Genomic DNA, 275,035 nt, shown 5'->3' on the forward strand with positions numbered 1-275,035 from the left:
GATCTGGCTATGGATCATATGAAGAGGATGAAAAGATAAGCTACAGACTGGGGGAAGTATTTGCAAACCACATGTCCAACAAAGGACAAGTATATAGAATATATAAAGAACCCTCAAAACACAACAATAAATAACAACCCATTTAGAAAATGGGCAAAAGACACAAATAGATATTTTACTAAAGAAGATATTAGATGGCAAATAAGCACATGAAAAGAGGCTCACCATCACTAGGTATTAGGGAAACAAAGCCACAATGAAATATCCACTACTAAATGACTTAAATAAAAAATAGTGACAACAGGAAATGCAGGCAAGGATGTGGGGAAACTGGATCACTACATGGTGGGAATGTAAAATGGGAGTCATTCTGGGAAACAGTTTGACAGTTTTTTAAAAATCCAAGGATACAACTACGCCTGCCCCAGTGATTGCACTCCTGGGCATTTATCCCAGAGCAGTGAAAACTTGTTTACACAAAAACCTGTACATAAGTATTCATAGCAGCTTTATTTATAATAGCCCCAAACTGGGAACAACCCAGACGTCCCTCAATGGGCTGGTGAATGGTTAAACCATCTGTGGTACATCCATACTATGGAATACTACTAGCAATAAAAAGGAATGAACTATTGATATACACAACCTAGATGAATCTCCAGAGAACTGTGCTGAGTAAAAAAGCCAATCCCAAAAGGTTACATACCATATGATTCCATTTATATAACATTCTTGAAGTGGCAAAATTATAGAGATGGAGACTAGAATAGTGGTTGCCAGAAGTTAAGGACAAGAGAGAAGGGGATGGGATGGGAGGGTAGTGGGAGATGGGCAAGGTGAGGGATCTTGGTGGTGATGGAAATGTTTTGTATCAATGTTGATGTTCTAGTTGTGGTATTATACTATAGTTTTGCAAAATGTTACCAGTGGGGGAAACTGGGTAAAAGGTACACAGGATCTCTCTCTATTATTTCTTACAACTGCATATAAATCTACAATAAAGTTTTTAAAAAGCCTAAAAAAAAAAAAGAAATTGTATGCCAACAAATTGGACAATCTAGAAGAAATGGATAAATTCTTAGACTCATACAACCTCCCAAAACTGAACCAAGAAGAATTGGAGAATCTGAATAGACCAACCACAAGTAAAGAGATTGAAATATTAATCAAAAACCTCCCAAAAAATAAAATTCCAGGACCAGATGGCTTCTCCGGTGAAGTTTACCAAACATTCGAAGAAGATTTAATACCCATCCTTCTCAAACTATTCCAAAAAATAGAGGAAGATGGAACACTTCCTAACTCATTCTACGAGGCCAACATCATCCTGATACCAAAGCCAGACAAAGACAATACAAAGAAGGAAAATTACAGGCCAATATCACTGATGAACATAGATGCAAAAATCCTCAACAAAATATTGGCAAACTGAATACAGCAATACATTAAAAAGATCATACACCATAATCAAGTGGGATTTATACCAGGGACGCAGGGATGGTTCAACATCCACAAATCAATCAACGTGATACACCACATCAACAAAACAAAGAATAAAAACCACATGGTCATCTCAATAGACGCAGAGAAGGCATTTGACAAGATACAACATCCATTTATGATAAAAACTCTCAACAAGATGGGTATAGAAGGAAAGTACCTCAACATAATAAAGGCTATTTATGACAAACCCACAGCCAACATCATACTCAACGGGGAAAGGCTGAAAGCCATTCCTCCGAGAACAGGAATGAGACAAGGCTGCCCACTCTCACCACTCTTATTTCACATAGTACTGGAGGTTTTGGCCAGAGCAATTAGGCAAGAAAAAGGAATAAAAGGAATCCAAATAGGCAACGAAGAAGTGAAACTCTCACTATTTGCAGATGACATGATTTTATGTATAGAAAACCCTAAAGAATCCACTGGAAAACTATTAGAAATAATCAACAACTACAGCAAAGTCGCAGGGTACAAAATCAATCTACAAAAATCAGTTGCATTTCTGTATGCTAATAACAAACTAACAGAAAGAGAGCTCAAAAAGATAATACCATTTACAATTGCATCAAAAAGAATAAAATATCTAGGAATAAATCTTACCAAGAAGAATAAACACCTGCTGGCGGCCCGGGTTCGGATCCCGGGCGCACACCGACGCACCGCTTCTCTGGCCATGCTGAGGCCGCGTCCCACGTACAGCAACTAGAAAGATGTGCAGCTATGACATACAACTATCTACTGGGGCTTTAGGGGAAAAAATAAATAAATAAAATTATAAAGTGGGTTTCGGGGCCACCCCTGTGGCGTAGTGGCTAAGTGCGCGTGCTGCTGGCAGCCCGGGTTCGGATCCCAGGCATGCACCAATGCACTGCTTGTCAGGCCATGCTGTGGTGGTGTCCCACATAAAGTGGAGGAAGAAGGGCATGGATGTTAGCTCAGGGCCAGTCTTCCTCAGCAAAAAGAGGAGGATTGGCATGGATGTTAGCTCAGGACTGATCTTCTTCACAAAAAAAAAAAAAACAATAATAAAATAAAATAAAATACCTTTCTTCAACAAATAAAAAAATAAAAATAAAGTGGGTTTCTTGTAGACAACATATAGTTGGGTCTGACCATCTGACAATCTCTGTCTTTTAATTGGTGCATCTAGACCCTTGACCTTCAAAGTGATTATTGATAGAGCTGGATTTATGTACCATATTTGTTACTATTTTCTATTTGTTACCCTTGTTTTTTCTTCCTATTTTTATCTTCCACTCTTTCTTCTGCCTTTTGTGGTTTTAATTAGCATTTTATACGATTTCATTTTTCTCTCTTTTCTTAGCATGTCAGTTTTACTTCTTTTTTTCCTTTATTACTGATTGCCCTAGAGTTTGCAATATACATTTACAACTAATTCTAGTTCACTTTCAAATTCACTGCTTCACGGGTAGTGCAAGTATTTTATAATACCAAAATAATCCTAGTTCCTCCCCTCTCTTCCCATGTATCATTGCTGTCATTCATTTCACTTATACGTAACCACAAATAATTGCATACATTGTCACTATTATTATTTTGAACGTGCTATTATCTGTTAGATCGATTAAGAATATGAAAAATAAAAGTTTTTATTTTACCTTCTCTTATTCTTTCTTCTGTGCTCCTCCTTCTTTATGTAGATCTAAGTTTCCGATCTATGTCATTTTCCCTCCCTGTAAAGAGCTTCCTTTTTTAAAACAGCTTTGTTGAGGGGCCGGCCCAGTGGTGCAGCGGTTAAGTGCACGTGCTTCACTTCAGGGGCCCGGGGTTCACAAGTTCGGATCCCAGGCGCACACCCAGGCGCCCCACTTGTCAGGCCATGCTGTGGCGGCATCCTATATAAAGTAGAGGAAGATGGGCGTAGATGTTAGCCTAGGGCCAATCTTCCTCAGCGAAAAAAATAGAGGAAGATTGGCATTGGATGTTAGCTCAGGGCTGATCTTCCTCACACACACACAAAAATTTTTTTTAATAAAATAAAATAAAACAGCTTTATGGAGGTATAATTGATATACAAAAAACTTCACATGTTTAATGTATACAAGTTAATGAGCTTGTACACATGCATATACCCATGAAACCATCACCACAATCAAGGTAATGGGCATATCCGTCACCTCCAAAAGTTTCCTTGTGTCCCTTTGTTATTGTTGTTTGTGGTAAGAACACTTAACATGAGATCTACCTAAAGAATTTATTTTAATATTTCCTACAAGGAAGATCTACTGGCAACAAATTCCCTCAATTTTTATTTGTCTGAGAAAGTCTTTTTCTCCTTCACTTTTGAAGGATAGTTTCATAGGGTAGAGAATTCTAGGGTGGTGATTTTTTTTTTCTTTCCACACTCTAGATATTTCACTCCACTCTCTTCTTGCTTGCCTGGTTTCTGAGGAGAAGTCAGATGTAATTCTTATCTTTTCCCCAGAATGGACACCCAGGCAACTTGCTCCCAGCTCCCAGCTCCCAGCTCCCTTAATAAAACTACACTGAACATCCTCGTGCATGTTCCCTTCAGTGCCTCCTCCCAGACTGCCTTCCATTCCTAAACAGGAGATGTTGTTGCTTATTTTTATTCTGTTTTTGTGATGTTATAATAGCAGGAGATGACAAATCTGAAGCCAGATTGATCTCAACGTAAATGGAATCATACCATAGAAACTGCTGTATACCTCTTTTATTATCATTTTAAGGGCCACATCTTATTCAATTATATAGACATACTATAATTTCTTACCCAATCCCTTGTGAATGGATATTAAGGATATTTACTTTTTGTCTGTGTTTGTTTTCGCCATTATAAACAACACTGTGATGTGTAACCTTATGCCTTTATCTGATTAGATCCATTTTAAAAATTTCTGTAGCGAGCTGAATAGGTGAGAGGGTATGGGCACTTCTCAGACTTTTGAACTATTGCTTGAATGTGCATTAAAAAAACACTGGAGGGGCCGGCCCCGTGGCTTAGTGGTTAAGTGCGTGCGCTCCGATGCTGGCGGCCCGGGTTCGGATCCTGGCTCGCACCGACGCACCGCTTCTCCGGCCATGCTGAGGCCGCATCCCACATACAGAAACTAGAAGGATGTGCAACTATGACATACAACTATCTACTGGGGCTTTGGGGGAAAAATAAATAAAAAAAAAAAAAACACTGGAAAGGGCCGGCCCCATGGCTTAGCGGTTAAGTGCACGTGCTCCGCTGCTGGTGGCCTGGGTTCGGATCCCGGGCGCACACCGACGTACCACTTCTCAGGCCATGCTGAGGCCGTGTCCCACATACAGCAATTAGAAGGATGTGCAGCTATGACATACAACTATCTACTGGGGCTTTGGGGGAAAAAAATAAATAAATAAAAATTAAAAAAAAAAAACACTGGAAAGATATACGAACTAAAACAAAGCAGTTACCTGTTGAGGTTGTTGAAGGGAGACAAGATAGATAGGGACAGCATCAGGGTAAGGTTTCTCAGTCTTTATATCACTTTGATTTCTGAACCATATATTGCTTGTTTAAAAAGACTCTTTATGTCTGTTGTATAATAAATAATTTATCTGGTCTTTGTCCCTTGTTCCTGGGAGGTAATCTCCAAATCCTTGGAATTTCCTGGGTAATAGGAGTGTCTTTGTTATTTGTGGTAGGTCCCGGGATAGTTCCAGGATGGGATCTGTCAGTATTGGAAACATCAACCGTGTGATTAGAGGGTTGGGACTTAGAGCCACCAGATTTAGAGCCACTTAGCCTGACCTCCTGACCTCCAGGGAGGGGACTGGAGGTTGAGTTCAATCACATGGCCAATGATTCCATCAATCACGCCTATGTAATGGGACCCCAATAAAAACTCTGGACACTGGGTGAGCTTCCCTGGGTGGTAATCGCACATAAATATGCTGGGAAAGTGATACATCCTGAGAATATGGAATCTTCACATTTGGGACCCTCTCAGATCTCGCCCTATATGTCTCTGCACTTGGCTGGTTCTGATCTGTATCCTTTCACTATAATAAAACTGCAGTCATGAGTACAGCACTTTCCTGAGTTCTGTGAGTCGGTCTAGTGAATGATCCAACTTGAGGGTTAGTGGGAGCCCTCAGATTTGCAGCCAACTGGTCAGAAGTGCCGGTGGCCTGGGAACCCAGGCACTTGTGGCTGGTGTCTGAACTAAGGGCAGTCTTGTGGAGGACTTTTCCCTTAACCTGTGAAGTTCCAGGTAGTTAGTGTCACAGTTGTTTTGTAATATCTATTTTGAATTTATGCGCCAGAAATTTGAGGGGAGGGTTTCACAGCTGGGACTGTCAGGGGAGGGGCAGGTAAAGCCTGAGCTCCTCAAATCAAGCATCCCCCGCTCCCCAAGGAATGCCATGTGCTCTGAGTCCGTGGGCGCATCCATGGACCCTCTTCTTGACTGTGGCTGCCCCACAGTAGCAGTGCGGATTCAGAAAGCTCCAAGTGTGGAGGGCTGATGGCAGCTTCTGACGTCTTTCCTTGACTTTGGGGTTCTGGGATCCAGGAAAGACCAGAACTCATGAATCCCTCAATTCCAACCTCCAAAATTTCCATTACTGAAAATTTGGGGCCTCTGTTTCCACCAGATTCTCTGGAAACCCAGGTCCCCTTGGGTCCTCACATGCCCTGGCTCCCCTTCTCCTGCCTATTGGTTAATGGATTCATAATCCCTGAATAAGTTGCTCCAGTTCTCCGTCTCTTCCATATCAAACTCCTTCAAAGAGGGCCCGGCCCTGTGGCTGAGTGGTTAAATTTCCCCACACTCTGCTTCAGTGGCCCAAGTTCATGGGTTCAGATCCCAGGCACGGACCTACTCCACTCACCAGCCATGCTGTGGTGGAGACTCACATACAAAAAAAAATAGAGGAAGATTGGCATGGGTGTTAGGTCAGGGCAAATCTTCCTCAGCACAAAAAAAAAATTATTAAAAAAATCCTTCAGAGAAATTCCAAAGTCCTCAGAGTCGTGTTTATAGGGCCTGAGGTATTGATTACATGGAGAAGGGAGATGTGCAGGGGCCTCCATTTCTAAGAGGGAGATGGGTCAGGCACCAAAAAGTGACTTATAATCAGAGGTCACTAACTAAAATTTCTACAGGAGTTAAGTGGACTTGAGTGTGGGACAAGAGGGAGTGGTGGGGACTGTGGCAAACTGAGACTCCAAAGGAGTCAGCTACTACTCAATTTTGGCCAATTGTTCCATATGGAAATCCAAGTCCAGTGCTGCTACAGCTTCAAGAGAAGCTGGGAATGTAGACTTCGTGTGGAAATTCTTTATTTTCAAATTTCAGAAACTAAGTAAAAAAAAATTTAGACACCATGAAGTTCAAAAGAACAAGTCATCTGAAAACAGATGTTGTTGCCTAACTCAGGGCTATTTTCTCCCACACTTTCTTAATTTACAGAACCACAGTCTTGTTTCATTGTCAATATGCTCAACCTGAGGAATGAACTAAGATTGGTTTAAGTCATCAGTTCTCTAAGTATAGTCCAGGGACCCCTGGGGATTGCCAAGACCCTTTCAGGAGGTGCACAAAGTCAAAACTATTTTTATAATAAAAATAAGATGGTATTTGCCTTTCACTCACTATCTCATGCACATACTATGGAGTTTTCCAGAGGCTACATGACATATGATGTCACAATAGACTGACTGTAGAAGCAGATATGAGAATCCAGCTCTCTTTTCTTAAGCCAGACATTGAAGAGATTTGTGAAAATGTAGAACAACGCCACTTTTCTCACTAAATTATTTTTTGTTTTGTAAAATAGTTATTTTTCCTAAAAAAAAAATGTTATGTTAACATGTAATGAGCTTATTATTGTTCTTTTTAAATAAATCGTTTTTAGAATTTCTCCATTTTAATTCCTAAGATATGAATAACAGTAGATGTAATGCACATAAACAAAAGCTGTTCAGGGTGACCAATAATCTTTAAAAGTGTAGGGGCCAGCCTGGTGGTGTAGTGGTTAAGTTCACAAGCTCTGCTTCGGCTGCCAGGGGTTCACAGGTTCAGATCCCAGGTGCAGACTTACACACCGCTTATCAAGCCATGCTGTGGCGGCATCCCACATATAAAGTAGAGGAAGATGGGCACAGATGTTAGCCCAGGGCCAATCTTCCTCACACACACAAAATAAGTATAAAGAGATCCTGAGACCAAACAATGTGAAAATTGCTGCTCTAAACTTGGCAATCCCATTCCTATTTGCTGCGGACTGATTGGCCTGGGATGGTCATGGGACCCCAGGAAGGCCAGTCAGATTTAAGGGAAAATCTGCTAGGCCTTCTGGGAAGGATTTTTCCCCTTGAAAAAGCAGATTATATTTTTAAATCAATTAATAAATATATTTTTTAAGTTCTCATTTTCTAATACAGTAAATATCAGTAGATACAGCCACATAAACAATAGTGTTTTGTTTCTTAATTTTTTAAAAACATTTTTAACTAGCTATTTTTATTTTTGTTTTCGTTTTGCTTTTTGTTGTTGTTGTTGTTTTTGTTTTTGTTTTTGTTTTTTTGCTGAGGAAGATTTGCCCTGAGTTGTTGTAGGACTGAGGTCCCCATTTTCTTGCTGGCTGTCAGCCAGGAGTCACTCTCAGCTCCTAGAGATTGTCCTCAAGTCCCAGCCAAGCGGCCTTCTTACAACATGGCACAACTTCTTCAAAGCAAGCAGGAGAGTTTTTTCTGCTGTTTCTTGTCTCTTTTAAGGGCTCACCTGATTAGGTCAGGCCCACTCAGGATAATCTCGAATTTGATTAACTCAAAGTCAGTGCAAAATCCTTTCTGTCACATAATGTGACACAGTCGTGGGAGTGATATCCCATCATATTCATATGTCCTACCCACACTCAAGGAAAGGGGATTATATGAAGGTGTGGGTCATTGGAGGTCACCTTAGAATGCTGCCTACCATAAAAACCTTTATTAAAGCGTTTATAACCTTATCGTGATTTCTTATATTTATCTCATGACAAAGTAAAATTCTACAGTCAAACCCTTTGGTTCCCTCACTGCTCTCACTCACTCACTCATTCACATCCTCCCAATCCTGGTGTATTTATTAGGATTTGCACTTGACAGCATGTGACAGAGACCCAAAATAACAGCAGCTTACACCAGAGGGAAGTTTACTTTTCCTTCCCGCAACAGTTAACAGGCGATTTCTGGCAGCTCTACTGGGAGCCCAGGCCCCTTCCCTATTGTTGCTCCATCATCCCTACTCAATCCCTATTGAATCATTCCCTGTCTCATAATCAAGATGGCTCACCATCAAATCCACATTCCAGATGGCAGGACGGATGACACCCCTGCCCTTAAAGGGCATAACCCCATAGCTGCACACATCACTTTTGCTCACATCCTATTGGCCAGAACTTAGTCACGTGGCCACAACCCAGCTGCAAAGGAGGCTGGGAAATGTAGTCTTTAGCTGGAGATTATGATGGAAGTAGGGGAGGATAGACATGGGCAGGGGAGTGGCACCTAGTGGTCCCTGCTGCAGCTGGGATGGCCAAGTCTTGGTCTTTATTTTACAGATGGAGATGCTAAGCGCAGAGTGCTAATTCACACAGAAAGTGATGGATGAGTCAAGAGTGGAGAGAGGTGAGTGGAACCTCTGTACCATAGCCCAAGACCAGGGCTTTTACCAGCTCGGAAGAGCTAACATCTCATTGCTGACGGAGCAGGAGGCAAACAGATGAAGGTGGGGGAATGTGTAAAAGAATGATTTGACGGACAAGTGCCGTGAGGGTATCTCCCATGGTTGCCACCCCGCGTCTGGGTGTGAGGTCGTGGACAGCAGAAGAAAATACTGAAGCACCAATCCTGGACTCTGCCTTCCTCGCATGCTCATCCTGGGCCGCAGAGCGTGGTGGGAAAACTCGGGCTCTGCAGACAGCCAGCCTGGGTTAGAATCTTAGTCCAGCCCAGCTGTATGACCTGGGTCAAGTGACTTCAACTCTCTGGGCACGTGACTCTCTTCTCTAACGTGGAGAAAGTGATAATAATAAGGAGACTATCGTTCAGCACTTACGCAGTGCGTCCTCTGGGCCAGGCACTGTTCTGCGTGTCTACAAGGACTAACGTCTCACCCTCTCCATGCCTGACAGCTGGGTACTCCTAGCACCTCTGTGTTCCAGACGAGGGGGCAGCTGGGAGCACAGGGAGCTTAAGTGACTAGTCAGGGTCATTCAGCCAGTCTGAGGTGAAGCCACACCGCCTCACAATGACACTCATAGCTCATGGTTTTGAGGATTTCAGCCAAAGATGTGAACTCTGTGGGTTGTAGGGACGAGAAGCTCCAGAGCCTCTCCTCCACTCTCTCCACACTCCCGCCTCAATCTGCCACAGCCTCAGTTCCCGCCCTGCACGCGTGACCCCACCCCTGTGTCCCCAGCTCCAAGGCCCAGCAGCCTCCTGGACACCTCCTCCTGGGACTCCCCAGGCCCCTCACACTTGCCTCGTCCCACAGTGACTTCAGAGACTCCCTCTAACCTGCTGTGTAGTGAAACATTAGCTTTACCCAAAAAGAGGTCTGGCCTTTGCCCTGGGTCCTGGAGATAACCTCTGAACTCTTGGAATTTCCCAGTGAGAGGAGTGTCTGTTATTTGTGGGGGCCGCTGATCGGTTCTGCTAATGAGGTGGCTCACAGTGGGCCCCTAGATAGTTCATGCTAACAGATGATGTAAACGAGGGCAGGCCACACCAGAAAGACCAGCAGTGTGGCTAGAGGATGGGGGCTCTGAGCCCTGTGAGTCCAGCAGTCTGTACATCTGACCTCTGACCTTGGGGAGGGCAGGAGAGCTGGAAATTGAGTTCAACTACTTAAGCCATGATTCAGTCAAACAGGGTGAAGGTCTGAGCCCACCCTTTGCCTGGGACCTCCTGGCACATGCCCAGTGACCCCACAGTGCCAGGTGCAGGATAGGGGGCCCATCAATGTCCACAGAATGCACAAATGGCCCTCCCCCAGGTCATCCCCCAGGTCATCGAGACCCCTCCCAATGCTGGGATTCTAAGACCTGTGGGTTTATTTATTTATTTATTTATTTGTGAGGAAGGTCACCCCTGAGCTAACATCCATGCCAATCCTCCTCTTTTTGCTGAGGAAGACCAGCCCTGAGCTAACATCTATTGCCAATCCTCCTCCTTTTTTTCCCCTTTTTCTCCCCAAAGCCCCAATAGATAGTTGTATGTCATAGTTGCACATCCTTCTAGTTGCTGTATGTGGGATGGCCTCAGCATGGCCAGAGAAGCGGTGCGTCGGTGCGTGCCTGGGATCCGAACCCGGGCCGCCAGCAGTGGAGCGCGCGCACTCAACAGCTAAGCCATGGGGCCGGCCGACCTGTGGGTTTAGAAAGGGGGTTCTGTCGTGTAGTGAAGTTTGGGATGTCAAGGCTTTGGGACTTGCCACAACCCCTATTTCTGTCTCAACCCCTAAAAATGCCAATAAGATGGGAAGTTTTCGAAGCGTATCCCGAACCAGGGCATGGGAAATGAAGAAGCCACAAAAGAAAGAAACCGACTTCGACAGCATGAGGAATGGAGGCTAGACTACCAGGAGCAAGGCTAGGAGCAATGGGTCCAGCCTTATGTTCAAAGCTGGTCTCCCCTCCCCCTACTTGAGGCCAGAATGTGGGAGATGCGGGGAGCACGTAGCAGGCGACTTCCACCGACCCCAGGGGTGAGTGTGGTGACAGCAGACGCAGTCAGACCAGACGACAGGGAGGCAGACTGTATGTATTTCCCTCTTCACCCCCCCCCGGACCCCACCCCAGCCCCAGCCGCCATCAGAAAAGGACCTGGCAACATTTCAGCCCTTCTCGTCATCCAGCTGGGGCTCCTGAGATCGGGAGAGAAGAGAGAAAAAAATTTAAATAACAATAATGACGACAACAACTCCATAAAAATAATAGTGTTTCTATTGGCCTTACTATGTGCCAGGCACCCTTCCCCATGCCCCTCTCCTGCTTTATTTTTCTTCTCACCACTTTTCTCCTTCTATTTACCTATGCATCTTGTTCTTTGTCTCCCCCACTAGAATGTCAGCTCTCCTAGGCAGGGGTTTGTATCTGTTTTGTTCACTGCTGTATCATTCCCAGGGCCCAGAACAGTATCCAGCACACAGTAGGTACTCAGCAAATATTTGCTGAATAAAATAAAATCCAATGAGGCAAAGGCTATCATAGTTTCTGCTTCACAGAGGAGGCAGCTGAGGCACAGAGAGGTGAAGGTGTTTGTCTGAGGTCACACAGCCAGTACATGGCAGGACTGGGATGAAGCCAGGCAGCAGCGACTTAACCATTACCCATCCTCCAGGTCTGTAATGTAGTTGACCATCCTTCTCATCTACCCAGCGCTGCCCCCATTATCGTCCCCATGTGGTTCAGAGGGACCAACTCCACCCCCAGCTCCAAGAGTGGGCACATGACTCAAGACTGGCCAATGAGAGCACTACATTTGCTTGGGCCTCAATGATTGGTTCAGGGGTGGACATGTGACCTAATCCAGGCCAATGGGAACCTTCTGCAGGATTCATGCCACCAGAAGGGGGAACCTGCCTGAGAATGAAGTTAGCCCAGGAAAAAAGCAGAACCCAGAGTAAGGGACAATCAGATTCCCAGTGGCAACCTTTTGGTGCCTGGATCCAGCCATGCCTGAAGTTAATTAACCCCCAAACTTTTATTCCCATGAGCCAATTTTTTTTCTTAAACAAGTTGGAACTGGGTTTTCTGCAGCAATCAGAACAGTCCTGACTGATTCCAATAATAACAACATTCTGTGTGAGAAGCAGACCTCCTCTGCCTCCCTTGCCCCCCACCACCAGCTTGGCTCCTAAAAAATAGTCCTACTAAGAGCCTGGCACATAGTAGGGATTCTAAAAATCCTGTTTATAATTCTTTAAAACCAGTTAACATAACATGTGGACCTTATCTGGATCCTGATTCCACAAACCAACTGTAAAAAGATATTTTTGAGACACTTGGATGGGTATTAGATAGTATTAACACTTTTTAAAATTTTTGTTGGGTGTGATAATGGCCTTGTATTTCTGTTTTTAAAACTTATTAGAGGGGCCAGCCCCGTGTCATAGTGGTTAAGTGCGCGTGCTCCGCTGCTGGGTTCGGATCCTGGGCACGCACCGATGCACTGCTCATCAAGCCATGCTGTGGTGGCGTCCCATATAAAGTGGAGGAAGATGGGCACGGATGTTAGCCCAGGGCCAGTCTTCCTCAGCAAAAAGAAGGGGATTGGCATGGATGTTAGCTCAGGCCTGATGTTCCTCACCAAAAAAAAAAAAAAATCAAAACCTTATTAGAGATGCGTACTAAAGTATTTATGGGTGAAACAACATGAGGTCTGGAATATACTTTCAAATACTACGGTGCAAAAAAAAAAGGTAGGGAGGTAAATAGAAGGAATGAGACAAGGGCATGTTGGTGATAGCTGACTGGGTCCATGGGTACATGGTGTTCACTATACTAGTCTCTCGACTAGTATGTATGTCTAAAAATTTCCACCAAAAATGTTTGAAAAAATTATAGCCTCCATTTATGGAAAATTCTGGAAAATGCCAACTAATCTATGGTGACAGAAAGCAGATCAGTGGTGGCCCGGGATTGGGGTGGAGGGTGGGAGAAATTATAGAAGCTCCTGAGGAAACTTTGGCAGGTGACAGATATGTTCATTATCTTCATTTTGATGATGGTTTCACAGATGTATTCATATGTCAAAATTCATCAACTTGTACTCTAAACATGTCCTGTTTCTTATATATCACTTACATCTCAATAAAGTTGAAAACAAATGTAAAAAATAGATATGCACAAAGTATTAAACCAGTATCAGCTTGCAAATGTGTGTATATTAAGTGGTTTTAAAAATTCAGTATCAGGGGCCGGCTCTGTGCCTTAGCGGTTAAGTGCGTGCGCTCCCCTACTGGCAGCCCAGGTTCGGAGCCAGGGTTCGGATCCCGGGCGCGCACTGACGCACCGCTTCTCCGGCCATGCTGAGGCCGCGTCCCACATACAGCAACTAGAAGGATGTGCAGCTATGACATACAACTATCTACTGGGGCTTTGGGGGGAAAAAAAAAAAAGGAGGAAGATTAACAACAGATGTTAGCTCAGAGCCGGTCTTCCTCAGCAAAAAGAGGGGATTAGCATGGATGTTAGCTCAGGGCTGATCTTCCTCACAAAAAAAAAAAAAATTCAGTATCAGAGTCAAATAAATTATTGTATGTATGCTTTAATAAATACCTTAAAACAAAGGTAGCAATAGAACTTTCTGCAGTGATTCCACATTCTGTATCTGCACTGTCCAATACAGTAGCCACACGTGGCTGGAGAGCATTTGCAAGGTGGCTGCTGTGACTAATAACTGCATTTTTAATGTACTTAATTTGAAGTCACTTAATTTTTTTTTTTTTTTTTTTTTTGGTGAGGAAGATCAGCCTTGAGCTAATATCCATGCCAATCCTCCTCTTTTTTGCTGAGGAAGACTGGCCCTGGGCTAACATCTGTGCCCATCTTCCTCCACTTTTATATGGGACGCTGCCACAGCATGGCCTGACAAGCGGTGCATCCGTGGGCGCATCGGTGGGCGCCTAGGATCCGAACCGGGGCCGCCAGCAGCGGAGCGCGCGCACTTAACCGCTAAGCCACGGGGCCGGCTCCAGAAGTAACTTAATTTTCAATTGAAAAGCCGCATGCTGTTATTCGATAGCACAGCTTTACAACTAAAAGCTAAAAAACAAATAAATCTAAAGCTCTTTTGGAAAAAACATTTATCGTTGACATCCCCGGAGCCCTCCTCTGAGCCGTGCACTATTTATTATCTCATATGAGGCGTCTCAAGAATCATCTCAACAACCCCATCTGACCGATGAGGAAACTGAGGCGCAGAAAAGCACGTAGATGACTTATTCTGATGAGAACAGTGAGGACCGGCTGAGCTAGGGCTGGGGTAAGGGTGTGAGTCCAAGACAGTGCCCACCCGCAGCCCAGCCTCCCCGCCCCCAGCTCACCTCCGGCTCCCCAGGTGCCTGCTACCTCTTCCTGATCTCCTCGTTGATGACGCTCACAATTTTCCGCAGACTGACCTCGTCCACAAAGCCGTCACCCTTCTGGGCACAGAGGGGAGAGCGCACAGACGTGTACGTCTCCCGCCCCCGGGGGCCAGCACCGCCCTCCCTCCCTGTCCCGGAGCCTCGCTCAGAATCACCTTCTTCGAATGGACCAGTGTCCCTTCCACAAACACTTCAAACTCCCCTGAAGCCTGGGCGGATATGTCCTGCTCCTGGGGAGGGAGTGTTGGGGGTGGGGCGAGGCTGAGAGCTCCCGCCCAAGCCCCTCAGGGGTCTCAGAGCCCTGACTACGCCCCCCGCCCCCGCGACCCCAGGCCACCAGCACACTCACAAAGAGTAGACGATTTGGAAATTGCTGGTCCAGACTCTTTTTCAGTAGAATATACTGCGGGGGGAGATGGGATCATGCAGTCATGAGGTCACAGGGTCACGGGTCTTGGCGGGGGGGGGGGGGGGGGGGCGGGGGGGGGGCAGGGACTCCTTCCAGACTTTGTGTCCTACGCTCCTCCCACCTCCAAAGCCAAAACTACTCACCCGAAGGCCGTAGCTTCAGAGGCCACTGGAGGCCGCGGGCAAGAGAAGGGAGGCAGAGAGAGACAGAAGACACCCATCAGTGTCTCTCCAAGCCCAGAGGGACCCTGTGAACGCCTGAGTCAGATCACATCCCTTGGGCTCAGAACCCTCCCATAGCACTGCCTCACTCAGGGCAAATCCCCAGTCCTCCCCATGGGCCACAAGCCGGCACAGGATCTGCCCCATCTCCTCTCCATCTCCCCCTGGCCCACTCTGCTCCAGCCACAGGGAGCGCCTAGTTCTTCTTCCAACACTCCAGGCATGCCTTGCCTCAGGGCCTTTGCACTGGCGCTTCCCTCTGCAGAAGGCTCTTTCCCTGGTGTCCCTGTGGCTCCTTCTCTCCCCTCCTTCCTCTTTGCTCATATGTCACCTTCTCAGTGCGGCCTTCCTGACTCCCCCAGCTGAAATTGTGACCCCCCCCCCGCCCAAGATGCCTGTTGTCCACAGCGCTGATCATCTTCTAAGATACTAGATAATTTACTATGTGTCACATTAACTGTTTCTTTCTGCCCCTCCACACCAGAATGTCAGCGCCACAAGGCCATCTCTGTCTTACTAACTGCTGTGTCCCTGGTGCTGAGAACAGGGCCTGGCACATGGCAGGTGCTTAATAAAGAGTTGCTGAATGAATGAAATAATGAATCCATGGAGCCAGAGAAAGAGACAGAAGGGAGGCGATGGGCAGAGACAGAGAGAGGGGAGAGATGGGGAAACAGAGATAGGAGAAGAGACATCCACAGTAGGAGGAAAGGAAAAGAGACAGTGGGTTGAGGAGAGAGAGAGAGTGGGAGAGACTGCCTGGGCAGAGAGAAGAGGGAAAAAGTGACAGGGGGACAGGTGAGGAGGAGCGAACCTTCTAGAGCAGGAGAGAGGCACGGGGATTGGGGAGCAAGACAAAGACCCCGTCCCCGGCCACTGTCAGCCCTGGGTCTCAGGGAGGCCAGGAAGGTGCTGTGTTACTGTTGTCCTTGCCACGAGAGACTCAGCTTGGCCCACAAATGAGGACAGAGGCCAGCCTCCTTCCACCTTTGCACTTGCTGGCCCCTCCCCCTTGCTGCCCTGATCCCCCTCCTCCACCCCAGCTCTTCACTTCACAGCCACCTCCTCATCACTCACAAGCGTGGCAGCTCAGGAGCCACCTCCTGAGAAAAGAAGTGAATGAATGAATGAATGAACGAATGAAGCTCAGAGCAGGAATTTGAACCCAGAGCTCTCAAGTCCCAAAGAGAATGACAGGTGGAGCCAAGATTCCAGCCTGGGAATCAGGGCTCCGTCCCCTCACCCTGCCCTAGACCCTGATCTTCACATCCCCGAAGCCCAGCGCGTCCCCGGTGCAGCCCTGTCCCCAGGGGGAGGAGGGCGGGTGGGGTGGGAAGGGCCCCTCACCAGTAGATCACTCGAATCGTGATCTTGCTGTCCACTTGAAAGTTCTCGCTGGTGGAGGCTAACGGGCTGGGAGAAATCGGTGTGGTGGACGGGACGGTCCCCACGATGGGCACGATGGGTCCAGGAGGGGGATCTGTCAACTTGGTGGTGGATGGATCTGCCCTGGGGATGGACCCCAGGTTGGGCCCCGGTAAATCAGTGGCCGATGGAGGGAGCGCAGGAAGGGGCGCCTGGGGGGGCCCAAATCCCTTGGCCACCGAGGGGACGTGCTTCACACTTGGCGGCGTGGGCGCAGGGTCCTTGTTGGGCGACAATGGGGGCTCCGCAGCAGGTTCTGGGGGCGGATCCAAGGACGGGGCGGAGTTTGAGAAGGATTCCGAGGCAGGGACCGAGGATGGGGTTGGGGTTGGGATCCGGACCAGGGTCCGGGTCCAGACCGGAGTCGGGGTCCGGACGGGGGTCCGGTTGGGGGTCGAGGTCCCGACGGGAGTCGGCGTCCGAACGGGAGTCGGGGGCCAGACAGGGGTTGAGGCCCGGACCGGAGTCGGTGTCTGGACAGGGGTCGGGGGCCGGACGGGAGTGGAGGCCCGGACCAGAGTCGGGGTCCGGACGGGGGTCGAGGTCCGAACCGGGATCGAAGTCCTGACCGGGGTCGAAGCCCGGACCGAGCCCGAGGTCCGGGCCGGGGAGGGGACTGGGGCCCTCGCCTGGTTGTTCATGGGGGCCAGGCTGTCCTGGGGTGACCCGGGTCGAGATCCCGCCCCCCACTCCTTGCTCGGGCGGAGGGAACCTCCCCGGCGCCAGGGTTCTAGGACGGGAGGCGACCACAAGGGGGCACTGTTACACCGCGTTCCACTCGTGCGCAGGTTCCACTGCTCAGGCCCTGGGCTGGGGCGGGGCCTCCAGACCTCGCCGGAGGATTCCCCTCCCCTGACCCCCAGCACCAGGGTGAGAACACGCGGACTGCCCCAGCGTTCCCCTCACTGTCCTTAACATTCATGCGTCCAGCGTCTGTTTATCGCGTGCCCGCTGTGTGACCATCCTGTGCTGGGTGATTCTGGGGACAGAGCGGTGATCGGGAAAGCCCTGGCCGGCCCGTCAGGCTGCCTTTCCAGTGGGGGAGACACACTCAGCACCGAATGACAGCCCAGGGTGGTCAGGGCTGGGCTGGGGGACGCACAGGCAGAGGGGTCAGAGGGATGGGAGGAAAGCACAGGAAGCTGTGGGATCCCAGAAGAGGTGCTAGCACCAGCCTGGGGAAATCAGAGAGGGCTTCCTAGAAGAAAGGACAACTGAGAGATCTGGAGAAAAATAATAACAACAACAATAACAGAATTTGTATTTGTACAGTGCTAAAGGATACACACATGCCCACAGCTAGTAAGTGGCAGAGGCAGGATTTAAGCCCAAGCTGTCAGGCTCTGGGGTCCTGGCGCTAAACCACTCTGCCAATGGCTCTATCACACCGCGAGCTCCTCCACGGTGGGGACTTATCTCATTCACTGCTGAAGCCCCAGCTCCTAGAACAAGGCCTGGCACACAGTAGGTGCTCAATAAATATTTGTCTTTTTATTTTGAAATCGTTTAACACACAAGAAGTTGGGAAAATGGCAGAGAGAATTCCTGTGTAACTTTCACCCAGCTTTCCCCAACAATATCTTATGTAACCACAATGCATTGTCAAAACCCCGATACTGACATTGGTCCGATGCTGTTAGGTCAGCTACAGACTGTATTCGGATTCATGGAAGGGTTCTGAGCAGAAAGGAGGCGTGACCACTGTGCCTCCCAACGGCCGAGAGCCTTCCTGTGTTAAACCTTGGGCCTGGGTCTCAAACACGGGGAAGATCAGGAAAGACACCAAATTTTCTGTGTGATGCTAGGCAGGTCTCTACCCCTCCCTGGGCTTCAGTTTGCCCTCTCTGTGAAATGGGCTTTCCTCTTTTTTTTTTTTTAATATTTTTATTTATTTTATTTTTCCCCCCAAAGCCCCAGTGGATAGTTGTATGTCGTAGCTGCACTTCCTTCCAGTTGCTGTATGCGGGACTCGGCCTCAGGATGAACGAAGAAGTGGTGCCTCGATGCGCACCCGGGATCCGAACCCGGGCCACCAGCATCGCAGCGCGCGCACTTAACCACCAAGCCACAGGGCCGGCCCTGGGCTTTCCTCTTAAAGCACAATATTGAGAACTAACATTTACTGAGCATCTGTTGTTTGCCAGCCTCTGTTATAAAATGCTTTGGGGCCGGCCCCATGGCTTAGTGGTTAAGTGCACGCGCTCCGCTGCTGGCGGCCTGGGTTCGGATCCTGCGCGCGCACCAATGCACCGCTTCTCCGGCCATGCTGAGGCAGCGTCCCACGTACAGCAACTAGAAGGATGTGCATCTATGACATACAACTATCTACTGGGCCTTTGGAGGAAAGAAATAAATAAATTAAATTAAAAAAATAATTTTAAATGCTTTGCACTTATTAACTTACCTAATACTCCCAACTTTCTGAAGCAGATTCTATTATGATTCTCAATTTAAAGATAAGGAAATTAAGACACAAGAGGTGAAGTGATGTGTCCGAACAAGTGGCAGAATCAAGATCTGAACCAGGTAGTCCGATTTCTGTGCATTTGTAGGCTTTTTATTTTACTTATTTATTTTGAGCAATCATTTAGGTTACTTTATTTACTATTGCCATTGTGCTAAATGCAATAAGTTTTGGCTTGAAAGATTTAAAGCTCTGCTGAAAGAGAAAAAAAAATGACAAGTCTCCCCTTGGTGTGTAATGCCTTCCACCTTGGTCCATTAGGGCTCTGCTTCCTTCCACCTGGAAAGTGAGGGATTCAGACCAGAATAACTTGTCCTTCCCTGTGAGATCTGATAATCTGAGATGGGCCTCCTTGCCCCAGCACCTGCTACCTTAGGCTAAGGCTGCAGTGGTCTGTGACGCAAAGCCATGAAACAGGGCTCCATTTTAAAGGGCCTGCTGACTTGGGTATGGCCCTCTTTCCTTATGATGGTGAGACAGAGAACTTCACTCATCACTCTTTGAAAATCCAGCCAGCTCTGTTCCTGTAATGACTAAGGGCTGTGTATGGGGATGGTGCCAAGACTCTGCCACAGGTGAGGCATCCTTTATACCAGCAAGTACGTCAAAGGGGGGATCCATGAGATTCAACTGCTTGCCTTCAGTTTTTATGCAGTCATTGATCGAAAAAATACAATGAGCATAGCACGTCTTCCTGTCTTTGCTTTTATATTAAGATCTGCTCTCTCGGTAGGTTGCATAATTTGTTCAAGGAAGCAAAGTCTCTTTGCCTCTGAATATTGAGAGTTGTCTTAGAAGGAATAATGGGCTGGTATTGATGTCTGTATTTAATCTCAATTTGAATATTATTTTATAATAGGCTTTTGTTTCAAAGTCCACGTATTCTTTAAAGGTAGAGTTATTCCTCATGACACAGAAATTCAATAGAGTAAAACTCAAAAGAAGAATTTATAGGTATAGGTATTTATTCAATATATAGTTTAAGGAGAAGACACATGCATTCATACTGTTTGATAAGCACATAATTACCTTAATCAGTGCCTTTTGTTGTTTCATGTGTATTTCAATTACTATCTGAGGTGACTTGCTTTCAGCCCGAAGAACGTCCTGTAGTATTTATTGTAAGACAGGTCTGCTAGCAACAAAGTCTCCCAGTTTTCGCTTATCTGAGAATTTCCTTACTTTGCTTTCATTTTTGAAAGACAGCTTTACTGGCTATAGCACTTTTGATTGATAGTTTTTTCCTTTGAGCAATTTGAACATGTTACCCGATGCCTTCTGGCCTCCATTGTTTCTGATGGTAGTCAGCCGTTGATCTTATTGGGTTCCCTTGTAAGTGATGTTATTTTTTTCTTGCTGCTTTCAATATTTTCTCATTGTCTTTGGCATCCAGCATTTTTACTATGATGTGTCTGTTTGTGGATCTTCTTCTGTGTATCCTACTTACAGTTCATTAAGCTTCCTGGATGTGTAAATTAACATTCTTCAATAAATTTGGCATGTTTTCAGCCATCATTTCTTTGAATTTTTTTTTCTCCTTTCTCTGTCTCTTCTCCCCTCCTTCTGGTACTCCCATTACATGTATATTAGTGTTCTTAATGGTGTCCCACATTGCTCTGAGGCTCTGTTCATTTTTCTTCATTTTTTTCCCCTCTCTAGTTCTCTACCAATCTATCTTCAAGTTTGCTAATTCTTTCTTCTGCCAGTTCAAATCTACTATTGAGCCTCTCTAGAGAATTTTTCATTTCAGATATTTTACTTTTCAATTTCAATTCAAATTTCTGAATTTCCATTTGATTCTTTTTTAATTTATTATCTCTTTATTGATAGTCTCTATTTGGGGAAACATTGTTATACTTTCCTTATTTAATCAGTTTCCTTTAGTTCTTTGAACATACTTATAATGGCTTTTTTGAAGTCTTTGTCTATTCAGTCCAACGTCTGTTCAGTCTCACAGGCAGTTTCTGTTGCCTTTTATCCCCACAGTGTGCCAGTCGTATTTTCCTGTTTCTTCGACTATCTCATAATTTTTTGTTGGAAACTGGACATTTCAGATAATACACTGTGGCAACTCTGGATACTAGTCCCTGCTCTGGGGTTTGGGTACTGGTTTAGTGACAGGCTACATTATTTTAGTGAAGTCTGTTCCTCTCCCTCCCTGCAGGGTAGAGCCCCAGGGGGTGCAGGCTGAGGCATGCCCACAGTCACCGGATGACTGTGGTTTTGGCAGGTTCTCTGTCTCAGCAGTTAAGCTCCACTAATCATCAGCTAATTACTCTATTGTTTTCAGCAGCGCCCTGGGGCATAAAGTTTTTCAGAGACTGATCCAATCAAATTAGGGATCCTATGAAGGGTTAGTTCCCAAGGTCAGTTTGAGATTTATTCACCCCAGGAGGGCTCTTCCCAGCTCTCTCTCTCTTTCTCTCTGGCAAGCTAGCCCACCTACAGTTTCACCTGTATCTCCAATGAATCTATCAATCTCCTTCCAATCGCCTTTTACCATGACCTCCACTGTTTCTGAGGGCATCTTTAGGCTTGCACTTCTCCACACTGTTGCAAATAGTTCCCTTGAGGAGAGATTCGGAGCTCTCTGTTCTACAGCCTGCTTCTCCCCCCAGACAAAAATCTCTGAGCCATGGCTCTGACATTGGGGGTGAGGACAATGATGTGCTTCTCTCAGAGTAACCCCACTTTAGCAGCTGAGCCCTCAGTGGGATGGGGCAGCAGCCCCAGGTCTCATCAGCTTGCCCTCCGGGTGTGGAACCTGTGCTCCAGGAGAAAGGGAAAGGCAATCAGGGCCCCAGTATTCTCAGCAGCCCCACATCCAACGTAGAGCCCCACTAGGGAGGGGCTGGGCAGAAGGGAGCCCCACCTCTCAGCTGCGCTCACCCAGAACCTAACCTCAGCAACAGGTAGCTGGGGGAGATAAGAAAGGCTCCCATCCCATGAAGACAGCCCTCCAACGGGGAACTGGGGCAGTGTGGGGGGAGGGAGGGAACCCTATGTTCTTGGTTTACCAGTTAGGAATGGAGTTTCTGTTTTCTGAACAGAGAGGGGGCAGGGAAGAAGCAGGTCTTGGGTCAAATATCACTGATTCTCACTGTTACCAAATTTTAGTAGATTTTCTTGAATATATTGTGTTTTTTGTGTGTGTGAGGAAGATCAGCCCTGAGCTAACATCCGTGCTAATCTTCCTCTTTTTGCTGAGGAAGACCAGCCCTGAGCTAACATCTATTGCCAATCCTCCTCCTTTTTTTTCCCCCCAAAGCCCCAGTAGACAGTTGTGTGTCATAGTTGCACATCCTACTAGTTGCTGTATGTGGGACGCGGCCTCAGCATGGCCGGAGAAGCGGTGCGTCGGTGCACGCCCGGGATCCGAACCCGGGCCGCCAGTAGCGGAGCACGCGCACTTAACCGCTAAGCCACGGGGCCGGCCCTTGAATACATTGTTTATTATTTGCTATGTGCCCTTAGGACCATTCCAAGAGACTTCAAATGGTTGGTTTGTTGCTTTGTTTTTATAATTTTCACCAATTTTGCCAGCAAGCAGGTCTGTGAAGCTCCCTGAGCTGTCATGCCAGAATCAGAACTCCATACAGTTCATTTCTAAAACACAAATGGCTGCACCTTATACATTCTTTTGCACTTTTTTAACTTGGACCAAATATGTTGAATTATCTGAAGATAATTTCAGATTAGCACATATCTCTCTGCCTCATCATTTTAACAGTTGCATAATATTCTATTTATAAATGGCCCATAACGAATGTAACCAGTCCCCTCTCATCAGACATTTAGGTGGCTTACAGCCTTTTGCCATTACAAATAATGCTGCAATGCAGACACCTTGTGCACACGTGAAAACTTATGTGTAGGGTAAAGGTCCAGAAATGTAACTATTGGATTTAAGGGAATGTGTACTTTTAATTTTAGAAGTTATATAAAAACTACTCTTTAGATGTTTAATTTTGTGCAATACCTTACAAACACCAGGGTGTTGCAGGCAGCTAACATTGTCGTATTTCATTTTTTAGAAACAAGGAAGCACAACACATGTCCACAAACATCCTGTGAGCGTTTTAGCATGAAGGCATTACACAAGGCAATTCCATCCCAGCTCCCACACTCACCTGCTCTGAGCCTCAACTTCCTCTTCTGTAAAATGGATCCTTTCTGCTTTCTCTGACTGGTTCTGCTGGTTTGCCTGCCGGCCACAGTACTCATGTCTGGTAACAGACCCTGATTTTTGGAAGAGGGAGGAACACTCCTTTGCCTATGTATTCCATGTGATTTGACAGGCCCACCTTACTTCCTGCCACACGCTAGACATATGAGCACGCCTGGCGCATCAGAATAAGCCACACTGCCCGGCCACTAGTTCAGGCAAAGCCATGTGACAAGCCAGGGCCAATGAAAGCCTGTTTATATATGAAGTCATCCCAGAGCCAAGTGGAGAGACACTGAAGGCACTGAGCCCTGGATCCAGCCCTGCTGAAGCTACTTCTATCACAGGATTTTTCATTTTTATGAACTAATAAATTCTCTTTCTTGTTTAAGCCATTTGGAGTTATTTCTGAACCCTGCAACAGAGTCCTATCTATTCTTCTTCTCAGGAGACAAAATCTCTCCCCCCAACCCCAACCCCAACTACAAAGCACTCAACCGATGAGTCAAAGCTGATCAAAATAAGAGCCTTTATAAATGTCTCTGGAAAGATGGGGAGAGAAGAAAATAGGATATAAATAACCATTATGTACAACTTTCAAGGTAAAATTCTCCCAGCCACCCCTTCCAGCTTGAACTCCAAAGTGTTTGAGGCAGAGACTGGGCACCACCAAGTGAATTCAAAAATATCCAGCTTCCGTCTCCAGGAGCTGATGGAGAAGGGCGGGTCAGGCCTAGAAACGAAATGAGTTGGAGGCATTAGAAAGGGCTGCCCCTCTGCCTCCTCTCCCTCTCCCCAGTGAGTGGAAATTGGTGGAGAAGGTCTGGCTGAGGGTCCCCACGGTGACCTCTTAAAGCCCACCGGTCATCCAAAGAGAAGATGGCGATTCCTCAAAAAATCAACGATAGAACTACCATATGATCCAGCTATTCCACTGTTGGGTATTTATCCAAAGAACTTGAAAACACCAATTTGCAAAGGTACATGCACCCCTGTGTTCATTGCAGCCTTATTCACAATAGCCAAGACTTGGAAGCAACCTAAGTGCCCATCAAGGGACGAATGGATAAAGAAGCTGTGGTATATATACACAATGGAATACTACTCAGCCATAAGAAACGCATTTAAATCCAGCCATTTGTGACAACATGGATGGACATTGAGGGTATAATGCAAAGTGAAATAAGTCAGAGGGAGAAGGCCAAATACCGTATGATTTCCTTCATTAAGTAGTAGATAATAACAACAATAAACAAACACATAGGGACAGAGATTGGATTGGTGGTTACCAGAGGGGAAGGGGGGAGGGTGGAGGGTGAAAGGGATAATTCGGTACATGTGTGTGGTGATGGGTTGTAATTAGTATTTTGGTGGAGAACATGATGTAGTCCATGCAGAAATAGAAGTACAATGATGTACACCTGAAATTTTTGCAATGTTATAAACCAATGTTACTGCAATAAAAAAAAAATAAAGATAAAAAAAAAAACAAAGAGAAGATGGCAAGTAGCTCAAAATGACAGCAAAAGGGATGCAAAATAGAACTAAATTGTCAGAACTGAAAAGTGGGCTTAGAGCGTCCACTCTATTCATTTCACAGATATTGTAAAGGAGAGCTACAGAGAAAGCTGGGGCTGCCTCTGCCCAGCGTGCCCAGTGGGTGCAGACGGGTAGAGGGGGGTGGCTACCTCCCGAGCGTAGATCGAAGGAGCAGAGATGACGTAAATCCCGCGAGAGTCTCCATCTTCAGGGCGATTCCAATCTTCGGACGGGCTGCGGGAGAAAAAGAAGAAGATCCAGACTCAGTACATTCTCAGATCTCGTCTTCTCCACCCACCATGGAGGGGAACCCAAAGCCAACGAGGGAGGATAAGAGGAAGGGGCAATCAGGAAGGCCCATCAAGGAATCAGGCCAATTGCACTACAGAGGTTGATGCAAGCAGCCAAGAGGGACACGGCATTCCTCTACGGCGCAACCCTCACCTCGGGCCATCCCCGGAACCCTCCTGCGTCCTCAAGTTGTTGAGTGCATCAGGGAGCGCGTGGACAGATGGCTCCGGGGTCCCCGCCAGCAAGCGAGACCCAGTCTCCCGGCCAGGGCCGCGGCGTCGCACGTGGACCAGCAGGAGCGCAGCGCCGGCCAAGCCCGCGGCCGCCAGCAGTCCCAAAGCCGGCGGCCAAAGGAAGCGCTGCGGGTCCCCCAGCCTCGGGCCCGGCGGGGCGGCGGGCAGCGCGCCTGCGCCGTGGTCCGCGCCGTCGGGGTGAACCGGGAACTCGCAGCGCGCGCCCATGTAGCCGGGCGCGCAGGCGCAGACGAGGCCGGAGAAGTGGGCGTAGCAGCGGCCGCCGTGGGCGCAGGGGCGCGCGGCGCACGGGTCGGCGCGCTCCCGGCAGTCGCGGCCGCCGAAGCCCAGCGCGCACGAGCAGCGGCGCGCGCCGCCGCCCTCCAGGCACGTGCCGCCGTTGGCGCAGGCGCGGCCGGCGCAGTCTTCCAGGTCGTGCTCGCAGCGCGGGCCCGCGAAGCCGGCGCGGCAGCGGCAGCGCAGGGCGTGGCCCAGGTCCAGGCAGAGCCCGCCTAGGGGGACGGGGTGTCAGGGGCGCAGACTGGGGGGTGTCCCCTACGCCCGCCCGCGCTGCCGTTTCTCACCCCTGTGTCCCCGCCCGCCTTTTTCTCTGGCTCCCCTCCATCTCCATCTAACTCCTGGGCCAGCCCCTGGGAGTTTGCCTGGAAAGCCAGCCCACTTCCTTTTCTCCTGGTGAAGCCTTGGATTAACCCAGCCTCGCCTCCTTGGCTGTGTCTTTTTCTCTGGGCTTCAACCACACTTAAATAAAATTCCAGAACTGCGTATCTGAACCACCCAGCCTTTGCCCATGCCTTCTGCCTGCGATGCGCCATCCCTTTTTCCTTCCTCCTTTTCTCCCATTCTTTTCACCTTTTCTCTTCCCGAGGTTACCCTTCAGGTCTCTGCTCAGATGTCCCCTCCTCCAGGAAGCCCTCTCTGACTCTTCCTCCATCCCAGCCCTGCGCTCCCCCATCACAGCCCTGTCCACTCTGGGCTCTGTCTGAGGAGGAGCCTATCTTCCCCTTCCGGCTGGGACCCCCGTGAGGGCAGGGCCCAGAGCTGTCCTGGTCACTGCGGTGTCCCTGGTACCACTCAGCCTAGAGTGAGCACTCACTGAGTGTTTTGGAGACGATCAGTATTATTATAATATGAATGTGCTGAGCCCATTACATTCATAATCTCGATTAATCTTTTAACACCTATATCAGATCAGGTCTCTCCACTGCTCAGAACCCTCCTGTGGCTCCATCTCACTCAGGGTAAAACCAAAATCCTCTCCGTGGCTCAAGAAGTCCCACAGGATCTGTCCTGGTCACCCCCTTCACCTCTCACCACTCTCCCCTCACTCTGCTCCAACCACACTGGTTCCCTGTGATCCTCAACACACCAGGCACATTCCTACCTCAGGGCCTTTGCACTTGCTGTTCCCTCTGCCTGGAACATACTCTTCCCCCAGATCCCCACATAGCTCCCTCCATCACAACCTTCAGCAAGGTCTTCCCTACCACTTCAGCTAAAATGTCAATCTGCCATCCCATACCCACTCCCCATCCCTCTTCTGGCTTCATTTTTCTTCTTAGTTTTTGTCACCATCTAACCTCCCATATAATTTACTTATTTATCTTGCTTATTGTCTGTCTGCCCCATAAGCTCTATGAGGGCAGGGTGTCATCTGTTTCATTCCCTGCTCTATCCCCAATGTCTGGAACAGGCCCTGGCACACACTAGGTGCTCAATAAATATTTATGAGATAGGAATGTCACCTCGAGCACCCATTTTTCAGAAGAACATACAGGCTGGGCAGAGGGGGAGAGTCACATCCCCAGGCCACTGTACCAGAGGATGCCCCCCCACCCCGCACTGTCTGAGCCAGGCCCTGCTCTTGCCCACTCACCAGGCAGGGACACCCCCCACCCTGCACCCCTCACCGTTCTGTCCTCCCCACCTCACCGTTCCGGCAGGGCTGCAGGCTGCACCGGTCCACCCTCTTCTCACAGTTGGAGCCTTGGAACCCGGGCGGGCAGTGGCAGATGTAGGCAGAGTCGGGGTCTGCGCCGCCCACACACAAGCCACCGTTGAAGCAAGGTCCATCCGCGCATGTCACCCCGCTCACCTCACACCGCAACCCATAGAAGCCACGGGGACAGGCGCATTCGAAGGACCCCGGTGTCTCCTGGGCAGGGGCAAGAGGACTTTGGATCCGGGTCTCCTTGGAGCAAAATCCCACCCCCCAGCTCAGTCTTGACCTCTGGGGGCTGCTCCTCGTCCAGTCCCCGCTCCCAGCGGGCAGGGGCCTCACCTGGGAAGTCCCCCCGAGACAGCCCCTCGCTCGGCTCCATGTTCCTGGGGCTGCCCATCCAGCCCCACAGAGGCCGGCTCTGGAGGCCCAGACAGATCCATTCCCGCCTCTACACCTTTGCCCACAAAATGCTGCCCGCCTGACGTGCCCTCCCCACTTCTGTCCGCATAGCCAGTTCCTACTTGGAGGTCCCAGCTCTAAGCCCAACTCCTCCGTGGAGCCTTCTCTTGATCTCCCCTTCTCAGGCCTGCCCCCTACCTTGAGCCCTGAGTGTATCTCGCTGTCCCCTGGTGGCAGCGTCCAGGTGGCCCACGCTGGGCTCTACTTCATCCCAGTGAACTCCAAGCCACTCACCCAGCCGACGTTTGCCCATCACCTCCCCTCAGCCAAATAGGACTTCAGAAGCCCCAGCCCTGGGCTCATCTCCAGGAAGCCTTCTCTGATGCCCCCTGCTCCCGAATCCCAAATTCCCAACCCCCCTGGCCCCACCACCCCCTACTTTGCACCCTGAGTTGTTTTCTATCCCACGGGACTTTGTGGCCCCACAGGACTCCTCATCATTCCCACATCCACACCTTTAGCTGCCACCCACTGGCTCTGCTCTCCCCAGTCCCATTCCCATCATCTCATCCTACTTCAAGGCTGGACACCTCCAGGAAGCCCTCCCTGACAGCAACCCCAGCCTCCCCAGGCTGTTGTCTCATGGAGCCCCAGAGAGGGGGCAGTGGGAACTCCCAGGGTCAAGTACTGAGCAGGATGAGGCGGGTGGGGGTGATACTAACACTGCAGCTGCCCCCGTTGGCACAGGGGTTCCCATCACAGGGCCCAGGCCCAGGGACAAGGCATCCAGTGGTGGCCGAGGACGGGCCCCTGGGGCTGAGGCAGCCGCTGGTCGAGACAGGGACGGTGCAGAGGGGCCCGGTCCAGCCCTCCAGGCATCGACATTCACCGGGCTGCTCACAGAAGCCGTGCTCCGGGCTGCAGCCGGCTCGACATGCCACTGTGGGGGAACGAGGGGCAGAGGCAAGAGGAATATTGATGAAGGGCAGAGTCAGGAGGACAGAAATCAGAGAAGCTTCTGATGCTTTCCATGCTTCATCCTTGTGACAGACAACCGTCTAGGCTAGATGGTATTGCGACCCCAGTTTACAGACAGGGAAACTGAGGCCCAGAGAGACGGGGTGACTCACCCAGCTAGGAGGTGGCAGAGTGAGGATTTGAACCCAGGCCATTGGGCTCCAGAGTCTTGGAAGGAGAATGGAGTGGGGGCTCATAGGTCTGAGCTTGGAGAGAGGAGAATGAGGGGACTGGGGATTGGGGAGTGGAGAGGGACCCCGGCCTTTCAGGGGAGATGGATTAGGGCAGGTCTGGGAGGCTGTGGATAAGCCTGGGACTCCTAGGGGCTTTGGTGGGGCTCATAAATTTGAGGAGGAGTCTGAAGGTACCCAGGGTGGAGGGCGGGGATCCCAAACTTTAGAAAGCAATGGGGGGGGCCAGTCCTGTGGCGTAGCAGTTAAGTGCGCGCACTCCACTGCTGGCGGCCCAGGTTCGGATCCTGGGTGTGCACTGATGCACGGCTTGTCAGGCCATGCTGTGGCGGCGTCCCATATAAAGTAGAGGAAGATCGGCACAGATGTTAGCCCAGGGCCAGTCTTCCTCAGCAAAAAAAAAAAAAAAAAAAAGAGGAGGCTTGGCACAGATGTTAGCTCAGGGCTGATCTTCCTCACACACAAAAAAAGAAAGCAATGGGGTCTGGCATGCCATAGCAGGAGGAGGAAGGACCCTTTGGGGGGGCGCGGGGGCAGGAATTCCAAAGCTCCTGGGTGGGGGTAGGGAGGGGCCCAGAATTAGAAACTTTGGGAGTCCCAGCAGCTGGAAAGGGGTGTGGGTATGGGTTAGGGGAGGAACTGGGGGGTACCAGCATGGGAAATGGGAGTGGGGCTCCTTTTTGGGACAAGAGTGCTGGGAAGGGGAAGGGGGCTGGAGTGCCCAGGCAGGGCTGGAGAAAACACTCCTCAGTTTTCCTGAAAGTAGCTGGACGGTGGGAGTACTGAAGACCACCAGTGGAGCCGGGGAGGGGCCGGGGCCCCCAGTTCCCTGAAGGGGTAGCTGGGTTGTCAGAGGGGCCCGGGGGTCGTGAGCGGAGAGAAGGAGGGGCCGGGGATGGGGCGCGTTGGACGCCGAACTCACGCGCTGCCTCGCACTCATCCTCGACCGGCGCGCAGGGGCGCAGTCCCGGGCCGCACCGCGAGGGGGCGCTGCGCGAGCGGCAGAGGCGCGTGCACGCGGCCCCGACGGCGGGCGGCTCGCAGCGCGCGCGGTACGAGAAGCGCAGCTCCCAGGCGCCTGCGCGCTGCACGTCCCGGGCCCACGGGCCGCCGGCCGCCAGGCGACGCCGGCCGGCCACGCGCGCCAGGAGGCTCCAGGCGGGCCCTGCGGGGAGAAGGGAGCGGCGCTGGGGGGCCCGGCTCGCACTCTCCCCGCCCCTCTTAGCGAGGCCCAAACTCCCCTCGTCTAGAGGGCGGGGGGGGGGGGGTGGAGGCGTGGAGGGGGTCCTTTGACATGCTGAGAATGGCAATTACCCCCTTAGCAAGGCTGTAAACCCCCCTAAGGCGCCCTGGGGCCTCTGATCCATCTCGTACCCTACGAGCATCACCATGATAACAGTTCTCCCATAAAAGCCGAAATACCCCCATATTTTGCCCCAGAATCTTTATATATTAGTGATGAGACCTCTACACCCTGTGACACTTGATATCTCGATATACCCAAGGGATAATAACAGGTCTCTTCAAGTGAGGTCAGACACCCCCAAATTGTGCCTCAGGATGTTCCTATATCAGAATGGTAACAGAAACCCCCCTGTGGGCCTTACAGAGCACCAAAGTTCATTGTCCCCCCCGTCGTCCCCCCCGGCCGTACCCCACACCCCCGCATTAAGGATCACCCCATATCCCTCCCTAAAACCTCTGCTCAGTGTTTTCTCTGGGGAGACTGTGACATCCCATAGGGCTCCCTGGGTCCTCTATGGACAAGGTGACAAGCTTCACGTTAAGGAACCAGAAGTGACTCATACTGTAGCCTGGGTTCTCACAACCAGATGGTGACAGAGCAGGACTGTGAGATGCCGTAACCCGCTCCCTTGGCTTCAATTCCAAGAGAGTAAGAGAGCTCCCTCCACTTCACCTGCTGTGGGGACCACGGACTCCCACATCCAGTCCTGGGACATTTCTGTGTCGACAGGCCAGGAGCCCTGGAGCTGGCAACAGCAATCCTGTGAACGCCCCACCCTGCAGGCAGCCCCACATCACCATTCTGGACCTCACGTTGGGCCCCAACCCCCTGGAGCCCCTGCACACTACACCACAGCCCCGAGACTGAAGATGCTCACCTCCAATCTGTTCTCCTAACTCTTCTCTCCAGGTTTCGATGACGAGAGAGAAGGCGCCCTGGGTGGTGGAGGAAGGGGGAGAGAAAGGAAGGGAAGGCACTGGTCAGGGCGGGTACTCAATGAAGAACAGAGTGTAGGGGGGATGACCATTCTGTGGACAGGCAGGCAAGGGATAATTCCCAGAGGGACTGGCCCAGGGAAGGAATGACTTTCTTTATTGAGCACTTACTATGTGGTAAGCACTATACTCAAGATTGTGGGTTGAACCCCACAAAAGGGACCCTTGTGAGGTACCATGAGGATTCCCATTTTGCAGATGAGGAAACTGAGGCTGGAAAAGGGAAGGTCACTTGCCCAAAAGGACAAGGGTCTAGAATTCAAATATAGGTCTGTTCACCTCTGTGCTTTTGGGGTTGTGGGATGGCAGATAGGATTTTGGAGGTGATGGAGTCATGAATATGGGCCCCAACTGGAAGATCTGAGAAGGGATAAGGTGAGAGGAGATTGCGGGTCTCCAAGACAGGATGCAGGAGAGTCCCTAGGTGCAAAGAGATTTCGGGATAAAGATGAGGATCCCAGTGTTTAGAGATCCCCAAGGAAACGAGGTAGAGTTCTGTGAATTTAGGATTTCCAGAGGGTGAGTTTGGGCTTCTGGGGATTTGGGGTCTCAAGTATGCAGAACTAGGGTCAGAACATTTGGGATCCCTAGAAGGCAAGGTGGAGTCAGAAAATTTGGGGTGCCCAGTGGGTGGGGTTTAGGGGGTCTTAGAATGTGGGGTTCCAGGTGGTAGAGTTACTGGTCTGGGAATTTGGGGTCCCCAGGGGGCAGGGTTGGGGTCTTGGCAGTTGGAGGGCTCAAGGGGGTCGAGGTTTGGGTAAGTCCTCCCTCCCGGGGGCCCGGGGGCCCCGGGGCCGGGTCTCACCGGCCAGGCGTCCCTGAACGGCACGCGCATGAGGCCGTCGGGCAGCAGCAGGTCAGGCGCCGGCGCTCCGGGCTGCTCGGTGTAGACGGGGCCGCGCGCACTCAGCGCCGCGCCCAGGGCGCACGGAGACTCGGCGGCCTCCTCGGAGACTCCTGGCTTCAAGCAGACCCTAAAGAAGAGGCGGCAGGCGCCCCGGGCGCTGCAGGGGGACCGCGGGGCCCCCGGACCTGGTCCCGGCCCGAAGGAGTGGATCTGCAGCTCGAAGACGCCGGCCGGCCGTGCCTGGGGCAGAAAGGGGCACAGGGTTAGGGGGCCGCGGGAACCCAGGCTGCCCCGCGCCCCCTCCCCCAAGACCCCCGGGTAGCACCCCCTCCCATCCATCCCTTTCCAATCCGGCTCTGACCTGCGGAAGGAAAATAAACGCCAGGATCACCGTCCGGGACAGGAGCTGGGGCGTCGGCGGGGCGCCCATGGCCTTTCGGGGGTCTCGGGAGCCGCAGCTGCTGGCTCCGGAGCCTTATATCTGGGGGGACGGCTCCGCCCCTTCAGGCAGCCGCCCGGCTACACGGGACCCTAGGGAAAGAGGTCGCGGGGGCAGGGAAGCTGCAGTAGCCCCCGTGAGATTGTGTATGTGTCGTGGGCACGGGCAATGTAGTAAGTGTACCATCTTGTGTGTGGTTGTGGGCACGACTTTGTGTATGGCTGAAGATGGGGTGGGGTGAAGGGGTTAAGCCTGTATGTGAGGTTGTATATGATTTTAAGATTCCGTGAGTGTGTGTGTGGTGTGAGCAAGAGCTACTTACTGGAGAGTGCAGGTGATGTTGTGATTGTCTGTCTAGGTGAGGTCGTGGGGCTCCGCGTGTGCCTGAGATTGTATGTGGTTAAGCCTGTTTGTGTGTGTGTGCACACCTGCCTGGGAGAACAGAAGTGTACATGACTTCATGATTGTGTGACTTTTTGAGATTGTGTGACTGTGTGGATTCTGGATGCTTCTCTGTGCACGTCTATGAGTGTATGTGAGATTCTGGACCACTGTGTGTAGTCGTATGAAGCTGTGACTTTGTGGTCTGTGCAGGTGCCCCTAGGTAGCTTTGTGTGTGTGTGTGTGTGTGTGGTAGGGTCTGTGCAAGGTTCTGAATGACTGAGGATGTGTGTGTGAAGGAGACTGGGTGTGTGGATACGATGAAAATCCCAGGTTCTTTGCGGACCTGTGTGTGTGTGTGTGTGTCTCTGTGTCTGTGTGTGTCTGTGTTCCTCTCCCCAAGACAAAGCCACCCTCCCAAACCCCGCATCACGGATGCACCAGACGCCAGGGCGAGGAGCCCCGGGTCTCAGAGGGGGCTCCCAGCTGTATGTAAATGCTGCCATCTGCCGGGCGGCCGTGCCCCTCCCCCTTCAGGCCGCAGCTGGGCTGCCCGTTTGGCCTCCGGAAGGTGTGAGGAGCAAATGGGCAGGAAATTCCGTCTTCACGTACCAGGGGCCCCCTCCGTCGCTCCAGGATGAATGGGGGGGGCACCCCCGGGCCCTCCAGAAGCCCCTTAGTATTCCATGACCACCGCAAGGAAAGCCGGTTAGGAGCAGATGTTCCAGCCCTCAGGTCATAATCGCTCGCTCCCTCAGTGCCAGGTGCAGAGCAAAGCCTTTTAGACGGAGTAAACTCCTTTTTACCCCCAGAATAAAAATTTTAATATCTAGAGGCTAGTAATTATAGGGGAAAACACAAGTTCCATTTGTACACATCTTTTTCTTTTAGAGAAGCGAGATAGAGTGATCAACAAAGCAGAGGCCAGCAGGGCAGGGCATGCCATGAGTGCTCCGTGATTCTTAATGAATGAAAGAATTCAATCTAGAGTTTTCTCTCAATCCTGAGGACTGGAGTCATGGAGGGGGGTTGGGCAGGGGAGCGCCACGGTCAAATGGTGCAGAACATCCCGGGTTCCCTGGCACAGGTTTTCCCTCTATATTGCTATATTCTCTCCACTCCCTTCTCTACTTAATTCCCATGTCACCAGTCAGGCCTCACCCCCTGCAGGAGGCCTTCCCTAACACTCCCCAAGGGGCAAGGCACCTCCTCCGAGTGCCCACAGCCCCCTGTGATCCCTCTATCCCCGCCCCGACTGCTCCGGCCACGTCCTTCTCCTGCAGAGACTCTTCCAATGGCTCCACGGGGCCTTCTGACACGCTCAGATTCTAAAGCTGACATTTGGGGCCCTCCCTCCACATCCCCCCTGCTCAAACAGGTTCTGTGGCCCCAAAGCGTAGAGCCAGACCTCGTGGACCAGTTACTGGGAGGCTAATTAGGCCCTATACCAGGGTAGGTGGAGGGGTGAGCTCCCCATCGCAGGAGACATTCAAATGGAACGGGGCCAGCCATTAGAAGCAGCTGTGGGAGGAGGCAGATTCCTGCCCCGGATAATAATTTGGGAGGGTAATGGATTCCAGGTCTGAGATATCTCAAAAAATTTTAAAGATGGTAAAAATAGCCAGGCTTATTGAGGGTTTGTGCCAGGGAGGACAGTGTTTCACGTGAATTCTCACGTCTGAGTGTGAAGTGTACTTTATGGGATTTCTGAGCGTCTTTCTGGCTATTCGGACTTATCCTTATGTGCCAAGCTTACAGCCCACAGAAGGCCATGCTGAGGTGACATTTGGGCACAGACCTAAAGGAGACGAGGGAGTAAGCCATATAGACCCCGGGAAAAAATACTGCCGGCAGAGGGAACAGCAAGTGCAGAGGCCCTGAGGTGACCTTGCCTGGCACACTCAGATGCCCCCTGGCTTTCCTCATTTCATTCTAGTCTCTGCTCAAACACACCCTCCCAAGGGGCCTTCCCTGATTGTTCCATCCAGTCTAAAACAGCACCCCACCTCCCCAAACCACTCCCTCTTCTTAGCATACTTTTTCTTTATGCATTTATTACCCCGAAAAATATCTGACCATTGTCTGTCTCCTCCATGAGAGCGTCAGCTCCGTGAGGGCAGAGCCTTCTGTCGAATTCCTTCACTGCTGCACCCTAGTGCCTAGGACCAGGCCTGGCGGTCGGTGCTGAGAAAGCACTCGTGGAGTTAAGTGAAGGAACAAGGGAGGTACTACGATTAACCTCACATGAATGAGGAAGCTGAGATGCTCGAGACTTTGCCCAGGGTCCCAGGGCTTGTGCGTGGTGACCTGGGACTCCAGAGCCTGTGGGGTAAGCCTCAACGCAGGCACCACCCCACCCATTGGCTGATGCCACGATGCGGCCCCGGCGACCAGAGCATTTTAGGAAAGCATCCTAGGCCACGTCACATAAGGGTCTCAGTCTCAGAGGACCCCTGTGCACAGTCAAACCCTGTCCAACCTCTTGCCCTCCAGCCTCGAGCAGGTGCAGCGTGACTGCACCCAGGCCGGGGAGAGGCCCAGGGGGAACCCACTGAAGCATATGCCACCCACAGTGCCAGAGCCTTAATCCCCAGGGGCCACTTGTGACCACCGGGGGACTCCATCCACAACTCACTCTCCCCAGGATCGCAGTCCCCAAACACACAAGCCTCGGTGAAGACAGTCTCTAATCCCTAAAGCCACATGCAAAGAACCCCTCAGTCCTGGGACGCCCTCAAGCTAGGGAGCCCTGAGGACAGCAGGGACCTCTCCCCTGGGTCAGAGACAGGACACCTCGGGGTGGGGGGCGGGTTGTGTGCGAATTTTAACTTTTCTTTGCCGATGTTTGTGAGCCTTCCAAAAAAATCTAGATTTCAGAGGTTCAATCTGGCCCCACAGTTTCAAATGCATTTTAATTATTATAACAAACACCAGGGAAGGTCTTTTTAAAACACTTAACTGGTATTAGCACTAAATGCTGGCTGGAGCAGGAGAGGCTGGAACGGCGGGGGGCGGCAGGGGTGGGCTGTCCAACTGCTACAGGCTATTTCAATCCCAGCATATCCAGCAAGGCCTGGTCACAAGCCCCATGTGAATATACACACAGCCTCAGCATGAACTGCCCCTGGGCCTCCTCACCACCACTCTACTAAGACAGGCACTATCATCACTTCCATTTCAGAGATAAGGAAACTGAGGCAGAAAGGTGCCTTGCCCAAGGATCACACAGCTACCATCGGAGTGCCTACAGGGGGTGCCTCACTCACCTTCAAGCCTAGCCTGTGAAGGGGATACTATTATGATTATTCCATAGATGTGGACACTGAGGCACTGGGAGGCAACGAAACTTGCTCAAGATCACACCAGCCAGGAAGTGGTGGAGCTTGGATTTGAACCTGCGACAGTCTGGAACTTGTGTTTTTGTTTTGTTTTTTTGGTGAGGAAGATTGGCCCTGAGCTGACATCCGTGCCAGTCTTCCTCTATTTTGTATGTGGGATGCCTCCACAGCATGGCCTGATGAGCGGTACACAGGTCCGCACCCAGGATCCGAACCTTCGAACTCCAGGCTGCTGAAGCGGAGCGCGAGAACTTAACCACCACGCCACTGGGTCAGCCCCTGGAACGCGTGCTCTTAAATAACACGCAAGAGTCCTGTGCAATGCAGGAGCCAGGAGCCACATGGGGCTATTTCAATTAATTAAAAGGAAAATGACTTCCGTTGCTCGGTTCGCTCTAGCCACATTTCATGTACTCAACAGCCCCACGTGGCCACTGGCTGCTGTAGGGGACAGCGCAGAGAGAGAAGACGGGATAAACCTCGCAGGAAGTTCCACTGCCGAGTGCTGCTACACAGTCTACCTGTTTTAGTCAGGAGCCAACATTTAAAAATTGGGACGGTAATATAAAAGTCTCAATTTCTGGCTTCTACTGATAAATCAGGAGATCCAGCATCTCTAGGCCCCCCTCCCCCAGGGCCACAGCTGGCAGAGCTGGACAGCAGCTGAGATGGGGCCACCCCTGTCTGCCCGAGCCCTGAGACCACACTGCACACGTGTCCACAGCAGCCTGGCAGCTACCTGTCTCCAAGACGCCCAGTGCCAGCTTCTCTTGTCTCTTCCACAGGCGGGGAACCTGGGGCCAAAGATGGAGACGCACTTTCTGCAGATCACACAGCACATGGGAAGACACGCCAGAGCAGGGACCCAGGTTTTCGGATTCCCAGGCCAGGATGAGAAACCAGCTCTGATCCACCAAAGCACCCACTCTGTGCTTGGCAGCCACTCAGCCACTGGGACGAGGACCTGAGTCCCGGACCTCACCCCGATGCCCCATGTGGAGACTCTCCGGACACAGGAGTGTGGCGTCTGGGATGGACTTTATTGGACATGTGGCTGCCCAAGCCGTGGTCAGGGAGCACTGGGGCCTGGGGTCCAGGACCCGCATACTGAGTTTGAGGAGGCCCAGAGGTCAGGGCTGTTTGGACCGAGGCCACAAGCGGCTGGTGAGAGAGCTGAAGAAGAGGTTCTGCTTGCTGGATTGGGAGAGCTCGGCCAGGCGCTGCTGCTCCTCCTGGGGCCGGGGACAGACAGAGGAGAGGGAGAGTCAGCCCGGGGTGGGCGGAGCCTCCTCCCAGACTCCCAGGTCCCCGGCCCTCAGCCCCGGGGCCACCTTTTTAAACCTCTGCCCAACCCAGACCCTTTTCCCCAAACCCCAAGAACACCAGCCCAGACGGAAGAGGAGCCCAGATCCAAAGGACCCAGCTCAGACACTGGCAAGAGCCAGCTCTGGGCCACAGGAGCCCAGACTCAAGCCCCAGGTACTCTCATGATCCCCTTCCCCAGATCCCAGGGGGCCCTCCCCTGAACCCTGGGAACCTATCCCAGACCCTTCACCAGACCACACTGTCCTGCTCCCCGGGCCCCCAGTGCCCAGCCCTGAGCCCCATGACCCCTGTCTGGAAGCTGGGGGATCACAGGCCCAAATCTCCAGGGACCCCTCCTTTGGGCACCCACGAGCTCTGAGCCTACTCTCAGGAACCCAACCCAGCATGTGGTCAACCTCAGCGGAGAGCCTTGGGAATCTTTCTCCGACTCAATCCATATTCTCAGCCCTACTTCCAAACCACCAAGATCACACCAAGTCCGACAGAACTCCTTGCCCAGACCTTGGGCCAAGTGTCTAGGGATCCCTCTTCCCAGACCTGATTCAAACTCACAGTCTACAAAAAGACCAGGGCCCCAGACCTGCTAGAGACCATTAAGGTGACCCCTCTCCCAGACCTATCTCAAATGCTTGGCATTTCCTGCCTCCTATTCTCAGAACAGGCTGCGGACCAATTCACACGAGAGCCCTACGCGACAGGCCGTGTGGAAGGGAAGGTATTAGAGGGGGACAGACTGATCCAGGGTTGCTCCCTCAGGAGCCCAGGGAACTGACGTGATGTCAGTTCCGAGCACCCACCTGCTCTAGCCGGCTCTGCCGCTGTTTGAAAGCCTCCAGCGGGTCGTCCTCCAGGGCGTAGTGCTCCAGCACGGTCCGGACATCCTCCACGCTGTTCAGTGCAATGGCTGCGGGCACAGCGGGTGGGGGTCAGCCAGGCTGAAGGCCAGAGGGAGGCAGGGCCCGAAAGGGTAAAGGTCAGACACTGGGGGGTCAAAACTACCTGGAACACTTCTCAACACTCTAAAAGCGCTCCCCTGAGCATTCCTGAGTATCCCCTAAATGTTCCAGGGGAGCACCCCAAACACTCTAAGAAGCTTCTGAAGACTGCAAGATACTTGTGGACCTCCTGCATCTCAAGTACCCAGTTTTACATGAAGAACAAGCCAGGATCAAGTGTCTGTCATTGCTCTTGAGGGTCAAGGGCTCTGGGGTCAGAAGCCAGGAGGTCAGGGGTCAGCCTCACTCTTGAGGAAGGCAGACAGGTCCAACAAGACCCGGTCGTCGGAGTTGCCGTCCCAGGGCCGCAGGGCGACACCATTGTAGGGCTGCAGGCGGAAGGCTTCCTTCTTGCAGTCCACGACGACGACGCGGGCTGGGTCCCGATTCAGACAGGAAATGTCCTGGAAGTGGGTGACAGTCAAGTTAAGGCCTGTGCCCCTCCCCTTCCCACCAGGAACCCACAGAGGGAGAGGGAGGGAGACAGACAGAAACACACACACACACACAGCACTACACACTGGGATCACCACGTCGGGGTCTCCCAAAGACCAGGTTGGGATGATGGCATCAAACCCCCCAGGGAGCTGCGGGGCTAGTCACACTGATTCCCAGGCCCAGGGCCTGGCACACAGGTTGACTTGGAGGTTCCCTGAGGAGGGCGCTGGGTACTTGTGTTTAACCCCTGCCCCAGGTGACTGTGACACGTTGCAGGTTTGCAAACCTCTCATCCAGATAAAGAGGTGCAGACAGATCTACAGCAACACATGGGAGCCACTCAAAGACAGATACCCAAAGACCCTCCAAGACCCTCAATCACAGCCCACGTCCTTCTGAATCCTAAAGAACTACACAGACCCCCAGGCCCACCAAGACACAGCCAGAAACTCAACAGATACTGAGACACGTGGATACTTGGACCTAGACCCACAGAGACCCATTCACAGACCCACAGACCCCCGCTCAAACCAACCCCAAAGCGAGTCTCATATAAGCCAGTACAATTTCACAGTCCCAGAGACACTCAGTTCTAGACACAGCGAGACAAAAAACAGCTTCCAGCTTTCATATCCCTACCCCTTGCCCCCAAGTGTCTTCTTTGGGGAGACCTCATCTCCCCCCACTCCCACTCCCCGGTTCTGGGGAAGGGAGAAGGGCCTAGAGGCCCAGCCCAGACTGAAGGCAGGCTGATGTCCTGCTAGAATCGGACCTGGGGCAGAACCAGAAGTAGGGCTGAGGCTGGGGTCAGAGCTGGGTCCTCCTTCCCTCAGGAAGTGCCAGCCCCCCCAAATCCCAGAGGCCCACCCATGGCCCCCATATGGCACCTTAACATGGTGCCCATCCATGTATCGCGTGGCATCCCGGAACAGGCGGTAGGAGATGAAGCCGTGGGGGTCCACGCTGTCGATGAGTGGAAACGCGGTCTGGGGTGGGATGGGAGAAGGGCAGGCTGAGCCCCGGCCCTGGAGATCTCCCGCCACAACCAGCCCTCCTCTGCCCAGGGCCTCACCATGCCCGTCTCCGACGTGAAGATGACGATTTCATACAAGGGGGCCAGCTGCTGAAACAGGGTCTCGATGCCTGGACGCTTCTTAAACCTCCAGCCCGTGGCCAGCTGGGGAGCAGTGAAGACAGTGAAACACCGAGACCCGAGGCCCCCACAGCCCCCCAGGAGGACAAAGACCCAGCCTGGGGACTCCCAGAACCAGAGTGCTCTCCCCCTGTCTTTGTGGCTCTTGGGGGTTCAGGAGCACATGGCTGCGACAGGAGGGTCTGGGAGTCTGGAGGGTGTGGGTCCCGGATCAACAGCCGACTGCTCTGCAGCCCGCACTGTGGAGCACTTGCAACAGCCCATGGGCTAGGAGCAGCACAGAGAGAACAGCCGGGCAGAGAGAGGTGCCCCCCCAGGACCACACAGCAGAGCTGCTCTGAACCCCAGCCGGCTCCACAGTCTATGGTCTTAACCACATCGTCACAGTCCGGCCACCCAGGTCCACCTAGTGTCCCCAGCCCGCTGCCTTCCCCAGGACACACCGACCACTCAGGGTGCAGGAGGACGCCTGTGAGCTCCAAGACCAGCGTGTAGGGCGGCTGGTAGTACGGCTCCCGCAGAGGGTCTGGGAGAAGGCAGGGGCTGGTGGGCTCGATGATCATCTGCGGACGAAAGACAAAATGGGGGCACTGAGGGAGACAGGGGGCTGGGGACAGGGAGATGGGGCCTGGGCCCACAACTCTTGCTCACCTGTCTATAATCTTTGAAATATTTGTACGTCCGGCGCAACTGCTGTACGAGAATTGGATCTAGGAGAACACCAGGGCAAAAACAGATTCCAAGATAAGCCGCTGCTCACCCTCTCGGACAAACCAGGGGTTTATTTGCCTCCCAGACACAAACAGGGCTACGTACCCACCTGGTTTGAACCAGCTCATTTCTAAGTCCAAAGGTAGGAGGCAATGACACAACCACCAGGTAGGAACAAATGTTTTTATTTACCTGCCCAGTTTTTTTTGTTTTTTTTTTTAACTGATGTTTTAATGGTTTTTAACATTGTGAAATTTTGGGTTGTGTACCTACCCAGTTTTAACCTGAATACTTATATCCACACACCACCCCAGATATAAAATAGAATATTTATACACCTTCCTACTTAAAACCTACATACATATAAATCTGCAGACGTTATGACAGTATATTTAGTCCATTTTGAACCCAGGTTTCTAGATCTGCCCGCTTTAAGCCACAAAGCTAAGTCTAGTTAAACCTCAATGAATATATACACACATATGTATACTTTAAACCAGTGGTTCTCAACTAGGAGCAATTTTGCCCCCCCCTTTTCCTGGGAAATTTGGCGATGTCTGGAGACATTTTTGATTGTCACAATATGGGCATCTAGTGGGTAGAGGGCCAGGATGCTGCTAAACATCCTACAATGCATAGGACACTCCCCAACAACAAAGAACTATCTGATCCAGAGAATCAATATGGCCAAAGTTGAAAAATCCTGGTTTAAATGAATATACTGAATCCAGTTTAAAATAAGAATCTTACATGACTGCCTACTTCAATACAGTATTTTTAGTCCAGTTAAACTACTATCTATGGGCCTGTCTTTTCCAAACCAAAATATGGAAACCACTTAAGCTAATAAATACACACATTTTAAACCCGCATGTTTACCTGCCCAATTTAAATCAGTATACTGATTTGTTTATACCAGTATGATTTACATCTGCCCAGTTAAAACAGCATACTTACCCACCTGCCTTGTTTAAAACAATCAATGGATTAACGTGCTGGTTTGTAAACTTCCCCAGCACAAACAGGTGGCTTTCTGGACTTACTAATTTTATTTTTCTCCTGGAAAGGGCCAGGTGTGATAGAATTGACAACTACTCTCTACTATCCAATTTGTCAGAAACTCCTCAAAAGCTGGTTAACCATCAGGGGAAGGGAGGAAGGAGGCATTGTTTTGGAAATGAGGAGCCGGATGGGGTATAGGGCTTGGCGGGGAGAAAAGAGGCTGTCATAAAGAGAAGGGGGTTAGGGACCACAGATGCTCAGATCTAAGGCACAGGAAGCCATGTGTCTGGCAACAGAGAGCCCCGTATCCCCAAGCACTCCCACCCCGGATTCCCCTCCCCCATCTGCCCCTGACCATCTGCTCCTGGGCTGAGGGGACAGGGAAGGGGACTGGTGCTTTGTAATGCCCCTCCCCCCAAAGCCATCCAGCTGCTGACTCCCCCACCCCACAACAGAAAGAGGAGCCAGGGGTACCAGATGGGGAGGGCAACACTCCTACAAATGGCAGAGTAGGGAGGGTCAGGGGACCCCAGAATCTGTGCTGTTTACTCACCATTGTCGAATTCATCGGGAATCTGGGAGGTAGAGAGAAAAATGGAGGGTTTGGGATGGCAGAGAAAGAATCCCATCACACCCAGAAAAGAAATCTCCAGAGCCTTGGGAAAAGTAGGCAAAGGTCCCTGGGAGGAAGAGGCTCACCCCAGACCAGAAATGAGCCTGCACAGACCACAGGGGAGGGGACCCACAGGATGGGACCCCTGGCAAGGCCTCTGGGTCTCTTCCCTCCTCACCTTGGCACCAGTTTCATCCACAGAGTTGTTTCCTGCAAGGGAGACAGGGATGAATGAGAGGCATTGGGGCCTGGTCTCCTGGATCTCGAGGGAGAAAAGAGGGCAGGGGGCTGGACTCCTGGGTCTGAGGAAAGAGGGCTAGAGGCATGGTCTACTAAGATCAAGAGAGGAGGGGGCTGGTAGCCAGGATCCCTGGGTCTCCTGGGTCTCTGAGGGATGAAGGGACCAGGGGGAGGGTTGCAGTTTTGGGTGCTGAAGGAAGAGTAGCTTAGGAAGCCGGTCGAGGCCTATCCTCCCCCGTCTTCCTCTCTTCCCACTGACTCCCTACAGCCTAGTGCAGGAACCACTAGAAAGAGTAGAACCTTGAACAGAGTGGGTAAAAGGGAGACCTTCCCCATTTCCAAGGTAGATGTTCTAGTTGGCTGCCCTGTTGAGGGAGCAGCCAGGGAATGAAGACGGGTGAGCCCTTAGCGGAAAGAGAAAGAGATTCTGCAGTAGAAAAAAGGGCCAACAGAACAAGACTGGGGGACAGGGATATGTCCCTCACCGAAGATATAGACGACGCTCACGGTTCCACCAGCACCGAGCAGCCCAGCAAGCCAGAGGGCAACTTTTTTGGCATAGCTGGCACCCTCCGTGCCCCGCTGCTGCTGTGGCCCCTGGGCCTGGGCCTTTGTGCTCGCACGGATCCCGATCTCTGCAGCCTGTGATTGAGAGAACGTAGGTTGGCCAAGAGAGGAGAGAGAGAAGGTCAGAGTGGTTCGGGCCCCCTGGCTGAAGAATCAAGCTCAAGAGCCACGAAGTGGACACCCATATGGCCTCCAGGTGATGTGTCCCTGGAAGGGCAGCCAAGAGACTGGGTCTCTCAGAAGGGTCAAGAACTGGACTGTCCGGCGCCAGGATCCCAGTGATTCGAGCGCTGACAGGCCGGATGCCCAGGATCCTGGAGGCAAAGGATTGGAGGGCCTGGAGCCCGGAAAAGCAGGGCAGGGAGATGAGATCGGGAGCCTGGCTGGACACTGGGATGCCTGGAGCAAGGCAACAGAGGCCACATAAGGGGACAGGACGAGGGGTTAAAGCCTCCGCACGCCTGGGGCTCACAGCAGCAAGATAGAGGAGAAGGGATGGGAGCGGGGGCGGAGGGGCAATCGCTTCTCTGGGGCTTGGGGAAGTACAGCAAGGAAGTGATGGCCCTGGAGGTCAGAATGGCTGGATCTCTATCAACATGGAGGCAGATCGAATCAGAACCTCCAACCTCTACTTCACCACCACCAAGGCGGGGAAACACCTCCAAAGCCAGGCTGGCACCCCAACGTCCCGGGCCCCTCCCCTTCAAGTATTACCCGAGCGGTCACTGAGATGGAACAGGTGACCTCCTACCCAGGCGCCCACGTGGGGTCCAGAGGAGGTGAGGTCCAGAGGACGCACCTGAGCCCCCAGCATCTAGCCAGGGAGGACAAGCGTTGCCTACTCCCGGAGGCAGGAAAGCACCCCAAAACGCGGGCGGCGTTCCATTCAGCACGCTGAAGTGCTGCGTTCCAGAACCCCCGGGCAGCAGCGGCCCGCTCGAAACTCCAGAGAGGGGCCCCCGCACCCGGAGGCCACCCCGGCCCGCTCACCTGGCCCGAAGCCCGGGGAGGTGGCGTCGCCAGCCTAGCGCACAGCCCCCGCGCGCCGGGCCGGAGCCCGCTCCGCAAGCGCAGGAGCAGCGCCGCCGAGGCCGCCATCTTGCGCTGACGCCACGCGGCCCCGCCCACTCGCTCCCTCCGCCCCCTCCCCGGGGCTGCGGCCAATGGGGGCGCAGGGGCGGGCCGGGTGGACGGGAGCCCGAGAGAGACAAAGGGCTGCGGGCGGACCGCCGCGGGCGCGCACGCCTCCCGGTGCCCCCGGCGCGCGAACTGAGTCAGCCGGCACCACGCCCCCTCCGGCCGCCGGGCGCTCCACTGCGCCTGCTACGGGACCGGGCGGCCACCATGTGCTCAGCGGGAAAGCGGAAGCCGTAAGGAAGGATCCCAGTGGCTGCCCGATTTGTCCTCAAGAGCGAAAGCCGCGAGTCAGGTAGCTCGGCCCGCCCGAGGGGGCGGCCCGGGAGGCGGGCTGAAAGGCAGCCTCACCCCCCTCTCCTCACGTGGGGCCGAGTCTGTCAGTACCCGGGCCTCCCGCGAGTTTCCTATAAAGGGTCTGGGAAGCCAAGCTCTTCATGGGGCCAAAGGAACCGCCGCCGCGCCTGGCGGGGTTGGGTCATGGAGAGAGGGGTCCATGAGTTAGAGGTTACGGGAGCCATGACGATGACCCTCAAACTATTTTGAGAAGGAAAAGTCTGATACTATTTATGTAAACTTTAAAAACATGTATACCGACCATAGAACACTTGAGGATAAATACTAACGTAGTAAAAGTACAAAGTTAGGCAAGAGACACGGGAATTCAGGGTTGTGGTGACCCCGCGGGGAGTGGACTGGGGGAGCTGCGGAGGCGGGTCCTGTCTGGTCCATACCGTTTCCTAAGCTGGGCTGTGGGACACGGGTGTTCTGGTATATCTTTCTGAGCATCTGAAATATTTTATAGCACATTTTACATTACATTTGTAAAAAGGCATGTAAATATCAAACGAGGAAGGTGAAGGAGGGTCAGGGGGTAGGCTGCTCCCAGCCCCCATGCCATCAGACCAGCTACAGCAATTCTGGTGTCACTGCTGTGCGGCCTCAAGAGGAAGGATCATCAAAGGCTGTATCCTGCTCCATAGGAGGAACTTAGGCTCCCTGGGGGACACTGACTGTGATTTTCACCTCACTAACTCAAGCCTGAGGAAGATGTAACTTCATCGATCACACGCAGGCTCTGGCAGCCTCTGTTCTAATCTCTTTCTCGAGTCTTCTCATGCATTCCTCTCAAGAGCCCTCTGGGGGAGGCACTATCATTTTCTAGCGGGGAAACTGAGGCTTAGGTAGGACCCAGTTATTTGCCCAAGACCACAAAGCAAGGGAGTGGGGTCTGCAAATGACCTCACTTACAAACCGGACCACACACACACAGGACTTTTGACCAAACAGCTTTTTATTGAAAGACTATAACACAAAAGCAAGCTGGGGAAGGGGGGGTACAAGGTGGGGACCCTTCCCCAGACTCTACTCTCATCCCCATGAACATGAGGGAGGGAGACAGGAACCCAGAAAGGAAAATAAAAGAAATCCTGAACAATCAGGCTAGCCCTACGCCAGGCCCCAGATGCTGAGTCAGAGCCAAAGGCCAGGGAAGGAAGGAGGGACACTCTCCATCTGTCAGATGTCTGCCCAAGTCCACGTGACCTGCCTGCCTCAGGCCTCCAGGAGCTTCCCCAGGAAGCGGAGGTTGAGGATCTTGAGCTGCTCGTCAAGGTCCATGCGGACGATGCCATCCTCGCCATCGATGCTCAGCAGGACACCTGTGGCTTCCCGGTCCTCGCCCAGGATCACCTTCACCTGGTGGGGGGCACGGGGTCAGGGTCCACATCAGCAGCCCAGTGCCCCCACACCCCCTGCCTCCCCTTACCTTGTTGTTCTTGGTGGGGGTGATGGGCTCCAGGTGCTCACTGGAGATGCTCACCACCTTCTCGCTGTCCTTCAGGTACACGGAGCACATGCCTCCCTGGGAGTGAGGACAACCTGGTGAGCCTGGCCTGCTCCCCACACAGGACTCATGTCCAAACTCAGGGGACACGGGCTCAGGGCTCATCCTGAGAAGTCACCTTCCCAAGGTGACACAGGGGCGGGAAAGGCCAAGGCTAGGCCTGGTTCCAAGGCCTGGAGTCAGTGGTGTGTGGGGGCGGGATGACCAGATAAGCAAAGAAAGCACCCAAATGAAGCAATTTAGGCCAAAAGGGAGACTGCTTCTCAGGCACTGGGCTCTGTGTCCCAAACTGGCCTCAGCTCCTTCCCCACACTTGCTCTTTCTCCTGGGCCTCCGTCTCAGGGGTGGCCCCACGGTCCCCAGGCCCCAGCCAGAGCTCTGGACCTTGTCTTGGTCAACTCCTTCACCGACAAACTTCAGCTCCAAGGCCTGTCCATTCAGCCTTGTGAGGGTCTCTCCTACCTCCCCCCTCTTCTCTTCCCCATGGCCCTGTATGCAGCCTGACCTCCCCCTGGGCTCCCAGCCCCCAGTCTCAGCACCCCTAATCCATCCTTGATAGGGCAACATAATGAATGAATCCCAAACCACAGATCTGATCCACTACTCCCCTGCTTAGATTCCTCTATGACCCCCAGTCCCTTCAGGACATGGTCCGAGTTCCCCAGGCTGGCATGTGACCTGGCCCAGCCACTTCTTTGGCCTCAGCACTCACCTTCCTCCTGGCTCTTTATGTTCTAGCCACAATGAACATACTTCACTCCCTAAATGTCCCAGGCTTTCCCTCACCTCCAGGCCTTTGCACAACTCCTCTTTCTGAAACACACTTAAGCCCTTCCCCAGCCATTTCTCTTGGCTTACTCCTAATTCATTCTTCGGGTCTCGGCACAGATGTCTCCTTCTCCAGGAAGCCCTCCCTGCTCCCCTCCAAAGTTGGGTAAGGTGCCTCCTCTAGGTTCACAGAGCTCCCCTTGCCCTCTGGGCTTCCCGCATCCCAGCTCTGGCCACTCGGGCTGTCGCTGTCTTGCAACATGTCTGTCTCCCCCACTGGAATGTGAGATCTGTGAGGGCAGGGCCTAGAGCTGTCTTGGTTTCTGGTGGTTGTTTAATTAATTTAATTAATATTTACCAGAGGACCAACAAGGTGCTAGTCCCTCATTAGAAATAAAATATAGGCCTAGCAATCAAAGAATCACACCAGGGTAAACATTAAGCTTTTAGGCTGCAGGTAGATAACAAGAAAAAGCATCACACAGACCCATAAGAGACAGACCTGAGAGAGCCTAGGTGCTTCCCTGGATTAGGAGGGGTGAAGCAGACAAAGAATGGAAGGAAGAGATCTCTAGACACAGGAAAGTGACGAGCAAAGGCCCTGCGGCTGGAGGGAACTCAGTGACGATGAAGACTGGAGAAGCCAGCAGTGCTGGAGCAGGGAGAGCCCAGGGTGGGTGCCGGCGCTAAGCTGCAGCCCGGCACAGGGGAGCACCCAGTTCATGTTCCTGATCTCAGAGGTGTATGTCCAAAAGGAACCACGCTCCTGGGTGCTGGTCACTGCTCCAGGCTGCTGGGGCTGCAGCCGTGAGCACAACAGGCAGGAATCCCACCTTGTGGAGCCTGCATGCCCAACCTTTCCAGGTTTTCCAGCTGTAAACGGGTACTGGAAGATGTGGTGAGACAGTTAGAAGAAAAAAACCCAGCAAGCACAGATTGGGGGCCCCAAAAGAGAGGATGCCCGACCACCCACCAGGCCGGGCCCCGCTTACCGTGACACTGCGGATGACGCCTGTCTGCCCCACCACCTGCGTGTCCAGGTAGGTGTCCCGCACCTTCACCTGGATGTCAGTGGTTACCCAGTCGCTGGAGTTCTGCTCAATGCCTGAGCCAGGTGTGTGCGGGTTGTAGCCCCCAGGGGAGGGGGCCCCGGGTGTCATCGGACTGTAGCCAACAGGGCTCGGGCTGGGGCTGGCCTGTAGGGGCAAGGGGGAAGGTGTCATTGGGAATAGGTCATCTGGCCTGGCTCTTCTTCTAGGCCCACAGCCCAGCCTACCCCACCACCCTCGGGGGCATGCAGGCTGACCAGTACCTGATAGGCCATAGGCGAGGGCGTGGGGTGGTAGCTGGCTGGAGAGTGGGTGTTCTGGTAGCCCGCTGGGCTTGGCGCCACCTGGTGGTAGCTCTGGGGGCTGGGGCTGGGCTGGTAGGAGCCTTGCGGGGAGGGGGCAGCATAGGGGGAGAACTGGTCTGTGTTGTACCTGCAGAGACAAGGAGAGAAGGGGGCATTTGTTGGGGACGCAGGAAAGAGACGGAGGTGGTGGCAGCAGGCAGGGGTTGATTAGGGCTAGCCCCAGTGGACTCACATGGCTGGCGTCCCTGGCGTCTGCGGGTTGTACTGTGGGTTGACCTGTGGGGACGAGGGATCTGGGTAGCCAGGTGTCTGGGGATTGGGGGTGCCCCCATAGGCCTGTGGGGATGGGGTGGGCTCGTCGTCGAAGGCATACTCATATTCTTCCTCAGCCCTGTTGGGGAGAGCAGTCTGTTGAGAATGACCTTGGGGATCACAACAATACTGCACATGCTTCCAGAATAGCACTGTACACAAGGCAGAACCCAGGCAACTCCATCCTCAGGAACAGCCCCGTATGGAGACCTCATTTAACAGCTGACGATACTGGGAAGCAGAGATGAGGTTGCCTACCCAAGGTCACACAGTCCCATGACCAAGGTCACCCAATCTGTCTCCAAACCCAGGTTTTAACCACAGCATGCTACTGTGGTCCGGGCTGGAGAGATTATTTTGCCCCCAGCCATGCCTACTCCTTCACATGACCAGCCTGGGGCTGCGAGCAGAGACTCAGGGTGGGCCACGCAGACCCCTCCACTCCCCAGACACGCAGCATCACCCCTCACACACAGGCACACAAACCCAGTGGCTCAGGGAACCCTGGCCCCCACCAAGCTTCTGGCCCTCACCGTGACGGCGTGTTAGGGTTGTTGGGGTCCCAGGCCCCACTCTGGGCAGGAGTGCGGCTGCCGTCATGCAGGGGCGTCTGCGAGCCGTAATGCGGGGTGCGGCTGCCTAGAATGGGAGAGAGGCTTGAGTCTGTCAGTTCTGTCCTGTCTCCAGTTCCCCCAATGTTGCCCTCCATCCCTGTCCCCTGGGGAGCGCTCACCATCCTGGAGAGGTGTCTGAGACCCGTACATGGGTGTGCGGGAGCCAGAGCCGTACATGGGCGTCTGGGAGCCATACATAGGCGTCCGCCCATAGGTAGAGGTCATGCCCCCCGGGCGCCGTGAGCCCCTGTGGACACAGAACCAGGAGGGTGAGTAGGGCCCTCTCACTGCCCAACAGCCCCCTCCTGGCCCTGCCCTGGCCCAGCCCGTACACCGTGGTAAGCCGCTGACGGTCCACAGAGATGGTCTGGCAGGTGGAGTGCAGCTCCACGCGGGCCGTGGACTCCGTGGCATCCTTCACCACACCAATGTAGCCTGGTGGCGAGGCGGGAGGTCAGGCCGGAGGGGGCTCTCCTTCACCAGGGCCCTCCCCAGGCCTCCACACGGCCCCGCAGGTCACCTTTGTAGGGCCCCTGGGAGATGCGCACAGTCTGGCCGATGAGCTCGTTGTCTCTCCGCCCCCGGCCCCTGCTCATGCCGCCACTGCCACCACCTGGGCTGCCAAAGCCGCCGCGCTGACCTAGGAGGGAGGAGAATGTCACTGGTCCCCAGGGCCATGCCCTCCTATCACATGCCGTGCCCAGAGCCAGGGTACCTTCAACCTGCTTGACTCCCCCATCCCCCATTGGGTTATGAGCCTCCTCTGGGCTTTCCCATCACAGCCCTGACCACTCTGGGCTGTCCCTGGGGGGTGGGGTCTGGTTTCCCGTGGGCTGTGAGCCCCATCATGGCCGAGCCAGCCCAGAGCAGGCGCTCAGTGAGTGTGGGCTGACAACCTGCCTCCCCTGTCCCCCAGACACATCCCCAACCCCACTCCCCCTCACCTCCAGCGCTGGGGTGCATCGGGCTGCTGATCCGGGGACTCATGGGGGCAAAGCCACCCACAGTGAAGTTGGTCACATCTCGCGGCTAGGGGAGGGGCAAGAAGTGAACTGACAGGCTCCCAGCCCCCGCGCCACACTGCCTCCTCCATTTGGGAAGAGTTCCTGCTTGAACCTGCCCAGCAGCCATCCCTCCCTCCTTCTGGTGACAATGCCTCAATTTCCCCTTGGAGCAACTGCCAGTCCTATGCCACTGTGGGGCTGTCAACCAAGAGGCTTGGGCCTCCCCTGGCCAAGGAGTGGCACTGAAGTGTGGTAGTCAGGAATTTAAACCCTTAGTGACACAAAAACTGCAAGCCACAGGCGTTCATCATCCCACCTGCAGGGCCCTGAGGAAACCACCTCCAGGTCCCAGCGACCCAGATCCCAGGCCTGACTGCCTTTCTGAGACCTGGTTCTGTACAACTTTTCTACAAGTCCCACCTCGGGGCCTTTGCACTTGCTGTCCTTTTGAGATATTCACATAGCTCTCTGTCCCTTCATTCCAGTCTCTGCTCAAATGCCGCTTCCTCAAAGAGGCCTTTCTTTAAACTCCTCTATCTGGGGGCCGGCCCCGTGGCTTAGCGGTTAAGCACGTGCGCTCCGCTACTGGTGGCCCAGGTTCGGATCCCGGGCACGCACCGACACACCACTTCTCCGGCCATGCTGAGGCCGCGTCCCACATACAGCAACTAGAAGGATGTGCAGCTATGACATACAACTATCTACTGGGGCTTTGGGGAACAAAAAAGGAGGAGGCTTGGCAGTAGATGTTAGCTCAGAGCTGGTCTTCCTCAGCAAAAAGAGGAGGATTAGCATGGATGTTAGCTCAGGGCTGATCTTCCTCACAAAAAAAATAAAATAAAAAATAAAACAAACTCCTCTATCTGAAGCAGCAGCTCCATCATTCTCTGTCTCCTTATCCTGTTTTATTTCTCTTCAGAGTGCCTGCCATCACCTCACGTTGTGCTGTGTATGTATGTATTTATCTCTTGAGTAGCAGCTCTAGGAGGGCAGAGACTTTTCTCTTGTTTCTGCTGCATCTCCACTGTCTGGCACCTAACAGGGGCTCAATAAAACCAAATGAATGAATGACTTGGTCAACAGTTCAGAATCCCAATAAATCTCTTTTTCACACTTTGCCAAGGACCTGACACTGACACTTGCCCTCCTAATCTTCCACAAGCCTGTTCTTGTCACTCCTGGGGTCAGGGAAGGGGAGAGAGCCAAGCCAGGTACCCGACAGACAAGGTGCGCCATGCCCGCCTCACCTTCGAGCCCCCTGCCAGCACCAGGTGGCGGGTCTTGCAGACAAACATGCCCCCGTTCTCCACCAGTTTCTTGCAGTGCAGGAAGGCGAAGCTGCGGAAGAGATGGCGAATCTCGCCCTCCCGGCCCTGGATGGGGAAAGGACGGTCACTCGTGGCCACGCCCCACCCCCACTCTTTCAGACGCAGCAGATGGGCAGGAGCTCGTACTCACTGAGTGGGGGCCGTCGATGACCTTGATGATGTCTTTCACGTGGATGTTGTTCTGTTCCGAGTCCAGGGCCACGGCAAAGCGGTTGTCCTTCTTCCGGGTCACAGCCTGGTGCCTGACGGTCACCACCTTCCCGTACATATTCAGCACCTACGGAGGGAGGTGGATGCTGAGGGGGTGGGAGTGGGAAGGGGGGACATGGAGCAGGGCTTCCCTAAGTGGGATGGTCCTTCCCTGAGGGAGACGTCTAGACCCCTGGGCTCTGGGGCAGGCAAGGTCAGAGCCCACCTAGCTCTAGGCACTGGTCAACCAGAAATGTTCCCAGTCATCCCAAAATACCCTCTGCGAGGAGACTCCACCCCAGTTGAGCACCTGAGAGGTGGGCAGAGGGTGGATATTAACGTAACAGTTAATGTTTACCCATCACTCTGTGCCAGGCCCCATGCTAAATGCTTCACATATAAGATTTCACTGCAGCCTCAAAACTTCCCTCTCAGATGGATGCTGTTGATTCCCATCTTACAGTGGGGTATCTCAGGCCCAGAGAGGGCATGTCACCAGCCCAGGGTCACAGAGCATGGAAGCAACAGAGCCAAGATGTGAATCCAGAGTCCAGGGTCCTAAGCACTATGCTCTGTGGCTCCCACCTCCATGGGGAAGGGTGGAAGGGGAGGAGGGCACCTGCAGCATCCATGCTTGAGCAAGCACCAAACGCCGGGGTGCACACCTGATCTCAGGGAGCCAGTCACAACTAATGAAGTGGATGCTGCCATCTGCTCCAGCTCACAGGGTGTGCAACCAAGAGAGGGTGAGAGAGGCACAGAGAGGGTAAAGGACTAGCCACTTGCCCAATATCACATGGACAGCCATGGGGGACAGCGCCAGGTCTATAACCCAGAGCAGCCTGGGTTCTCAGCCACAAGGCTCTGCAACTCCCAGAATGAGAAGCTTGCGGGAGAGGAAGCCCCTAAAAGTGAGCCTCGCCAGTGAGTGCCACACACACACCTGGAAGGTCTCCCGCTCCAGCCGCACGATGACGCCCACGGTCTGGGGGTCCAGCTGCACCAGCTCCCCCCATTCGTGCTGGCCCCCGACATCCACACCTGATGCCGTCTCCGAGCAGAGCTGCAGGTCCCGGGGGAGCACCTTCAGCTGCCAAGAGATGGGAAAGGGGTGAAGCAGGGACCCAGTGGCTCACGTGCCTGGACCTCCTCTTAGCGTATCTGCCTCCTCCAACCCTCCTACCACCTACTTCATGCATGGTGAGGTCAGAGAAGAGGATGACGAAGTTCTCCTCCACCCGCACGATGAGGCCTGTGTCGCCCTCGAATCGGCCAGCAATCACCTTCACATGGTCCCCCATCTTGAAGTACTTCCGAAGTTCCTGGGCTGGGAACTCCAGCATGTCCTGGGGATTGGGTGTGGGGACAACAAGCAAGTGAGGGGAGGCCACCACAACCCACCTGTCTGTCTTCAGAATCCACTCGTGTTCTGGGAAAACACACTGGCCAAAACTCACTCCAGGCTCACCCCACCCAACCACAGTCCACCCACCTGGACAACCCTCCGCTGCCCCAGAGACAGACGTCTCAGACACAGGATGTCAGCCTGGACGACCCTTTACCCCATACAGAGACAGCCTGTCTCCCCAACATACGACACCAGACTAGACACCTCCTCAGACCCACCCAGAGAAAGTCTCACCATGCTAGCCCGGCCAGCCCTCAGAGAGACACACAGACACAGACACAGACACACACAGACACACACACACACACACACACGCCTCCCTGAGCAAACTAAAAGCCGGCAGCCACCTCAGGTCACCCCATGGTTACATCACGCCCTCAACCCAATACCCGTGTCCGGCCAGCAGGGGGCCCACCTTCAGGTCCTCATGCTTGGGCATGATGGTGATCTTGTTGCCGTCCACGCTGAGGATCTTGCCCTGCAGGTTGATGAGCTCGCCCTCACACACCTCCACGTTGTCCCCAGGTTGGAAGTTGTGCTCCCGCTCCTTCCCTGGGGGGACAGATGCAGGGCTGACTTAGGGCTGCCCGCCACGGGCCACCCCCTCCCCTGTGGTGGGGGTTACAGACGGGGACCAAATACCTGTGCTCTCAGTCACCACCTCCAGGTCGATGCCCTCCGGCTGGTCCTCAAACTTCTCCAGCTCAGAGAGTGTGGGCTTCACACCCTCTGTGATCTGAGCCCCGAGGGACACGGGCAAGAGGAGGAAGTGGACACAGGTCAGTGTCACAGCCCAGCTGAGTGGGCTAGAGACAGTGAGAATTACTCCCCTAGGGACGCCCCTGACTTGAGGATTACCCAGGACCCAGATGACCCACTGCTCTGGGGCCTGGACTGAAGAGGGAGAAAAGCCTTGGCCTCCCCGCTCCCCCCGCCGCCATCAGCATGAGCCCCTCTGGGATCCTCACCACAGCAGACATGGCAAAGCTCTTGAACAGAAAGCCCTTTCGGCTGTAACGGTTCCCCTCGAAGATGAGGAAGTCACCATCAGAGGCAACATCGCCCCCCAGGGACCTGGGATTTTTGGGCGTGGGTAGAGAGATTGGAAGGGGAGGTTAGGAAGAGAATCTTGCTGTACCTCAGTCTCCTCAGCTGGCAGAGGGGGAAGAGGACCACAGGATGACTGACCCACCCCATCCCAACACATGCCACCTTGGCCAGAGCTACCTCTCACAGAGCCCAAAGGCCCCGCATCGATGGAGGGCACACAGCCCCCGCCTCCCCACACTCCACTGCCCCCTTCTCCGCTTTACTTTTCTCCACAGCACATAGCACCGTCTGACAAGCTACTGTTTGATCCATCTCCCTAACTAGAACAGCAGCTCCACAGGGGCAGGGATTGAACCCCTTTTATTCACTGCTGTTTCCCTGATTTCCCCAGTAACAATGCCTACACATTGCACACACTCGATGAACACTAGTCGGACAGTACCGGACGGTGATAACGGTTAATATTCACAGAGCACTCAGCCCGGGCCCGGCCTGGACACACACGACCTGACTGACTCCTCCCCAAGGCCTGTGACATCAGTCACATGCCCTCATTTTCCAGGTGAGGGAACGAGCCTGTCAGAGAGGGCACACCACGTGGCCAAGGTGGCCGAGCCAGTGAGTCTGAGAGGCAAGATTCAAACACTGGCTGGGACTCCCAAGCCTGTGCCTTAACTCTACTGGCCCTGCGTGTGGGCTGAGGGTCCCTTAGTTCCTGCTCCGCAACAGAAGTGTGCAGGAGCAGGTCGACCTCCTCCTGCCGCTCACCCATTGTCTCCTCACTCACAGGGGGAATCTGGGAGAGGGACGAGCATACTCTGCGGGGCATGTCAGGGTACTGTGTCGGCCTGGCCCACTGCCGGGCAAGGAGGGGTCACCCTGGTTTACTCTCTGTCCCCCAGTGGGTGGAGGCCAGTGGTGTAATGGGTCTAATTCAGGCATGTGAAGTAACAGCCAGGTCCTTGGGTGCAGATGGAAAGGCGCATTCTACAGTCCAGCCTTTATCAGAATGAGAAACTGTCTGGCTGACTCACAACGGGTTCCAGAACAGGACTAGAGGGCAAGAGTCACGGGAAGCTCTTGTTTCTCCATCTCCTCCTCTCTTGCCCTCCTGCTGGAGCCCCCACCCCAGCCCTGGAATGCGGGAATCTCTGGGCTGCTCCGATTCTCCATCCAGCCTGAAGAGGGCGAGGGAGACATCTGGAGAGGAAAGGGCCCTACCCCTCCATCTCAGGTGCCCAGGCATCAGGAGATCAGGGAAAGAGACTTTACGAAGCCTGACGCTTCCATAAATCCCATTTCAATATGTGACACCATCAATCACACTCGGTGCCAAGTGCTATTCTGGGCACACATGCGTATGAGTTCATTTAATTCTCACTACAATCCTAGGAGGCAGGGGTTGTTATCAATCTTTATAAGCAGAGGAAACTGAGGCACAGGGATGTTAAGTAACTTGGCTGAGGCTATACTGCGAGCTACCACTGGCAAACCAAACCCGTCAGGCCCGTCCCTGTGAGGGAAGCTACAGAGGCACATCCTGCATTACAGCTCTGGGGACCCAGCCCAGCCAGCCCCCAGGACACCCACCTGATCTTCTCGGCATCAAACAGCCTCTGTGGAGGTCGCTTAAACTTCTTCCTTTTGGCAAACCAGTCTTTCTGTGGAGACACAAGGGGCAAGGGTGGGAATGGTGAGGGAGGAGGGCCAGGCCACCAGCAGGGCTCAGGCATCGCCCCCCGCCCTCCCCCGGCAGCATCTCCCCACGGTACCAAGCTCATGCGGGCCTTGATGCGGTCGTAGTCAATGCGGGGGATCATCTTCAGGGAGATGGTGTTTTGGCTGGGCTCCACATAATCCACCTGAGGAGGACAGACGGTCAGCAGGGGCCTGGCCCCACCCCCGACCCCAGACACAGGAAGAACAAGGAGATGCCAGGAAGGGCAATGGACAGAGGTTGATGGGGAAGAAATCAGACTGCTGGCAACTCCCCAAATTCTCTCTCTAGTCTGTCTCCCCTCAGCCCTGAAAGTGAACATCCACTGCCTGCTTGACATCTCCAAGTGGATGTCTAAAAGGTCCCTCGAACCAGCACAACCACATCTAAACTCCTGATTCCCCCAAACCTGCTCCTCCCCATCTTCTCCCACTCCATTCTCCCCTCTGCTCAGGCACACAGCCTGGGAGTCACTCCTGACTGCTTTCTTTCCCTTATGCCCATATCCAGTCTGTGAGCACATCACCTCTGTCAGCTCTGCCTTCAACCATCTGACTCTTCCCGCCTCCTCTACTACTGCAGCCTTGGTCCTGTGCCACCATCCCCTGCCACCTAGACTGTGGCAGCAGTCTCCTCGCTGGTCTCCCTGCTCCTGTGGCTCCATCCCGTCTATTCCAGGGTTTCTCAGCCAGGTAATCCTTCGTCGTGGGGGGCTGTCCTCTGCCTCGTAGGATGTTAGCAGCATCCCTGGCTTCTATCCACTAGATGCTAGAATCAACTCCCTCCCGAGCTGAAACAACCAAAAACGTCTCCATACATTGCTAAATATCCTCTGGGGGCAACATCCCTCCTCCTTGAGAACCACTAGTCTGTTCCCCACACAGCCACCAGAGTAATCCTATTAAAATCCAAGTCACACTGTGTCCCTTAGAACCCTCCCGTCTTACTCCAGGAAAAGCCAGCCCAAAGATGGGCCACAAGGCCCTGCTGCCTCCCTGAGCTCACCTCCTGACCCCGCCCCTCACTCACTCTGCTCCAACCAGGGATGGGCCTCCCTGAGGTGCCACTCCCTCCACCACAACACTCTTCCCCGAGAACTCCACACGGCTCACTCCCTCACCTCCTCAACGTGCACAGAAGATGCTCATCCATTTCCCGTGTGCTCACAACAAAACCCGGGCTGTGCTTCACCTAATCTGAGTGGGTTCTGCTCTCTGCACTAGGAAGGGGCCTGGGCAGGACAAAGGAGAGGAGCGGAGGACAGAACAGAGGAGCTGAAGTGTGAGGGAGAGCCCGCCTCCTCAGCCGCCCCCGCCCCGCCCCAGGCACCTGAGCGATGTCGTCCTTATAGATGCCCCGCTTGAGGCGGACCCAGGATTTCGGTTTCAGGTTGGCCACCTCCTTCACCACTTTGAGCACATCTGTCATCTCCTTGATGGGCACCATCTGCTGGTTCCAGTAGCCAAGCCGCAGGTTGCCCACGCCCTCGATGGCCTGCTTCACGTGGGTCTGCTTGTAGGCCTCCACATAGATGTAGCCCTTCACGTGCTCCGGGGCCACTACTGACTTAATCTGCAGGGGCTGGAGGGCCGAGCCGGTGGAAGGAGACAGTGAGACACAGCTGGTAGTAACAGTACGATCACCACCTCAGCAGTCTCTCTTCCAGGAAATTATCCCACAGAAACACGCTGGCGCAATGACACGGACACAAGGATGTTCACTGCAGGGTTAGTCGTTATAGCAGACAAACAAGATAGGAGATTAAACAATTCCCTAAAAGACGGATTTGTTACCTTATGGCTTAACCATACCATGAAATACAATTTAGCAGTTACCACAAGGAGATGAACCTACACGTAGTGACACAGAAAGATCCTCAACATACGTGCGGTGTAAACAGCAAGTAGAACCAAAAAGAGCTGGAGTGGCTAGACTAAGAGCAGACAGAGAGACTTTAAGACAAAAGCTGTGGGCCGGCCCCGTGGCGCAGTGGTTGAGTGCGCGCGCTCCGCTGCTGGCGGTCTGGGTTCGGATCCCGGGTGTGCACCGGCACACCGCTTGTCAGGCCATGCTGTGGCGGCATCACACATAAAGTGGAGGAAGATGGGCACGGATGTTAGCCCAGGGCCAGTCTTCCTCAGCAAAAAGAGGAGGATTGGCATGGATATTAGGTCAGGGCTGATCTTCCTCACAGACACACAAAAAATAATAATAATAATAATAAAAAAATAAAGAATTAAAAAAAAAGACAAAGGTTGTTACTAGAGACAAAGAAGGACATTTTATAATGATAAAAGAGTCAATACATCAACATATGAGAATTATAAATACATATGAACCTAACAAAAGAGCCTCAAAATATGTGAAGCAAAAACTAAGAGAAATGAAGGGAGAAATGGACAACTCACCAATAATAATCGGAGACTACGATACCCCACTTTCAATAGTGGATAGGAAAACTAGACAGAAGATCAACAAGGAAACAGAACACCTGAGCAACCCTATAAGCCAATGACACCAACAGACACCAACAGATAGAACACTCTGTCCCACAACAGCAGAATGTGTGTTCTTCTCAAGGGCACACTGAATACTCTCCAGAATAAACCATACCTTCGGCCACAAAACAAGTCTCAATAAATGTAAAAGGACCAAAATCATTTAAAGTATATTCTCCAGCCACATGGAATGAAATTAGAAATCAGTAACAAAAGGAAATTTACAAAGTTCACAAATATGTGGAAACGCTCCTACGTAACCACTGGGTCAAAGAAGAAATCATAAAGGAAATTAGAAAATATTTTGAGATGAATGAAAACAAAACACAACATACTAAAACTTACGGGATGCAGAGAAAGCCGTGCTTAGAGGTAAATTTATAGCTGTAAGCACCAACTTAAAAAAAGAAAAAAAAAAATCTCAGGGCTGGCCCGGTGTCATAGTGGTTAAGTTTACATGCTCTGCTTCGGCCACCCGGGGTTCGCAGGTTCAAATCCCGGGTGTTGACCTACCCACTGCTCACCAAGCCATGCTGTGGTGGCGTCTCACATACAAAATAGAGGAAGACTGGCACAGATGTTAGCTCAGGGCCAGTCTTCCTCACCAAAAAAATCTCAAATCAATGACCTAACCTTCCACCTTAAGAAACTAGAAAAGAGGCGCCCGCCCCGTGGTTTAGCGGTTAAGTGCACGCGCTCCGCTGCTGGCGGCCCGGGTTCGGATCCCAGATGCGCACCGACGCAATGCTTCTCAGGCCATGCTGAGGCCGCGTCCCACATACAGCAACTAGAAGGATGTGCAGCTATGACATACAACTATCTACTGGGGCTTTGGGGGAGAAAAATAAATAAATAAATAAAATTATAGAAACTAGAAAAGAAAGAAGAAACTAATCTCCAAGCAAGCAGAAGGAGAGAAATAAATAAAAAATCTGACTAGACCTACAAGAAGTAAAGATATTGAATTAGTAATCAAAAAACCTCCACACACACACAAAAAGCCCACAACTAGATGGCTTCACTGATGAACATCCTACCAAATAACTTAAATAATTAACACCAATCCTTTACATAGTCTTCCAAAAATGAGGAGAGAACATTTCTCAGCTAATCTTACGGATCCAGTATTACCCTGATACCAAAACCAGACAAAGACATCATAGGAGAGAAAACTACAGACCAGTATGCCTTGTGAATACAGATGCAAAAATCTTAATAAAATAGAACACTGAATCCAGGAACATACAAAAAGGATCAAACACATGAGCATGAATTTTACAGCATGTGAATTATATCTCAATTTTTTAAAAAGCCAGTAGTTTGTTTGAGCATTGGTTGTGACAGTAAAAATAGAAACAACCTGGGGCTGGCCCTGTGGCATAGCAGTTAAGTGCACGCACCCTGCTGCCAGTGGCCTGGGTTCAGATCCTGGGCGCACACCGATGCACCACTTGTCAGGCCATGCTGTGGCGGCATCCCATATAAAGTGGAGGAAAATGGGCACAGATGTTAGCCCAGGGCCAGTCTTCCTCAGCAAAAAGAGGAGGATTGGCATGGATGTTACCTCAGGGCTGATCTTCCTCACCAAAAAAAAAAGGAAACCGCCTTATATTTACTGGGCATGGAAAGATGAGTACAGTGTTAACGAAAGGCTCGCCGCAGAATGATACATGTATAATACTATCGATTTTTTAAAAAAAAAAAAACATTTTTCAACATGCAGAGAAGATGATCTGGAAAGACACATAAACCAACAGTAATTACTTCTGAAAGATGGGACTCGGGTATGGTGAGATTTGGGCTTTTACAATATCCATGTATTACTTTGGTCATAAAAACAAAAACAATAATCAGAGGGGGTCAGTCACTAGAATTTTGCCCAGGACACAAGGCTGAGGTTTAAGCACATTAAAATCACGATTTGCGGGCCGGCCCTGTGGCTTGGTGGTTAAGTGCGCACGCTGCAATGCTGGTGGCCCGGGTTCGGATCCCGGGTGCGCATCGAGGCACCACTTCTCCGTCCATCCTGAGGCCGAGTCCCACATACAGCAACTAGAAGGATGTGCAGCTATGACATACAACTATCTACTGGGGCTTTGGGGGGAAAAAATAAAATAAATAAAATCTTTAAAATCACGATTTGCAAATCCTGCAACTGTCCACACGGTCCCACTGACACACCCCCGCTGCTTCGGCAGGTAAAAGCAATGGACTCAGCCTAACACGAATTACATGAAGTGAGTCACCAGCCAGCATGCAGTTATTAGTAGCCCCGTGTTTCATGAATTCTGAGGACACCCTTCATAGGGTTTGTCCTGGTTGTAAAATTGACAATTACACCTCTGACAATATTTATGGAACATAAGCTACAGGGCAAGTCCTGGCCGAGAGGTGGACATGTCCAAAACTATTTAATCCTAGTGATGCTGAGGGGCAAGAAAGGGGCCCAGAGAGGGGAAGTGGCTTGATCAAGGTCACACGGCTAGGAAGTGGCAGGGGCTGGATTCAAACCTGGCAATCTAAAGAAAGAGCTGTGCCCTCACTGTAGCCTTTGTGCCTTGCATGCAGGTGGCATTACTTCACGTTCTGTGTACTGTGAGTAAGCCCTGAAGGGCAGGCACGGTCACCACTGTATCCTCACCATCTCCCTGTGCAGGGATCAGCCCATGGAGGGCCTCAGTGGATGTCTGATGACCGCGTGAAAGAGAGAAGGAAGGAACGCTCCTCCAGACAGGCCTGTCCCCTGACCCACATGGCCACACTGCCCCATCCTAGGACTCCCTTCCAAACAGAAAGAAGGTGACAGATGCCCAACAGGGCTGGTGGACAGGCAGAACTCACTCTCAGGTAGAAAAGGCTCAGGAACCTAGAAGCCTGCCTTCAGAGGGCTACAGGGCCTGCCAGAAATGAAGAGAGAACGCAGACGATGCCTCTGTCAGGTGCAGAAGAACGCTTTAATCCAGGGACCTGAAGCAGCTCACTTAACAGGCAGTACTGCTCAGCGCAAGGGGCACCTGATGCCCTTGAACCTATACTGGCCCTCCCTCTGGGCCCTGCCCTGTCTCTCATCCCCAAGCTGCCTGCCTACCCGACTTACCGTGTCCGTGAACTGGTAGGCAATGAACTTGCGCATCAAGGAAATGGCTGTGGCTCGCTCTTCCCCAATCTGGAAGAAGAGAGGCAGGCTTCAGAGAGATGATGAGAGGGAGGGCAGGACACAGAAAAGGGGGCAGGAGAGAGATGATGAGAGGGAGAGCAGGACACAGAAAAGGGGGCAGGAGACAGCAGCAAGACAGAGTCATCAGATAAGAAAGATAAGGTAGAAGAGAGAGAGGAACAAGGGAGACAGAGAGCGAGAGCAAGAAAAAGGCAAGAGATAGCAAGTAAGCGAGGGGGAGGAGAGGGAGGAAGGGGGTGGGGAGAGAAGGATGAAGGGGCAGAGACAGAAAGACAAGAGACTGATAGGCCAAGGAGACCCAGGACAGACAGATGGACAGTTCTCCCCCATAAGGCAGCCTTCCTCATTCCCCTGCCTCCCCCAGGCCATGAGGCCAGATCACACACCTTACATTTGACAGTCCACAGATTGGGATCCCTAGACAGGAGAGAAAAAGGAAGTCTGTTAGTGAAACTGTCTCTTCATCACGAAACATCCGAATCAGCATACCCATCCTTCTTCCTCTCCCTCCACACCCTCCCCCTTCTCCATCCTTCCATCCATAAGGAGGAGGGAAGAGAGAGAAAAGCGCCAACTTGCCCCTCCCCACTCTCATCCACAATTCTGCCTGTGTGACTCTGAGTCCTGATTTATTTCAGGGATGACCCATGTGGGCACATCACCCGAGTACAAGATTCTCACCTCAGCCCTCCTGTCCCACCCCCCTTACTTGACTCCTGGGAGCAGCTGCTGCTGGGTGATGTCATCCGAGAGCTCATCAGATCCTCCATACACCCTGGAGAGAGACGGGCAGTTGGGAAGGAGGGGGTGAGACCCCTGACCCTCCCCGCAAAGGGACCACCTGCTCCTGGCCCCCCACCCGCCCATCCCCTGCCCTTACGTCTCTCCCACAGATGACTTGGCATATTTCTTCATGTAGTACTCGCCCAGTTCTTCTTCTCGCTGGTCCCTGGAGTGTGAGGGGGAAAGCAAACATGAATCGAAGGTTGAGGAGAGGGTGGCTGCCTCGGCCCCAGATCTCCCCATGGGAGCCAGTCTCACCACCTTTCCCTCCCCGCGTACCTCCAGAGGTTTTGTAGGCGGCGAGCCCCAGAACGGTCTTCATCCAGGACAACATTATCAATGTTGGAGGCTGCAGAAAAATGGGCAGATGGTGTGAGTAAGGGAGGTGAAGAGCAGGGGCCTGGAGAAAGAGGCGGGCCCTGGGGCAGGAGACACCTCACTGAGGAAACCCCAGCCCTCACCCTCCTACTCTGCCCTGCTCAGTATCTGCTGCTCATGAAAAAGACTGGGGGACAGGGCCCAGCATTTGGGGACATCCAGCTGTCCCCCATCTCACAGCCACTGTCTAAGCATGCCCTGATCTCCATCCCACCCCACCCATCTCTGCATCCCTGCCACCCACAACGCTCACACGCACACATAAACACATACGCACTTTCCCAGGCCGACAACTGCTGGAGATCTGGCCTCAGAACCCCCTGACTCTGGACCCTACATGAGTCAGAGCCCCCGGGCTGGACAGGGGTTGGGGGTGAGGGAGGGTGCCATGGGCAGGAAGGAGGAGATGTTAGGATATGGGAAGAGGGTTGGGGAATCACACGTTTCAGATTCTTACCTTCAATCTCTTCTACTTGGAGGAAGAGGAGGTGGTGGTGGTGGTGGTGGTAGTGGTGGTGGTGGGCGAGGGCAGACAAAGTATGAGCCAAATTATAGCAGCGAAATCAACCAATGGGTAGGGGCAAGGGAAAGGGAGGGACACAGGAAGGTTGAAAATCAAAAGTAAAGGCCAGGCACCAGGTGGTTGGGGGAGAAGCCGAAATGTATGAGGTGCACAGAACGGAAAATAACAGGGGGTGGGGGGCACTGGCCCAGGAAGTGGGGGGTTTCTTGGGACAGAGCTCGCCCACCCTACAACCCCCAGAAGGGATTCACTGGGGCCCTGGGATCTCAGAGTCCTCTCCCCACAACACCCACCACCCCATGGCCCCCACCCCCCAACTCATGGGCCTAAAAGGAAAACGGTGCAGAGCTGGTCTCTCTGGCAACGACAGAAAGAAGCGAGGTGAGGGGGGTGGGGGTGGGGGTGGTGCAGGGGGTGGGGGATGGGCTCTCCAGACCCTCTCGGCCACGCCCTCTAGTGGTCTTGCAGAGGCGGGGGCCCCACACACCTTTCTCTAGGATGTCCTCAGCTCCGTCCTCCCACTGGTCTTCATCCTCATACTCATCATCCACATCTGAAATGGGAAGGCCAAGTGGTCAGGGGGCAGCAGGGGCAAAGGTGACCTCATGACAACAGTTCCCGGAAAACATCTCCTCTGGGAGAGGGGCACTACAAACCTCCACTTCACAGATCAGGACACTGAGGCTCGGACAGCTGAGGCGAGATGAGGCTCTGAACCCAAGGGCTGCTCCAAGCAGCAGGGTCAGGTCTCCAGTGCAGCCCCAGCTGGCTCTAAATCAGCCCCCCTACCCCGCCCACAGATCCATTTCAAAAAAGATCAAAGTAAGCAAGCAGGAGAGTTCCCGCCCAACTATCAAGGGAAGACTGGTATATAGTTTTTAAAGACGGGGTTCATGGTGTGTTGCTGGTCTTACTATTATTCTCTTATTTCATTCATCTATAATGGCTCACACTTACTGAGAGTGCACTGGGTGCCCTGCCCTGTTCTGAGTACTTGCCATAAATTCCTCACTGAATCTCCCTGGCAGTCCTGAGGGAGGTACACTATTGTTCCCATTTTACAGTAAGGGCTCTGAGGCCCAGAGAGGTCACCCAACTTGCTCGAAGACTCTCAGCAGGTACCTGAGAGGCAGCCTGGCTCCAGGGTCCATCACTTAACCTCTTCACTAGGTTACGTATACTCTTTTGTACGTATCATATATTACACTAAAAACTCAAACAGTGACACCCACATATGATGAGAAAATCCAAAGTGTACAGAGGGTGTATGTGTACGGTATGTCTCCCTCTCATTTCTAACCCACAGTATCCCAGGCCCCTTTCCCAGAGGCAACTCTGTGACCAGCTTTCTGTCTAGAGATAATCAGGGCATACCTAAAGAATGCATATCAACCCCTCACCACCGTTTTCCCCCGCACAACTTTTTAACACACTGTTCTGTACCGTGCTCTTCTTCTAAGCAACGCTACCAGCTTGGAGCTCTTCCATAGCAGCACGTCTCATATGCTATCTGACTAGCTGCCCCATAATTCCTTTTACCAGCCCCTTATCATCAGTGGACACTTAGGTCACCAAACATTTGCAACTGCAAACAGGACCGTAGTGTCTTTGTTCTCACGTCTTTATGCACCTGTGTGAGTTTAACTGTAGGGTAAATTCCTAAAAAGGAACTGCTGGATCACAGGGTCCCTACATGTTACTGGGCACTGCCAGGTAGCCTTCCCACAGGCAGAGCCCAACCACACTCCCACCACCAACACATGGTGTCCCTAACGGCCTGCATCTTTGTCAGACGGCGTGTTAGCCATTCTCTTGATCTGCACCCATGTGCTACCTAAGACTTTTTCTCTATGCAAAGACTGCCCCCTCCTCAGCCCCGGAGAAAAGGGCCAAAGCTCTCTGAGAACCAGGAACAACCAGAGCATCTCCTGCCCCTCTGCTCCCTGACTTCCCCTCAGATAAGAGCGTCCCAAGAAAACGGAGGATGGTGTTACAAGTCACCCTCCTCTCCATGGGTGTGGGACACAAGCACGCGCTCGTATGGCTGGTGGGAGTATCAACAGTGTGACCTTTTAAGGGGGCTGATATTTGGCCGCAGGTATCACAAAAGCTTTAAAAACATACGCATCCCCTTTGCCCAGCAATGTGACTTATAGGATATACCATGTAGAAAATCTGCAGGGTCTGTGTTAGATGAAAAAACTCCATCTTCATTTCCATTAATCTCTAATTGAAATTTAGCATTTACATCAAGTATGAACAATGGCAACAAACCACAGTAGTGTTAGCAGTGAAACCTGATATTTTCATAGCACATTACAGCTGCAGAGATCTCAGAATATCATTCACACTCATTGTTACTTCAAAATTAGATTCTTACCAGGCCCTCCACTAAATCTTGTTATTTCAGTGTGTTAATAGAGAAGCACATACATCACAACGTTCTTTTAACATTTAGATACTGTATTTCAATATAATCATTCTGTTTGGAATCCTATGCATTTTTTTAATGCATTTCAGAACACGATTCTAAGAAGGGGTCCATAGACTTCACCAGACTGCAAAAGGGCACAGCACAAAAAAGGTTAAGAACCTCTGATCCAGATAATATCTTGCATCTGTGCATCTAAATACATGTGAAGATGTTCATAACAGTGCTGCGTGTAATACTGAAAAATACAGACAACTTTAATGTCCAACAAGAGACTGTTGAAATAAAACACATTATAGAATGGAACACTGTGCAGCCACTGGAAAAAACGGATATTTTGATGATGATGATGATAGCAGCTAATATTTATTGAGAACTTAGGTGCCAAAAGTTGTTCAGAAAATTTTCTTTACATGAATTAACTCATTTAATCTGAGCTTTTCATGACAAGCACAAATACTGTCAGTTTTCTAAAGGATGATAATGGTATTGAAATTGTGTGTTTTAAGAGGATCTATCTTTTAGAAATATATAAAGAAATGTTTTTTGGGTAAAATTAAGTATTTGGGATTTGCTTCAACATCATCCAGTGGCGGGCGGGACTGAGCAGGAATAAGCGAAACAAGTTTGGTAGTAAGTCATTAACTGTTGGCGCTCGGTAACGGTAAGTGGCGGTACCATATACTATCCTTCATTGTGTGTATTTGACAATTACCAAAAGAAAACGTTTTTTAAAAATGTACATTCAAGAAATGGAACTGAAGGTGGAAGTCCAGCCTCTGCTCAGCGCTTGCCAGCCCTGTGGACATACCAGCCTCATCGAGAATGAAGCCGCCATGGCGGGGTTTCTTAGGGGGCCGGTCGTCATCTTCCTCCTCCTCCTCTTCATCATATTCCTCCTCCTCTTCCTCCTCTTCTTCTTCCTCGGGCTCTTCCTCCTTCTCGCTGCCTGCTGCGCTCCGCCGCTCCTCCTCTACCTGCAGGGTCACACAGGGTTAAGGCACCAGGGTTCTGTACCCCAAAATTCAGATACCATGCTCCCCACCCCCAAATCTCACCTCAGCTCTGTCTGGCCAATCACGGCCCCCTGTGCTCTGCATACACGCCCTTCCACTCTGGCCAGGCCTCTCTGGCAGCCGTCCTGTCTCAGTGGCGGCACTGCCATCCACCCAACCAACACCTGGGAGCTGACCCGGGCTCCCACCTCACCAGACCTCCTTGCTAGCCTCCACCTGGCCTTTAGACGTCATAGCTCCATGAGGTTCGGTCCTTAGCCCTCATCTCTCTCCACTCGACAACTCCCCAGGCCGTCTCATTGACTCCCCGGGCTGTGGTGGCAGACACCTCCGTTTCCAGTCCACATCGCTCACCAAAGTCACTGACCACCTCTTGTTGCTAACTCCACGGACATTCTTTGGTCCTTACCTCGAGGACATCTCACACTGCTGACCACTCCCTCCCTATGAAAATGCTCTTCCCCTGGCATCTGTCACATCACGCTCTCCTGATTTTTCTCCAACCTCTCTGGCTGCTCGTCTGGAGGCTCCTCTTACCCTGCTCACCCCTCAAACGCTCACTTCAATCCCCGGGGCTCAGCTGAGGGCCCACTTTGCTTCTCCCCCCATGTACTCTCTCCCTGAGCCCTTTTACCTCCCACGACCTCAGTTCCTGTCTCTGTAGATGACACCCCATCGGTCTCCAGTCCCTCACTTTTTTCCAGAACTGGACACCTCCACGTGCCAGCAGCCTCCTCAATGCCTCCCCCAGATGTCCTCCGAGCACATCACACCCACCATGTCCCAAACTGACCCCAGGGTCTTCCCCTAGACCTCTGCTGGCCTCCTCTAGCTCCCATCAGGCACCAAATTCTTGAGCTTCCAGCTTTTTCAACATCATCTCTCCAATCTGTCCCTTCTTCCCCATCCCCACAGCCCCAGCCCAGGCCAGAACATTGCGCTGCACACCCTGCATCCTGGCTCCAGCCTCCTTTCTGGTCTCTTGGTCTCTAATCCCCCATACTAGTCACAAAAAGAAGTGATCCATACAAAACACTGTTCCCCAAATTCAATCTTTTCCTCATAAACTTCATGACTTCTTGCCATGTCCATGTACACCAGTATAACCCGTTTATCTATGTTCTTTTTTCTTTCTTTCTTTTTTTTTTTTTTTTTTGGTGAGGAAGATTAGCCCTGAGCTAACATCTGTTGCCAATCCTCCTCTTTTTGCTGAGGAGGACTGGCCCTGGGCTAACATTCGTGCCCATCTTCCTCCACTTTATATGTGGGATGCCGCCACAGCATGACTTGGTAAGCGGTGTGTAGGTCTGTGTCCAGGATCTGAACCTGTGAACCCCAGGCTGCCAAAGCAGAGTGCACGAACTTAACCACTAAGCCACCGGGCCAGCCCCTATCTGATATTTTCTTTAAATTCACTCACATTTTTACTGAAATTAAAAGCAAAACTTTTCTATGTTTTCAAATATTTCAGAAGTAAAAACTTTTTAAAGGTTAGCTTGCTATAAATAGAAAGTAACTATAAAGATAAAAGTAAAACAATGTTATTAAGTCCCAGCTTGATACTGTTGCCTGCACCAGGCTCTAAGCCTGAGGCCTGTTCTCCCTGATAAACAGAGACTAGTGAATTCCCGAAAGGTGTTCAAAACACAGTAGCACCAAAGTGAAACTTTCTCTGTGACCCAATCAAAAGACAGGACATGCAACTGAAAAGAAAATAACTTTCTCACTAAATGACGTGATGTGGCTTAAAGACTTGTCTTTACTCCACCTAAAAGCACCTCTCATCACCCCCCAGCTGGAATGCACCCTATAGTCTTCGGAAACTCGGATCTAAAACATGAATCTGATCCCCTGCTTAAAACAACCACGGCTCCCCACTGCCCTCAGGCAAAGAACCAGCTCCCTAGGAACCTGGACTTGAAGCACACACTCTGCACACTGTGCTCCCTCTCATCCTGCCCCTTAGGGCTCCTCCTCCCAAATGCTAAGTCCCAGCCACACTGAACCACTTGTACTACGCTCTCTCAGCGTCGTCCATCATCCATACTGGTCCTCTGTATAAAAAGCCATTTTCCTCTGCCTCTCACTCATACCTTAATCAAAATAGCCCCTCTTCCAGGAAGTCACGCCTGCCCTCTCCTCCCTAGGCAAAGTTGGCACATCCTCTGGGCTCACAAACCCTCTGGGCTTCTTCCATCACAGCCGTGACTACTGTGCGTGACTACTATGCGCTCCCTGAGAGCAGGGTCCAGGCTATCTCAGGCACTGCTGGGTACCCAACATCACCCAGCCCAGGGCTAGTAACAGAAGACAACTTAATAAATACATGGGGGCCGGCCCCGTGGCTTAGTGGTTAAGTGCGCGTGCTCTGCTGCTGGCAGCCCGGGTTCGGATCCTGGGTGCGCACCAACCACCGCTTCTCCGGCCATGCTGAGGCCGCATCCCACGTACAGCAAGTAGAAGGATGTGCAACTGCGACATGCAACTATCTACTGGGGCTTTGGGGGAAAAATAAATAAATAAAATTTAAAAAGAAAAAAAAAAAGAAATATATGGGGTGGGCCAGCCCGGTGGCTTAGCGGTTAAGTGCGCGCACTCCGCTACTGGCGGCCCAGGTTCGGACCCCAGGCGCGCACCGACGCACCGCTTCTCCAGCCATGCTGGGGCCACGTCCCACATACAGCAACTAGAAGGATGTGCAACTATGACATACAACTATCTACGGGGGCTTTGGGGAAGAAAAAAAGGAGGAGGATTGGCAATAGACATTAGCTCAGAGCCAGTCTTCCTCAGCAAAAAGAGGAGGATTAGCATGGATGTTAGCTCAGGGCTGATCTCCCTCACAAAAGAAAAAAAAAAGAAGAAAGAAATATATGGGGGCCAGCCCGGTGGCATAGCGGTTAAGTTCGCGTGCTCTGCTTCAGTGGCCCAGGGTTCGCCGCTTCAGATCCTCGGCACTGACCTAGATCAAGCCATGCTGAGGCGACATCCAACACAGAGCAACTAGAGGGATATATAACTGTGACATACAACTATCTACTGGGGCTTTGGGGAGAAGAAAAAACGAAAAAAGGAGGAAGGTTGGCAACACATGTTACCACAGGGCCAATCTTCCTCAAAAAATAAAAATTAAAAAAAAAAAGAAATATTTGTTTAATACATAATCCTGAGTCGCTCACAATGTCCCACATTTTAACAACTACAAGTGGACCGCAGCCTGATTTCTAGAAACCTTGTCATCATCCCCCTGGCTCAGTCCCAGCAAAGCCTTCTTTCCAAATCTGGCTCCTCACTCCCTGAGAACAGAGCTCCCACTACTATCTCTCTGTTATCTCAGGATTTGAAAGCGCTCTTACATCATCCATTCTCAGCAGCCCCTGAAGGAACCATCTATTTATAAAACCACCTCCACCCCAGGACAGAGAGCTCCATGAGGGAGGCTGTGAACCCAACATGACAGGAACTCAAAAATACTTGTTGAATGAATGAATGAGCAAGTTACTGGGGCTGAGAATGGTGAGTCAGCCGATTCCCCCAACAGTGGCTCATAATTTGTCATCCCTGTCTGTCTAGCCACAGGACCTGGTCCTTCAAGGACCATGCCAACACGTGGCTGTCTGAAAAGACCATCCAGTTCTATCTCTGGCAGTGAGGGCAGGCCTCACACTGCCCCTCGGCCTCACACGGTGACAGCAGATGAGCTAGCAGGTTAAGTCAAGAGCCTGGTGTGGTGTTGGGGAAGTGAGACTTACACAGTGCAAACCAGATTGCCCCAGCCAGGAAAAGGAACCGGGGATCCTGGTCTCATTACCACCAGGCTTTAACCACAAGCAGTGTCTTGAAGCCATGAGTCAGAAACCAAGGACCCAGCGCTACAGCTCAGAGCAAAGGCCCTTCCTGGCATCCTCCCACTTCCCCCCACTCCCCGCCACAACACCCCAATTCCTCCAACTCTTCACTGGAAGCTGAGAACGCCCCAAAGGGCACAACAAGGATTGACAATCAAATGCCCACAGAGGGCAAGCAGGCAACCTAAATAAGTGCGGCAGCTCAAGAGAAACCCACAGCACTCGCCGTCTACCTGATGTTTCCCAGGACACAGGTATGTGAAATCTTTCCCTTTCTTTTTTTTTTTTTTGTGAGGAAGATCAGCCCTGAGCTAACATCCATGCCAATCCTCCTCTTTTTGCTGAGGAAGACTGGCCCTGAGCTAACATCCGTGCCCATCTTCCTTCACTTTATGTGGGACGCCACCACAGCTGACAAGCCGTGTGTCGGTGGGCGCCTGGGATCCGAACCCGGGCCGCCAGCAGCAGAGTGCGCGCACTTAACTGCTACGCCACGGGGCCGACCCCTAAATCTTTCCTTTTCTTAAATCTGCCACTAGGCAGGCATGATGAGAAATGGCCATTGATATATCCTGGGAAATGGAGAAAATTCCCAGTTCTAAAGAGGGCTGCCACTTTTTGAGCAAAGAGCTGCTGTGTAGAACAATCCTGGGTCTCAGGTTGCTGGCTCCTCCCATTTTCCCAGAAAAGCAGGGATTCTTGACTTTTTACACGAAATTGCCCTTACAAGTGCTGGCAACTAACTTAAAAAATACGTTCAGGGGCCGGTCCGGTGGCCCGGCGGTTCAGTGTGTGCGCTCCACTTCGGCAGCCTGAGGGTGAGGGTTCGGATCCTGGGCATGCACCGACACACCGCTCCTTAGGCCATGCTGTGGTGGCGTCCCATATAACGTAGAGGAAGATGGGCACAGATGTTAGCCCAGGGCCAGTCTTCCTCAGCAAAAAGAGGAGGATTGGCATCGGATGTTAGCTCAGAGCTGATCTTCCTCACACACACAAAAACATGTTTATGGAGATCAAACAAGACATCTATAATCATCGTGTCCTCTCTTTATTGGTTTGTAACTGCTGTCTACCAAATGTAAACTCCATGAAAGCAAAGATTTGCCTTGCTCCATTCTCTCCAACACCTAGGAAGTATCTGGAAGACCGCAGTAGATGCGCGAACATTTATTCGCTCAACAAACAAGTCAGAAATAAATAAAAGATATTAATAGTTAACAAAAGAATATGGGAAACCAGATATGCCCCAGGACACGTTTGTTATTTGGTTCCTGAAACAGTGACATTCAACAGACCCAAAGCCACAGAGAGCCTTTCAAAACATTAGATCACATCCCTTCTTTGCTCAAAACCTTCTCACGAATCCGTCTCACTCAGTCAAAGACCAATTCCACACCGTGCCCCTCAACATATGCTCCGTCTCCAGTTACTTCTCTGTTGCACTCACTTTGATCCAGCCAAACTGGACCCCTTGTTACCGCCTGAACCCTGCAGACATGCTCCCAACTTTACACCTGCTGGTCCCCCGACTGGGACACCCTTCTTCCATACGCCATGGCTCCCTCCCTCACCTCCAATGATCTTTTTTTCAAACATGGCCGCCCAGACTCGCTCTGATCACGCTATTTAAAGTGCAAGCAGGCCTCCCTATTCCTCTCCTCCCCTCTCCTCCATAGTACCTGCCAGCTTACTGAATGACTTACTTATCAGCTATGTTTATTTACATGCACGAGGGCAGAGATTTTTCAACTGTTTTGTTTACTGGAATAGCCCAAGGGCCCAGAATTGTGCCTAGCACATAGTAGGCGCTAAAAATACATTCCTGGAAGGACTGAGCGTTCCTGAATATAAAAGAATGAGCACTTACTATACGTCCGGCCCTTTAAACACACCGCCTGTCATCCCACGTCCCGGAGCATCCCTGGCCTCCAGCACCTGTGCCTCTGCTTGACTTGGGTTTCCCTACTTTCTCGCCCCCGACAACCTGGAAGCTCCCAGAGGCCAGAGCTCGTTCGGAGCCCCTCCGAGCTGCCCCCGGGGCCTTTCTGCCCCGGTGCTGTCCCCGGGCGCAGGGCCTCCTCCGGCGTGCCAGCCACAGACCTCGGCCTCCTCGCCGTCACTGCTGCGCTCGCTGTCCTCCTCCTCGGAGAAGTTGCTGTCCTCGCTGTCCGACATCTGCTCTTGTGGGAAAAGACGGCGGCCTCAGCGCGTCCCCCAGTCCCGAGCCCCACCCCGAGCCTCAGTTTCCCCGCCGGGTCCCGGGGAGAAGAAAAACCCCTCAGCGCACTTCCGGCAGCCTCGTTCCGGCAACTGTGAACCCGAAACGGGGCCCCCTACGCCACCTGCTACACCTCCCGAGTCCCCGAATCTGGCTTCTACGCCTCCCCGGCCCCCGGCCACCCCCAGGCCTGCCACCACGGCGTGCGACCCACCCCTCACCGCTCCGGCACCACCTCCGCCCTCGGCAGCAGCTGCTGTTCGCACGACGCCTAGTTGGGACTGACGTGCCCTCTCGCGAGAACCTACCCCTTGGCCTCGCCTAACGCGAGATTTCCGGGACTCGACCCCGGCGACGCACTTCCAGGACGCCATCTTGAGAGTGGCAGAGCTGTCTCAATGCAGGGCGTGGAGCCGACATCTTGAGAGGGTCAACGCGCGCAGCGTTATTCCCCGCTCGCACCCGGCCTTCTCCAGCCAGGAATTCGTGCTTGAGTTTAGTCCAGATCACTAACGCCATGTGCCAAGCCGTGAGCGGGCAGGGAATTAGCAAATAATAATAATAAATTAGCAAACCAATCAGACTTTATCTCACGGACCCTCTAAAGCATTCCTAGGAGGGAAGTACCCCCATGCTGCAACCGAGGAAACCGAACCTCTGAAAAATAAACTGGAAAGCGGCAGACCCATGACTCCTCTCCAAGTCTGGGTGACCCCAAAGCCCTTATTTTCCTTTACAGTCTAAGTTGATTTAAATGTGGATTTATGTATTAGTAATTATTTGTCAGAGAGGTGCCAAAGAGGATCAGGCAAGAGGAAGAGAGATGAAAAATTAACCTGATGAAGGAAAAAAAAAATCAGAAGCTTTTACAACACACTGCTAAAATTTCTCGCATAAGCACTGAGACACCTGGATTCCATTTACAGACATTTAATATGCACCTAGTTAGTTACAGGGGTATGTTGCGGTTGGGTCGGCAGCAGGCTCACAAGACAGCTACCGGGGGGTAAATATACCCCAGGTGCATCTCTGCATAAGCACACACTCCGGGATCAACAATCCTAAATTGAATCCAAGACAGACTGGGGAGGGGCTGAGCACTCCATAGAGACGTGTCCCCTTCCATAAGCTTGGTTCCTTTAAACAGCAGCTCTTTAAAATAAGATTCCACATATCAAATGCCTATTATGACACTGCTCCAGAAAGACATTTACTCCAGAAAAGAGAGGGAAGGGTAATAGTGCCCCCATAGAAAGTTCTTCTTTGATGTCTCAGTGGTTCTCAACTCTCAACCCTGGCACCACAGAAGAACACTTGAGAAGATAAGATGAGAGAGAGGCATAATGGCCGCAAACTGGAAACAACCCAATGTCCACCATGAGGAGAATGCAGACACAAGTTGGGGTACATCCATACAACCGAAGAGTAACAGACTACTGGTACACGCATGAATGAACCTCAAAAAACCACGCTGAGTGAAAGAAGCCAGACACTAGGATATGTACCGTATGATTCCATTCATATGAAACTCTGGAGGAAGCAAAACTAATCTATTACAGACAGCAGATTAGCGGGTGTCTAGGACTAGAGGCGGAGACTGGGAAGGGGCATGAGGGAATGCTTGGGGGAATTGTGGAATTTTTGATGGAAATGTGGCAATGCGTATATGTTTGTCAGAACTCATTGAAATGTACACTTAAAACCGATGGCTTTTACTGTATGTAAATTATACCTCAATAAAGTTGACTTTAAAAATATAGATGTTCAGGATCCACCAGAGACCAGTTATCAAATTCTCTGAGTGGGGGCCTGACCATCAGTATCACGTGAAAGTTCTCCAGGTGGTAATTATTTGCAGCGAGGGATGTGAGCCACAAGACTCGCCCTGTCCTCAAGTGGTGGGGATGAGGTTAGGAGACACCTGTGCAATGCTCTGTTCCTTCCTGGAAGAGGAGAGAGAAGGGAGTATCTGAAAGAGAGGGAAAATAGAGACAGGTGGGTGCCAATTTATCCAACCCCCCCTGCCCCAGGAGGTCAGAGACTTCAGGCTTTGGATCTCACCTTATTTTCTTCCTTCTCTCCTCTTCCCCTTGGCTCCTCGGGCTCCAGGGGGGCATCATCTGTCCTAGAAGGAGAGGGCTTAGGGTTTGGCAGGTAGGGCTGGAGACCAAGTCTCTCCCTCTCTCTACCCAGCCTCTCCAGGAGCACCAGGGAGCCTGTGTCCTCCAAGCTCATGTTGAGGGCAGGCGCCGAGCACAAGCCCCCTGTAATAACTCCAAGAGTTTGGCCAGAAAGAGAGGGACAGGTCTCTGGGGATGTCCTTCGCAGGGTGGGCAAGGGCCCTGGCCAGTCCCCCACAGCCGGGACCCCAGGGCATCCAGCAGACGCTGTAGCCGGAACACAGCAGTCCCCACAGATGGGCCCTCCTCCAACCCTATCACAGACAGCTCCAGCCGGAAGCAGCCTAGAGTCTCCGCAGGACACACCTAGGGGGACAGAGTGATCTGGTGGGCAAGGGCCTGATCCCCACTCCCCACCGCCAGAGTTTCTAACTTGTGGCCTGGGACAAGCCCCTTCACCTCTTTAGGCCTCAGTTTCCTCATCTGTAAAATGGAGCTCTGAATACTCCCTACCTTTAGGGCTGACGTTAGCTTGTACTGTACCTGTGTAAATTAGAAAAAGACACTCCTTTAAAGCACTTTTTTAAGTTATTCCTTTTTTTTTTTTTTTGTGAGGAAGACCAGCCCTGAGCTAACATCCGATGCCAATCCTCCTCTTTTTTACTGAGGAAGACTGGCCCTGGGCTAACATCTGTGCCCATCTTCCTCTACTTTATACGGGATGCCGCCACAGCATGCCCTGACAAGCGGTGCATCGGTGCGCGCCTGGGATCCAAACCGGCAAACCCTGGGTCACTGCAGCACAGCGCGCGCGCCTAACCGCTTGCACCACCGGGCCGGCCCCTTAAAGCACTTCTAAGAGCTGATTTTGTTAGAACAAGATAATTTACTGTCATCTGCCAGAAATTGACAAATATGTCTAGGATGTGAATATTGTACATGTGGGATCCTTGTGCAGTGTACAACCTTCACATCCATACACGGTGGCCCTGTCTACCTCATAGGGTCAGTGTGAAGAGTAAGTAAGCTAATATACTTAAAGTGTTTAGACCAGTACCTGGCACAGAGCAAGTGCTATTTAAGTGTAGCTATAATCACCATCATCATCATTTGCTGTTATTACGAGCCAGTCACTGTTCTAGGTGTTGGAAACAGCAGGGCACAAAATATATTTGTCAGGACTGGAGGCTGGGTCAGGGGCTGTACTGCCAGAACACCAGCCCCCAACATATGTGTGTTTCAAGCCTAGTGGATTCTCTAAACTTCCAACTTCAGTAAGGAGCTAATGAAATACTCACCGAGAAATCATCTGGGGTGTAGAGAGTGCCATCATTTTTGTTTCCCTACAATTTTGGGGTAGGGAGGAGAATCAGATCTTGGAGGGGGAGAGCCTGACCCCTCCTCAAACATGTCCCCCACCCCACCCTCTCCCTGCTGTATCTGCTGGCTCCCCGCTCCCCCTTCCTCACCAGCATCTTCATGAGGGCAACGAGGAAGTAGAAAGGCTCCCGAGGGCAGAGGGGTGGTCCTAGGCCCCCCAAAGGCCACATCAGCAGGAGGATGGTCCAGAGAGGCCATATGGACACCCTGCCCATCCCCAGGCTTTCTCTGGTCCTGGGCCAGCGTCCTGGAAGCAAGAGGTACAGAGAGATGGAGCAAGTTGGAAGACTGTAGTGGATGAAGGGAAGTGCCCCTGTCCATGAACCCCCCAGTTCCAGCTCCACTCAATCCACAGACACTCAGGGAATGTTCTCCAAAATGCCAGAGAACATGGTGATGCTAGAGTGGGGAGGGAGGGAGTCAGAGGGCTCCCTGACCCCCTTCCTCCCCAGGGAAGATACAAGATTTAGTAAGGGTGTGAGGATCAGCCCAGAAAGACTGGAGAGTTTGGAAGCCTCCCCTGTCCCCCAAACAGGCCTGTAAGGCAGTACAGAGTGTGTGAGTGTGTGCATTCTGTGGCCTGTCTTCTCATTGGAAAATGCCTGTGCTGGGCCTCATCCGTGTCTGCAGGTACAAGGGGGGGGGGGCTCTGCTCTCTTTTCTACTTCTATTTCTGTCTCAAGTGTCTCAAAATCTCCATGCTGCCCTGTACCTGTCTGTCGTCTTTCTCTGAGAGTTGGCCTCTCTGCCTCTGAATCTGTCACTTGTATTTTCTGGGTCCATCTCTGACTGACCTGGTGTCTATTTTCTTTCTCCTCTTCACCATCTGTTCCATCTTCCTTTCTCCTCCATGTGTGCCTGTCTCTCTCCTGTGCTGTGTATCTGTCTGTCTGTCCCTCCAAGTCAGCCTCTGGGTGCTCCCTTCCTCCTTCCCCCTCCCCCTCCCCCCTCTCTCTCACCCTTTTGGAGCTGGACTCTGGGCTGGAGGATCCTCCTTCTAGCCCGACCTGCCCACCAACCTCTACCCCGTCTCCACCCTCCAGGCAGGAGGTGAGCCACCACACCTTTTTGAACCTTGGACCCCAGACCCAGTGCTGCCAGAGAAACTGAGGCAACTCCGGGCTCTCTGCAGCCCTGAGAGAGGAGCCTCTTGGCTGGGAGGGGAGCATCCTGAGTAGGGGAAAGCGGGGTCCAACCCATTCCCGAGGTTCCTCAGACGGGGTGGGGGGGGGCTGGGGATGGAGAATTCTGTAGGGAGGGGCCTGAAGAGGAGGGAGTTTGGGGGAGAGTGAAGAGATTATTTGGGGGATTCTGGAGAAAGAGGGGCTCTAGGGTAGGGACCCTGAAGAAGTGGAATCTGGAGGGAGGGTCTCTAAGGAGTGGGGGATTCTAGGGGAGGCAAATTCCAGGGGAGGGAGTTGCAGAGGAGAGGAGGCTCTGAAGGAAAAGAAATTCTTGGGAAAGGTAGCTTTTGAGGGAGAGGGCTCTGAAAGGGAGGAAGATTTTGCGAAAGGGGATTCTAGGGGGCCAGTTCTGGGAAAGGCGAATTGAGAGAAAAGGGAGATTACGACCAAGGGGGATTCTAGGGGTAGTGGGTCCTGAGGAGGGGAAGATTCTGGGGGTAACCCATTGCGGGGAAAGAGGGCCCTTGAGTGGAGAGAGATTCAAGGAAAGAGAGTCTAGGGTGAGGGCTCTGAAGAGGGGGATTTTGGGGGGGTGCACTTCTGAGAGGATTCTGGGAGGAGGAGACTCTAAAAGTAAGGAAATCCTGGTGAAAGGTAGATTCTGGGGATGGCGGCTCTAAGAGGAAAAGGATTCTGGGAGAGGACTCAGGAAGGAGGTGGGTTCTAGAGGGCAAGAGGATTCTGAATCCTGAATCTGGAAATTCTGCCTGATTTCTTGTTGTGGGTTCTGAAGGGAAGATTCTGATGGAAGAGGATCCTGGGAGGAGGGAGTCTAGCCAGGAGGAAGACTGCAGATGGTGAGAGGGAAAAAGAGACCCCGCTAGCGGAGGGTGAGACTCGATTAAGAGAGGGGCGGAGGGAGCTTATTAAAGAGCCGCTATGCCAACGAGAAGCGCGGGAACCAATGAGGGCCGAGGATGTAAATAACAGCCTGTCCTCACCCTTCTTCTCGGTCTCCGCCCGACACCCTTCAGGCCCCGCCCCTTCCACCTCGTAGGTCCCGCCCCCTCCGCTCCTGGGACCCGCCTTCCCGCCGCCAATCCGAAGCCCCGCCCCCTGGCTACAACAGGGGCCGTAAAGCTCCCTCCCGTCGCGACGCAGCGCTCACGGCGCCTGCGCAGACCCTGAAAAGCGGCTGGGGCGGCTGTGAGATTTCCTTTTCCGGTCGCGGCGCCGCGCGGTGAGGAGGTCTCGTCTACGCCCGCAGTCATGCCGTCCAAGGGGCCTCTGCAGTCCGTGCAGGTCTTCGGACGCAAGGTGGGACGGGAGCCCGAGGGGAGGGGTCGGGGGAGGCCGGGGTCTGGGAGAGGCCGATGGGGAGGGGTCTGGGGTCGACGTGGGAGTAGGGGACCGGAGCTCACGTGGTCCGCTGTCTCTCCCTCGCTTTCCACAGAAGACGGCCACAGCCGTGGCGCATTGCAAACGGGGCAACGGCCTCATCAAGGTGAACGGGCGGCCGCTGGAGATGATCGAGCCGCGCACGCTGCAGTACAAGGTTCGGGATGGGGGACGGGTGTTGGTGTTGAGTGGAGGGCTCTGGAGACGGGGATGTTGAAGTAAGTGGGTTCCTGAGGTTCGTGGGTCTTGGAAAGTGAAGAGTTTCGTATCAGCAATGGGATGTTTGGAAGCTAAGTTGAGGACAGAAAAACGGGGTATTTGGCGATCGAGCTGGGTTTTTGGGGTTCACAAGATGTGGTAAAGCTTGAGTTGGGAGAGTGAAAACGTGAGTCTTGAAGATTAAGGGCTGCTTTGAAAACTGGGATATTTGGAAGCCCACTCAACTGGGGACCAGATGGCAAGGGGGTTGCCAGAGTTTATGGGGCCTGATTTCTTGCACTAAGCTCATGGAGGACGTGTGTCATGTTTACAATTCACTGCCTCTTTTTTCCTCCTAGAGTATAGGCTCCCTGAGGACAGGCGTCAGTGTTTTGTTCCTCAAAACCTTGTGCCTAAAGTGGGGTCTGGACGTTGTAGGTATTCAATAAGTGTTAAAAGAACAGGAACAAAATTTGAGGCTTTTGTGCTTGGCTGTGAAAGGGGTTTTTTCCCTCTCTCGGTCTCAGTTTCTTTTGCTCAGGATGGAAAGAGACTGGAGTCTGATTTCTACATCTTGCTATGCTACTTGAAGCAAGTAACTTCACTTCTCTGCCTTGGGTTTCTTGTCTGTAAAATGGGTATAATTTCTATTTTGAAGAGGTATTGTGAGGATAAATTAGGTGCATATATTAGAATGCGTTCATTTCTGTCTTAAAGTCTATTACTTTGTTTTTCTTAGTGTTTAGTAAAGTATAATTGATATATGACATTAGTTTCAGTTGTACAGCATAGCGATTTGATATTTTTATGCATTACGAATTGATAATAATGCTAAGTCTAGTTGTCTGTCATCATACAGAATTATTACAATATTATTGGTTGTATTCTTTATGCTGTACATTACATCCCCGTGAAGTCTATTACTTTTAAATGCGGAGAATAGCATCAACGTTGCAGGGTTAGTTAGGATCTGATAACATAGTGGCTGAGATTCCTTTGTATAGCAGATACTGAGTGTCATGGCTTAGTGTTGTTGGTTGTCAGTTTATTTGATGGCTTTAGCTTGTGTTGAGTGTGGTCACAGCAATGACCCAGATGGCCCCAGGTCCTGCCCTGAGAGAGCTCCCAGTCCAACAGGGGAAATGGACTTGACGCAATACCAGACACTGCTCCCAAGTAGTCAGGCCTGGGATCGGGAAGCCCAGAGAAGGCTTCTGGCCCAAACCTGGGTGTAAGGGTCAGGGCAGGCTTCTCGTGGGAAGGAACCTAAAGTAGGTAAAACAAAAGTGTCCAGGCACATGCAAAAGATCTAGAGCTGGCAAGGAAAGAGCATGGCAGAGGTTGTAATGTAGTAGTTTCTCTGGAAATCTGAGGCTGAAAGACCGGGTGGAGAGCTCAGGAGGGGAACCCAGAAAAAGGTCCCTGACATAGCACAGGAGTGGTTTTTTACTGTTTAAGGCAACTTTAGTGGCTGCAAAGGTTTTCCTTACTGTTGAGCTAAGGTGCCAGCATTCTGAGAACCAGTTTTAGAGATGGGGAATGTGAGGTCCAGAGAGGGACGCAAACAGAAGGGAACCCAGCTCAGGTTACTTCCCTAATCTCTCATCTGTTTTCAAATCCTCCCTGCTTTCCTGGCTGTGTGGAGGGCCTCACAGTGACAGCCCAACCCTCTTCCACTCGTACTTCCACTCGTACTTTGAGGCCAGGGGTGGCAGAAGCTATTTGGAGAGAAATAAAGAGGAATGCTGAGTGAGGTGGCTCAGCTGTCCAGCTTATGACCCAAAATCCTGTCATGCCCCGTGTTCCTTTAGCTACTGGAACCTGTTCTGCTTCTGGGCAAGGAGCGATTTGCCGGCGTGGACATCCGAGTCCGGGTGAAGGGTGGGGGTCACGTGGCCCAGATTTACGGTGAGTCCCAGGAACTGGGCACATGGGTGGGAGGGGGCTCTGAGAGCAAGGCCCTCCTCTTGGGCCTTCTCAAAGGTGATGTGCCCTTTTTTGTGTGTGTCTTTGTCACAGCAATCCGCCAGTCCATCTCCAAAGCCCTGGTGGCCTATTACCAGAAATGTGAGTAAGAGTGGGTCCTCTGTCGGGTGGGTGGGTGGGTGGGGCAAGTCGAGGACCAGCTTTGGCATTTAGTCCTAGACAGTAGGAGGATGCTTCCATGGTCATCTAAATCGCCACCCTTCCTCTCATCCCCAGATGTGGATGAGGCTTCCAAGAAGGAGATCAAAGACATCCTCATCCAGTATGACCGGACCCTGCTGGTAGCTGATCCCCGTCGCTGCGAATCCAAAAAGTTTGGAGGTCCTGGTGCCCGTGCCCGCTACCAGAAATCCTACCGATAAGCTCATCTGGAGGATCGGGGTTCACCTTTATAATAAACTGGTTGTGGGATGTAAGGTTCTAAGGACTGTGCTGTGGTCTTCTGTGGTGGGTCTTTGACTAAAAGGAATGCGAGAAACTCCCCCAGCCCGTCTGGATTTTAAGCCTTTCCAGAAGCCACCACTCTGGGGTTAGTGTGAATGGGTAGGAGCAGCAGGTGGGAGCAGGTCTGGTCTCAGTCTCCCTGCACCTCTGGTGGAATCCATTGTGCAGGTGGAGCTGAAGTGGGCGTGGTCCTAGGCCACTGGTTGTGTCGGGTGTCCTTGTGAGCTTGTCTTTGTTTTGAGTCCCTTTGCTGCTGTTTTATTTATTTATTTTTTTTAATTTTTTTTGTGAGGAAGATCAGCTCTGAGCTAACATCTATTGCCAATCTTCCTCCTTTTTTTTTTTTCCCCCAAAGCCCCAGTAGATAGTTGTATGTCATAGTTGCACATTCTTCTAGTTGCTATATTTGGGATGCGGCCCCAGCATGGCCGGAGAAGCGGTGCGTCGGTGCACGCCCGGGATCCGAACCTGGGCTGCCAGTAGCGGAGCGCGTGCACGCTTAACCGCTAAGCCACAGGGCGGGCCCTTTGCTGTTGTTTTAATGGCATGTGAGAGACGAGCAGGGGATATTTGTAAGATCGGTGATCTCTAATACGAGGAAAGCGAGGAGAAAGTGCCTGGGTGGAGTTTGAAGTCAGCGACTAAGGGCTGTGCCAGAATTGAGAAAGGAATTCTTCTTAATGCCAGCGTATAGTGTAGACAGGATTGAGATCTGGGGGGGAAGGGCTCGTAACCCCCACAGGGGGTGGGATTTCCCTCGACTGGCTTCATCCTTCAGGATGCCAACACCACCTCCTGGGGAAGGGCCACCCCATCACCTCCTTAAAGGAGGTCCCAGTTAAACTCAATGTGTTAACTGTCCTTTTGGGGCTCAAAACATGCGTCTGAGGACTTTTTCATCTGTTGTGCCTGCCGTGTAATAAAAGCCAGTGTATGGTGGGCTCTCGGTTGCTACCGTTGGACTACACAGATGAGAGAACATTGCTATCGTTAAAGTTCTGTGGGAGAGTGCTGGTATATATATAGGGAAGTAAAGTGTTGCTTGTTGGATTAAGTTGCCCGCAGTTTTCCCCCCATTTTTATAGGAAGCTAGTAAGCTTCATTGGGGTGGAAAGGGCATCTCTGCTTCCATACCAGCCTGTGCAGCCAACTGGGTACCTCAGCTGTCTGCCCTCCACTGGAGTCCCACACTGCTCCCCCTGCTTTGGGTACTGGTGAGAACATCACACTGCACTTGAAAGTTGACTGAGGGGAAAGTTTCACAATTTTTTTTTTTTTTTTTTGGTGAGGAAGATTGGCCGTGAGCGAACATCTGTGCCAGTCTTCCTCTACTTTTTATGTGGGACGCTGCCACGGCATGGCTTGATGAGTCGTGTGTAGGTCTGCACCAAGGATCAGAGCCTGCAAACCTCGGGCTGCCAAAGTGGAGTGCACAAACTTGACCACTACACCACCGGGCCGCCTCCGCAAATTTTCTGCATAAAAGAAGGAACTTGAGGCTTGCTGTCTAGTTGCTGCTGTTGTATATTTCTTCCCTGTCCAGTACGGTAGCCATGTGTGGCCCCCAAGCTGGGCTGCACAGATGAGAGAACATGCCATCATCAGGGGAGGTTCTGGGGGACGCACTGATAAACAGGGAATACATACAATAAAGTGCTTCTTAGACGAGGACAGTGGTGGATTGAGCTCAGCTGGGTGCCGGGCTGAGCGCTGTTGGACACACCTTCACAACATCCCTGTGCGGTGGGTGAGTGGCAGGTGTCTTGTCAGCAGTTGAGAGAAGCAGCCTCATGGCAAAGGAACTGCTGCTCACACAGCTCTGCCTCCAAGCTGGAGTTCACTTGGGTTACCTGGGTCTGGCTGGCATTAACCTAAACATCCCAAAGGGGGCAGCAGTATCCCAAGGAAGGCAGCGGGCAACCGCCCTTACCCCTTCTGAGCCCGACTCCGCTGTAGCTGTAAAGAAGACGGCTTACAACAGGCAGGCTCGAGTAGCAAGGGGGCTATTCCTGAGGAGGCGGCGGAGCTGGGGCGGTGAAGCAGAGGTAGGAGTTGGGCAGGCGGGGGGAGTGGAATTCAGGGCGGGGAACCGGGAGGAGGGGCAGCGGCAAGCCCAGTGCCCGTGGTTTTCCCACACGGGCCGGAGACCCCCTTGTTAAGGCTGCTGGCTCCCTCCCAGAGGCACAGCTGGGACATATCTGGAGAGACGGAGGGGGCTCACCTCTCCTTCCCTGCCCCAGGCCTTTGAGTAGCCTGCCCCCTTCTCCCTCCCTGCCGCCTCCTCAAATACCGGGAATTCCGGCGCTGCTGGGAGCCCAGGCCAGGCTGGGAACTTTCCTTCAGCTGGGAATGTGCAGCTGGGGGTGGCTGGGAATGTGCAGCTGGGGCAGAGGAGGGGAGGGCCAGCCTCAGCGCTGACGCTGGGGAGGCTGCAGTGGAGCAGGCCAGGCCCTGGTGTGTGGCACCGTAACCATTCAGGAAAGAACTGAAGGCGAGCGGCAGCTAACATTGATTGAGCCAGGCCTTGTTCCTCAGCCAGCGATCATCACCTAGGGCCCTTGGAGCCCCAGGCTGCAGGCCTCACACGGGCCAGGAGGTGTTTCCTGTGTGCCCCCATGGCAAGGGCAGTGGCTGGCACAGGAGAGGCACTTGACAAGTAAAGAGTATGGACTCAGGCCAGGCTCTGTGCATGTGAGTCCCAGCTCTGCCCCTTCCTAGCTGTGTGACTAAGCAAGTCCCTTATCCTCTCTGTGCCTCAGTTTCCTCATCTCTAAAGTGGGGATTCAAAACCATCCTCTTGCCTTTTACGGATGTTGTGAGGACTCCGCGAATGAGCTCATATAAAGTGACGAATGCCCATGGTATGCAGTTAGTATTCAATAAATCTCCGCTTTTTCTGCTGTCGATAGCTGACTGTTAAAACTTTAGATTCCTAGGCAGGAGCCTGGAGGCTCTGATTCCATGGTGGGACGTGGTCCTGGGGGACCTGTGATTTGAACAACGCCCTGGTGAGTCCGAGTCAGAGGCTCTACCACACTGGGAAGTGAGGGTACACTCACAGAATCCTTACCATGATCCTACGAGGCAGGTACTGTTGTCCTTGCTGTCCAGATGAGAAAACCCAGGCGCACAGGGGTTACACACCATGGAACTAGAACAGCCTGGACTTGAACTCAGCCGTGACACTGGTGCCTCAGAATTCCAGGGAAGATCAAATAAGATAATGTGCTAAAGCAGAAGGGATTGTGTCCAATGAAAGAAGCTAGTATTATGAAAGAAACTGCTTAAATTATGCTTCTCACTGGGCATACCACTGCTGGGAGGGGGCAGAATGATCCTAATATAAAAGCCAATGTCTCTACAACCTGAATTTTTTTTTTTTTTTTTTTTGCTGAGGAAGATTGTCCCTGAGCTAACATCCGTTGCCAATCCTCCTCTTTTTGCTGAGGAAGATTGTCCCTGAGCTAACATCTGTGCCCATGTTCCTCTACTTTTGTATATGGGACGCTGCCACAGCATGGCTTGACAAGTGGTATGTCCGCATCTGTGATCTGAACCCATGAACCCTGTGCCGCCGAAGCAGAGCATGTGAACTTGACCACTATGCCACCTGGCCAGCCCCAAGACCCGAACTTTTTTGGGGGGGAGGTGGGGGCACACTGAGGCACTGTAGAGGTCCCAAACTAGAGAGCAGGAAAGGGATCTGATGTGGGTGGGTGGGCACAAGAATTAGAACATTCATGAGGGTGGGGAGTGGTTGCCAAGAGAAATCAGGCAGATGTGGGACGGACTGTTCCCAGAATCCCAAACCTGATCTGCTCTGGTGTTAGCATGGAATTGTCTCTGAAGTTTCGCAGGACTGACACCCAGAATTCAATTAAGGAGTGATGGATGGATATTTCAATGGTTGGCTGGATGGCGGTAGATGATTAGACGGCTGGCTGGCTTGATGGATGAGATGGCTGAGTGAGTGAGACGTTTGGATGAATGGAAAGATGGAAATATGGAGGGACAGATGGATGAATAGAGAGGGTTGGATGGAGATGTACAGGTGGAATAATGGATGACTGGATTCATGGAGGAATGGATGCTAGATGGGGGGTAGGATAATGGCCAGATGGATGAATAGGATAGAGATGGTTGAATGAAGCAAGGCATGTGGGTAGGATAATGGGTTGGAAGATGGATAAATAGATGGACAGAGAGGGGGAGAGAGATGGAGAGACAGCCGGATGGATCAACATAGAGATGGCTGAGTGGATGAGATGAATGGATGGTGGTGGAACACGTGAACTGGATGAATTGCTAAGGGAATTAATTTCTAGGGGTCTCTTTGGAACAAAGCTTCTTAACCTGGCTTTCCTGGATGGGCATCAGGGGGTTCATAAACTCTCTGAAATCATACAATCAAATTGCAATGGGTCCAGTTTCTAGTAATTCTCAAAGGAGTTTGAGATTCCCCAAATCTTCAGAACCACTGATTCATGCTGTCAGACCTTCCCATTCATTGTCTTCTGTGATCCCCCAATGCTTCCAGAATAGGAAAAGATACATAATTTCATAATATTAATTAACAAAATATTAATGACATCCCCTTCCCGATCCCTGGTGAGTTAATCAAGGTAAGTAATAAGGACCATTTCCCAGGAGCTGGAAAGCTGCAGCAATCTTTAGACCTGTGTTCAGTGTCTGGACTTCTGGGTGAAGTTCTGAGCATCTGTAGCATCTGGCTGAAGTCTTTGCTTTTCAAGAAGCCTGACATCCTGGCTCACATGTGGAAAGGGGCATCAGGAGCCCCCTGGGCCCTGCGAAGGGCCACAGATTCCTGTGTGGGGGCCAAGAGGGCAGGGTGGTTCAACCTGACCTGGGCCTTGGCTGGCCGCAGCCGCCCGCCGCCCCCGACATGGATGTTGACCGTGGTGGCATAGCTGAGCCTCCTGGCGGGGGGTGGTGGGGGTTGGGGTTGGGGTGGCGGTGAAGGTGCCCGTGATGTGGGCGCAGAGGAGGACCAGGGACCCCGGGAGGCTAGGGGGGCATCTCCCCCAGGCCCTTGACGCCGAGCCAGGCTCTGGCTGATGTATGAGGCTGCCAGGTACCTTGAGAGGGCAGCTGCGTTGGGGCCCAGGAGCTGACGGGTTGGGGGTGGGGGACTATGGGGTGGGGTCAAGTCTGAAGACTCTGACCTGGTGACATGAGAGACCGAGTGGCCTCCTGGTTTGGACAAAACCATGGTGGTCTGAACTGGGGTGGGTAACAGGCCCTGAATGTCCCGAGAGCCTCCTTGCTCAGGCACAGGTGTGGCAGCTGGAACGTGAACGTTAGTGAAGCTCTTCTGCTCCAACAAAAGGGTCAACCTTTGCACCTGGAGGTCTGTGAGCCTTTGCTCCTGAAGCGACGATGCAGCAGCTGGACCCTGCGTGTCTGGGAGGCCTCCTTGGTTGGGCAAAGGTGGGAGGGCTTGGATCCGGGTATCCGCGAGGCCTTGTGGCTGGGGCAAAGGTGTGGCAGCTGGAACCTTAATGTCCGGGAGGTCCTGGGGCAAAGACGATGGAGCACCACTGCCTGGGATCTGACGGTCTAGGTGGCCTCCATGTGCAGACGAAGGTGAGGAACCCGGAACCTGAATGTCTGGACGGTCACGCTGCAAGAGCAGTGGGGTGTCGGCTGGGATCTGATGGTCCAGGCTGCTTCCGTGCACAAGCAAAGGGCTGACAGCTTGGTCGCAGGCAGCGGCCGGGCAGTGAACATCCCCGGAACCTCCTTGCTTAGTTAATGGCGTGCTGGGTGGGCTCTGGCTGTCTAGGTGGCCTTCTTGCTTGGGCACAGGAGTGGTGGCTAAAACCATGACATGAGAACCACTTCCCTGCTCGGGCAAAGCTGGGGCGGTTGGAACTTGGATGTCCACGTGGTGTCCTTGCTCAGGAAAAGGGGCAGTAGAGGGAACCTGTGACTCCACGGGGCCTCTGTGCTCAGGCAAAGGAGTGGTCACTGGAACTGGAATTTCTTGGGGGCCTTCTTGATCAGGCAGAGTTGTAACAGCTGGAACCTGGACGTTTAGGGGGCCTTCCTGCTTGGGTAGAGGTGTGGTGGCTGGACTCTGGATATTCCCAAGGCCTCCTTGCTCAGGCAAAGGGGTAGCAGCTGCAACCTGGATGCCCAGACGGTTTTGCTCAGGCAAATTTGAAACATTTAGACTCTGGCCATCCAGACAGCTTTCCTGCTTAGACAAAGGTGTGGCAGCTTGAACCCGGGCAGCAGGGCCCAAGGAGACAGACTCCTGGGCACAGGTCAGCGGGAAGGCCAGCTCACATACCAGCATGTGTCCAAAGGCAGGCAGAGGCCCTGTATGCAAAGAGAGGAGCATGTCAGGCCTGATGCCCCAGCGCGGGCCACTCTGCCGACCACATACCCGGACCTCACCTGGCTCGGCCTGCTCTTGGGGCAGGCAGGGGGACAGCTGCGGCTGCGCCAGAGCCCGCGGCCGGCGGCGGGGGGCGTTGGCCGACGCGCGGGTCTCAGCCCGCTGCATCTGCTGGACCCGCTCGCTGTAAAGCCGGGCCAACTCACGCACGCGGGACGCGGCCCTCTCCGAACTCGGGGCTGCTGCCTTCCCACTGCCGCTGCCTCCACCCAGATCCGAATCTTCTAGGATCAGCAACGGCTCTGGGAAGCCCGGCCGGGCCAGCTGCCCCTGCTCCAGGGCCCGCCAGGCGCTCCGGATTTCTGAGCAAGAGCGAAATTCCAGCTCATCTGGGAATCTCTGATCTTGGGGGATGTCCTGGGGCTGGAAAGCTGGGAATGATACCCCTTCTTCATCCTTCTCGTGGCCTGCCCTGCGTCCTGAAGAGGGCTCTCCCAGTTTTCCAGAACTGCTCCCAGGGAACAGTTCTCTCCTGGTGGCTAGAGCCTTAGCTGGCTCCCGCAGAGGTCCCTGCAGCCAGGAGTCACAGGGAAGGGTGGGAGCGTCGGGAAGACGAGGAATGTCAGGGACACTGGGTATGGCTGGAAGGCAGGGCATTTCAAAAACACTGGAGATGTCAGAGAGACTGGGAAGGCGGGGAATTATGGGAATTTCAGAGAGGCCGGGAATTTCAGGGAGGTTGGGAACCTCAGGATTTTGGGGAAGGCAGGGAATGTCGGGAATCTCAGCCGCACTGGAACTTTCGAGCCCTTCTAGGACGTGTAGCGGGGAAGGTCCCCGTTCGCCCATCTCCAGCTCTTCCTCCTCCTCCTCTTCTGAAGAGTCCCGGCTGGGCAGGACTTGGAATGTGAGGCTTTCGCTGTCGCTCGGCACCTGGGAGTCTCCGGGGAACTCGGGAATGTCGTGGGGGGATGGCTATAGTGGGCACCAGGGAAGAGGCCAGAGGTCTCAGGGTGGGTTAGCCCCCTGACCCCCAGTCTGTGCCTGCCCAAGCCGAGAGCCCCGAGGACACGGTGATGGATGCCCGGCTCACCCCCGGATCCCGGAGGCCTCTTTGGTTCAGCAATTCCAGGATTTCTTCAGTGATTGAGGTCCCAGACGGGTCCAACGTGGGGGGTCCAGTGTCCTCCAGGTCCTCAGGGGGTCCAGAAGCTGGAACTGGTGGCTGAGGCTCTAAGGGCGGGTAGAGCTCCCCCTCACTGCCAGCATGCTGTGAGGAAGGAAAGGATGGAGGGCAAGAGCCGAGCGCCCCCAGCCCCCTCTTCTCCCAGACGCAGGAGTCTGTACCCCAGCCCCTTCCTCCCTCAGATGGAGGAATCCAACCCCCAGCCCCTTTTCATTCAAACCCAGGATGCTGGAACTCAAGCTTCCTCCTCCATCAGCCCCAGGAGCCCAGGTCCCCAGCCCCTGTCCCAGAATATTTCTTACCTTGAGTCTCGGCTTAGCTGGGGATGCAGAGATGAGGAAGAGACAGGAGTGAGATGTAGGAACAAGTGTTACTCCTTCTAACTGATGAGCTGCCCCATCGCCCCTCCCTGAGGAACACTGGGCACCCATGGGGAGAGACAGACAGACAGACAGGGATGGACCAAGCTGGGCTGGGGCAGTCACTTACCATTCTGTTGAAACATGACATAAGGGTCCTTCACTGGCTCTGGGGGGAGGACAGTGATGTCAGAGGCCCGGCTCCCACTCCCACCCCTCGTTCACTTTGAGGTGCTGGGTGCTCACCAGACTGTCTGCGGCCACGGCGGGTTGGGGGGGGTCCTGGAGACGGAGCTGTGGGAGAGGCAGATCAGACCCTGTTATGCACCCAGCTCCAGGCTCCTGGGGGAGCAGGGGGCCGGGAGAATAATCCCTGAGTCCCAGGGGAGAAGTGGAGGGGTGGGGCTCATGGTTCCATCTCCTTTACCTGTGTTCCTTCGTCCAGGAGTGAAATTTCTAGCATCGCGGGGTCGGGGAGATCCAAGTGGGGGTGTCAGGGGCTCTGGGACAGGCTTACTTTTAGGAGCACCTGTGGGGAGAGATGTGGGGGCTAATAATCTACTTTTTCTTGAAAGTAATTCCTCTTACTTCCACATCCTCCCAACCCAAGGCCCCAACTCACAGTGCAGGCTGTTTTCAAGGAGAACTTGTTTTGCCTGAAAGAGACAAGGATGAGGGTTGAGGAGGCTGATCTCTGAGCACCCCAGTCAGAGTCCCATTGACAGCTGCTGCTATGTGGCAGGCACGTGACATGACTGATGACAGTTAATTCTCACCGCAACCCTGTGAGGTCAGTGGTATTACTCCTCCAGGTGAGGAAACTGAGGCCAGAGAGGTTAAGTTACTTGCCCAAAGTCACAAAGCAGGGATGTGGAGAAGCCGGGGTTCAAACCCAGGCAGCCTAACTCTGCAATTAACTCTCACGTCCTAAGCGAGTCCCCCGCACTCAGGGTCTTCAGTACTAAGGGGGGGTCTCTCCAGCACTCTGAGGGCGCCCGGCTGTACCTTGGCCGGGATGGAGGCAGGGTGGTTCTCAAAGAAGAGGCGCTGGAGACAGTGGATCCACAGCCTCTTCTCTTCTTGGTTCTTGGCCTGGGGTTGGGGGGAGGGGTGGAGTTGGGAGCCAGGGGTGAGGTCTAGGGGCTGGGGGGACCCTGCCCGCCCTGCCCCACCCCGTGCTCACCTGGAGCAGGTGCCTGTGTTTGGGAATGGTCAGGTCGGACACCTTGAACCCCAGAGGGTCCCGAGGACTCTCGCTCACGCTCAGGTTGCAGCACTGGGTGAGGGGGCAGAGGGGCGGCACGCTCAGAGCCCTCAGACTCAGCCACGTGCCCCGTGTGTGTGTCTGGGTCCCCCCGCCAGAAAGATGTGCCCCATCAGGCTGGGGCTCTGCTCTCCCTCGCCAGCCCCTCCTCACCCTCATCTGGATCAAGAAGATGTGCTCCCCCCATGAAGATGCTTGCCCTCCAGGCCCTCACCTCTGCATCCTGCTGGCCTCACCCCTCCTCATTAAACCTTGCTCCCATCCTCAGACTCAAGAAGATGCGGCCGTCTTAAGCGGGGTTGCCCCTCCTTGCACACCCAGCACCCAGCCACCCCTGTGGGTGCACAAGTACAGGCATATAGAATATACCTCACAGGTAACACTCTGGCCGTGCCCCCATCCCCGGACTCACGAAGATGTGGCCCTTGTAGGTGTACTCCGGCCCCCGGCGCTTGGCCACGAGCAGCATCCGCGAGAAGAGAAAGAGCAGCCGCTCGCCCCCTCGGAGTCGGGGGCCGCCTCCTCCGCCCCCTCGGAACGCGCCCTCCAGCACCAGCTCCCCGAAAGCACTGAGCTCCGGGCCGGTCCAGCCGCCCAGCCGCCGCTGCACTTCCTGCGGGGACCCCACCGGTGGGCGGCACACACACACCAGGACGCAGGTTAGCCGCCGGGCCGTGCTGCCCGAGCCCACCCTCCGAGGCCGCCTCTGAAGCGCCGACCACCCTCCCCGGAGGCCCGCGTGCCGCCCTGGGGTCACCTGGAGGCGCGCGGCGTGCTCCTGCTTGCGCTTCATGTCGTTGATGTACCAGGCGACCGCTGTCATGGACACGATAGCCTCCTCCACCGTCTCGCGGCCCCCGGCGCCCGGACCCTCCGCCCAGTGCTTCCCTAGCTCCTGCCAGGCAGCCAGGGGGCAGCCAGGAGGGGACGAGGAACAGAAGGAGAAAGGATGAAGATGGGAAGAGACAGGGAAATACATAAAGGCAGAGGCAGAGATGGAGACCCAAGGTAGAGAGACACAGGCAGAGACAGAAAGTGGAATCAGTGGGTGCCTGTCCCCACTGCCAGCAAGATCCCACCCCGAGTGCTGGCCCAGCCTCTAGGGCCTGGACGCCTCTCCAGGCCTTGCCCAGCTCGTCCTGGATCCACCCTCCAGGCGGTCCATGGACAGGAGGACCCCGCCCCTCCCCAAGCAGCCCCAGGGCCACCGCGGACCTGCAGGAGCAGGTGGTACTTGAGGATGCGCTGAACGGGCTTCAGCAGGAAACTCTGCAGGGGCAGCGAGTGCTGCAGCTGGGCCTGGCGCTCCTGCAGCCACAGGGCTGCCGGCGGAGACAGCGACAGCTCCCGGAGCAGGGCCAGGGAGCTGTGGGCACAGCACAGGTCAGGGGGCTGGCAGCGCCGGTGGGAGGGCTGGGAGGGGCCGGGGCTCAGAGACGGGGGCTGGCAGGGGTCAGGGTGGGTTACGGAGAGGTCAGTTACTGTCGCGGTCTGGCAGGGGTAGAGCTGGACGGGTGGGGAGGAGGGAGGTTGGCTGGCACATCAGTGGTGGGCACGGCCCGGGGGCCGGCAGGGGCTCCTCGCCCCTCACCTCGGGTAGTTCATGCAGTACAACGTGTAGATGTCAAAATCCTCGCTCTGCGGGCGACACGGGAGTCAGGGAGACCTCCAGTCCTCCAGCCCCGCCCAGGCCTGCTCCCGGCTTACACAGGCCCCAGCCCAGACTGAGAGCCCCCACCCTCGACTCACCCTCTGCACGAAGCACTCGGCTATGCCCCCTGCACTGCTGCTGCCCTCCAGGTCCTCCAGGAGCTCGCTACAGGGGAGACAGGAAGGGTGAGGGCCACCCTGTCCCACAGCCCGTCCCCCCATGGCAGGACTCCAAGAGGCTGGGGGCTTGGTGGCTGCCAGGACCTCTCAAGGGGACGTCACGTCCAGAGGAAGGGTCCTCTGATCGCTACATGGGAGACTGCAACCTGATCAGACTTTCTCCTTGGACAACGTCTCGCTCCTCAGCCTGAAATCTTCTCACAGCTGCTCTGAGCCTGGGGGTCTCATGTCACGACCCAGAGAGAGGGCTGTCATGATCCTCAGGGCTGTGACCCCGAGATCTTGTGACGACTCTCAGATCTCCTGCAGTAATCTTAAGATCTCGTCAAGACACTCAGAGGTGTCATGATCCCTGGACTGGAGCATGCTCCTCACCGGTGGCCAAGCATCCTGTTTGTCTGGGGCCGTCATGATCTTCAGGCCCCACACGAGCCATCGTGACCCCAGGCCTGACACAGCGCTGAGACCCATCCCAGTGCCTGGAACCGTCCGAATACCTGGACCTGAGCCAGGTCCTCAGGTGCCTGTCCACCTGGCTCCTCCACAACTCGGGGTCCTGGCTCCCCATCAAGATACCTGCCCACTGTCACAAGACTCCACGTACCAGCCTAGACAAGGCACTACGGGGCTCCAAGGTTGGGTTAGGACATAGCCTGCCTCCCCAAACCCCACCAGCCAGCACCCCAGCCTATCCTACCCGCTCCTGACCTGCTGAACTCGTAGATGTCCTCGATGTTGGCAAACAGCGTGCCCACCTGCTCCGAGCTCAGCCCCAGGACCCCGCCATCCAGCAGAGGGCCCAGGTAGTCCTGTGGGGATGACTGGGTTACAGAGTGGAGGGGCTGGCCTGGGTCCCCACCGTGCTTGGGTGCCCGCCAGCCTCACCTCGACAATGCTGCGGAGGTCCCGGACGTAGGCCCGCTCCGTCTCCACGATCTCACGGGCCACACGCTCCAGCCTCGAGGGTTTTGCTGAACTCGGGGTCCCCACGGGTGACAGATGCAGACTGATAGGGGGCCCTGGAAGGGGCTCTGGCCTGGAGGCTGAACAGGCTGGGGCAGGCCCTGGGGCCGGGTCCCCCTCGGATCCCACTGTGCTCAGGGATGTAGAGCTCCCAGAACCTCGGGGGGAGGCCATGGCAGGGGTCACGGGAGCTCCTGGGGGGACAGAGCAGGAGGTCAGGTGTCTCCCCAACTGAGTGCTCTCAGCCCCACATTCACCTACACCCGGTCAACATCTTTCCCAGGGGCCCCCTTCTCCTCTCCCCAGTGCGCTGTATTGGTCCAGTCCTGTCCTCTCCCATCAGGGTCCTCTCTAGGCTTTGGTCCTCTACTCCTAATCCACCTCTATGTGTCAGCCTGGAAGATCTTTATTAACTTGCCCCTCTGACCCTGCCACTCCCAAGAGTTTAACCCCTTTGTGCCCTCAAGATGAAGTCCAAACTCAGATCCACAGTGCCCTGTGCAAGGTGACCATTAGAGACCTTTCCAGTCTGTTCTTTTCCCACAGCCACACCACTTCTTACACTCCATTCACACTCAGCTTCTTTCAGTTACTTTAATAAGCATCCTCCTCTGACCTCTGAGCCTTTGCACATACTGTTCCCTCAGTGTGGAATACTTTTCCTTGCCTTTCCCAACTCATTCCTCCTAATCTTTGAATTCTCAGTTTAAATGCGCCCTCCTCCAGGAGGCCTCCCCTGACCTCCCAGACTGGGCTCCCACAGCTCCCTGGGCTTCATCCCAGCCCTGACCACACTACCCTGGGCTTTCTCTTCTGGACTGTCACCATCTGTGCATGGGTCCGTCTCCCCCACCAGACCTGGAGTTCTGGCAGGCAGGGCTGGCGCTGTCTTGGTCACCCTGTGTTGCTGGCATTGCCCAGCCCTGGGCCAGCCACAGAGAACTGCACAGTGTCTTGAATGAAAGACTGAATGCCCAGCAGGCTCCGCTCCCCCCCTTGCACACTCACCTGTCCGAGTGTCACACACAGTTGCACAGTCACACACTTCACCTCTGCGGCCACCGCCAAGGCTAGGGCTGTGTTTGGCCAGGCTCAGTCCACGGGCTCCCTCGGGCATGGCTGAGCGGCTCAGCGGCGTCTGCAGAGAGACCCCCCTCTTGGGTATCAGGCCCCCATAGGCCTCCCTGCCGCCCACACTCCCAGATGGGGCGCTGAGGATTAGGAGTGTGGTCTAAACCCGGGGAGGGGCCCCGAGGAGTAACCAATTAGGAAGACAGAGGCAAAGTGACAGAAAGAGAGGATCAAGCCGAGATAACACAGAAAAAGATGGAGAGGTTGAGACAAAGAAGAGCCAAGAGAGCAAGAGTCGCGAAGCTGAGTCTGGTCTGTCTGGGGCCGGAGGCTCAGGGATCCTGGGAACGTTCGGGCTCTGGCTGGAGCCGAAGCCGAGGGGCAGGGCTGGGAAAAGCCGTGGGCGGGAGGCCGCGGGGTCCCAGGGGAGGGCGGAGGAGGCTGGGGGACCGGATGCCAGGGTCCTGCAGACGGCTCCCTCCCCCGCCGAGGGCTGCGACTTGGGGCACTGGCCCTGCGCCCTCGACTTCCCTTCGGCCAGTCCCTCCGCGATCCGCTCACCGCCCCCACCGCCCCCACGGCCGCAGCCCGGGTCCCCAGCGCCTCCCCACACCCCGCCGGCCCCCAACTCCCGCCGGCGCCTCCGCTCGCCCCCCGCCGGCACGCCCCCTCATTGTTCAGCGGCAGCGGCGCCGCCCCCTCCCCCAGCCCGTCGGGGCCCCTCGCCTCCCCCCTCACCTCCCGGGGAGTCTCCAGCCCCGAACCGAGGCCACCCGGTTCCTATTCGACTCTAGCACGGTCTCCGGGGAGGCGCCGAGCCGGGACCCCTGGGTCTCTGCAAGTCAGGGGCGTGAACTTCGGGCTCTCAGGCTCCGGGAGTCAGAATCCGGGGTCTCCCAGAGAATGGGGTGCAGCGGTCCGAATTTCTTGGTTCTCTAAATGGGGGATGCTGGGAGCCTCGACTCTTGAGTCTCAGATGGGGGTGCCGGGGACCCAAATTCCTGAGTCTTCTAGATGGGGCCGTGGGGGGCCCGGATTCCTGAGTTCCCCTAACTCTAGGAGCAAGGATTAAATCACCTCCAGACGGGAGCGCCGGGGAGTCCCAAATTCCTGGGTCCCCTTGAAGTAGTGGGCGCTTCAGCCCAGAACAGACTGGCTCGGAGTCCGTATCCTAAGTTCCTCCAACCCCCGGGAGTCCTGGGCTCGGATTTCTGGGAACCCTGGAGGGAATGTCCGGTCTGGGATCATAAGTTCTTCAGACTAGGGGGCAGGAAGCTCGGCCTCCAGGGTCGCGCAGGGCTGATGTCCTGGACTCCCGGCTCCTCCAGGAGGGGGCGCTGGGCACCTGGATGTTTGGGGTCCTCCAGCCTGGCCGCGGGGGCCTGGGCTTCAGGGTCTCTCAGGACGCGGTGCAGAGATTCGGGATGCCGGAGTCCGCGACTCTGGACCCCTCAGGCTCCGGGATGGGTAGCACGGAGCTCCGGCGGCGGCGGTGGCGCCACATGGGGTGGCGGGAGAGTCCGGTCCCAGCTGTGGGGCGGGGGGCGGTCGCCTGGGGCTTCCCCTCCCCCCAGCCGCCCATGCTCATATCCTGTTCCCGCCCGCGGGGGGAGGGGCCGCCTTCCGGCCCCCGGCTAGCGAAGGGTTAAGACACCCCCCCCACCCCGGATTATGAATATTCATAAGAAGGCGAGTCCCAGACAGGCCACACCCCCACATTCCACACGCCTCGCCGACTTTTCCCTTTTACAGCAAGCGCTTTGGAGGCGTGAGAATCCGGAACTGGTAACGCGCTTTCTCCTACTGGCCAACCAAAAGGTTCCTATTTGCATATGCAGTACAAGGCGGGAGCTGTCCGACGAGATCACGTGGCCGAGAATGACTGAAGGACCCGGCGGCGCAAGGGTGCGGCCGGAGCTCCAGTGGCGCAATCGGTTAGCGCGCGGTACTTATATGACAGTGCGAGCGGAGCAATGCCGAGGTTGTGAGTTCGATCCTCACCTGGAGCACTTTAGTTTTTTCTTATCAGCTTTTATAAATTTATGCATCTTATAAATCAACCCAAACATACATCACTTAGAGAAATGAACATTTCGATCTCGGGAATTTTCGAGCTGTCAAGGCTCCCGGGACTCTGGCGACGGTCGGTTAGAGAGCGAGTGTTCTGTTATGGGGAGGTGCCGTTTTTATTCTGGCCGCCAGAGGGTGGTATCGCTTCTCAGATGCCTGGGCATTCAATTGGGTCTACAAATCTCAGTTGAAGACTTCTGTAGATGTGTCACGTTGTGGATCCTCCGCAAACGGTATGGCACTGCCTCTTTCTCTGTCTTGGATTTTTCTTCCAGTTTCATTGAGATATAATTGCCATAGAACATTGTATTAATCCAAGGTGTACAACATAATGATTTGATACATGTATAAATTGTGAAATGATTATCACAATAAGTTTAGTTAATATCAACATCAATCACCTCACATAGTTACTAATTTCTTTTTTTTTTTCTTGTGTCTTGGAATTTTAACTTTCTCTTTCCGTTTCTGAATCAATTTGTTTACTGAACATCCACTATGTGACTGGTGGATGATACAGCAGTGAACAAGACAAATTCTCTGCCCCTGATGACGTGACATCCTAGTGAGGGGAGGCAGACTGCTATAAACGTAAGAACTAACTACATTTTATATGTTAGGTGGTGATAAACGTCATGGAAAAAATATAGCACCGTGGAGAGGATGGGAGAGTGGGAGGTGGGGTGTGGGTTGCAATAAGAGTAGTCAGGGACCATCTCACTCAGGACACATTGGAGAGACCTGAAGGAGGGGAGTGAGCTATGGGGCTACCTGGGGGAGCATTCCAGGCAGAGGAAACAGCCAGTGCAAAAGCCTTGTGGCTGAAGCATGTCAGATGTATTGGTGAAGTGGATAGGAAGCCAGTGTGACGAGGGCAAGAGTGACCAAAGATTAGAGCCAGTCCCTGTAGGCTGTGAGGACTTAGGACTTTGGCTGTTATGTGGTCTGACTCAGGTGTCATGACAGGTTCCCTCTGGTTGTCTGGTGGGGGAGTGGGGAGAGACTGAGGGCAGGGACCTGAGCTGGGAGCCCAGGGAGGGGCTGCCATGATGGTTCGGGTGGGACATGATGCTGGATAGGACCAGGGTGGCAGCCAGAAGAGACAGGAGGGTGGATTGTAGATCCTTTTAGAAGGTGAATCAGACAGGACTGCTGTTGGACTGGGAGGTGGGTTTGAGAGAGTGGAGACAAGGGGACTCCCAGGTGTTTGCGCCGGTAGCTGGTGGCAGGTGCCATATTCTCAAACGAGGGGTTTTTGTTTTTGCCAAGGCAAGAACCAGAGATGTCTGTTTCTTGTTCTTTCAGCGTTTGTCAATGTCTGCATGGCTTGCTTCTGCTCCCTGCCTTCCATGTCTTTGGGTCTCTGCGTTTCTCTCTCTTTCTCAACCCTCTTGTACATATGGGGACCTGAGCCCTTTCCCCCAAGGGGGACAGTTTCCTGGAAGAAGAGATCAAAGATCAGCGCGTGCCAGTGGGCAAGGGGAGAGGGCTAAGGACGAGGGAGAGAGCAAGGACGCAAGAGGAGGGGAGGAGAAGGGGCTGGAGGGGAAAAGGGAATGGGTCGGGGGAGGGGGCAGAGGGGTGGGGAGGGAGGCGGAACTGAGGGGACAGAGAGCAGGGAAAGGGTGGAGAGGGAAGGAAGAGGGGAGAAGGGAAACTGGAAGGAAAGAGGGGTAAGGGACAGGCGGATGGGGGCTGGAAGGGAAGGGTATTAAAAAGGGAAGGGGAGAAGCGTGCCGGGGAGGGGAGGAGCTGAGAGGGGAGGGGAGGAGAGGAGGAACTGAGAAGCAGCAGGAGGAGGGGTGAGGCCGGGGAGAGAGGAGGGGGAAGTGGGAGGGGGAGGGGAGGAAAAAGCGGGGGGAGAAGGAAGAGGGGTCGAGGGGGAGGCGGCGGGGGGCGGGGCCGGGGACTGACGCGGGGCGGCTTCCGGGCCCGGGGTGCTGCCCGCCGCCTCTTGCCTTGTATGGTCCGAGGACGCGGCTCCCCGGGCCCCGCCCCGCCCGCCGCGACCCACGCACCCCGGCCCCGCGAGCCCGCGCGTCGCGAGTCCCGGGAGGCGAAAGTTCTGGAACTCCGAGGGCCGGGGGCCCGGGAAGCAGGCGGCCACGACTTTGCGAGTCCTACACCGTCTCCGACCCCAGGGGGCAGAATTCCAAGTCGCCCAGAGTAACCCCGATTCCGAAACGTCGCGATTCTGGAATGCTGAGGCTGTAACGCCGCCGCCCCCAGCATTCCGGGAGTCCGAGCCCCCCACTCGCGGGTCCGGGAACCGGGCCGCCCCCCCGTCCCCCCCGCGGCCCGGCCGCCCGCCCGCGCTGGGCCCGCGCCCCGGCACATTCCGTCCTCCCGCCGCCCCGCCTGCCGCCCGCGGCCCCGTGGGGACGGAAACATCCCGTCCCCGCCCGCCCGGGTCACAGAGTCCGGCAGGGGACCGCCCGCGCCCCCCACGCCCCGGGAACTGGCTCTCCGGGTTCCTGCCGGGTGACCTCACCTGGCCCCGTCCTCCCAGGTGAACGGCCGGCCCGGTGACGTCACTTCCTGCCAGGTGAGCGCCGCGAGCGGCTCAGCTCCAGGCGGCTTCGGAGGAACTCGGGGTTGACTCTCCCCCGCTTCTAGAAACTTCACACCGCCCTCCCCCCTCCTCACTGCCTCTGGCCCGCAGAAAAGCCAGGATTCCCGTGTGCACACAGATTCCTTTTATTTAAAAATTCCAAAAAACACAAAAATAAACTTTTGGCAATATATATTACTTAATATATTATTATAGTATACTTATAACAATAATTATTCAATCGTTTCCAATATTACAAAAAGGAGGAAGAAAAATACAAGGGAAGCAGACGACCCAATATATATAAATACTATAAAATCTATTAGAATAAATAAAGTCGTCATAAATAGGGGGCCCAACGGCTGGGGGGTTGGCAACGGCTTTGGCTACTTGCTTTTGGAGGGAAATTTGAGCACCAGGATTCCCCCTCGGGGGAGGCTCCATAGGAAAAATCGGGAGGGGGCGGTGGGGGCTATTATTCACAGCATTGGGCAGGGGAGGGGGGGGAGAGCTCACTACCTCCCTCTAATTTGCTACATTTTGTTTTTAAAGGATCCGGGAAACACTCGTTCCCCCAACACCGTGAACACCGAGCTTGCACACTGGGGACCTGCCCCAGCGTGGGGTCAGGGGAGTGGGTTAATGCACTTGGGAAATGGGGGGGGCTACTTGATGAAGAGTCCCCAGTTCCCCACAGCCCCAGGGCCCCTGTGGAGCCCACAGCACAAGAGAAATGGCCCCCCTTAAGAATCCAGCTGATGTGTACTGGGCAGGCACTTGTCACTCAGAAACAGAGATGCGATTGAAGATGGGCAGTCGCCGGGGAGCTGCAGGTGGCTGGGGTGGCCCAAACACCCCGGCCTCGAAGACGGGTGAGTCGGATCCCCCCAGGCTGCTGCCGCTGCTGGCATATTCGTCGGGATCAGATCCCAGGGAGTGTGCAGAGGGGCTCCGAGCCAGGCCACCCAAGGGTCCCCAGACGCTGCTGGGGGTGGCCCTTCGGCAGGAGGGGCAACAGGCCGGGGTGGGGTCCCTTCGGGCCACAGGGGTCCCAGGGGCAGCGGAGAAGGCAGAGGGTGACAGTGGAAGGTCCCCAGCTGGTGGTGGTGGGGAGCTGGAAGGCGAGAAGGAACATGAGGACAGGGAGGGACCCGCCAGGCCTGCTGGGGGTGGCGAGGGTCGGCGGCCTGAGGGCAGGCCTGAAAAGCTGATGCTCTGGCGCAGCACATGGGGTTGGCCCGGGGCGGCCAGGTCCTCGCTGGGGTTGTGGATGAAGTGGCAGCGCGAGCCGTAGGGGCAGCGGCCCTGGAGGTAGAACTTGTGGCAGAGTTCCGTCTTGTATTTGGGGTGGCGACTGGCCTGGCGCAGCTCGCCCAGGCCATGGGCAAACTGGCACTTGGCCCCGTAGCGGCAGCGCCCGCTCTCCGAGAAGGTCCGACATAGCTCAGTCTTGTAGCGGGATGAGGTGGTGGGGGTCGCAGTAGGCGAGGTGGGCGAGGGCGACAGCTCGGGGCCTGGGCGGGGAGCCAGGGGTGCGAAGCCCGGGGGTGGGGGCACCCAGCCACAGCTGCGACCCTCCACCAGGCTGGTGGAGCGGCCAGGCAGGCGGGCGGCGACCCCGGCAGAGCCGGGGTCGGACGAGCTGAGACTCCAGAGTCCCGAAGAGGCCCATGCCGGGCTGGGCTCCGTCTCTCCGTGGTCGGATGGCAGGTCAGGGCCCAGCGACAGGAGGCTCTGCGGGAACAGGGATCGGTTAAGACACCGAAAAAGCAGGGTGACGCCCCGCCCCAACTGCCAGGCACTTAGGAGCTTGCCAGTCCGGTTTGTGGGTTCCCGGCCTGAGCCCCACCCGCCCGCAGAAACCCAGGGGTTCCGGATCGCGGGGAGCCCTGTTTATTCGCGACTGCAGCCTACCCCGAGGGGCCCGGGAAGCCCAGCTCCCCCGGCTGGATCAAGAGAGGACCCCAAAGTCAGGGCACACCACTGTCCTCCAAGTTTGAGCCTCTGGGCCTCTCGGGATCTGACCCCGTGCAACAGGGTTTCCAATTTCGCAACCGGAGGAGAGCAGAGTTACCCCAAGAGTCCGGGTCTCTTCGGTTTTAGAGGTCCCAGAGTCATCCTCTGGGTCCGGGAGCAGAGAGCCAGAGGTCGGCTTCCCCTCACCCCGAGACTCTAGCCCCAGAAACGCCTCCGCGCAAAACCGCGCCCTCAGCAACTACTAGGGGTAAGCCAGGTGTGGGGCCATTTCCGCCCCCAGACAGCCCGAGTCTGAGAACAGTCCTCCAGCCTCCCAGCTCCAAGGGGCAGCCCCCCATGTTTGGGCCGAGACCCAAAAGTCGCGGGCTCCATTTTCACCTCCAGAGAAGCATACTGGTCTGAGAAGGCAGGCAGGGACCCCGGGCCGGAGTTCGCGGCGCTAGGGAGCCCTAGTTTGAGAGGGGAGTCAGGCATGCGGTCCCCGGGGGGCTGGTCGGAAGGGGCTCACCTCGTAGATGGCGGTGAGATCCATGGCGGCGCGAATGGCCGATCGGCTTAGGGGTCCACCGAGAGTGGGAGCGCTGAAGCCAGGCTGCGGCGGGCTGGAGGGGCCGGGGTTTTTATAGACGCCGGGGGGTGTGGCCTGGGCCTGGAGGCGGGGCCAGGAGGGGCGCTTCCCGGACGCGCGCCCCCGGCACTGCCCGCCCGGCCCTGAACTGGTCCCCTTCCGCCTGGCCCCTGGCGGGGACGCGCCTGAGCCGGGCCCGCGGGCGGTCGCGACCCCGTGGAGAGTGCGTGGGGTGGGGGGTGTCGGCCCAGTTTTCCAGGCTGGAGACTGAGGCGCGGAGAAGGGAACTGGGACGGAGGCGGGGGCAGGGCTCCCGGGGGGATTGACAAGGGCAGAGGCCGAGAGGGCGTGCGCGTGAGACAGACGGACGGGGGCGGGGAGAGGCGCAGAAAGAAAGAGACAGAAATGGGGAGACGCGAAGAGAGACACACACACACACACACAGAGACACCCAGAGGAAGGGAGAGACACACACAAGGAGACATACACAGAGGAAGAGACAGGGTAAGGAAAGGAAGAGAGGTGGAGAGATAGAGACGGAAAAGACGTGAGAGAGACAGTCCCAGAGAGACAAATGCAGAGCAAGAACTGGGGGGCCGGCGGGTGTCACATAAAGAAACAGAGAAAAGGAGGGAGAAAGGCAGGGAAAAACAAACCCCCACAGACGGAAATCCGCACGAGCAAGATGGAGAGAGGAGACCAACAGGCCTGGTGGGGATTTCTCCTCGGTGACCTGCCTGCCCTGCCTGGTCTCGCTCCCTAACAGCCCACATCTGGACACCTGGACCGCCCTCCCCGCCCCCACTGGCGGTGGGTGGGTGAGTGGGGTGCCAGATACCTGGCGTGGCTGGAAAGGGACCCCCTCTCCCAATCCCAGGGCTGCTGTAGCCTCTCACCCTCAAGCAGATAATGACGCCTCTGATGCTTCCTCTGAGCCGGGCCCTGTTGTAGGAAAGCGCTTTACATACATTAACTCAGGGAGGTATTATGATGCCCATTTTACATCCGAGGAAACCCAGGCATAGATGCCAAGTTACTCTCCAGTTCATAAATGGCAGCAGCCTCATACCAGGCCCTTAAATGATGTTAAGAGCTTGCCCTCTGAGAAAACTCAGGATTGGAAAGGGGGAGATCTTTTATTATGGTGGAGGGTTGCCTTGAAGGAAGGCTGTTTTGAGGCAGAAGAAATGGGTTATCCCCAACTGACTGCCGGATGGGTCTCGTCTAAAGGTGTGTGCCTTGAGAGAACTCTAAATCTGCGGGATCACTCCCCACATTGGCAAGTCTTTTATTGTCAAGGGGTTGCCCTGAATGAAACTGTTAAGATCTGGGAAGAAAACTTGTTTTTTAAGGGGGTTTTGGTGAGCTGGCTGCCCTGAGTGGAAATATGGGGGTAGAAATCATTGCTACGGAGTGCAGTTATGATGGTGGAAAGTTCATGCTTGCAGGCGCTACTGCGGGCTTGTATTGAGGTGAGGAGATTCTCCCAGGCACGCCGACTTGCCTGGTCGGACAGAGCACGGGGGAATCCCTGGTGCGGCGCTTTCTCGGCCGAGGGGCCTTCCCGGCCGGTCCCGTGAGCTGGGCGGCTGCGGGCGCCTCTGGCACGATTGCAGCCTCCCGCTCGCCCGTGACTCACTCGCAAGGGGCGGGGGAGGGGGGCTTCCTGGAAGCCGTGACGAGGAGGCTCGACCCGGACGCCCGGGTTCCTCTCTTGTAACCAGGGCTTCTGTCGCCTGTAAACAGAGCCTGGAGGACAACGGGGAGAGGGGGAGAGGGGGAGAAGGGAGGTGCCTGGCACCCGCCTCTCGCCTGGGCTCCACATCCCTGTGCCGCTAGTGGGACGAAGGCGGCGGGCAAACGGGAGATGGGGGGCACCCTGGGGTCCCCGGAGTCCGGCTCGGCTCTGGCCGCGATCCTGGAGGAGAGATTCCAGTTTCGATTCCCTGGAGTGAAGGGAGCATTTCCCATCCCTGAGTCAGGCTGACCCCCTCCCCTCTCGCATCTGCTGAGTCATCGGCCCGAGAGCTGGGACTCTAGGGATTGGGTGACGCTCGGAGAGGCCGGAGGGGGGGCTTTGCGCCGGGAAGGACCGCCGACCCATCCAAGCCCAGACGGGTGGGCCCCAGGAGCCCCGGTCTCCTTGCTCAGATCTAGGGGTCCGGGTCTCCAAGCCCCCCGCTCGCTCAGACCCAGGAGACACGGCCCCCAGCCCCCTCCTTCGCCAGACCCAGGGGTCCGGACCCCCAGCCCCTCCTCGCTCAAACCCGGCAGTCCGAGCCCCCACCCCTCCTCCCTCCGCCCTGAGAGTCTGCCTCCCATCCCCCTCCCGCCCGCTCCAGGCCTCGGGCGTCCCAGCCCAGGAGGAAGTTCGGGCAGACTCCTCCCCGCTCCCCACGTCGCCAGCGGGAAAATCCGTGGCCCCGGCGGCGGCCGGGAATCCCCTCTGGAATGACGGTGGGGAAGGGGATGGCCGGGTCCCCCGCGGGGCGCAGGGGGGGCCGGGCTTGGGCTGGCAGAGCGAGGGGGAAAGGGGCGGAAACCAGAGAGGCTAAAAATACGGCGAGCACTTCCGGCCAAGGGGGAGGGGAACGGAGCGCAGAGTTTCCAGAAAAACAAGCGGGGACGGGAAACGCGGGGGTGTGAGAGCGGGCCGAGCGCGCGGGCGGGGAGCGTGTACGCGGCACGTGTGCCCGGCCGTGTGCGCGCTGGCGTGATCGACGGGGCGGGAGCGGGTGCGGCCCAGCCGAGTGTGTCCCCGCGTGGGCCCACCAGTGTGTGTACACGTGGGAATAGCGTGGGCACTGCAGGGGCGAGGGCGCGTGCCCTGGCGTGCCTGGGTGTGCAGTGGGGACATAGGTGTGGGGCACGAGTGTTTCCTGTGTGAGGGCTGTGTACTCACGGTCCCGCATGACATGACCGTGTGGACAAATGTGTGAAACCGCCTGGGCCCGAGTGATTGGCTACACTGTTTACTTTAACCACCTCTGGCTGTGGGAGCGTGTACTCCACTGTAGCTGTCTTTGAGGTGGCTTTCATGAGAACGTGTGACCTACATACCTACCTACACATCTTTGTGTAGCTCTGAACCACTGTGGGATCTGAAGTGACTAAGTGTGTGTAACTCCTTGAGGGTGTCCTCTGGTGTGACGAGGATCTGTGCACACACTGCTTGGAAGCCGAGTGTGTGTAAGCCTGTGTGTGGCTGTAGGCAGCCGTGGCTGCGTGCAGGGCCCACATCCTCGGTGTGTGTAGTGAACAGTGTTCCCATAGGCCTGTGTCCTTATTTGGGGGTGTCGCTGAGAATGTGGGAGGCCACCGTCTGTATGCGGTTCCTCTGTGGCCCAGTCACAAGGCAGTGAAACTGGTGAACTTTGGTTCCTGACGTCTACGGCGCGCATGATGAGGGTGGCGGGTGCGCACCCCGGTCCGTGCTGCTGTCACTATCCGTGCTGGCCTCTGTGGGCTGGGCTGGGCTGGGCTGGGCTGGGCTGGGCAGGGCAGGGCAGAGGCACACACTCACACCTGAGAAGCCTTATCTCTCCCTAGCCAAGGCTGCTTTAGATAATGTTAAGCTAAAGGCAGGGCTGAGTCAGCCTGTGATGGGCAAAGTCTGCGATGGGGTGAGAGATAGTGGGTTAAGTGGTGGTTAGACGGTTGTTTGTTATTCACGTGGTTGGATTGTTCCTTTGAGTCTGTTTGTGGGACTGTCACTGGGCCAGAGACCCTGGGGACCCCATGTGCCTGTGTCCCCATGGTTTGTTTTGCCCTGTCTGGCTGTGCATCTCATATACACCCTTCCCTGGGGTGTGTGGTTGTGCACCAGCCTGTACAATCTCCGTCTGGATCTAACAATCTAGTAAGTCTTCACCAGGGTCCTCCATGACCTGCCTTGACTTCCTCTGTCCCTGCACTGTGGTGCAGACCTCCACATTGTCCCATACAAACCAGCACATTTCTGCCTCAGGGCCTTTGCACTTGCCCTTGTTCCTTCTCCCTGCAATGCTCTTGCCTCGGATGTCCACATGACTTATTCCCTCTCTTCCAAGTCTGCTCCAGTACCACCTTTTCAGTGAGGTCTTCATGACCTCAGTTAAGAACTAAAAAAAATTTTTTTTAATAATCTTGTCATCTATTTAACAAATAATACATGTAACATGTATTTACAGCCCATAATAATAAATACCCCTGAACCACTACCCAACCTAAGCTCTCAAACTTTAATGCTTTTCAATAAAGTAACATAATTCTCCATATGCAAATCTTGCATTTGTGTAGATTTATTTCCAAGCGCCATTTTTTTTTTTTTGCTATTATAAATCTCTCTCCGCTTCTGATCTCACGTCTCTGCTTTCTGTTTCTTCTGGGAACTTCTCACCACCTGATAGACTGTTTGATTCGATCACACCTAACTGTCTCTCACTGGAATCGCAGCTCCAGGAAGGCAGGGTCTTTGGTTCACACTGTACGGGGCTTGCCCACATGAGATGCTCAGTACACGTTTGTTCAGTGAACTCAGCTTCCCGGCGCGCAGCCTGCAGCCTGTGTGTGGCTGCTGAACTGTGCATCCATCATCCCGCCCACTGGCTGTCTCGGTCGTCCCCTGGGTGTGGCACAGGCACTGCTGGGCTCTGCATCACGCCCCCACCTGTGATGTTGTGGATGCCACCTCACAGGGCCAGCTGGACCTGTCTTCTGAGTTTGTGCGCCCGGGGAGTGCCACATCTCCACCAGTACGTGGCGTGTGCCCCTAGGCTGGAAGGTGGTGGGCTCTTCTGGGGGAAGAGTGCGTTTTTGGTTGTACACAGATAGTTGTAGCATGTTAGCTGGAAATGAGGCCTTGCTCTTGTATGTATTTGGAAATTAAGTATGGTTAAGCAGATGTGTACGGGTGCCAAGTTGACAAGGAATAGATTATGATGGTTAGTTGTATGGGCCCGCCTGACTCGGCTACAGTGCCCAGGGATTCGATCAAACACTAATCTGGATGTTGCTGTGAAGGTATTTTGTAGATGTGATTCAAGTCCATAATCAGTTCACTTTTAAGTGAAGGAGATTATCCTGGAAGATCTGGGGATTCAGGTGGGGGCCTGATTCAGTCGGATAAATGGGCAGAGCTGTGGCTTCCCTGAAGAAATCCTCCCCAGGGACAGCAACTTCAGCTAGTGCCCGAGAGGCCTGCTGCCCCTTGGAGGGCCTGCCCTACGTGCCTGGCACTTCAAGGACAGGGAGAAGGGGAAGGAACTTCCTGGGATGTGTACACACACACACACACACACACGCACACACAGGGATGTGTACACACACACACACGCACACACAGGGATGTGTACACACACACACACACACACACAGGGATGTGTACACACACACACACACACACACAGGGATGTGTACACACACACACACAGCTCGCCGTTCCCAGGACTCCAGTGCGGGGACCTGGGCTCTGGGTGAATCACATGCCTGCATGTCCCGGGTTTCCTGACAGATGTGGGGTCCAGGACAGAGGGCTCCTGGGCAGCGACATGGGAACATGGCACAGAAGGTGCTGGGTGGGGCGGCCCGGCAAGCAGCCTGAGTCACTGGAGCCTCACACCCCAGCAGCCGGGCAGGGGCCGGGAGCTCCGCCCTGCACTTGCCCAGGCCTGACGGCCATGGCTGAGCTCCCCAAAGCCCGCTCTGAGTGAAGTGGGGAGCCTGGTGGGGCATGCCCTCCCTGAAGCCCCCTCCCCAAGGCCCGCTTCCCGGAGCTGCGGCCCAGGCGCCTGGGTTCTTCCCCAGGACTGATGATTCACCCCTACTGGGGCCTTTTCACTTCTGCTTTGGGGCTAAAAATACAGGGACCCAGGCATCCAGCTGGGCCAGGCTTCACCACGGATTGCACAATGCCCCTAGCTGAATGCTGCTGACGCAGGCCCCGGGTTCGGGTGGGGGTACGAATTGCTCCCCGACCAGGCGTGCTGAGGTCAGGGCCCAGACCCCCTCTACTTCCCCTTTTCTGGGCCAAGGACCCTGGGGGCTGGGCTGACATGGGAGGTGCTGGGGATCCCTGGGTTTGGCTGTGGCCCCAGAAAATGTAGCCCCTTCCTCAGCCCCAGGGAACCCAAGGGTTCTGGCTCCCAGAATCTGGCCCCCTTCATAGGCATAGAACCCCAGTTAGGAGTTGGGGGCAGAAGACAGCAAAGGGGCCTGGGAGAGAGGGATGGTAAGAGACGGGGAGACACGAAACCACAGAGGCAGAGAGAGAGAGAAAAAGAGATCGAACGAGAGAGGTGACAGCCACATGCAGTAGAGACACACAGAGGAACGGTTAGACACAGAGACCACCCCCAAAGTGGGATTAGAATCAAGAAGGATGGAGGGAGGGGGCCCAGATAGGGCCCCACACCCAGGCCAGGTCGGGGAGAGCCACTGAAAGAGGTCATCGACAGGCACAGGCCAAAGTCCACTCTGCCAGGGAGGAGAGCAGGCAGGCGGCCAGAAGAGGCAAGGCCTGGCCCTGCGCGCCGCCTGCTGGCCGCTGCTGCCCCCTGCTGGCTCTGGCCGCAGTGCTCAGGTGGGGGGGGGGGAAAAAAGGCAGAAACAAGGCTGCTTTGAGGCCACTCTTCATTCCCTCCCAGTCCCCCTCCCCCAAGGCCTGCCCCACTCCCGGCCAGCTCACAGCGTGCCCCCGGGGCCCGTAGGTGGCGCAGGCGTCTTGCCCGTGACCTTGTTGGCGCAGTCCAGCAGAGCCGTGTGAATGTCCTTGGCACAGGCGATCTGGGCTTTGATGACGGCCAGGTACTGTGGGTAGGGCAGGCTGTCAGGCTGGACCGCGTCCGGCTTGGTGGCTGTGGGCACTAGCGTGGGAGAGTGCTTGGCACTGTCGCAGCTCTGTGACAGGCACTCATGTGCCAGGCGCTGTGGACAGGCAGGCAAGGTACGGATCAGTCTCATTCCAGGTCCTCCCAACCCCACCCCGGGGGTAGCCTGCTTGGCCTCTGGACTCCCAAGTCTTAGGGTCAAAGCCTGGCCCTGCCAGTCACTTGCTAGGTGGCCTCAGGCATGCGGCTGCGCCTCTTTGAGCCTGTGTCCTCCTTAGGAAGATGGGTTTAATAACTGCCTCTGCGACCTCGTAAGGTGGGAACAGCGCATGAGACACAGACACGGATCCTGGCTAATGAATGTCAGCTACCGTTACTGTGACTGTCTTAACCGCAGGCAGGGAATCAGCCGTGGGTTCTCTGATGGCACCTGCTCCTGCTTTTCCTCCTACTCCTCTGTCTGGCTGCTCCTTCTAGAGACTTCCTACTCTACCCAAGCCTTCAATGCAGCAGTTCCCAGGTCCCGGCTCCTCCTCTCAGTCTCATGCCCTCTCCAGGCTGTCTCACCCACACACGTCACTCACTTCCCACCGCTGCGCTGATGACACCACATCTGTGTCCCAAGCCTCCCCTGAAATTCCAGAGCTCTCATACTTTCCCCCCCAAACCGCTCCTCCTCCTGGGTCTCTGTCCCAGGGATGGCCCTACCATTCCAACTAGAGCCCTGGGCCTCAAATCTCCCACAGCCTGTCAGAACCATGGCCTGTCCACAACACCTTCTGAGCATCTGTCTCATCTGCCCTCCCTCACTTCCTCAGGGCCCTGCCCTGGTGGGGCCTAGCCCACTGGAATGCTGCCATGGCTGCCTCCTGGGGCTCCCAGCCTCCACTCTTGGCCCCTCTAACCCATCCCTCATTTGGCAGCCAGAGGCACATTCCTGAAAAAGCAAATGGGTCCATGTTCTTCCCTGATTGAAATCCTCCATGGTTCCCCAGTGCCCTCAGGGCTATTTTCAAAATTCAACAAGGCCCAATACACCTGAGCCAGACTGAATTTTGTGATGTTCCTAAAGGGAACTTAAAGCAGAAGCTGCTCCTTCTGGTTGGAAAACCTTTCTACCAGCCTTCTCAAACTCTGACTTTTCCTTCAAACCCAATTCAAAATAAAGATGATGATATTACAGGAAATGTTTGCCATGCTTAGTATCATGTTAAGTACTTTGCATGCATGATCTTGCTGAGACTTTCCTGAAAATCCATTTCCCAAAGGAGGAACCTAAGGCTCAGAGAGAGAGTGGTGGTCCCATTCCAGAGGCTGTGCTCTTAGCCGCTTGCCCTCCTTGCAACTCCTGCCCCACTTCCATCCAGTGAGTGTGTGCTGACTGACCGAATGAGGGTTCCTGAAGACCCCGAGGACTGAGGCAGAGTTGTGGCCACCCAGTGTCTTACCAGGCAGAGCTCCAGCTGGTCACAGAGGGCGTAGAACTCCTCCAGACACTTGTCAAAGCGCTGTATGGGTCCGTCGCTGCTCTTTCTATAGCCCAGGAGAAGAAGCTGACTGGGGAATGTATTGCCCATCTCTGGGACATCAGTGTCTACCCAACCAAGCATCATCAGGAAAGTAGGTATAGGCTCAGGAGTCCCAAGGCAGGGCCTAGGGGACCGTTAGTCGTAGAAGAGGCAAAAAGAACAAGGGTGGGCGCTACGGAGAGCTGAGCTTGAAAATAGGAAGAAAGGTGGGGGAAGGGGGGAGGCAGGGGGGAGAGGCGGGGGGGCGGGGCTCAGGGGATGAGTTTCTACGACTGGGGTGGAGACAGGAGAACGTCCTGGGAAAAGGGGACTACACTCACTGTCCGTTGTCAATGTTAGTGTTCTGAATCAAATTCTGGGCTGCAACCTTCATCAAAGTCTAGTTAAAAAAAAAAAACAAAAAAGATGCGGGAGATGGAGAAACAGAAGGGGGCACCCTCTTCACTTGGCATCTCTCCTCCCGTCACCCCAGAGAACTCCCGCTTCCGTTCCTCTATAGTAATAACCCCCCGTATCTTCCCAGAGGCCCGCTCTCACCAATCATCTCCGGACATACCTTAGACTCCTCCCTCACCCACCAATCACGGGCAGAATCTCTGCACAGGCCAGGCCTTTCGTCAGGCTTTCACAATCAGAGCCTCGTTTCTCCTTTAAACTGCCTCCCACTCGAGTCCCGGCCAGTCCCAGGCTCAACATCCGCGGTGACCCCACCTCAGACTGTCGATCCGCAGAGCTTCGCTTTGGCCTCACCAAGAGGACCAAGTCTCACTCTTTTCCCTGCCTAACGCTCCTTTTGCTCTCTTCCTGGCTAAACAGCTCCTCCACCCGCCCCCTTGGAATCCGAGAGCCAAACCCCGCTTGCTTCTCGCAGCTCCCGGCCAAGCACCTGCAGACTCTCTTTCAGCTGCGGGATGAGCATCTTATAGCGCTGCACAGGATCGAAGTCCTGTTGCTGTTGCTGCAAAAGCCCGCTCTGGGCAGGCCCCACCAGCTGTGCCGGTGGTTGCGGCTGCTGCTGGGGACCCGGGCCACCCGCCGATCCAGGACCCGACACACCAGCAGCAGAGGAAGCTGCGGAAGCCTGCTGCTGGGACGCGGCCATTTTCTCGCTTAGCGCCCCGGAAGTGCGTCACAAGTGCGTCTCTCCGGGTTTCTTTTTAGCGTCTTCGTCTCTAGGCCGCCCCCCGTTTGCTAGTTAGCTCCGCCTCCCAAGCAACTCAGCCAATGGGAGGAAAGAAGGCACCGAAGTCCAGACTGAAATACCGACTTCACCAATCACAAGAGGCTCTTCCTCCCTCGCCCCGCCCTTTCCCCTGCCGCTCCCCAATCCGATGTGGGTCCTATCCGGACTCTATTTCCCAGAAGGCCTCGAGGCCTGAGGCGACCTGTTGGGTCCTCAGCGTCTTGGCGGCAGTTGGTGGAGCCGGAGCTGCGAGTCTGTCCTCGGCGCTGCCTGCGCGTTTACCTCAGTCTCCACTGGAACTCTTCTCACCAGCCCACCTCATCCTGACCCAGTCCCGGCGGAGAGCGGCGCCAACCCGAGCGCTGCCTCGGATTAGGCGTCCGCCGAAGTCGGAACGCCCCTCCGCGTCTCCCCGCGGCTCAGCAAGGACCGCGTCCGGGCTGCCGTCGCCTCGTCGCCATGGCGCCCACCATCCAGACCCAGACCCAGCGGGAGGACGGCCACAGGTAGACGCCCCGCCGCCCGGCTGTACTGCTTTCCTCTAGGTCTGTCCAGGTTTCGCCGAGGCGGGGGGTCGGCTGCGGGTGTCCGCCTCCAACGTCACCAGCCCCGCAGGTCTGCCTGTGACGTCAAACCGTCGTAGCAAACGCCGTGACGTCACGGAGGGCTCACCTGACGGAGAGGGACGGGTTCCTTCGAGGACGGGGTGTTGCCCCCTTCTCCCCTGCCGTGGAGTTCAGGGATTGAGCTCTTGGAGACTATCCAGAAAGGACTGAGTGAAGCGTTTGGAGACCCTTTTTCCCAAAAACAATTGAGTATGTGGTTCTTTTTATTAAAGCGCTTGGAAGACACCCCTTTCAAAAAAGATTGAGCCCTTGGCTTTATTCGCTAAAGCATTTACGGACACTTCATCTAAAAGGAATTGAATATTTAGCGCCCTCCATTAAAGCACTTGAAACACTCCTACCAAAAGGGGTTAACATTTGTCACTCCTACCCTGTCTTAGAAGCTTGGAGAAGCCCCCTGCACTCTCCCGTCAGTCCCGTTCTTTCCATCTATCAATCAATGTCTCTCTCTCTTACCCACCAGGCCCAATTCCCACCGGACTCTGCCTGAGAGGTGAGCCCCCCTGTGTTTTTCCAGGAGTGGGGGCTGGGAGCAGAGGTGGGGCAGCAGGAGCCAGGTTTTGAGCCTCTGTGTTCCCAGGTCTGGAGTGGTCTGCCGAGTCAAGTACTGCAACAGCCTCCCTGACATCCCCTTCGACCCCAAGTTCATCACCTACCCCTTCGACCAGAACAGGTGAGACTCAGACAGGGGATGGGGAAACAAGTCCCTTAGAATGTGAGTCCCTTGAGGGCAAGGACTGCTGCTCTGGTTGCCTGCTCTCTTCTCAGGGCCTGGAATAGTCCCCAGCACATAGTAGTAGGGGTGCCATAAATACCTGTTGATGAATCAGACAAGCAGCGTCCAAGTCTCTTCCCTCTGGAGAGCCAGCCTCTGACTCCACCATGGAGGATACTCCATTCTGAGGTCCTCCCTGGAGAAGCTTAGCCTCTGGGAAGCAGGGATGTGAGGGATAAAGCTAGAATCAGGAAACCATGATGGGCATGTTTCCACACCAGGTTCGTCCAGTACAAAGCGACCTCCTTGGAAAAACAGCACAAACATGACCTCCTGACTGAGCCAGACCTGGGGGTCACCATTGACCTCATCAATCCTGATACCTACCGCATTGACCCCAATGGTATGTGGGGAGGCAGGGAGGGCCTGCTCTAGGGCAGCAGAGGCCGGGCCTGGGCCTCCCTCATGGTCCTCCTGCCCCCTTGCTCTCCCCTAGTACTCCTAGACCCAGCTGATGAGAAGCTTTTGGAAGAGGAGATTCAGGCCCCCACGAGCTCCAAGAGGTGAGGGGGTGCTGAGTGGGGACTGGTTCTGATGGGAGGAGGGTGATGGGGTCCTGAGGTGCATGATCCTCCACCCCAGATCCCAGCAGCATGCGAAGGTGGTGCCGTGGATGCGGAAGACAGAGTACATCTCTACTGAGTTCAACCGTTACGGCATCTCCAATGAGAAGCCTGAGGTCAAGTAAGTTGTAGTGGGTAGAAAGGGAAAGTGGAGACTTAAGGTGTGTCCAGTGGTCCCTAAAGGCCTCTCTCTTCACCCCTAGGATTGGAGTTTCTGTGAAGCAGCAGTTCACTGAGGAGGAAATATACAAAGACAGGGACAGCCAGATCACAGCCATTGAGAAGACTTTTGAGGATGCACAGAAGTCGGTAATTGAGGGAGTGGGATGGGGGGAGGCAGACCAAGGTGTGGCTCCAGAGCTCTTTGTCCTCCTCCTCACCCTGATTTTGCCTCTGCCAGATCTCCCAGCATTACAGCAAGCCCCGAGTGACACCAGTGGAGGTCATGCCTGTCTTCCCAGATTTTAAGGTCAGATCCAGAGCGGGAGGCAGAGAGGGATAGCTTGCCATCTCTGCCCATCTCAGTCTAACCCCAATGCCCTCCATCCCCCAGATGTGGATCAACCCATGTGCTCAGGTGATCTTTGACTCAGACCCAGCCCCCAAGGACACCAGTGGTGCAGCTGCGTTGGAGATGATGTCTCAGGCCATGATCAGGTAAGTGGCCCTGCCACCCACCTTGGGCTACTCCTCATTGCCCCTTTGTCCTCACTCTTTACTGCTCCTTCTCTTCCCCTAACCAGAGGCATGATGGATGAAGAAGGGAACCAGTTTGTGGCCTACTTCCTGCCTGTGGAAGAGACGCTGAAGAAACGAAAGCGGGACCAGGAAGAGGAGATGGACTATGCACCGGATGATGTGTGCGTGGGCCGGGGTTAGGTTTTGGAGACTGAGAAGTGTGTCTCCTTTTCTCTCTCTGAGGGAGGAAATGGCGCTGACCCCGTTCCCCTCATCCTCAGGTATGACTACAAGATTGCTCGGGAGTACAACTGGAACGTGAAGAACAAGGCTAGCAAGGGCTACGAGGAAAACTACTTTTTCATCTTCCGAGAGGGTGATGGGGTTTACTACAATGAATTGGAGACCAGGTACTCAGCACACTCCTATCTCAGATTAGCCTGGGCCTGTGTTACAGAATCGAGACCATAGGGTGTGCAAGGGCCACCTTGGAGGTCACTTCTACCTAAGGATTTGTCACGTGCATTTCTAAGCAAGAGCAGCAGAAGCTTGCTCACGCAAGTGGGCTGGACCTGGTTTTAACACAAGAACCAAGAAAGAAAATCTTTACATGACACTGGAGATATTTAGAGCTTTTGTATAAGGTAGACAGCCAAGTTTCCCCTGGTATTAAGAGACTTCACATGAAAGTAACATAGTCAAAGTATGGAGCAATACATAAAATTAGCATGAACTATTTTAAATGAGATGCTGGAAATCCAAGTTCAAAAACGTGACCCCCCCTAGAACTTTTCCCTAATAGCTAAAAGTTTACTGCTGTGATGGGGCACTTGGTATAAGGGTGGGAAAGAAAGTGTGGCCTTGAGTTTCTATTTAAAGTGGAGATCATAAATTTTTTTGTGTGTGTGAGGAAGATTGGCCCTGAGCTAACATCTGTTGCCAGTCCTCCTCTTTTTGCTGAGGAAGATTGGCTCTGAGCTAACATCCGTGCCCATCTTCCTCCATTTTGTATCTGGGATGCTGCCACAGCATGGCTTGATGAGCAGTGCATCGGTCTGTGCCTAGGATTTGAACCTATGAACCCTAGGCCGCCAAAGCGGAGTGAGCGAACTTAACCACTACACCTCCGGGCCAGCCCCTGAGATCACAAGTTCTGATCCCATAAGCCAGGCAGGAAATGTAAAAGGCACAGTGGGCTCGTGGGGTGTATGTGACCTGAAGCTCCTGGCAACCTCAAAGGGGCACCATGACCCAGCCCAGCAAAGGGCTCCAACCCATTGTTGCTATGCTTTGGGGGGCAAAAAGGCCCATTGGGGCCATAGATTCATATTTTCCAAAAGCTAGAAATCGAGAAGCCTAGATTTTGTGTTTTTAAGTATTAATTTACATTATAGTGTATATGTATGTGCATGTGTGTGTGTGTGTATATATACACTTTATGAAGTGCAGGGCAACCAAACTGGTATCTTGGAACTATCGTCCTTCCCCTCCCCTCACCTTATTCAATTTGCATTTATTCTGGTCTGTTCTGGGCTAAGCCTTGGTGAAAAAGTAAGAACGGAGTCAGACCAGGTCCCCCACTGGGGGTCTTTAACCGCATCTTCCATGCCACCCCCACAACTTGCCCACTGCAGGGTCCGCCTGAGTAAGCGCCGGGCCAAAGCTGGGGTTCAGTCAGGTACCAACGCCCTGCTTGTGGTCAAACATCGGGACATGAACGAGAAGGAATTAGAAGCCCAGGTAACAAGCACCATTGGCCCAGGGCACCCGTAGCGAGGGTGGTGGTGGGTGAGGAGAGGGACAGGAGCCTGAGAGAACACCCTCCTTCCCCTCAACCCTGCTGCTTCCAGGAGGCACGGAAGGCCCAGCTGGAGAACCATGAACCCGAGGAGGAAGAGGAAGAGGAGATGGAAACAGAAGAGAAAGAAGCTGGGGGCTCAGGTACAGCTGGACAGGCCAAACCCTGGGAGCGCCGTGCGGGTAGGAAACCGGGTCTCACTTCTCCCCGCTCCCCTACAGATGAGGAGAGAGAGAAGGACAGCAGCAGCGAGAAGGAAGGCAGTGAGGACGAGCGCTCAGGCAGTGAGAGTGAACGCGAGGAGGGTGACAGGGACGAGGCGAGTGACAAGAGTGGCAGCGGCGAGGACGAGAGCAGCGAGGATGAGGCCCGGGCTGCCCGGGACAAAGAGGAGATCTTCGGGAGTGACGCGGATTCAGAGGACGACGCTGACTCTGATGATGAGGACAGAGGCAGGGCCCGTGGCAGTGACGATTCGGACAGCGGCAGTGATGGGGGTGGCCAGCGGAGCCGCAGCCACAGCCGGAGCCGCAGCGCCAGTCCCTTCCCCAGTGGCAGTGAGCACTCGGCCCAGGAGGATGGCAGTGAAGCGGCAGCTTCTGATTCCAGTGAAGCCGACAGCGACAGTGACTGAGTCCCAGGGCCTCCAGGACTGGCGCAGACGAGATTATTATGCGCAGGAAGGCACTTTCCCAGCGTTCTCTTTGCAAGCCCTTCGCTTTGTTTGTTTCCTTCCCCTCCTCCAAACCTTTGCTGTTAATAAAGCCAACTTCTCTTTACTTCCCCTCCCAGGCCCTATGGTCTTATTCCGACTACAACCCTCCTCCCCCCTCCCCAAACCTACCCCAGGTGCTCAGTGGCCCCAGCTTAAGGGATGGAAGCAAAGGCCACCGAGACAGGGTCACTAGGTTTTCCATGAAATGTAGCATAACAAAGGTCAGAATCCTTTTTTGTTTTTTTTTTTTGTTTTTTTTTTCCAAAATAAGCCCAGACCATTAAACAAGTGAAACTCCAACAAATAAGTCTTCTCCAACAGCGAGAAACACTGTACAGTTACTCAAAGCTGATTCTGCCAGTGGGGCTGGAGATAGGAGGGAGGGTGAAATCATGGTGGAGGGGCCTGGGTGGGGAGGGGCAGAGCAGGAGAGGATCAGGGTCCTGCCCATCAGAGTGGGGCCGCCTGCGTCCTGCACACTCTGCTGTCAGGTGGGAGGAGGGGGGCAGCTCTTGCCTCCCATTGTGTGTGGGGAGGTGTCCCTTGCCCCCTCCCAGGGCCAGGCAGAGCCAGCTCGCCCTGAACAAGTGAACAGGACAGGACTGGCTGGGAGGAGGTGAGGGTCCTGTAAGAGGAACACCCTGCTGATTCCAAATGAGGTGGCCCCTGTCCATCCCACTTCCTGGGGCTAGTGGGAGGGGGACTGGAGAAGCCCTGGGAGTTTGAGGGGAATGAGCAAAGGCACAGAAACATGGAGGGGCCGGGGTGGGGGACTTGCATAGGTTGATGAGTGTGCAAGAGGTACATAAATAAACCTGACACCCCACCCAGCCCGGCACTGGGAGAGGAGGTGGGGACCTGTAGCAGGTTCCCAGGGCCACCCCACCCCCTGGCTTCCTCCCCCTCCCTGGGCTCAGAGCTGAGGGAGGTCCAGACCAGGAGGGCAGCGGCAAGAAGGTGGGGAATAGGGTGAGAGTGCAGGGAGGGCGGTGGTTTTAAAATTTTTTTTGGTTTTTTGTTTTTTCCCAACATTTTGTATCTTTAATAACATACACAATGGTTACCAGCCATATTCATAACAAAAGTTATTCATAAAATGTATCTAAAAATAACATTTTTTTTTCCTTTTCGGTGTGAAAAGCTTGAGAATGTCCCAGTGAGAGGGGTGGGTTGAGGGGGAAGGGGGGTTTGAATAGGGGACCCTGGCTTCCCCACAGCCTGGACCCTCAAATCCCCTCCCTCCACCTGGGCCCCAGCACAACCCCTCAGTAGGAACAGGGACCAGAGGATCTGTAGACTGCGGGGCTGGGACGACTCTCTGGGTTATGATATAGTGTTCCACTTAAGTGAGGTCATGACAGAATGGGGGGTGGGGGAAGGCTGAAAGAAAAGAGGGGCTGGGGAAAGAAACCAAAAACCGAACAATCCCCTTTCCCTTATTCCTTACCCCCAAGTCTTCCAGCAACCAGACTGGGAGTGGAGAAGGGTGTGTGTCGGTGGGGGAAGGGGACGTTAAGGCAACAGACTTCCTGACCTCACTGGCTTCCCCGGCCCCCCGCCTTCAACCTCTGCATCTGGGGAGCCAGGGCTGGGGGAAGGGGGGAAGGGCTAGGGGGTCTGCAGGAGGGGGCTCTGCCCTCTCTCCTCATAAAATTCAGGCTCCCCCTGCCACTTTCTTGGCTCAGAGAGAGGCCTAGGGATTCTAAAAATGAGAGGGAATGATCAGAGAGAAAAACCGTTAAGAACTATATAAATATGTATCTTAAATAGGCCTAAGAAATTAATTGTAGAGAACCTCTGATAACAGGGCAAAAGGAAGTGAGTGAGAGGAGGGTGGCTCCTGTCCTTGGGGCGCGATGGGAATGGGGAAGGCAAAGAACGTGGCGAGAAGAGGGGGGGGGCTCCTCTCCTCACCCTCCCTTCTCCTCAGCTCCTCTCAGATAACATTCAGGAGAGCAGGTGATCTACCTTGCTGTCTCCCCAAATGTCAGGTGGTTCTGAGCAGTCCCCATAGGATAGGGGGAGGCTGCTCCCTGGGGAGGGGCAGGCGGCTGGCGGTCTGGAGGAGGCAGGGGTGGGACAGGGCCAGGTAGAGGATGAGGGAAGGAGGGGGCAGGCAGGCTGGCCAGTCCCTGCCCCCTTCATCCTGACTGCCCTCTACCTCCCTGGGCCTCAGCAGAGATCCCTCGACGGGCCTGGGAGTGAGCAAGGCGTGTGCCAATGTTAAACAAAAGTTAAAAGGGTGAGAGAGTAGAAAAATATTAGAATGTATAGCTGAGCCAGCCCACCCTCTCGCTGTTGCAGAGAAGCCCGTTGGGGGTTGGCCCCCGCCCGCCGCCCAGGGAGCCTATAGGTGCGCTGGGCTGTGGGTCCCGTCAGATGGTGGAGGTTTTGTCTGTCCCATCTGTGGTAAGAGAGGGAGGAAGGGAGGAAGATCAGGAGCTGGGGGAGGCCTGAGAAAAGGCGCTCGGGTAGCCTGTCATCCCAGTCAGGCCCTCCCTGGAGTCCGGCCTCCCCTAGGGACCCCTCAGGATGACTCTGAGTTGCTCAGTTCAGAGATGGAGACGCTGCTGGGCAGGTGGGAGCTGGGTCAGGGAAAGAGGAAATGCTCACCACCCAAGGCGTGTTCTGTCATGCTCAGACACAGAGACTCCAGAGTGGGATTGATCTCCAGGTCAGGCCCAGGGACCGGGCAGTCTGGATGGGAGAGAGGAGACCGGAGGCAGTGAGGCTGCTGGACTGGGGCAGAGAGCAGAGCTGGGAAGACAAAGGACTGGATGGGCTGGCATGGCGGAGAGGGACAAGAGGGAAAGGGAGGGAGGGAGAGGGAGAGGCGAGAGACAGAGAAACAGAGCACGTGAGAACACCCGCCCCCTCGGATGGAAGGTATGACTGGGCAGAGCTGAAGGACAGAGACAGGCCTGGGTGTATCACAAAGCAGGCAGAGCTGACAATGGCAAGGGCAGAGGTTTAGCAATGCAGAGAAAGCCTGACTTGCAGACAGAGGAAGTGATGTGAAGCTGAGGGAGCTTCCTGGAGGCCACACATAGGCAACTTACTATTTTGGACACACACTGCACGCTGCCTTAGGCACAGTCTGGGCTTCTGTGCTGGGCACTGGGCAGCCCTGTGCTCTGTGACTGATGAGCTGCTCTGTACTTGGTGAAGAAGCTTAATTAGAACCCTTCTCGTCCCCACTTGGACTTGCTCCTCTGGGCAGGCCCGGCAGGTGGGGCAAATCAGGATAGCAGCCATGGGGCTTGTCCTCAAACTGCCTCTCAAAAGGGCCTCCTGTTCTGGTGTCTGGGAAACAGCCCACCTCCCTGCGCAAACCTGACCTGACTCCACCCCACACTGCTTAAAACCCTTCACTGCCTTTGGGAGGAAGTTACCTGGGTTTAGAAGACCCTGCTCCCATCTCTAATCTCACTTCTCATCATGTCGCCTCTGCATCCTGAGGTCAGGCCATGTCAGACCATGTAATTGTCTCTCCCTAATAAAAATTGTTTCTGACCTTGGGCAAGTCACCTCTCTGAGTCTCAGATTTACGACTGATAAGACAGGAATAACGGCAGTGCCCCCACGTGTGCAGCTGGGAGGATCTGATCTGACACCGCAGGAAAGCTGTCTGACCCCCAGCCCGGCACACAGCCTATCAGTAAAAAGAACTGTTCTTCTTTTTCGCTCACGCAGTTCAGCCATCCGGTCATTTAACATCATTTACAGATGCCTCCCATGTATATCAAGCCCTGTGCTAGGACGAACACAACGGACAAGGTCCCCTGCCTTTGACAGATGGCAGTCCACACAGTCTCATAAATTAAGACTCCTCCCTACTGATTTGGCAGTTTATGACATGAAGAGTTTAGGATCACCTGAAAATCTAAGATTTCTCCAGAGGTAGCCCTTTCCAGATCAGCCTTATCGGCCTCTGCGGCCTTAGTGCCCAGCAGCGGGCCCAGCTCCGCAAGGAGGAATCAATCCCCACTCACTGAACAGGGCCGGGCTCTAACCTCCCTTCTGCCCACTTCACCCTCTGATCTCCCATCTCTAGGCTGGTCTGTGAAGAGGGAAAACAGCCCTCTTACCTCAAACACTCCTTAGAGTAGGACCTGATCTAAGACCTGAGGTCTACTGGGTCCTGTCTCGTCACCTGGCTTCTGAAAGAATGCCAATGAACAGATAAGCAGGACTCCCCCCCACAGAAACCTTGATACTTTGACTGTCTCATCCCCTCCATACCTTCCAAACTGAGTACTTAACCATCCTCCAAAGACAAGGCGACAGAGACCAACAGGGACACTAAGGTTATGATATAGGAGGGAGAGATGTGGAGATGTGGGGTGGGAGTAAGGGGTGAGAGAAGATTGAGAGAGAGAGAGAAAGTAGGCAGGATCTAAAATGTAAAAGTGAAACAGGGGCGGTGGGGGGGGAGTACAAGAAAACCCACGCTGTGGGGAGGTGGGTGCAGAGTGGTGGGAGGTATGGGGAGAGGAGCTCAGGCAGCTGAGAAGGGACAGTGGGCAGGAGACCCAGAAGAGAAGAGAAGAACCGGCTAAGGGTGTTGTTGAGGCAGACCCGAGGGTGGGGGCACCTTACCTGGAGGGAACATGAGAATGGCCTGGGGCGACGAGTGGACTGGGAGAGAGTGGGTGCGCTGCACAGAGCTGCGGCTCTGGCTGGGCATGCTGTTGCTGCCTCCGGGGTTGGCAAACCACAGGTTCTGCACAGGGCATGGGAAGCGAGAAAGCAGTGAAGGAGTGGGGAAGGGGCCCAGGCCCAGGAATGGTGGAGCTGGCAGAGGAGCCCCTCCCCTTTAAGCTGGGCCAAGACGCAAAGATAGGCATGCATGTCCCAGGCACCACCACCCCAACCCCAGAAGCGCTAGGCCCCCTGCTTCCAGCTGGCTCACCTGTCGGCCCTGGCCCCCAAGGCTGGGGCTGGTGAGGGCATGTCGTGGGGAGATACCCCCAATGCCTGAGGGGCTCAGAAGGCCCATCCTGCCAGGTGGGAGGGCCCGGGGAGGCATTGGGAACTGCCGCTGGGTCCGCCGGGCTACCCCCATCCCCACAGAACCAGCTATGGGGAGTGAGTTGGAGCCAAACGCCCAGCTGTGAGACAGCAGAAGACAGGGTGTCAGTTTAGGTGGATGGGCCCACCTGTCCACCCCTCCTCACCGCCCTAGTCCCCATGGGTAGAACGGAACACAGACCTGCTCTGAGCAAGCTTTCCCTGTCCAAGTCCCTGCATCACACATTCTGTCTCCTGCCCCAAGGGAACCCCCAGACGGAGATGGGAGTGTACAAAGGTTTCCTCGTGGCCGCTCAAGGCAGTTATCCTAACTTCAACTGTGTCTCAAGTGTGACATTTCTGGTCTGTGCTTGGGGTGAGAAGGGACTTCAGAGCCCTCTGCACACAGGTGGGAACAAGGGACAGGCAAGGGGCCTGCTATGGGGACACGTGCTGGTTCTGCCAACTCAGCACCCTATTCTAGTGGTAAGACCATCCTGATTTTCCTCTGGGAAAGTCTTCACTGGGTGACAGTCACCCGGGGACTGAATGAGTACAAGTGGATTCTCAGCGCAGAATGTAATCTCCCCTCTAAGCACTATCTGTCAACCAACCAGGGCCTGGGGAGGGAAGGCCTGCGCCCCGGCCGCCTGCCTACCCTTTCTGCTGCCGGTAGTTCTGCATCTCTAGCGCGGCTTTGCGAGGGAAGGTCCGGAGGAGCTTCAGCACTTGCTGTTTCCAGGACAGCAGCCGTTTCTTCTGCGTCTCCGTGAAAGCCTAGGTAGAAGCAGGAGGGTGAGGCGGGGGGACATACTTCTTTCAGATTTGCCTTCCACTCATTCGCTCAAATATCTATCGACTGCCTGCTCTGTGCCAGGCAGTGCTGGGACACGGAGGTGACCTGTGCACACAGAGCTGGCGGGTTAGCTGCGGAGAAGACACACGTGCGATCGTAACTGTGCTGAGCGCTGAGGGAGAAGCACAGGAGGCCTAAGAAACCTCATGTGTCACGAGGAGCAGGTGAAGGTGTCCCTGAGGTACAAACGTGTGAACTGAGAGCTGAGGGGCCAGAAGAGGGAGGGGAACTCGTTCTCTAGAGAAGGAATATGTACTAAGGCCCTGGGAATAAGGGCTTAGAGCAGCCACTGAACCTTAGCACTGGTGAGATGAGGGCTGCAGAGCGGGTGGTGCCAGCCAGGCACGGCCCTGTTGGCCACATGAGGACTGCTGGTTCTGAGAGTGACAAGAGTCCTGGGAGTGACGCAGCACCCTTTCCCCTCTTGGGGGCCCTAGGGAAGGCCTCACCTCATGAGTCAGGCACTTTTCGATGAGCTGGAGGTAACTGGTGATATTCTCCTCATCTGGACGGGACACCAGCAGTTGGGTGCACACTGGGGGACACAGGAAAGGCGGGAGGTTAGCCCCCAGCATGACCTCTGCCATGCTCCAGCTTCCCCAGCCCCGGCTGGCTGGCACAGAAGGAGCAACAGGAAACTCAGGCTGGATGAGTACCAGCTATGTGCCAAGCTTATCATGAGGACACACAGTGTCCACCATAGTGCCTGGCATAAGGCAGATATGCAGACAATGACACCTTTTCTCCTCTTAACTCTTGCAACAATCTCATCAATGTGGGCATATTTAGCCTGAGGAAACTGAGGCTCAGAGACGTTGAGTCACTTGCTCTAGGTCACACAGCTAAAAGGATCTAGACCCAAGGGTAAAGTCTGCTATGCCATGCTGCCTTAGGAAAGGCTGAGCTCATGATTAGCTTCACCACATCCATCCTGTGGACTTCAGTCCCCTCTGAGAGAACCAACAGATTCGCCTTAGCTGTTCACCCTTTACTGTATGCGGTTTCCACTAACACACTGTCCCGTCTTCTGCTCAGGATGTAAATGCTTTGAGGATAAGGGCTGTCTCCTACCATCAGTCTGGGCACACCCGAGGGCAGAGGCCTTGCCACCCTCAGTGTCAGCCATTCTCTGCAGTGCTCAAGTTTCCGGGGAGCTTTAAAGAGCGCTGCTCCCACCATCTATCTTGGAATGGATCCCTGATGCCTGGGGTCACTTGGCTCTCTGCCCCTGAACTTCCTAGTGGGCCCTGGGTGGTCTCACCTTTGCCCATCACCCGTGTAAACTGGCTGGGGATGTCTCCGTCAGCAACGGGTGCCGGGGCTGGCTCACTGCCATCAGGGGGAGCCGGAGCTGCTGGAGGAGGGTAGCTCTCTGCAGCGGGAGGGTCCTTGGCCTCAGTGCCCTTGTCTGTGCCGGGGTGAGCCAGTGGAGGCTCAGTACCTGGCGGCAGGGGCTCCCCCCGGCCCCCATCCTTGGCAGCAGGGCTGGCGGCAGCGGCGGCGGCCACAGTGGCCTGGAGGACACTGTAGGCCTTGATAGGGGTGATGATGATCTGCTGCAGTTCCTGCAGAGCATTTCGCAGGTTCCCGCCTTCCAGCACATCCTGGGTGGGGAGGACACAGCCAGAATCACGGGCTGAGACCCAGAGCCATGGAGAATGACTACACAAGTGGGGTCGCACAGGGCTGGGAGAGGGCTAGCAGGACCCCGGGTTCCAGCACATACAGATGGCAGGTAAGGGCACCACAGGCCCATATATACATATACATGTACACATTTGTACACACACATTCTCTCTTCTCCCCTTCAAGGCGGAGGCCCACGGAGGTCAGGAGAAGGTGGTTTAATGCTGGGGCCTCAGGGTCCCACCAACGATGGAACCAGATTCAGACCAAGCCACTGGGGGGGATGAGGGGTGGGGGGGTAACAATATGGAGGATAGTGAGTGGATGAGAAACAACCAAATGGAAAGAGACATCACGCACATAGGGAGACACCTGGATCTACCAGAAAGACCAGTCAGAAACGGAAAAGTGAAAGGGGAGAGAAGGGGTTGAGTCAACAGACAGAGAGAGAATCTGGAGACACAGACCAGGACACACAGGGAGGGAGCCTCTTAGTCATAGGCAAGTGAGCCCTGTGATCTGACCTGCACTTGGTCCCCGAAGCCTGGCTCCCTAAGGCTGAGGCCACTGGAGCTCAGACATGAGGACTCTGGAGGCCCCAAGGGGAGGCCACTCAGGCAGCAAAGGGGACCCAGAGCCTTGAGTCTACTGGTGCCACTGGGCAGCCAGCTGGCCTTGGAGATGGGGATACCAGGTCCTTACCTTCTCCAGGGACTTGAGGACGCTCTGCCTCTCACGCAGTTTCTGGATGCTCAGGGCTATCTTGTGGCGGGCACCTTTGGTGACATTCTGTGGTAGGGGTAGAGGGAACAGGAAGTTGGAAATGTGAGGTTGAGGTATTTGGGGTGCCCCAAAAAGGCCCCAAGAGACAGAGGAAGCTCAGGCTGCATGGGTAATGTCAGAAGGATGCTGCCCCCAACATCTCCCTGACGGTCCCCCTGGTCTCACCTGAGACTCCAGGTGCTGCTCAGTCAGTGTCATCATCTCCTCGTAGCTCATCTGTGAGAAGAGGGCTGCGTACTTGTGCAAGCGGAGGCTCTTGAGCCACGAGGGCACATCTGTGGAAAAGGACGGAGGGTATAAGGTCAGGAGTCCGGCCCTTATGAGCGGGGCAGCGGGAGGGTGGTGGGGAGGGAGCAGGCGTAAACGAGAGGCAGCCTAAAAAGCTGCAGAGAGCTGGGAGGGGAGGGGAAGCCAGGGGTCCGCAGCTACCTCTGCACAGCCAGGTCCTTCCAGGCGGCTTTCCCTGACCAGGACCGCTGACCCTGCTGAGCTGCCTGACTGGACGTGTAGCAGGATGCCCTCACTGATGTCTCTAAAAGTCATCCTGGAACCTGTTCCATCCGTTACCACTGTGTCCCGGCTTCCTTGTCAGACTAGGGAGTCTGAGGGCAGGGGCTCCCATCAGACCAGGGCCCGTAGGGGTCTCTCTGCCCAGTCTTGAGTCCTAAGGGCAGGACTGTCTACTCCCCTCAGACCTGTCCCCGCTGGGGGAAGGGTGGGATGAGACAAGCAGGAAGCTACCAGCTCCCTTCTGTCCTCTAAGCTCTGCAGAAGCCTCTCTCCAGAGGGTCCCAGTGCCGCCCCCCACCTCCCCATGTACCTTTCATGCCACTGCCGTCCTCCTGGAAAGTGTTGCGGCTGGAGCCCTGCTCCTCCGTCTGCTCACTGCCAGAGGAGGCCACGCTGCTCTGGGGCGAGAGGGGTGCGTGGTCGGGCGTGGTGAAAGCAGCCCGGGCCCCGAGCTCCTCCGGACTCGGCCACTCGCCAGGGGCCTGGGGGCTCGTGGGGATGAGCGACATGGAGCGCTTCAGCGGGCTGGGGTGAATTTGGCAGGGGAGACCTGGCCGGAGACAGAGAGAGGCAAGAAGAGATCAGCCTTGGAGATCTGACCACAGGAGACCATGCCCCCTAGTCAGTGGCAGGGAAGTCGGCTCAGCCCCAGAATTCAACAAGGGCAGGGACCCTGGGGTCTGAGGGGAACTGCCTACCAGATAGTGCTCATTTCCTCATCCCCCACACCCAACCCATCAGCAAGCTGTCGGCCACCTCTCTGAACCTCTCTGCTTCCTCTGCTAGCACCCTGGTCGGAGTCACTGGTGTCCCTTGCTGGAATGACTGCCACAGCCTCCTCACTGGTTTCTTGTCTTCATTCTTGCTTCCTACAGTCCATTCACCTCACAGAAGCCACACTGATCCTTCTAAAAATAAAAATCTGACCAAGTCAGTCTCTGCTTAAATCCCACCTTTACAGTGAGAATAAAATACAAACTCTTCTAGACACCTACAGGGCCCTGCAGGACCTGGGCCCTGCTCATCTCCAACCTCTCATCTCCCACAACTCACCCTTTGCTTCAAGCCTTTCTAGCCTTGCCCCCCACCCCCGCGTTTGCTCCTGGAACACGCAAGCTTGTTCCAGCCTCAGGACTCCCGCACTTGCTTCTTCTTTTCCTCCTCTTGATCTCAGCAGTTGGTTCCCTCAGGCCTTATCTCAAGCAAGCGTCACCTCTTCCGAGGTCTTCCCCGAGTAGTTGCCCCCCAGAATCCTGCTTACTCTATTGTATTACTCCGTCTTATTTTTCTTATAGCACCTATCACAACCTGAACTAACCTCATCTAGTTATTTGTTTACTTGCTTACTAACTGTACACCCCTGCTACAACAGAAGACCTGTGACAGGGGCTGGCCGGTGGTGCAGCGGTTAAGGGCGCATGCTCCGCTTTGGTGGCCTGGGGTTCGCAGGTTCGGATCCCGGGTGGGCACCAATGCACTACTTGTCAAGCCATGCTGTGGCAGCGTCCCACATAAAGTAGAGGAAGACAGGCACGGATGTTAGCCCAGGGCCAGTCTTCCTCAGCAAAAAGAGGAGGATTGGCATCGGATGTTAGCTCAGGGCTGATCTTCCTCACCAAAAAAAAAAAAAGACGACCTGTGACAGCAGGGACCTGACCTGTCTTAAACACCATTGTCTCCTCAGCGGGGCCTGGCCCAGAGGAGCTGCCTCATTGTCCTTGTAAAGTAAATGAACGAAGTACATAAACTGCTCCCTCAACATCCCCGTCACTTGTCCTCACCGCCTCCCACAGATTTTTCAGGTACTGAGCCCAAATCAGCCACCCATGAGGCCCAGTGCTCAGGGTGAATCCAGTCCCTCCTCCATGGGATATTTCCCACCAAAAGGAGGGCACCACAGTCCTAAAGGTGCTAAGGGGGCCTCTGAGCTTGACACAGGAAATCCAGAAGTACCTTAAGTCCAAAAAAACACAAAAGAAAAGGAAAGGAAACAAAGCCAAAAAGCCTCACTCTGGGTAGGTGAGAACATCAAGGCCCAGGGAACAGAAGCCCTTTGCCCCAGCTCCCACAGGGAGTTTGGAGGCAGAGACAGAAGAACTCCAACCTTGTTTCTGATGGAAAGGCTGGGATTCCTGCCAGTGTCCACTGACACCCAGCCCAGGAAGGACAACCAGCCTGGAAAAGGCCCCAAAGCACCGTCCCTAATCTGTGACAATATCTACGCTCCTAGCCAGGATGTCACCTGAGGGAGGGCAGTGCACCGACCTACTCCCTAAGGCCAGCCTCCAGCCCTGCCCGCGACCTCTGGAGTCCTCTGCTCAGGCTCCTTCTGAACCTCTGGACTCCCAGAAGGTGGCAGACTCTGGGCCCGGGGTGGGGCTGGGGAACCCTCAACACTGGGCTTTTTGACTGCCCTGTGCCTCTGGCCTCCTCCCTCCTCCCTTCTCAGCCAAGAAGGGAGCAGGCGAGGCTGAGAGGGCAGGAAATTATCCTGATTGGAACGATTGTGTAGTTCCTGAGGAGCCCTGCTTGGCCCTGCACTGGGGTGGAGGCTGGCCACAGAATGAGAACTATAAAAAGAGGAATGCCGGCTGGAGCTCCGGGGCCTCACACTCTCCAAGAAACCCTGGTCTGTCCTTGGCAACACCCCAAACCCACCCTGCCTGCCCTCACAGGCCAGTCCTTGCTTCTCACTCAAAAATATTTTAATGGTTTCCTGTTTCCTGCAACTGCTTGAAATTGAAAAGCTTCATCCTATCCTTCAAGGGCCCCCCAAGAACGTGGCCCTAACATACTGAGATCTGGGAGTCAAGACAGACCTGAGTTTAAATGCTGGCTCTGCCACCAATTAACTGTATGACCCTGGGCAAGTCACTTCATTTGCCTCCTCTGCCCCCATTTCCACGTGAAATCCTTGGCACGGAGGCAAGCACATGGTCAACAGGAATTATTTGCTACCGTTATTACTCATTTAAATCCTTGCACCTCTCCATTCCAGCCAGACCATACTCCAATTTGTCACCTCTGTGCCTTCAATTTACACTGTGCCCTCTACCTGGACCGTCCAATTCCTTCCTCTGCCCTGGTTCAAACCCCCTCTCCAACACTGTTCCAGCCTGTCCTTTAACAGCTGCTGTCGCCACCGTGGGGAGGAAGAAATGAACGGGCACCCTGCATGGGTGACCCCTCCCTGTGATGAGGTCTGAGCATCTTTGGGAGGGTCACTTTTAGCAGGAGGCAATGTAGCATAGCAGTTACGACTATGAGCTGTGGAGCCAGACTGCCTGGATTTAAATTCTGGCTAAGCCACCTTGGGCAAGTGACTTTTCTGTGACTCAGCCAATGAATTTATATGTATAAAGTTCTCAGAGCAGCTCTTGGCAAAGACTAAACACTCAATATATTTTAGCTGGAATTATCATTATTAATATATCCTCCCAACCTGGACCCAGAGACTGTGATGCTTTGAGACTATAAAACAAGGTCCAAGAGACCTTGGCTTGCTCAAGTTCCTGGAAATGCCCTCCTACCCCTCTATCTTCCCTGATTCTTCCCAGCACCTGGGAGGGAAGCAGGTGACCAGGACATCTATATTTAACTGGGGAAGAAAGAGGCTCAGGGGGTTACTGATGTGTAACAGGTGTCACACAGCTGGGCACCAGAGACCTGTTGGCACAAACGACATTTTACTGCCACTCCCTCCTGGCCTGCTTTAATCACAGCCAGCCAAAGGGAACTGGCCGCCGTGAGGTTAAATCTTGGAAACCTCTTGCCTTGAATCAGGTCATGTCACCTCACCACGCCTTGGAAACGCCACTCTCCCTTATCCCATTCATTTCAACTAACATTTCAAAAACTCACTGGAATATCAGCTCCTCCGGCTCACCCCAGCCTCTGGGGCGCACATTGAGAGAGCCCTTCCAGACCGATTAGTTGGGGGAGCGGCCCGGTGGCATAGTGGTTAAGTTTGTGGGCTCCGCTTTGGTGGCCTGGAGTTTGCAGGTTCGGATCCCAGGTGCGGACCTATGTACCGCTTATCAAGCCATGCTGTGGCAGGCATCCCATATAAAGTAGAGGAAGATGGGCACGGATGTTAGCCCAGGGCCAACCTTCCTCAGCAAAAAGAGGAGGATTGGCAACAGATGCTAGCTCAGGGCCAATCTTCCTCACCAAAAAAAAAAAAAAAAAAAGACTGATTAGTTGGAGGATGACATAATGGTCCAAAGCAGGCTCTGGCGTCAGACTGCCTCCATCTGAACCTTGGCCAGTTCTACCACTTATTCCGTGTGTGACCTTGAATACATGACTTCACCTCTTTGACTCTCAGTGCCCTCATTTGATAGTGGGGCTAATGATATGGCTGTGATGAGGATTAAATGAGATCACGTCTGAAAAGTGCTTATAAAAGAGTACCCAGCACAGTCAATGCTCAGCAATGTTACCTACTATTACTAATGCCTTGTAGCATGAGTCACATGTTACATGAACAGGTTTACTAACAGATTTCTCAGAAACAACGCTGTAAGCTGAGGCCAGATACAAAAATCCAGAATGTCTTAACTGGAAGGCATCTCAGATTATGGTCATTATTAACTCGAAGCCTTCAGAGGCCAGGCAGGTATCAGACATGCCCAAAGGGTGGTGGGGGGGACAGAGGCCGACTGGAACACATGTACAGAGTTTTAAGAGGGTAGACAACATTCAATTCCATCTTGTTATTGCTACCAGGAATACAGTCCTTGAGTTGCCAGATATTTTGACTTTTTTTTTTTTTTTTTTTTAAAGATTTTATTTATTTTATTTTTTCCCGCCAAAGCCCCAGTTGATAGTTGTATGTCATAGCTGCACATCCTTCTAGTTGCTGTATGTGGGACTCGGCCTCAGGATGGACGGAGAAGTGGTGCCTCGATGCACACCCGGGATCCGAACCCGGGCCACCAGCATCGCAGCGCGCGCACTTAACCACCAAGCCACAGGGCCGGCCCTTGACTTTTTAACAGAAGCTGAAATCTGGATTTTTAGGGGGAAATCCCCGGTTCTTTATATCACCAAATTTATTTAAAAATAACAAAATAGGGCCGGCCCCGTGGCTTAGCGGTTAAGTGCGTGCGCTCCGCTGCTGGCGGCCTGGGTTCGGATCCCAGGCGCGCACCGACACACCGCTTCTCTGGCCATGCTGAGGCCGCGTCCCACATACAGCAACTAGAAGGCTGTGCAACTGACATACAACTATCTACTGGGGCTTTGGGGGAAAAAAAAAAAAAAAAAAATTTAAAAATAACAAAATAAAACCAAAGTTTTGTCGAGTCTGGGCTCAATAAAACCTGTCTGTAGGTCACATATGGCTCTGGGAATGCCAGTCCATAACCTCTGCACTGCCTCATAAAGCTGAGGCCCAGAGAGGTTACGTGACTTGCTCAGGGCCATAAACCAAGTGGAGAGCCCAGTCTGAACCTTCTCAAGTAGGAATGGCCTCCTGGGACCCCCATCCCCTCACCTGCATTTGCGTTGCTCCCAATACTGTTGACGGCCGGCGGCACTGAGCTGGGTGGGTGGAAGGGCACGTGTCCATTTTCCCGGGGTGGCTTGTCCTGCCAGCCTGGCCCTGCATCCCCGGGGCCCAGCTCTGCGGGGCCCCCCCACTCATCTGAGCCCTGGCGCGAGTGGTAGGTGGGCTCAGGCCGGGTGCGGAAGCCGCTAGCTAGCCGCTCTTCCAGGTGGCTCAGCCAGAGGGCCAGCGCATTGCGGTCCTCTAGTGTGGTGGCCGGGTGGATGAGGGCATAGGAGAGTAGCTGGCGGCTCTCCTCGATGAAGGCATTGCTCTCGATTGAGTAGGCCAGCACTTTCTGCAGCAGCCTCATGTATTCTGACTTGGCCTCCGTGTTGCCTGGCTGAAGCAGGGGCAGGTGGGACAGCAGGAGGGACACCACCTTCTCTTTGGACTCCTGCTGCCACTGGCTGACGATGGCTGTACAGGGGACAAGAGAGAATGTCAGGAGAGCTGGGGTGGGGGTCTCCTATAAACCCAGCAGAGCTGTGTATAGCCTGCTCCCTCAGCTCCAACTTCCTCTCCTTTCTCCTTTCATGACTCCCGACCTTGTCCCTCACGTAGGCGAGATCAAACACACTCACTCTGCTTCCAGAGCAATTCTTCCTGGTTCCATCACTCCTACTCTCAAAACCTGCTGTGGCTCCCAATCAGCCAAACTTGCTACTCTGGAATCTGAGCTCCTCCTACTGCCCCCAGGCCTGCTCTTCTTGCTGTATCCCTGCTCTTCATCTTCACGGCCTCTACCCGCTTTCCCCTACCAAAACAGCCTCCTTCCTCACCGGGGAGGACCGTGGTATACAGTGGTTAAAACCTGGGCTCTGCAATCAGATGGGTCTGGACTCCCCAGCTCACTAGCTGGACCTTGGGCAAGTCACCTTGAACCTGACCGTGCACTGATCTCCTCACCTGAAAAAATCTGGAGCTAATTACAGTACCCAATTCACAGTGTGGTTTTGAGATTCAATGAGCTAATAAAGAATGGAAAGTGGCTTTCCATATTTTCACTTTCTATATGAAAGTGGCTGTCATATAGAACATAATTAATATATGCTCACTGTTGTTTTTTAACTGGTCTCTCTGCCTCTATATTCTCCCCCTCCAACCTGTCCCATACACCCGACGGATTTATCTTCCTAAAGCACATCAAGATGTCATGTTCCTGACCAGGAGCTTACAATGGCAATCAGCACCAACAGACTCAAGTTCAAGAACTCCCAATTATCACCTTCATTGCAGGGCACTCCCCGCTTCCTACTCCTCCAGATAAAGACTCAGCTCAGGATACCCCCATCTTCCCTGGGGCTTTCTCCATGCCCCATTCATCCAAGTTCCACACTCAGGCTGAGACTGAAGGCTTTAGCCTGTAACAGTCTCCTTCCTCCTATCCAAATTCTGTCTTTTATGGACTGCCTAAACCTCCTCCAGGAAGCCTCCCTTGGCTACTCCATGCCATGGTGATCTGGTAACATCTCCTTCCCATCCCATGGTCTAAGGGGCTAAGTCTATCCTATGGAGACGAGCCAGGTTTCCCCTCTTGACTCAGAATGGAGCTCCCAAGAATAAGGCCTCAGGCTGGTCACATAAACGAGGCCTTGGGAAGGAAGAGTCCCGGAGGACTGTCAAGGAGGATAGTCAGACCTGTCCTCCTTGAAAACCTTCTTATCACTTCCATGACTAGCTCAATGGAGTGGAGGATGGGGCATAATGCTGACAGGGCAAAGGAAAAGGATAAAGAATGCCAATACTTGAGAAAAGAGACAGTGATCAAGGACTGCGGCCAACTCTGCCCTCACTCTTGGGCAACTGAGCTCATATCTGTAGCCAAGGGGACGATTTGCAAACATCTAACAAGGGAATTCTGAGAGATGAGCTACTGGGCTATTGCTGAGGTCCCGGAAAGGGGCAAAGGAGCTGGCTCTAACCAGACAAAGCCAGGACCCCAGAAGGTGGGTGATGAAAAAACAGGCAGAGATGTGGCTTATGTCCCTCCTCTCCCACTTACTGACCATGTTACTCTGGGGAAATGTGATCACTTCACTGAGCTCTATTTTCTCTATCTGTAAAGTGGGGCTCAGAGCCATTCCTACCTGGCATGGCTGCTATGAATTAAGTGAGACCACAGCATAACGTGTGGCACAAAGTAAGTCCTCAGTAAACATCAGCTGCTATTTCTAACATCATGTTTATTATATCTTACCAAGGCTCCTCCTTTCAAATACCCAGAGAGAGATTCTAAAGGCACAAGCCAACTCCCAGGCCAGGAAACAGAGAGGCTGGGAATGGGCATATATATAAGGAGAGCCTCAGAATTCCAGGCATCTGGATTTCAAGTGAGCCTCGCTCTAGATCCCTCTGCAGCTGACCGCGTCTCAACCCAATTTCCTTAGGGCTTAAGATTCTAAGGACCTCCGGTCTCCTCTCTCCATACTACAGGCTGAACACCTGGCCACTGGCAGCCTTGCATAAAAACCTGAGAAATGCCCCTTTCGCATCTTTTTTTCTCTTGACCTGTATGGAAATCTATGGCTTGGGAATTCACATAGATTTCTAATTCTGCTTAAATTTGTAGCTTCAAGAAAATGCATCATACATAACTCCCAACACCTGGCAATATAAATGCACATTTTCTTGGCCTGGGCCTCTGTGTTCCAAGCTTCCTAGAGAACGTCCATTAAAGTGCCCAGGGATTCATCCATCTATTGAGTCATCAATTCATGCTATGCCCACAGTACTGGCCAAAATAGAACTTAACAGTAATACTACACAATAACAGTAATAACGGATAGTATTTATTGAGCATTTACTATGTACCAGACACTATGCTAAGAATGGGATGGTTTTTCATCCTCACCTCAACCCTGTTTTAACATCCCCATCTTGTAGATGAGGAAATAGATTTGGGAAGGTGAAGTCACTTCACAAAGTGACAGAGACAAGATCTGAACCCAGGTCTGTCAGCCTCCAGAGCTGGGAGGAACTTTTAACCATATCCCTCTATTATCTCTCCAATGCCAAGTCTCTTCTTCTTTCCCCTGTCCCTGGCTTCTAGATCCCCTTCAGGACCTGTCACTCAAGGTTAGGAAATCTCATCCCCTCCATCTGTCTTCTCTTGAACAAGCTCCCCATAACCACAAAGCTTTCTCTTAGGTCATCTCCATATTGAAAGATCTTTCCAAAGTGGGACAGGACTTCCTGACTTCAGGGAGCCTTCACCTTTCCCACCCTCCCACCTTCATCTGGCACTGGATCACATGGGAAGGAACTCTCTGGTACCTCATTTCCCTGACTTAGTCCCTGAGTTTTTAGTTCTTGATAAGAAGGAAGAAGAAATACAGTGATTAAGATGAACGACAGAAAGTCAAGGACTTGCATCCCAGCTGTGTCATGCAGCTGCCTGGGCTATATGCTTCCTCCTCTGCAAAAGAGGGATTACAGGGCTGCTGAGAGGATTTAGGGAGACAATGCATGTAAGGCACCTGACAGAGTCTGCCCATAGTGAGCATTTAGTATGTAACTCAATGATGGGTACTTTTCTCCCTTCTCCTCCAGCAGGGTTAGCCTACCCCTTCAGCCCTACCCTGATGTTCTCAGTTGCTGTTGTTTAGTCCTTGCAGGGTAGCCAGAAGCATCTGGGACAGAGAGAAGCCTTGTCTAGTCCCTCCCCCACCCCAGAGTACTGCCAGGACCCCAGGGCTAAGGGACACAGCTTCTCCTCTGGTACTGCCAGGGGACGTGACAGAACAGCCTCAAGGGTAGGGCTCAATGAAAGACCTTGTTCTACTGCAGAGAAAGGGTAGAGTGGTTTTGGACGAATGGAGGCTGACTCTGGGGAAATGTGTGTTCATGTGTCTGTGCGGCGGTGTGGTGGGGAGGGCGGGCCTCCCATGACTGGGAAGCATCAGTGAGCACTGGAACTGGTCCAAGGAATTTGTGCAGCCTCAGGCCCCTTGGGGTGAGCCCAGCTGGGGCTGCAGATGACGGGTGGGGATGGAACTTCTAGTTTCCTGCCCAGATCAGAAAAGTCTGGCCCAGAGTTGAGGCACAGCAGGGGCCCAATGAATACCTGCACAATTGAACCCAGATGGTCCCCTGGAAGGTAGCGGTGTCTATGTATGTGTAATGTGCCCTCTCCAGGATCCCCTGACCTCAGATCACTGTCTCGTGTTTTAGCAGAGTATACTGAGTAAGAACACAAGTTCCACAGACAAACTAGCCTGGATTTGAACTCCAGCTCTGCCTCCGTGATGTAGGTCAACATAATTGTGGGCCAGTCCTTTAACCTCTCTGAGCCTTGGTCTCCTCTTCTGTACAATGGGGGCAGTAGAAGCCCCTACGTCACAGGATTGTTGTAAAGATTCAATGAGACAATCATGCAAAGCATCTGACGTGTGTTAAGTGCTCCACGCATTTTAACTATTATTGTCATTGTTCCTGGTTGAAGATCTAGAGCCCACGCTGTTTTGGGGCTGAGGAGAACAATTCATGTAGGAGGACGCATCTGGGCCTCCCCCTTAAGATTCCTGACAGGGGTGGGGAATTTCATGCAGTTATTTACCAAAAACAGACAAGTCTCTGGTTTCTCTGAGCTAGAGGCACAACAAGCAGTGATGAAATTCTGGAGCTGGGCGGATGGGGGAGGGGCTGGGGAATGCCTTAACACCAACGGCTGCTTCTCACCAAGCTGCAAACCCGGACTCCACAGGCATGGAGAGAACGAGCGAGACTGTGCATGAGTGCCCTCCTTGGCCAGGTGACCAGAGCGAAGTAGGTCATGACCCTGGGTCCTGGTAAATCACAAGTGACATATATCTTGGAGTCAGCCCTAAGAGCAAACCCATTTTTACGTGCTGGGCTTTTGCAACAATCATGGCAGCCTCAGGCACCAGTCAGAGGGGCTGGGGTTTGGATCCAAACATGCCCTTCTCTGCCTCACTCGAGCTCACACAAACACGGGGGAGGGCTGGGGGGCTCACATTTTTGTTTGATGAACTGTGTTAGTAGAGCTTGAAAGGGGAGGGTGGAGGCATCCGAGTTGAGCTCTGGTGACTCACTCAGCCACGGCCCCCTCCTGACCTCAGTTTCCCCACCCAGATTCAGTGAGCCAGAGAGGGAGAGGCTTAAACCTGCTGGATATAGGGACTCTGACTCAGAGGACAAGAGGGAAGAAATGCAGGAAATGTGGCCTAGGAAGCTATAGGACCAGGGTGGGAAGGGGATTTCAGCTTCCCTGGCTCCACCCTTCTGGTCCAAGTCAGCATGAAGGGGAAAGAGAGGGCCAGGATTACTGTTACAGCTCCAAACAGGCAGGGGAGATAGCACTGGGAGAAGCAACAGGGATGATGACAAGGGGAAACCTGGGGCCTCTTGTTCCCTGTTTGAGAGACCCTTGAGGTATTGCCTTCCTGTTCCTGGGTGTTGTCTCAGATTCTACTTCCATGAAACCAGCACTGGCTGCCTGGGCTGGGGGACTTCCCTACAGCCTCCCAGCTGCTTGAGAGAAAGGGACAGCCCAGACCAGAGTCTCCCCTCCCACTGCCCCCACTCCCCACTCCCACTAGGTCAAATGACAGTACCCTCACCACCTTCCTGGGCCCACCCAGAATCAGTGTCAGTATCAAGACAAGTGGTTCTCCACTGGATGCACACAGGAGCCAACTAGGAAGCTTAAATATAATTTTATATATGTATTATATATATCGTTAAATACCAGACTCTCTGGGGATAGGACCCAGGCCTCATATTATTTCTACAAAGTCCCTAGGTGATTCTGATGTAAAGCCAGGGTTCGGACCCACTCACCTAGATTGAGCCCCCTGCACTCCCTGCCCTTTCTGAGGAGGAGATGGGCAGGGTCTCTCTGGGAGAACTGGAGGAAGTAGCAGGGTTGGGTGGGTAGGACATGGAGTACAAACCCAGAAAAAGGCAGCAGATCTGCCTCACTATTCAGCCCTCCTGGCTGAAGGCATCTGAAAAGCTGAAGAAGAGCTTTAGATTCTCTAATTGCAACTCTTATCCAGGGATCGGTGGACCGACTGAACTCAAGATTCGGTTTGTGGACTAAGTGTGCATCTTCTGGGGCGTTGGGAGGGTACAGATTCTCTGAGGGGTCTATCTCATAAAATATTAAGAACTCTTGCTTTAGAAGAATGTGCTAGGCCCCCAAACAAAGAAGTAATATGCCTGGATGTGGTGCTGCCTTCTTTGGTGCATTATTTCAGAGCTCAAGAGGTGCTTGGAGAGTATCTAGAAAAGCCCTCTTGGGCCGGCCCCGTGGCTTAGCGGTTAAGTGCACACACTCCGCTGCTGGCGGCCCGGGTTAGGATCCCGGGTGCGCACCGACGCACTGCTTCTCCGGCCATGCTGACGCCGCGTCCCACATACAGCAACTAGAAGGATGTGCAGCTATGACATACAACTATCTACGGGGGCTTTCAGGGAAAAAAATAAATAAATACAATTATAGAAAAGCCCTCTCACTGTCCAGATGCGGATCCTCAGGCCCGAGAGGAGTGGAGCTGGCTCAGCTCACAAAAGGTGCTAGTGGCAGTGCTGGATCTAGAACTCCTCAGTGTCACGATTCCTATTCTCATGTCCCATGAAACATGAATCAGCCAGCAGAGCATCATCTCTCAAACTGCCTGGTCAGCAGAAGAACCTGGGTACTCGTTCTCAGGCTCATCCCCACAGGATTCTGATTTAGTGGGTTTGGGTGGGCCCAGGAATCTGGATTTTAACAGTCACCTCTTCCCCCACCAGGTGATTCTGACAATGATAGAAGTCTCAGAAACACAAGGAAATGGGAAGGCCATAATGAACAGAGGAGGAGAAACAGAAGATGCACAGCTCCTCCCACAAGGCAGGCTTTTAAGCCCAGGAAGTAACTCCTTCCTTCACAAATAAGGCAGGGGGGCTGTTCTACTTAAGAGAGTGAGACAGGAGACATGGGCCTCCTTAGTCTTGGAGCCTCCGTGTCTATTAGGAAAGAGGTATTCAAGGTTCTACAGAATTTACCTCTGTGATCACTTCTCTCTCCAGTCCTGCTTTGCTCTAGTCCTAGCAGTCTTCCTGCTGACTGGAATACACCATGGCCCTCCTTCTCTTCCTTCATTCTAAGTTTTCCCTACCTTTCCATCCACCTAAGTACCAGCTTGTTATATTTTCACCATCTGACAAGGGACTATGGATAAAGACCTTCATTCATATATTCATTCATCAGTCAATTCATTCCACAGCAGTTCTCAACCCTGGCTAGGCATTACCCCCAACATCCCAATGCAAAGAATTTGGGGTGGGCCTCAGGTTCTTGGTATAAAGTGTACCATGTCTTTCAAGGGCAATGTGGTGACAACAAATATTTTTTTTTTTTTTTTTTAAAGATTTTATTTATTCATTTTTTCCCCCCAAAGCCCCAGTAGATAGTTGTATGTCATAGGTTCACATCCTTCTAGTTGCTGTACGTGGGACTCGGCCTCGGGTTGGTCGGAGAAGTGGTGCCTTGGGGCGTGCCCGGGATCCAAACCCGGGCCGCCAGCATCAGAGCGCGCGCACTTAACCGCTAAGCCACGGAGCCGGCCCAACAACAAATATTTTAAATATACATCACTTTAAACTAGCAGTTCCACAAAATTCTAGAATTTATCCTAGAGATGTTTAAAGGGTACTCTTACAGCACTGTTTATAAGAGCAAGAGCAAACATACCATGAGGTAGAGCCTACTGGTCAAGAGCAAGAGCGGTAAAGTCAAATTCCAGCTCCAGCTCTGACCACTGTACAACCCAGGGCAGGTCACTAAACCTCTCCTGACCTCAGTCTCCTCAAATGGGGAGAATAATAAGACCTACCTTACAGAGCTGTTGTGAAGGTTAAATGAGTAATAAAGGTAAAGCACTGCTTGATACACAGGGCTCTATAAATGTTACCAATTCTTCCTATCATGCAGCCATTAACAACGAGGTATATATGTATGTGCTGAATACGCAAGGATCTTCAAGTTATATTGTTAAGTGAAAAAAGCAAATTGGTTAATATGTATGGTGTTCTGCTCCATGCATTAAAACAACCAAAACAATGAAAAAGTTGGAGGGAGAATATGTATGTGCTCATACATGCAAAGGATATCTCACAAAACATACACAAATTGGGAACTTGGAAGTATGGAAGGGAGGAGATCTCACTTGTCACCTTTCATATGGTCTGATTCTACTACAAGTTCTGAAAACAAAAGCAAAAAATTAAAAATGTTCTAATAAATAAACAGCAATAAGCACAACTGGTGATCCTGATACACAGCCAAGATTGGCACCCTGTGCCCATCCAATCGCTATTCAGGTGGAGTGGTGGGGAAGTGTGACAAAGCTGCATAAGACATTGGCCTGCTGCAAAGGAGCCCCCACTCTGGGGGCAGAGCCATACCACAACCACAGAACTCCCGCCCCTGGTGCTAGCACAGAGGGAGCCCTCTCTGGTGGGGAGGGTGGGAGGGGTGTGAAGTGGCTGAGCTCTGAGCCTGCTGCAGCCCAGCTGGGTTCTTGCTGCTCTATGTCTGCCAGACTGGGACTTAAGCTGGTGTGACTCCTGGCCTGAACTATCTTCCCCTGCAACTATGGTACTTCCGTGACTTGTACACAAAAACTCGGTAAAATAAAGGTGATTGCTGCTAAGGCAGGTGGGCCTAGGGAGATGAGGGAAGCCAGGCAGCTCTGTGGCTCCCCAAATCCCAATCCTAGCAGCCCCTGCTGATCTCCTTACCTATAAAATGGGGATAATAACATTACCTATTTCACTGGGTTGTTGTGAGGACTAAATGAGTTATTGACAATAAAAACAAATGACATTTATGGAGTGTTTAGTACATGCCAGGCACTGTTCTCACAGTTCACAACTACCCTAGAAGATAAGCATAGTTATCATCTTCATTTTAAAGATGAGGAAACCAAGGCTCAGAAAGGTTAAGTTACTTGGCTATATGATAAGTGACAGAACTGAAATTTAAACCTAGACAGTCTGACTCTAGAGCTGCTTTCAAAGCTACTATACAAGTAAAGCCAGTACTTGGCTTGTTCTAAGGGCTTCATTACTCTGGGGAAGAAGTGGGAAGGGTTTGGACACACTCTACATGGAGCCCCAGGTCCCCTCCCCAGTTTGCTTTCAGGTGCACACGACTCCCCCTCTTCTCTGGCCTCCATCTCTCCCACCCATCACTGAGGTCAACAGCTTTTTCCACCCAGCCCTGTGGAGGCCCAGAGGCCAGAATGGCTTCATCAGTGCCCCTTGAGATGGTTCTCTGGCCTGACTCCTGTCTATGACTGGGGCCCTCGCGAGAGGTTCTAGAGAAGCCTGGCTCACCCATCCCAGTGCCAACCTCACGAGACACAGAGCGCCTCTCTACTGAGTGCTCAGGGAACTGATATGGACTATACGTAAATTCAAAACTCTCTTGAAGCTGTTTATGCCTTAAGTCCAACCTATCTTTGGATGTAAAGTATAAGATGACATGTGAATTTTGGAAGAGTTCTAAAATTCCCTCCTAGCTCTGATGTCCTGAAGCTTGAGAAATGAATTAATGCTCACCTTCCAACCCCTTTTCATAGGCAATGACTTTACTCTTCCTTTCAGCCACCCTACGTGATCCTTCCTCTGCTACGGTAGCTTCCGGTTTGCACTGCGCTCCCCCAGGAGGCCCCATTCCATGCCTGAGCATATCTGGCAACAACGCCCCAGGAGACCCATGATGACGACTTGGGAGGCCAGGGACTCCTCACCCACCATCAAGCCTAGAACCCACATTTCTTAGCACCATTAGTGGGTGTACTTCCTCAGTGAGCTGACATCTGTTCCTGTTCCAGGTCTCCCTCCTGCTGTGCTCCCATCTCTGGGGGTAGAGACTCACCAGCACTGTTGGCCTCCGACTCCAGCAGGTGGATGTCATTGCAATCCGCCAGTGAGTGCTCCAGGCAGAGCTGCAGGAAGCGGGCCTGGGTGCGGGTGACCCGCTTCAGAAGCGACAGCAGGGCCACCGTCTGCTCACACTCATTCCAGCCCTTGAACCAGCCAGCAAGGATGCCCACCTGGTCTCGGAACATCATGGTGCCGGGCCTGGGGCCAGGGTGGGGGTGACGGCGGTGGCGAGGGCCAGCGCCGTCACATGGTCTCGGCTCCGGGCTCCTGTTACCTCTCCCCTGAGGGCCAGGGCTTGAGGACGTTCCCTGGCGTGGTGGCAATGGGTGGTGTGGGGAGGAGGAAACCTGCTCACATCGGGGGAGGTCTTGGTCCAGCCACACCTCTCCAGGCTCCTGGAAAAGGAAGCAAGGGGGTCAGACAGAATGAAGGGGCTGGAATTGGCCTGGTGAGTGTGGGTTGAGGGGGTAAGGAGGCTTTACGCCTTCCTCTTTTGGGGAACCTGCTCTGCTGAGCTCCAGGGAGAAAGATGAAGCCAACAGGATACTAAATCAACTTCCCCTCTAATCTCTAGATCCAGAAAACAGGCTTGACTGGGACTCAGAAACCTATCCTCGAGACTAAGAAGATGATGCTGCCCCCCAGGCCATGGGGCCAAAGGAAGATTTAAAGCAGAGACTAAGTTGGTCAAATTTTCCAGAAATGCGAAATAGGAGAGGCTACACGCTGTGGGAAAAGATCTCAATGGAGACCTGGCCCCAGGTGACATGACTAAACAGACATGTGATCCCCAGCACATGCCCTGACCTTGCTGGTCTCCGGCCACCTCCTGTGAGAGTGTAACAGAGTGACTGTTCACCTGCTAAAAGGACCCTATGGACTCTACATTATTTCAAGCTAAAACCCACAAAGCTAGGATGTGGGTGGGGCAGTGGGGTGGTGACCCTGGTGGAAATCTCAGGTATGCAGATAGCTACCTGATCAGTAACTGTCTGGGTGCCTAAGGGTAGGGAGATGGACAGAGGCCTTTTCAAAGATCTCCAACAGGCTGGGTGATCTTGCCTGCTCTAACCCAGATCTCCCATTCTGGAAAAGGCACAGCTCTGATCTCTAAGATCCCACCTATCTCTACTCTGAGGTGAATCTCTCCTAGCCTTCTTCTTCATTCCCTGAAGGCTACTCCTGGTCCCAAGCCCTCTGGGTTGTGAAGTCCCCTTGGCTCACAGAGATGCCAGCCTATCATTTAGACTCCTAACAGCCAGGAGGATGCCATGCTGAAGAGAAGGGGACACATCAAAAGTCAAAAACTTCCAAGCAACAAAGTGTCCAAATTCCTCTTTTAGGCAGGAACTACACAGGAGCTGTGTCAACTGGGCAGACAACAGGTCTATTCTTCAGTTGACTGGTTAAGTGTCTCGAGCTCCAGGTCTCCACTCACATTTCCCCAGTCTCTCTTGAGACCAGTGCCCTTGGCTCCATCCCCAAACCACATTTGGCTCCATCCCCCTCTGGCTGCTAAAAGGACTGAGTACTCCATACAAAGACCCATTGAACCTGCTGGGCCCCAGTCTCAGGGCACTACTGCCATCTCCCTGAACTTCCATGCTCCTGCTGAGAAGGGCTGTGAGGTGCATCTTACAATGGCTGTGACTCACCTCACAGGTCCTCTGTGGGACACCTGAACAGAGCAAACTGGCTTGGATGTCAATCCCTTTGGATGTAAGAAGCAAGGAAAAGTGTGGGAGAAAATGAAACCATGCTCCAAGTTAAACAGGCCTCCAAGAAACCTTTTTAAAAGGGCAATCAAATGTTGCCTCCCTGGCTTAAAATTCTCCAATGACTTCCCATCATACTTAAATAAAATCTAAACTAAACCTGAGGGGCCGGCCTAGTGGCGCAAGCGGTTAAGTGCACGCTCTCCGCTGCGGTGGCCCAGGGTTCTCCGGTTCGGATCCTGGGCGCGCACCAACGCACCGCTTGTCAAGCCATGCTGTGGCGGCATCTCATATAAAGTGGAGGAAGATGGGCATGGATGTTAGACCAGGGCCAGTCTTCCTCAGCAAAAAGAGGAGGATTGGCAGATGTTAGCTCAGGGCCGATCTTCCTCACAAAAATAAATAAATAAATAAAATAAATAAACTAAACCTGAACTTATTTTCGCCTACAGGGCCCTCAAGACTCCCGTGGCCTCTCAAACCTCGTCTTGTGCCAAGTTCTTTCTTGTTCACTGAAATCCTCTCTTCCCCCAGACCTATCTATGGCTGGCTCCTACTCGTCACTCAGGTCTCAGCTCAATGTCACTTCCTTAGAGAGATCTTCCCTGCCCATACAATATAAGGAATCTCTGTCACTCTATTATGCTATTTCATTTCTTCTACATAATTTGGCACCCTCAAGATATCATCTTATTTATGTTTGTTGTTTCTCTCTTCCCACCAAAACGCAAGCTATACAGTCACCAAGTACCCAGAAAAGTGACTGGCATGTACAAGGTGCTCAATATATATTTGTTGAATGAATGAACAAAGAAGGTAAGCATGGAAGCCACACTTGGGATTTCTACAGCCCTAGGGGAGAAGATGATAGAAGAAATGGCCTACAGGATGGTAACGGGATTCAGAAACCTTGTCCTAAGAGAAAAAAAAGTTGAAGGCACTGAGGAAATCTCCCCTGGGGAAGAGAAGCCTCAGGAGGAATGGCATAACTAACTTCGAATGTCTGAAGGGGTAGCACACAAAAGAGGAATTAGATTTGTTCTTTTACTCCACAGCGTAGACAGCTCTAAGTGAGAGGCAACATGGGATATGGGAAATGTTGAAAGTTAAGAAAATTCAGTTCTGGTCTTGCCCTAGTCACTGATTCACTTTGTTCTTTGAGCTAGTCTGCTTCTCTTCTTCAAAACGTGCGAGATAAGGAGCTAGACTGGTTCAGACATGACAAATGGGTTTTACCTCACAGGGTAACTCCAATCGATTGGTAGTGGCTGCCTGGAGCTCTGTGATGAGAAGGATCCTGAAGAAATGAAGCAATGGGAATATCCATCAATGATAAATGATTAATAAATTGGGGCACACTTCATCCAATGGGATATTATGTAGCTATTAAAAACATGCTTGATCTTGACAGCAGAATACAAAAAGAAATCTACATCTAGTGTTTGATCTTTACCGACCTGGGGGGATGTCCATAAGCTGCACAGTAATATGTACAATATAATGCCATTTTTGTAAAAAGAAAAAAAAAAGCTATATACAAGAACCCTTATATACCTTATATATGAATATCTATGCATGTATGTGTACAGAGAAATGTGTAGAAGGATACACCCTAAGGAGTTCACACTGGCTACCTTGGAGAGGAGGAATTATTTACACTCTCTTTATATAACTTTGTACTATTTCACTAGTGGCAAGTGAACACATATTACTTTTGTAATTTTTAAAGAGGAATTTAATTTTTAAAAAATTTTAAGGCTGCATTGTACTTTCTGGCTCAGTGAGAAAGAGTACTGTGATTGATTATCAATGTTTGCCCTGGATGCAGGATGGATGAATGGTAGCTCACGTGCCTGAAAAAAATCAGTTTCCCTTCCCAGCTCCAGCATTTTGTGGCTTTCAGCCCCAAGGAGACAGCAGCTGCCTGAACATAAGGAAGAATTTTAAAATAACGTATCTGTCCAAGAATGGAACTGGCGGCCATGTGAGGAGGTAATAAGCTCCCTGGTTGCTGGAAGTGGTCAAGCAAAGGCGGGATGAACATCCCTTGGGAGTGGGAGGGATTCCTTGACTGGGTGGCAACTCATAAGATAGAAAGGGCATGTTACTATTTCAGAGAGAACGTCTGTGTCGAGAGCTTTGATATGCCAACAGCATTTACGGCAAAAAGATGACCAAATCCACAAACAGACCAAAGTTGTGCACATTCTTTCCCATAAACTTTTACTGAGTTGGTACTTTTCCTAAGCAACAGCACTGTGCCCCCCAAATACGCTGCTGACTAAACTAATCCAGCTTCTCCCCCAAGCCAACTACTAGAAGCAAAGCCTTGAGACAGAGCAGGGTCTCAAACACGACGCTTACAAGTCCAGGTTTTGAACAAAGCAGGCTAGTGAGGACTATGGTGAGTCGGAAAGCACACCCTTAAAGGGAGAAGTCACTATTTAGCTCTCATCAACTGCTGCCATGTGGGAATGTGGGTCCAGTACTGTTAGGTCTTAGATTTTTTTAAAGAGGAGGCAGAAATCTAGATTTTTAAATAAAATTCCCCTATTTTTTATTTTTTTGTGAGGGAGATCAGCCCTGAGCTAACGTCCGTGCTAATCCTTCTCTTTTTTGCTGAGGAAGACCGGCTCTGAGCTAACATCTATTGCCAATCCTCCTCCTTTTTTTCTTTCCCAAAGCCCCAGTAGATAGTTGTATGTCATAGTTGCACATCCTTCTAGTTGATGTGGGACGCGGCCTCAGCATGGCCGGAGAAGTGGTGCGTCGGTGCGCACCCGGGACCCGAACCTGGGCCCCGAGCCCGGGCCGCCAGTAGCGGAGTGTGCGCACTTAACCACTAAGCCACGGGGCCGGCCCATCCCCTATTTTTAAACATTGGAAATTAATTCACATTAAAAGAGCAACAATGAACCACTATATAGGACAAACAAAGCCTGTGGCCTGTGGTCCTTGGACCAGATGGACATAAACTGGGAAAAGACCAGAAGTCTGCTAATTATCCCTCCCTTGGGCCTCTCTGGTTTACACCTCCAAGCCACCCCACCGCACAGGGAACATGACTGGTAGAGAGGATCTAGCGTCCGAAGACAGCTCAGACAGTCCTCAGTCAGCACTGTGGGATTTAGGGAAACAAACAGTCACTTTTAACAATGCACTGTTAAAAATGACCCCTAAAGGAAGGATTCTTATGTCTTCTGGGCAGGAGAAGGATGCTGGGTATTTGGTCTGGATGGTGACTGGAGAGGAGGACTGGATGGCCTTCTTCTATTGAAGGGCCAGAGGCCCCCAGCTACCTCCTATCCTGGGTGCTTAGCAGCAGTGAGAAAGGAAGACCTGGCTGGGTGAGATGGGCCAGGGAATAGGCATCAGCACTGACTATTCCAAGGCATCCTACTGTGGTAGCATATTACTGTGATGAATTCTGGTGGATCTGCCTGCCAAACATCCATTCCCATCTTCTGGTACCAGCCCTCTGAGTTCCCTTTGCAGAATTAACTGTCTTGCTTGTCTCCAGGAGTAGACATGGAGGAAAGCCTGGCCAAGGAAAGTAATCACTGGACTGTTGCTGGAACTATTGGGGAAAAGAAGTTCTCAGTTAGGGTTGCTCACACTATACAACATCTCCTAATGCTACTGGTTGCCACTTCTGCTACCTCACAGTGAGATCCTGCCTCAGAATGAAGCCAACACAGACAAAAGCAGAGTCAAGAGATGAGGGGAGACAAAGGGAGACCTGTTCACATCATTTGAAGACCTGGATCTAGTTAGCCTAAAGCCTCCCCCCCACTACTCCCCCCAACCCTAGACTTTTCAGTTACATGGACCAATAAATTCCTTTTTGGCTGAGGCCAGTCTGAGTTGGGTTTCTATTACTTAAAGCTGAAAGAGCCTTGACTGCTCCCATACAAAACACAATTCACCACTGCTCTGGTCTCTTTGTCCTCATGTGACCAAAAATGATGCCTTGCCTTTGAGGAAACACATTAGAAGTGAATCGCTATTGCAAAAGTCTCTCAAACAGCCCAACAATACTGCTGCCATATGTGGTCTCTTAGGGACCAGTAACCTTCTTGGGAAGCATCTACCCACCTTGCAGAGTGGGAAATGGAGCCAAAAATTGGCTAAGAGGTTCCAGGGAAAACTGCCCAGTAGGCTCCTTCCTTAGATCCAAACTTAGAAGTGGTCCACAGACAGGAGGCGCCTCTGGAGGTCGGCTCTCCTCATTCAGAAGCAGCACTGTGGAGTCAGTCAGACCTGGCTGAAACCTGGGCTCTCCTGCTGATACTTACTTGCTGTGTTGACCTTTGGCAAGTAACTCAGTTTCTTCCTCAGTAAAGCTTGTTGTAAGAATGAAACGAAACAATGTATATAAAAATACCTAGCATGATGCTTAGCATGTCTTCATACATCATATATTAAGTGTCATGTGCCAGGTCCTATGCTAACAGCTTTCCATGGATGAGCTCATTTATCCTAAAAACTACATACCTATATTCTATACCTATCTCATATATATGTACATATTATTATCTTCATTTTACAGATGGAGAAACTGAGGCAGAGAAGGTTAAGCCATTTGCCCAAGATAGCACACAGCTAAGTTGAGATTTTCAAGGCCAGGCAGTCTGGCTTTAGGGTTCTTGCTTGCTCCTGAGAATAATGTTACAGCCTCCTGTAAGTTCTCTTCCACTGCCTAGAAACGTGGGCTGAAGGTACACCCTCTAATGCTAACATCTTTGGATAAATAAGGGGGTCCTATTAGCCTTCCTACACATTCCTAGCCCTTCTACAGCACCCACCTAGGCCTTTGAAGAACTCCTACTGGAGGAACAAGGTAACAGGCTAGCTACCTAAGGTTAACTCACTATCGTGACCTGAGAAGAACAGGAGAATGTCAGATGCCAAGAGAGCCCAACTCCTCTCTTGTAAAAACCAACTATTATTTTCAGAAACTCTTGAAATATGTACACAAAATATGTATGTTATTGCCTCAGCCAAGAATGAGCTTTTGTATGAATTGTCCTGGGGAAGGGAGGGAGAGGAGGAGAGAAGCCAGGCAGGGCCTCCTGGAAGAGAAGCATAGGCTGGGGAGCATCGGGAAACCCTGGACAAGAGAGGAAGCTGGTGTTCCCCCCCGGTGTCCCCCCCCCCCCCCCCCGTGTATTTGCTCTTTAATCCTCCCACACCTAAATGTGTTGACCCCCCCCCCCCAAAACTCTATCTTGGGCTCTCTTTCCCTTCTCTATACTCATTCCTCTCATTTGGAATTGTAATCAACTCCTATAGATTCAACTATCATGTCTCTGTGGACAACTCAGAATTTCTTAAGTCATCTTTGACTCCTTCCTCTTCCATAAGATCTAGCCATCTGGTCTTGATAAGTCTTTTTTTCTTAATGTCAGCTAATCATGCCCTCTCTTTTCTTTCCCAAAACTCAAGTGGCTCTGGGACCAGACTGCCTAGGTTGGAAATAGAACCCTACCACTCACTACCTGCATAATTTTGGGCAAGTGATTTTGCCTTGCTGTGCCTGTTTTCTCATCTGTAAAATGGGTTTAATAACAGTACCTACTCTCATAGAGTTGTGAGGCATAAATACTCTCATAAGGTTGTTGGCTACTGTCACCATCCTGGATTCCTCTCTTTCTCTAATTGCATCATGAAGTCCTGTTTTCTCTATACCCAGGATATATCTGCTTCTCTCTATCTTTACTTCCAACACCATATTCAAGTCACCATCCCTTCTCATCTGGACAAATGTATTGCCTCCTAACTCGCCTCCTGCTTCCATTCTTGCCCCCGTTTTCTTTGCAGAAACCAGTGAACTTTCTTAAAAAAAAAAAAAAAAAAAAAAAAAAGCTAAAAGCCAGATGATGTCACTGTCTTGCTTTAAAAACCCTCTAATAGTTTCCCAATCCTTTTTTTTTTTTTTTTTTGGTGAGGAGATCAGCCCTGTGCTAACATCTGCCAATCCTCCTTTTTTTTTGCTGAGGAAGACTGGCCCTGGGCTAACATCCGTGCCCACCTTCCTCCACTTTATATGGGACGCCGCCACAGCATGGCCTGACAAGCGGTGCGTTAGTGCGTGCCTGGGATCCAAACCGGTGAACCCCGGGCTGCCACAGTGGAGTGCGCACGCTTAACTGCTTGCGCCACCGGGCCGGCCCCCCCAATCCTCTTAAATGGAAATGTAAACTCCTTCCCATGGCCCACAAGGCCCTACATGATCTGGCCTCTGTCAACCTCTCCAACCCCCCGAGCCCTCTCTCTCTCTTATGCTCCAGCCACACTGGTCTTCTTGCTGCTCCCTGAACATATCTCAGGGCTTTTGCACCTGTTGACCCCTCTACCTGAAATGCTCTTGCCCAGATCATCACACGGCTGGTTCCTTCTCATCAATCAGATCTGGGTTCACGTGTGTCCCAATCTTCCTCATTTCCCTAGTAAGAAAGAGCCTTTGGTCTGAGGGCATCATCAAAAGGTGTTTCTTCAAAGGCTGCAGCTCTTCCAGAATCGCCTAGACTGTAAGATCCATGAGGGAAGGGAAGACTGTGGCTGTGTTAGTCACCGCTACATTTTCAATTGCTAGCATAGCACCTGGCGCATAGCAGACTCTCAAGAAACATCTGTAAAAAACTTCCCTACCTCGCAGCAGTTCTTTCTCCACATATAACAGTGCTGAGATTAGAATGCCCCACTCCCAAATCTTCCCACAGCTGGTGCCTTCTCATCTGGCAGGTTATCAGGCTCAACTGCCACCTCCTCAACGAGGCCAAATCTGACCCCCCTGCGTACAGCGGCCACCCTGCCCTCTCTCACACTGCTGCTTTAATTCCTTCACAGCACATATTACTATCTGATTCTTTTATTTGTTTGTTGATATTTCCTCCCTCAGAATGTAAGCTCCATGAGTTCCAAGACCCTGACTGTTTCATGCACTGCTGTATCTCCAGGACCTAAGTGCCTCCATAAAGTGTTTAATTGCTGGAGACACTTGAGACTTGCACACTCTATACACTGCTGTTCTGTAACTTGCCCTCAACCAGACTCTATTCATCAAATTTACACTAAAAAAACAAAACTCTACTCATGGTAATCTACTTAACCCTCTTCCAAAGTTCTGAGCCTCGGAAACCCAAAGCTGAGGTATGGAGTTGCACACCAGTACTCCTAGATTCCACTACTCTGAGGCTACCACCAAACCAGGCCAGTCATCTCATTCCAGTCTCTCCCAGTGACACCCCAAAGGAAAGCCTGGTTGGGTCAGACTAGCCAAAAACTCTCTCTGGATCCAAACAATCCCAGAGTGGAGAGTGGTGGGGGCTGGGGAATAGTGAGGAGGGGAACTGTTCTCAATGCTCAGAAAGGTCATGGGATGGGATTACAGTCCTTTCTGGCTCAGCAAGCAAGACCGAGTTCCAGGGTATAGAACCAAAACATGTCTCTAAGGATCTTCTGACTTCATCTCACACTTATTCAGGGAAGAAACTGTTTTCAAACTGGGTCTCTCAAGAAAGAGTTCTCTTTCCACTGACACTGCTCAGGAAATAGGATTTAAGCCTGAGGTTGCCGAGGGCCATCTTTGTCGCCACAAAGCAGAAACCTGCTGAGGACGAAGCCAACTCAGTGGAGAAATGGGGAGAGATTACTGAGAAGACTGTCTGCACTTCTTGATGCAGCTAGCTCTGAAGCCATCCTAGCTCTGGACTTTCCAGTAACATGAGCCAATTCTCTTTTTTGATTAAACCAGTTTGAACTAAGGTTCTGTCACTTATGTCTTTAGAGTTCCGGCTGATTTGAGCTTTTTTGTTGTTGTTGTTTTGCTAACACTGAGCACTTATGTCCAAGGCATTGTTCTAGGTATTTTATACGTATTAACTTATTTAATCCTTATAATTATATGATGTAGGATATCATTATTACCTTCCTTTTTTAGCTGTGGATACTAAGGACCGGAGAAGTTAAGTAACTTGTCCTAGGTCATGAAACTGGTAAGTGACAACATGGGATAAAAATCCTGTCTGGTCCCAGAGTCTGCATACTTCACCACCACACTATAATGTTCCGTTGTACTCAACCCTATCTGAACAGAAAATTCAACTCTCTGACTCAAGGTACAATCATCTTGGGATGGACAGGGCCCAGAGACCTTCCATTTGTGCCACCTATCCTCATTTTGTCATTTGTAAAATGAGGATAATCGCAGTTTACCTACGTCACAGGGTTCCTGTGACTATGAGATGAGACAATACATGTGAAACACTTAAACGCCGACGGGCAGATAATAATTACTCAATAAACAGTAGTCATTATTATTATTACTCTATGGGTCACTAAAGTGCAGCTGGCAAATACAGTGCACATAGAAGAGATGTTTTCTTTCACCTTTGTTCTTCAGATGAAGAGATGCCATGTGTGAGAGACGAGGAGGCTTGCTTGTCTTTGACCCATTGCAAAAGCTGTTACCTCCTCCTGGAAGGCTACTTACCGTTGTCCCAACTCCTGGGGAACACCACCTAGCCCAAATACCCACCTTTTCCATGAAGTCTTTCCAGATAAACGGCTCTTTCTCTCATTGCCAAATTTCCACAGCATATAATCTGTACCTCATGTTCTGCCCCGTGTACCAGCCCAACTTCTCTACTGTACTGTGAGGCTCCCTGAAGGCAAGCCCCAACATTTATCCTGTAATCTCTGTTTCCTTTTCTCAACCCTAGAGAGAAACAGAATCCCTTGGAGAAAGTTGTGAGCCCTGTAGAGGCCCCAGACTTATAAAGGCTGAGGGGGGCTGAAAAGCCAACCAGGATGGGGTGAGGCAGGTCACCAATAGCACATGGGGTAGCTCAGAATCAGGAGACAGCACAAAGTCCCATAGATAGGAGCAGGTGGGGCAGACAGCCTTTCCTAGGAGGAGAGACAAAGGGGCTAGGTAGGGAGAAGAAAGGAGCTGAGAGGACATGAGGGGGCAGGGAACGTGTGTTGAACCTGAATGCTGAGTGAGATTAGAGGAATTTAGAGATTTCTGGCCAAATGCAAAACGAAGAGCTGCCCATTCTCCAATGATTCCCAATAATTTACAGAGGATAGATCCCACCCTGTGGGATTCAGAAAAGAGTAAGACACATCACAGTACTTTCCGAACTCCAAGTCCAGTGAAGGTGAGTGGGTAAGCATAAAAAACCCACAAGGGAGAAGGTGAGTGGTGCTCTAAGAAGTACAATGCAGGGCTCTGGGCAGTAAGACACAGAGAATGAAAAGACTTTGAGGGTGCCTTATGGGGAGGGTGCCCATGTGAAGAGGGATAGATGAGAAGAGATGAACATGTGTGTTCAAGGAGGTAGCAATTTGAAGCAAAAGTACCAAAGGCTGGAGGGGATGGGGGGTATGGTGTGGAGGGGTAGAGGGGAAGCCAGAAGGAGAAAGTGCTGACAAAGACCTGAAAGGGAACCATTCAAAGGTAGAATCTGAAGTAAATGCTCAGAGAGTGGGGTAACACTGTGGAGAAGCCAGAATCCCTTCAAGGAGGGTGAGTCTTTCTGAAGCCTGGATATTTCACAAAGGGGACTCCCAGGAAAATGGGGGTGGGCAGTGGGGCACAGAGGCATACCCTGAAGTATCTTTCTGGGGCTTTCTGTGGGGAAAGGGAAATCCTCCAGAGGACAATGGTTTTCAAACTTGAGCATGCATCAGAATCACCCGGAGGGTTCCTAAAAACAGATTGCTGGGCCCTAATCCCAGGTTTTCTGACTCAGTAGGTCTGGGCTGGGACCTAAGAATTTGCATTTCTAACATGTTCCCAGGTGACGCTGATGCTGCTGGTCCAGGGACCACACTTTGAGAACCACTGCTATAGGGGAAGGGATTCTTTAGTGAGGAGGCCCTCAAAGGGAAAAGGAGGGAGATGGCTTCTGAAGGGAAAATGTGTGGAGCCCTCAAGAAGTCTCTGAGGAGGTTGTTAAGGGTCTCTCGATCTCTGAAGGGAGGAGGGGTCTATAAGGATGGAACCTAAGAAAAAAACGGTCTGAGAGAAAGGTCTCAGACAGGCTGGATTTCAGGGTGTGAGGGTGTCTCTCGAGGATCTTTTATTAAAAGGAGGCATGGAGGCTCTTGGTGGGGGGAGTCTGGAGGATGCTGGGGGCCTCTGAAGGGAGAATGGGAAAGGAGGCTCAGATCTAAGAAGGCTCTCTCAGCTGATTTCAGAGGAAAGAGAATGGAGAAGATGAGAGGGTGCAAACAGGGGTCCTAATGGGGTAAATCTGACAGGGTCCTGAAGGAGGTTTCTTGGAGATGCCAGAGGGGGAATCCGAGGGAGAGTTCTGAAGCAGTCTCAGGACGTGCTGGGGGCTGGGTTGTTGATGCAGGGCAATTTTGGAGAAAATTCTCTAAGGGGTGTCTGGGGGAGGGTGTGGTCTTCTGAGAGGTCTTGGATGTCCTGCAGCAGGATGATAGAGGTCTCTTTAGGAACAACTCCCCAGAGAGCTCAGATGAGGAGAATCCTCCGAGCAAAGTCTTCAAAAGGGTATAGGGGAAGGTGGGTCTTCCGAGGGGAAAGCGGGATGCCAGAGCAGATGGTTTTTCAGAAAGAATTCTGGGCCTTTCTAAGAGCAGGAGCCCAGAGAGTTATTTTGAGGGAAGACGGGGTGGGGGGATGTCTTTTACAGAGGGTTCTGGAGGATCTGAGGGCACCTGTGAGGGAGACTTCAGGGTGGGGGATCTCGGGGAAAAGTCTTAGTAAGGCAGGAGACCTCTGAGGGGCGATTCAAGGGGCTCTGGGGGGTGCTGGACGGGTCTCGGGGAGAGATTTTAAGGGCACATCTCAGGAGGCCTTGAAGGGACGGCCGAGGTCTCTGAGAAGACGTGTGGAGGTCTTGAAAGACCCCTCTCAGAGGGAGCATAGAAAGGGTCTTAGGGTTTACAGGGGTTGTGGGGAAGAGCTTTAGCAACCATCTCCAGGTAGATCCAGAAGGGGGTATTTTGGAGGGTTATCTAAGGGCAGTTCTAGAAAATACCAGAGAGAAACCATGAGGGAACTCTTTGGAATTCTAAAGAAATTTTTGGAACATGTGTGGGTTATCGGGAAAGATTTGGGATATATAAAAGCGATTTCGGAAGAGGCTTTTGGGATGTGGGAGAGTTCTCCGCAGAGTTCAGGGAATCTCTGGAGGAGATTTTTGGGATGAGTGGGGGAGGTCTTGGGGGAAGATTCTGGGGCATGTGAGGGTGATCTCTAGGACATTTCAGGGTGGCGAGATTCGGGGGCCTCGAGGAGGTCTGTGGGAGAGATCTGAGATCCGTGGCAGGGTCCAAAGGGGCGCCCTCCGGGACGTGTGAAGGGGGAGGGCGTGAGAGACGGCCGGGGGGACCGCCAGGTGAGTTTCTGGGATCTGGGGCCACTCCAGAGGACCTCTGGGAGGATCTTCGGGGCACATCGGGGCATTCTGAAGGCGGAGGGGAAGGGGCTCTGAGACCTGGGGGCTCGAGGGCAAAATCTCCAAGGCGATTTCTGGCGTGGGGGGAGGTGGGAGGGGAGGCTGGGGGGGGCCGGTCGGGAGGCGCGGAGCGGGGCTCCGGGGGAGAATTCCGGAATGCAGAGACTGAGGGGATTTCAGGGAGACGCCGCCGACTTGTGAGGCTTAGCAGGGAGGCTCCCCGAGAGGCGATGTGACACAGCCGCTGGAGGAGAGGAGCGGCCTCCGGGAAATATTTTTGGACGGAGGAGGAGGACGGGGGTTTGGGCCAGAGGGCTTCTCTGAGGAGGCTCTCCGAGACATGACGGGGTCTGGGGAAGCGGGAGGGGCGGGCTCTCGGGCGGCAGGAGGGGGACGGGGTGTCAGCGAGTCTCTGCGGTAATTCTGGGGGGCGGTGGGAGTGCCCCCCGGGGAGGTGTCTGAGGTAGGCTGCGGGGGTCACGAGCGGGCCCCGCGCGACCCCCAGGCGCGAGGAGGCCCTCGGAGGGCAGCCTCCGAGGCGGCCTGCGAGGGCGACCCGGGGCACGGGGCTGGGGAGCCTCGCGAGGGCCGGGCGCCCCGCGGCTCGGGGTCCCTGAGGGGGCGGGGCCGCCCGCGCGGCCTGGGGCGCCCCGAGGTGAGCCCCGCGCGCCCCGACCCGCCGCCGCCCCGCGGCCGCCCGGCCCTGCCCGCCACTCACCGCCTCGGACGCCGCCGCCGCCGCCGCCGCCCGGGCCTCCGCGGGCCCCGCCGCCGCCGTCGCCCCTCTCCGGCCCGCGAGCTCCTCCCTCCTCCCGCACCGACCACCGCCGCCGCCGCCGCCGCCGCCGCCGCCACCGCCACCGCCGTCGCGCTGCGTCACCGCGCCGTGCGTCACCGCCCCTGGCCCCGCCCCGGCGGGGCCGCCGCGCGCCGGCATTAGCTCAGGGCGCGCTGACGAGCGGCGCGCCCGCCAACGGGCGGCGAGGGCAGCGCGAAGGGCGGGAGGGGCGCGCGGAGCCAGGCGGGGTCCCGGCGGCCAGGGCAGCGGCGGGGGTCGAGCGAGGCCCGAGAGCCCCGCCCCCTGCTCGGTGGGATTGGTCGGCCCTGGGCTGACGGACAGTCGGCGCGGCCGTGGCCCGCGGGCCGGCGGGCGGGGGAGGGGCGGGGCGCGCGCGGCGTTGCCACGGGCGACGGGCCCGGCGCAGCCCGCGATTGGGCCTCCGGGCCCGCAGGGGGCAGTCTCGCGCCGTCTACCTCAGCGGCGAAGTCACAATTCCGGATTCTGGCGGTCAAGGTCTCCCTGGCCGCCCCGCCTAAAGCGTGGGCCCCCCGGTGCTGCCGACCGTCCAGGTCGTGAGTGGCGTCGCGGGTCTGGAGTCGCTTTCTCCGCGCATCCCTCTCTGACCCTGTGGCTTCGTCTCTCCAATGGGAATAGGATCGGAAGAGACGACGCCTGTAAAGCGCTGGGCACAAAGGAAGCCGTCAATCAATGGGAGTTGTGGCTATCACTGTTGTTGTCATCTGTTCATTCCACAAACTTTCCTGAATCCGGGGGAACTAAGCAGATAAGGGGCCCCCACTTAGAAGGCTCTAGCGGGGCAGCGACGTGGCTTGTTAGAGGAACTCAAGGAATTGCAGTCGGGTGGAGTGTAGAATTCAAGGCAGGGAGGGGTGAGAAGTGAGCTGCAGCCGGCTGTCTGGCTGCTTGAGGGAGTTTGAAGTTGTCTCTTGGGCACTGGGGCACCATGGAAGGGCTTCAAGCAGGGGAGTCTCCATGAGTTGGGGGTTTGGAAAGATGTCTCTGGCTTCCATATGGAGGATAGATTGGAGGGATTAGAATTGGTGGTGGGGAGTCCAGGGAGGCAGCTGGGATGGGAGAGGGGCGTCTGCACCAGGGCGGGACTGTAGGAAGGGCAGGAGGTGCAGGTGGGAGAGATGCGCAGGAGGTCGAGTGAAGTGGCCCCGGGACTAGCTGGCCGCAGAGGGGGAGAGAAGGAGAAATCCAAGAGGAGGCCCTCTGGCTGGGAGATTGGGGGTTGGTGGGCATCCCTGAGAAGGAGACCCAGAGGAAAAGCTGGTTCAGAAGCCTGGGCCACCTAGCCACGGGGCACAGGAGGCTGCACATCCCCTGAGTCTGGAGCTTACGAGAAATTGGGGCTGGAGACCAAGATTTGAGGATCATCAAAGATGGTAATTGAAGCTATGGGAGTGAGTAACCTAGCCTGGGGAGATAATGTAGGATGAATGGAGACAAGGATCCTCCAGAACCCCAAGAAAAGGCGACACGTAAGCTTTCAGCAAAGGAATCGACACTCTCAACAAAGATTGAGAAGCAGCAGCCAGAGAGAGAGGAGGAAAGCCAGGAAAACATGGCATCACAGATGCTATGAGGAAAGGCCATTTTAAGCCAAGGTGGGGGGATATCACAAACCCACCCACTACGCCCTACATTTAAGCAACAACTTTCACACTACAGAGAATGGTTGTACTCCATAGATGCTGGCTCATTTATTCATTCAGTAATATTTCTTGAGTACCTAATATGTGGCAGGCACTGCTCAAAGTACTAGAAACTCAACAAGGAACAAGGCCGACAAAAATCCCTGCCTCCATGAAGCTTACATTCTAGTTGGAGGGGCACAAACAAACAATAAATAAATACTTACAACGTAACTTGGTGATAAGTGCTATTGGAGAAAAATGAAGCAAGCTAAGGGGACGGAGAGATGGGTCAGCGCTATTTCAGATGGGGGAAGGCCTCTTTGATCAGGGGAGAGTTGAACAAAAACTGGAAGAAATGAAGGGGTGAACCATGAGGGAAAGAGGGTTCTAGAAAGAGGGAACAGCAAGTGCAAAGGTCCAGTGGCAGGATCACTCACAGAACCACAAAGAGGCTAGCATGGCTGGAGTGGAGTAAGCAAAGAGGATGGTAGTGGAAGACAAGGTCCAAGAGGTGATGGAGGAGGGGCAGTGGCAGATAATTGAGAGTTGTAAAGGCCACTGTAAGGACTTTTGCTTTTACCCAAATAATGTGGGAGCCATGGGAGGGTTTTGAGACAGGAGGTATGTCATCTGACTTGAGTTTTCTTAGGATCCCTCTGGCAGTCCTGTGAAGAACAGACTGTGTGTGTGTGTGTGTGTGTGTGTGTGTGTGTGTGGCGGGCGGCAGGAGCAGGGAACAGTGAGGAGGCTGCTGCGAGAGTTCAGGCGGGAGACAGAGGTGGCAGGACCAGGGTGTGGGCTGTGGAGGGTGAGAGGTGGGCAAGTTCTGGTTATATTTTGAGGTTCAGAGAGGACATGTCCTGATGTACATTGTGACAGGAAAGAGAAGGGTGGAGGACAACTCTAAGACACCCAGGTGGCGATGTCATGTTGGTTCTTGGATGTAGGAGTCTAGAGTTCACGGAGAGGCCCAGGCTGGAGAAATAATTAGGGTGTCCCCTTTGAAAGACTGATGGGGTCAGGAGGAGAGGAAGGTAGATGGAAAAGAGAAGCGGCCAAGGACTGAGCCCTGGGACACCCCACTGTTAAAAGGAAGAATCAGCAAGAGAGGCTGAGAAGGAGCAGTCAGAGGAGTCGGAGGAAAACCAGGCCAGGGTGGTGTCCTAAGAGCCAGGTGAAGAAAGGGTTTCAGGGCACAGGAAGTGACAGACGGTGTCAGACGCGGCTGGCAGGCAGGTCAGATGAAGACTCAGAATTGACCATTAGGTCCAGCACCCTCGAGGTCGTTAGTGGCCCCGCTGAGGGTGTGTTAGTGGAGAGGGACAGGGGTGACGGTCTGCTGTGAGAAAGTTGAGGAGAAAATGGGGATGGGCCGGCCCCGTGGCTTAGCGGTTAAGTGCGTGCGCTCCACTGCTGGCGGCCCGGGTTCGGATCCTGGGCGCACACCGACGCACCGCTTCTCTGGCCATGCTGAGGCCACGTCCCACATGCAGCAACTAGAAGGATGTGCAACAATGACATACAACTATCTACTGGGGCTTTGGGGGGAAAAAATAAATAAATAAAAATTAAAAAAAATAAAAAAGAGAACATGGGGAGGAGAAATAGAAGGCAGTGAGTGTAGACGATTCTTTCAAGAAGTTTTGCTGGAAAGGGAAAGGCATGAATGGACAGCGGCTGGACGGGAGATAAGAGTTTTTAGTTTTTAAGATGGAAGAAAAAACACCACACGTAGCCTGAGGGGAAAGATCTAGTAGAGACGGGAACATCGATGATGCAGGGAAAGGGGGTGCAGCTGCAGCAATGTGGTTGAGTAGGTGATGGGGGGGAGCAGAGGGGGAGAGTGCCCGAGTAAAGGGGGGACAGGAAAGACTATGGAGAGAAGCCGAGAATCCGGCACAGCAGGCCAGTCATTGTGGGGCTGGGACCTGTGAAAATTCTCTTTTGTTTGGTTATATTTTCTTACCGAAATGTACCGTGTTTTCCCATAAATTACTTCCATTTTATTTCTCTTTTATATGACAGTTAGGACATTATATTGATTTTTTTTGGAATTTATGTGTACAAGTGGGTTACATTATCTAGGAATTTCATTTCAGAATGAGAAAAAGGGCAATGCAAAAGGCTCTTAATAAAAAAGGGGGTACTGGTCTGACAGGCTTGAACACCACTGTTGTAGGGCCCATTCTAAGGCCCATGGGATTGAATAACAGCAGGGAAAAATTTGCGGTTACCTGGGTGCTGTGGAGGCTCCTCTCTCGTCTCCATTTCCCCATCAACCTAATAGGTGGCAGTTGGACTAGCAAACGTCTCTAAGATCCCCTTTTCAGCTCTGGAATTAAAATATTCCAGATCAGGGGAAATCCAGGAAGGCTTCCTGGAGGAGGGGAGGAGCTAAAGAACTCATTATCATCTAGTGTGTATTGAGCATATCCACCATGCTGGGAGACATGTGAAGCTATTTTCTCCTCACAATAATCCTGAATCAGAGGGGTAAAGTTGCTTTGCTAGGGTCACACAGCAAGGTAGCATTTGAACCCCAGCATTTGCAAAGCTGGGAGGTCCTGGCAGATGAGGGGAAGGAAGGAGGGGGAGGAGCCTTCTATGACAGTTGTCTCAGAATGGGCATAAACAGGATGTGGTGTTGGATGAAACCTTTCCCCTACCCCACACTCCGCCCCCCACAGCCCTGGTCCCCACCCCTAGAAGACAGCGGAACTGGGGAGAGAAGAGGCCTGTGGACAGAAAAGTCATGGTCAGGGGGCCAGGGGGCATGGTGGGAAGGGCCAAGGGCTGGGGTTGGGCTGGGCTGGGCGGGTGCCTGGGTGAAGGTCAGGCTCAGGGGCTGGGAAGGGGACCCCACTGCTGCAAGGGGCCTGGCTGGGGGAAGAGAGATGGTGGTTCCGGGTTTGCCCCAGGCGGGCAGATCCCTGCGTCTCCTTGAGTGTCACCCAAGGGCACCTGGCGAGAGGGCTGGGGTCCAGCCTCTGCTCTGCAAGGGGCAGCTTCTGCCCTGAGGAAGGGGGGCCTTTTCCTCGTGTGCACGAAGGCTTCATAGGGGCTCTTGGGGCCCTCATCTTCACTAGGTCACGGGGAAACTGAGGCTGGGAAAGGGGGCAGGGGCCGAGGCCGGGCCAGCTCAGCTCTTCCTGGCCTCCTCTGGCAGTCCGACTCCCTGGTGGTGTGCGAGGTGGACCCAGAGCTGAAGGAAAAGCTGAGGAAATTCCGCTTCCGAAAAGAGACGGACAATGCGGCCATAATAAGTGAGTGTCCTCTTCCCCTGTTGAGGGGTGGGGACAGGAGGGCAGGGCCGGGCTGGTGTCACGGGTGAAGGGGGGCGCCTAACCCCTGTGTGCCATCCCTCCCCAGTGAAGGTGGACAAGGACCGGCAGATGGTGGTGCTGGAGGAGGAATTTCAGGTGAGGGGCTGCGGGGGATGGGACTCCCAAGAGGGGAGGGTGGGACTGGGAGACCCCAGGACTAAGAGCCTGGCATTGGAGGCCAGAAAGACCTGGAAGTCAAGTCAGTTCAGCTATGGCCCTGGGCAAGGGACTGGCCTGTCTGGGCCTCTGTTTCTTCCTCTGTGAAGTGTGAATAACAGCACCGACCTCTTAGGGTTGTCTGTGGATTCCACTATTTAGTCCTTGCAGTGGGTTCAGTAGAAGGCCCGGCACACAGTATATGCTCAGTAAAATCATGATGATGCTAATGATGATGATATTTTATTGGCACTTAAATGAGGAGTTTCCAGATGAATTAACAAAGAGCTAGCGGAAATCTTTTATAAAAGGGTAGAACTCGCCCTCCCTTGGCCTCAGCCTTTATCAGTAACACGGGGATGATAATAAGGTTTACTTCATAGTGTTGTGGTAAGGATTTAGAGGGAGTCCATGGAGACTGAGGCTAGGGCTGTTTGACTGGGGAGGGGGATCAGCTGGGAGCTGGGCCCCCTCAGGTCCTCTGTAAGGAAGCGTCGAGAAGTGGCTATGATTTGAACCCGGATTCGACTCTGAACTCTGCTGCTCACTGTCTGTGCAACCTTGGGCAAATTTCTTAACACCTCTGGGCCTCAGTTTGCTCACCTGTAAAGTGGGGATAATAATAGGACCTACCCCATAGGGTTATGGGAGAAGTCAATGAGTTAATCCATGTGTGTTTCTTAGACCAGTGCCTTAGCACGCAGTAACGGCTTGCTCAATGGCAGTCTTTTCTTCTCTCTTTTTTTTTTCCCCCAGAACATCTCTCCAGAGGAACTAAAAATGGAGTTGCCGGAAAGACAGCCCAGGTATCCGGGGGGAAGGAAGAGGAGGGTTGCGCCATGGGGACACGGGTGATAATGGAGGTACAGACTGAGAGATTGCCTGGGTTCCACTCCTATTCACAGGCTTGGAATCTCTGTGTGTGAGGCCAAGAGCTCATACCCTAGGACTTTTTGTTTATAGACTAATATTTTATTGCAGAATTTTACCATCATAGTCATATGTGATATTAGAGTTTGCTTTTTTTGTACAAACTTTGTCAGGTTTGGGTCTCAGCATTGTACTTGCTTCATTTATAAAAAAATGAAATTTTCCTTCTTTTTCAATGCTCGAGAACACTTCGGGTAGTAAAGGAATTATTTGATCTTTATTGGGGAGAATCCCGTGTGAAGTCACGTGAGCCTTTTTTGTGTGTGTATGAAGGAGCTCTTTGACCCTTGCATGAAAACTGGTCTGTTTAGATTTTTCATCTCGACTGGGGTGAATTTGGGGTGCCCTAGGATTCTGAGCCTCAGTCATCCCAGGCTCTCCATCTCAGCCAGGACCAGCTTCCCAGGCGTCTGACAAGTGTGGTCACACGGGGTCCCACACCCAAGAGGGAGCCTTGAGCATTGGGGTTAATGCTCTGTGGCTGCCTGATGTCTTAAAATTCTTTATAGTTTTATCTTCTTTTTTTTTTTAAAGATTTTATTTATTTATTTTTTTCACCCCCAAAGCCCCAGTAGATAGTTGCATGTCATAGCTGCACATCCTTCTAGTTGCTGTATGCGGGACGCAGCCTCAGCATGGCCGGAGAAGCGGTGCGTTGGTGCGCGCCCGGGATCCGAACCCCGGGCCGCCAGCAGCGGAGCGCGCGCACTTAACCGCTAAGCCACGGGGCCGGCCCTATAGTTTTATCTTCGAATTTGCGTTTTGTGTGAAGAGGTGGGACAATGGCGCAAGCGTTGGGGGCTTGGAGCCTCCCTCCCACGTGGTACAGGACCCACTGCCTGCACCGCCCAGTGATGGCTGCTGCCCTCTGCCCCAGGCAGGGTCAGGGTCAGGGTCAATGTCAGCACACACCCCCTGCATGACAGGTTCCCGGGTGGGCCTATGCACATCTGCCCTCCCCCTTCAAGTGTCCCCGTGCCCAAGACAGCGTGACTTTAAAAAGACCGTGATCAGTCTGGAAAGACACTGCAGAAGAAAGGAAAAACTTTTCTCCTGCCTTTGGAACAAGCCCCACGTTTTCAGTTTGCACTGGGCATGGCAAATTATGTAGCTGGCCCTGGTCTCCGCCCAGAGACCTAGAGCCTGGACAGTATTGCATGGTGCTTGAGGACATAGCCTCTAGCACTGAATTTCCTCGGTTCAAATCTTTCCTGTATCCATAGAGCCTTGGGCAAGTGCCTTCACCTCTCTGGGCCTCAGTTTTCCCATCTGTAGTATGAGGATAATATAGCACCTATGTCAGAGGGGGGTTGTGGGTCAAGTAAGCACTTCCTATCATTATTATTATTATTATTATTATTTTGTGTGTGTGTGTGTGAGAATGATCAGCCCTGTGCTAACATCTGCCAATCCTCCTCTTTTTGCTGAGGAAGACTGGCCCTGGGCTACCATCCGTGCCCATCTTCCTCCACTTTATATGGGACGCCGCCACAGCATGGCCTGACAAGCGGTGCATCGGTGCACGCCCGGGATCCCAACCGACAAACCCCAGGCCGCCGCAGCCCAGCGCGCGCACTTAACCGCTTGCGCCACCGGGCCGGCCCCAATTATTATTATTTTTGATCGTTTATTGTGTTTGAGGCCAGTATCCTGGCTCTCAGTTGTTAGCCCTGGGGCTGTGGCCTCAGGTTTTGGGCGCTGGGCCTGGGCTCCAGGCTGCAGTCCTGAGCTGTCCCCTTCCACTGCTGCAGGTTCGTGGTGTACAGCTACAAGTACGTGCACGAGGATGGCCGCGTGTCCTACCCCTTGTGTTTCATCTTCTCCAGCCCCGTTGGTGAGATGCACTTCTGCCTATCCCCAGGAGAGGGTCTTAGATTCGCTGTGTGGGGTGTGTGAGAGTGTGTACATGAGTGCAGGTGTGTGTGACTGGTGAGTGTGTGAACGAGTGCAGGTGCCAGTGTGAGGGCGTGTGTGACTTGGTGAGTACGTGTGTGTGCCACGTGCGGTGTGTGTGGTGTGTGAGTGCTGGGAGGGCAGTGGGGCGGAGGTGGGGGCTCAGATTCCTGCAGAGCCCACCCATCCTCCCCAGTCCCCAGGCGCATAAGCACACTCACCTCTTCCTTTTACCTAGAACTCCCTGTCTGGCCCCTAAACCACCTCCAGGGACCCTAGAACTTCAAGCCCCCAAAGAAACCTGGAGACTCAAAGTATAGCCTCTAGGGACCTCCTTAGAACAACTCCTAAGACCCTTGGAAAACTCCAGGGCCTGCAGGACATGACTAGGGCCTTAGAGAACACCTCGGGGTCCCCCAGTTATGCTCCCTTCTTCTCTTTTCCGTGCAGGCTGCAAGCCCGAACAACAGATGATGTATGCGGGGAGTAAAAACAGGCTGGTGCAGACGGCAGAGCTCACAAAGGTCTGGGCCTGTGGCCGGGGCTCCCAAGTGTTAGGGAGGAGGGGTTTGGGGGGCTGGATTCTTGGTCTGAGGGAGGAGGGGCTGGGGGGCTGGACTCCCGGGTCTGAGGGAGGAGGGGCTGGGGGGCTGGACTCCTGGTCTGAGGGAGGAGGGGGCTGGAGTCCCCGCTGTCTCAGTTCCTGAGTGGATCATAATGCCGCGCACCCCCCTGCCTAGGTGTTTGAAATCCGCACCACTGATGACCTCACCGAGGCCTGGCTCCGAGAGAAGTTGTCTTTCTTTCGTTGACCTCTGGGCTGGGGACCTGAATTCCTGATGTCTGAGTCCCAGAGGAACTGGGGACTCGGAACTCTAGGACCTGAACATCCGAGACTGTAAAGAAATTAAAATGCAGGAACTCAAAGACGCTGGGTTCTGGCTGTTTCTGTTCCTCCTTGTGGGCGCTAGCCGACAGTCCCTGCAGTACCAGGCCCGGGCCAGCAGAGGGCAGGCAGACCAAGCGGATGCCCGCGGAGTCCCGGGAGGAAAGGAGGGGACCTGTTTCTAGGAAAGAAAGGGAGGAGCCTGTAGGGTTTCCTAGAGGGAAATGGGGGAGGCCTGGTCTCCTGGAGGAATTGGGGGAATGTCTGAATCTGTAGAGGGGCCACTTCCAAGGGGAACAAGGCCACCTGGGTCCCTGAGAGTAGAGGAGGTGGCGTGCCTGTCTCCCCTCTCTCCCCTTCCCACCTAGCTCTAGGAGCTGGCAGGCATTAGCTTGCACTGAATGCTCCTTTTCTCTGTGAGCCCCCAGGCAGGAAGGTTTGAAAGGCAGGGAAGTTGTTGAAGAATCAAACAGAATAGCTTCAGGGGCTCCGCAGTGGCTGGGGTGGTAGTTTGTGTGGTTGGGTTGGCCTGAGGGCCCAGGGCTGGGGAAGGCGAAGAGGATCCAGGACTCTCAGTGGAACCCCGAGGGGTATGAGGTTGGCGAGGCAGGAAAGGGACACCTACCAGCCCCTGTCTGGAGATTCTTTTTTCTTCTGCCATCTCTGGGCATTTGACTCAGGCTTTCTGTCTCTGTCTCTGAGGGGCATTTATTGAGCACCGACAGTGTACCAGGGTCTGAGGATTCTGAGATGGGCAGGTCTTCACAGAGATGAATCACTTTCTGTCTCTCTCTCTGTTTCTCCTCCGTGTCTCTGATTGTTCCTTTCTCTGTCCCCAGATTCAGGGACCTGGGAGCTCCCTCCCCCCACCCCTTTCCAGGTTCCCTGTAGAGAGGTGGCCGTTGCCATGGTAACAATGACACAGTGACCTTGGGCCAGGGCTGCCCCTCCCCCAGCCCTGTCATGGCTGGGGAAGGGTTGGAGCTGGGCTTGTGGAACCTTCCCCAGCCCTCCCAGCCAGAGCACACCACCCCCTCACCAATCCACTCTGCCCCAACTCTTGCCCCCTTGTCTTCAGTCAGGATAGAATCACTCTGCACCGGGCCATAAAGAAATTCCCTCTGCCCTCTTTTCTGGGGGGAGTGGGGTTGAGCTTCTCTCTGGACCCCTGTCCTGGTGCCTGCCCCCCCATCCCTCTGCCAGGCACGTCTCTACCCCTCCCTCTGATCACACCTCAGTCCCTGGTGGCTAGAGATGGAAAAGGGGGAGGGCTGGGGATAAGAGAGGTCACTCACTTAAGAGGTCAAGCAACTCCTGGACTGCAGAGGTCAGAGAAGCAAAAGGACTTGCCCAAGGTCATGCGCTTACATGATCAAATGAATAGTAGCTAACCCTGATTGAGGGCTTCCTGTGTGCCAGGTACTTCTATAAGCACTTCACAGGTATTAACTCATTTAATCCTTACAATACCCCATGAAGAAGGTACCGTTATTATCCCCAATTAACAGATGGAGAAACTGAGGCACAGAAGCCAAAAACACTTGCCCAAAGCTACACAGCTAGTGGCCTGTACACCCAAGGCTATCCTGTGGTCAATGGCCACTCCCTCTCTTAGGCAGGGGATTTAGGGAGCCCACTCATCCTCCTCCTCCCCATCCCTCCTCCTTCTCCCCCTCCGCCCTCCCCCTCCGCCCTCCTTCTCCTTCCCCCTCTTCCTCCCCTCCCCCATAGTTGAACTTCTGTCTGCATCCAGGCTCATGATTGCAAACAATCCAATCAGAAAAAGGCATGTACAAAGACTTGCCCAGTCAGGAGCAGGGAGTTTGGAAAGCAGGGACCAATCAGATGGGCCACTCTGAGGGGCAGCCCAATGCAGAGTAGGTTTGGCTAGAGGGATTGTGGAGGGACCAATCAGAGAGGCCAGAACAGAATACACTATCCAATGAAGAGTCACCACGAGGGGGTGTGGCCTTAGGTTCGAGGTCACTCTTTTGGGGTGGTACAAACTAGGGAGCACCTCCTCTCTTTCCACAAGCCTCAATTCTAGGCTCCCACAGATCCAGGTTCCCTAATTTTTGAATCCAGGTCCTAGGTTTTCTCAGGGGCGCTTCTCCCTGCTAACCTTGAATGCGAGCAGAATTTATATTGAGAGGCGGAAAATGGACTTCAGGGCGGAGCTGAGAATGCAGGACCAAGGCTGGGCAGGAGGGGCCAGCGCTTAGGCTGAAAGCTAGACGCTTTTGAGGTGGAGCCTAAGGTGGAGAGGTGGGACTTGGGCTGAGGGGTGGGGCTTAGACTTGGGGGCGGGGCCTAGGCTGAAGAAGTCTATTATATACTGTGCTTTGGGGCGGTCCTAAGGTAGAGGGGTGGGGCCTAGGCTTGGGGGCGGGGCCTAAATTGTGGAAAAATGAGATGGGTGAAGAGGCCCTATTCGCAGATCTGGGGCAGGAATTAGGGCCTGAGGGGAACCATCACACTATCTACTTCCACCTGTTGCCCTCTTTTTCAGGCCAACTCACCTTCCCTGACCTCATCTGGCACACATGGCCGCCGGGGTATACCCCTCCCTTCTAGTGACCCCAGGCTGGGAGATCATGTTTATTCCTGAGTGTGGCCTCTGCAGTGAGTCTGCTTGGGACCCAGCTCTCAGGCCCTCTCCCCAGAGGCCTTCAAGGACCACATGCTTCCTGAACACCTATGGGCGCCAATCGCTGTTCTGGACCCTGGAGAAAATTGGTGCTCATGCCACGGCCCTCGGGATGTTACATGTCAATGACTGGACAACAAGCAATAAACAAATAAATAAGTAATAACAATAAATAGGTAAACAACAGCAAACCAGATCGTTGCCAAGAATGATAACTGCTTTGAGGGAAATAAAACGAGGTGACGTAGTAGATAGAAGTGGTGGACCTGTTGGGGCTAATTTTTTGTCCGCTCTTTAGTCTCTAGAAGGGTCCTCCTGCTCCCCCCCGACAATGTTTATTATGAAAAATTTCAGACATGCAGCAAAGTCGAAGTAATTTTCCAGTGAACACTCGTATATCACCCCCTAGATCTACCATTAACCTTTTACTGTGCTTACTTTATCACATTTCTGTCAATCTCTCCATCTTATTTTTTATGTATTTCAAACTAATTTGCAGATATCATGGCAACTGGAGGTGGGAAAGGAAGGACTCTCTGAAGAGACCGCATTTGAATTAGACTTGAATGAGAAGAAGGAATCAGCCGTGGATGGGGAGAAGCGTGCAAAGGCCCAGGGGCTGGGATGAATTGATGTGTTGGAGGAATACAAAAGTCATCACTGAGGCTGGAAGACAAGAGTGGCCGGGGATGAGGTCATGAGGTCAGCAGGGGCCAGAGCTCTGGGGGCCAGATGCGCTCTGGGAGTGAGGCTGCCTCTGCCTGGGGCCAGGCTCTTGTTTCCCCATCTCTGTGTATCTCTGTCTCTCTTATTATTATTTTTTTTCTCACCCTCTCTGTTTCCACTCCTGTCCATCCCAGGCCTGCCCTCCCCCTTTTCCCCTTCATCTCCACCCTGTTCTGTCGCTTACTATCTGTGTGACCTTAGGCAAGTGACTAAACCTCTCAATTGTGGCTCAATATTCCTCATCTGTAAAATGGGGATAGTAATGGGACCGCTCATCTGGCTCCTGTGAAGAGTGCAGGAAGCCATAAATGAGAAGCCCTTAGATTCATTCCTCCTACACAGTAGCGCTGGATGTGTGTTCACGCTTGTTGCTATCAGTATTCCTTCTGCCATCTCTGTCCCCCTGGCCTTGGACCTCCACGCCCGGGCAAGGAGCAGCAGGAACCAGGGGGGAGGGGAGAATGGTGCCTGGGTGGTGGTGGTGACAGTGGAATCTAGAGACTGGAGGGATTGCGAATGTCCCCAGGGAGGCATCTAATGGTTGTGAGTGGGGTCAAGGTTCACTAGAGGACGCTCTGCAGGGGTGCCCTTGATCTGGGGGGCAGGGCAGCCTTCCTGTGATGATATGGCGAGGAAGAATTTAGTGAAGGGGTCTGGGGGAGGACCTTGATACAGTGGGATCCAAAATGGGAAGAGTTTGGGTCTCCAGAGATCTGGGGGACTGCAACAAGACAGATTTGGAGGGGAGGACTTGCAGGGTTTGGGGACCTGGAGAGCAACTCAGAAAGAGGTGTAGGGGGCCGGCCCGGTGGTGCAGTGGTGAAGTTCACGAGCTCCACTTCCACGGCCCACATTCACAGGTTCGGATGCTGAGCCTGGACCTATGCACCACTCATCAAGCCATGCTGTGGCGGCGTCCCACATATAAAGTAGAGGAAGATGGGCACGGATGTTAGCCCAGGGCTAATCTTCCTCAGCAAAAAGAGGAAGATTGGCAACAGATGTTAGCTCAGGGCTAATCTTCCTCACAAAATGAATAAATAAATAAATAAAATAAAATGCCATTACTTATTTAAAAAAAAAAAAAAAGAAAGAGGTGGAGAATGGCCTGAATACTCAGTGGGATTTGGGGGAGGGGCCGGGGGTCAGCTATTGGATAGGGGTTGGCAAAGGGGTCTGAACAAGGAAGGAGCAAGGAATCCTGCGCTCCACGAAAGTCACAGGGAGAGGGGCAGGGTCTGCAGGGTCCAAGACAGAGAATAGGAGGAAGGAGGAGGCAGGGTCCTCGTGAGAGTAGGACTGACGGGGAGGATAGGAAAGAATCTGGGACAAATCTGTGGTTCTGGAAACCAAGGGATGCCTTGGAGGGGAGGATGGTCTGGGGTCTAATGGGGGTAATGGGGAAAGTTTAGGGTCTCCCATGGGGACAAGAGACATATTTGAGCCCTCTAAAAGTTAGACATGGTCTGGAGTCCCTATTGGGGGTCAGGGAATGGGTTGAGGTCCTAGAGAATAGAGGACATGGCTGGGGGGTCCCTAAGAAGGAGTGGGATATGGTTTGTGGTCCTGGGTGGCTGTAGAACATGGTCTGGGTCCCTAAAGGGAGTAAGGCATGCTCTGGGGTCTCCCTGTATGTTGACATGTGGTCTGGGTCTTCTCTGGATGTTGGAGTATGATCTGGGGTCCCTGAGGGATGGGTTGTGGTCTGGGGTCCACCTGAATGTTGGGGTATGATTTAGGGTCCCGGATGGGGGTGCTCTGGATCCTCTTGGATGCTGGAATATGATATGGGATCCCCCTGGATTTGGGGGCATGGGCTGGGGTCCCTGATGGGGTGTGGGGCAGAGTCTGTGGTCACCAAGGAGAGTAGGACATGGTTTGTGGTCCTGGGTGGCTGTAGAAAATGGTCTGGATCCTCAAAGAACGTAACGCATGGTCTGAGGTCCCCCTGGGTATGGGGACAGGATCCGATGTCCGCGTTGGGAGAGCCGGGGTCCCCACGCCAGTCGGGGCGTGGTCTGGGGGGTCTCGAGGGAAGCCGGCAGGGCTGGAGGTGGGGCCGGGGAGAGGTCGGGGGCGGGCCGGCAGCTCCGCAGTGGAGAGGGGTCTGCCGCGGCCCCCGGGCGGGGGTCGGAGGCGTGCAGCCGCCCCGCCCGCCCCCTCCGGCCGGCGCCCCCTCCCCCCTTGCGGCGGTGGCGGCGGCGGCGCGGAGGGCGGAGCTCGGCGGCGGCTCGGGAGGGAGGGAGGGAGGGCGGGAGGCGGGAGGGAGGCGGCCCCGCGGCACCGCGCCCCCTCCCCCGGCCCTCCCCCCACCATGGCGCGGAGCGCGGCGGCGGCGGCGGGGCCGGGCCAGGGCCCCGGGCTGGGTGAGCGCGGCCCGCAGGGCCCGGGAGGCGGCGGGCGGGGGCGCCGGTGTGAGCGCGGTGCGAGCGTGCGAGCGTGTGAGTGTGTGTCCGCGGCGCTGCGGCGGGCCCGGCGTGCGCCCGCGGCCCTGTGTGTGCCCGGCGCCGGCGTGTGCGGCGCCCCGCTCGTGTGGCCATCGGTGTGTGCTGGGTGTCGAGCCGAGGTGCTGTGTCCGGCCGTGCGTGCGTGTCCCCCGAGTGGCTGCCCCTCCGGCTGTGTGTCTGGGGGGCTGTCGCGCGCCCATCGGAGGGCTGTGTGCAGGTGTGTGTGCGTGGGTTGTGTGCCCAGGTGTGGGTCCCCCCCAGCGAGTGTGTGCGCGCGGCCAGCTGCGTTGGGTGTTTGTGTCTGGGTTCGATGTCCATCCGAGAGTCTGTGTAGCCGGGTGTGCCCGCTCGGTTGTGCATTTGTATGTGTGTCCGCGGGTTGGATGTCTCCGAGGGTGTGTGTCTGTGTGTCCGCCTCAGGTTCCGGGCCGGGGGCTGGGGCTTGGCGCCTTGTGGGTCCAGGCCTCTGTGTGGGTTTGGGGGAGGGAACGTGCCGCTCCCTTGGTCCATGTCAACTGGAGGGGTCCTCAGCGGTCCTTGGGGGAGACGGCCATGTCTTCCCCTTCCCGGTGGCTGGGTAGGGGGGATGGGCCGCCGGTAGGTGGACAGATGGAGGGATGAGAGGCCGAGGGATGGACAGATGGGCCCGAGGGGAGGAACATAGACCCGGCCTTTCTCCACCCACCCCACCCCAATCCCCCCTACCTGCCAGATCTCCGCAGATGGGGCCAGAGCTGCCTGCATCCAGATGGCCAGGCTGGGGGACCTTTGGGCTGCTGGTGGGAGGATCTAGGACTGGTGCTGTAGGACTCAACCCTCCAACCCTCTGAGATTCGACCTGCTGAACTCTGACCTGTGGCACTGCCTTGAGCCCTGGTTGGTGGGAGGGGGGGATGTTAGCATTTCTTTGGCCTGGGAAGTAGGAGGGGTGAGGGTGCCTCAGGGCTGGGAGGAATGTGTGTCCACGGCTGTGTGTGTGAATCTGTGCCTATCTGTAGACTCTGCCACTGTGGGTCAATATTTTGTGTGCATTTGTAAGTGTGTAAATCCCTTCTAGGGCTGTTGTGTGAGCATGTGTCTATTATGAGTGAACATCTTAGAGTGTCTGTGCAAAGGTGAATCTTTTTGTGCCTGTGTGCTCGTTTGAGTATGTATCAGCCTTGTCAGTGTCTGTGTACGCTTGTGGTTCTGTGTACGTGTGTGAGGTGTGTATCAGCTAGTGTGTGCATTGGAGCATCTGTTGGTATAGGAATGTATCAGCTTTGTGACCGCGCATCACAGGGATATGTGAAGTTGTATGAGTGTGTTTGGGCATTTAAGAGTGTGCACCTGTGTACCTTTGATTGTGCAAGTGAGTATCTGTTATATGTGTGTGCCCTCTGTTGGTGAGTGTGCAAGGGTATGTCTGTTACAGGTGCATGTCCCTAGTTGTCTGCAAGGGGGCACATGGGTTTCTCTGTTGTATGTGTGCATCTGTGTGTGTGAATGTGCAAGGGAAAGTCAGTGTTGTACATGTGTGGTTGTGTGCAGGTGTGTCGACCTGGAGGGCATGTGTCTGTCCATGTTGTGAGTCCATTTAGGTGTCAGTGTTGGTCTCTCAGGAGTGGGGTTGGGTATGTTCAAACATAGATGAGCAGGGTGATATGCCCACACATGTCTGTGTCCCCAGCACAAGGCTGACCCCGCTTCTGGGCCCAGTGAGATTGAGGCCCAGACCTGTGGCATGACATGTGGTGTGCTGGGGTCCATGGACACAAGTGTGTTCACGTCCCAGGCCAAGAGCCCATGGAGGACGGGTGGCACGCGGATCATGCTGGCGTGTCCATGGAAATCCAGATGCAGAGATTGGGTTGTGGGCCCGTAAGGGTTTTGGCATGACCACACGCGTTGGTGTGACAATCGTGTGATGGCGAGGATGGGACCGCTGGCTCTTCCCCAGCTCCTAGTACCACTCAGGTGTTTGAAGTTGGGGACCTGGGATGTAAACTCGGGAATGAGGAGGCTGGGAGCCTAGACTCCTAGAACTGAAGAAGGGGGCTGGGTCTTGAGAAAGGAAGGGCCTGAGAGCTGGACTCTTGAGTCTGAGGGAGGAGGAAGCTGGGGTCTCAGACTCTAGGGTCTTGAGGAGGAGGAGGCTGGGGTTCCTGGCCTCTTGAGCTCCCAGAGGACAAAGGGCTAAAGTCCTGGACTCTTGGGTTTTGGAGAGTGAACAGCCCTGAGGCCCAGACTCCTCGTCTTCCAGAGATGACTTCCTGGGTCCATCTGATACTATGCAGAGCCTGAAGCAGGAGGGCCGAGAGAGTGGTCACACTGGGGACTTCCTTGGCTGAGCTGGTCTCCCAGGAGAGGAACCAGGAGGATGCTAACAGGGTCGTTGTGTTCCTTTGCAGGTACTGGCCCAGGCCCTGACTCCCTGCAGAGAGGTGAGTGGGGTCCCTCAGGCTGGGGAGAGAGATGTGGAGTGAGTGGGCTTGTTCTGAGCCGGCTGGAGGCCTGGAGCCCTGCCTCATGTGAATTTCAGTGCAGGGTATGGCAGCATCCTGAGGGGCCAGGTGCCCCCCAGGCTGGGGGTGGTGACAAAGTCAAGGAGCATCATGTTCAGGTAAGGGCTCGTGGTGCAGCCAGGGCGTGGGTGGCAGGTGGGGGTCTCAGGCCAGGAGGCATCCCCTCTCAGGATGGGTAAGATGGTAGGGAAGTGGGGGTTTTCTTACGATCTCAGTAAGGGTGCAGGAGTTTCAGGACATGACATGACATGACCCCTGCATTTGGAGAGTGGCATGGACATGGTTTGTTATTTTGTGTGTGTATGTGCCTGCATGTGGGAAGATCTCCTGATATTCCAACCTGCTGCTGGATGAGAGAGAGCCAGAGAAAATGATAAATTAATAATAATAGCAGCTAACATTTATGTAGCCTTTGCTCTGTCAAGAACTATTCTAAGCGTGTAACAGTGTAGCATCTCATTTAATCCTCCCAACGACCCTATGAAGTAAGTGCTATCATTATCCCTATTTTATTGATGAGCACACTGAGGCAAAAAGAGGGGAAGTCACGCAGCAGGGAATTGGAGTGTGAACCCGGACAGTCGGGTCCAGATTGTGTCCTGCAGTGCTGCAGTGCCTATCCATAAATGTTAACTATTTTCATTGCTATTATCATTCTTTCGACTTGAATCCCACCCCAGCTGTGGCAGGGGAAACTCTGTACTTCTGTTTCATAGATCAAGATGCTGAGCCCTAGAGACCCCACAGCTGAGCAGGTGCAGAGCTGGGCCTCTTAACTCAGGAGTTCCGCCTTCCAGGCCAGGGTGTTCTGTCCACACAGAGCAGTGTCCCAGAACGGGTGCAGGACAAATCAGTGTGTGTGTGTGCTGGGGGGGCTCAGAGGGGGTGGGCGCCCTGCCTCTGCCTTTTTCTCTCTCCAGCCCAACCACTGTCTCCCTCGATCTCTTTCTTCCTCGTCTTTGTCTCTCTAACACTCTTGTTCTCTCTTCCTGTCTCTCCCTCTCGCTCGTCCCCTCTCCGTCTCTATGTCTCAGCATCTCTTTTCTGTGTCTCCCCTCTGTTCTCAGTTTTTCTCTCTTTGCTTCAGCCTCGCTCCCTGTCTCTTCACCTTTCTTTCAGTCTTTGTCTTTTCATCTCTCTGTCTCTCTCTCTCTGAATTTGTCTCTCTGTTTCTGCCAGTCCATCTTTCCCTCCCCTTTGTCTCTCCCTGTCTCTTCACCTCTCTCTCTGACTCTCTTGGCCCCTCCTCTGTGTCCCCCCTTCCCCATGTGCTGAAGGATCAGGGCTGCATCAGGTCACAGCCTCAAACTGCAGATTCCCGGGAGGTGGGCCAGCGGGGACTGGGGTGCGGGGTGGGGTGAAGACAGTTCCAGGGCACCCCCTTCCCATCGTTTCCTCTTCACCCCCCACCCACCCCGTGTTGTGATGGGAGCTGACATGTCGTGGGCTGCAGCCGCCTCGGGGGAATCCCTGCTGGAAGGTTTTGCCTGGAGCAGAGGCATAGCGTGAGTGTGTGAGTATGTGTGTGTGTAGGCATATATGGGGCCTTGTGTGTGCCCACTAATGTGAGCATGAAAGTCTGCCCCCTGCTTGGGAGCTCAGCAGAGCCCAGGATGAAACCAGGCTCCAAGAAGGACTTCCCAAGGCTGAGCAGGGAGACTCATGTGTTTTTCCAGCCCCTCCTACCTTCAGACTCCCTCTGCCCCTGCCAAGGGGGGTGGGGGTTGTTACCCGTGATATTTACTGCATATTGACTGTGTACCAGGCCCTGTGCTCAGTGGCCCCATGAATGAGCTCACTGAACCCTTGCAACAACCCAGTGAAGATGGCACAATTATCATCCCAGTTTACAAATCAGGAAATTATGTCCTTCTTAGGGGAAATCATTGGTTTGGGGTCATGGAGCTAGCAAGTGGGGGACCCAGGACTTGAACCTGAGTCTGTTTGATTTCAAAGCCCTGGCTCTTAATAACAGTGTACACTTCTATGCCTGGCACATAGCGGACACTCAATGATGATGATAATTACTAACGTGTATTGAACACATTTTACGTGCCAGGCACTGTTCTAAGTACACTATGCTCATTAATTCATTGAATCCTCACAGAGGTAAGGCCTGTTTTTATCTCCATTTTACAGATGAAGAAACCGAGATTCAGAGAGGTTCAGACATTTGCCGGAGGTCACACAGCTAGTAAGTGTCAGAGCTGGAATTTGAACCCAGGGAGTATGGCTTTGAAATTCACGACCTTAAACTCTAGTCGGCAGTGATTTTTAAAAATATTTAGTGGGTACTGGAAGGCCCAGGCTGGGCTAGGTGTCACCCCTCTGGTCTGGGATCTCCTAGAGGAGGGGCAGAGGTGGAGAAGGGCACTGGGAGGTGGGGCAGTGGTAATTTACCAACCAGCTTGGGAATATTATCTATTAACCACATGCATGCCAGCTAATGATCAGTCCTGTCTCTGTCCCATAAGCCCTGGTTGTCAGGAAGGGAGGGATCTGGGTCAGACTCCTAGCAGGACATCCCAGGGCGGCCAGGCTGGCGGTCAAGCCCTATGCCTGGGTAACCCTTCTCCTTCCTTGCAGATCTCACCTCCCGCTACTCCCGCCTTCCCCCTGCACCATGGCTCCGGGCCCCTTCTCCTCCGCGCTCTTCTCGCCGCCGCCCGCTGCCCTGCCCTTTCTGCTGCTCCTCTGGGCGGGGGCATCTCACGGCCAGCCCTGCCCCGGCCGCTGCATCTGCCAGAACGTGGCGCCCACGCTGACCATGCTGTGCGCCAAGACCGGCTTGCTCTTCGTGCCGCCGGCCATCGACCGGCGCGTGGTGGAGCTGCGCCTCACCGACAACTTCATCGCGGCCGTCCGCCGCCGGGACTTCGCCAACATGACCAGCCTGGTGCACCTGACCCTCTCCCGGAACACCATCGGCCAGGTGGCAGCCGGCGCCTTCGCCGACCTCCGCGCCCTGCGCGCACTGCACCTGGACAGCAACCGCCTGGCCGAAGTGCGCGGCGACCAGCTCCGCGGCTTGGGCAACCTCCGCCACCTGATCCTTGGCAACAACCAGATCCGCCGGGTGGAGTCGGCGGCCTTCGACGCCTTCTTGTCCACGGTGGAGGACCTGGACCTGTCCTACAACAACCTCGAGGCCCTGCCGTGGGAGGCCGTAGGCCAGATGGTGAACCTCAACACCCTCACGCTGGACCACAATCTCATCGACCACATCGCCGAAGGGACCTTCGTGCAGCTTCACAAACTGGTCCGCCTGGACATGACCTCCAATCGCCTCCATAAACTGCCCCCTGATGGGCTCTTCCTGAGGTCGCAGGGCACCGGGCCAAAGCCGCCCACGCCGCTCACGGTCAGCTTTGGCGGCAACCCGCTGCATTGCAACTGCGAGCTGCTCTGGCTGCGGCGGCTGACCAGAGAAGATGACCTGGAGACGTGCGCCACCCCCGAGCACCTCACTGATCGCTACTTCTGGTCCATCCCGGAGGAGGAGTTCCTGTGTGAACCCCCGCTGATCACGCGGCAGGCGGGGGGCCGGGCGCTGGTGGTGGAGGGCCAGGCGGTCAGCCTGCGGTGCCGCGCGGTGGGTGACCCCGAGCCGGTGGTGCATTGGGTGGCCCCTGACGGGCGGCTGCTGGGGAACTCGAGCCGGACCCGGGTCCGGGGGGATGGGACGCTGGATGTAACTATCACCACCTTGCGGGACAGCGGCACGTTTACTTGCATTGCCTCCAATGCCGCCGGGGAAGCCACGGCACCCGTGGAGGTGTGCGTGGTGCCTCTGCCGCTGATGGCGCCCCCGCCGGCCGCCCCGCCGCCTCTCACCGAGCCTGGCTCCTCCGACATCGCCACGCCCGGCCGACCTGGTGCCAACGAATCGGCCGCTGAGCGGAGGCTCGTGGCAGCCGAGCTCACCTCAAACTCCGTGCTCATCCGCTGGCCAGCCCAGAGGCCCGTGCCCGGCATCCGCATGTACCAGGTCCAGTACAACAGCTCCGCCGATGACTCCCTCGTCTACAGGTGGGTGCTGCTGTCCCAGGCCCTCCTCCTTCCCATCTGCCCACTCCCTTGGCCTTCTTGCTCAGCTGGGGTTCTGGATGGGCATGCAGAGTCCTCTTGGGCTCTCATTTACCCTGTGTCCTCTCTTTCTCTCTGTCTCACTGTTGCTTCCTGTTTTTCATGCATTTAGCAAATCTTTGTTGAGCACCCACCTGACCCAGCCCAGGGCTGGGCACTGGAGTTACAACAGTGAATGTGCCCACATGATCCCTGCTCCCAGGGGCCTCAGGGTCTACGTCACTGCTCACCAAAGGTGCTAGATCGTGTACCTTGTCAGATAAACATTTTGGAACATGAAATACACAAACATATATTTACAGTTACACTTATCTTTATAAATATACCAGTGCTATTGTATCAACACATTCGGTACATTATAGAAACAGAAAACAGAAAGTATGAGAAAAATATATAAGTTATTTCCACCCTCCACTGGGTTAGAAACCACTGCCCTAGTGTGGACAGGCCTGTATGGTGTAGACAGACATTAAAGAGTTCCTTTCTCCCATCATCTCTTATTCTCTTGCTCTGGCCTGTGTCCCTGACTGTACCTTCTCTCCCTCCTGCCCTCCTTAGGCACTGGGCCCCTGCTCTGTGCTAGGCCCTGAGGGGGGCACTGGGGACACAAGGAGACCAAGAGACCAGTCCCTGCCCTCAGGGAGCTCACAGCCCAGCGGGAGGCAGATAGTACACAATGAATTATTGCCTTGGCCTTGCAGTGTCCTCCGTCTCAGCAGTTTTTTGAGTATGACTCACGGCCACAGACCTGGCACACAGTGGGCACTTGAGAAGGCATTGCTGGCTCTGTGGACAATGTTCCTTCTCCCTGGCTCTGCCTCCCTGGTGCACTTCATAGAGCGCCTGCTGAATGCTTAGGCCTAGGTTTGACTTCAGGCTTTTGGCTTTTTGACTTCAGGTTTGACTTTTTGAAGCTGGTCGCCAAACACTGAGTAAATGCCTACTGTATGCCAGATTCCATGCTGGGCCCTGGGCCTACCGAGATGGATCAGACACTGGCCCATGTTACGAACATTAGGGCATCAGACACTGGCCCATGTTACGAACATTAAGGCAAACCAAACAAAACCTTTATAAGGTACTTCCAAGGATGCTACCTCATTCAATCTTCCCAACTCTGCTGTGGGGCAGCGAGGAGCCCCCCTCCCATTTTATAGATAGGAAAACTGAGGCTCAGTGGGGGGCAGTTACTTGCCCAAGGTCACACAGAAAGTGGCAGAACCAGGATTCCAGCCCTGACCCTTCTGACTCCTAATCCTGCCCTTTTTATGTCGAACACACATTTATTGAGCACCTACTGTTTGCCAGGCAGGGATGGAGGGGAGCTAGATAATACCTTTCTGGAAATAATTCTGGTTTCTGTGACTCTCCACCTCTCTCTTTCTCCCTTTCCTTCTCTCTCTAACACACGGCCACTTCATGGTGGGGTGGGGGGAGGCCCACAGGCCCCCAGACCCTGCATGTGTGCAGATGTTGATGGCCTTCTGTCCCCAGCTGGGTATTCTTCCCTTCCCCTTAGGGCCACAGCTCCAGTCCTCCGTCCCCCATTGCAGACGCCTGTGCTATGGCACTGCAGGAGTTACCTTCCTCACTGCTGCCGTGGGCAGAGACCACATCCAACCAGGAGCCTGCTCTGCTGCTTGCCTGGGTCTGGCAGCCAATTAGAGACACATGGGCTCAAGCTTTCTTAAGGAGCCAGCCTCTGTCTTTGAAAAGGGGGGAGTCCCTAGCAACTGGTTATTTTGGGGCTCTGAGAGGGGAGATGAGAGGAAGAGGAAGGCTTGCAGCCAGGGACCCAAGGCTGGATGGGGTGGGGGCAGCGGACTGTGAAATGGCAGGCAGGGGGAGAGCTGGAGAAGTGGGTGGGCCTTGATGAGGGGGTGGGGCTCTTACTTGAAGTCTCTTGGTTGGAGGGTGGCTCTTGGTGGTGGGGGAACCTCCTGGAGGTGGGAAGCTGAGGTGGGCTCCAGGACTGCAAGGTGGCCTGGCTGGAGAGGAGGTGGAGTGTCTGAGAGGTAGGAGGCCTGTGGAGATGGGGCGTGGCCTTCAGAGGAGGTGGGGCTCCTGCTGTGTGCTCCTCCGCAGATGAGGAGACGGTCCTTGTCTCCAGTGACCCACTAAGAGATTTGCAGGAGAGGAGAGCTTGTGAGCTTGAAATGCAAATCCACGGGGATGTGGCAGTCCTGGGTTAGCCAAGGCTAGACATGGCCAACAGCATGGAAGCGATGTGCCCCATAGAAGAGGGGCAAGGCCTACTAGGAATGGTCTTACAGACGCGAAGGGTGCAACGGGCAGTAGAATGTGAGTCCCAGCAAGGGTTACTGGCCAACACTGGGGGGATGCGAGCTAATGATGAAATTAAGTGCCAGGCTTTGGGTATGTTAACTCAGTCATACTTCAACCTATCTCTATGATGTAGGAATTCTTAATATCCCCATGTGGGGGAAATGAGACACAGGGAGGTTAAGAAACTTGCCTAAGGTCACAGAGCTAGCAAGCAGCAGAGGAGAAACTCACACCCAGGCAGTCTGGCTCCCAGACTCTGTCAGCTTAATCACTTCTCTACACTGCCCCCCATTTGAGGGCAGGGGCCTGCAGCAAGAGAGGGGCATGCCTGCTTGGCTGCCTTTGAGACAGTTATGGGTGAAACTTACCTGGGGCGTGATTTGGTGACTTCTGGTGGTATAGCGTAGCGCATGCACATAAAGTGGTTGCCTCTGATATCTGGAGAGGGAGGAGGACATGCAAAGAGTGGACATGGTCCTAGGCACAGCAGAGGAACCATCCCCAGGGGGCTATCGTGGGGTGTGGCTTGGAAGCCACTGGTCAATCAGAAGGGGAGTGGCCTGTAGCCCTGGCCCCTTAGTGGGCAGGAATATGTAGTTGAGGGGCTTGGAAATTGTCTGGAAAGGTAGACGCAGCTAGGAGGCTGTTTACCCCAAAGTGAGACCAAGATGAGGGGGAGTGGCCTGTATCATGGTTTCCCCTAAAGAGCAGGGATATGTAGAAAATAGGAACTAGAAGAGCATCCATTGTCCCAGTAGAAGTAAGGAGGGGTGTGAGTTGACCTCAGCGTCCACTTGAGTGAGGGTGGGGCATGCAGGCAAAGGGGCGTGGCCTGTAGCGTGGTCCCTTTAAAGGGTGGGACTATGTAGATAAGAGAGCTTGAATGGCAGTTGTCCTAGTGGGAGTGAGACACTGCTAGGGGGCGTGTCCTGTCCTCTGAGGGTGGGGCCTAAAAACGTGCACTCCTCCCATACCGGGGCCATGCTATATAGATGAAGGAACATGAATGGCAGATCCTGTCCCAGGCTGGAGGTGGGCCTGAGGGCGGGGCATGCAGATGAAGGGCGTGGCCTGTAGCAATTCCCGAGAGAGTGGGAACTTGTTGCTTGAAGGGCTGCTGTTGTCCCAGTAGTGGATGAGATACCGGTAGGGAGGCATGGTGTGGTCCCCACTGGTCACCAAGGGTGGGATACGCAAGTGAAGCGGCGTGGTTCAGAGTGGAGCTAACCCCGCCCCCTCCCGCAGGATGATCCCATCCACCAGCCAGACCTTCCTGGTGAATGATCTGGCGGCGGGCCGCGCCTACGACCTGTGCGTGCTGGCTGTCTACGACGACGGGGCCACGGCGCTGCCGGCCACGCGGGTGGTGGGCTGCGTGCAGTTTACCACGGCTGGGGACCCGGCGCCCTGCCGCCCGCTGAGGGCCCATTTCCTGGGCGGCACCATGATCATCGCCATCGGGGGCGTCATCGTCGCCTCGGTCCTCGTCTTCATCGTCCTGCTCATGATCCGCTACAAGGTCTACGGGGACGGGGACGGCCGCCGCGGCAAGGGCACCTCCCGGTCGGCGCCGCGGGTCAGCCACGTGTGCTCGCAGACCAACGGCGCAGGCGCGCCGCAGGCCCCGCCCCCGCCGGCGCAGGACCGCTACGAGGCGCTGCGCGAGGCGGCGCCCGCGGCTGCTGCGGCGGCGGCCGTCGAGGCCACGGCCGCGGCGGCCGAGACGGATTCCGCGGAGCCGGAGGCGGTCCTGGGACGCTCGCTGGGCGGCTCGGCCACCTCGCTGTGCCTGCTGCCGTCCGAGGAGACCTCGGGGGAGGAGTCTTGGGGCGCGGCGGGCCCTCGGAGGAGCCGATCCGGGGCCCTGGGGCCGCCAGCTTCGGCGCCCCCCACGCTAGCTCTGGTTCCCGGGGGGGCGCCGGCCCGGCCGAGGCCGCAGCAGCGCTATTCGTTCGACGGGGACTACGGGGCGCTCTTCCAGAGCCACAGTTACCCGCGCCGCGCCCGGCGGACAAAGCGCCACCGGTCCACGCCGCATCTGGACGGGGCCGGCGGGGGCGCGGCCGGGGAGGACGGAGACCTGGGGCTGGGCTCCGCCAGGGCGCGCCTGGCCTTCACCAGCACCGAGTGGATGCTGGAGAGCACCGTGTGACGCCGGGCGGACGAGGGGCAGAGCGCAGCGCCCGGACGGCGGACGGCGCCTCCTGGAGGGGCGGGGCTGCCTCCGGCGGCGGCCCGAGGCCGCGCCCCGCGCCCGGGGGGTGGCGGCGCCGGCTCCCCTCCCCCGCGGACCCCCCGCCCCTCCTGCCCCTCCCCCCGCGCGCTCGCGGACCTCGCTGGAGCCGGTGCCTTACACAGCGAAGCGCGGGGAGGGGCAGGGCCCCCCGACACTGCAGCACTGAGACACGAGCCCCCTCCCCCCGCCCGGACCCGGGGCAGGGGCGAGGGGCCCATTTCTTGTATCTGGCTGGACTAGATCCTGTTCTGTCCCGCGGCGGCCTCCAAAGCCCCCAGTCCCGCCCCACTCACCTACCAGGTCCCGTCGGGCCTGGCTTGGGGTCCCCCTTTCTCTGTTCTCCTCGTTTGTCTCTGTCCCCCACTCTGTCATCCGTGTCTTCCGTGTCTGTCCTCCCCTATTTGTCTCTCCGTTCTCTCTCCTGTCGTCTCTCCCTCTGCCCTCCCCTATTTCGTCCAGTCTCCCTGTCTCTCCCCCCTACACATTCTCCCGGGCAGGTCCCACTGGAAGGACCAGACTCTCCCCTATTCCTTCCTCTTCCCCAAATAAATCCTCACAAGAACAAAATCCAAAACCAAATCCTCCTCCCTCCCGGAGCCGGGACCTTCCGCCGCAGCAGAATTAAACTTTTTTCTGTGTCTGAGGCCGCTCTGCTGACCTCTGTGTGTGTCCCTGTGTCTCGGGGGCGGGGGGGGGGGTGACCCAGATCACAGCATAAGGACTAAGTGAGACTGAAAGACGGGTGGCCGACTGGGCCCAGGAAGACTTGCAGTTTCCTATGGGAGAGACTTAGAGGTGGGGAATAATACAAATAAAATGATAATAGCTAACCTCTAGTGAGTGGTTCCTATGTGCCAGGCACGTTAAGTCATTTAATCCTCACGACCACCCTAGGACCTTAGTACTCTTATCCTGTTTTGCAGATGAGGAAAATAGAGGCACAGAAAAGTTAAGTCACTTGCCCAAAATCACATAACCAGAAGGTGGCAAAATGGGCATTTAAAAGGCAGGCCGCCTGCCTTCTGAGTCTGTAATCGTAACCACAGAACTTACCTCTACTGGGGAGCAGTTAGCAGATGTTGGTTCCACACACAGGTGGTGCTAAGCACAGCTCACCTCTGAGGCTGGACAACTTGGGTCTCATTTTACAGAGAGGAATCTGAACCATGGAGAAGCCAAGTCACTGGCCCAAGGCCCCCCTGGGAAGGACTAGGGGAGCTGGCAGTTTGACCTCAGAATGGTCCCTCACCCCTACACTATGTTGCCCCTAGCATTTGTGTCTGGAGGCTGGGGAGTGGCCCCAGTGACCTTACTTAGCTGGGCACGGGTATCCAAGGGCAGGCTGGTGGAGGAGGGAACGAGGAAAGAGCTCATTGGTCCCTCTGTCTGGAATCTGAGGGATCCTAGTGAGGAAGGAGTTGGGGGGTGGTGCAGAGGATGGTTTGGGGAGGGGAGTTTCTCAGGTGAGGCTGAGGGCTGTGGCTGAGGAAGGGAAGTTGGTGGCGGGGGGCACCCCAGCCCTTTGCAGAGGGTGCCCTGCAATGAACACTTATTCCTGATCCTGGGGAAGAAAGAAGGAGGCTTCTTGCCAGCCAGGGGCCCCCTGAGGCCTGGGGAGGAGGAGAGAAAGACAGAAATAGAAGCAGAGCAGGAGGGAGGGGGATGGATCTGGGCAGACAGGGTGGGAGGCGCAACGACAGAGGCACCAGAGAATCGCAGGACGGGAGGCTTCCTCCCTCGGTGGCCCAGCCACGCGTATGCATCTCGGGCCTCACGACTCCCGGGTATGGAGGGCTTCCCACGTGCCGGGCACTGTGCTCACCAACCCTCCCTGAGGCGTGAGTAGAGAGCGTGCAGCCCAGCACCTGGCACCCAACGCTCACAAGATGGAGTTACTCGGATAGTAAGCGTGATCCCATTTATACTCTGCAACAGACGTGTAGTGTGTGCACCCACTCTTCTAGAGGAAGAAACTGAAGTTCAGAGAGGTTAAGGAGCTAGCCCCAAATCAGACAGCCAGTAAAGGGCAGAGCCATGATTGGAAAGTTTATTGCCTCCAAATCCTGCACACCTAACCATCTGACTGTATCATCTCTGCTTCGCCTGAAAAAGCTTTACCGAGCATGTTCTGTGTACCTGGCCCTGTGCAAGGAATACATCGGTAAACGAATAGACAAATAAACAAAACAAAGTAAAAAACCCCTGCCCCGTGGAGCTTATATTCTAGAGAGGGAGACACTAAAAAAGCAAGTAGATAATGAGTTTCTGGTGGCAAATGAGCCATGTAAAGAATGAAAACAGGGTGATGGGACAGGGCATGACTGTGAGGCCTACTTTAGATTACGGGGTCAAGGAAGCTTGGAGCTGGAGAAATGCATTGTGGGGAGAGCCAGGGAAAAGCATTCCTGGCAAAGAGACTAGCATGTGCAAAGGCCCTGAGACAGGAGTGTGGTTGGTGTGTTGGAGGCAGTGTGTCTGGCCTGGAGTGAGGGGGAGTGAGAGGAGAGCAGGTGGGAGAGGCAAGCAGGGAGCAGATTCTGCAGAGCCTTGTGGACTGTAGTCAAGAGTCAAGATTTTATTTTCAGAGCAATGGGAAGCCAGTGGAGGGTTTTCAGAAGGGGTGGTATATGGTCTGATTTCCGTGGAGACCCCAACTTCGGAACAGGGTGTGCCTTCAAAACAAAATGAGGAACGGCCATCTCGAAACTTGGCATCCACCCCTCATATGTGGGGACCACATGGTCCCTGGGTCAGCCGTTTGGATGACACCCACCATCCTCCTTCCCCCGTAACCCCCTGGTCCTTCATTTAATAGAGAAGTATACATCAATGCCAATGACATGCTTGTCTTTTTCAAAGTCGAGAGCGTTAAACCCAAGGAACAGGCACACTGGGTGAGAGAGGGCATGGTATCTTCCAAGGTGAGTGTTGGAGCATCTGCTCTCTGCCTGGCCTGTGCCAGGCACTGGGTAGCCAGCAGTGACCAGGACAGACCCAACCCCTGCCCTCTTGGAGCTCAGACAGACAGATGGCAATAGGGCTGTGATGGGAGAAGCACAGGAGACTATGGAGGCCAGAGGAGCTGCCTGACTGCCCAGAGCTTCAGGGACACGTGTTAGTCAAAGTCTTGGTAGCAAGTGACAGAACCCAGCTTAACTAGGCACAAAAAGCTCGCTTTTGCTGGCTCATGTAGCTGGAAAGAAGACAAGGAAAAGTCACAAGGAACGTGACCTCAGAGACTGGAACCCACACCCCACTCCACCAAGACACTCTTGATCAAGCCTTGGCGTCTCCAAGCAGAGATTTGCAACCTTATTTCCATCACAGCACTCCTATTGAAGAGGGTCATATGCCTGAGCTCAGACATTTCCTATAGGATGCAAGGTTTTATTATCAAATATTAATTGACCACCTTCTCTGGGTTCTGTGCTGGGCATACAGAGGTGGTTTTGTGAGGATACATTTGGCTGCAAGAAACAGAAAACCCAATTAACATGACTTGAGACGTTTGATTGTCTCATTTGATAAAAGTCTAGAGATAGGGGGTTTGGGAGTTTGGTGCAATGGCTTATTGATATCTCCAATGACCCAGTTTCCTACCCTTTTGTTCTACTTTCCTTAGAAGGATAGCTTCATAGTCTAGGCTTGTTGCCTCATGGTCACAAAATGGCTGCCACAGCTCCAGGTCTCACTTCCTCATACCAATGAACTAAACAGGAAGGCAGGCAACAAATGGAAGAGTTTTCTTTGTGTCAGAGAAGAAAAAAATTCTAAAATAATAAGAGAAATAGCAGTAAACATACATATTGGGCTTAACCTGTGCCAAGAACTGTTTTAAATTCTTTATATAAATTACTTCATTTAAGAAACCCTGTAGTCGTATGGCCACTCCAAACTGTAGGGGAGTCTGGGGAAGCAGGTGTCAGGCAAGGGGGAAAGAAATTCATGCCCTGGGCTGGGCACCTTGCTGCCCCCACCCAAACTCGGGTTTTGTCACTCAGAAACCATTTAATGCAGTGGGAGTGGCTGTGGGGTTGTGTGTGATTTCTAGTGTATGGCTGTATTCCAGCCCTTTGTCTCCTAATTGAGAAAACAGTGGAGAATGCAAAAGAGTGAGCATTATAGGATTATGGGGATGATTCTGGAATGATCGTGTGTAATGTGACAAAAACTCAACCATTCAGAAACTTCGGTGGGTTCCTCTTCAGTGATATGTTTCTTGGGACGTACCTCACAATGGATTGTGATGGGCTGGTGGCTCTCATGCTGTTCCAATGATCTACTGCCTCCTAAAAAACCAAACGTAGTGGCATAAAACAAAAATTATTTTGTTATGCTCCCAGATTCTGTGGCTCAGGAATTTGATCACGGCACAGTGGGGATGGGGGACAGCCTGTCTCTACCCCAGCTGGGAGCTGGATCATCTGGACGCTCCTTTGCTCACACATCTGGATGCAGAGTTGGGAGGACTGCAAAACTGAGCTCAGCTGGGATTGTCACCTGGAGTATGTACCTGCGGCCTCTCCATGTGGTTTGGGCTTCTTGCAATGTGGCAGTTGGGTTCCAAGAAAGAGAGTTTGAGAATGTGTGTTCTGAGAGAGCCAGGAGGACTTGGCATTGGAAGTCATAGTGCTTGACTTCCACGGCACTCTTGGTGGAAGAAGTCACAAGTCCAAGTTCAAGGAGAGGGGAACATTGCCCCCACCCCTCGACGGGAGGAACCTTGAAGAGTTTGTGGCCATTTTTTTTTTTTTTTTGGTGAGGAGGATTAGCCCTGAGCTAACATCCATGCCCATCTTTCCTCTATTTTGTATGTGGGTCGCTGCCACAGTGTGGCTTGATGAGTGGTGTAGGTCCGCGCCCAGGATCCGAACCCTTGAATCTAGGCTGCAGAAGCAGAACGCACAGAACTTGACCACTATGCCACCAGGCTGGCCCCAGTGACCATTTTTTAAATTAATATCTTAATAGTTTATAACATTGTGAAATTTTGGTTGTACATGGTTGTTTTTTGGTCACCATATAAATGCCTCCCTTTACCCCTTGTGCCCACCCCCCAACCCTCTTGCCCCCAGTGACCACTATACAGTTTTCTCTGTCCGTGTGTTAGTTTATATTCCACATATGAGTGAGATCACGCCGTGTTTGTCTTTCTCTCTCTGGCTTATTTCACTTAACATAATACCCTCCAGGTCCATCCATGTTGTTGCAAATGGGGCAATTTTGTCTGTCTTTATGGCTGAGTAGTATTCCATTGTATATATATACCACATCTTCTTTATCCAATCATCAGTCGAGGGACACTTGGGTTGCTTCCATGTCTTGGCTATGGTGAATAATGCTGCAATGAACACAGGGGTGCATAAGCCTTTTTGGATTGTTGATTTCAGGTTCGTTGGAGAGATTCCCAGTAGTGGGATGGCTGGATCATGGGGTATTTCTATTTTTTTTTATTTTATTTTATTTTTTTTTATTTTTTTAAAGATTTTATTTATTCAGTTTTTTCCCCCCAAAGCCCCAGTAGATAGCTGTATGTCATAGGTTCACATCCTTCTAGTTGCTGTACGTGGGACTCGGCCTCGCGTTGGACGGAGAAGTGGTGCCTCGGGGCGCTCCCGGGATCCGAACCCGGGCCGCCAGCATCAGAGCGCGCGCACTTAACCGCTAAGCCACGGGGCCGGCCCTCTATTTTTAATTTTTTGAGGAATCTCCATACTGTTTTCCATAGAGGCTGCACCAGTTTGCATTCCCACCAGCAGTGGATTAGGGTTCCCATTTCTCCACAGCCTCTCCAGCATTTGTTGCTTTTTGTCTTGGTGATTATAGCCATTCTAACGGGTGTAAGGTGATATCTTAGTGTTGTTTTGATTTGCATTTCCCTGATGACTAGTGATGTTGAGCATCTTTTCATGTGCCTGTTGGCCATCTGTATATCTTCTCTGGAGAAGTGTCTGTTCATATCCTCTGCCCATTTTTTAATTGGGTTGTTTGTTTATTTGTTGTTCAGTTGTGTGAGTTCTTTATGTATTACGGAAATTAACCCTTTGTCGGATATATGGTTTGTAAATATTTTCTCCCAGCTGGTGGGTTGTCTATTTATTTTGACTCAGTGACCATTTTTTAAAAACCACAACATATACCATGCATGAGCTGGCGATGCCAGCAAATGATTTAACAACTGGCATTGTTGTTGGAATCAGAATGCACACTGGCCACACACTGGGGCAGATCCTGCAACAACGCCCTCCCCCTGTATCAGGTACTAATTCTTTTGTTTCTGAATTGTGGGAAGGTCTAGGGGGTCCAGGAGGAGGGCTGGGACAGCATGGGTGGGGCGGGTTTGCTTCGGGGGATCTTGGGGAAATAGCTATGTGCCAACTGGTATGAAGGTTTTGCAATATTTTAATAATAGAAGTAGTGCTACCTTCGGGGACCCACTGGATATCAGTCCTACAAGAGATTCACAACCTTGGAACCCCCATGTACCATCCAAGGCTGCTACTGAGGTGCATCTCCCACCTTCTCCCTTCTGGTAGGACTCAGTTTGTTCAGTTATTCGCTCTCCCTGGGGCATGTTTCCAGGTAAAGGGCTTCTCCCTAGGAACTGACTGACTAAATTCTAGCCAATGAGACAAGCATGCACATCCAATAGAGAGTTTCTCTGAAAGGTTTGCCTTGCTTTTAAGAACTGTGGAAAAAGAACCAAGGCCCCGGACATTGTGGAGCAGAGGCAAGCTATCCACAATGGGCCTTGTCCAAATTTGTGACCCACAGACTCTGAGAGCATAATAAGATCATTGTTGTTTTACTCCATTACGTTTGAGGTGGCTTGTTCTGATTTGGAGGATACTGTTTGTGTGTGATAGCTGGAGCTGTGGCTGCCATCTTGAGATCATGAGGTAGCCAGAGTAAGAATCAGCCAAGACAAATAGAAAGAATTTGTTTCCCCGATGACATTACTGAATGAATGAATGAATGAATCAGTCCTAGAACTGCCCTGTCAACTGACTTTTTGTTATGTATGATAATAAACTCATTTTTGTTTTACCCATTTAAGTTGGGTTTCTGATACTTGTTATAGGATAAGTCATCCTGATTAATATAGACCTCCATCTGTCCTAGGAACACGTGGAAAAGAATTCACACAGACAGGGAGAGACATATAAACATGTGCATAAATGCACACACATTTGCACACACGAGGGCATGAATATACCGTGATGCATCTTCAGTTAGCCTCAGGTTCAGGCAGGTACTCCCTTGCACATACACACACAGACTCAAAGAAGTCAGGCACACCCAAATATACACAACCAGTCACCAAATTTGCCTGCACCATACAGACATCCACACTCAGTCACAGACCCACAGTCACACACACACTCAAGGAATCACTTATAGAAGGTTCCAATTCCTTACTGTTTATTTGTGCATATTGTACAAAAGTAGAAAAAAACCCATTTCTTTGGGGTCTGAGTCAGGACTGCAGCTCCATAAATAAGGGGTGAGAGGAAATAACTTACGATGGGGGTGGGGCTTAGTGCATAAATAAAGTCTGGGGTCCCAGACAGGCTGGGGCTGGGGCCACGTTCTCAGATGCACAGGTTGCCACTGGCAACACAATTCAGGTCCCGGGTGAGGAGGCGGAAGAGATTGAACGTGACGGAGGCCTCGAGGCAGGCCTGAGACTCCTGTAAGACAGACAAGAAAGTGGTTCTCCACTGCTCGGGCATCAGCCTCCTCCCTTACCCAGGGCTCTGGCATCCAGCCTCCTCCCCGGTCACTCACTTTCCTCGGGGCCTCGTGGAGCCGGTGCAGCCAGTGGTGGAGGCGGCCTTGGGGCCTGGGGCCCGCTGTGGGCTGAGCGGGGACCTGTGGGCAGAGGAGGGGGGAGAGTGAGGCAGGGCCTGGGACAGAGGGGGACGTGCGGGTGGTCAGAGCCTACAGACGCGGCCTGGGCGCCCCAACACTCACACAGGCCTGGAGTTGAGAGTGGATGAGGCTCAGCGTGTGAAGGGGCTGGTCCAGGATGTCCCCCAGGGACGAGTCAGCCATGGTCCCCAGGACCTGCAGAGTCAGGGCCAGCTCCGCCTCCAAGGCCACGGGGCGCTCCCACACCTGAGGAGAGGTGAGAAGGAACAGGTGAAGCGGAAAGACCAGGGAAGAGACAGGTGAGGGGGCAAGTGAAAGGTGAATCATGGGGGTCACAGAGGTTTGAAGAGACAGGGGCTCCAGGAGAAGAGAACAGGTTAGCAGGCAGGTGAGAGGGGACAGTCGGATGCGCAGGTGAGGACGGCGATGAGGGAGGAGCGTATGCTGGGCAAAGATCTGTGGGAGGAGGATGATGAGGGACAGAGGCGAGAGTCCGTGGTGAGGGGACGAGGGGGCCAGTGTCGAGAGCAGACAGTGACAAGCTGGGCAGGGCAAGGTGTGTGGGTAGGGGACAGACCCGGGAGGGAAAAGAAGAGAGAAATGAGAAGGAACTAGGTAAGCCTGGAGGTGAGAGGGACAGGTGAGGGAGATAGGGAAGTGGGGACAGGCAGGGAGATGATAAAAAGGGATGCAGGGGAGGGACAGGGGCACAGGACAGGTGAGGAGAGACCAGAGAGAGGGAAGGACAGGTGAGATAAAGGAGGTGAGGGGCCACTTAATGAGACACACAGAGGGGCTGGTGAGGGGGGTGTAATTTCCAACTCACCTGCAGCTGTCTCAGGTCCCGGGCTCTGGGGAAGACGGGGGTGCTGCAGGTCCAGTTTTTCAGTGAATTTTCCTAGAGAGCAAGAGCAGAGGTTAGCCCACAGTAGGAGTGCTGGAGGCTAGCCCACAGCAGCAAGGATGAATGTCTAGCAGGAAGGCTTGAGAAAGGATAGAGGTTAGTCATAGTGGAAAAGCTAGAGGCTAGCTCATAGCAGGAGGGTAGAGGGTAGCCCACAGTAGCAGGGCGGCACCTTGGCTACAGTAGGAGGGGTACAGCTTAGCCCACAACAAGAGGGACTCACCAAGGCATCTTTGGCCTTCTTGAAGGCCCCCAGCTCGCTTGGCAACAGAGACTTGAACCTGCCAATGTCGCAGCTCCTCCTGGCTGTGGCAGGCTTGGAGGTGGGGACGGGACCTGCTCTGGCCAAGCCCAGGCCTACGGTCACCAACACCAGGATCTGTACTCCAGCCATGGCCAGATCTCGACTGCTCCCCCGGCTGCATGGGTCTGCTTTTTAAGCAGGCTGAATGAGCAATCCTGTGTTTGTCCACAGAAAAGGCAAGTGGAAATTGCAATCTCCACTCAGACTCAAGAGGCATGAGTGGGTGGGGCCCGCCGCTGAGCCAGGTGAGCTCACAGGTGTGGGTGGGGCCAAGTGAGCCCAGAGCTCTTCGGAGAAGGAAAGAAACTGAAATTCAACCGCAGGAGGGAGCCTGAGGAATCGCAGAGCGTAGGATAGGAGCCCTTGCGATTTTGGAAAGCCCCAGACTGAGGCTGAGGCCCGTAGAGCGATGGGACGATGTCACGAGGCCCGTAGAGCGATGGGACGATGTCACGAGGCCCGTAGAGCGATGGGACGATGTCTCGAGGCCCGTAGAGCGATGGGACGATGTCGCGAGGCCCGTAGAGCGATGGGACGATGTCGCGAGGCCCGTAGAGCGATGGGACGATGTCACGGCAGGGCTGTGGGCGAGGCTGCCTGAGTGGCAGAGAGGGAGCCTCTTCCATTGATTGAAGCGTGTTCCTTGAACTCACTCATTTTACGCTCTGAACATTCCCGTGAGTAGCTATTTTTCTGATCATCCCCATTTTACCAGTGAGGAAACTGAGGCACAGAAGCCCAAGTGACTTGGCTAAGGTCCCTCTGGTTAACGGCAGAGCTGGGGTTTGAACAGAGTCCCATGTGCTTCTATATACAGCCAGAGGAGAAGACAGGGACCTCTGGGAGTGACAGACACCAGCTCTCCTTTCTCTCCCTCTGGGGAGCATGAAAGAGTAGGGCAATCCTTGCTCACTGAGGGGCAAGAGCCCTGCTGGGGACTGGAGCGGCTGCCTTCGGAGAAGGCTCGAGGAGGGCTTCCAGAAGGAGGCGGAGTCTGGCGGCTTTGCCATCATCACCCCCCACGGTAATAACAACTGTGCAGCAGGTAGGGAAGGGCTCTGACCAGCAGGCACTTCTCGTATTTCATTCCTTTATTTTTTTCTGTTTATCCCCCCTCCACCCCCACTAACAGGTCAGAGACTCAGTTCATCTTGGTCTATGTTGAATCCCCAGGAACTAAAACCGTGCCGGGCATATAGTAATTGCTTAATAAGTATTTTTATTTACAATTTCAAATTTTAGTTCAACAGTGACTAGTAGCTATTTTTTTCTACTTTCATGTAGATTTTTAAAACTTTTTTTTATAACTTTCTCAACTGTATGAATCAGGGTTCTACCAGGGAATCAGAATCACTAGGAGATATATATATCTAATAAAATCTATCTATATAAACTCTATCTATATAAAAACTCTGTCTATATATAAACTCTATCTATATATAAACTCTATCTATGAACTCCGTCTATCTGTACATAAGCTCCATCTACCTGTAAACTCTCTCTCTGTACATAACCTCCATCTATCCGTAAACTCTATCTTTGTATAAACACCATCTACCTGTAAACTCTGTCTCCGTACATAACCTCCATTTATCTGTAAACTCTACCTATCTATACATAAACTCTATCTATCCATATACAAACTCTTTCTATATATAAAATCTCTATGTATAATCTGTAGGATATATATCTCCAGCACTTGTTATTTATTGTTTTTTTTTGCAGGGAAGGTTCGCCCTGAGCTCACATCTGTTGCCAATCTTTCCTCTTTGTTTTCCCCCTCCCCAAAGCCCCAGTACATAGTTGTATGTCATAGTTGTAAGTCCTTCCAGTTCTTTTCTGTGAGCTACTGCCACAGCATGACAACTGACAAGACAGGTGGTGTGGATCCACGTCCGGGAACCGAACCCGGGCCGCCAAAGCACAGAGCGCAGAACTTTAACCACTAGGCCATCAGAGCTGGCGCCGGTACTTGTTAGTTTTAATCTTTCTAATTCCAGCCATCCAAGTGGGTGAGTCATGGTATCTCACTGTGATTTTAATTTGCATTTCCCTGATGACTAATGACGATGAGCATGGTTTCACATTCTTATTTGAAATCCACTTATCCACTTTGGTGAAGTGTCTGTTCAAAAGTTTTGCCCATTTTTATTGGGATCTTTGTCTTATTATTGAATTGCAACTTTTAAGATATATATTCTGGAGGAAAGGCCTTTATCGGATAATTGTTTTGCAAATATTTTCTCCCCGTCTGTGGCTTGTCTTTCATGTCTTAACTTTGTCTATTTTTTATACATAGCTGTATTGAGGTATAATTCACATACGATAAACTGCACATATTTAAGTTTACAATAGGATCAATTTTGACATATGAATACATATGTAAACCATCAGCATAATCAAGATAATAAACATATCCATCAGCCCCTAAAGCGTCCTCATGCTACTTTGTCATTCTTTTCTCCTGCCCTTCCTTGCTTATTAACCCACTCCCAAAGTAGGCCAGGAAAAGGCCATATACTGTAGGACTCCATTTATAGAACATTCTGGAAAAGGCAGAACAATAGGGACAGAGGTCAGGTCAGACTGCCAGGGCATGTCCCAGGTTGGCCCACCCTGGCCCCAGAAACCACTCAGGCTGAGCTGATCCTTCCTCTGCAGGTTGATGGTGACATAAATGGAGATCACCGGGCAGGGGAAATGCCTATTTTTCTCTTATTTTATTAATTTTCTATTGCTGCCCTAACAAATTACCCCAAATTTAGCAGTTTAAAACAACACAAATTTATTATTGTGCAGTTTCTGTAGAGCAGAAAAGTGGGTGGGTTCAACTGGGTCCTCTGCTTAGGGTCTCCCAAGGCGAAAATCAAGGTGTTGTCAGAGCTGCCTTCCTTACTGGAGGCTCTGGGAAGAGTCCGCCTCTCAGTTCGTCCAGGTTGTTGGCCGAGTTCTCCTTACAGTGGTGGGACTGGAGTCTCCATCTCCTCCCTGGGTGTCAGGCAGCGGTGGCCTTTGCTCCTGGAGGCTGCTCACATTCCTTCTCATGCTTTCCATGCGGCCCCTTCCAGCAACACTGGGAATGTGTAAACAGAGCTCTGAATATTGCCCTGGGAGTAACATTTTAAAAAAGGAATAAGAGTCTCATAACACCCGAAATGTCCAGGATACAAGAGAAAATAATTCCTTTATACTCGATATCTCCAGAATGAGGAAAATTTTAAATAGAATAGGAAAAGCCAATAAATAGATGCCAACACCAAGATGACACAGATATTGGAATTATCTGATAAGAATTTTAAAGTAACAATTGTAAAAATGCTTTAAGGAGCACTCATTGACACTCTTGAAACAAATTAAAAAATAGAAAGTCTCAGCAAAGAAATAGAAGACATAAAGAACTTAATGGAAATTTTAGAACTGAAAATACAGTAACTGAAATAAAACTCACTGGAATGGCTAAATAAAAGAAAGGAGATGAGAGGGGAAAGAATCAGTGATCTTGATAATAGACCAACAGAAATTATCCATCCCAAAGAATAGAGGGTATATAGATTGAAGTTTGAACAAAAGAGAAGCAGATTTTAAAAAATTAATAGAGACCTTTTGGGACAAAAGGAGCCTCAGGAACCTTTAGGACAATAACAAAAGATCTAACGTTCACTTCATTGAAGTTCTAGAGGAAAAACAGGAAAAAACTGGGTCTGAAAAAGTATTTGAAGAAATAATGGCTGAAAATATCCCATATTTGGCAAACTATATAAGCTTACAGATTCAAGAAGCTGTGTGAACTCCAAACAGGACAAATGCAAATAAATCCACATTCAGGCACATAATAAACTCCAGACATAGATCAAACTAAGGACAAAGAGAGAATCTTGAAAGAAACCAGAGAGAAATGACACGTTACATTTTATAGGGGGACAATAATTTGATTGACAGTGGATTTCCCTTCAGAAATCACGGAGGCCAGGAGGAAGTGGCACATTTTCAAGTGCTGAAAGAAAAGAACTGTCAACCAGACTTCTTTATCAAGTGAAAATAGTCTTCAGGAAAGAAGGTGAAATAAAGACACTTTTAAATGAAGAAAACTAAGAGAATTTGTAACCAGCAGACCTGTATGAAAAGAATTGCTGAAGTTCTTCAAACAGAAAGAAAATGAAAACTGAAGGAAACTTAGAACAGCAGGAATGAAGAAAGGCTTATGGAATGAGTAAATATGTAGGTAAATACAATAGACAATCCCTCCTCAAGTTTTAAAAATAATGTTAGATGTTTGAAAACAAATTATACTACTGTCTGATGTTATTCTCAATGTATTTAAAAAGATATTTCTGTATTTATAAAGCAGAGAGGGTAAAGGGATCTAAATAGCACTATGTTCCTACATTTCATTTGAGGTGGTAAAATGTTAAGACTATTACACTATGAGAAGTTATACATATATTGAAATTCTAGAGCAACTATACAAGGAGATTACTCAAAAACACTATAGATAAAGCAAACAGAACACTAAAAAATGTTCAGGTAATCCACAGGAAGGCAGGAAAAAGGAAACGGAAAAATGAAAAATAAAAGGAACAAAAAAGAAAGATGGCAGACAAGTGCTAACATGTCAGTAATTACATTAAATGTAAATGGTCTATATGTGGACAGAGAATGGCAGAATTTGTTTTTAAAAATGATATGCTGTCTACAGAAAATTCATTCAAATATAAGGACATAGGTAAGTTAAAAGTAAATGGATGGGGCTGGCCCTGTGGTGTAGCGGTTAAGTTTGTGTGCTCCACTGCTGGTGGCCCTGGTTCGGATCCTGGGCATGCACTGATGCACTGCTTGTCAGGCCATGCTGTGGTGGTGTCCCATATGAAGTGGAGGAAGATGGGCACAGATGTTAGCCCAGAGCCAGTCTTCCTCAGCAAAAAAAAAAAGAGGAAGATTGCCATGGATGTTAACTCAGGGCTGATCTTCCTCACCAAAAAAAAAAAAAAAAAGTAAATGGATGGAAAACAATATAACAATTGGCAGAAAGTTGGAGTATTTGGCTATACAAATACTAGATAAAATAGGCTTTAGGAAATTACTAAAGAAAATTATCAGAGACAGACAAGGACACTACATAAGGATAAAAGATCAATGTACCAAGGAGACAAAACAATCTTAAATGTATATGCACCAGGGGCCGGCCCCGTGGCTTAGCAGTTAAGTGCTGGTGCTCTGCTACTGGCGGCCTGGGTTTGGATCCCGGGCGCACAACGGCACACCGCTTGTCTGGCCATGCTGAGGCAGAGTCCCACATACAGCAACTAGAGGGATGTGCGACTATGACGTACAACTATCTACTGAGGCTTTGGGGAGAAAAGCGGGGGAAAGAAAAGGAGGAGGATTGGCAATAGATGTTAGTTCAGAGCCAGTCTTCCTCAGCAAAAAGAGGAGGATTGGCATGGGTGTTAGCTCAGGGCTGATGTTCCTCACCAAAAAAAAAAAAAAAAAAGTATATGCACCAAATAGGAGAGCTTCACTATACATTAAGAGAAACCCAACAAAACAGAGAAGAGCAATAGAAAAATGTACTAGTTGGGTACTTTAATGTCCCTCTTTCAGAATGAATAGACAAAAACTCAGCAAGGATATAGTAGACTGAACAATACTATCAACCAACAGGATCTAATTGACATTTGCAGAACATTCCACCCAACAACTCTTGAATATACATTCTTTTCAAGTGCACATGGAACATTCAGCAAGATAGACCATATCCTGGGTTATAAAACCAACCTCGAGAAATTTAGAAGAATTAATATAGAATATCTCTGACCACAATGGAACCAAACTAGAAATCAATACAGAAAGACAACCAGAAAATCTCCAAACACTAGGAAATTAAACAATGTACTCCTGAACAATCCATGAGTCAAAGAAGAAATCTCAAGGCAAATAAAAAATACACTGACCTATAATGAAAACAAAAATACACCATATAAAAATTTGTGAGAAACAGGAAAGCAGTGCTTAGAGAGAAATTTATAGCATTGAATGCTTATATTGAAAAAGAAAAAAGTTCTCAAATCAACAATCTAAGCATCCACTTCAAGAAACTAGTACAAGAAAAGCAGAATAAACCCAAAGCAAATAGAAGGAAAGAAATAAGAAAGGTAAGAGCACAAATCAATGAAAGAACCAGAAAGTCAATAATGAAATTAATAAAATCAAAAGCTGGTTCTTTGAACATATCGATAAATTTGATAAACTTTTAGCAAGAGTGAAGAATTAAAAAAGAGAGAAGACACAAATGACCACTATCATGAATGAAAGAGGAGCTATCACTACAGACCTCACAGACATTGAAACGGAAATAAGGAATACTACAAGCAATTTTATGTATATACATTCAAGAACATAGACAAAATGGACAAATTCTTCAAATACCACGAACTACCAAATCTCACCTAAGATGAAATAAATAATATGAATAATCTTATTAATTATTAAAGAAATTTAATCTGTAATTAAAAAGCTTCCAAGAAAGAAATCTCCGGGTCCAGATGGTTCACTGTAGATTTCTACCAAACATTAATTTAAGGAAGAATTAACACCAATTTTTTACCTCTTCCAGAAAATAAAAGAGGAGGCAACACTTCTAATTCATTTTATGAGGCCAGCATTACCCTCATTCCAAAACCAGACAAAGACAGAACAAAAATAAAGAAAAGAACAAAGAAAAGGAAACTGTCAATGAATATTCCTCATAAACATAGACAAAAAAAAAAAAAACCAAACCCTAAAATATTAGCAAAAGTCAGTATATACCCAGAAGAATTGAAAACAGGGACACAAAAAGATACTTGTATGCCTATGTTCATAGAGACAGAAAGTAGATTAGAGGTTGCCCAAGGCTGGGAGCATGGGAGAAGGAGGAATTATTGCTTAATGTGTACAGAGTTACTGTTTGGGATGTTGAAAATTTTTGGAAAAAGATATGGTGGTGATGGTTGTACAGTATTGTGAATGTACTTAATGCCACTGAATTGTACACTTAAAAAATGGTTAAAATGGCAAATTTCACTTTATTTCTATTTTACTGCAACTCAGGGGGAAGGGGTACCTTACTGGAAGAATGGTAGTCCAAAGCAAATAAAGATGTTTCATATTTTTTTAAAAATCATACACGATCACCAAATGGAGATTTATTCCATGAATGTAATACTGGTTCAATATTTGAAAATTTATCAGTGGAATCCACCATATTAAAAGGCTAAAGAAGAAAAATCACGTGATTATATCGATCAATGCAGAAAAGGCATTTGACAAAATCTAACATCTATTCCTGATTAAAAACTCGCAGCAAACTAGAAATAGAAGGAAATATCTTCAACTTGATAAAGAGAATCTATGAAAAACCTTCAGCCAACCTTATAGTGGTGAAATACTGAATGCTTTTCACCCTAAAGTCAGGAACAAGATAAGGATGCCAACTCTCATTATTCTTCTTGTTATTTTTATTGTGGTAAAGTATACATAACATAAAATTTTCTATCTTAACCATTTTAAGTGTATAGCTCACTAGCATTAAGTATATTCACCTTGTTGCACTACCATCACCACCATCCACCCACAGAACACTTTTCATCTTGCAAAACTGAAACTTCTATATCTAATAAACTATAACTCCCCATCCACCTTCCCTCCCAGCCCCTGGCAACCACCATTCTTTCTGTCTCTATGAATTTGACTACTCTGGGTACCTCACATAAGTGGAATCATACAGCATTTGTCCTTCTGTGACTGGCTTATTTCACTTAGCATAATATGTTCAGGGTTCATCCATGTTGTATATGTGTCAGAATTTCCTTCCTTTTTAAGGCTGAATAATATTCCATTGCACGTATATATCACACTGTGTTTATCCATTCCTCAGTCAATGAACACTTGGGCTCCTTGCATCTTTTGGCTACTGTGAATAAAGCTATTATGAACCCGGGTGTACAAATATATGTTTGAATCCCTGCTTTCGATTCTTTTGGGTATATACCCAGAGTGGAATTGTTGAATTGTATGGCATTTTTAATTTTTTGAATACCTCCCATACTGTTTTCCATTGTGGCTGCACCATTTTTCATTCCCACCAAGAGTGCACAAGGGTTCCAATTTCTCCACATTCTCACCATCACTTGTTATGTTCTTTTCTTTTTTAATAGCAGCCATTCTAATGGATGTGAGGTTTCACCACTCTTACTTAATATACTGGAATTCCTCGGCAGTGCAATAAGGCTAAATAAACAAATAAAAGGCATAAAGATTGGAAGGGAAGAAGTAAAACTCTCTGCTGTTGATGGCATGAATGTTTATGTACAAAGCCACCAGAAAACTACAAAAACTCCTAGAACTAATAAATGAGTTTAGCAAGGACGCAAGATACAAGGTGAACACACAAAATCAATTATATTTCTTTTTACCAACAGTAAACGATTGAAAACCAAAATTAAAAATACCATACCCTTTACAATTGCTAAACAATCCCCACTTAGGTATAAATTAACAAAATTTGAATAGGATCTGTATGTCAAAAACTACAAAATCCTGATGAAAGATGTCAAAGGGGCTCTAAATAAAGGTGGAGACACATGGTGTTAATGGACCAGAATGCTCAGTGTAGTGAAGATGTCAGTTCTCCCCAAACTGATCTATAATTCAATGCAACTCCTATCAAAATCCAAACAAGGTTTTTTTAGTATATATACATAAGCTTATCTTAAAATTTACATGGAAAAGAAAATGAACCAGAACAGCTAAAATAATATTAAAGAAGAATTATGTTAGAAAAATCACACACCTGATTTCAAGGCTTATTGGATGGTGACGGTAATCAAGACAGTGTGGGATTGGAGGAAGCACAGACACATAAATTGACGGAACAGAATAGGTAACCCAAAAATGGAGCCACAAAAGTATGCCCAAATGAATGTGGACAAAGATTGAAAGCAATTCAATAAAGAAAGGATAATCTTTTCAATAAATGGTGCTGGAACAATTGGACATCAACAGGCAAAAATATGAACCTGCAAGGGCTGGCCCCATGGTGTGGTGGTTAAGTCTGGTGCACTCCACTTCGGTGGCCTGGATTCGTGGGTTCAGATCCGAGGTGCAGACCTACACCACTTGTCAAGCCGTGCTGTGGTGGCAACCCACACACAAAATAGAGGAATATTGGCACAGATGTTAGCACAGGGCTAATCTTCCTCAAGAAAAAAGAGAGGAAGATTGGCAACAGATATTAGCTCAGGGCTAATCTTCCTCACCAAAAAAAATGTATATATGAACCTTTACTTAAACCTCACACCTTAAACAAAAATTAACTCAAAATGGGACATAGATCTTCATGTAAAATGTAAAACTGTAAACTTTTAGAGGAGAACATAGGAGAAAATCTATATGACCTGGGGTTAGGCAGAATTCTTAGACTTGACACCAAAAGTTCAACTCTTTAAAAAAACAAACAAGATCAACTGGACTTCATCAAATTAAAAACTTTTACTCTCTGAAAGATTCTGTTAAGAGGATGGAAAAATAAGAAACTGACTGGAAGAAAATATTTGCAAACCACGTATCAGACAAAGACTAGTATCTAGAATATATTTAAAAACTGTCAAAACTCATTGATAAAAAAATTCCAAAAATCCAATTAGAAAATGGGCAGAAGACATTGACATTTCACCAAAGGGAATATTCAGGTGGCAAATGATCACAAGAAAAGATGTCAGTATCGCTTGCCATTAGGGAAATGCAAATTAAAATCGTGATGAAATACCACCACACACCTATTCCCAGGGCTAATAATAATAATGCTGATAGGACCAAATGCTGGTAAGGATTCGAAGAAACAGAAACTCTCATACGTTGCTGGTAGGAATGTACACTGGTGCAGCCACTCTAGAAAACACTTGGCAGTTTCTTAAAGTTAAATGTACACTTAAACCCCATGACTCAGCAAGCACACTCCTGGGCATTAATCCTAGAGAAATAAAAATGTGCGTTCACACAAAAATCTGATACAAATGTTCATAGCAGCTTTAATAGCCCATTAAACTATTTAATACTAGCTAAGCTATTTAATATTAATAGTTCATAGTAGCCCAAAGCTAGAAACAATCCACATGTCTTTCAACAGGTGAATGGTTAAATATTCCATTGTTGGCAAATCCATTCAATGGAATAGTACTCAGCAATAAAAAGGAAGGAACTAGTGATACACACAACTTGGGTGGATTTTAAGGGCATTGTGCTGAATGAAAAAAGCCAGTCTCAAAAGGTTACATCCTATCTGATTCCATTTATATAACACGCCTGAAGTGACAAAAGTATAGAAATGGAGAACAGATTAGTAGTTGTCAAGGGTAACGGAAGAAGAGGGAGGTGTGACTGCAAAGGGGTGGCATTTGGGCGTTTCTTTGTGGTGAGGAGACAATTCTGTATCTGGATTGTGGTATTTATACATGTGACAAAATGTCACCAAATTAAACATAAAAACATACAAAAAGAATGAGTGCATCTGAAAGCTGGTGAAGTCCCAGTCAGGTCTGTAAACTAGTTAATTGTATTGTGACAATGTCAATTTCCTAGTTTTGAGAATGTGCTATAGTTATGTAATGATGGATACAGGGAACACCTCTGTAGTATTTTTGCAACTTCTTGTAAGTCTGTCGAATTATAAATAAAAATTTTTTAAGTTAAAGTTGATAAAAATGTACTAAAAGAAAAAACCTGATTCCATGTGTATTTTTCCATTTGGCTTATACTCTTTTTTCCCTTTCTTTCTTACCTCCCTCGCCACCCTTCCCATTCCACTCCAATCTCGTTAGACAGCCATTGGTAACTCACAGCTTCTCTGTATACTTATATCCAACGCAGATTCACAGCACATATTTTTGTTGTTGGTTTTACAAAAGCCGTGTCAATTATACGGAGTACATTTTTCTGCAATTTGCTTTTCTCACTTTGCAATGCTCCTGGAACTTGTCCTGGGGGTTGGGGTAGGTCTGGGGGAAGGAATACAGGGCACAGGTTCCCAGGTGGGGGTGGGAGGAGCTAGTCAGGGGACCCTGAGTGGGGTCTCAGCCCCCTTCCACTGCCCACCCCTCCCACGGTGCCTGCCGGGCCACCTTGAATTCTCTGGTGTGTCTCTCAGGACACACTGCAGCAGGGGAGATCCTAGGGGCAAACACAGGGGCGCATCCTCAAGGGCAGAGGGTGGGAGACGGGCAGAAAGGGGCTCTTCAGCTCAGCTGGGGGTAGAGGAGGTGGACCGGCTCCACGGGCTTGCCCTGCAGAACCTCGGATCCCACCGCCAGCTCCCACCCCCAGGGGACCCCCATCTCCTATGCAGCCTTCTCTGCAGCATCCCCACCCCATCTCTTACCTGTCCCTCTCGTGTAGGTCTGAGACAGCCCACTGCCCCCACGTCCCTTCCTCACCCTGAGGGCCATTGAGGGGCCCTGGGTGGGAAACAGGAAGCCCCTGCTAGCAAAAAGGATATGGAAGAGGGGACCAGGGGAGAATAAGTGAAGGGGGACAGATGAGAAAGACAGAGGTGGAGGATTAGACATGAAGGGGGGGATCTGTGAGGAGTGACTGAGGAGGGGACAGGTAGGAAGGCAGGTGAGGGGAGGGACCAGGGATAAGGAGAATTGAGATGGTTATGTGGGGGGCGGGGTGTCGGGACAGGAGATGACAGAGTTGAGGGCAAGTTAGAGGATGGAGAGAGGTGATGGGAGACAGGTTAGAGAGGCTGGGGAGGAGAGCCAGATGAAAGGGCCAGGTGAGGGGGCCAGGGGAGAGGGCCAGGTGAGGCAGCCAGGTGAGGCAGGAGAGTTAGGACTCCCATTCGGCTCTCCTTCTCTCTGACTTGCTCCTCACCTGTGCCCACCACCTGTGCCACTCAAGTATGTCTCCTCACAGTCTCTCTTCAACCTGACCTTGTGGGTCTCCTTCTCACTAATACCTGTCCCCATTCACCCGACCCCAGTGTCCTGCTCAGCTTTGCCCTTCACATGTACCCATCCTTTAAGCCCCTCCCTTCCAACCCCTCACTTGTGGCAGCATGTCCCAGGTTTCAGCTCCTGTGGAGGGGCGGGAGCCACGGCCCAAGAAGTCCCTGTGCATTCTCGCATCAAATATTAATGAGCCTCCACTGTGTGCCCCAAAGACCTGGGGAGCTGAGAATAATACAACAAATTAGCAAACATTTATTTGGTGCATTTCTTATGCCAGGCACTGTTATATCTATGTTAACTCATTGAATCCTGACTGGGACCTTATGAGGTAGGTATTACTATTACATCCATTTTACAGATAAGGAAACTGAGACCTCAAGAAGAGACTTCCAAATCCCACAGTTAATAATAGGCAGAACTGAGATTGAACCCAGAGCTCCTTAAACTTTAACATGGGTACGAATCACCTGGGGATATTGTTAAAATGCAGATTTCTGATTCAGTAGTTTGGGGGTAGGGCCTGAGATTCTGCATTTCTAACTGTCTCCCATGGTGATGCCAATGGTCTGTGGCTCACACCTTGGGGAGCAAGAGTTTTAACCATTACACGTTACCTCTTCTTGGTATAGAGCAGCACTTCTCAATGTGTGGTCCCTGGACCAGCAGCATCAGCTGCCCCTGGGAACTTGTTAGGAATGCCAATTCTCTGAGCTACCGAATCAGAAATTCTGGGTATGGGATCCAGCAATCTGTGTTTTAGCAAGACCTCCAGCTGATTCTGATGCACATTAAAGTTTGAGAACCACGGATAGAGTGTAATAATTAAGACCAATCAAATCTCTGGGACTGCAGCACAGACACTGATATCTCTAGAGTTTGCCAGGTGATTGCAAAGCAAGCAAAGGCCGTGAACCACTGGATTGGCTGGAGGGACAATCCCAGTTTGTGTCAGTAAAGCAAGTACACCACCTGAATTTGGAATTTGCCGTCAGGGTTTGGGCAGGCCTGGGGAAGCCCAGGTGGGTGATGGCCAAGAGATAGGAGATGGAACATGAAAGAGAAACAGAAAGAAGGCTAGAGCAGGGATCCTGGAATTCTACTGGAAAGAGACCTCTGGACTGGCAAATCCTTAGAACCCGTTGAGTGGTGGGAGGGGAGGAAGTTGCCTTGAGTCACCCCTATTTTCCTTGTGAGGGGCACAAACTAGGGGGCAGATGTTTTTGAAGAAATTGGGCATGGTGGAGGCCTTTCTAGGAATCTTAGGGGACACATGTAGGGTTTTGCGGGTGCCAGAACAAAGACGACAGGGTTGGATGAGTGATTCAAACACACCCCGTAATAAACAATGATGACAGTGGCACAGGAAGTGTGCTACGTGCTTTATACCTAAGATTATGCAGACTCCCCATGAGGACCCTGTGCCAGAAATACTGTTCTCCTTTGCCTGTGGATGAAATTGAGGCTTCATTGTAACCATCAAGTCATCCTTGACCCCTCTCTCTCTCTTTCTCCCTCTCTCTCTGTCTTCTTCTGTCTGTCTGTCTCTCTCACACACCCCCTCTGCAGTCTGTTTCCCACTAGACAGTCAGAGATTGTCCCTCCTCTATTCAAACCCCTCTCGTGGCTCCCGTTTGACTCAGAATAAAATCCAAACTCCCTGCCATGCCTTGCAAAGCTCTTTGAGGGCTTGACCCTCTAGCCTTCTAACCTCGTCTCTCTCTTCACTCCCCCTCCTCATGGCTTCGTTGCATGCCCCATCCTGCCTGTGTCCATCAGGGCTCTTAGTTGCAGGCAACAGAATCCAGTTTGAGCAGTAAATACATCCAGTTAAAGACATCAGGAAGCTCAGAGATTATCAGAGAGGACAGAGAGGCAGATTATGAAGCTAATAATCTGGAATAATCCCCAACCACACCACAAGGGCCTTTCTGGGGGGAAAAACCCTGTACCAGCTGCCTAAAACCTCTGATGGCTGGGACTGGACTCCAGAAACCTCCTTCACAGCCTCCCCAAAGAACCACAGTCTTCTGTTGCAGAGGCCACCAGACGAATGCTCACTACTTTTGTGGCCATCTCCTCTCGTGGCTCACTTATTAATTTTTTTTAACAACAAAACCCAGTATTTATTGAGAATTTATTATCTCCCAGCTACTGTTATTCACTTCATTTAATTCTCACAATCACTCCATGAAGTAGGTATTATTTTTATTCCAATTTTATAGATAAGAAAACTGAGGATCGGGCGGCCCTGTGGCTTGGTGGTTAAGTGCGCGCGCTGCAATGCTGGTGGCCCGGGTTCGGATCCCGGGTGCGCATCGAGGCACCACTTCTCCGTCCATCCTGAGGCCGAGTCCCACATACAGCAACTAGAAGGATGTGCAGCTATGACATACAACTATCTACTGGGGCTTTGGGGGGAAAAAATTAAATAAATAAAATCTTTAAAAAAAAAAAAAAGAAAACTGAGGATCAACAAGGCAAAGCAACCTACTCAAGGTCAAATGATTTGTAAGTGGCAAAGCCAGGCTTCACGCGCCACTCTGTCTTTTGTATTTCATTCTCCTTATCCTTACCTGATATTATAGTACGTGTTTTTTGATAACAGCTTTATCGAGGTATAATTCACATGCCATATAATTCACCCATTGAAAGTGTACAATTCAATGGATTTAATATAGTCACAGAGTTGCGAAGCCACCTCCACCACAATCAATTTCAGAACATTTTCATCACCCCAAAAAGAAATCCATATGCTTTAGCCATCATTTCTCATTTCTTCTCAACTCCTTCCCCCCACCCAGCCCAAGGCAACCACTAATTTACTTTCTATCTCTATGGGTTTGCCTATTCTAGACATTTCACACAAATTGGATCATACAGTATGTGGTCTTTTGTGTCTGGCTTATTTCACTGAGCATAATGTTTTCAAGGTTCATCCATGTGGTAGCATGTGTCAGTACTTCATTCCTTTTTACGGCTGAATAATATTCCATTGTATGGATATACCACATTTCATTTATCCATTTATCGGTTGGTGGACATTTGAGTTGTTTCCACTCTTTGGCTATTATGATAATGCTGCTATGAACATTGGTGTACAAGTTTTTATGTGGACATGTCTTTCTTTCTCTTGGGTATTGTGGCTCACTTTTGAACCCAAGCGGATGTGGATACATCTGATTGGTGGAGCCCAGGTCACATGATACAGAAATACTTCCTAGGAGAAAGGGAGTCTGGGAATGTGAGTGTTTTGGCTTCTACCTGAGGAAGGCTGGGTCTCATAATGTGGTAACGTGGGGGAGGGCATTTGCATAGGTTTTGGAATTTATTGCTTCTTGGCTCCAGGTTCACTCTTTTTGCCTTCTCCTTGATGATGGAGCTAGGCCTCGTGAGTATTTCTCCTTGGCCGGCCAGGACGCTGTTCCGCCTGGCCAGTAGAGGGAGTTGGAGGGACACTGGAGGAGAAGAGAGCTCTCCTTCCCGGTTCTGTTGTGGCTTGTCGGGTTCCTTTTCTCTCCACCGCAGGGGCCATGTGACTGCAGGGACAGCTTTCTCTCCTGACTTGGGTGGCAGTAGGGTGTCCGGGAGCATCAGGCAGCGTGGGCTGTACCCTGACGGGTCGCTGCTTTCACACCCTCTCCTCAGCCCCAAGCAGGTGCATGCTGGGGAGTGGAGTTGATGGTGTGGGGGACGTGGCGGGGGCTTCCAGTGAGCCAATGACCCAGTCCTCATCCCATACACCTGGCCTGGAGCTGCCTCGGCCCAGCTGCACACAGAAGTATACTAGACCCCTAAGAGGGCGTCCTCCTTACCTCCAGTTCCATCAGCACCCTCACAGCCCCCCGACTCCCTCTGTGTCCTGCCCATCAGCCTTGGCACGCCTGCACCAAGTGTTGTTTCTGCTCACCTGATGGTTGTTGACCAGCTCTGGCCCTGGCGACCCAGAGAACTTCCCTGCCATCCAGTGGTGGAGGTCTGAGCCCCCTTTCCAAGTTTGTGTTCCCTGGGGTCCTCCTCCTCAGCCTGAGGGTACCTTTCAGAGTTCCCTTCCCATCTGTATAGTTACTCTCCTACCATTGCTCAATAATTCTTTATATTCAACTTCCCCTGCTTAGCTTACTGTCTGGTCTCCGTCTGCTGTTTGGACCCAGACTGACGCAGCAATCAATACAGCTTGGGCAGACACAGAGGACACAAGTCCTCTATGCCACCTCAGGGCCTTTGCACTTGCAATTCCTGCTACCTGAAATGCTCTTTCCCAGGAGGTTTGCATGACTTGCTTCCTCACTTCACCCTCTGCTCAAATGTCACCCTGTCTAGCCTAGTGCCTCCCCCATTCTGTCCCTTTTCCCCGCTTCATGTTTTCTGTGTGGCAGTATGCACTACTGGACATTATGTATGTATTTGTATGTCTGTTTATACCCCCGCCTGTGAGCCTGTGAGCTCTGTGAAGGTAGAGACTCTGTTCGTCTTGGTCTGTGTGGAATCCCCAGGACCTAAAACCGTGCCTGGCATATAGTAATTGCTTAAGAAGTGTTTTTGTTCATAATGCCAAATTTTATGTCAACAGAGACTAGTAGCTATTTTTTCATACTGTCATGTAGATTTTTAAAACTTTTTTTTACAACTTTATCAAGTGTGTCAGTCAGGGTTCTACCAGAAAAACTGAATCAACAGGATATATATATAAATAACATATATATAATATATATAAAATCAATGTGTATATAAACTCTCTCTATAAATAAAATCTCTCTATATAATCTATCTATATAAAATCTATATATATATAATAAGTAGGATATATATCTATATTTGTATACACACACACACACACACAGAGGGATGTATTACAAGTCATTGGCTTATGCAGGAGGTGAGGCTGTGGTCCATAGGCAGAATTTCTTTTCCCTCAGAGAAGAATGTCTTCGGCCTTAGTTTGGCTCTTAAGGCCTTTCAACTGATCAGATGAGGCTCACCCAGATTATCAAGGATAATTTCCTAAATCAACTGATTGTAGACATTAACCACATCTACTAAATGCGCTCATAGAAACACCTTGATCAGGGTTTAACTGAATAACTGGGAACGGTAGTCTAGCCAAGTTGACACATAAAAACAACCATCACATCCAGGTATAAGTTACATACAACAAACTGCGCACTGGGCCGGCCCCGTGGCTTAGCGGTTAGGTGCGCGCTCTCCGATGCTGGTGGCCCGGGGTTCAGATCCCGGGCGCGCACCGACGCACCGCTTCTCCGGCCATGCTGAGGCCGCGTCCCACATACAGCAACTAGAAGGATGTGCAGCTATGACATACAACTATCTACTGGGGCTTTGGGGGAACAATAAATAAATAAATAAAAATGTAAAAACAAACAAACTGTGCACATTTAAAATGTTCCATTGATGAGTGCTGACGTCTGTACACACCTGTATATTCCCTTCTCCAGGTGTCAAGAGATGCGCTTTCTGCCATTACAGATCAGTCTGCATTTTCTAGGGCTTCGTGACAGGCGTTTGTGGATGAACGGATAACACACAGTGAAATGAAATAACTGGCCAAAGTTCACACAGCTAGGCAGTGGTGACACCCAGATCCAAACCCACATCTGCAGGCTCCTAAGTCCAGTAACCAAACTACACCAGCTCCCATGGGAAGGGTTCTTCGGGGACCAGAGAATGTCGGCTCCTTGAGGGCAGGGACTGTCTGATCCCTCCGGCATTCTGATTCCCTTCTTCCCCCTTGTTTGTGAGACAGTGTACTTTGCTGTAAGAGAATAGACTCAGGATCCAGATCGCCTGGTTCACAGCCTGGCTCCACCACTTCCTAGCTGTGTGACTTGGCCAAGTGACTCAACTGCTCTGTGCCTCAGTGTCCTCACCTGTAAAATGGGTTAATATTCATCTATTTCATAGGGTTGTTGTGAGGACCAGATAAGCTAATGCATGCAAAATACGTAAATCGAAGCCCGGCCTGTAGATAGCACTCAATAAATAATGCCATCATTATCATTTCCCCATCACCTCTGGCTGGCTTGCTGGTGTTCCTGAGTGCTCTTGTGTGCGTTGTGAATTGTATTTGACTGTTAGAACGGAGACCAGCTGCAAGACAGAGGCTTATTTCTCTCCCACATAAAACAAATCCACAGGAAGGGCTAGTATACCAGGGACCCAGGCTCCTTTTAGCCTTCTGCTTTGCCGATCTCTGCACATGGATTCCATTGTCAGGATCATCTCTCGGTTCACTGTGGCTGCTGAGCCCAAACCATATTCAAAGCAGAAATCGCATGGAAGGAGTAAAGGGCATAAAGGGCACCTGCCAGCTGCCTGTTCCCTTTAAGAAACTTTTCTGGAAGCCCCACCCAATGACTTAAGCTTTTTTTTGTCTTATCCTAGCTGTAAGGGAGGCTGGAAAATATCTTTTAGCTGGGTGCATTGCCACCTGCAATTAAATCAGGATTCTGTTAGTACAGAAGTGGAGAATGGATATAGCCTAGGCCACTAGCAGTCTTTGCTACACACCTATAGCCAGATAGTGAGGGTGCCGGTGTGGGGAATAACAGAAATGTCAGGCTGAGAAGTATTTCCCGCTAGAATGTCAGTTCTATGAGGACAAGGATTTTGTGTTTTGTTGACCACTGCTTACCCAGCGCCTAGAACAACGCCTAAATAGGTACTCAATGAGTGTGGAATGAATGTACGTCTGACTAACACTCCAAGGAGCAGAAAAAAGCTTTATGATTCTTTGGAACATGGTAGAAGTTTTCAAAAGAAATACTTGTTGATTTGCCCCCAATTTTTTATTTTGAAAACTTTCATTCTTCCAGAAAGGTTATAATAGTCACACAATGAACACTATACACCCTTCACCCTGATTTACCACTGTTAACATTTTGCCTCCCTTTCTCTCTCTCACTTGAAAGTGAGTTCCAGACATGACATTCAGACTTCACACCTGAATACTTCCTGTGAATCTCCTAAAAACAAGGACATTCTCCTACACAAATCACAGTACTCCAAAATTTTAACATCATTGTAACAGGAGCTATATTATCTAATATGCACTCCATATTAAAATTTATCCAGTTATACTAATAACAGCTTTGTTCTTTAGAAATACAAATCCAGGCTCCAATCCAAGCAAGGACTGTGCATTGCATTTAGATGTCAATGTCTTGTCTCTCTCTGTCCTTTGATCTGGAGCAGTTCCTCAGCCTTTTTGTTTTGTATAACGTTATGTTAGTCTCAGGTATACAACATAATGATTCAATATTTGTGTATATTGCAAGATGATCACCACCATAAGTCTACTTGACATTGGTCACCATGTATAGTTACAGAACGCTTTTTCTTGTGATCAGAACTTTTAAGATAGTATTACTATCTTAGCAACTTGCAAATATGCAATACTGTATTAACTGTAGTTGCCATGCTGTACATTACATCCCCAGGACTTATTTACCTTATAACTGGAAGTTTGTACCCTTTGACTCCCTCCACGCATTTCACCCCCCCAACCTCCCACCTCTGGCAACCGCCAGTCTGTTCTCTGTATCTATGAGCTTGGTTTTGTATCTGTTTTGGTTTTGTTTTTCAGATTCTGCATGTAAGGGAGGTCATACAGTATTTGTCCTTCTCTGTCTGACATTTCACTCAGCATAATGTTCTCAAGGTCCATTCGTGTTGTCACAAATGGCAGGATTGTATTATTTCTACGGCTGAATAGTATTCCATTGTATATCTATCTATCTATATATACCATATTTTCTTTATCCGTTCATCTGTTGATGGACACTTAGGTTGTTTCCATATCTTAGCTGTTGTAAATAATGCTGCAATGAACATAGGAGTACAGATATCTTTTCAAGTTAGTATTTTTCTTTTCTTCCGATAAATACCCAGAAATGAAATTGCTGGATCATATGGTATTTCTGTTTTGAATTTTCTGAGGAACCTCCATACTGTTTTCCACAGTGTTTGCACCAATTTGCACTCTCACCAACAGTGCATAAGTGTTCCCTTTTCTCCACAGCCTAGCCAACACTTGTTATTTCTTTTCTTTTTGATAATAGCCATTCTAATAGGTGTGAGGTGATATCTCATTGTGGTTTTGATTTGCATTTCCCTGATGATTAGTGATGCTGAGCATCTTTTCACAGATGCGTTGGCCATGTGTATGTCTTCTTTGGAAAAATGTCTATTCAGACCCTCTGCCCATTTTTTAACTGGATTGTTTGTCTTTTGGCAATTGAGTTGTATGAGTTGTTTATATATTTTGGATATTAACTCCTTATCAGATATATGACTTGCAAATATTTTCTCCCATTCAGTAGGTTCCCTTTTCATTTTGTTGATGGTTTCCTTTGCTGTGCAGAAGTTTTTAGTTTGATGTAGTCTCGCTTGTTTATTTTTGCTTTTGTTGCCTTTGCTTTTGGTGTCAAATCCAAAAATTCACCGCCAAGACCAATGTCAAGGAGATTTCCATCTATGTTTTCTTCTATAAGTTTTACTGTTTCAGGTCTTACATTCAGTCTTTAATCCATTATGAGTTGATTTTTGTGTATGGTGTAAGAGAGCGGTCCAGTTTCATTCTTTTGCATGTGGCTGTCCAATTTTCCAAACACTTTTGTTGAACAGACCGTCCTTTCCCCATGGTATATTCTTGGCTCCTTTGTCGTAAATTAATTGACCGTATATGCGTGGGTTGATTTCTGGGCTGTCTATTCTGTTCCATTGATCTATGTGTCTGTTTTTACGCCAATACCATACTGGTTTGATTACAATAGCTTTGTAATATAGTTTGAAATCGGGGATTTTTTTGTTTTATTCTTTCATGACACTGACATTTTTGAAGAGTCCAAGCTTGTTGTTCTGTAGAATATTTTGGCTTGGATTTGTCTGATTCTTTATTCATGATTTAAATTCTGGTCAAATGATTTTGCCAAGAGTAATTCAGAGATGATGTTGTGTGCTCAGTGCATCACATCACGAGGAACATGGTGTGAGTTTATCTCCCTTATGATTGGGTTAAGGTGGCGTCTGTCAGAGTCCTCCATTCTGAAGATTTCTTTCTTTTCTTCTAGTTAATAAGTCATCTGTGGGATGATACTGGAGACTGTGAGTATTCTGTTCCCCAATAACTTTTCATCCAAAGATTTTAGCAACCATTGATAATCCTTATCTGAATCAATGATTCCGTTGATGGTTACAGAATGTTTTGAAGATTTTGAAATATCAATTATGGTTTTAATGTAAACAGCCCAGGCTTTCCATTCAGATAGAAAAATTTTCAGCACTCTGGTGTTCTTTGCCTACAATGTAGAAATAACCTTCTCTTGCTTTTTTCTTGAAATCTTTTTGTAGCTAGATTCCTCCACAGCCCGAATCTATTTGTCTGTCTGCCTGTTCCCTTCCTTATTCCTATTGGCTTTTCTCTCTCCTGGTTCAAAATGCCTTGGAAAGACTGGCCAAGAGTCCTGTATCCTAATGTTTGGAGCAATCGTCAAACTTAAGCGGGCGATGAAGCTTCGGAACCACAGATAGGTGATGATGCTGATGCTGATGATTCTGATTGTGGTGCTGATGATAATAATGCTGATGATATAGCTAACATTTATTGAGCACTGATGATGTGCCAAGAATTATCCTAAGTAATTTATACGTATTAAATAACTATATTTTCAATAACCTTATGAGCTAGGTGCTATTTTTAGCCTTATTTCAGAGGAAAATGAGGTACAAAGAGGTTAGATGATTTGGTCAAAGTCACATACCTAGTGAGTGGCAGATCTGGGCCTGAACCCAGGGATCTCATCCCAGGTTGTCAGTCTGATTCCCCTCAACTTTAGCAAAGAGACTTTGCAAAGAGGAAGACTTTGAAGTGGCTAACAGATGTCTAGTAAAAATACTGCTGTTTATATCAGTCAGGGTTCATTTGTAGGAGAAATAAACCACTCCAGCTATTCTAAACAGAAAGGGGTTTAATAGCAGGCATTATGTTCTCACAGTGCTGGTTAATTTTATGTGTCAACTTGGCTGGGCCATGGTGCCCAGGTATTTGGTCAAACATTATTCTGGATACTTCTGTGTGGGTGTTTTTGGATGAGATTAACATTTAAATCAGTGGACTTTGAGTAAAGCATATGGTCCTCCGTGATGTGGGTGAGCCTCATCTAATCAGTTGAAGGCCTGAATAGAACAAAAGACTGACTTCTCCTGAGCAAGAAGAAATTCTGCCAGAAGATAGTCTTTGGACTTGAACTGCAACATTGCCTCTTCCCAGGGCATCCAGCTTCCCAGTCCACTTGGCAGATTTTGGACTTGCCAGCTTCCATAATCATATGAGCCAATTCCTTAAAATCAATCTCTGTCTCTCTCTCTCTCACACACACAAACACACACACACACACACACGCACTGATACCTCTATCTCTATCTCTATAGATCTCTTATTGGTTCTCTTTCTCTGGAGAACCCTGACTAATACACTTATAAAGTCATTTAAAGGCTCAGAGGAGAAAGCTGTAGGCATGGCCTCCAGAAATGACTCTCAAACAATGCTGCAGAACTTGCCCACAAGAGCTGCTATTTCTGCCACAACAAGGAGATGGGAACTCAGGAGACTCTTGTGGGACTGTTGAATTCAAGAGCAAATCGGGAAGACTGATTATTTGTCTATAGTCTCAGCCCCAGGCTCATTTGTCTGTACTCTTCTCTGGATTATAGGGCTGAAAGCCTACAAACCACATATTCCTAGACTCCTGTGCCATCTTCTGGTTAAGTTCTGCCAATGAGAGAAGAAGGGGGTAGGAACTTTCTTTCTGCTTCCAGCTCAGATGGGCATCCTTCCAGTAGCAGTGTGTCAGAGCTGGGGTTTCCAGAGAGAAGATGAGGGAGGGCTCTTGGGATCAACACCTGTGGGAGGGAGTTAAATGAAGTAGGATTGGGCAGAGGGAGGTTGAGCTGTGATATATTCCCAATAAAGACCTCTCCGGACCCTGTGGGAGCTCTGGATGGCCCTTCAGAATTGCCTTGAGTTGGGGTGAGGGATCTGGGTCTTTATACCCCAACGTTTATCAGTCATTGGATGCAGGCTGACCTGGAGGGAGGTGTGAATTTAGGCAAAGAAGTTTTCATCAGCTCAGGCAAATCCCAAAGAGAGCTGACAGCTAAGCACCCCCAGCACTTGGAGAAGCCAGTTCTCCATCCTGATTGGGGATCTGGGTCATTTATTGCAGCATCCACCACACAATGGATGGCTCTGGCTCCAGCTGGAACACTGCATTATTCCCAGTACTAGCTGCTGTGTACCCCCTAAAATACACCAGGAGGCCAGTATGTCATGCACCCTGGATGGTCAGAGAACTAGCTGCAGGGAACCTGCCTTTGGTGATCAGAGAATCAGCCTCACGGTTCTCCACTTGGAGCCTTGGCAGCCGCTGCTGGGAACTCCCGTCAGAGGTCGGAACATAAACTCCTGTGGTGCCTCCTTGGAGGTTCCAGCACCAGCTCTTGGTAGTCTGAGAACCCACAAGTGAAGCCTCATCTCTAAGTTCCTGGATTCTGGGAATACCACCTGTCGTCTTTTGTTCCTTCATCCTAGAGGTGATTTATTCCATTACAAATCTTCGGGTTACTCTGATATCCCCTTTTGTGCTCACTCAGCCTTCCAAACACCAGTGCGACCAAATCTCTGAATTAAAACCCTGTTGCTTGAAACACCTCGGGTGCTTCTGTTTCCTGACTGGACCCTGAGTACACCTCTGCCACAATGAAGAGAAGACGGGGGATCAGGAGTTTATCACTGGAACTGACATCAGGAACACACCCTGGAGTTGAGACTCAGTGACTATAAAGTTGTCTCCCCCCTTCTTGACACCTGTGACCCTTGAAATCTGGAATGCTGCTGGAGAACAAAATCAAAACAGCAGGAGGAAGGTCTACATTTCGCTTCTCTCTCTGAAATCTCTATGAATGTACCTGGTTGGCAGAACCTAATTTGCATCCAGAACTTAACTGAAAAGGAGTTGGGGAAACGTCCATAGTATTCCAGCTTCTACAGCTCAGGATGATACCGTAGAAGGAGCTTGGAAAGGTGCCATTTCACTGATTATCCGTCCTTATCTCATCAAATAAAAGGCTCCCCAAACTTTAGCACTGGTGATCAATGTCACAGGAAACAAGGTCATTGTTTAAAAATCAACTGTATTTCTATATGCTACCAATGAACAATTAAACATTGAAAATTTAAAGTCCTACAAACAATAGCATCAAAAATATGAAATACTTGAAATAAATTGAACAAAATATGTGTAGGATTTGTACGCTGAAAACTAAGAAATATTAATAAGGAAATCAAAGACCTGAAAAATATAAAGAGAGACAATTTTCATGGATTCGAAGACTCAAAATTGTTAAGTATCAATTCTTACTAAATCGACGTATAGATTCAATGAAATCCCAATCAAAATTACAGGAGGTTTTTTTCAATTTAAGAAACTGATAAGCAGATACCTAAATTTATATGGAAAAGCAATAAAAACAATTTTGAACAAGAGAAAAATTGGAAGACCCACACCATTTGATTTCGAGACTTATGATAAAGCTAGAGATATCAAGACAATCGTGTAGCATTGGCAAAAGATAGATGTACAGATCAGTGGACCACCATAGAGTCCAGAAACAGACTCACACGGATACCGTCAACTGATTTTCACAAAAAGTGCCAATAAAATTCAATGGAAAACAAACATTCCTGAAATAATTGAGCATCCTTACACAAACAAACGAATAAAACCCATCATAGCGTCCTTCACACTGTATACAAAAACTAACTCAAAATGAATCATAGGCTTACATGTAAAATTTAAAACTACGAAACTTCTAGGAGAAAATCCTTGTGATCTTGGGTTGAGCAGAAATTTCTTAGATGAGACACAAAAAGCAGAAACCATAGAGGAAAATATTGATGAATTGAACTTCATCAAAACTAAAAACTTCTTCTCTGGAAAGACCCTGTTAGGGAAATAAAAAGACAAGCCACAGACTAGGAGAAAATATTTGCAAACACATATCTGAAAGAACTCGAATCCAGAGCAGACAAAGAGCCCTAACAACTCAATAATAAGTGTGGTAGGCAGAATGTTGCCCCCAAAATGTCCATATCCTAATTCCTGGAGAGGCTGAGGGAAGTTTGAGCAAAACCAGGATGGCTGGAAGATGAGGCGATGCCTGAGCAAGTTGGTGGCTGAGAAGACGGAAGTGAGTGACAGAAGTAAGTTACTCGGAGAAGGAGACTTTGTAGATGCGATTGAGGCTTCAGACAATAAAATAGGAAGGCTTTCCTGAGTTGTCTGGGGAGGCCCAATTTAATCTCATGAGCCCTTAACAGCAGAGAACTTTCTGTGGCTGCAGTCAGAGAGACGTGACAGAGGAGAAGTTGGAGAGATTCGAGTGTGAGAGGGAGGCCACCCAGTGTTGCTGGAAGGGGCCGCATGGAAAGCATGAGAAGGAATGTGGGCAGCCTCCAGGAGCAAAGGCCACCCCTGCCTGACACCCAGGGAGGAGATGGAGACTCTAGTCCCACCACTGTAAGGAGAACTCGGCCAACAACCTGGGTGAACTGAGAGGCGGACTCTTCCCGAAGCCTCCAGTAAGGAAGGCAGCCCTGACAACACTTTGATTTTGGCCTTGGGAGACCCTAAGCAGAGGACCCAGTTGAACCCATCCACTTTTCTGCTCTACAGAAACTGCAACATAATGAATTTATGTTGTTTTAAGCAGCTAAATTTGGGGTAATTTGTTATGGCAGCAATAGAAAACTAATAAAATGAGTGAAAATAAACATTTCCCCTGCCCAGTGATCTCCATTTATGTCACCATCGACCTGCAGAGGAAGGATCAGCTCAGCCTGAGTGGTTTCTGGGGCCAGGGTGGGCCAACCTGGGACATGCCCTGGCAGTCTGATCTGACCTCTGTCCCTATTGTTCTGCCTTTTCCAGAATGTTCTAAATGGAGCCATACAGTATGCGGCCTCTTGTATGCCTTCCTGCCTGCAGGGGCTGGAAAGCTAAAAATTCCATTTCTCAGACTCCCCTGCAGCTCAGGTCTGCCCTCCACTCAGTTTCTTCCAGTCAGATGCGCTCACATGAGATTTGAATGGAGGACGTGGGTGGAGGCCGTGCTTCTGCGGGCTCCACCACAGACACGCTGGGAGGGTCGGCTCTTCTGTGTGGTCTTTCTGGTCATAGCAGTTTCCTATGGGAGTTGTCCCATCATCGTAACAGAGTCCTGGTTGTGTCGCCTTCCTAATCATGGTGGTGGAAGCCCATTCCTAACCCAGCAGTCAGGCTCCTGGTCCTAGAAAGGAAGTGGGCCCTGGAAAAGCCGAGGTGATGGTTTGGCTCCTGAAGTTGGACCTGAATGGTCACACAGAATCTATTTGTTCAACCTTCCTGACACTTCTGTAAGACACTTAACACCCTGTAAGAAATCCCTTTCTGCAAAAATTAACTACAACAGGCCCCGGTCTCTGTAATAAATTGTGTAAGTTTGCTATGGCTACTGTAACAAGTTACCAGAAACTTTGTGGCATCAGTCAACAGAAATTTATTCTCCCACAGTTCTGGAGGCCAGAAGTCCAAATCAGTATCACTGGGCGGAAATCAAGGTGTCAGCAGGGCCCCACCCCCTCTGGAGGCTCTGGGAGAGTCTGGTCCGCGTCTCTTCCAGCTCCTGGTGGCTGCCAGCACTCCTTGGCTTGAGGCTGCATCACTCCCATCTCTGCCTCCGGGGTCACGCTGCCTGCGCCCCTTCTCTGTATGTGACCCCCCTCTGTCTCTCTCTGATGATGATGCTTGCCAAGAAATGTGGGGCCCACCCTCATAATCCAGGATACTCTCATCTCACAATCCTTAATCACTTCTGCATAGACCTATTAACCAGATAAATTCACATTTGCAGGTTCCACGGATGAGGACATGGATTTCCTTGGGAGAGCCATTTTTCAGCCTACCCTATGAAACAACATAAACACTTTCTTGCAGCACCCGCCTCCCCCCAGGCCAAATGCCCTCCTCATGGATCGGAACTGGATCACTGTGGACATGCCCTCTCTTTCCCTCTGGACTCGCTCTCCGCTCTGCTCTAGATCCGGAAATCTGGATCACATCACGGGACTCCCTGCCTTCTGTCTTCCAGCTGGGCCAGCAAAGGGAGGAGTTAGCAGGAAATTGGAGTGGGGAGGAGAGAGCAGTTGGATATTAACTCTCCTGTCTCCTTCCCTGCTGGGATGTGGGCTGGCAGCAGGGGTGTTCCAGAGTCTCCCTAAGGGGACTGATAACCACTCCCTGCTATGTCCCTCTAGTTTAGGAATGGAGATGGTTCTGGCTGGGGTGTTTCCCTCTGTAGGCTTCCCTGAACCACATCCCCATCTGTGCACTGCGGCTTAAATGAACCCTGACCCCCCTGGCAGAGACCTTGGTCTCCTGCAGGGATCCTAGCTGATACAGTCACACAGTCCTGCCCACACGAATCCCCACAAGAGCAGTGGGAATCCTGGGATCGGTTCAGTCAATCAGGATTCACCCAGAACAACGTGGGGGTGGGGCTCTGCCTAAAAGAACGGACATGAGAAACTTTTGTGGGGTTGGCAGCAACGGTGTCTCCTTCATCCCTCTTAGAGACAGGGCCCCAGAATGAAGCTTCCTCTCCTATGTGACAGTTCACACGTTAGAGGTGTCTTTAAATGACGGACACTTGACTGAATCTCGAGTCCTCACTCGTGCAGGCACTGTGCCTCAGCACCTGACAGGATTTAACACATGTCACTCACACCACTACCCGATGGGGAGGGTACTGTAACTATTTCACAGATTGGAAACCAAAAGTGTAAGTGACTGGCCCAAGGTCACACAGTCACTCAGTGAGCAGAGGTGGGGATTCTAGGAGCTCTCTGACCTCAGAGCTCACATTTTAACCACGACAACCATACTGTCTCCTTTATCAGACTGAGGATATTCCTACCTATCAGGTGAGGTATTAATTGCTTTGCATATATTGTTTCTAATCCACAAAATCCCTCTTTCTACGAATGCATATTGGCATCTTCTCTGCCCCACTGAGGTCTAACTCGCCATCATCTCACACAGAAGCCCTCATCCACCCTCAGGCATCCAGTCGCTCTCCTCCCAGGAGGCCTGAACTCTTAGAAACATACATGGGAGCACTTGTTTAAAATCCTGCAATGACCCCCAGTGTGTCCTCCTGGAGAATCCAAGCGCTTTAAAGATCTCACAGGCACCATCGGACCTGGCCCCCGTGGCCCTGTCTAACCCAGCTCCCAGCCCCCCTCTGAGAGTCTGGACTCCAGCACACGGGCCTCCTTTCTGTTCCTCAAACTTTAGTGGTGGCTCCCTCCCCAGTGGGAAGCTCCCTGAGTAGAGGGTCCTGTGGCTCTGTATCCCCAACACCTGGCAAATAGGCAACCAGAAAATACCGTCCACATAGAAGGAACGGATGACTGAACGGATGGAGGGACCGCGGGATGAAGAAATGAAGCTTTCAAAGGGCAGTATTGCTAAGTTATTTTCAGATGATGAAACTAAAGGCCAGAAAAGGCAAGTCTGTTACTAAAAGGCACTCGGCACATGAGTGTCCCATCTGGGTGTCAAATTCAGGTCTGAGTCCAAAGCTGAGCTTCCTCCACCTCACACGACCTCAGAAGGATTGCTCACACGAGTAAGTGTAACACCACTTAATAAATGAAAATCGATTAACACGAGGAGACACAGAATAACACCACAGATACACAGGGCTTACAACCTTGAGGACACGTAAAGAACAGGATCCAAAAAGATTACAATAACCGGGAATTTTGACATCCGTGATCCCCAACTCCCTGAGAATGAGAGCTGCTCAAGGGGGAGATCTAAGAGTTAGATACAGAGAATCCCAAAGGAGGCGTGGAGGGTTCCCGTCAGAGGTCCAGCCCTGACACGGTCAGAGGAACCCAGGCAACGACAGAAGGAAGACTGGCCCAGGGTCACGTGGGGGTCAGTGGACAAAGCGGACCCAGGACTCAAGTGTCTTCTCCACTGACCCTGGAAGATCGGAGGGCAACACATCCACGGAAACATCGCCGCATCCGGGAACTCGTCCTGGTCTTTGGGAACAGTCCCCGCGCCTGTCGCCCCAACGCAGGCGGATGGGGGTCCGGCCAATGGCAGCAGAGTCTCCGGAGCCCCAGCGCCCCCTGGCGGAGACCCGCCTGGCGCCCCGGGGCCACCGAGGGCCGCGCCCGCAGCCCCCGCCTGCAGAGCCCGGGTCCCGGCGGAGCCCGGCGGATCAGACACAAGGCCCCGCGTGCGCCACCAGCCTCAGGTCCCACGTGAGCAGGCGCAGGAGGGTGAAGATGACGGTGGCTTCGTGGCACCGAGGCGAGTCCTGGAACCCGGGGAGGAGGCGGAGCGAGGCCGAGTCAGGAATCGTCTTCCCAAGAAACCCCCGTCCAGTCCTCCCGTTCCCACCACCGCTCCCAGACCGTCTCCACCTTCCCCGGTCCCCCCTGCAGTCTAACCGCTTCACCCCGGCTCCACTCACAGTGCTCCGTGCTTTGGGACGCCTCCTGGGTGGCCGCAGGGACTTCCTCCAGGAGCCTGGCTGGACCAGCTCGAGCTGGAGGGGGAACAGGAGGGACATGAAGGGGGCGGAGACCAGAGTCTCCCTCTGCCTCCGCCGGGACCCTCCCAGCCGCAGACCACAGCCCGGATCTGGGGGACACCGAGGGGACCGAATCGGGTGTGGATCGGGTGTTGGGCTCAGCGGGAGGGATGGGCACAGCGGGCGGCCGCGCTCTGAGGCCCAGGGCGCAGGCGGGGCTGGGAGGGCGGAGGTCGGGGTAGGGGACACTCACGCAGGCCGCCACGTCCCGGGCCGCGGCCGCCAGCAGCTCCAGGGTCGGGCCGGTGCCGGGGACCCGCTCGGGACCTCGCAGGCTGCTCAGCACGGCCTGGGCGTCCGCGATGCCCCGGGCCACGAGGCGGAGGCGCGCGCACGAGTGCGGGGACCGGGAGTGAGACAGGGCCGGCCGGGCCCGCGCCTCCCCGCCGGCTCGCGGACTCCCCGAGGGCGGCGGAGGGTCCCTCCTGGGCCGCAAGGAGCAGCGGCGCGGCCTCCGGCTCAGCGTCTCTTCCTCCTGCGGGACCAGGGTCGGGTGAGGCCGGGCCTCCTCGCCAGGGCCCCTGAAGCGCTGGGGATCCCTGGACCGGGACGGCGGCGGCCGGTGCGGTGGTGCTTGTTGTGGACTGAACCACAGGGCTCTCCGGAGGCGTGATCGCGGCTGAAATGCAGCCCGCGCTCGCCTTGCCGAGCCCTGCGCCCCGACGTGCAGCCGAGTCCGCCTGGAGGGGCGCCCTTTGGTGACCCGCACAAAGGCCGCCTGTGCGCTTAGGACGGGGCGGCCGGGAAGATCTGGGGGTCAGAAAGCGGACCCGGAGACACGACCCGCGCCTGCTGGACGCCTGGTCCTAAGGGCCCCTCGGCTCAGGGCCCTGCGTCTCCGCGCCCGGCGGGCCCAGGGTCCGGGGAGGAGGGTCTGGGCGTCACTCACGTAGTGGTCCCTCAGCGCCTTGACCGCCGCCAGCGCCCCGGAGTCCAGCGAGCGGTAGTGCGACAGGAGGCAGCGCCGGGGCGCCGCCGCGCAGGGGTCCGCCGCCACGCCCACCGTCACCAAGACCCACAGCCCCGCGGACACCGCGGCTGCGCCACTCCGCCCCATCCCCGCTCCTGCAGGAGGAGGGACGTCAGCGAGGCCGCGGAGAAGGCCCGGAGCCCAAGCTCCTGCCTGTGGTTAGAGGCGCAGAGGGACTGACGCTGGGAGCGCGGGCGCGGAGCACACGCAGGGGAGACAGGATGGGCCCACACCCCTCCTCCCCCAGCCTCTCCCCTCTCTCCTCACCTGCCCTGCGCCCTCGGGGCCTCTTGCTGCAGCAGCGCCTGCCCTCCGCTGTCCCCCGGGTGGTGTGCAGAGTGGTGTCCACCTTCCACAGCGGTGCCTGCGCCCTCCGCGGTGGCTTTTATGGGCCCGGCTGAGAGAAGGGGAGCAGCCGGGCTTCCCCGTCCCGGTCCAGCTTTCCGAAGGTCAGCGCTGCCCGCCGGCCCGCGGGTGCCGGCCAGGGTGTGAGGACTTTCCCCGCCTGTGGGACAGTGCCCCCGGTGGCTCTGCCCAGCTCTCTGGCCTGAGCCAACTGCCTGTCTGTTGTCTGGACATCTGTTCGTCTTTGCTGCCTGTGCTGGTCTCGCTTTGCCCTCTAGGAACGAACTGAAACACACCTTTTCCTTCTCTTGGAAGCTCCAAGCTTGGCTGGGGTCTCACACAAGTGTCTGCCCTCAGGGAGGACAGTCTGGGCTTCTAGTACTCTCTCCATCCCTCTCCTCCTTCATCCTGTCTGTCTCCCCTGCCTTTCTAGCTTTCTTTCTCTGCCTGAATATTCCCCCTTCTGGTCTCTATGGCTTTTCCTCACCTGGGTCTTTGACAAACTCCCTCTGGCTTCCTTGTCTGTTATTAAATGATGTTTATTCCTTTACCCACTATAAAAGTATTGTTAGTTTGCTATTGAAAATTGGAATTACAGGCGTGTTTTTCTCAGTCATTGTTTCTTATAAAACTAAATACACACTGCAGTCAGCCCAGCAATTGCTTCCAGGACATTTATTTCTTAGAAATGAAAATGTATGTGACCCAGTAACATGAACGCAAATATTCACAGCAGCATTATTAGTATTAGCAAAACTAGAAAGCTCTCTAACCCTAGATCCTTAAGATGTTCTCGTAATTTTTTGTAAACGTTTTAGAGCTTTAAATTTTATATTTAGTGCGGGATCCATTTAGAGGTGATTGTTATTTTCAGTGCGCAGCTTGAGTCGAGGCTGGTGTTTTGGCCTGTGAGTGTCCACGTGCTCCAGTACCATTTGTTGTAGAGGCTCGTTTCCTCCACTGAATTGCTCATCTGCATGTGAGCACTTGTAAACACAAGCAGTGTCACACCGTGTGTATTGGTCAGCAATTTACTTTTTCACTCTATACTATGTCTTGAAGATTTTCCACGTCAGTGCAAATAGATCTACTTCATCCGTTTAACTGCTGCAGGTCTAGCTTAACCTGGGGTTCATGGACCACCCCTGCAGTAGGATTCAGGGGAAGATGAACTTGCATGGGGAAAAGATGCATTTTTCTCTTCACTAACCTCTAACTGAAATGTAGCATTTCCTTCGTTATGAATGTGAGCAACAAACCACGATAGTGTGAACAGAGCCTACAACTTTGCACTAAAAGGAGCCACAGAGATTTTCATTGCATGTTCCTGATGTGGCATATATTTTGAAATATCATTTACTGTCATTATTACTCAAAAGTATAGTAGTTATTAAATCTATTGCTATATCTTGTTACTTACTGCATTAATAAAGAGGCATATATATCACTTATCACAAAATTGTTTTTATGCTTGAGTAAAGTCACCATCACATTTTGTCATTTGTCATCTTAACATATTCAACATTTCAGTGTAATCAGTTTTCCTCATAGTCTTGTGTATTTAATATTATGCATTTAAAAACACATTTCTGAATCAATAAAAAATTATAGCAATGTTGTAGGGTACAAGGTTAATATGTAAATGCCCATTGCTTTCTTGTATAACAGCAATGAACAATTTGAATGTGAAATTAAAAACACCATTTCCGTTAGTGCCTCACAAAATGAAATACTTAGGTACAAATGTAACAAAACATGAACAAGATCTAATGAGGAAAACTACAGAACTCTGATGAAAGAAGTCAAAGGAGATCTAAAAACAGAGTTATCCCATGTTCATGGATAGGAAGACTCAATATTGTTCTTCCCAACTTCATCTATAGATTCCACGCCATCCAAAGTCCCAGTGAGTTGTTTTGTAGATATTGACAAACTGACAGTTTATATAGAGATTCGAAAGACCCAGAACAGCGAACACAATATGGAAGGAGAAGATCAAAGTCGGAGGACTGACACTACCCGACTTCAAGACTGTCTATGAAGTTACCGTCATCAAGACAGTGTGGTGTTGGTGAAAGAATAGACAAATCAATGGAACAGAATAGAAAGCCCAGGAAGAGACCCCACAGACCTAGTCCACTGATCTTTAAGAAAGGACCAAAGGCTATTCAATGGAGAAAGGATAGTGTTTCAACAAATGGTATTGAAACAACTGGATGTTCACATGCAAAGGAATGAATCTAGACACAGACCTAACACATTTCACAAAAATTAACTCAAATGTATCATAGACCTAAATGTAAAGTGAAAAACCATAAAACTCCTGGAATATAGCATAGGAGACAGTCCAGGGGACTTCGGGTTTTGTGATGACTGTTTAGATACATGGAAAGCAGGATCGATGAAAAAAAAATTGATGAGTTGGACATCATTCAAATTAACAACTTGAGCTCTATGAAAGGCATTGTTACAAGAGAATGAAAAAATTTCCCTGCCTCTCTCCTAACCTTCAGAGCCATGGCTTTAACAAAATACTGGAAATGACATCAGAGTCCACCCAGAGGGCATTGGTTATTAAATGATCCCGTTAGATGGAAGACTCAATAGTGGCATATGTGGATGTCTTCCTTGCCCCTCCAGGTCCACTCTACCCACTTCTCCTCCCTGCTCTGGACCCAGGAGGCTGGCCTTTGGTCTCCCTCGGGTGCAGCCAGTGGGGAGCCCAGCAGTAGTGCCAGGGAGAGGGGAAGGAGAGGAAGGTCAGAGTATTTACTCCCCAGGCTTCCCCCCTGTGGGGCCACCACACCTGTCTGTTTCCTCCTCCTGTGTATGTGACTTTCTCCTCCTAGGCCAGGTAACCACTCCCTCCCCTGTCCCCTTCTTCAGGCCCAGGGAGGACAGGCGCTCTCCAGGGACCCCAAGGCCTTGTGATACTCCGAGTTCTTTCTCTTCACTACCAACTTCCTTTGTAAATACTCCTGGTATTAACCCACCTCAAATTATCCTAAATTGACTGTTCTGTTTCCTGCAGGGACCCTAATGATACAGTATAATAAAAGACATGGGAAAATGCAAATGAGAGATAACAGTAGGACATAAAAAAGCAGGTACCAAACTGTATACAGGCTGGGTTACTTGGGGAGAAATTGTTCACAGAAAGAGAAGAAAAAGGGAGGAGGCAATTGCTACTACTTGATAAAAGAATACCCTCCGGGCAGCGGGATTCAAGACTGACTTTATTCTCCAAGTTGTATGATATTGTACTGACTGAATATGTACAATGAATGTGTTACTTAGGCAATCAGAAAACATATGCACAAATAAATATGTGCAAAATTTCTACACACTGGAGGAATTGTTCCAGAGGTGGGGTGAGGGGAGAGGGATCTGGGTTGAAGTTACAGGTGTTTCCTTTCCTCCTTTATGTGTTTCTGTATGTTTCAAGTTTAATCCAATGAAGGGTAGTTTTACGCAGTGTAGTGTCTTTTTGAGGATTAAATGAGAAGATACGTATGTATTGATTACTTAGAGGAGGGCCTGGTATGCAGTAAGCACTGTCTAAGGGCTGGTTATGACACTGGAACAGAGAGAAGGACACCAAGAATGATGAAAAGAAAGTGAGAGGATACTGAAAGGGAAACAGACCAGAACTGACGGCAGAGAGTTGGGCAGAGCCACCGGGGGCACTGTCCCACAGGCGGGGAAAGTCCTCACACCCTGGCCGGCATCCCAGGGCCGTTGGCCAGCGCTGACCTTCGGAAAGCTTGACCGGGACGGGGAAGCCCGGCTGCTCCCCTTCTCTCAGCCGGGCCCATAAAAGCCACCACGGAGGGCGCAGGCACCGCTGTGGAAGGTGGACTCCACTCTGCACACCACCCAGGGGACAGCGGAGGGCAGGCGCTGCTGCAGCACGAGGCCCCGAGGGCGCAGGGCAGGTGAGGAGAGAGGGGAGAGGCTGGGGGAGGAGGGGTGTGGGCCCATCCTGTCTCCCCTGCTTGTGTGCTCCGCGCCCGCGCTCCCAGCGTCAGTCCCTCTGCGCGTCTAACCAGAGGCAGGGGCTTGGGCTCCGGGCCTTCTCCGCGGCCTCGCTGACCGTCCCTCCTCCTGCAGGAGCGGGGATGGGGCGGAGTGGCGCAGCCGCGGTGTCCGCGGGGCTGTGGGTCTTGGTGACGGTGGGCGTGGCGGCGGACCCCTGCGCGGCGGCGCCCCCGGCGCTGCCTCCTGTCGCACTACCGCTCGCTGGACCCCGGGGCGCTGGCGGCGGTCAAGGCGCTGAGGGACCGCTACGTGAGTGACGCCCAGACCCTCCGCCCCGGACCCTGGGCCCGCCGGGCGCGGAGACGCAGGGCCCTGAGCCAAGGGGCCCTTACGACCAGGCGTCCAGCAGGCGCAAGTCGTGTCTCCGGGTCCGCTTTCTGACCCCCAGATCTTCCCGGCCGCCCCGTCCTAAGCGCACAGGCAGCCTTTGTGCGGGTCACCAAAGGGCGCCCCTCCAGGCGGACTCGGCTGCACGTCGGGGCGCAGGGCTCGGCAAGGCGAGCGCGGGCTGCATTTCAGCCGCGATCACGCCTCCGGAGAGCCCTGTGGTTCAGTCCACAACAAGCACCACCGCACCGGCCGCCGCCGTCCCGGTCCAGGGATCCCCAGCGCTTCAGGAGCCCTGGCGAGGAGGCCCGGCCTCACCCGACCCTGGTCCCGCAGGAGGAAGAGACGCTGAGCTGGAGGCCGCGCCTCTGCTCCGTGCGGCCCTCGGGGAGTCCGCGAGCCGGCGGGGAGGCGCGGGCCCGGGCGGCCCTGTCTCACTCCCGGTCCCCGCACTCGTGCGCGCGCCTCCGCCTCGTGGCCCGGGGCATCGCGGACGCCCTGGCCGTGCTGAGCAGCCTGCGAGGTCCCGAGCGGGTCCCCGGCACCGGCCCGACCCTGGAGCTGCTGGCGGCCGCGGCCCGGGACGTGGCGGCCTGCGTGAGTGTCCCCTACCCCGGCCTCCGCCCTCCCAGCCCCGCCTGCGCCCTGGGCCTCAGAGCGCGGCCGCCCGCTGTGCCCATCCCTCCCGCTGAGCCCAACACCCGATCCACACCCGATTCGGTCCCCTCGGAGTCCCCCAGATCCGGGCTGTGGTCTGCGGCTGGGAGGGTCCCGGCGGAGGCAGAGGGAGACTCTGGTCTCCGCCCCCTTCATGTCCCTCCTGTTCCCCCTCCAGCTCGAGATGGTCCGGCCAGGCTCCTGGAGGAAGTCCCTGCGGCCACCCAGGAGGCGTCCCAAAGCACGGAGAGCTGTGTGGAGCCGGGGTGAAGCGGTTAGACTGCAGGGGGGACCGGGGAAGGTGGAGATGGTCTGGGAGCAGTGGTGGGAACGGGAGGACTGGACGGGGGTTTCTTGGGAAGACGATTCCTGACTCGGCCTCGCTCCGCCTCCTCCCCGGGTTCCAGGACTCGCCTCGGTGCCACGAAGCCACCGTCATCTTCACCCTCCTGCGCCTGCTCACGTGGGACCTGAGGCTGGTGGCGCACGCGGGGCCTTGTGTCTGATCCGCCGGGCTCCGCCGGGACCCGGGCTCTGCAGGCGGGGGCTGCGGGCGCGGCCCTCGGTGGCCCCGGGGCGCCAGGCGGGTCTCCGCCAGGGGGCGCTGGGGCTCCGGAGACTCTGCTGCCATTGGCCGGACCCCCATCCGCCTGCGTTGGGGCGACAGGCGCGGGGACTGTTCCCAAAGACCAGGACGAGTTCCCGGATGCGGCGATGTTTCCGTGGATGTGTTGCCCTCCGATCTTCCAGGGTCAGTGGAGAAGACACTTGAGTCCTGGGTCCGCTTTGTCCACTGACCCCCACGTGACCCTGGGCCAGTCTTCCTTCTGTCGTTGCCTGGGTTCCTCTGACCGTGTCAGGGCTGGACCTCTGACGGGAACCCTCCACGCCTCCTTTGGGATTCTCTGTATCTAACTCTTAGATCTCCCCCTTGAGCAGCTCTCATTCTCAGGGAGTTGGGGATCACGGATGTCAAAATTCCCGGTTATTGTAATCTTTTTGGATCCTGTTCTTTACGTGTCCTCAAGGTTGTAAGCCCTGTGTATCTGTGGTGTTATGCTGTGTCTCCTCGTGTTAATCGATTTTCATTTATTAAGTGGTGTTACACTTACTCGTGTGAGCAATCCTTCTGAGGTCGTGTGAGGTGGAGGAAGCTCAGCTTTGGACTCAGACCTGAATTTGACACCCAGATGGGACACTCATGTGCCGAGTGCCTTTTAGTAACAGACTTGCCTTTTCTGGCCTTTAGTTTCATCATCTGAAAATAACCTAGCGATATTGCCCTTTGAAAGCTTCATTTGTTCATCCCTCCGTCCCTCCTCCGTTCAGTCATCCGTTCCTTCTATGTGGACGGTATTTTCTGGTTGCCTATTTGCCAGGTGTTGGGGATACAGAGCCACAGGCCCCTCTACTCAGGGAGCTTCCCACTGGGGAGGGAGCCACCACTAAAGTTTGAGGAACAGAAAGGAGGCCCGTGTGCTGGAGTCCAGACTCTCAGAGGGGGGCTGGGAGCTGGGTTAGACAGGGCCACGGGGGCCAGGTCCGATGGTGCCTGTGAGATCTTTAAAGCGCTTGGATTCTCCAGGAGGATACACTTGGGGTCATTGCAGGGTTTTAAACAAGTGCTCCCATGTATGTTTCTAAGAGTTCAGGCCTCCTGGGAGGAGAGCGACTGGATGCCTGAGGGTGGATGAGGGCTTCTGTGTGAGATGATGGCGAGTTAGACCTCAGTGGGGCAGAGAAGATGCCAATATGCATTCGTAGAAAGAGGGTTTTTGTGGATTAGAAACAATATATGCAAAGCAATTAATACCTCACCTGATAGGTAGGAATATCCTCAGTCTGATAAAGGAGACAGTATGGTTGTCGTGGTTAAAATGTGAGCTCTGAGGTCAGAGAGCTCCTAGAATCCCCACCTCTGCTCACTGAGTGACTGTGTGACCTTGGGCCAGTCACTTACACTTTTGGTTTCCAATCTGTGAAATAGTTACAGTACCCTCCCCATCGGGTAGTGGTGTGAGTGACATGTGTTAAATCCTGTCAGGTGCTGAGGCACAGTGCCTGCACGAGTGAGGACTCGAGATTCAGTCAAGTGTCCGTCATTTAAAGACACCTCTAACGTGTGAACTGTCACATAGGAGAGGAAGCTTCATTCTGGGGCCCTGTCTCTAAGAGGGATGAAGGAGACACCGTTGCTGCCAACCCCACAAAAGTTTCTCATGTCCGTTCTTTTAGGCAGAGCCCCACCCCCACGTTGTTCTGGGTGAATCCTGATTGACTGAAACAATCCCAGGATTCCCACTGCTCTTGTGGGGATTCGTGTGGGCAGGACTGTGTGACTGTATCAGCTAGGATCCCTGCAGGAGACCAAGGTCACTGCCAGGGGGGTCAGGGTTCATTTAAGCCGCAGTGCACAGATGGGGATGTGGTTCAGGGAAGCCTACAGAGGGAAACACCCCAGCCAGAACCATCTCCATTCCTAAACTAGAGGGACATAGCAGGGAGTGGTTATCAGTCCTCTTAGGGAGACTCTGGAACACCCCTGCTGCCAGCCCACATCCCAGCAGGGAAGGAGACAGGAGAGTTAATATCCAACTGCTCTCTCCTCCCCCCTCCAATTTCCTGCTAACTCCTCCCTTTGCTGGCCCAGCTGGAAGACAGAAGGCAGGGAGTCCCGTGATGTGATCCCGATTCCCGGACCTAGAGCAGAGTGGAGAGTGAGTCCAGAGGGAAAGAGAGGGCGTGTCTGGAGTGATCCTGTTCTGGTCCATGAGGAGGGGATTTGGCCTGGGGGGAGGTGGGTGCTGCAAGAAAGTGTTTATGTTGTTTCATAGGGTAGGCTGAAAAATGACTCTCCCAAGGATTTCCGTGTCCCCATCCCTGGAACCTGTAAATGTGACCTTACTTGGGAAAAAAGTCTTTGCAGATATCATTGAATTAAGGATTTTGAGATGAGATTATCCTGGATTATGAGGGTTGGTCCTAAATGCGATGGCAAGAGTCATCATCAGAGAGAGAGAGACAGAGGGGGGTCACATACAGAGAAGGGGAGCAGGCAGTGTAACCCCGGAGGCAGAGATGGTAGTGATGCAGCCTCAAGCCAAGGAGTGCTGGCAGCCACCAGGAGCTGGAAGAGATGCGGACCAGACTCTCCCAGAGCCTCTGGAGGGAGCATGGCCCTGCTCACAGGTTGATTTCGGCCCAGCGATACTGATTTGGACTTCTAGCCTCCAGAACCTGGAGAATAAATTTCTGTTGACTGATGCCACAAAGTTTCTGGTAATTTGTTACAGTAGCCATAGCAAACTTGCACAGTTCATTACAGAGACTGGGACCTGTTCTAGTTACTTTTTCAGAATGGGATTCCTTACAGGGTGTTAAGTGTCTTACAGAAGTGTCAGGAAGGTTGAACAAATAGATTCTATGTGACCATTCAGGTCCAACTTGAGGAGCCAAACCATCACCTTGGGCTTTCCCAGGGCCTACTTCCTTTCTAGGACCAGGAGCTTGACTGCTCAGTTAGGAACGGCCTTCCACTGCCACGATCAGGAAGGCGACACAACCAGGACTCTGTCACAATGCTGGGACAACTGCCGTAGGAAACTGCTATGACCGGAAAGACCACACAGAAGAGCAGACCCTCCCACCACGTCTCTGCTGGAGTCAGCAGAAGCATGGCCTCCACCCACGGCCACCATTCAAATCTCATGTGAGCGCATCTGATTGGAAGAGCCCAAATGTAGGGCTGACCCGAGCTGCAGGGGAGTCTGGGAAATGAAGTTTCTAGCTTTCCAGCCCCCACAGGCAGGAAGGCAGAGAAGAAGGTAGTTGAAATAGATGTTGAGCACCAACCCACCATATTCAAGACAGGTTTCCTGAATGTTACTGGGAGACAGAAGGGGATCCTTTCATCCCCTCCTTACCCTGGATGTTGCTGTGTCTCTCCACATGATGCCTGGAACTTCAGCAGCCATCTTGGGACCATGAGGGTCTGAGAACAAGCCAACCCTCTAAGAGGAGCAGATCAGAGAGATGGGTGGACTCTCAGCCCTCTGTACGTCCTCGATCTTCTAAAATGTACTCTCCACCCTCCAGAGCCACCTCCATTTAGACTCCTTCATTGTGACAAAATGCATTGTCCTTAATGCTGAAGCCCCACTGAGACAGAGATTTCAGTTACTTGCAGGCAAAGCATCCTGGTGACCTGACACAGGCTTACTTTCTGTGTGGAAACAGAGGGCCTCACTCCAAAATAGCATGGTTCTTTCACGTAGATATTTACCACTTTGTGTCTGTCCCTGCGCTGGTCACTGGAGCTACAGTGATGAGACAGACCCGCCCTTGTCCTTTCAGAGCTGCAGATGTTCCTCTTCATCCTTTAAGATCTGGCTGGATCATCTTGTCCTGGGAGAGGCCTCCATGGGCCCACCAGGAAGTCTCTGTCGCTTTTCTTCCTACACACTTTGCACACGACCTTTACCGAGTGTGTGGGTTCTTGTTCAAGTGGCCTTGGAGCCCTAACAGGGCTGGGATGGTGGCCACGTGGATTCCAGGATCAAGGAGCAAAGCCTAGACTCCGGGGATGTCAGAAATATATGATTAATGAAAGAAGAAATAACCAACAATTACTGTGAGGTGGGACGTTACTCAGGGCATCCCCCAGGAGAGGGTGTCCAACTGCCCTGGGACCCCAGTCCTCATCAAGAAATGTCTGCTTTAATTAAAACTCACAATTAAAAATTCTATTAAAACAAAAGTAATAAATACTCATAAATCACTTCCTGATTATTTTATCACATTTTCCTATTATTTATTTATGGGTTGAATTGGGTCTCCCCAAAAGATGTGTTGAAGTCCTAACCCCTAGTCCTCAGACTGTGACTTTATTTGGAAATATGGTCATTGGAGATGTCATTGGGTAAGATGAGGTCATTAGTGAGGGCCCTAATCCAATCTGACTGGTGTGCTCATAAAAGAGGAGGAAGGCACACAAAGGGAGAGACACGCAAGGAGAAGCCAGCCGTGTGACAAGGAGGCAGGGACTGCAGCGATGCATCCAAGGACCGCCAGGGATTGCGGGCGAACCCTGGAAGCTGGAAAAGGCAAGGAAGGGTTCTCCCCTACAGGTTTCAGAGGGAATCCACATGTCTGCTGATACCTGGATTTTGGAATTCTCGCCTCCAGAACTGTGAGACAATCAATGTCTGTTGTTTTGAGTCACCCAGTTTGTGGTACTTTGTCATGACAGCCAAGAAAGAAAACATTATGTCTGTTACATCCTTATAGAAATACTCTATAACGACGTCCTGCTGCAATCTCTTCTGACTTCCATGCTCAGGGACGTCATGTTGGCAGCTTGACATCAGCCATCGTGGCTGTATCTACACCAGAGAAATTGGAAAATGCTGCAAATCGGAGCTTTTCCTCTCAGAGAGCCAGTTGTGAAACATCTACTGGCAAACCATTGCAGTGGCAGTTTCCTTGGGTACAAACAGCACACTGGTGACAGGTGAAGACGCAGAGCTTCTGATAACTGGTGAACGCGGGGTCAGGATCAGTGTTGATGCTGGGGACCCGGAGCGCCATCCTGGCCCTTCTGTTAGCGGGGGGTGCATGGTGGCAGGGAAGAAATGGAGTCCAGACCCAGGTGTGGCTCGCAGAGCTGTTATAATGGGAAAAGGCCAAAGAGAAGCTTCTGAAACTGGTCCCTTCCAGGCCTGGCCATCATAATTAAAAACAAATCATCACATCCCAGAGGTTACGGCAGAGATTAACACCATCCTCCAAGACATGAAGGATGCAAGAGTGGTGGTCCCTGTCACATCCCCGTTTAGTTCACCTGTCTGACCCTTCAAACACCATATGGATCAGGGTGGAGGACAGCAGACGTGCAAACTGAACCAAGTCGTAGCCCAAATGCAGCTGCTGTGCGGGACATGGTCTCTTCGCTAGAGAGGGTTCACGCAGGCTCACTCTCTGATATGTGGCCGTCGACCTGGCAAGTGCGATCTTTCTGTCCCCACCAGAGAGGAGAAGCAGAAGCAGTTCACATTTCCTTAGGCTGGCCAACAGGCACGCTCAGAATCCGGCCCCAGGGATGTGTTAGCATCTGGCCTCTGTCGTAACATCAACTGCGAGGCCCTGGACCATCTGGGCCTGGCACAGATCTTTACATGGGCTCACACTTCAGTGGCACGTGTTACTCAGATGGTATGAGGAAGAAGGGACAAGTACTTTGGAAGACATGCTCCAGAGGGTGAGAGAGAGAATCTTCAAGATTTAGGCACCTGCAACATGAGTGAAGTTTTTAGGGGTCCAGTGGTCTGGGGTATGTCAGGACACCCCCTCCAAAAGAAGCTTATCGCAACTCACACTTCCCACCACGAAGAAAAGGCACAAGGCCTGTTAGGCATCTTCGGCTTCGGCAGACAGCATATTCCACACTTGGGAATAAAGCTCCAAGCCACAAACATGGGAAGGTGTGAGCTCTGAATGGGTGCAGAACAGAAGGAACTCTGCAGCGGGTCCAGGCTGTGCTGCGAGCAGCTCTCTCGCTTGAAGCGCATGATCCAACAGACCCTGTGGAACTAGAGGCATCTGTGCAAGGAAACACCCCTTGTGGGGTTTACACAAACCTCAGCAGGAGAATCACAATGCAGCCCACCAGGGTTCCAGAGCAAGGACAGGACGTCCACAGCAAAGCACACACCATTCACAAAGCAGTGCCTGGTGCGCTGCTGGGTCACGGAGGAGAGAAGGCACAGGACCACGAGGCATCGAGTGACCAATATGAGCTGTCTCACCCAGCAAATCGTAAGGCCAGGTGAGCCAAGCACCCATTCTCTGGAAGACAGAAGAGGTGCCTCCTCTAGGATTGGGCACAGGCAGGGCCAGAGGACAAGTCAGCTTCATGCACAGGGGGTCCAGCTCCATGTCATCCGTCACTGTTGCATCAGTGCCTGTTCCTCTGTTCACACCCACGGCCACATGGCATGGGGGCCTTTATGACAGGCTGATGATGAAAGAAAGAGGCTCAGGTTGGTCCATGGGTTGGCCCAGTATGTGGGAATAAGAAGAAAATGGACTTTCATTTCACTACGGCCCAGTTCAAGGCTGGCCCTGAAAGATGGTGCTGAGAGGAAATCTTCCCAATGGGCAGAGCTGCCGGTGATGAAGCTGATGGTCCACTGTGTGGAAAGGGAAGCAGCCCAAGGTGACTGTGCATGAACTTATGAGCAGTGGCGGATCACCCTGATGCTTGGTCAGCAGCCTGGAATTAACCTGAAAAAGATGAGATGATCACAGACAAGGACATTTGGGATAGAGGTATATGGATGGACACGTGTGGGTGGACACACAGTATGGAGATGTTTTTGCATGTCAATGGCCACCAGAGAGCATCAACTGCTGAAGTGACATTAATCAACCAAGGAGAAATAATGACGTGGCCAGTTGAGCTCAGCCTCTATCATCAGCCTCCCCAGCTCTGGCACCCCGGCCAAAGGAATGGAGCAGCCATAGTGTCAGGATGGAGGCCGGGCATGGGGCCCAAGAGCACGAGCTCCCGTTCACCAAAGCTGACCTAGCTGCTGCCACAGCAGAGTGTCAAGCTTGCCCGCCAGAAGCGCCAGCCCTGAGAAGACGACCTGCTGCTCGGTGGCCAGTTGACCGCATTGGATCCCTTCCACCCTGGGTGGGGCAGTGATCTAACTAGACTGGGATAGCCCAGCCATGGGTTTGCCTTTCCTGACCTCAAGGCCTCAGCCAGAACTATCATCTGAGGGTTTTCAGAACTCTGGTCCACCAACAAAGGATCCTGTGTAATATCACCATGGAGGAAGGGATTTTAGTGTAAGGGAAGTGCAGCATGGCAGAGGACCATGGGATCCACAGGTGCCATTACACACCCCATTACCCAGAAGCTTCTGGCCTAATCAATCAGAGAAATGGCCTATTATATATATATATATTTTAAATTTTATTTATTTATTTTTCCCCCAAAGCCCCAGTAGATAGTTGTATGTCATAGCTGCACATCCTTCTAGTTGCTGTATGTGGGACGCGGCCTCAGCATGGCAGGAGAAGCAGTGCGTCGGTGCGCGCCCGGGATCCGAACCCGGGCCGCCAGCAGCGGAGCGCGCGCACTTAATCGTTAAGCCAAGGGGCCGGCCCGAGAAATGGCCTATTATAGATGCAGGTTAGGCCATGCTTGGCATTGAAACTCAGCAAGGATAGAGGACCATCACTGGGTATGTAGCATCCACCTTAAATCAACTGTCGCTATATGGTGTTGGGTCCCTAGTAGGTAGAAAAAGGAGTCTGGGAACCAGGAGTGAATGTGAAAATGGCATGCTTCCCACTGACCCACCTTAGAAATCGGTGCTTCCTACCGGAAGAAGTTTAGGCTCTGCAGATTCAGAGGCCCTGGTTCCCAGAGAGGAGTCCTTTCCACCTGGAAGACAGCACAAATCCCACGGAACATTAAGCTCTGACTGTCACCCAATCACTGCCCTTCTGCCAAGAGAGCAACAAACAAGAGGAGGAGTTGACATCTTGAGAGGGGTAATTGACCCTGCTGTCAGGAGGGGGTAGGGATCTGCCGCACAGTGGGGGCAGGAAGAACACGTTTAGCACTCAGGTGATCCACTGGGGCATCTTCAGTTACTCTCTTGACCAGACGTAGTGAAAAAAATGAACAGGTAGAGAGGAGCCATAGCCTGAGAAGGTCATGGTCACAATGGCCTCAGACCACTCAGGGATAAGGGTTTGGGTCATCTCCTCAGGTAAGCACCTAATCCCGCAGAAGTAGGGTGAAGGGAATCTAGAATGTGTGGTGGAGGGGGGAATAGTGAGTACCAGTCACTTCCCTGTGACCAGCTGCAGAAGTGGGATGCAGGTCATCCTCCTAACCCTTCTTCTGTAGGTTCCTCCAGAAGATCAGACCAAGCAGAATCCTGGAAAAGCCGTTCCCAGATCCAGCCAGTGATCAGAGCTGTGCAAGGGGGGGACTGTAGTGGATACTGTGGGGATCACAGCCAAGCCGCTGAGAGCACACAGCCCTGTCCCTCCATGGGAATTTCCCTGATCCACAGGGAACCGCCTGTCCCATGTTCATGCCTCAAATTCAGAGGAAAGCCCATAGCAGTAACTGAACCATGAGGAGGTGCAAAGGCCCTTGTGTCAGTTTGGAACAATTCTGAAGGACCCGCCCAGCTCCAGAGCTCCCTGCAGGATAAGTGGAGACCTTGTTTTCTGTTGTGTTGTGGGGTAGTGTCTCCCTCTACCCCATCCTGCCTGCACACTCCCTTAGAGTCTGTCTCCCAAGAGTCCGCCCCAGTAGAACTTCTGCGTGGAAGTTCTCATCTCATAATCTGTTCCCAGGAAACTCAATCTAAGACAAGTGTTATGGCAAGTCAGGTTCAGCTCCCTGGGGTCTCTCTCCCCATTTCTTTTCTCCAAGATGCTCCCCTCTTTCTCTCTTCCACATTATCACCAGCCTGGAAGTGGCTGGTGTGGGCTGACGAAATATCAGGAACTCGATGGGGAGAGCAGACGATCACCCTCCCCATTAAACCACAAAGTCATAAAGCAGACAAGTCTCTAACTATAAGAAATTTACTAAAACTATCATGACTACATAAACCATGTAATTTAAATATGGAAGTGATGGATTTATTTCTTTTGCCAATTTTTCATCAAGAGAGCAGGGAAAAACGTAGGAAAACTATGAGCATTTGGTTACTTTTGGAAATGATATTTAAAGTTAAAGTCTTTTTGTTTTGATATGGCCTCTCTTTCTTCCACTCCATGGACCCCTACCCTCACTCCCTTCTACCCTCGTTCATAATTCCGGGGAGAGACTGGACAGGAGTTGGTAATGTTCCAGACTGTGGAGAAACCACGGGATCTGGTGAGCAATAGTGCTGAAGAACAGGAAATGGGCACTTGCTCCAATCACCCCAGCAACATCTGTCCATTGCAGGGTCTGTTTTATTGGGAACAGGTCAAATCGCACAGTTATCAAAAATCTTCCTTTTCACACTTATCTTTGTTGTCTGTTTTCTTTTAGAGTCCATGTATCATGGTCTTTAAGAGTATGGACTCTGACGCCAAGAATAATTTGTTTCCAATCCTAACTTATTAGCTGTGTGACACTGGGTGGGCGATTTACCACTCTATTCCTCATTTCTCCTGTCCTTAAAATGTGAGCTGATAATAGTACCTACATCATAGGGCTCTTGTGTGAATTCAAGGAGTTACCCTGGGGCAGTACTTAGAATATGACCAGATCCACTGAGATCTTTCACTAACTTTTTGCTATTGTTATAAGACAGGATGGTTCTCCTTGTGTTGTTATCATGTATCATGTATCATGCTATCATATTTCATGTTATCATATTTCTTGTGTATTTTGTCGATTGACAATAAAAAGAACACCAAATGTGTGTGTGTTGGTAGATTTGATCCGTTCTCCTGCATGTCCCACAGAGAGGGACACTCATTGGTCCCCTGTCCCCAGCACTGGACTTAGGCAAAGCCTCTGGAGGTGTCAGGATCTGGGGACTCCTCTGGGCACCCCCAGTCATGGACCCCGGGTGAACACATTCACTCACACAGTGTCATGCATACTTAGAGTGTTGTGTGGAGGGAAATAGATCTGTCTATTGTGGCCTAATTGTACCTTCCAGCGACGGTCCCTGCAATATCTCCATCCCGCAAGCTCTACTGCAATGTGACATTGCCACTCCACCATCACGAGCCCCCTTTAGTTTTCACCACCCCTCGAATCTGGGTGGGGGCCGTGACTGCTGGGAACATAGCACACAGTGTCACTTCTGGGCATAGCCCTTAACCAGCCTTCAGCTGTGACTTCCTGTCCCTGAAACACTGCTCTGAGGGCAGCCAGCCCCCACGGAAGATGTTCAACTACTTAGGGCTGCAGGCTGTGAAAAGACCGAGTCACGTGGAGAAGCCCCTTGTAGGCGCTCTGGTCAACACCCCAGCTGAGCTCCGGCCGTGTGAGTGAGCTGTCGGTGACCTCCAGCCCGGGCCAGCCTCAGATCAATCATGTCCCAGCTGACGCCTGACTGCAGCCGCGGATGAGACCCCACGTGAGAGTCACTCTCCTGAGAGAGACCCGGAGAGGGAGACAGGTGAGACGGGGACAGGTGAGAGGGCATGACCAACTGCCAATGGGTGACGGTTACCAACTCTGGCTAATATTTTTAAGAAAAACAGCTAACTGAAGGCACTGGAGAGCAGCCGGAAGCAGGTGGAGACTGGTAAGCTTCTAAAGAACAGAACGCACTGTGTGAGACCTGAGTTCACACGGCTTTTCCTCTGGGGACGCACCTCCGTCCATGTGGCAAGGGACAGCTTGAACTCCTGCAGGAACAGTTATTGACTTGAGGTGTCAGACACCAGAGTTTGGGGGCTGCCAGAGCAGTTGGGAACTGAGAGGGGAAATCCCGATATGGAGGGAGCCCCAGAAGAGGGAGGATGAGTCTCCATAGAAATTACCCTGAACCTTGAATGTACTGAAAGAGAAAAGAAAGCTGTCAATACAGAATTCTATATCCACTGAAAATATCCTGGAAAATTGAAGGGAATGTAAGACGGCTGCTCTCATTTCTGTCATTCAGCAAGAACTGAGGAAGGACATGAGGAGGGCATTGCCATTTCCTTTAAAGGAACAGCTCATAAGGGGCTCAGATCACTTTCACTCATGTGCATTGGCCAGAACTTAGTGTTGTAGGTCCAGGGAAGGCTGAAAAACGTTGTCTTATTAGACTAATCTTGAACACTTTTACAATTCAGGGGTTCTCTTAGTAAAGGAAGAAGGGAGGATGTATTTAGAGATAACTAGCTGGAGTCCCTGTCATTCCTGCTTTGTAGACAATTATGTGATTGTGTGATGGCTGGAGCAGCAGCAGCCATCTTATGATCAAGTGGGGAGACAGTACTGATATAGTGAGGATAGAGGAGCAGCCAGATGGAAAGAGCCTGGATTCACTATGACATCATGCCCTCTAAACCAGTACTGTTCAGTATAAATATTATGTGAGCCACATTTGTAATTTTAAGTCTTCTAGTAGCCACGATTAAAAAGGGAAAAGAGGCACTGGCCCTGCGGCATAGCGGTTAAGTTTGTGCATTGCGCTTCAGTGGCCCAGGATTTGCCGGTTTGGATCCTGGGCGCTGACCTACTCACTGCTCATCAAGCCATGCTGAGGTGGCGTCCCACATAGAAGAACTAGAAGGATGCACAACTACGACATACAACTATCTACTGGGGCTTTGGGGAGAAAAAAGGAAAAAAGGAGGAAGATTGACAACAGATGTTAGCTCAGGGACAACCTTCCTCAAAAAGAAAAAAAAAGAAAAGAAATATATGAAATTAATTTTAAATATGCTTTATTTGACCCAATATATCCAAAATATCACTCCAACATTTACTCAATATAAAAAGTATTAGTGAGATTTTACTTTTTTTACAGTAAATAAAAATTCTGTACACACATACATCTATTTCCTAGCCCTGTGCACTGAGACGGTAGAGAAGCTGATATCCTTGTAGCAATCAGCTCATTTAGCTCCCAGATCTTGGTTTCTAAATACTGTTCTCCACCAAAACAAACCAGAGCTCCTTGGGGAAATGGCTGCTGACAGAAATGGGGCAGGAAGATGACAAGATGAGCCTGGAAATCTTATTCCAGAAAGCAAGGAAGTGCTCCAAGATTGATGGGGACATATTAAGAGGACGTGGGAGCCTCCTTTAAAGGGTTCCCATTGGCCTCCTCTGGGAGCTTGAGCATCAAAATAAACAATAGTAAAGAATGACAATCCATTGAATAAAATGAGAATTCCTAAGTCCATGTTGATATAAATCAGTTGGTGAATACATACACAAGGGAGGGGTGAAAAGCTCTTCCTAAGGGTCGAATGTCAACGAATAAATGTAGAAAGAATGGTGAAATTAGAGACTCACTGTTCAGTAATTGACATGATATTAACAGTCAGGCAAACACCATCCTTGGATGCTAAAAGGAAGGGGTCAGAGTTTGAGAGTAGGTATTTACACAGTCTCAAAGTTTCTCCACATATTTGTAACAAAGAGAGAAATAGTAACTTTACAGTGGAGAAATTTGGCAGGCAGCATCTGAAAAAATTTTTTTAAATAAAACTTCTTCAAATTCTGGAGTGTATTTTATACTCAGAGCACAGCTCAGCTCGTCCCAGCTACATTCCAAGGGTTCAGTAGCTACAGATGGCCTGTGGACCACACCGGACAGCCCGGCCTTAACTGGGCCCTGCTGTGCCAGACTCTCACCATGTGCGGTGATACGTGTTCTTGTTATAAAGACATTTTTAGTTTACGTTACTCTACTTAGAGCAGAATGTACTCTAAGCGACCCACTCACACCCTCAGAGGGACCACACGCGCCCACACACAATCACAAACAGACCGTGGTAGGCTGAGTAATGGCCCCCAGAGACGCCCACCCCCATCCCTGGAGCCCATGACACCTTCTGCTACACGCCAAAGGGACTTTGAGGATGTAATTAGGGCTTACGGACTTTAAACTAGGGAGATTATCCTGGTTTATCTGGTGAGCCCAATCTGAACACAGGAGTCCCTAAAAGCAGAGAACTTTCTCGGGCTGGAGGCAGAAAAGAAATGGGGCAGAAGGAGAAGTCAGAGGGATTCCGAGCGTGAGAAGGGTTTGACACACTGTGGCTGGCTCTGAGGTGTAGGGTCCCACGTGCAAAGACCAGAAAGAGGGCACCAGGGGCTAAGGACAGCCCCTCACAGCCAGCAAGGACACGAGGACCTCAGTCTCCCACTGCAAGGGACAGAATTCCGCCAACAACTTGAAGGAGCTTGGAAGCGGAGTCTTCGCAGGGCCTCCCGAGAAGGATCCAGCCGGCATCACTCTGACTCAGCCTCGTGAGACCCTCACTTAGCAGAGGAACTGGCCGAGCCCCCCGGATCTCTGAGCTGCAGAACGGGAGACAACAAATGCGTCTTGTTCCGAGATGCTCAGTTTGTGATCATTTGTTATGGCAGCAAAAGAAAACACCCACACAAGCACACACACGGTCCCAACCACAGAGAGCATCCTTTCGTCATTGTTTATTTGCACACTTTTTATAAAAAAATATAAAAATAAACATTTTATTGGGTCTGAGTTTGAGAATTCAGAAACCTATCATAAATACATAAATAGTGGTTTGGTGATAATAAATTAAGACAAGTGGCTGATGCGTCAACATCTCAGATGCTGGGACAGGTTGCAGGTGGGTCTCGGGGGTCAGACACACAGGTCTCCATTGGCGACACATTTTACGTCCTGGGCGAGGAGGCGGAGGAGGTTGAACATGACAGAGGCTTGGAGGCAGCCACGGAACTCCTGTGGGGAGGAGGGATGGGTCAGCGGCCGCCCATCCTCTGGGCTCCCAGTTGCCCCCAGACACTGGTCACTCCCCGGTCACTCACCTTCCTCGGGGCCTCAAGGAGCCGGTGCAGCCACTGGTGCAGGCGGCCCCGGGGCCTGGGGCCCACTGTGGGCTGAGCGGGGACCTGTGGGCAGAGGAGGGGGGACAGTGAGGCAGGGCCTGGGACCGGGGGGACATGTGGGTGGTCAGAGCCTACAGACACGGCCTGGGCGCCCCAACACTCACACAGGCCTGGAGTTGAGAGTGGATGTGGCTCAGCGTGTGAAGGGGCTGGTCCAGGACGTCCCCCAGGGACGAGTCAGCCATGGTCCCCAGGACCTTCAGAGTCAGGGCCAGCTCCGCCTCCAAGGCCACGGGGCGCTCCCACACCTGAGGAGAGGGACAGAGACAGGTGAGAGTGCACGGGAGAGAACAGGTGAGGAGACCGAGGAAGGGACAGGTGACAGGGAAAGTCAGGGTACAGGTGGGAGGGCACAGCCACTGTGGCCAGGTGAGGGCAGAGGTCAGGGGGACTTGCGGGGGGGCAAGCAGAGCGGGACAGTGAGAAGCAGAAGGTGAGGGGGCCGCCTAAGGAGCCAGATGAGCGGCGCCCAGTGAGGGCAGGGGGCCTGATTCTTCCCTCTCACCTGCAGCTGCTTCAGGTGCCAGGTCCTGGGGAAGGGGCGGGAGCCGCAGCTCCTGTTATGCTTTGGCAAGAAGGACTCTTCCTAGAGGGCAAGGGCAGAGGTCAGCCAGCAGCACGAGGGATGGAGGTTAGACCACTCAGTGTGACTGGGGGATGGCTGACAATGGAGGAGGGGAGGTTAGCTTGCTGAAGGATGGTGGGGGCACCTCCACTGCGGGAGGACACGAGTCAGTCCACTGCAGCCAGAGCGGGAGATAGCCCACTGTGGGAAGGGTGGAGCTTAGCCCAGAAGGAAGGGGGCAGGTCTACCCTCAGCCAGGTGTAGCAGGGTGACCCACAGAGGGAGGGGTGGAGGTTAGCCCACAGCAGGCGGGGCAGAGGGGAGACTCACAAAGGCATCCCTGGCCCTCCTGAAGGCCTGCAGCTCTCGTGGGGACAGGGACTTGTACTGGGCCATGTGGCAGCCCCGTGCATCCGGGGGGGCCCTGAGGCGCACGGAAACTGCTGCTGTGCTGGTCAACACTGTGGTCATCAGCGTCAGCACCGGCACACAGCCCACAGCCACGCCTGTGTTACGGAAGGACAGAAAGATGAGGGGATGGACGAGAAATCAGGGGCTGGGGAGGTGAGGGTCACGCACAATGACGTGGGGCTCACCCAGCTTCATCCTTGGTCTCTGGGCTCCGTCAGCAGACGGGGGCTCCAAGTGTCCGCTCTGAGGTTGTCACCTGGGGTCTCTCCTTCAGTCTTGTTTGGTGTCTCTGACCTCAGTCTCCTCTTCTGGATCTCAGCCCGCTGCTCTGTCTGTCTGTCTCTGAACTTCCAGTTCCGTCTGGGATGGAACTCCCGCCTGAGCTCCATGGTGCAGCTTTTAGCCTGGACAGACCAGCAATCTGGGCTGATGTAGGAAAAGCGAAAACAGCCTGAGGTTGATACCCACCACCAGGGGGGGCCCAGGCCGGGGAAGCCCAGAGCGGGGCGGGGCCCGGAGCCAGGTGAGCGCTGGGTGAGAGGGAAACTGACAGGACTCAGTGCTCGCCTACAGGAAGGTGAGCTCCGAAGACGAAGCCTCAGGGCCGGCTGCTGCAGCCCCCGAGGGGTTCACGGTGCCCTGACGGGGCTGGATCCAGGACGGGGCTGAGGAGGGGGCAGAGAGACTCGCCTTTCTGCAGGATGTCCCAAGGCAGAGAGTGGAGGGAAAAGGCACCCTAGGGAGTGATGCCACAAAGAATCTGGAATTTCCAAGAGGGACACTGTTTGGGGGAGGGGACCCCGGGGGAAGGCTGCTGGGGTGGTAGAGAGTCAGAAAGGGAAAACGCCCAAGAATTAAGAGAGGAGACCAGCTCTTCCCCATCTGCCCCCACCTGGTACCCACAAAAAATGAACGGGGCGTGGGGAGCTGGCACCAACATCTTCTTTCCTTGTCCAGGCACAGAAGGACCAGGTCTAGGAGGCACTGCTAAGGAATCGGGGTGAGGACAAGGACTTCAAGAAACCAGTTGGTTTGTGGCCAACGCCTTCACTCGTTCCACTCGTATTTATTCAGTCCACACTTTGTGTCAGGCACTGTGCAAGGTGCAGGAATAGAGCAGTGAAACAAAATACATAAAACAGTCCTTCATGGAGCTTTTGACCAGAGAGGAGTAACAAAAAGCATAAGGGGAAGTGAAGTGTGTGGTATGTGTTACGTCAGGGAATGGAAGATGAGAGAAGGAAACAGGCATGAGAGCAGAGGGCAGGAGGAAGTTTGCGTGAAACCAGTTGCTGGGAGAGAATGCACTGGAACAAAGACCTAAGGGAAGGGAGGGAGGGAGCCGTGTGAGGATCTGAGGGGGAGCCTATTAGGCAAAGGGAACAGTCAGTGCAAATGGAAAACAAAACACCCTCCTCTTGTTGAGCGTGTACGTGTCACAGAGGCTTCGCCACAATGTGGAATTGACTACCCACAGTAGCACCGAGGGCATACATACTGTGCTTTGCCTACATTTTAAATACAGAGTAACCTGCAGGGACTCAAAGAGATTAAGACACCCGCCCAAGGTCACACAGCAGACAAGTGGTGAGGGCAGGATTTTAACCGAGTTTTCTCTGACGCTAGACAGTAACCAGTGCGCCCTCCAGCCTCTGTGTCCCTAGATCTCCTAGGCCTGGGGGTGATGAGTTTCTTGGACAGCAGGTGCCGAGTCCTTTTTGACACTTGACCCCCACCCTGACCCCTTCTTTCCCTCATTTCTAGTTCCAGGGAGGCGGTGGACAGAAGTGCTCAGTTGGAAAAATCTTTGAGCCCTGATACATAAAAATGTATCAGAAGCAAGAGCAGGGATGTACCAAGTCACCCACCAGTGCCTTGGGCAGTTTCTGTCAATTGCAAGGGCTTGAACCCAGGGGAGGGGACATTGCATCAAAGGAGAATTCTGAAAAGCGACATATTATCTCAGAATTCCTAGCCTTCGTACTTATTTTTCTTGAAAAGAAAGTTCAGTGAGGTGGTTGAGAGCAGGGTTCCTGGAGCTAAAGGCTGTGGGGTTCAGACCTGGCTCTGACCCTCACGAGCTGTGTGACATTGGGAAAGAGGTGGGCAGTTAGCAACAAAGATTGCCAGCCCAAGATCTGGACAAATGGAAAATGTACACCTGTTTGTGTATTGATGTGTCTGCGGTTATTTATGGAGACTTTTTTTAAATTTATATTTTAATTATTTTTTTATTGTGAAATTTTTGTCATGCATTGTTGTTTATCAGTCACCATATAAGTGCATCCCTCCACCCCTTGTGCCCACCCCACACCCCCCTAGCCCCTGGTAACCCCCAAACAGTTCTATCTGTGCATGTGTTGGTTGATCTTCCACATATGAGTGAAATCAAGCACTGTTTGTCTTTCTCTTTCTGACTTATTTCACTTAACATAATACCCTCCAGGTCCATCCATGTTGTTGCAAATGGGACGATTTTGTCTTTTTTTATGGCTGAGTAGTATTCCATGGTATATATATCCCACATCTTCTTTATCCAATCATCAGTCGAGGGACACTTGGGTTGCTTCTATGTCTTGGCTATAGTGAATAATGCTGCGATGAACATAGGGGTGCATAAGCCCCTTTGGATTGTTGATTTTAGGTTTGTTGAGTAGATACCCAGTAGCGGGATAGCTGGATCATAAGGTGTTTCTATTTGTAACTTTTTGAGGAATCTCTTCTTTTTTCTATTTTTTCTGTGAGGAAGATCAGCCCTGAGCTACCATCCGCGCTAATCCTCCTCTTTTTGCTGAGGAAGACGGGCTCTGAGCTAACATCTGTTGCCAATCCTCCTCCTTTTTTCTTTTTTTCCCCCAAAGCCCCAGTAGATAGTTGTATGTCATAGTTGCACATCCTTCTAGTTGCTGTATGTGGGACATGGCCTCAGCATGGCTGGAGAAGCGGTGCGTCGGTGCGGGCCCGGGATCCGAACGAGGGTGGCCAGTAGCCGAGGGCACGCACCTAACCGCTAAGCCACGGGCCGGCCCTAAGGAATCTCTTATGGAGACCTTTTTTTAAGACCTCATCTGGAAGCATTACAAACACTATTTCAATGTGCATTACTCATTTGGAGGGAAGGATAATAACGCCATTGGATGGGTGAGAAACTGAGGCTCAGAGAGAAGTAACTGGCCCACGGTTACTGCATGATTACGTGGCAGGGTCAGAATTGACTCTCAAGACACCTGATTTTTCTGGCTCAGCACATTTTACTGAAGAGTGCACCCCAAATGATCACAGGGCAACAACAGTGCAAATGCAGGAATATTTAATAACTGGCAATACATTAACACTGGGAGACAGAATAGTAAATACACACAGGAATTTCACAAATTAAAAAAAAACACACACACATAAGTAACGGAATCCCAAAAACTATAGTGAATGAAGGACTTTGGGCCCCTTCCCTACCAAATCCCTCAGGGAACACGGCCTCCACAGTGGGGAGATCCAAGAGTCACAGTTTCATAGAATGTCAAAGGGGGCACTGAGTTCAAATCGGGGGTGGGGTCTGCCCTGGGAGAGGGGTCCTGGTGTTCTTGTACCCATAGACCAAGAAACTTGTCCTTGGTATGTGGGGGAGAGCGACCAAGGCAGACCCTCATCTCAATTCTCGTCCTGCCAATCTGGCCCCAGGAAGATCTCAAGGCAACACATCCACGGAAACATCGCCGCATCCGGGAACTCGTCCTGGTCCTTGGGAACAGTCCCCGCGCCTGTCGCCCCAGCGCAGGCGGATGGGGGTCCGGCCAATGGCAGCAGAGTCTCCGGAGCCCCGGCGCCCCCTGGCGGAGACCCGCCTGGCGCCCCGGGGCCACCGAGGGCCGCGCCCGCAGCCCCCGCCTGCAGAGCCCGGGTCCCGGCGGAGCCCGGCGGATCAGACACAAGGCCCCGCGTGCGCCACCAGCCTCAGGTCCCACGTGAGCAGGCGCAGGAGGGTGAAGATGACGGTGGCTTCGTGGCACCGAGGCGAGTCCTGGAACCCGGGGAGGAGGCGTAGTGGGGCCGAGTCAGGAATCGTCTTCCCAAGAAACCCCGTCCAGTCCTCCCGTTCCCACCACTGCTCCCAGACCGTCTCCACCTTCCCCGGTCCCCCCTGCAGTCTAACCGCTTCACCCCGGCTCCACACAGCTCTCCGTGCTTTGGGACGCCTCCTGGGTGGCCGCAGGGACTTCCTCCAGAAGCCTGGCCGGACCATCTCGAGCTGGAGGGGGAACAGGAGGGACATGAAGGGGGCGGAGACCAGAGTCTCCCTCTGCCTCTGCCGGGACCCTCCCAGCCGCAGACCACAGCCCGGATCTGGGGGACACCGAGGGGACCGAATCGGGTGTGGATCGGGTGTTGGGCTCAGCGGGAGGGATGGGCACAGCGGGCGGCCGCGCTCTGAGGCCCAGGGCGCAGGCGGGGCTGGGAGGGCGGAGGCCGGGGTAGGGGACACTCACGCAGGCCGCCACGTCCCGGGCCGCGGCCGCCAGCAGCTCCAGGGTCGGGCCGGTGCCGGGGACCCGCTCGGGACCTCGCAGGCTGCTCAGCACGGCCTGGGCGTCCGCGATGCCCCGGGCCACGAGGCGGAGGCGCGCGCACGAATGCGGGCACCGGGAGTGAGACAGGGCCGCCCCGGCCCGTGCCTCCCCGCCGGCTCGCGGACTCCCCGAGGGCGGCGGAGGGTCCCTCCTGGGCCGCAAGGAGCAGCGGCGCGGCCTCCAGCTCAGCGTCTCTTCCTCCTACGGGACCAGGGTCGGGTGAGGACGGGCCTCCTCGCCAGGGCTCCTGAAGCGCTGGGACGTCGGGGATCCCTGGACCGGGACGGCGGCGGCCGGTGCGGTGGTGCTTGTTGTGGACTGAACCACAGGGCTCTCCGGAGGCGTGATCGCGGCTGAAATGCAGCCCGCGCTCGCCTTGCCGAGCCCTGCGCCCCGACATGCAGCCGAGTCCGCCTGGAGGGGCGCCCTTTGGTGACCCGCACAAAAGCCGCCTGTGCGCTTAGGACGGGGCGGCCGGGAAGATCTGGGGGTCAGAAAGCGGACCCGGAGACACGACTTGCGCCTGCTGGACGCCTGGTCGTAAGGGCCCCTCGGCTCAGGGCCCTGCGTCTCCGCGCCCGGCGGGCCCAGGGTCCGGGGTGGAGGGTCTGGGCGTCACTCACGTAGCGGTCCCTCAGCGCCTTGACCGCCGCCAGCGCCCCGGGGTCCAGCGAGCGGTAGTGCGACAGGAGGCAGCGCCGGGGCGCCGCCGCGCAGGGGTCCGCCGCCACGCCCACCGTCACCAAGACCCACAGCCCCGCGGACACTGCGGCTGCGCCACTCCGCCCCATCCCCGCTCCTGCAGGAGGAGGGACGTCAGCGAGGCCGCGGAGAAGGCCCGGAGCCCAAGCCCCTGCCTCTGGTTAGACGCGCAGAGGGACTGACGCTGGGAGCGCGGGCGCGGAGCACACAAGCAGGGGAGACAGGATGGGCCCACACCCCTCCTCCCCCAGCCTCTCCCCTCTCTCCTCACCTGCCCTGCGCCCTCGGGGCCTCGTGCTGCAGCAGCGCCTGCCCTCCGCTGTCCCCTGGGTGGTGTGCAGAGTGGAGTCCACCTTCCACAGCGGTGCCTGCGCCCTCCGTGGTGGCTTTTATGGGCCCGGCTGAGAGAAGGGGAGCAGCCGGGCTTCCCCGTCCCGGTCAAGCTTTCCGAAGGTCAGCGCTGGCCAACGGCCCTGGGATGCCGGCCAGGGTGTGAGGACTTTCCCCGCCTGTGGGACAGTGCCCGCGGTGGCTCTGCCCAACTCTCTGCCGCCAGTTCTGGTCTGTTTCCCTTTCAGTATCCTCTCACTTTCTTTTCATCATTCTTGGTGTCCTTCTCTCTGTTCCAGTGTCATAACCAGCCCTTAGACAGTGCTTACTGCATACCAGGCCCTCCTCTAAGTAATCAATACATACGTATCTTCTCATTTAATCCTCAAAAAGACACTACACTGCGTAAAACTACCCTTCATTGGATTAAACTTGAAACATACAGAAACACATAAAGGAGGAAAGGAAACACCTGTAACTTCAACCCAGATCCCTCTCCCCTCACCCCACCTCTGGAACAATTCCTCCAGTGTGTAGAAATTTTGCACATATTTATTTGTGCATATGTTTTCTGATTGCCTAAGTAACACATTCATTGTACATATTCAGTCAGTACAATATCATACAACTTGGAGAATAAAGTCAGTCTTGAATCCCGCTGCCCGGAGGGTATTCTTTTATCAAGTAGTAGCAATTCCCTCCTCCCCTTTTCTTCTCTTTCTGTGAACAATTTCTCCCCAAGTAACCCAGCCTGTATACAGTTTGGTACCTGCTTTTTTATGTCCAATGTTATCTCATTTGCATTTTCCTGTGTCTTTCATTATACAGTATCATTAGGGCCCCTGCAGGAAACAGAACAGTCAATTTAGGATAATTTGAGGTGGGTTAATACCAGGAGTATATACAAAGGAAGTTGGTGGTGAAGAGAAAGAACTCGGAGTATCACAAGGCCTTGGGGTCCCTGGAGAGCGCGTGTCCTCCCTGGGCCTGAAGAAGGGGACAGGGGAGGGAGTGGTTACCTGGCCTAGGAGGAGAAAGTCACATACACAGGAGGAGGAAATAGACAGGTGTGGTGGCCCCACAGGGGGGAAGCCTGGGGAGTAAATACTCTGACCTTCCTCTCCTTCCCCTCTCCCTGGCACTACTGCTGGCCTCCCCACTGGCTGCACCCAAGGGAGACCAAAGGCCAGCCTCCTGGGTCCAGAGCAGGGAGGAGAAGTGGGTAGAGTGGACCTGGAGGGGCAAGGAAGACATCCACATATGCCACTATTGAGTCTTCCATCTAACGGGATCATTTAATAACCAATCCCCTCTGGGTGGGCACTGATGTTATTTCCAGTGTTTTGTTAAAGCCATGGCTCTGAAGGTTAGGAGAGAGGCAGGGAAATTTTTTCATTCTCTTGTAACAATGTCTTTCATGGAGCTCAAGTTGTTCATTTGAATGAAGTCCAGCTCATCAATTATTTTCTTCCATGGATCGTGCTTTCTGCATATGTAAAAGACACCACAAAACCCAAAGTCCCCTGGACTTTCTCCTATGCTACATTCTAGGATTTTCAGAGTTTTGCACTTTACATTTAGGTCTATGATACATTTTGAGTTAGTCTTCCTGAAATGTGTTAGGTCTGTGTCTAGATTCAGTTTTTTGCATGTGAATGTCCAGTTATTTCAATACCACTTGTTAAAAAGATTATCTTATCCCTATTGAATTGCCTTTGCTGGGCCGGCCCCTGGGCCCAGTGGTTAAGTGTGCACACTCCGCTTTGGGGGCCCAGGGTTCGCAGGGCTGGATCCCGGGCATGCACGGTGGCATCACATATAAAGTAGAGGAAGATTGACATTGGACGTTAGCTCAGGGCCAGTGTTCCTCACAAAAAAAAAAAAAGAATTGCCTTTGGTCCTTTCTGGAAGATCAGTGGACTATGTCTGTGGGGTCTCTTCCTGGGCTTTCTATTCTGTTCCATTGATTTGTCTATTCTTTCACCAACACCACACTGTCTGGATGACGGTAACTTCATAGACAGTCTTGAAGTCGGGTAGTGTCAGTCCTCCGACTTTGATCTTCTCCTTCCATATTGTGTTAGCTGTTCTGGGTCTTTCGAATCTCTATATAAACTGTCAGTTTGTCAACATCTACAAAATAACTCACTGGGACTTTGATTGGATGGCGTGGAATCTATAGATGAAGTTGGGAAGAACAATATTGAGTCTTCCTATCCATGAACATGGGACAACTCCGTCTTTAGATTTCCTTTGATTCTTTCATCAGAGTTCTGTAGTTTTCCTCATATAGATGGTGTTGATATTGTTAGATTTGTACCTAAGTGTTTCATTTTTTGGGGGTGCTAATGGTGTTTTCAATTTCAATTTCAATTTCAAATTGTTCATTGTTGTTATACAAGAAAGCAATTGATTTTTGTTCATTAATCTTGTACCCTACAACTTTGCTGTAATTTGCTTATTGTTTCAGAAATGTGTTTTCTTTTTTTTTGTGAGGAACACTAGCCCTGAGCTAACATCCGATGCCAATTCTCCTCTTTTTTTTTTTTTTTTTGCTGAGGAAGATTGGCCCTGGGCTAACATTCATGCCCGTCTACCTCTACTTTATATGGGATGCCGCCACAGCATGGCGTGACAAGCGATGAGTTGGTGTGCGCCTGGGATCCAAACCCGCGAACCCTGGGCCGCCAAAGCGCAGTGCTCACACCCTACTGCTGTGCCACCCGGCCGGCCCCCGAAATGTGTTTTTAAATGCATAATATTAAATACACAGGACCATGTGGAAAACTGATTGCACTGAAATGTTGAAGAGATCAAGATGACAAATGACAAAATATCATGATGACTTTACAAATGCATAAAAACGATTTTGTGATAAATGATATGTATGCCTCTTTATTAATGCAGCAAGTAACAAGATATAGCAATAGGTTAAATAACTACTATACTTTTGAGGTAGTAATGAGAGTAAATGATATTTCAAGATATGTGCCACATCGGGAACGTGCGATGAAAATATCTGTGGCTCCTTTTAGTGCAAAGTCGTAGGCTCTGTTCACACTATCGTGGTTTATTGCTCACACTCATAATGAAGGAAATGCTACATTTCAGTTAGAGGTTAGTGAAGAGAAAAATGCATCTTTTCCCCATGCAACTTCATCTTCCCCTGAATCCTACTGCAGGGGTGGTCCATGAACCTCAGGTTAAGCTAGACCTGCAGCAGTTAAACGGATGAAGTAGATCTATTTGCACTGACGTGGAAAATCTTCAAGACATAGTATAGAGTGAAAAAGTAAATTGCTGACCAATACACACGGTGTGACACTGCTTGTGTTTACAAGTGCTCACACGCGGATGAGCAATTCAGTGGAGGAAACGAGCCTCTACAACAAATGGTACTGGAGCACGTGGACACTCACAGGCCAAAACACCAGCCTCGACTCAAGCTGCGCACTGAAAATAACAATCACCTCTAAATGGATCCCGCACTAAATATAAAATTTAAAGCTCTAAAACGTTTACAAAAAATTACGAGAACATCTTAAGGATCTAGGGTTAGAGAGCTTTCTAGTTTTGCTAATACTAATAATGCTGCTGTGAATATTTGCGTTCATGTTACTGGGTCACATACATTTTCATTTCTAAGAAATAAATGTCCTGGAAGCAATTGCTGGGCTGACTGCAGTGTGTATTTAGTTTTATAAGAAACAATGACTGAGAAAAACACGCCTGTAATTCCAATTTTCAATAGCAAACTAACAATACTTTTATAGTGGGTAAAGGAATAAACATCATTTAATAACAGACAAGGAAGCCAGAGGGAGTTTGTCAAAGACCCAGGTGAGGAAAAGCCAGAGAGACGGGAAGGGGGAATATTCAGGCAGAGAAAGAAAGCTAGAAAGGCAGGGGAGACAGACAGGATGAAGGAGGAGAGGGATGGAGAGAGCACTAGAAGCCCAGACTGTCCTCCCTGAGGGCAGACACTTCTGTGGGATCTCGGCCAAGCTTGGAGCTTCCAAGAGAAGGAAAAGGTGTGTTTCAGTTCGTTCCTAGAGGGCAAAGCGAGACCAGCACAGGCAGCAAAGACGAACAGATGTCCAGACAACAGATAGGCAGTTGGCTCAGGCCAGAGAGCTGGGCAGAGCCGCCGCGGGCACTGACCCACAGGCGGGGAAAGTCCTCACACCCTGGCCGGCATCCCAGGGCCATTGGCCAGCGCTGACCTTCGGAAAGCTTGACCGGGACGGGGAAGCCCGGCTGCTCCCCTTCACTCAGCCGGGCCCATAAAAGCCACCACGGAGGGCACAGGCACCGCTGTGGAAGGTGGACTCCACTCTGCACACCACCCAGGGGACAGCGGAGGGCAGGCGCTGCTGCAGCACGAGGCCCCGAGGGCGCAGGGCAGCTGAGGAGAGAGGGGAGAGGCTGGGGGATGAGGGGTGTGGGCCCATCCTGTCTCCCCTGCGTGTGCTCCGCGCCCGCGCTCCCAGCGTCAGTCCCTCTGCGCGTCTAACCAGAGGCAGGGGCTTGGGCTCCGGGCCTTCTCCGCGGCCTCGCTGACGTCCCTCCTCCTGCAGGAGCGGGGATGGGGAGGAGTGGCGCAGCCGCGGTGTCCGCGGGGCTGTGGGTCTTGGTGACGGTGGGCGTGGCGGCGGACCCCTGCGCGGCGGCGCCCCGGCGCTGCCTCCTGTCGCACTACCGCTCGCTGGACCCCGGGGCGCTGGCGGCGGTCAAGGCGCTGAGGGACCGCTACGTGAGTGACGCCCAGACCCTCCTCCCCGGACCCTGGGCCCGCCGGGCGCGGAGACGCAGGGCCCTGAGCCAAGGGGCCCTTAGGACCAGGCGTTCAGCAGGCGCGGGTCGTGTCTCCGGGTGCAGGTTCTGACCCCCAGATCTTTCCGGCCGCCCCGTCCTAAGCGCACAGGCGGCCTTTGTGCGGGTCACCAAAGGGCGCCCCTCCAGGCGGACTCGGCTGCACGTCGGGGCGCAGGGCTCGGCAAGGCGAGCGCGGGCTGCATTTCAGCCGCGATCACGCCTCCGGAGAGCCCTGTGGTTCAGTCCACAACAAGCACCACCGCACCGGCCGCCGCCGTCCCCGTCCAGGGATCCCCGACGTCCCAGCCCTTCAGGAGCCCTGGCGAGGAGGCCCGGCCTCACCCGACCCTGGTCCCGCAGGAGGAAGAGACGCTGAGCTGGAGGCCGCGCCTCTGCTCCTTGCGGCCCTCGGGGAGTCCGCGAGCCGGCGGGGAGGCGCGGGCCCGGCCGGCCCTGTCTCACTCCCGGTCCCCGCACTCGTGCGCGCGCCTCCGCCTCGTGGCCCGGGGCATCGCGGACGCCCAGGCCGTGCTGAGCAGCCTGCGAGGTTTCGAGCGGGTCCCCGGCACCGGCCCGACCCTGGAGCTGCTGGCGGCCGCGGCCCGGGACGTGGCGGCCTGCGTGAGTGTCCCCTACCCCGGCCTCCGCCCTCCCAGCCCCGCCTGCGCCCTGGGCCTCAGAGCGCGGCCGCCCGCTGTGCCCATCCCTCCCGCTGAGCCCAACACCCGATCCACACCCGATTCGGTCCCCTCGGTGTCCCCCAGATCCGGGCTGTGGTCTGCGGCTGGGAGGGTCCCGGCAGAGGCAGAGGGAGACTCTGGTCTCCGCCCCCTTCATGTCCCTCCTGTTCCCCCTCCAGCTCGAGCTGGTCCGGCCAGGCTCCTGGAGGAAGTCCCTGCGGCCACCCAGGAGGCGTCCCAAAGCACGGAGAGCTGTGAGTGGAGCCGGGGTGAAGCGGTTAGACTGCAGGGGGGACCGGGGAAGGTGGAGACGGTCTGGGAGCAGTGGTGGGAACGGGAGGACTGGACGGGGTTTCTTGGGAAGACGATTCCTGACTCGGCCCCACTACGCCTCCTCCCCGGGTCCAGGACTCGCCTCGGTGCCACGAAGCCACCGTCATCTTCACCCTCCTGCGCCTGCTCACGTGGGACCTGAGGCTGGTGGCGCACGCGGGGCCTTGTGTCTGATCCGCCGGGCTCCGCCGGGACCCGGGCTCTGCAGGCGGGGGCTGCGGGCGCGGCCCTCGGTGGCCCCGGGGCGCCAGGCGGGTCTCCGCCAGGGGGCGCCGGGGCTCCGGTGACTCTGCTGCCATTGGCCGGACCCCCATCCGCCTGCGCTGGGGCGACAGGCGCGGGGACTGTTCCCAAAGACCAGGACGAGTTCCCGGATGAGGCGATGTTTCCGTGGATGTGTTGCCTTGAGATCTTCCTGGGGCCAGATTGGCAGGACGAGAATTGAGATGAGGGTCTGCCTTGGTCGCTCTCCCCCACATACCAAGGACAAGTTTCTTGGTCTATGGGTACAAGAACACCAGGACCCCTCTCCCAGGGCAGACCCCACCCCCGATTTGAACTCAGTGCCCCCTTTGACATTCTATGAAACTGTGACTCTTGGATCTCCCCACTGTGGAGGCCGTGTTCCCTGAGGGATTTGGTAGGGAAGGGGCCCAAAGTCCTTCATTCACTATAGTTTTTGGGATTCCGTTACTTATGTGTGTTTTTTTTTTTAATTTGTGAAATTCCTGTGTGTATTTACTATTCTGTCTCCCGGTGTTAATGTATTGCCAGTTATTAAATATTCCTGCATTTGCACTGTTGTTGCCCTGTGATCATTTGGGGCGCACTCTTCAGTAAAATGTGCTGAGCCAGAAAAATCAGGTGTCTTTAGAGTCAATTCTGACCCTGCCACGTAATCATGCAGTAACCGTGGGCCAGTTACTTCTCTCTGAGCCTCAGTTTCTCACCCATCTAATGGCGTTATTATCCTTCCCTCCAAATGAGTAATGCACATTGAAATAGTGTTTGTAATGCTTCCAGATGAGGTCTTAAAAAAAGGTCTCCATAAGAGATTCCTTAGGGCCGGCCCGTGGCTTAGCGGTTAGGTGCGTGCCCTCGGCTACTGGCCACCCTCGTTCGGATCCCGGGCGCGCACCGACGCACCGCTTCTCCGGCCATGCTGAGGCCGCGTCCCACATACGGCAACTAGAAGGATGTGCAACTATGACATACAACTATCTACTGGGGCTTTGGGGGAAAAAAAGAAAAAAGGAGGAGGATTGGCAACAGATGTTAGCTCAGAGCCCGTCTTCCTCAGCAAAAAGAGGAGGATTAGCGCGGATGGTAGCTCAGGGCTGATCTTCCTCACAGAAAAAATAGAAAAAAGAAGAGATTCCTCAAAAAGTTACAAATAGAAACACCTTATGATCCAGCTATCCTGCTACTGGGTATCTACTCAACAAACCTAAAATCAACAATCCAAAGGGGCTTATGCACCCCTATGTTCATCGCAGCATTATTCACTATAGCCAAGACATAGAAGCAACCCAAGTGTCCCTCGACTGATGATTGGATAAAGAAGATGTGGGATATATATACCATGGAATACTACTCAGCCATAAAAAAAGACAAAATCGTCCCATTTGCAACAACATGGATGGACCTGGAGGGTATTATGTTAAGTGAAATAAGTCAGAAAGAGAAAGACAAACAGTGCTTGATTTCACTCATATGTGGAAGATCAACCAACACATGCACAGATAGAACTGTTTGGGGGTTACCAGGGGCTAGGGGGGTGTGGGGTGGGCACAAGGGGTGGAGGGATGCACTTATATGGTGACTGATAAACAACAATGCATGACAAAAATTTCACAATAAAAAAGTAATTAAAATATAAATTAAAAAAAAAGTCTCCATAAATAACCGCAGACACATCAATACACAAACAGGTGTACATTTTCCATTTGTCCAGATCTTGGGCTGGCAATCTTTGTTGCTAACTGCCCGCCTCTTTCCCAATGTCACACAGCTCGTGAGGGTCAGAGCCAGGTCTGAACCCCACAGCCTTTAGCTCCAGGGACCCTGCTCTCAACCACCTCACTGAACTTTCTTTTCAAGAAAAATAAGTACGAAGGCTAGGAATTCTGAGATAATATGTCGCTTTTCAGAATTCTCCTTTGATGCAATGTCCCCTCCCCTGGGTTCAAGCCCTTGCAATTGACAGAAACTGCCCAAGGCACTGGTGGGTGACTTGGTACATCCCTGCTCTTGCTTCTGATACATTTTTATGTATCAGGGCTCAAAGATTTTTCCAACTGAGCACTTCTGTCCACCACCTCCCTGGAACTAGGAATGAGGGAAAGAAGGGGTCAGGGTGGGGGTCAAGTGTCAAAAAGGACTCGGCACCTGCTGTCCAAGAAACTCATCACCCCCAGGCCTAGGAGATCTAGGGACACAGAGGCTGGAGGGCGCACTGGTTACTGTCTAGCGTCAGAGAAAACTCGGTTAAAATCCTGCCCTCACCACTTGTCTGCTGTGTGACCTTGGGCGGGTGTCTTAATCTCTTTGAGTCCCTGCAGGTTACTCTGTATTTAAAATGTAGGCAAAGCACAGTATGTATGCCCTCGGTGCTACTGTGGGTAGTCAATTCCACATTGTGGCGAAGCCTCTGTGACACGTACACGCTCAACAAGAGGAGGGTGTTTTGTTTTCCATTTGCACTGACTGTTCCCTTTGCCTAATAGGCTCCCCCTCAGATCCTCACACGGCTCCCTCCCTCCCTTCCCTTAGGTCTTTGTTCCAGTGCATTCTCTCCCAGCAACTGGTTTCACGCAAACTTCCTCCTGCCCTCTGCTCTCATGCCTGTTTCCTTCTCTCATCTTCCATTCCCTGACGTAACACATACCACACACTTCACTTCCCCTTATGCTTTTTGTTACTCCTCTCTGGTCAAAAGCTCCATGAAGGACTGTTTTATGTATTTTGTTTCACTGCTCTATTCCTGCACCTTGCACAGTGCCTGACACAAAGTGTGGACTGAATAAATACGAGTGGAACGAGTGAAGGCGTTGGCCACAAACCAACTGGTTTCTTGAAGTCCTTGTCCTCACCCCGATTCCTTAGCAGAGCCTCCTAGACCCGGTCCTTCTGTGCCTGGACAAGGAAAGAAGATGTTGGTGCCAGCTCCCCACGCCCCGTTCATTTTTTGTGGGTACCAGGTGGGGGCAGATGGGGAAGAGCTGGTCTCCTCTCTTAATTCTTGGGCTTTTTCCCTTTCTGACTCTCTACCACCCCAGCAGCCTTCCCCCGGGGTCCCCTCCCCCAAACAGTGTCCCTCTTGGAAATTCCAGATTCTTTGTGGCATCACTCCCTAGGGTGCCTTTTCCCTCCACTCTCTGCCTTGGGACATCCTGCAGAAAGGCGAGTCTCTCTGCCCCCTCCTCAGCCCCGTCCTGGATCCAGCCCCGTCAGGGCACCGTGAACCCCTCGGGGGCTGCAGCAGCCGGCCCTGAGGCTTCGTCTTCGGAGCTCACCTTCCTGTAGGCGAGCACTGAGTCCTGTCAGTTTCCCTCTCACCCAGCGCTCACCTGGCTCCGGGCCCCGCCCCGCTCTGGGCTTCCCCGGCCTGGGCCCCCCCTGGTGGTGGGTATCAACCTCAGGCTGTTTTCGCTTTTCCTACATCAGCCCAGATTGCTGGTCTGTCCAGGCTAAAAGCTGCACCATGGAGCTCAGGCGGGAGTTCCATCCCCGACGGAACTGGAAGTTCAGAGACAGACAGACAGAGCAGCGGGCTGAGATCCAGAAGAGGAGACTGAGGTCAGAGACACCAAACAAGACTGAAGGAGAGACCCCAGGTGACAACCTCAGAGCGGACACTTGGAGCCCCCGTCTGCTGACGGAGCCCAGAGACCAAGGATGAAGCTGGGTGAGCCCCACGTCATTGTGCGTGACCCTCACCTCCCCAGCCCCTGATTTCTCGTCCATCCCCTCATCTTTCTGTCCTTCCGTAACACAGGCGTGGCTGTGGGCTGTGTGCCGGTGCTGACGCTGATGACCGCAGTGTTGACCAGGACAGCAGCAGTTTCCGTGCGCCTCAGGGCCCCCCCGGATGCACGGGGCTGCCACATGGCCCAGTACAAGTCCCTGTCCCCACGAGAGCTGCAGGCCTTCAGGAGGGCCAGGGATGCCTTTGTGAGTCTCCCCTCTGCCCCGCCTGCTGTGGGCTAACCTCCACCCCTCCCTCTGTGGGTCACCCTGCTACACCTGGCTGAGGGTAGACCTGCCCCCTTCCTTCTGGGCTAAGCTCCACCCTTCCCACAGTGGGCTATCTCCCGCTCTGGCTGCAGTGGACTGACTCGTGTCCTCCCGCAATGGAGGTGCCCCCACCATCCTTCAGCAAGCTAACCTCCCCTCCTCCATTGTCAGCCATCCCCCAGTCACACTGAATGGTCTAACCTCCATCCCTCGTGCTGCTGGCTGACCTCTGCCCTTGCCCTCTAGGAAGAGTCCTTCTTGCCAAAGCATAACAGGAGCTGCGGCTCCCGCCCCTTCCCCAGGACCTGGCACCTGAAGCAGCTGCAGGTGAGAGGGAAGAATCAGGCCCCCTGCCCTCACTGGGCGCCGCTCATCTGGCTCCTTAGGCGGCCCCCTCACCTTCTGCTTCTCACTGTCCCGCTCTGCTTGCCCCCCCGCCATTCCCCCTGACCTCTGCCCTCACCTGGCCACAGTGGCTGTGCCCTCACACTGTCCCCTGAGTTTCCCCGTCACCAGTCCCTTCCTCGGTGTCCTCACCTGTTCTCTCCCGTGCACTCTCACCTGTCTCTGTCCCTCTCCTCAGGTGTGGGAGCGCCCCGTGGCCTTGGAGGCGGAGCTGGCCCTGACTCTGAAGGTCCTGGGGACCATGGCTGACTCGTCCCTGGGGGACGTCCTGGACCAGCCCCTTCACACGCTGAGCCTCATCCACTCTCAACTCCAGGCCTGTGTGAGTGTTGGGGCGCCCAGGCCGTGTCTGTAGGCTCTGACCACCCACATGTCCCCCCGGTCCCAGGCCCTGCCTCACTGTCCCCCCTCCTCTGCCCACAGGTCCCCGCTCAGCCCACAGTGGGCCCCAGGCCCCGGGGCCGCCTCCACCACTGGCTGCACCAGCTCCATGAGGCCCCGAGGAAGGTGAGTGACCAAGGAGTGACCAGTGTCTGGGGGCAACTGGGAGCCCAGAGGATGGGCGGCCGCTGACCCATCCCTCCTCCCCACAGGAGTCCCGTGGCTGCCTCCAAGCCTCTGTCATGTTCAACCTCCTCCGCCTCCTGGCCCAGGACGTAAAATGTGTCGCCAATGGAGACCTGTGTGTCTGACCCCCGAGACCCACCTGCAACCTGTCCCAGCATCTGAGATGTTGACGCATCAGCCACTTGTCTTAATTTATTATCACCAAACCACTATTTATGTATTTATGATAGGTTTCTGAATTCTCAAACTCAGGCCCAATAAAATGTTTATTTTTATATATTTTTATAAAAACTGTGCAAATAAACAATGACGAAAGGATGCTCTCTGTGGTTGGGACCGTGTGTGTGCTTGTGTGGGTGTTTTCTTTTGCTGCCATAACAAATGATCACAAACTGAGCATCTCGGAACAAGACGCATTTGTTGTCTCCCGTTCTGCAGCTCAGAGATCCGGGGGGCTCGGCCAGTTCCTCTGCTAAATGAGGGTCTCACGAGGCTGAGTCAGAGTGATACCGGCTGGATCCTTCTCGGGAGGCCCTGCGAAGACTCCGCTTCCAAGCTCCTTCATGTTGTTGGCGGAATTCTGTCCCTTGCAGTGGAAGACTGAGGTCCTCGTGTCCTTGCTGGCTGTGAGGGGCTGTCCTTAGCCCCTGGTGCCCTCTTTCTGGTCTTTGCACGTGGGACCCTACACCTCAGAGCCAGCCACAGTGTGTCAAACCCTTCTCACGCTCGGAATCCCTCTGACTTCTCCTTCTGCCCCATTTCTTTTCTGCCTCCAGCCCAAGAAAGTTCTCTGCTTTTAGGGACTCCTGTGTTCAGATTGGGCTCACCAGATAAACCAGGATAATCTCCCTAGTTTAAAGTCCGTAAGCCCTAATTACATCCTCAAAGTCCCTTTGGCGTGTAGCAGAAGGTGTCATGGGCTCCAGGGATGGGGGTGGGTGTCTCTGGGGGCCATTACTCAGCCTACCACGGTCTGTGTGTGATTGTGTGTGGGCGCGTGTGGTCCCTCTGAGGGTGTGAGTGGGTCGCTTAGAGTACATTCTGCTCTAAGTAGAGTAACGTAAACTAAAAATGTCTTTATAACAAGAACATGTATCACCGCACATGGTGAGAGTCTGGCACAGCAGGGCCCAGTTAAGGCCGGGCTGTCCGGTGTGGTCCACAGGCCATCTGTAGCTATTGAACCCTTGGAATGTAGCTGGGACGAGCTGAGCTGTGCTCTGAGTACAAAATAGACTCCAGAATTTGAAGAAGTTTTATTATAAAAACTTTTTTTCAGATGCTGTCTGCCAAATGTCTCCACTATAAAGTTACTATTTTTCTCTTTGTTACAAATATGTGGAGAAACTTTGAGACTGTGTAAATACCTACTCTCAAACTCTGACCCCTCCCTTTTAGCATCCAAGGATGGTGTTTGCCTGACTGTTAATATCATGTCAATTACTGAATAGTGAGTCTCTAATTTCATCATTCTTTCTACATTTATTCGTTGACATTCGACCCTTAGGAAGAGCTTTTCACCCCTCCCTTGTGTATGTATTCACCAACTGATTTATATCAACATGGACTTAGGAATTCTCATTTTATTCAATGGATTGTCATTCTTTACTATTGTTTATTTTGTTGCTCAAGTTCCCAGAGGAGGCCAATGGGAACCCTTTAAAGGGGGCTCCCACGTCCTCTTAATGTGTCCCCATCAATCTTGGAGCACTTCCTTGCTTTCTGGAATAAGATTTCCAGGCTCATCTTGTCATCTTCCTGCCCCATTTCTGTCAGCAGCCATTTCCCCAAGGAGCTCTGGTTTGTTTTGGTGGGGAACAGTATTTAGAAACCAAGATCTGGGAGCTAGATGGGCTGATTGCTACAAGGATATCAGCTTCTCTACCGTCTCAGTGCACAGGGCTAGGAAATAGATGTATGTGTGTACAGAATTTTTATTTACTGTAAAAAAAGTAAAATCTCACTAATACTTTTTATATTGAGTAAATGTTGGAGTGATATTTTGGATATATTGGGTCAAATAAAGCATATTTAAAATTAATTTCATATATTTCTTTTCTTTTTTTTTCTTTTTGAGGAAGGTTGTCCCTGAGCTAACATCTGTTGTCAATCTTCCTCCTTTTTTCCTTTTTTCTCCCCAAAGCCCCAGTAGATAGTTGTATGTCGTAGTTGTGCATCCTTCTAGTTCTTCTATGTGGGACGCCACCTCAGCATGGCTTGATGAGCAGTGAGTAGGTCGGCGCCCAGGATCCAAACCGGCAAATCCTGGGCCACTGAAGCGCAATGCACAAACTTAACCGCTATGCCGCAGGGCCAGTGCCTCTTTTCCCTTTTTAATCGTGGCTACTAGAAGACTTAAAATTACAAATGTGGCTCACATAATATTTATACTGAACAGTACTGGTTTAGAGGGCATGATGTCATAGCGGATCCAGGCTCTTTCCATCTGGCTGCTCCTCTATCCTCACTATATCAGTACTGTCTCCCCACTAGATCATAAGACGGCTGCTGCTGCTCCAGTCATCACAATCACATAATTGTCTACAAAGCAGGAATGACAGGGACTCCAGCTAGTTATCTCTAAATACATCCTCCCTTCTTCCTTTACTAAGAGAACCCCTGAATTGTAAAAGTGTTCAAGATTAGTCTAATAAGACAACGTTTTTCAGCCTTCCCTGGACCTACAACACTAAGTTCTGGCCAATGCACATGAGTGAAAGTGATCTGAGCCCCTTATGAGCTGTTCCTTTAAAGGAAATGGCAATGCCCTCCTCATGTCCTTCCTCTGTTCTTGCTGAATGACAGAAATGAGAGCAGCCGTCTTACATTCCCTTCAATTTTCTAGGATATTTTCAGTGGATATAGAATTCTGTATTGACAGCTTTCTTTTCTCTTTCAGTACATTAAAGATTCAGGGTATTTTCTATGGAGACTCAGCTCCTCCCCCTTCTGGGGCTCCCTCCATATCGGGATTTCCCCTCTCAGTTCCCAACTGCTCTGGCAGTCCCCAAACTCTGGTGTCTGACACCTCAAGTCAATAACTGTTCCTGCAGGAGTTCAAGCTGTCCCTTGCCACATGGACGGAGGTGCGTCCCCAGAGGAAAAGCCATGTGAACTTAGATCTCACACAGTGCTTTCTGTTCTTTAAAAGCTTGCCAGTCTCTGCCTGCTTCCGGCTGCTCTCCAGTGCCTTCAGTTAGTTGTTTTTCTTAAAAATATTAGCCAGAGTTGGTAACTGTCACCCATTGGCAGTTGGTCATGCCCTCTCACCTGTCCCCGTCTCACCTGTCTCCCTCTCCGGGTCTCTCTCAGGGGAGTGACTCTCACGTGGGATCTCATCCGCGGCTGCAGTCAGGCGTCAGCTGGGACATGATTGATCCGAGGCTGGCCCGGGCTGGAGGTCACCGACAGCTCACTCACACGGCGGGAGCTCAGCTGGGGTGTTGACCAGAGCACCTACAAGCGGCATCTCCACGTGACTCGGTCTTTTCACAGCCTGCAGCCCTAAGTAGTTGAACGTCTTCCGTGGGGGCTGGCTGCCCTCAGAGCAGTGTTTCAGGGACAGGAAGTCACAGCTGAAGGCTGGTTAAGGGCTATACCCAGAAGTGACACTGTGTGCTATGTTCCCAGCAGTCTCGGCCCCCACCCAGATTCAAGGGGTGGTGAAAACTAAAGGGGGCTCGTGATGGTGGGGTGGCAATGTCACATTGCAGTAGAGCTTGTGAGATGGAGATATTGCAGGGACCGTCTCTGGAAAGTACAATTAGGCCACAATAGACAGATCTATTTCTCTCCACACAACACTCTAAGTGTGCATGACGCTGTGTGAGTGAATGTGTTCGCCCGGGGTTCATGGCTGGGGGTGCCCAGAGGAGTGGAAGAAAGAGAGGCCATATCAAAACAAAAAGACTTTAACTTTAAATACCATTTGCAAAAGTAACCAAATGCTCATAGTTTTCCTTCGTTTTTCCCTGCTCTCTTGATGAAAAATTGGCAAAAGAAATAAATCCATCACTTCCATATTTAAATTACATGGTTTATGTAGTCATGATAGTTTTAGTAAATTTCTTATAGTTAGAGACTTGTCTGCTTTATGACTTTGTGGTTTACTGGGGAGCGTGACCGTGTGCTCTCCCCATCGAGTTCCTGATATTTCGTCAGCCCACACCAGCCACTTCCAGGCTGGTGATAATGTGGAAGAGAGAAAGAGGGGAGCATCTTGGAGAAAAGAAATGGGGAGAGAGACCCCAGGGAGCTGAACCTGACTTGCCATAACACTTATCTTAGATTGAGTTTCCTGGGAACAGATTATGAGATGAGAACTTCCACGCAGAAGTTCTACTGGGGCGGAATCTTGGGAGACAGACTCTAAGGGAGTGTGCAGGCAGGATGGGGTAGAGGGAGACACTACCCCACAACACAACAGAAAACAAGGTCTCCACTTATCCTGCAGGGAGCTCTGGAGCTGGGCGGGTCCTTCGGAATTGTTCCAAACTGACACAAGGGCCTTTGCACCTCCACATGGGTCAGTTACTGCTATGGGCTTTCCTCTGAATTTGAGGCATGAACATGGGACAGGCGGTTCCCTGTGGATCAGGGAAATTCCCATGGAGGGACAGGGCTGTGTGCTCTCAGCGGCTTGGCTGTGATCCCCACAGTATCCACTACAGTCCCCCCCTTGCACAGCTCTGATCACTGGCTGGATCTGGGAACGGCTTTTCCAGGATTCTGCTTGGTCTGATCTTCTGGAGGAACCTACAGAAGAAGGGTTAGGAGGATGACCTACATCCCACTTCTGCAGCTGGTCACAGGGAAGTGACTGGTACTCACTATTCCCCCCTCCACCACACATTCTAGATTCCCTTCACCCTACTTCTGCGGGATTAGGTGCTTACCTGAGGAGATGACCCAAACCCTTATCCCTGAGTGGTCTGAGGCCATTGTGACCATGACCTTCTCAGGCTATGGCTCCTCTCTACCTGTTCATTTTTTTCACTACGTCTGGTCAAGAGAGTAACTGAAGATGCCCCAGTGGATCACCTGAGTGCTAAACGTGTTCTTCCTGCCCCCACTGTGCGGCAGATCCCTACCTCCTCCTGACAGCAGGGTCAATTACCCCTCTCAAGATGTCAAACTCCTCCTCTTGTTTGTTGCTCTCTTGGCAGAAGGGCAGTGATTGGGTGACAGTCAGAGCTTAATGTTCCGTGGGATTTGTGCTGTCTTCCAGGTGGAAAGGACTCCTCTCTGGGAACCAGGGCCTCTGAATCTGCAGGGCCTAAACTTCTTCTGGTAGGAAGCACCGATTTCTAAGGTGGGTCAGTGGGAAGCATGCCATTTTCACATTCACTCCTGGTTCCCAGACTCCTTTTTCTACCTACTTGGGACCCAACACCATATAGCGACAGTTGATTTAAGGTGGATGCTACATACCCAGTGATGGTCCTCTATCCTTGCTGAGTTTCAATGCCAAGCATGGCCTAACCTGCATCTATAATAGGCCATTTCTCTGATCAATTAGGCCAGAAGCTTCTGGGTAATGGGGTGTGTAATGGCACCTGTGGATCCCATGGTCCTCTGCCATGCTGCACTTCCCTTACACTAAAATCCCTTCCTCCATGGTGATATTACACAGGATCCTTTGTTGGTGGACCAGAGTTCTGAAAACCCTCAGATGATAGTTCTGGCTGAGGCCTTGAGGTCAGGAAAGGCAAACCCATGGCTGGGCTATCCCAGTCTAGTTAGATCACTGCCCCACCCAGGGTGGAAGGGATCCAATGCGGTCAACTGGCCACCGAGCAGCAGGTCGTCTTCTCAGGGCTGGCGCTTCTGGCGGGCAAGCTTGACACTCTGCTGTGGCAGCAGCTAGGTCAGCTTTGGTGAACGGGAGCTCGTGCTCTTGGGCCCCATGCCCGGCCTCCATCCTGACACTATGGCTGCTCCATTCCTGTGGCCGGGGTGCCAGAGCTGGGGAGGCTGATGATAGAGGCTGAGCTCAACTGGCCACGTCATTATTTCTCCTTGGTTGATTAATGTCACTTCAGCAGTTGATGCTCTCTGGTGGCCATTGACATGCAAAAACATCTCCATACTGTGTCCACCCACACGTGTCCATCCATATACCTCTATCCCAAATGTCCTCTTCTGTGATCATCTCATCTTTTTCAGGCTAATTCCAGGCTGCTGACCAAGCATCAGGGTGATCCGCCACTGCTCATAAGTTCATGCACAGTCACCTTGGGCTGCTTCCCTTTCCACACAGTGGACCATCAGCTTCATCACCTGCAGCTCTGCCCATTGGGAAGATTTCCTCTCAGCACCATGTTTCAGGGCCAGCCTTGAACTGGGCCGTAGTGAAATGAAAGTCCATTTTCTTCTTATTCCCACATACTGGGCCAACCCATGGACCAACCTGAGCCTCTTTCTTTCATCATCAGCCTGTCATAAAGGGTCCCCTGCCATGTGGCCGTGGGTGTGAACAGAGGAACAGGCACTGATGCAACAGTGACGGATGACATGGAGCTGGACCCCCTGTGCATGAAGCTGACTTGTCCTCTGGCTCTGCCTGTGCCCAGTCCTAGAGGAGGCACCTCTTCCGTCTTCCAGAGAATGGGTGCTTGGCTCACCTGGCCTTACGATTTGCTGGGTGAGACAGCTCATATTGGTCACTCGATGCCTCGTGGTCCTGTGGCTTCTCTCCTCCGTGACCCAGCAGCGCACCAGGCACTGCTTTGTGAATGGTGTGTGCTTTGCTGTGGACATCCTGTCCTTGCTCTGGAACCCTGGTGGGCTGCATTGTGATTCTCCTGCTGAGGTTTGTGCAAACCCCACAAGGGGTGTTTCCTTGCACAGATGCCTCTAGTTCCACAGGGTCTGTTAGATCATGCGCTTCAAGCGAGAGAGCTGCTCGCAGCACAGCCTGGACCCGCTGCAGAGTTCCTTCTGTTCTGCACCCATTCAGAGCTCACACCTTCCCATGTTTGTGGCTTGGAGCTTTATTCCCAAGTGTGGAATATGCTGTCTGCCGAAGCCGAAGATGCCTAACAGGCCTTGTGCCTTTTCTTCTTGGTGGGAAGTGTGAGTTGCAATAAGTTTATTTTGGAGGGGGTGTCCTGACATACCCCAGACCACTGGACCCCTAAAAACTTCACTCATGTTGCAGGCTCCTAAATTTTTGAAGGGTTTCTCTCCCACCTCTGGAGCATATCTTCCAACGTACTTGTCCCTTCTTCCTCATACCATCTGAGTAACACGTGCCACTGAAGTGTGAGCCCATGTAAAGATCTGTGCCAGGTCCAGATGGTCCAGGGCCTCGCAGTTGATGTTACGACAGAGGCCAGATGCTAACACATCCCTGGGGCCGGATTCTGAGCGTGCCTGTTGGCCAGCCTAAGGAAATGTGAACTGCTTCTGCTTCTCCTCTCTGGTGGGGACAGAAAGATCGCACTTGCCAGGTCGACGGCCACATATCAGAGAGTGAGCCTGCGTGAACCCTCTCTAGCGAAGAGACCATGTCCTGCACAGCAGCTGCATTTGGGCTACGACTTGGTTCAGTTTGCACGTCTGCTGTCCTCCACCCTGATCCATATGGTGTTTGAAGGGTCAGACAGGTGAACTAAACGGGGATGTGACAGGGACCACCACTCTTGCATCCTTCATGTCTTGGAGGATGGTGTTAATCTCTGCCGTAACCTCTGGGATGTGATGATTTTTTTAAAATTATGATGGCCAGGCCTGGAAGGGACCAGTTTCAGAAGCTTCTCTTTGGCCTTTTCCCATTATAACAGCTCTGCGAGCCACACCTGGGTCTGGACTCCATTTCTTCCCTGCCACCATGCACCCCCCGCTAACAGAAGGGCCAGGATGGCGCTCCGGGTCCCCAGCATCAACACTGATCCTGACCCCGCGTTCACCAGTTATCAGAAGCTCTGCGTCTTCACCTGTCACCAGTGTGCTGTTTGTACCCAAGGAAACTGCCACTGCAATGGTTTGCCAGTAGATGTTTCACAACTGGCTCTCTGAGAGGAAAAGCTCTGATTTGCAGCATTTTCCAATTTCTCTGGTGTAGATACAGCCACGATGGCTGATGTCAAGCTGCCAACATGACGTCCCTGAGCACAGAATTTGGAAGAGACTGCGGCGGGACGTCATTATAGAGTATTTCTATAAGGATGTAATAGACATAATGTTTTCTTTCTTGGCTGTCATGACAAAGTACCACAAACTAGCTGACATAAAACAGCAGAAATCTATTGTCTCACAGTTCTGGAGGCGAGAAGTCCAAACTCCAGGTACCAGCAGTTTCCTCGGAAACCTGTAGGGGAGAACCCTGCCTTGCCTTTTCCAGCTTCTGGGGTTCGCCCGCAATCCCTGGCGGTCTTTGGATGCATCGCTGCAGTCCCTGCCTCCTTGTCACACGGCTGGCTTCTCCTTGCGTGTCTCTCCCTTTGTGTGCCTTCCTCCTCTTTTATGGGCACACCAGTCAGATTGGATTAGGGCCCTCGCTAGTGACCTCATCTTACCCAATGACATCTCCAATGACCGTATTTCCAAATAAAGTCACATTCTGAGTACTAAGGGTTAGGATTTCAACGTACCTTTTGGGGAGATGCAATTCAACCTATAAATAACCTCAAGGGCATAGATAATAGTAAAATGTGGTAAAATAATCAGGAAGTGATTTATGAGTATTTATTACTTTTTTAAATATAATTTTTAATTGTGAGTTTACATAATTTAATTTTTAATGGCTTTGCTTAACAATCAACTTACAAAATTCCTGAAAATTGAACACTTGGCTCTCGTGAGTGGTACAAGGCAGCTCACCATGGTCGGGTCCCTCTGGGGAAGGCCTGTGGAGGTCACTGATGAACACACTTGCTGTGGCATTGCAGAGTTGTCCTCACAGGGGCCTGGTCTCTCCTGAAGTTTGGGATCTGAAGACTGACTCAGGTCTGGAAATGGGGCAGGGGACCGTGATTTCTTATTAGGGCATCTGCCCTCAGCCTCTGGATCATGCATCCTCAATTTCTTCTGATTGTATAGATTAATAAATGTTCTTATTGACTGCCATCCATCTTGCCCCTTGGAGGTTTATGTTCTACTAAATCTCTCCAATGCTCTTTGTAGGTCAGGCTCACTGGCTGCCAATCCAACCTTGCTGCTCATCGCAATAACTGTGTCCAGCTCACTTCTGGAGTTTGTGTCACCCCCCCACCTCTATTATTTAGGGGTGCTACCAATGTCATCGTTATCAGGGAGTCCAGTTTATAAAAGCATCCCCTACTGTCGTCCCTGGCCCATGGAGCGAGCCTCCTCTGAGTTTCTCGGTGTTGCTGATACACCCTTGCTGGGACATCCCTCTCACTCTGGAAGACAGAGTGTCATTAGTGCAGCATCTCCATGGACCACGTAGCCAGGTGGGTCTCCAGTCTCATGTAACATAACCCCTCCTGCACGTCCTCTGAGCCTTTTCATACCAGTCTCCTGCCATTTCTACTGCATGGAGTGTGCGCTTCACGTTTTCCAAGTGTATTAACCCCATCTCCCAGCTTCCTTGCTGGGATGTTAAATCCTTTATCACTGAGGAATACTCCGGTATTGATAAACTCTCCCTAATCCAACTGTTATGGGTTGAATTGTGCTCCCCCCCCATATATATGTTGAAGTCCTAACCCCTGGTACCTCAGAACGTGACCTTATTTGGAAATAAGGTTGTTGCAGGTGTAATTAGTTAAGAGGAAGTCATGCTGGAGTAGGAGGGGCCCCAGTCCAATGTGATTGTTGTCCTTAAAAGAAGACGGCCATGTGATGTCAGAGACACAGGGAAAACGCGTTGTGAAGAAGGAGGCAGAGATTGGAGCGTGCAGCTACAAGACGGGGAGCACCAAAGACTGCCAGCAAACCACCAGAAGCTTGGAAGATGCAAGGAAGGATTCCCTACGGGTTTCAGAGAGCGTGGCCCTGCTGACACCTTGATGTTGGACTTCTGGCCTCCAGAACTGTGAGACAATACATTTCTGTGTTAAGCTGCCCAGTCGGTGGTGTTTTGTTACGGAAGCCCTGGGAACAAATACATCAACTTTCCCTTCTGCTCACCTTTGATAGAGCGCTCTTGGGATCTGGTCCATGTCCACACCGGTCCTGATGGTACTTATTCCCATACCTGTGACATCCTTGGTGTCTCTTGGCATCCCGGGTCGGGGGCAGTGCCTTATCAATGTGTTCACACGGTCATATGTTTTTATAAAATAAGCAAAATAAAATATTTTTCCATTCTGTTTCTTTTTTTATTGAGATATAATTGATGTATAACATGATATTAGTTTCATGTGTACAACATCATGATTCGATATTTGTATATATTGTGAAATGATCACCATCATAAGTCTAGTTAACATCCATCACCACACATAGCTACAATTTTTTTCTTGAGTTGAGAACTTCTAACATCTGCTCTCTTAGCAACTTTCAAATGTATAATACAGTATTATTAACTATAGTCACCATGTTGTACATTACATCCCCGTGACTTATTTATTTTGTAACTGGGAGTTTGTACCTTTTGACTCCCTTCACCCATTTCGCCCACCTCCTACCTCCCACCTCTGGCAACCACCAATCTGTTCTCTGTGTCTTTGAATTCGTTTTTTTTTTTTTAGATTCTACATGTAAGTGAGATCATATGGTATTTATCTTTCTCTGTCTGACATGTCATTTAGTATAATGTCTTCAAGGTCTATCCATGTTGTTACAAATGGCAAGATTTCCTTCTTTTTTATCGCCAAATAATATTCCATTATTATATAGGTCACATCTTCTTCATCCATTCATTCCTTGATGGACACTGATGTGGCTTCCATGTCTTGGCTATTGTAAATAATGCTGCAATCAACACGGGGGTGCATATTCTTTTAGACTTAATATTTTCACTAAGTCTAGTGAAAATAGACTTTGGATAAATATCCAGAAGTGGAATTGCTGGATCATATAGTAGTTTTATTTTTAACTTTTTGAGGAACCTCTGCACTGTTTTCCATAGTGGCTGCGTCTATTCTGTTTTTTAAAAGAAGCCCCTAACTTGTGGAAGCCTCAAGCCCCACTAACCCTGGATCTGCCCCCGCAGGTGAGAACAACTCAGACCCGTCAGTCCACGCTGAGTAGAGTTCACACGCAGGCTGAGCTGCTGTAACAGAGAGACCCTCCACACCAGTGGATTAAAGAAACTCATAAGCATAAATCTCCACCCCCTTGCAGTCCCAAGGGGAGTGGGCCAGTGTGAAGGACGGCTCTGCCCCGTCGTCCAAGGACCCAGTTCTTTGCTCTGCAGGCCCCGAGGGTGGGCATTCTTAACATGTTCACGCCTTGGGCCTCGTGGCTGCCTTGAGGCATAAAAGAAAATTCACAGGACAAAGGAATCCAATTTCTATTGTAATGCAGTTATCAAAATATTTTTTAAAACTGTGATATAGTAATTTATGCACTTCTTCATTAAGCCATTCAATAAAAAGTCACTCGTGGCAGCTTTAATAGCTACTGTAATTAAAAGTAGAGTGGAGCATAAATGTTATTTCAAGATGCCTACTGGAAAGTATTGTGATATGGAAACATCTGTGATTTCTTCTGGTGACAAAGTCACAAGTTCTGCTAACACTACTGGGTTGTGGGTTGTGGCCTCCATTTGTACAGATGTGTGGTGGACTGAATAATGGCCCCCAGAGGTGTTCCTAGTCCTTGGAATATGTCCCCTTACACCGTAAAAGAGATTTTACAGATGTGACTAAGTTCAGGGTCTTGAGATGGGAAGATTATTCTGTGTCAACCAGGGACACCCAATGTCATCACAGAGGGAGGCAGGAGGCTCAGAGTCAGTAGGGGAGGTGAGACACTGGAAGCAAGAGATTGGAGGGACGCAAGGAGGGAAACACAACTCAAGGAACGCAGGAGACGTCTAGACACTGAAAAAGGCAAGGAGATGGATTCTTCCAGAAGGAACCAGCCCTGCCAACACCTTGATGTTAGACTTCTGACCTCCAGAACTGTGAGCATAAATTTATGGAGTGTTTAACATTGTTTCATTTTTTTGGCTAGGTAATTTTCTCAATTTTTATTTATTTATTTATTTTTTCCCCCAAAGCCCCAGTAGATAGTTGTATGTCATAGCTGCACATCCTTCTAGTTGCTGTATGTGGGACGCGGCCTCAGCATGGCCGGAGAAGCGGTGCGTCGGGGCGCGCCCGGGATCCGAACCAGGGCCGCCAGCAGCGGAGCGTGCGCACCCACCCGCCAAGCCACGGGGCTGGCCCTCAATTTTTAATTGTGAAAAATACACAGAAAATCTACCATATTAGCCATTTTAAGTGCAAAGTTCAGTAGTGTTAAGTATATTCACATTGTTGCAGAACCAACCTCCAAAACTTTTTCATCTTGCAACACTGAAACTTGGTCCCCATTAAACAACAATTCCCCCTCCCCTCTCCCCCTAGTCCCCAGCAACCACCATTCTATGTCCCGTCTCTACAAATTTGCCTGCTCTAGAAACCTCATATAACTGGAATAATACAGTATTTATCTTTTTGTGACTGGCTTATTTCACGTAGCATAATGTCCTCAAGGTTCATTCATGTTGTACATGTGTCAGAATTTCCTTCCTTTTTAGGGCTGAATAATATTCTACCACATATATGTATGCATATGCAAAATATGATTATTTTGATTATTCAGTATCAGAAGATGGAAAATTTGTGTTAAGTCACCAAGTTTGTGGTGATGTGTTGCAGCAGCCATAAGAAATTAGACAGGAAGGAAATGTCCAATTTCAGAGAGAGGTTAGTAAAAAGAAAGATGTTTCTCTGCCCGTCCCAGTCCACAGGCCGGCCCTGACCTCCATGCTGGGTTAGAACCCCTGCCCTGGGCGTCGTCCTGGTCTGCACTCGGAGTCTGCCTCTCGGACACGTCCAGGGTCCGGGATGTGGGAAGGGAAAGCGAGTAGACCTCCTCCCGTGTCTGAAGGCCGAGGTGCTGGGGCGGCTGCAGTCATGGCCACACCTGGCACAGAGGATACAGGAAGGTGTCGTCCTGGGTTTGGGGGCCCGTTCCTGTCTCCATCTCCAGTTCTGAGGAAGGAGGGGTGAGAGGATTTGGGTGGGCGAGGCAAAGTCGGCCCCAGGTCCCCTCAGGGGCTCCCTGGGTGGGAGGAGCCGGGTGACAGAGAGCGCAGCCAAGCTTCCTCCAGAAACTCAACCCCTCTGAGGCAGGAGGGGCCAGGGGTGAAGGCCTGGCTGCCGGGCAAAGCTGTCTGCCCTTGGTGCGTACCTGCTGTGTGAACTCGGCAAGTCTCCTAACCTCTCTGAGTGGCAGCTCCCTCATGTTCAAGGTGGGAAAAAGCACGGTCCCCACTTCAGTGGAGTTGTGAGAATTCACTGCTCTCGTGTGTGGAAAGTCTCCAGGACAGGGAGGTGCCAGGGGGAGAGCCTCGCCATTTTCTCGCTTAGCACTGGCTGTTCCCACTGCTCGGGATGCTGTTCCTCCAGACGTCCTCATGGTTCCCTCCCTCCCTCCTCCAGGTCTTCAATCAGATGTTGCCTTGTCCACCTTTCTTATAGGATGCAATCCCTTCTCTGCACACCCAACTCCATCTCCAGCTTAATCTTTCTCAGAAGCACTTCTTCATAGCTGATGTCATTCATATTTAGTTCATTGCTTTGTTATTGTCCCACCCCGCCCCTGGAGTGTCCACTCCATGAGGGCAGGGAGGGTTGTGGGTCTTGTTCACTGGCCTATAGGAACTACTCAATAAATACACTCTTGACTCAACGATGGACCGATGGACTGAAGGAATGAATGAAGGGATGGGTTGGTCAGAATTGTCTGGCTCCCGTCAAGACCTCAGCTGGACCTGAAATCCTCAGCAGACACTTTCATTCCTGTCTCATATTTTGGCAGGTGGGGGAGGGCCGAGGAGACCTGTCCTTTTCTTTACTCTCTGCTGTCTCCCCCTTACTGACTTCTCTTCCCCCCCACAGAGGCCCTCTCCCTGGTCGTCTCCCCTCCCCTAAGCAGCCTCCGTCTGGGAGCCTCCAGCCCCTTCATGGAAATACTTCCTGGGTGACCCCTCACCATCCCCCACCTCCACATTTAGGCTACCTGCAGAGAGATGAGCCCCCACCCCATCAGGCACCTATGACCCCTCCTTGTGGGGCCGAAGCTGCCCCAACCCTGAGGATTGTCCAGCTCAGGCGGTTACTTTCCACAGCAGTTTCCCTTTCCCAGGCTCCCTGGCTCCCCCGGCCCTGCCCTGCTCCTGGCCTCCCCAGCCTGGGGCTTCCCCTGGGGACAGGTACCACCCTCCGGCTGTGCTCTCCTGCATCAGCCCGACCCCCTGTACAGCCCGACCCCCTGTCCGTCCAGGCTAAACACTGCACCATGGAGCTGAGGCAAGAATTATGTCACAGATGGAGCTGGAAGTTCAGGGGCACAGCTGGGGACAGAGCAGCAGGCTGAGACCTAGAAATGGAGACTGAGGCCAGAGATCAGACAAGACCCAGAGAGAGAGCCCCGGGCCACGGAGCTGAGGGCAGCCGCTGATCCTCCTTCTGTGAAAGAGGCCCAGGAGTCAGGAATGGAGCCAGGCGAGAGGCCTTATGAGGGTGAAGGACAGCTTCCTGAGTCTCCCCATGTCCCTCCTGCTGCTGGCTGACCTCTGCCCTTGCCCTCTAGGAAGAGTCCTTCTTGCCAAAGCATAACAGGAGCCGCGGCTCCCGCCCCTTCCCCAGGACCTGGCACCTGAAGCAGCTGCAGGTGAGAGGGGAGAGTCAGGCCCCCTGCCCTCACCGGGCGCCGCTCGTCTGGCTCCTTAGGCGGCCCCCTCACCTTCTGCTTCTCACTGTCCCGCTCTGCTTGCCCCCCCGCCATTCCCCCTGACCTCTGCCCTCACCTGGCCACAGTGGCTGTGCCCTCCCACTGTCCCCTGACTTTCCCCGTCACCTGTCCCTTCCTCGGTCTCCTCACCTGTTCTCTCCCGTGCACTCTCACCTGTCTCTGTCCCCCTCCTCAGGTGTGGGAGCGCCCCGTGGCCTTGGAGGCGGAGCTGGCCCTGACTCTGCAGGTCCTGGGGACCATGGCTGACTCGTCCCTGGGGGACATCCTGGACCAGCCCCTTCACACGCTGAGCCTCATCCACTCTCAACTCCAGGCCTGTGTGAGTGTTGGGGCGCCCAGGCCGTGTCTGTAGGCTCTGACCACCCACATGTCCCCCCGGTCCCAGGCCCTGCCTCACTGTCCCCCCTCCTCTGCCCGCAGGTCCCCGCTCAGCCCACAGTGGGCCCCAGGCCCCGGGGCCGCCTCCACCACTGGCTGCACCGGCTCCACGAGGCCCCGAGGAAGGTGAGTGACCGGGGAGTGACCAGTGTCTGGGGGCAACTGGGAGCCCAGAGGATGGGCGGCCGCTGACCCATCCCTCCTCCCCACAGGAGTTCCGTGGCTGCCTCCAAGCCTCTGTCATGTTCAACCTCCTCCGCCTCCTCACCCAGGACCTGAAACGTGTAGCTGATAGAGACCTGTGTGTCTGACCCCTGAGACCCACCTGCAACCTGTCCCAGTGTCTGAGATATTGTTTATGCACCAAATACCTCCCGTAGATTATTGCTTCCAGATCCCTATTTGTTTATGAAGACCCCAAAAGAGGTTTATTCTTGTAATTTTTGTGCAATGTGTGAAAATAAACAATTTTGCTTGACATTGACCTTGTTTATATGTGACTGTATAAATGACAGCTCGGCTGCATATGTGACTGTGGTTCTCTGAGTGTGTGTGTACGGGGGAGGAGGGAAACTGGGGAGAGGGGGGAAAGAGAGTAAGAGAAGGAGGAGAGCAGGGGGAGAGAGGGAGAGAATATCAAAGAAAGAATGAGAAATGAAAGGATCACTAAGGATTCTTTCAGCCACAAGTGATGGAAGATTTCACTGCAAGTGACTTAAACATCACAAGCAGTCACTACACCAAGTAATAAGAGCCCAGGGATAGGCTGCGGCTGGCTCAGATCAGCAGGACAATGGCCTTATCATGGATATAAGATCTATATCTGTGAGTATTTCTCATATGTGTCAAACTTGTGTTTGTGGTTCACTCACCTAAACCTCCTGTGCTTCTAAACCTGGGGTGACTATGTCAGGGCAAATCTCTTGGGAGAAATGTGACAGAATTGTCACCAAAAAGTCATTTAAGTTCCACTGTGGACATTATTCTATGTAGACAACTGTGTCATCTGCATACAGTTTTATTTCTTCTTTTCTGATCTATTTGCCTTTTATTTCCTTTTCCTACCATATTGCATTGGATAGGACCGCCGTGCAAAGTTGAATAAGAATGGTGAGAGAGACCGTCTTTGCCTTCTTCCTGATCTTAGGGGGAAAGCATGTCTTTCACCACAAAGTGTAATGTTATCTGTAGGTTTTTTTGTAGATGCTCTTTATGAAGCTGAGGAAGTTCCTCTCCATTCCTATTTTTTCTAAGAGTTTTTTAAAATCATAAATGATTGATGAAGTTTGGCAAATGCTTTTTCTGCATTGATTGATTTAATTGTGTGATTTTTCTTCTTTAGCCTGTTTTGGTGGGTTATATAGATTAATTTTCAAATATTGAACTAGGCTTGCATCCTTGGAATGAACCCCAATGGGTCCTGGTGTTTACTTCTTTTGATCTATTGCTGAATTCCATGTGCTAATATTTTGTTAAGGATTTTCGTGTCTGTATTCATTACTTATTTTTTGGGTGAGATCATAAATTTACCTCACTTTTGAAGCCAGTTGAGTTACGGCTTTCTGTTATTTACAGCCGAAAGAATCCTTAATGATATACGTGGACATGAAAGGAGTGTTTCCCTCAAAGTTGAAGAATTCTGGCTGCATGGGATTGCCCTGCCTCCATCATTTCCCAAGACTCTCATTGGTATGAAGCTGCAAAGTGTCCTTATATTCAGTATCCACGGAGGCGGGTGGAAGATGATAATCTGGAACTGCAGTCCAGGGAACCAGGCTCTTCCGCTTACCCCCATCTCTGTGACCTCACTATTTCTTAAATCTTCTGTTTCTTCAAAGTTTCGCTCCAGCCCTTTCAGATCTTCTCTGCTTCTTCATGTCCAATACTCCATCACACCCACTCTCTCTCCAAATAGATTACTTTGCCCTCTGCCTCACAGAAGCTGCCAGGTAGAAATTACTCATCATCGGGCCGGCCCGTGGCTTAGCGGTTAAGTGCGCGCGCTCTGCTACTGGCAGCCCGGGTTAGGATCCCAGGCGCGCACCAATGCACCGCTTCTCCGGCCATGCTGAGGCCGCGTCCCACATACAGCAACTAGAAGGACGTGCAACTATGACATACAACTATCTACTGGGGCTTTGGGGAAAAGAAAGAGGCAGATTGACAATAGATGTTAGCTCAGAACCAGTCTTCCTCAGCAA

At 52.3% G+C, this 275,035-nt stretch overlaps 17 protein-coding genes and 1 non-coding gene across 28 annotated transcripts; 7 read left to right on the forward strand and 11 right to left on the reverse strand.

Moving 5' to 3' along the window:
- Positions 1-11,309: 11,309 nt before the first annotated feature.
- DLL3 (delta like canonical Notch ligand 3) lies at positions 11,310-37,035 on the reverse strand. 2 transcript variants are annotated; one of them, XM_087421761.1, is made up of 15 exons: positions 32,358-37,035; positions 31,955-32,236; positions 31,032-31,089; positions 29,831-30,073; positions 28,423-28,640; positions 27,292-27,514; positions 25,262-25,853; positions 24,967-25,051; positions 23,244-23,352; positions 16,572-16,905; positions 15,147-15,171; positions 14,944-14,997; positions 14,750-14,824; positions 14,553-14,651; positions 11,310-11,369 (listed from the first exon to the last, which is right to left on the reverse strand). In XM_087421761.1, exons 1-14 carry the CDS (start codon positions 32,424-32,426, stop codon positions 14,574-14,576), a joined length of 2,445 nt encoding a protein of 814 aa, XP_087277887.1. In that variant the 5' UTR covers positions 32,427-37,035; the 3' UTR covers positions 11,310-11,369; positions 14,553-14,573. The 2 variants fall into 2 exon arrangements, with proteins under 2 accessions (XP_087277887.1, XP_087277889.1); XM_087421763.1 differs by lacking the exons at positions 11,310-11,369; positions 14,553-14,651; positions 14,750-14,824; ... (1 more) ...; positions 15,147-15,171; positions 16,572-16,905 and adding an exon at positions 19,180-21,877.
- Positions 37,036-37,175: 140 nt separating this feature from the next.
- On the reverse strand, positions 37,176-44,353 carry TIMM50 (translocase of inner mitochondrial membrane 50). Of its 2 annotated transcripts, none has more exons than XM_004441524.3 (11): positions 44,190-44,353; positions 43,118-43,274; positions 42,571-42,602; positions 42,333-42,354; positions 40,718-40,776; positions 40,510-40,629; positions 39,986-40,090; positions 39,801-39,899; positions 38,723-38,879; positions 38,278-38,384; positions 37,176-37,386 (listed from the first exon to the last, which is right to left on the reverse strand). In XM_004441524.3, exons 1-11 carry the CDS (start codon positions 44,295-44,297, stop codon positions 37,285-37,287), a joined length of 1,068 nt encoding a protein of 355 aa, XP_004441581.1. In that variant the 5' UTR covers positions 44,298-44,353; the 3' UTR covers positions 37,176-37,284. The 2 variants fall into 2 exon arrangements, with proteins under 2 accessions (XP_004441581.1, XP_087277890.1); XM_087421764.1 differs by lacking the exon at positions 44,190-44,353 and adding an exon at positions 43,999-44,028.
- Positions 44,354-45,609: 1,256 nt separating this feature from the next.
- SUPT5H (SPT5 homolog, DSIF elongation factor subunit) lies at positions 45,610-73,096 on the reverse strand. Of its 3 annotated transcripts, none has more exons than XM_087421759.1 (30): positions 73,021-73,096; positions 72,682-72,756; positions 66,526-66,691; positions 63,771-63,836; positions 63,218-63,229; positions 62,662-62,731; positions 62,480-62,548; positions 62,309-62,374; positions 61,986-62,016; positions 61,519-61,587; positions 57,253-57,504; positions 55,979-56,068; positions 55,797-55,867; positions 54,125-54,230; positions 53,799-53,892; positions 53,572-53,708; positions 52,939-53,094; positions 52,692-52,838; positions 51,690-51,836; positions 51,479-51,604; positions 50,172-50,256; positions 49,748-49,867; positions 49,560-49,662; positions 49,347-49,474; positions 49,147-49,252; positions 48,534-48,692; positions 48,260-48,428; positions 47,940-48,143; positions 46,102-46,197; positions 45,610-46,031 (listed from the first exon to the last, which is right to left on the reverse strand). In XM_087421759.1, the coding sequence occupies exons 2-30, from the start codon at positions 72,754-72,756 to the stop codon at positions 45,888-45,890; spliced, it is 3,264 nt and encodes a 1,087-aa protein (XP_087277885.1). In that variant the 5' UTR covers positions 73,021-73,096; the 3' UTR covers positions 45,610-45,887. The 3 variants fall into 3 exon arrangements, with proteins under 3 accessions (XP_087277885.1, XP_087277886.1, XP_004441576.1); XM_087421760.1 differs by having other exon boundaries at positions 73,014-73,091; XM_004441519.3 differs by lacking the exon at positions 63,218-63,229.
- A 1,399-nt stretch (positions 73,097-74,495) lies between these two features.
- LOC106803717 (uncharacterized) lies at positions 74,496-76,529 on the reverse strand. Its single transcript, XM_014796086.2, has 4 exons — positions 76,389-76,529; positions 76,218-76,262; positions 74,861-75,285; positions 74,496-74,768 (listed from the first exon to the last, which is right to left on the reverse strand). Exons 1-3 carry the CDS (start codon positions 76,512-76,514, stop codon positions 75,031-75,033), a joined length of 426 nt encoding a protein of 141 aa, XP_014651572.2. The 5' UTR covers positions 76,515-76,529; the 3' UTR covers positions 74,496-74,768; positions 74,861-75,030.
- A 2,087-nt stretch (positions 76,530-78,616) lies between these two features.
- Positions 78,617-81,425, forward strand: RPS16 (ribosomal protein S16). Its single transcript, XM_004441521.3, has 5 exons — positions 78,617-78,740; positions 78,877-78,978; positions 80,831-80,927; positions 81,039-81,086; positions 81,222-81,425. Exons 1-5 carry the CDS (start codon positions 78,693-78,695, stop codon positions 81,365-81,367), a joined length of 441 nt encoding a protein of 146 aa, XP_004441578.1. The 5' UTR covers positions 78,617-78,692; the 3' UTR covers positions 81,368-81,425.
- Positions 81,426-86,002: 4,577 nt separating this feature from the next.
- Positions 86,003-96,064, reverse strand: PLEKHG2 (pleckstrin homology and RhoGEF domain containing G2). Its single transcript, XM_087421765.1, has 19 exons — positions 95,222-96,064; positions 94,421-94,550; positions 93,335-93,606; positions 93,158-93,258; positions 92,369-92,435; positions 92,211-92,257; positions 91,835-91,985; positions 91,377-91,514; positions 91,032-91,232; positions 90,539-90,631; positions 90,361-90,447; positions 89,978-90,011; positions 89,783-89,884; positions 89,602-89,649; positions 89,486-89,524; positions 89,299-89,315; positions 88,904-89,080; positions 87,870-88,785; positions 86,003-87,791 (listed from the first exon to the last, which is right to left on the reverse strand). The coding sequence occupies exons 2-19, from the start codon at positions 94,527-94,529 to the stop codon at positions 86,218-86,220; spliced, it is 4,173 nt and encodes a 1,390-aa protein (XP_087277891.1). The 5' UTR covers positions 94,530-94,550; positions 95,222-96,064; the 3' UTR covers positions 86,003-86,217.
- A 335-nt stretch (positions 96,065-96,399) lies between these two features.
- On the forward strand, positions 96,400-96,492 carry TRNAI-UAU (transfer RNA isoleucine (anticodon UAU)). Its single transcript is given in 2 exon segments — positions 96,400-96,437; positions 96,457-96,492. It is a non-coding gene; the product is annotated as a tRNA-Ile (tRNA).
- Positions 96,493-99,234: 2,742 nt separating this feature from the next.
- On the reverse strand, positions 99,235-101,683 carry ZFP36 (ZFP36 zinc finger CCCH-type). The gene is made up of 2 exons (XM_004441516.3): positions 101,590-101,683; positions 99,235-100,838 (listed from the first exon to the last, which is right to left on the reverse strand). Exons 1-2 carry the CDS (start codon positions 101,611-101,613, stop codon positions 99,885-99,887), a joined length of 978 nt encoding a protein of 325 aa, XP_004441573.1. The 5' UTR covers positions 101,614-101,683; the 3' UTR covers positions 99,235-99,884.
- Positions 101,684-105,855: 4,172 nt separating this feature from the next.
- MED29 (mediator complex subunit 29) lies at positions 105,856-111,250 on the reverse strand. Its single transcript, XM_004441515.3, has 4 exons — positions 110,871-111,250; positions 110,305-110,363; positions 109,904-109,988; positions 105,856-108,552 (listed from the first exon to the last, which is right to left on the reverse strand). Exons 1-4 carry the CDS (start codon positions 111,084-111,086, stop codon positions 108,310-108,312), a joined length of 603 nt encoding a protein of 200 aa, XP_004441572.1. The 5' UTR covers positions 111,087-111,250; the 3' UTR covers positions 105,856-108,309.
- Positions 111,251-111,385: 135 nt separating this feature from the next.
- On the forward strand, positions 111,386-116,386 carry PAF1 (PAF1 component of Paf1/RNA polymerase II complex). Its single transcript, XM_014796118.2, has 14 exons — positions 111,386-111,673; positions 112,257-112,286; positions 112,374-112,466; positions 112,790-112,911; positions 113,005-113,071; positions 113,151-113,252; positions 113,335-113,440; positions 113,532-113,600; positions 113,685-113,788; positions 113,875-113,991; positions 114,091-114,219; positions 115,444-115,549; positions 115,660-115,750; positions 115,829-116,386. Exons 1-14 carry the CDS (start codon positions 111,627-111,629, stop codon positions 116,239-116,241), a joined length of 1,596 nt encoding a protein of 531 aa, XP_014651604.1. The 5' UTR covers positions 111,386-111,626; the 3' UTR covers positions 116,242-116,386.
- A 111-nt stretch (positions 116,387-116,497) lies between these two features.
- Positions 116,498-154,501, reverse strand: SAMD4B (sterile alpha motif domain containing 4B). Of its 4 annotated transcripts, XM_087421769.1 has the most exons (14): positions 154,424-154,501; positions 143,507-143,567; positions 140,548-140,950; positions 130,605-131,075; positions 125,418-125,657; positions 124,763-124,872; positions 124,517-124,603; positions 123,450-123,792; positions 122,638-122,723; positions 121,991-122,109; positions 121,235-121,433; positions 120,922-121,045; positions 118,936-119,019; positions 116,498-118,726 (listed from the first exon to the last, which is right to left on the reverse strand). In XM_087421769.1, the coding sequence occupies exons 3-14, from the start codon at positions 140,741-140,743 to the stop codon at positions 118,698-118,700; spliced, it is 2,088 nt and encodes a 695-aa protein (XP_087277895.1). In that variant the 5' UTR covers positions 140,744-140,950; positions 143,507-143,567; positions 154,424-154,501; the 3' UTR covers positions 116,498-118,697. The 4 variants fall into 4 exon arrangements, with proteins under 4 accessions (XP_087277895.1, XP_087277896.1, XP_087277893.1 ...); XM_087421770.1 differs by lacking the exon at positions 143,507-143,567 and having other exon boundaries at positions 154,424-154,443; XM_087421767.1 differs by lacking the exons at positions 143,507-143,567; positions 154,424-154,501 and adding an exon at positions 148,627-150,792.
- A 4,314-nt stretch (positions 154,502-158,815) lies between these two features.
- On the forward strand, positions 158,816-163,376 carry GMFG (glia maturation factor gamma). The gene is made up of 7 exons (XM_004441510.3): positions 158,816-158,902; positions 159,314-159,410; positions 159,517-159,566; positions 160,383-160,432; positions 162,308-162,390; positions 162,900-162,973; positions 163,190-163,376. Exons 1-7 carry the CDS (start codon positions 158,900-158,902, stop codon positions 163,259-163,261), a joined length of 429 nt encoding a protein of 142 aa, XP_004441567.1. The 5' UTR covers positions 158,816-158,899; the 3' UTR covers positions 163,262-163,376.
- Positions 163,377-166,520: 3,144 nt separating this feature from the next.
- Positions 166,521-180,910, forward strand: LRFN1 (leucine rich repeat and fibronectin type III domain containing 1). 3 transcript variants are annotated; one of them, XM_087421773.1, is made up of 5 exons: positions 166,521-166,684; positions 171,546-171,578; positions 173,799-173,853; positions 174,246-175,688; positions 179,277-180,910. In XM_087421773.1, the coding sequence occupies exons 4-5, from the start codon at positions 174,283-174,285 to the stop codon at positions 180,181-180,183; spliced, it is 2,313 nt and encodes a 770-aa protein (XP_087277899.1). In that variant the 5' UTR covers positions 166,521-166,684; positions 171,546-171,578; positions 173,799-173,853; positions 174,246-174,282; the 3' UTR covers positions 180,184-180,910. The 3 variants fall into 3 exon arrangements, with proteins under 3 accessions (XP_087277899.1, XP_087277897.1, XP_087277898.1); XM_087421771.1 differs by lacking the exon at positions 166,521-166,684 and adding an exon at positions 169,732-171,111; XM_087421772.1 differs by lacking the exons at positions 166,521-166,684; positions 171,546-171,578 and adding an exon at positions 171,585-171,757.
- A 6,949-nt stretch (positions 180,911-187,859) lies between these two features.
- Positions 187,860-189,437, reverse strand: LOC101408951 (interferon lambda-1). 2 transcript variants are annotated; one of them, XM_087422298.1, is made up of 5 exons: positions 189,267-189,437; positions 188,966-189,037; positions 188,242-188,385; positions 188,056-188,139; positions 187,860-187,955 (listed from the first exon to the last, which is right to left on the reverse strand). In XM_087422298.1, the coding sequence occupies exons 1-5, from the start codon at positions 189,435-189,437 to the stop codon at positions 187,860-187,862; spliced, it is 567 nt and encodes a 188-aa protein (XP_087278424.1). The 2 variants fall into 2 exon arrangements, with proteins under 2 accessions (XP_087278424.1, XP_004441566.1); XM_004441509.1 differs by having other exon boundaries at positions 187,860-187,958.
- Positions 189,438-239,704: 50,267 nt separating this feature from the next.
- On the reverse strand, positions 239,705-241,335 carry LOC147912886 (interferon lambda-3-like). The gene is made up of 6 exons (XM_087421942.1): positions 241,203-241,335; positions 240,866-241,041; positions 240,476-240,556; positions 240,075-240,218; positions 239,890-239,973; positions 239,705-239,803 (listed from the first exon to the last, which is right to left on the reverse strand). The coding sequence occupies exons 1-6, from the start codon at positions 241,333-241,335 to the stop codon at positions 239,705-239,707; spliced, it is 717 nt and encodes a 238-aa protein (XP_087278068.1).
- A 3,512-nt stretch (positions 241,336-244,847) lies between these two features.
- Positions 244,848-246,302, reverse strand: LOC147912887 (interferon lambda-4-like). The gene is made up of 5 exons (XM_087421943.1): positions 246,080-246,302; positions 245,892-245,995; positions 245,431-245,712; positions 245,118-245,192; positions 244,848-244,964 (listed from the first exon to the last, which is right to left on the reverse strand). The coding sequence occupies exons 1-5, from the start codon at positions 246,300-246,302 to the stop codon at positions 244,866-244,868; spliced, it is 783 nt and encodes a 260-aa protein (XP_087278069.1). The 3' UTR covers positions 244,848-244,865.
- A 9,772-nt stretch (positions 246,303-256,074) lies between these two features.
- On the forward strand, positions 256,075-257,704 carry LOC147912888 (interferon lambda-3-like). The gene is made up of 6 exons (XM_087421944.1): positions 256,075-256,207; positions 256,369-256,544; positions 256,854-256,934; positions 257,191-257,334; positions 257,436-257,519; positions 257,606-257,704. Exons 1-6 carry the CDS (start codon positions 256,075-256,077, stop codon positions 257,702-257,704), a joined length of 717 nt encoding a protein of 238 aa, XP_087278070.1.
- A 7,735-nt stretch (positions 257,705-265,439) lies between these two features.
- Positions 265,440-273,145, forward strand: LOC101408347 (interferon lambda-1-like). Its single transcript, XM_087421945.1, has 7 exons — positions 265,440-265,536; positions 268,702-268,720; positions 270,952-270,995; positions 272,323-272,375; positions 272,632-272,775; positions 272,877-272,960; positions 273,047-273,145. The coding sequence occupies exons 1-7, from the start codon at positions 265,440-265,442 to the stop codon at positions 273,143-273,145; spliced, it is 540 nt and encodes a 179-aa protein (XP_087278071.1).
- The last annotated feature ends 1,890 nt before the right edge of the window (positions 273,146-275,035 follow it).

This window comes from Ceratotherium simum, chromosome 33 (assembly GCF_057802395.1).
Source record: "Ceratotherium simum simum isolate JZ-2026a chromosome 33, ASM5780239v1, whole genome shotgun sequence".
NCBI lineage: Eukaryota > Metazoa > Chordata > Mammalia > Perissodactyla > Rhinocerotidae > Ceratotherium > Ceratotherium simum.

Excerpts from the sequence above, each read along its gene's own strand:
- DLL3 (XM_087421763.1), bottom strand. The coding sequence starts at position 32,426 with ATGGGCGCCCCGCCGACGCCCCAGCTCCTGTCCCGGACGGTGATCCTG. Across the intron at positions 30,074-31,031 it reads GTTAGGAGAACAGATTGGAG|GGCCCGCCTGGAGCCTCCTG; the intron begins GTGAGCATCTTC and ends TTCTCCCCGCAG. Across the intron at positions 28,641-29,830 it reads GGATGAGTGCGAGGCAGCGC|TGGCATGTCGAGCCGGCTGC; the intron begins GTGAGTTCGGCG and ends GTTCCCCCACAG.
- TIMM50 (XM_004441524.3), bottom strand. The coding sequence starts at position 44,297 with ATGGCGGCCTCGGCGGCGCTGCTCCTGCGCTTGCGGAGCGGGCTCCGG. Across the intron at positions 39,900-39,985 it reads TCACGTCGGAGACGGGCATG|ACCGCGTTTCCACTCATCGA; the intron begins GTGAGGCCCTGG and ends ATCCCACCCCAG. Across the intron at positions 38,385-38,722 it reads CCTGTCTGCCTTCCTCAAGA|CCATTGCACTGAACAGCGTG; the intron begins GTGAGGCTGACC and ends CTGTGCCCGCAG.
- SUPT5H (XM_087421759.1), bottom strand. The coding sequence starts at position 72,756 with ATGTCGGACAGCGAGGACAGCAACTTCTCCGAGGAGGAGGACAGCGAG. Across the intron at positions 53,095-53,571 it reads CCAAGCATGAGGACCTGAAG|GACATGCTGGAGTTCCCAGC; the intron begins GTGGGCCCCCTG and ends CCCAATCCCCAG. Across the intron at positions 51,605-51,689 it reads TCATCGACGGCCCCCACTCA|GGCCGGGAGGGCGAGATTCG; the intron begins GTGAGTACGAGC and ends TTCCCCATCCAG.
- LOC106803717 (XM_014796086.2), bottom strand. The coding sequence starts at position 76,514 with ATGGGCAGGGTGTCCATATGGCCTCTCTGGACCATCCTCCTGCTGATG. Across the intron at positions 76,263-76,388 it reads TTGCCCTCATGAAGATGCTG|GGAAACAAAAATGATGGCAC; the intron begins GTGAGGAAGGGG and ends CCAAAATTGTAG. Across the intron at positions 75,286-76,217 it reads ACACCCCAGATGATTTCTCG|GTGTGTCCTGCGGAGACTCT; the intron begins GTGAGTATTTCA and ends CTGTCCCCCTAG.
- RPS16 (XM_004441521.3), top strand. The coding sequence starts at position 78,693 with ATGCCGTCCAAGGGGCCTCTGCAGTCCGTGCAGGTCTTCGGACGCAAG. Across the intron at positions 78,741-78,876 it reads TGCAGGTCTTCGGACGCAAG|AAGACGGCCACAGCCGTGGC; the intron begins GTGGGACGGGAG and ends CGCTTTCCACAG. Across the intron at positions 78,979-80,830 it reads CGCGCACGCTGCAGTACAAG|CTACTGGAACCTGTTCTGCT; the intron begins GTTCGGGATGGG and ends GTGTTCCTTTAG.
- PLEKHG2 (XM_087421765.1), bottom strand. The coding sequence starts at position 94,529 with ATGCCCGAGGGAGCCCGTGGACTGAGCCTGGCCAAACACAGCCCTAGC. Across the intron at positions 91,515-91,834 it reads AGTACCACCTGCTCCTGCAG|GAGCTAGGGAAGCACTGGGC; the intron begins GTCCGCGGTGGC and ends GCTGCCTGGCAG. Across the intron at positions 90,632-91,031 it reads CCTACAAGGGCCACATCTTC|TGCTGCAACCTGAGCGTGAG; the intron begins GTGAGTCCGGGG and ends CCCCTCACCCAG.
- ZFP36 (XM_004441516.3), bottom strand. The coding sequence starts at position 101,613 with ATGGATCTCACCGCCATCTACGAG. Across the intron at positions 100,839-101,589 it reads ATCTCACCGCCATCTACGAG|AGCCTCCTGTCGCTGGGCCC; the intron begins GTGAGCCCCTTC and ends CTGTTCCCGCAG.
- MED29 (XM_004441515.3), bottom strand. The coding sequence starts at position 111,086 with ATGGCCGCGTCCCAGCAGCAGGCTTCCGCAGCTTCCTCTGCTGCTGGT. Across the intron at positions 110,364-110,870 it reads AGCTGAAAGAGAGTCTGCAG|ACTTTGATGAAGGTTGCAGC; the intron begins GTGCTTGGCCGG and ends TTTTTTAACTAG. Across the intron at positions 109,989-110,304 it reads ACTAACATTGACAACGGACA|AAAGAGCAGCGACGGACCCA; the intron begins GTGAGTGTAGTC and ends CCTGGGCTATAG.
- PAF1 (XM_014796118.2), top strand. The coding sequence starts at position 111,627 with ATGGCGCCCACCATCCAGACCCAGACCCAGCGGGAGGACGGCCACAG. Across the intron at positions 112,467-112,789 it reads TACCCCTTCGACCAGAACAG|GTTCGTCCAGTACAAAGCGA; the intron begins GTGAGACTCAGA and ends TTTCCACACCAG. Across the intron at positions 115,550-115,659 it reads AGAAGGAATTAGAAGCCCAG|GAGGCACGGAAGGCCCAGCT; the intron begins GTAACAAGCACC and ends TGCTGCTTCCAG.
- SAMD4B (XM_087421767.1), bottom strand. The coding sequence starts at position 148,650 with ATGATCTGGGCAAGAGCATTTCAG. Across the intron at positions 121,046-121,234 it reads TTGGGGGCCAGGGCCGACAG|AACCTGTGGTTTGCCAACCC; the intron begins GTGAGCCAGCTG and ends TGCCCTGTGCAG. Across the intron at positions 119,020-120,921 it reads CATTCTCATGTTCCCTCCAG|ACTGCCCGGTCCCTGGGCCT; the intron begins GTAAGGTGCCCC and ends TCTCCCATCCAG.
- GMFG (XM_004441510.3), top strand. Across the intron at positions 159,411-159,516 it reads GGACAATGCGGCCATAATAA|TGAAGGTGGACAAGGACCGG; the intron begins GTGAGTGTCCTC and ends ATCCCTCCCCAG. Across the intron at positions 162,391-162,899 it reads CATCTTCTCCAGCCCCGTTG|GCTGCAAGCCCGAACAACAG; the intron begins GTGAGATGCACT and ends TTTTCCGTGCAG.
- LRFN1 (XM_087421773.1), top strand. The coding sequence starts at position 174,283 with ATGGCTCCGGGCCCCTTCTCCTCCGCGCTCTTCTCGCCGCCGCCCGCT. Across the intron at positions 175,689-179,276 it reads GATGACTCCCTCGTCTACAG|GATGATCCCATCCACCAGCC; the intron begins GTGGGTGCTGCT and ends CCCCTCCCGCAG.
- LOC101408951 (XM_004441509.1), bottom strand. The coding sequence starts at position 189,437 with ATGGCTGGAGTACAGATCCTGGTGTTGGTGACCGTAGGCCTGGGCTTG. Across the intron at positions 188,386-188,965 it reads GGGACCTGAGACAGCTGCAG|GTGTGGGAGCGCCCCGTGGC; the intron begins GTGAGTTGGAAA and ends ACCTCTCCTCAG. Across the intron at positions 187,959-188,055 it reads TCCACGAGGCCCCGAGGAAA|GAGTCTCAGGCCTGCCTCGA; the intron begins GTGAGTGACCGG and ends TCTGTCTTACAG.
- LOC147912886 (XM_087421942.1), bottom strand. The coding sequence starts at position 241,335 with ATGGAGCTCAGGCGGGAGTTCCATCCCAGACGGAACTGGAAGTTCAGA. Across the intron at positions 241,042-241,202 it reads GACTGAAGGAGAGACCCCAG|GCGTGGCTGTGGGCTGTGTG; the intron begins GTGACAACCTCA and ends TCCGTAACACAG. Across the intron at positions 239,974-240,074 it reads ACTCTCAACTCCAGGCCTGT|GTCCCCGCTCAGCCCACAGT; the intron begins GTGAGTGTTGGG and ends CTCTGCCCACAG.
- LOC147912887 (XM_087421943.1), bottom strand. The coding sequence starts at position 246,302 with ATGGGGCGGAGTGGCGCAGCCGCAGTGTCCGCGGGGCTGTGGGTCTTG. Across the intron at positions 245,996-246,079 it reads GGCCCGCCGGGCGCGGAGAC|ATCTTCCCGGCCGCCCCGTC; the intron begins GCAGGGCCCTGA and ends TCTGACCCCCAG. Across the intron at positions 245,713-245,891 it reads ATGTCGGGGCGCAGGGCTCG|GAGGAAGAGACGCTGAGCTG; the intron begins GCAAGGCGAGCG and ends CTGGTCCCGTAG.
- LOC147912888 (XM_087421944.1), top strand. The coding sequence starts at position 256,075 with ATGGAGCTCAGGCGGGAGTTCCATCCCCGACGGAACTGGAAGTTCAGA. Across the intron at positions 256,208-256,368 it reads GACTGAAGGAGAGACCCCAG|GCGTGGCTGTGGGCTGTGTG; the intron begins GTGACAACCTCA and ends TCCGTAACACAG. Across the intron at positions 257,520-257,605 it reads TCCATGAGGCCCCGAGGAAG|GAGTCCCGTGGCTGCCTCCA; the intron begins GTGAGTGACCAA and ends TCCTCCCCACAG.
- LOC101408347 (XM_087421945.1), top strand. The coding sequence starts at position 265,440 with ATGGCGCTCCGGGTCCCCAGCATCAACACTGATCCTGACCCCGCGTTC. Across the intron at positions 270,996-272,322 it reads TCAGTGGAGTTGTGAGAATT|GGAGCCGCGGCTCCCGCCCC; the intron begins CACTGCTCTCGT and ends CAAAGCATAACA. Across the intron at positions 272,776-272,876 it reads ACTCTCAACTCCAGGCCTGT|GTCCCCGCTCAGCCCACAGT; the intron begins GTGAGTGTTGGG and ends CTCTGCCCGCAG.